We start from the raw sequence: 237,245 nt of genomic DNA on the forward strand, positions 1-237,245 counted from the left end.
CTCAATAGCATCTTGCACCATGTACACAAGTCCCAATGTACATAGATGCAAGAACACCAAAGACCCTTTTATTTTTTCAGGGAATATTGCATGTTCCCCTTTAAATCCCGAGTGCACACATAATGCTATGCTATTAGCAACCCCTTTGCAATTCTCAGCTCTAAGACTACTTTGGGTTCATTGTGAGTGAGATTAAAAAAAAATATTTATTTATTTTTGAAATACTTTAAAAAACAACAACTATGTGGCAAACTGGAAATGCTGAGCTGTCTGCAACTGGCAGGCCAAGTGTCTTTCCTCCAAAGAGCATGCATGCAAAAAACGTGTGCTATTGCAAGTCTCCCCAGAGCCGTTCTGCTTAGCGTTTGTGACTTGAGAATATTGTTCTTACAATCTAAGCCACTAGGAAACCGCAGCTGGCTGGCTTCTCTTCTACCCATGCTGTGAGCAGCAAGCTCTCGAAGGAATGTTGGTATGAATGAAATATATCCCAGAGAGCGGCTTCCCGAAACATCCGTGCCTTTCAGCATTCAGCACTGTACTCCCTTTCAAAATAGCAGAGTGTAAGATGTCACATATTAGAACCACTGACGGCATGGACTGGAGTGTGTTTACACAGAAGGAAGTGCGCCCCATTTGGAAGACAGGGACATAGCTCAGTAACAGAGCACAGGATTTGCATGTACCTTCAGTCCCTGGGAGGACTCGGAAAAGCTGGAAGCGCGAAGAGCTGCTGTCACTCACTCTAGTCTAGGAGTAGTGACTGTGGTAGCTTCCAGATATTATTGGACTACAACTCTGATGTGCTCAGCCAGCACAGCCAAGGCTGATGAGGGATGATGTTAATAATAATAATAATAATAATAATAATAATAATAATAATAATAATAATAAAAATAAAATTATTTATACCCCGCCCATCTGGCTGGGTTTCCCCAGCCACTCTGGGTGGCTTCCAAAAGAAGAATAAAATATTTGATTAAAGATTAAAAGCCTCCCTAAACAGGGCTGCCTTCAGATGTCTTCTAAAAATCTGGTAGCTGTTTTTCTCTTTGACATCTGATGGGAGGGCGTTCCACAGGGCGGGCGCCACTACCGAGAAGGCCCTCTGCCTCGGTAGTACAGAAACATCTGGAAGAGACACAGATTCCCATCCCTATAGTATGCTGAATCTTTCCCCTCCATTCAGTTTTCTGATGCAATGAATACAAATTTTATTTAGAGGTGTCAGGTTTTGAATAATTGGTGAAGGCTGCAGAACTCACCAACTACAAATTCTTTGCTTGGTTGTCAGCTGTTTTTCAGTGCTTGGACTACAGGGGTCCAGAAGAGGCTTATCTCTCCCTTATCTCAGGTGGTGATGGTCTTCTGAGCTACTGTTTTCAGAAGGATATATGGAGAACAAGATTTGGCTAAAGGTGGGAGGAGTCAGGGGTGAGGCTTGTGACTTTCATTAAGGTCCTCCAAGCTCCCCCTTCTTTAGATCCGTCACTATGAAAAATTATACTCTTCTAAGTTCTTCAAAGAGGATTCTTCTTCTGAGTGTTCTCGAAACGTAGCTCAGATTAAATAATTAACAAAAGCTGGTGGCAATAATGGTCAGTGGAGTTTGAGCTCTGTTGCTCAACAATTTCTGAAAGGGTATAAGTTAGACTGGTTCATCATCACATAGGTTAGGCATGTTGTGCTGACAGTCAGTGGGGGAGCAAGCCGACCGGGCGCCTAGGGCGGTGCGCATGCCCAGCATCCAGGGGCGGGGCCAGCCACCCATGGGGGCAGGGCCAGCCGCTGCAGGGTGGGGCCAGCTGGGGCAGGACGCTCCGTGGGGCCTCCAAGGAGTCTGCCTGTCTCCTCCCACTCAGTTGCCCTACAGCTGAGGGGGAGGCACCGGGTGGACCTTTCGGGGCAGCGCAGAGCCTGTGGGCGCCCAAGCCACCGTGTCTCTCCCATGCCCCGTGGTGAGTGCCGCCTGCCATTTTGTCAACCCCTCAGTGGTGACACCCAGGGCGGCCCGTCCCCACCGCCCCCCTTCCTCTGCCCCTGCTGACAGCGTGCATCCTGTTCTGTGTGCTCAGTGATCTGTGGCTCACTTATGGGGCCATAAGGGAATCTGCAGCTGGGCAGATAACCTCAAGAGCCAACCTTTTGGTTGTTGTTCCGAATGTGAATTTTTCCCTTTCCAGGGTATACTTCCCCTTGATTTCATTGGATGGCCTCAACCTGTAGTGTTGTGTGAGAATTTTACAATCCACTTTCTCCAGTCCATGCCATAATTTTATAAACTTTTAACATGTCCGCTCTTGATTGCATCCCCCGCCCCCCTCTGATTTCTAGGATAAATGTCACATGTACGCATCTGAAGTATATTTAACACACATGACTTCCTCCGAAGAATGATGGGAACTGTAGTTTATTAAGGGGGCCAGGAATTGTAGCTATGAGACGTAAACGATAGTTCCCAGAATGCTTTGGGGGGAAGCCATGTGCTTTAAATACATGGTGTAGATGTGACTTGGGGTTCACGTGCTTCTTTAGAACAGACATTAGCTTTATAGGCTAATCTTTTCCTGCTGGAATTATTGGGGGCAAGCACTTAATGTTATCTATGAACTCCACCCTAGCCCCTCTCTGAGGTACTCAAACAACTTTCGAACCCAAACACTGCAAACCCGGAAGTAAGTGTTCCAGTTTGTGATTTTTTTTGGAAGCCGAACGTGCTCCGTTTTTAGTGTTATGCTTCTGTTTTGAGTGTTACCTGAGGTCTGTCTGTTTTTGCTATTTATTTTGCGTTTTTTTGTTTTTTGCGGCTCTTTTTGTTTTGTTTTTGTGACTGTGTGAAACCCAGTTCAGCTACTGATTGATTGATTGATTGATTGTGTGACTGCAGTACGTTGTTTATTGCTTTCATTTTATGTATCTCGTTAGATAGTAAAGTTCATGTTAAATTGCTGTTTTAGGGGTTGTTTTTAAAAGTCTGGAACGGATTAATCCGTTTTGCATTACTTTCTATGGGAAAGCGCGCCTTGGTTTTGGAACGCTTTGGTTTTGGAACGGACTTCCCAAACGGATTAAGTTTGAGAACCAAGGTACCACTGTGTTAGGAACCTTCTAAAACAGTAGCTATGGCTATGGGGGTCATCTCCTAGCTGCAGGTGGGCAGGATCCTCTTCTTCCACCTGTAATCCAGGCACTGCTGACTGCCTGGCAAGTGGGACCATTTGTGAAAACTGATGTTCAGTTTGTCTACTTTCCAACTTCCTGGCAAGAAGGCTGGTTCTACTGGTGAGTTGCAGGAGCTAAGCAAACAGGTGTTTTTAATTCAGGTGGCCAATTTTATTTATTTAATTTTTTTAATCTAAGGTTGGCCCCAAATGAACTTAGACTGAGAGATAACAGCTGGCCACCGGCCACCAAGAGAGTTAATGGCCAAGCTTATGTCTTGGAAAGAGGATTTGTATTATTGGAAATGAGGACTGAATGCTTGGCATGGGGATTTTTTACAGTCCCTGCAGCAGCTGCAAAAAAAAAAAAAAAAAGGAAAGGAAAGGAAAGGAAAAGGAAAAGGAAAAACAACGATGAGGATTGATTCTTTTACTTGTGAGTAAATTGCAGCCAGTCATGTCTAGATTTAAATGGTAGAATCATAGAATCAAAGAGTTGGAAGAGACCACAAGGGTCATCCAGTCCAACCCCCTGCCAAGCAGGAAACACCATCGAAGCATTTTTGACATATGCCTGTCAAGCCTCTGCTTAAAGACCTCCAAAGAAGGAGACTCCACCACACTCCTTGGTAGCAAATTCCACTGCCGAACAGCTCTTACTGTCAGGAAGTTCTTCCTAATGTTTAGGTGGAATCTTCTTTCTTGTAGTTTGAATCCATTGCTCCATGTGCCCCTTGGTGACAGATAAAATACTAGTTACAGGTAGGTAGCCGTGTTGGTCTGAGTCAAAGCAAAATAAAAAAATTCCTTCAGTAGCACCTTAAAGACCAACTAAGTTTTTATTTTGGTATGAACTTTCGTGTGCATGCACACTTCTTCAGATACAGTACAGATACAGATTCAGATAAAATACTGATTGTCTTTTTTATTCTAAAAAAGCGAATACAGTGGTACCTCGGTTGTCAAATGTAATCCGTTCCGGAAGACCGCTTGACTTCCAAAATGTTTGACAACCAAGGTGCAAAGGCCATCTCAAGGATACCTGGCGCCGTGGTTCAATGATCCCTCCGGCGCCCCCCCCCCCCCCGTTTCACCTTTTTACAGCGGGGAAGAGGCAGGGGCTCCGGGGCTCGCCCTCGGTGGTCGGCCACCTCCTGGCAGCCCTCACGTGCTGCAAGGGTTTGGCGAAGCATGCGCACATCGTGGTGGGCCGTGGCGCTTCGGCAGCTCCCGCTGCCATGCCCTGAGGGCCCCTTCACCGAGGGGAAGATGGGAAAGGCAAGAGGCAGCCCGCCTGGCGGGCAGCGCTTTGACGGGATGGAGGCTCCGGGCGCCGCTCGGCATGGCGGAGGCGGGCGAGGGTGGCGAGCTGATGCGGGGAGGCGTCACATCCGTCCTCCTCTTCTGTGGCGCCCTCCAGTGCCCTCCAGAACTTGGCGCTGTGGTTCCCTGCGCCACTAGCCTCTATGGCTAAGACGCACCTGCTCCTTGTCTGTGTCTAGCTCAGGACAGTTGCACTAGAGTACAGAATTGCTTGAATTTATATGTGTTATTTAGCATGGTGATTGTTCTGTCACTGCAAACCTGTTTGCCCCTTGCCATGACTTGCAAAGTCAGAAAAAATGATGAAAATTATACATATCTTTTTGAAATGAAGTAATGCAGTAAAATATATGATGACAAGCAAGCAAATCCATGCTTCATATGACTTGTAGAGTTCAGCTTTTCTTGGTGCAAATGCACACAGCTCCTAGACATATGCAGAGTCAGAGTTTTCCTAATCAGTCAAGTTGCTTAGAGGTGAACCAAAGTTTCAGAAACAGCTGATCAGTCAAGTTGCTGAAAGGTGAACCAAAGTTTAAAAACCAGCAGATGGCATAGAGGGGGGACCTTTAGAGTTAACCTTGAGCCAATAATTAATTACCAAAGTTGGGGCTATCTGAGTTGAATGGCCTTGATTTTTTAGTAATCTTAATGGTTCGAGTCCTTTATTTAAAATTTCTTTTCAACTGATGCCAGTTTTAGTAATAAAAAATAGAGGATTCTCTCAATTGAATTCCATTAACCCAGTCTTAGCAGATGTTTGAGTGCACCATTGAATTGGGGCCATGATATTCCACTAGGGGGGATTAATTTAGACTTGACATAAATGTGCATTTCTGTACAGATGTACAAGACATAAATATCACAAGTGTGTTTTCACCCATGGAGGCTCTTGCCGGAGGCCGCCCACCTGTCCCATGCCAGATTGAGGGAGGGAGGGGGCACTGCAGCTCCGCGTGGCCTTCCTCCCTTCTCCCAGCGGGCCGGGGTGCCTGGGCAGGCCGCACCGCGCCGGGGCCTTCCCGGCCATCTCCTGCGACTCCGGCGCTTGCTGGGTCCACGGCCATTTCCTTGCGCCAACAGGAGCTGCATTCCTTCCCGCCAACAGGGCGCTGCGTTTCATTGGTAGAGGTGCTGCCATGTGGCGTCGCCTCTACCAATGAAACGCAGCGCCAGGGTGAGGGATGACCCTGGCGCTGCAGGGCGGAATAGGGTCCTAGTGCCCCTGTTCCGCTCGCTTACCTCCCTGCTCTCCTGGCGCGGCTGGTGGAGGGAAAAGGGAGGCCGCTGCGCAGCTCCCCCACTTGCTGGGGCGCCCCTCAGTGCCTTCTGATCACCCAGGCGCCCTGGCGCAACGCGCCACTAGAGTCAATGGGCGAGCCGGGCCTGTACTTGCTCTTTCAGGAGGAGTTCAACCTCAGCCAGGGCAGGCAACTGACCAATTTCTCAAATGTGGTATTGACTCGCCCACAGTACCTGTGCCTGCAACAGTTTCTTACAATTCTAAATAGGCCACCAGGCTTTAAAAGTAAGGGGATCCTTAGCATAAGCTCTCATGGACTGGATCCACTACATCAGATGCATGAAGCATTATCCTAAACTGACAGCTGTAATGCTCATAGCTGTATATGCAGGGTTTTGGACCGTGAAAAATATATACATTAGCAATGAGGTCAGAGGGAAAGTAAATGCATGGATTCCAGACAGTGATAATTACATGACAGCTTATGTGCATGCAAAATGATTACAGCTGTACCTTGTTTGTCAAACGCCTTAGTACTCGTCCGCTTTGGCTCCCGAATGCCGCAAACCTGGAATTGGGTGTTCCGATTTGCGAACGTTCTTTGGAAGCCGAATATCCGAAGTGCCAGATTCCGGCTCCATGCCACTCTTATTAAATGTTAAAGTTCACTCATTGTGCAAAAATGCACAGTAAACATTCCAAAGGTTCATGGCAGATCAAGAGGAAAGCAATTTCCCCGCGTGGGGGCAACGTTTAAACTTTTGGAACTCTCTGATCTGGGAAAGATTATCAAGCTGTCCTGAATCATCATTTCAGGGATGGCTTTAGATAAGGGGTGGGAAAGTTTGTCATTTTTTGTTTCTCCCCACTTCTCATTTTTCTAATCTTATGTCCTGTTTTCCAACATTTGCACAACAGTTTGTGATTTTTAAAAAGACCTCCTGAAAATTCATCCACATACAGTAATTGTGTGAATTTCCCCCCCTAATAGACACATTTTTGTATGCAATTTCTCCTGATGTACACATTTTTGGAAACTGAATTCCTCTTATACAATGCAATTTTGTGTTATTTTTTCATGAATGTATGCATTTTTACGCACGCTTTTCCCCAATATATGCATTTTTACACACGTAATGGGTGTGCCTACAGCCACAGAACCATTCTCAATCCAGGCGTATCCTGCCATCAATATGGAAAGGAAAACCCCACACTCACTCTCTAATAGGAACCATGAACTAAACATGCAAGAGTCAAGAACAGCCAGAGCAGTACTCATTTCCTCAAAAGAGGGGTGCTTAGCCAGAAGGCTACCAAGAGAACCTTCCTCTTCTCTGGTTTCCAGCAACTGGTAATCAGAAAAGTTGCTGCCGCCAGTTGTGGAGTTTTCTAAATGCAAGAAACCTATTAACAAGCAATCTATGCCCGCATTCACATCATGCATTTAAAGTGCTATGATCCCACTTGAAACAGTCATGGCTTCCCCCAGAGAACTGTGGGAGCCAGTGGCATAGCATAGGTCGCCAGGGCCCGGGGCAAGGTGCAAAAGGGGTGGGGATGGGATATGGCCATAGCTGCCAAGTACCCCGTTTTCCCCAGGAAACCCCCATTTTTACTTACCTTTTCCTGCCCGGTGGTCCCCCGTATCACTTCGTCTCCCGTTTTTCTCCGTTATTTTCTCCTGCCGGCGGCCATTTTTTTTCCTGATTTGCCCTTCTATGGGTACAAAAAATGGCCGGCGCCGGCTTCAAAAGTAGCTTCCACGCATGACCGGAAGTGCGTCGACGCGACTTCCGGTATCGCCCCGCCATCTATGGGCACCAAAAATGGCAGCCGCCGACACCGGAAGTCGCGTCGACGCACTTCCGCTCATGCGTAGAAGCTACTTTCAAAGCCGGCGGCGGCCATTTTGGGTGCCCATAGAAGAGCAAAGCGATACCGGAAGTTACATCGATGCAACTTCCGGTGTCGCATGGCTGCCGGTCCCGGATTCTGCAGTCCGGGACTTGAAAGGTAAGGATATGGCTCACCTGTAGCATGCCCACAGGAAGCTCCACCGGTCTGGCCTAGGAGCCAAGGCCCTCCAAGAGGAGATATGACAGCCATCTTCAAATATCTAAATGGTTGTCTCATGGAAGATGGAGCAAGCTTGTTTTCTCCTGCTCCAGAGGGTAGGACTCAAATCAATGGATTCAAGTCACAGGAAATGTAACTAAGCAACAGGAAGAACTTCCTAACACGAAGAGCTGGGCCTTAGTTGAAGAGGGATTTCAACAGGTACAACAATATACAGTGCTACCTTGGTTCTCAAACGGCTTGGTACTCAAACAACTTGGAACCCAAACACTGCAAATCCGGAAGTGCTCCGGTTTGTGAATTCTTTTCGGAAGCCACACGTGGTCCGTTGATAGTGTTACACTTCCAACTTGAGTGCTACGCTTCCATTTTGAGTGCCACACTTCTGTTTAGAGTGTTATACTGAGGCCTGTCTGTTTTTGCTATTTATTTATTGCATTTTTGTTTTAGCGGCTCTTTTTGTTTTGTTTTTGTGACTGTGTGGAACCCAGTTCAGCTACTGATTGATTGTGTGACTGCAATACATTGTTTATTGCTTTCATTTTATGGATCAATGGTCTCATTAGATAGTAAAATTCATGTTAAATTGCTGTTTTAGGGGTTGTTTTTAAAAGTCTGGAACGGATTAATCCATTTTGCATTACTTTCTATGGGAAAGCGTACCTTGGTTTTGGAACACTTTGGATTTGGAACGGATTTCCAGAACGGATTAAGTTTGAGAACCAAGGTACCACTGCAATTCTGCATTTGGCTTCCTTTGCGATAAATACAATATCAACATAAAATCTACTTAGGTACATAAAGCCTGCAGGAATTTTGAAAAATCGAAGCTATTGATGCTGAAGATCTATGCTGTAAACTTATAGCAATAGCTTGAAGACTTCCAGAGCCTACGCTTCCACAAGGAATAGTTCTCTTCTCTTTGACCTGAAGACATTGCTGACAAAATTTGAACATTTGAAAAGGAGAAGTAAGGTTTTGATGTGACTGAAACTGAAACTTTTAAGAGACTTGAATTTTAACATCTCACATCTCACAACGGACAAGAGTATTCAAAATGATTTGTGTGCTAAAACATTTTCTTTTGTATTTGAGAAAGATCATCAAATATTGTTGTGTTTCACATTCTTGCAATTTTAAATAAATGTAGCAATTGCAAGTTTTTTTGCTTTTCTTTTTCTCTCTTCAAGTTTGGTACTGTGCTTTTCAAAAGGGAAGTTAGCATTTTTTGGGGGGTGAGGCGGAGTGGGTGCAAGTAGTCTTGCCTAGGGCACAAAATAGCCTGGCAGTGGCACACTTAGCAACCAATCCTTCTTCACAGGAAACTTTGGGAACTATAGTTCTGGGAGGAGAATAGTGGTCCCCTAACAACTCTCAGCACCCTTAAGCAAACAACAGTTCCCAAATATCTTTGGGGGAAGCAATGACTGTTTAAACTGGTGTGATAAATGTACAGTATAGTGCAGGTGCAACCTGGGTCAGGTGTCAAGCTTGGCTTCTGTTATTGGTACAGTGGTACCTCGCTAGACGAACACCTCGCGGCACGAAAAAATCGCAAGACGACAACGTTTTGCGATTTTTTGGCAGACTCGGAAGACGAAGCAGAGCTTCCGCCGCCGCCATCGCCCGGCCGCCTCGCGCTTCCGCCGCCTGCCATCACCCAGCTTCCGCAGCAGCCAGATCCCCCCTCACTCACCTTAAGCCTGCCTAACTGCGCGCAAACGGGCTGTCTGTCTGGTTGGGCGCGGGGGTCCAGCTGCTGGGGAAGGAGAGAGGGAGCCTCTCCCTGGCCCTCCTCCTGCTTCCCCCTCCCCAGAGCCTAAAAAACTTCCAGAGCAGCCATGGCAGGTGAGTCGGTGCCTTTTTTTGCACACACACCCCGAACTCATTGATTAAATTTCAATGCATTCCTATGGGAAACCGCACTTCGCAAGACGAAATTATCGCAACACGAAACGACTCGTGGAACGAATTAATTTAGTCTTGCGAGGTACCACTGTACCACAGCACTTTATTGTGTGAATGTGACCTATACATGTTTGCTCAGAACTAAGTCCCATGCTAAGTTTTATCCAATGCTAACCCTATTTACGGGACGCGGGTGGCGCTGTGGGTTAAACCACTGAGCCTAGGGCTTGCCGATCGGAAGGTCGGCGGTTCGAATCCCCGCGATGGGGTGAGCTCCCGTTGCTCGGTCCCAGTTCCTGCCAACCTAGCAGTTCGAAAGCACGTCAAAGTGCAAGTAGATAAATAGGTACCACTACAGCGGGAAGGTAAACGGTGTTTCCGTGTGCTGCTCTGGTTCGCCAGAAGCGGCTTTGTCATGCTGGCCACATGACCTGGAAGCTGTACGCCGGCTCCCTTGGCCAATAATGCAAGATGAGCGCGCAACCCCAGAGTCGGTCATGACCGATCAGAGGTCCCTTTACCTTTAACCCAATTTACAGCAGACCCACTGAAATTAACGAAGCTAAGGCTGCCATGTCTCTTAACTCCAACTGGTCTAGTTTTTGCAGGGCTAGCACTGGCTACACATCCTATTAAAGGGGCTTATATTCCCAGGCACAGGCCAGCAGGCTCGCTCACCCGTTTTTAAGTGGTGAAACATTCCAGACAATTGCACCCTCCACGTGGAGTCAGAAGTGGCGCAGTCCACGGCGGGGGCCAGTGGAAGGCTCTACCACTTCCTTTTGCTGCATGCATGGTGCAACAGATCCAGCCACGGAAAACAAGAGATCTCCCCCCCCCCTCCGCACCATCCCACCCCCCGTGGCTTTCTTGGGAAAGGGTGAGGGGCGGATCTGAATGGTCGACTTTCGCCAGCCCTCTTCCCCATTCATCCCTGCCAGAGAGGCGCCCCTGGAGGCTATAAAAGGCAACGGAGGCGCCTTGGCCGGACGCCGCTTGCTAATTTGGGGCTCTCGTCCACCGCCTCCCTCCGCCCCATCGCTTTCGGCCAGCCAATCGCGAGGCGGCAGCTGCTATAAAGGGTCGCGGCCGCCCCTCTGCCTCTCGCTTTTTGCTGCTCGTTTAGGTTAGGCGTGCTGTGTGTTCCCCGGTGGGGACGGGAGAGGGATCATTCCTGTCGCCAGAGCTGCGGAGAGAGAGGGATGCTGCGCGTCCGGTGCTTGCGAGGAGGAAGCCGGGGGGCCGAAGCCGTGCATTACATCGGGTCCAGGGTAGGTGCGGAGACCCCCGTGCGCACGATCTTAGACCCAGAATGACCTGGGCGCTCGGATGGCTCGCTCAGTGGGCAAGGGGTGGAAAGAACAGTCCGCCAAAGATCGAGGCCGTGCGCTCTATTTATATGGGCGCAACTTTAACAAAAGTATATTTTTAAATATATATATATTTTCTTTTTTCTTTTTTAAAAAAAGCCGGTCTCACTTTGCGCCATGAAAACATGCTAGAATTTGGAATGAAGAGATTTCCCTCTCTTTTGTGATGGTTTTAAAAAATTAATATTCGACAACTTTCTAGGCTAGGGGAGCACCCTAAACAGTATTTTAAACCAGAACTTAATTTGGGAGGAAGAAGGACATGATTGGGGGGGGGGAGTGAATCTGTGCAAGTGCAGAGTGCATTTCGTTTGCCGCTGGACGCTGCTTGCTCATCAGAGCAGGGTTAAGAGCGTGACTTCGCTGAGGCTTGGAGACGCTCTTAAATTCTCCTTTTCGGAATGGGGCCAGCTGTGATTAACAGCTTCTGTTGATTCTTCTTTCTAGGGAGTGGAACGAGTGTGCGTGTCTTGAGAGAAAAGTGGATTCTGGCAAAAAGTCAGGATTGAATGTTTGGAATTTCCAACGCAAGCACATTCTTGCTTTTGAAATTTGCATTGGAGAACTACCCTTGCTGAATATGAATTTTTAGGACCATATATTTAACTTGCAGGTTGAAATACCTTAAAATAAATAAAGGGAAATGCTTCCATTTTTATACAACTATTTCCGTAACTCAACTTCTCCAACATTCCATAATTTGGGGGGAGGGGATGGTTTAAATTAAAATATTGCTTACAAGTTTGGGAACCAAATCCAAATTCACTTGAAACTCTTCCCCTCCCCTGTCCCATTGCCCAAATTGCTTCCAGCTATTAATTTACTCATCTCTGGCCCTTTCTGGGGTATAAAATATATTTTTTTAAAAAAACCTGAATTGCTTCTGTGTGCATAAAAGAAAAAACGGCTTGTGGCGATTGCCTAATTTCTTCTTCTTGAGTTGATGATCACATTTGTTGTTGTTGTTTAGTCGTTTAGTCGTGTCCGACTCTTCGTGACCCCATGGACCAGAGCACGCCAGGCACTCCTGTCTTGCACTGCCTCCCGCAGTTTGGTCAAACTCATGTTCGTAGCTTCGAGAACACTGTCCAACCATCTCGTCCTCTGTCGTCCCCTTCTCCTTGTGCCCTCCATCTTTCCCAACATCAGGGTCATTTCCAGGGAGTCTTCTCTTCTGATGACCACATTGCACTAACCTAAACCAAGCTAGTCTCTGCTCACACTGCAATCCTTGCAATAATCATAATTGCAAGAGTTGGAGCTTCATATTCTGTGGAGTTGTGTATATGTCCAGATGGCATATGCAGGGCAGGTGAGGGAGACAGAGGGGCTGCAGGTGTGTTTTAAAGTGGCTGATTGGGCATGGGGTTCGGTACTAGCTGAACAGCATCATGTATGCTACTTTTACAAAAAAAATTTGCACACTTTTTGTGTGCATATATGTACCATTTCACAATGTTGGGGACTGTAAGTTTTAAAAATGGTCAAAGTGGTGGAAGGGAGTGCTCCTCATACAAGCTTAGTTACATGCTTCCTGGCTGAATCTGAGGAAGTAATACTTTTTGTGGTTGGTTGGATGGATGGATGGATGGATGGATGAATGATTACAGTATAAAAAAAATTCCTTCAGTAGCACCTTAAAGACCAACTAAGTTTTTATTTTGGTATGAGCTGTGCATGCACACGAAAGCTCATACCAAAATAAAAACTTAGTTGGTCTTTAAGGTGCTACTGAAGGAATTTTTTTATTTTGTTTCGACTCAGACCAACACGGCTACCTACCTGTGATTACAGTATGAATGTGTGACCATGTGCTGTATCCAAATACACAAATTTGTGACAAGAGCATTCCCATTACTATGCATGCAGGAGGTGAAAGGAGGAAATGTGTACTGATAAATTGGGGAGAAAACTTACCTTTCTCTGGATTGCTAGGTTTCTCATGCAATTACTGTACGGTGGTACCTCGGTTTACAAACACAATTGGTTCTGGAAGTCTGTACTTAACCTGAAGTGAACTTTCCCTTTGAAAGTAATGGAAAGTGGATTAATCCGTTCCAGACGGGTCCGCGGAGTACTTAAACTGAAAGTACTCAAACCGAGGTATGACTGTACTGCAAACAAGCATCTTGCATATCCTTAACCAAAGCAACATAATCCCGGTGTTATCAACCCAGCAGTGGACCTTGGGGTCTTAAACTTCAGCGGCAAAATTCAGTGCCCCCCCCATTCTACATCATAGTTGTGGCGCCCCACCCAAGTCCCCATGCCCAGTGCAATTGAACTGTTCATGCTCCCCTAAATCTGTGTCTGATCAACCCCTTTCTATACCACTTCCTCGTGGCAAAACCTGCATTGCTAAACAGTAATTTGCTAATTAAGTGCATGTGTGGTTGGACCCTAGAAAGCAAACCTTTATTTCAGCAGTGATGGTGGTGGTGGGGTCTGTCTTGATTGAAATATGAAGGAGGGAGGATTAAAATACCAAATGGAGCTGCAAAATAGTAGGTGTGATACAGAGGGCGCTGAAATGGAGAGGGAAAGGTTGGAAAGCCACCCTGAATATATAATATACAGTAAAGGTTCCTTTCCTCCAGCCTGCAACTCAGTGGTACAGAATCTGCTTTGCACACAGATTCAATTCCTGGCATCTCCAGGGGAGAGAATCTTGTTTGAAACCCTCGATTGGCTGCTGCCAATCAACATAGACAATGCTGAGAGAGGTGGACCCAATGGCCTGACAGATTCCTGTGTTCCTCTTCTGCTTCCTAGGTGTCTTGTCACCTAGAACCATAGAATTGTAGAGCTGGAAGCGACCCCAAGGGTCATCTAGTCCAACCCCCTGCAGTGCAGGAATCTCAACTAGATCATACATGATAGGTGGCCATCTTGGTAACGCTGCTTTGGGCACAGTTAGTGGAAAGGCAGGTATGGATCTTTTAAAATAAGCAAAGCAATGATGGGTGTTATTTTGTAAATCCGATTTGACTAAGAATGCCCAGTAGGTAGGTGGTGTGAACAGGCTCAACTGTCTCTTTCTGTGCTTTTGTGTGTACAGTGGCTTAGTTGTCGAACAAACCGGCTCCCGAACACCGCAAACCCGGAAGTGTTGCAGTTTGCAAACGGTCTTCAGAAGCCGAACATCCAACACGGCTTCCGATTGAAAGCAGGAAGCTCCTGCAGCCAATTGGAAGCCACACCTTCGTTTTTGAACAGTTTCGGGAGTTGAACGGACTCCCAGAACGGATTAAGTTCGAGAACTCAAGGTACCACTGTAATATGTTGTGAGCAAGTTAACTGAAGGAAGGCACTGCCTTGTCAACAGGACTTAACTTCAAGTCCTGGAATGTGTACGGTAGCATTGTGGACTATCTCAGAGCATTCCTTCTCAGCCAGGTAAGAAGTTAGCCTCTTACCAGGGAGATGTCAAAGTTCAAGGCGTGCCATTCTTCTCAGATTGACACACAGCAGTTGTGTTGACAGCTGTAAGAGATTCTTCCTTCTCCTGCGCCAAACTGTCCATGTTTTCTAGTTGTGAAGTTGGCTATGTATTTCCTGCAGTAAGCAGAGACCCTACGCCTTTGAATACCACTTGCTGGAACATACATTAAGGGAGGCCGCGGTTGCGCTCCTGTCCTGCTGCCTTATACTGAGCCGCTTACCCATCTAGCTCAGTATTGTCTACACTGACTAGCAGCAGCCTTCCAGCATTCCAAGCTGGCTTCTCTCCCAGCCCTACCTGGAGATGCTGGGGAATGAACCTGGAATCTTCTGCATGCAAGGGAGATGCTACTTGAACTGGGCTGCAGCCCCTCCTAAAAAGCCCAGTCAAAGGCGACTATGGGGTTGCGGCGCTCATCTCACTTTCAGGCCGAGGGAGCCGGTGTTTGTCCACAAACAGCTTTCCGGGTCATGTGGCCAGCATGACTAAACCGCTTCTGGCGCAACAGAACACTGTGACGGAAACCAGAGCGCACGGAAATGCAGTTTACTTTCCCACTGCAGTGGTACCTATTCATCTACTTGCACCGGAGTGCTTTTGAACTGCTAGGTTGGCAGGAGCTGGGACAGAGCAACGGGAGCTCACCCCATCGTGGGGATTTGAACCGCCGACCTTCCGATCGGCAAGCTCAAGAGGTTCAGGGATTTAGACCACAGCAGTACCCGCATCCGTCCTAACATCTGGCTGGCTGCAGAATGCAAGATCAGAGAGGATGTCGGTATGATCTAGCAGGATTCACATGTTCCTTATAGTACAATTACAGCTAGCATATTGGCCACATCTGGTGTGTGCACTTCTTAAAAAATATTTATTTACAGGATCCTTTCTCTGGCCCAGGGAGAGGACTCTGCCCATTTATCTCCAAGCAGATGCACTGCTTTTCCTCTTAGGATTGCTTTAGCCCAAAGCCCAGGCTACTTGCTGTAGATGCTGCTGATGTCTCCTTGTGTTAGAGCCAACTTCTCACCTGACTTGGGGGGGGGAGGCTTGTGCAGGGCCAGCCCTTTGAATTGTGTGTGTCCCCTTTGCATCTGCCAGTACGCCTTGCGTAGGGAAGGGCTATTTCCCTCCCGCCGCTCCCTCTCTTTTGCTGAGCCAGCAGGCTTGCATACATACCCCTCCCATATTGGGTTGGGGAATGTTGATCATTAACAGTCTGCAACAGGATAGGGCATATTTGCTCATCCGCAGCTTCGCTGTCTAGCCTTTCCCAACAGCTGGTGTGGAACAACTGCAACCACCTTCTGTTAAGTGGCTTGGAATGAATGCTCAGCTTTGCAGAGCAGGGAGAAATTGCCCTCAAGCCTGACCCAGTTATGCCAGGGCGTTTTTTGGGGGGGTTTAAGCCAACTGTATGTCCCTATGTGTTGTGTCTTGTATGGAGGTAGATGCCTCAGCTTCAGAAAAGTGCCTTCCACTGTGTACACACGGCACTGGAGAGCTGGAGCCAATCCTCTCTCCCTTATATTCTACATTCTGGGTAGGAAACTTAGGTCCCTGCAGGGGCAATGTGGCCCTCCATACCTCCTATCTGGCCCTTCTCAGCTGCCTCCCCGCTCTCCACAGGCAGTGTTAGAAACTTAGATATATAAGCTAGGCACCAAATGGTTCCTTAAAGCAGGGTTAGTGTTGCCAAAACGGAATGCCCAATTGCCATTTCGGGGCCAGACGGCTCGAAAGTTGTATTTTCCAATGTGACTTTTGGGTTCCTGAAATTCATTCTGATTGTGCAGGTGAAATATAACGGGTAGAAAATTCTGCAGGATGTGTTGCTAGTGTGTGAAGACAGTCAAGGGACATTTTTAATGACTGATGTTTTAATGTATTTTTAATCTTTGGTTGGAAGCTGCCCAGAGTGGCTGGGAAAACCCAGCCAGTTGGGCGGGGTGTAAATAAAATAATAATAATAATAATAATAATAATAATAATAATAATAATAACAATAATAACAATAATAACAATAATAACAATAATAACAATAATAATAACAACAACAACAATGATAATAATAATAAAAGATCCCCAGGCATGTACCTCCAGATGGTGGAGACATTAGGCCAGGGGTCAGCAAACTTTTTCAGCAGGGGGCTGGTCAACTGTCCCTCAGACCTTGTGGGGGGCCGGACTATGAAAAAAATATGAACAAATTCCTATGCCCCACAAATAACCCAGAGATGCATTTTAAATAAAAGGACACATTCTACTCATGTAAAAACACACCGATTCCTGCACTGTCCGCGGGCCAGATTTAGAAGGCGATTGGGACGGATCTGTACCCCGGGCCTTAGTTTGCCTACCCATGCGTTAGGCGGCATTCTGTCCCCCCACCTGGGGGGGGGGTCATTTTCACTTGGTTGCAAGTGGCCAAAAACCAGGTGCAAAATGTGCCTGGTGAATTTCAAACTTTGCACCCTGCTTGAGTGATTTTTGCCTGGCTGGAATGTGTCCTTGAGCTGTGACCAGAGGGATGTGTCTAGAAACCAGCCTTGTACGAAAGGTATTATTTATGTTATTTTCTGATCACTATTGCCTGCTGACATGTGGCACCCAGAAGGTTGCCCAGAATGGAACTTGGCCCATGGGCTGCAAGAGTTTCTCCCCCCTTCCTACATGAGACAAGGTGAAGCAGCCTGGATGAAGACCAGTGCAAGACCACCATGTCTCCAATCCTCATGCAGCGAAGGGAGTTCCAGACCAGACCAGCATCGCTACATAAACGTCAGGGGGGATTGTGCCAGACAATTTCCTGCATGTCTCATGTTAACTGGAACAGACCCTCCAGAGTGGCTGGGGAAACCCAACCAGATGGGTGGGGTATAAATAATAAATAATGAATTATTATTATTATTATTATTATTATCATTATTATTATTATTATTATTATTCAGGTGCCCCTCTTTTCCAGGGACAGTCCCAGATATCCAGAAGCCGTCCCGGTTTCTCATTTGATCCTGGAATGTCCCACTTTTCCTTAGGACATCCCTAAATTTATCAGAGAAATGAGTTATCCAACTCCATAGCCACCTGAAGGCAGCCCTGTAGAGGGAAGTTTTAAAATGTTTAGTTATGTTTTTAGATATGTTGGAAGCTGCCCAGAGTGCCTGGGGCAGCCCAGTCAGATGGGTGGGGTAAAGAGAGTAAAATAATAATAAGGTAAAGGTAAAAGGGCCCCTGACCATCAGGTCCAGTCGTGTCCGACTCTGGGGTTGCGGCGCTCATCTCGCTCTATAGGCCGAGGGAGCCGGCGTTTGTCCGCAGACAGCTTCCGGGTCATGTGGCCAGCATGACAAAGCTGCTTCTGGCGAACCAAAGCAGTGCACGGAAACGCCGTTTACCTTCCCGCCGGAGCGGTCCCTATTTATCTACTTGCACTTTGATGTGCTTTCGAACTGCTAGGTGGGCAGGAGCTGGGACCGAGCAACGGGAGCTCACCCCGTTGCAGGGATTCGAACCGCCGACCTTCTGATCAGCAAGCCCTAGACTCTGTGGTTTAACCCACAGCGCCACCTGGGTCCCAAAATAATAATAATAATAATAATAATAATAATAATAATAATAATAATAATGATGATGATGATGATGAAATAGGACGTCCCTTTTTTCATCGGAGAAATGTTGGAGCGTATGTTGGAAGGATGGGGAGAGCCGTGGCTCGATAGCAGAGCATCTTTTGTAAAGATCCCTCTCCCAAGTGAGGTGTGTTGTGTCATGTCCTGGCTTGGATACGTTTACAGTAGTAGCTTTTGTCGACTGCTCACTCCCGGTGCTGAAATTCTTACTGCTTGCTGTCCAGTTCATGAGGTGCCAGCTGCTGGCCCCGCTCCACCGAATGTTTTCTGGTGTTATAGGGCAGCCGGCACAGTTGCTTCCTTCCCTCGAGCGCTTTGCGTTTTCTCTCCCTCTGCAAATAGCCCCTGCGCAGCTGCGCAGGATCTTGCATGCAACGCAGCCCCTCCTGTGGAGCTGCTGGGGGGCTTTGCGGGGCCCCAGAGCAAACCCATATCAAGTCCCCTGCCTCTGGTGTGGGGGTGTTGGGGGCAGGACTTGGGCACACTTCTGTCCCTGCACCCGATTTCACTTATTGCATTTTCAGAAAAACAAAAGGTCTCTTGGGGACTTTTTATGTGGACAGTCCCGAGCACAAGAAGGGCAGCAATGCTTGAGCTCATTACTTTTTCCTGAGCTGGGTTTTCTGAACTGGGTCTTTGTGCTTTGAGGCTCGGGAGTTCTCTTCAAGCACAGGGCAATAAATTGCGCTGCTCAGCATTAGTCTTCCGATTTTTGTGCAATTAGCATGAAGGGCTGAAGGCTTTAAAAAGTGTCTGTGACTGAACCTCCCTTCGAACGGGTTCCCTTTCTTTGCTAATCGTAGATCTGAAGAGCAGCTGGAAGACATTGGAGGGTGGGGCTTGCAGGTGTACCTGGCGTGCCCCCCCCCTTTTACTCATTGTGCATTCATCAGGTGAATGTTTGAGCACTTGCGATGAAATCACGATTCTGCACATTGCTGGTGTGAGCAGTCTCACACACGAGGAGTTCATTTGCACAGATAATGCATGAATCTGCTTGAAAGTGGGCGAGGCGCTAAAAGTTACTTCCTTTTTTAAAAAAGAATCTTCCCATTCAAATACTCGAGGCAAATGAAATGGAGAACCCTTCTTCCCTAGAAGAGAATCACTGTCTTAGCTACTGTGAGGATGGAGCCTCTTGGATGTATGTCGAGATCATGAGGAGTAGCCCCTTGGCTCCTCGCTTAGCAGAATGACATTTAAACAATAAACTAGTCTAAATTATTGAAGTGACCTCCCCCCCCAACTTTTTGTTTTTTCTTTAAAGCTTGGATGCATCTTCACAGGATGGGTGCAGCGAACTTTCCAGAGCACCCACGCGGCTGCAGCCTCCCAGACCACCTGTGCTGTTGCTGATGAAATTCACAAGGCCCCTGATGCTGTTCCCGAGGATTGCCCCGTCTGCTCATACAACGAATGGGACCCGCTTGAGGAAGTCATTGTGGGGAGAGCCGAAAATGCCTGCGTCCCTCCTTTTTCTGTGGAGGTCAAGGTAAACCATTTGCTGTCTACGTCGCAAGACTTTATATATGCTCTTTGCAGCTTCCCACCACTGCAAACGCTGGAGAGGTTTTGCAATAACAGGCTTCTACAATGTCTGTTTTGTTATGGAGTACCGAAGACTTTTAAAATAGCGTTTGCCGGATTCTTTCTGTCTGGATGCCTGCCTGCTGTCCCCTGATCAACTTGTAAATAAAGGTTGTTGCAATTTAAAAAATGGCTTGCTTCCAAGTTCGTAGCTCTTAAAAGGAGAGAATTGCAAGCTCAGTCAGACAATATATTCTGCATCTAGGGTAGAAGCCTATGTATCATTCATAGATCATAGAATCATAGAGTTGGAAGGGGCCACAAGGATCATCAAGTCTAACCCCCTGCAATATGCTTCAGAATTGTTTATGCGTATTATTTAAGTTTGTTTGTTTATATATTGAATTTGTATAGCGCCCTTCATCTGTAGATCTCAGGGTGGTTCACAACATAAGATTACAATATAAACAGCACAAAAGACATAATAAAAATAAGAATAAAAACAAACCAATAACCCCAACCCCCCAACACATTTAAAAGGGCATTGGATGCCAATCAGCCCAAGGCCTGGTTGAAGAGGAATGTTCTCCTAAGGGTGTATACGGAAGGTGCCAGGAAAACCTCCCTGGGGAGAGCATTTCACAAATGGGGAGCCAACGCAGAAAAGGCCTCTTGCCACCCTCCAGACCTCTGATGAAGGAGGCACATAAAGAAGAGCCTCAGAGGGTGATCGCAGGGTCCAAGTAGATTCATACGGAGAGAGGCGGTCCTTGAGGAATTGAGGTCCTGAGCTGTTGAAGGCTTTACAGGTCAAAACCAGCACTTTGAATAGGGCCCGGAAACTAATTGGCAGCTGATTTAGTCAGTACTGTATAATATGCTCAAACTATTTTGCGCCGGTGAGCAGCTTGGCTGCCAAATTCTGCACTAGCAGAAGTTTCTGAACAGTCTTCAGAGGCAGCCCTATGTATAACACATTGTGGTAATCTAACCTAGAGGTTGAAAAGGTAAAGGGACCCCTGACCATTAGGTCCTGTCATGGATGACTCTGGGATTGCGGCGCTCATCTCGCTTTATTGGCCGAGGGAGCCGGCATACAGCTTCCAGGTCATGTGGCCAGCATGACCAAGCCACTTCTGGTGAACCAGAGCAGCGCATGGAAATGCCGTTTAGTTTCCCGCCGGAGTGGTACCTATTTATCGACCTGCACTTGACATGTTTTCAAACTGCTAGGTTGGCAGGAGCAGGGACCGAGCAACGGGAGCTCACCCCATCACAGGGATTTGAACCGCCGACCTTGTGATTGGCAAGCCCTAGACTCTGTGGTTTAGACCACAGCACCACCTGCGTCCCTTAACCTAGAGGTTAAAGGTAAAGGGACCCCTGACCATTAGGTCCAGTCGTGACCAACTCTTGGGTTGCGCGCTCATCTCGCATTATTGGCCGAGGGAGCCGGCGTATAGCTTCCAGGTCATGTGGCCAGCATGACAAAGCCGCTTCTTGGAAACCAGAGCAGCACATGGAAACGCCGTTTAGCTTCCCGCCGGAGTGGTACCTATTTATCTACTTGCATTTTGACGTGCTTTCGAACTGCTAGGTTGGCAGGAGCTGGGACCAAGCAACGGGAGCTCACCCCGTCACAGGGATTCGAACCACCGACCTGATCGGCAAGCCCTAGGCTCTGTGGTTTAGACCACAGCGCCACCCGCGTCCCTTAACCTAGAGGTTACCAGAACATAAACAACAGCAGTTAGGCTATCCCTTTGCAGAGAGGAGTGCAGCTGGGCCACCAGCCAAAGCTAACAGAAGGCACCCAGCGCCCCTGAGGCCACCTGAGCCTCAAGCGACAGCAAAGGATCCAGAAGTACCCTCAACTTCAAGCTACATACCTGCTCCTTCACAGGGAGTGTAACACCATCAAGAGCTGGCAGTCTCCCAGCCATCCAGTCTGGGGAACTGCCACTAGCAGGGCTTCCGTCTTATCTGGATTGAGCTTCAGTTTGCTTGCTCTCATTTCCATTTCCGAGGCAAGACACCCGTCCAGCACCTCCACTGCCACACCAGCAGATGTAGAGGAGAAATAGAGATTTGTGTCATCAGCATATTGTTGACAACATACCCTAAACCTCTGGATAACCCCATAAGTAAGGGGTGGGCAAATTCTGTATTCTTGTAGTGGAGCTGGGGGGTGGGGTGGGCTACCTACTCCAGCGTTTCTCAACCGCTGTTCCGCGGCACACTAGTATGCCGCGAGACGCTGGCTGGTGTGCCGCGACGTGCGGAGACGAGAAGGGCGATTTGCATTGTCACGTGCCTGGTGGCCGCCAATAAGCAGCGCTGACCCGCCGGAAAGCAATATTTCTCTTCCTCTTTCCCAAAGCTCAGTGCAAACGAGCCTGGCGGACGCCAATACACAGCACTGACCCGCCGGAAAGCAACATTTGGCAAGTGTTTCTTACAGTCATAATTATAATATAGGGCGGCACAGAGTTAAATTTTTTAACTTTTTTAATGGTGGTGTGCCTAGTGATTTTTTTCACGGAACAAGTGTGCCGTGGCCCAAAAAAGGTTGAGAAACACTGACCTACTCTATGCAGCAGTTGGAAAGTGTGGGGCTGAAACTTTATTCCACCCCACAAAATCTCTCCTAGGTGCTCAGTGTCTGTAGTAGTCAGAGCAGCCTTCGTCAACCTGGTTTCCTTCAGATATTCCAGGGTGCAATTTCCATTAGCTGTGGCTGACACACGGAGGACACATGGAAAACTGCCTTTGAGTCAAACTGGGGACGTGCAGTGAAAACTTTGTCAGGATTTTTGTTTAAAAAAATCACCCTTGGGGATATCAGATCTGGCCCTCGGGCTGCTGGTTGGCAAGCCCATATTAATTTTATTATATCATGCTTCTGCACTTACTTTCACAGTTTATTTAGAGAGCCAACCCTAAACACGCTTGCTAAGGAGGAAGGATTACTGAGCACAATGAGAAATTACTTTAGAGTCAACGTTCATTCTGTTGCGCTGTCAGCCCAGCATCAGTTTTCCAGATCTTGTTTGACATTTGCATGCTGCCAGATAAATCCGGCTGTAAAGGACGCTATCGCAGGTAGAGAAGTATATACACTGATAAGAGTGGCTTGACAGTTGTTTCGGCACATGGAAGCGATGCGGTTTAGCAAGTGAAGCAAGGAACGTCTAAGAGATGTAGCTGCGTCACAGGTTAATTTTCGGAGGGGTTGCATAGGGTTGCCATATCCTGAAGAGCAAAAAGAGGACAGCCTGAGACGCTGCCAGCCTGGGATGGGGAAAGAGGTGCACGGGCGCAGGGCCGCTGCTGCCACGTCCCCGTGCCTCTTTCCCAGCTTGGGTTGGCAGTGCCTGCGGCGTGCAGAGCAGCCCGAGCCCAATCCTTGCCGCAACCTGATCTTTGCTGCGACGGCCTCGCTCCACTGCGGCACTTCTGCTTCCGGGGTACAGGGCCCTCCCAAACATATGCATGCCCTCCCCAACCCAGACATTTCCTTTAAAATGTAAAAATCTGCCCGGATGGGCATGTTGGCCCACAAAAGGCGGACACATCCAGGTTTTCCCAGACCTATGGCAACCCTTGGTTGTTTAGTCGTCTTTGACCCTATGAACCAGAGCATGCCTTGGAAACGCTCACTTTCTTCTCAAAGCTTCTCCTTGAAGTTTTCTTGGCAAAATACTGGAGTGGATTGCCAGTTCCTTCTCCAGGTGGATCACATTTCGTCTAAGCTCTCGGCTATGACCTGTCCGTCTTGGGTGACCCTGCACGGCATAGCTCTCATATAGCTTCTTGGAGTTATTCAAGCCCCTTTGCCACAACAAGGCAGTGATCCATGAAGGGGATGGCAACCCCAGGGTTGCACAATTTAAAATGGAAACAGATGCCCCCAAATATTTGAATTGGATCCATGGAACCAAGAAATGCAGCAGCATTTCCTGTTCAGGGTGAAGTTTTAGTCATGGCATATGCTTCAGTCCTTCGTTTATTAGCATGCACCTCTTTTAGTAAACTTGGTAGAAGGAAAGTCTTCTGTGTGGGTGGGATTAGCATGTCTGTATGTGTTTTAGCAGAGGAAAATACTCTCTTTAGCAAGGCTGATTTGATGGGCTGATAATGGAAGATCAGTTCTTAGCATTGCTTGTCAAATATGAACAAATGTCCATGACAGAGAAACTAATATGCGTTTTAATTGCATGCAGCTGAGTGAGGGTTTAAATCTGTTGTGAACATGATGAAAACAAGCAGAGCATGCATTTGACAGTAGCATAAGTAATAATAATCAGAATCATAGCATTTCTATAGGAACTTGAGGACATTCAAAATGTTTCACATAATGTTATGGCAAGCAGTATTTGTAGTAGTAATAGTTCATTTATATATGGCACGTATATAAAAAGGTGTGTGTGTGTGTGTGCGTGCGTGCGTGCACTGTGGTCTAAACCACTGAGCCTCTTGGGCTTGCTGATCAGAAGGTCAGTGGTTCGAATCGCCACGACAGAGCGAGCTCCCATTGCTCTGTCCCAGCTCCTGCCAGCCTAGCAGTTCGAAAGCACACCAATGCAAGTAGATAAATAGGAAGCACTGTGGAGGGAAGGTAAATGGTGTTTCTGTGCATTCTGGTTTCTGTCACGGTGTCCCGTTGTGCCAGAAGTGGTTTAGTCATGCTGGCCACATGACCCAGAAAGCTGTCTGTGGACAAACGCCAGCTCCCTCGGCCTGAAAGAGGAGATGAGTGCTGCAAACCTAGAGTCGCCTTTGACTGGACTTAACCATCCAGGGGTCCTTTACCTTTACCTTTACACAGTATCCAGGGGTGGCCAACTCCCAAGAGACTGCAATCTACTCACAGAGTTAAAACCCCCTTTGGGGGTTCAGGTCAAAGTGGTTGAGTTTTTTCAGAGAAGAGGTAAAATGTTGAGCTTTTTTTAGGGGAGCCACAGTTGTTCAGCTTCTTTGGGGGGGGGGAGCCAATGATCTGCCAGTGATCTACCGCAGATGTCCAGTGATCTACCTGTTGGACATGCCTGGTATACCATACTCTGCCACGTAAGGTAAAGGGGCCCCTGACCATCAGGTCCAGTCGTGTCCGACTCTGAGGTTGCGGCGCCCATCTCGCTCTATAGGCCGAGGGAGCTGGCGTTTGTCCGCAGACAGCTTCCGGGTCATGTGGCCAGCATGACAAAGCCGCTTCTGGCGAACCAGAGCAGCACACGGAAACGCCGTTTACCTTCCCGCCGGAGCGGTCCCTATTTATCTACTTCCACTTTGATGTGCTTTCGAACTGCTAGGTGGGCAGGAGCTGGGACCGAGCAACGGGAGCTCACCCCATTGCAGGGATTCGAACCGCCGACCTTCTGATCAGCAAGCCCTAGACTCTGTGGTTTAACCCACAGCGCCACCTGGGTCCCTACTCTGCCACTTAGGTATGGTCTATCCTTTTAAGTCATAATTTAAATCATAAGCCTCATACAGGGATCTTCTTTTGAAGGGGGTGTGGTATCACCATACTCTGAGAAATGCTGTGTCCATTGAAAGCACTTCATAAATATCAGAAAATGGTGTTTCCAAGCAGACCCCTATAATCTCATACTTGTGTGGCTTCTGATAAGAGTCTCCAAGCTCCTGGAATGACACCAAGGGAAGTTTGCGACACAGTTTCCCAACAGAGTTGAGAAGGTAGCAAACCACTTTTATGTATTTTATTTTTTAAAGGGTGCTTTTTTATTATTTCAAAACAGGTGCATTTATCACAGCCTGCAACGAGTGGTTCGACATGTAGGTTACGAATTGCTGAGCTGGCAATCTCTGAAGGTCATGCTTATGTTACGGGTTTCATTCCAGGCCATTTCTGAGACTCCAGGACTGAGTCCTGCTGGCAGAAAATCTCGGGCTGTGTACTGTACATTTGGCCGCCGCTGCAGCAATTCATCTTCTAGCTGTCTAAAGGCCTTCTTAACATTTCCCTACTGAAACTTAAATACAGTCACAGATGTTCAGTGTTGGCTGAGCTCACTGTTCTGCTGGCCTCTTTTTTTAGCAGCCAGTGTGTGTGCGTGTGTGTGGGGGTATTTATTTATTTTTTAAAACCCACATTCACTTATTCATTGACTTGTTCAAAGCCTTAATACGTGGCATGCACATATAATGAAATGCATATGTGCAAAGCTTTGCTTGCGTTTTGTCGAAGGGGGCTGGCTGCAACACTCATTCCACTACTAGCTTATAGGTTGTTGTTTTTTCCTGCGTGTACATAAGAGGAAGAGGACAGATGTATTGTATTGGTACTTCTCGCTGCCACGTCCCTGAAACGTGGGCATTTTATACCCTGCCTTTGAAGGAAAAATGACCGTCGGAGCAGCTTACATAAATCGGTACTAAGGTGGTTTCTGACTTGAGACTTACCGTCTAAAAATACATGGCACGTGAGGAAAAATGAACTGGAGGGAGGAGGAAGAAAGCAGGCTCAAAAAAGAATGTTCATGTCAGGCACCCCCTTCCCTCAGGCAGCTGACTTAATGGCAGTCACTGCACCCAATTCCTACAAGCCTTAACTAGGAATGCTGAACAATTTTGATGGAAACAGGAGTAGAAATTGCCAATGTAATAATGTTCCTTGTGTTTTTATATTTTGCTAGAAGAAGCAAACCCAGTCAGATGGGCAGTATATAAATAATAGAGGGGGGAAAGGCTGACACAAGGTTGCCCAGTTAACTTTGTGCTGAATGGGGATTTGAACTCAGGTCTTTCTAGTCTAAGCCCAGGACTCTAACTACTATGGAAAACTGTCCGGCAATCCCTCTTGCTCATCTCAGTGGAATTTCTTCCTGCTTGCAGTTGCTGTGGTGCCGTGTGATTCAGGTGCCATGTGAATAGCAATAATTTTAATTTATTACCCTCACATGGCTTGGTTATGACAATTTAAAATACATTATTATTATTATTATTTTATTTTATTTTACCACCCTATACCTGGAGGTCTCAGGGCGGTTCACAGAATAAAATCCAAATATACAAACACAAAATACATAATCAAAATAACAACCCAATAACCCCCACCCCCAAAAGTGCATTTCAAAAGGACACAACATTTAACAAACCTAGACAAGAGCCACTTGTTGGAAAGACCACCATCTCAGAAACGTTTGCAGCAATATTTATTCGCAACCCTATTAGCCAGGTGCCTTTCTGATACAAAGACAAAAATAGCTTTGAAATAAGAATGGGAAGGGGAAAAAATTAGCTTTGGTTGTTGAGCAGATGTAATACTATAAAAAAATAGTTTTAAAAACTTATACAAGTCCTATGAGATTGACATACTGTTGTTTAACTGTTAGTAGATGAATACAGAGTAATTCTTTGCAAGGTTAATATGCTGCTGGTTCATGTCTGCTTGCTCTGCTTTTTCTTTATGGATTACCAGGCGAATACCTACGAGAAGTACTGGGGGTTCTATCAGAAGTATGGAGGCCAGAGTTTCCCCCAGGATCACGTGAAGAAAGCAGTTGCCGAAATTGAAGAGATGTGCAATATTCTGAAAATGGAAGGCGTGATTGTGAGAAGGCCAGAGCCGCTTGACTGGTCGACCAAATACAAAACACCCGACTTTGAGTCCACCGGTCAGTGACTTGGAATGTGCAGAATCAATTTAGAGCATGCTCACATCCAAGCCGTACATGTAAAGCACATGGGAATCCTGGGAACTGTAGTTTAAGGGTGCCAAGAGTTGTAGCTCTGTGATGGGTAAGCTGCAGGATTTTTTGGAGGAAGCCATGAATGCTAAGAGTGGTAAAAAAACGTGCTTAAAATGTACCGTATTTTCCTGTGTATAAGATGATGCTTTTTGCCAAAAAAAGAGAGGCAAAAATTGGGTGTCGTCTTATACATGGCTAGTGAATGCAGAGGGGGGCACACGATTAATGGTAGCAGCAAGCAGGAGATTGGCAGCGGCAATTGGGCAGGTGGGCTGTTGGTGGCAGCGAGCGGGCAGACAATTGGCAGCTGCGGAGAGGTGTGCGACCAGCAGTGGCAGGCAGGCGGGTGAGCGATTGGCGGAAGTGACCTCCCCCACCCCTCAAAAAAGCTAAACAACTTAATTTCTTAATTTTGGGTTAAAAAATAGGGGGCGTCTTATACATGGGAAAATACGGTACCTTGTGGATGTGAACCATGTCTCTCTCTGTCTCGTTATTTTATAAAGTATTGCTTATTCGTTATCGATAAGATTGTTTCCTCTTTTAAAAAACTTCAAAGTCCTCGTGACAATTCATAAAGGACAACAGTACCGTTAAGCAACTTAGTGCATTGCTATCTATAGTTTCACAGGGGCTTCAAAACAGTACATCCCTTCTGTTAATCTAGATCTTGCCAGGCCTACATACAAATCACTGTTATGCAGCTGTGATGTGCTTTAGGCACACAGCAGAGCAGCCATGGTGGATTAAAATGGATGACACGCTGAAATGTTTGCCTGTCCCGTAAAAACTGCTTGAACGTTTCCGAGCACAGTTCAAAGTGTTGGTGCTGACCTTTAAAGCCCTAAACGGCCTCGGTCCAGTATGCCTGAAGGAGCATATCCACCCCCATCATTCTGCCCAGACACTGAGATCCAGCGCCGAGGGCCTTCTGGCGGTTCCCTCACTGCGAGAAGCCAAGTTGCAGGGAACCAGGCAGAGGGCCTTCTTGGTAGTGGCGCCCACCCTGGGGAATGCCCTCCCATCAGATGTCAAAGAGAAAAACAACTACCCGATTTTTAGAAGACATCTGAAGGCAGCCCTGTTTAGGGAGGCTTTTAATGTTTAATAGATTATTTTATTTCATTTTTCTGTTGGAAGCCGTGCAGAGTGGCTGCGGAAACCTAGCCAGATGGGCGGGGTATAAATAATAAATTATTATTATTATTATTATTATTATTATTATTATTATTGAACCTGAGTGCACCGTTTTGCTGCTTTTTGATAAAGGCTTGGCACTCTGGTTAGAGTAGCAGAACCGCAGCCACGTCCCCTAAAGAAAGTTGGGTCATAACACATTTTGGCAAACCGACGTTGCGAATCGAGTTGATTTGTTTCGGTTACATTCAGTAGCCTGTGGTTGTTGGGTTTTGTTTTTTTTGCTTGATGTGTGCAAGCTTTACTCCCTCTTCCACTGGGTTGCCACCGAGCAAAATCGAACCTTGACTGGGATCCAATGTGCAGGATTTGTGCCGATGTTGACTGGATCCCCAGATCAAACACATTGTTCTTTTGGTTAGGGATGTACGCAGCCATGCCCAGAGACATTTTGCTGGTCATTGGGAACGAGATCATTGAAGCTCCGATGGCTTGGCGCGCCCGTTTCTTTGAATACAGAGCGTATCGGCCCATCATCAAAGAGTACTTCCGCCGCGGATCAAAATGGACCACGGCACCAAAGCCCACCATGGCTGATGAACTTTATGACCAGGTATTATTATCCTTTTGGCTTTCGAGCAAGCAACTATGGTGGCAGGAGCAGGGATACAGTCCTGGTGTTACAACTCTCATCATCCTTGACCATTGATTGACCATGCTGGCAGGGGCTGATGGGAGCTCAGTGCCAACCATAATATCTGCAGGACCATCGGTGTTCCTCACCCCAGAACTAAGGGTTTGGCCACAGCTTGTCTGCATTGGCAACCCTCCCTGCTAGAACTATCTGCCCTAGAAAAGCTTAGGCAGATCAGAGGTTTAGAAATGGCGCCCTGTGATTGCCCCGAGTAGTGGGAACAGTCCTAGCGAAGGCCTGTGTGTGTTTTGCCTTTCTGAAACCAGGATTACCCCATCCGCACTGTGGAAGACAGGCACAAGCTGGCTGCACAGGGCAAATTTGTCACAACTGAATTCGAGCCGTGCTTTGATGCTGCGGATTTCATGCGAGCGGGAAGAGACATCTTTGTGCAAAGAAGTCAGGTGAGTAGATCCTCTTTTCCCTTTTTGCAGTATAACTTTTTATTAATTTTTTTCAAACATTTGCACCACAATCTTATCAAATCGTTACATTGTTTCATATATTGACTTCCCATTCTTAATTCTGCCGTTTCTACTGCATTATATCTTTATCAATTACAAAAGTTTCTCTGTTGCAATTATTTTATCATTTTTTCTTCTTCTGCTTTTATCTAGAATCCTGCCTGCAATTTCATTTGACTATAGTATTTTTAAAAATAGTCCATGAGAGGCCTCCATTCTTCTATGAAAAGTTCACCGTTTAATCTCTTAATTTCACTGTCAGCATTGTCATTTCTATGTAGTCTAACAATGAAATTACATCCATTATTCGTTTTTTAGTTAGATTTATTTTATGCCAACTTTGGAAAGCCTGCTGAAAATTTTCTATTCCGGTATGCCTATGCCGACAATTAAGAGTACACCCCCCCCCCCCACACACACAGTGGTCTATTTATGTTTGTTTAAAATTTCATTTTGCTTTATGATTTCACTGTTTGGTTTTATGTTTTTATATTTTTGTAAACCGCAGTGATATATATTTTTATGATACAGCAGTATATAATTTTTTTTATAAATAAATGTTTCAAAAAAGAAATAACATTGTGAAAAATAAACCCCATACTATTAGAAAAGCTTAAAACAACTTCGAAAGAATAAAACAGTATTAAAAGTGCTCATCCTGCCATAGGACAAATCCTTCCGCCCCACACTAAAAGTTTATTTACCAAATGTTCACAGTAAACCAAATATGAAATGCATCAAAAATCAGGAGATCAGTTTAATACAGCAACATAATTGGTTTGCCCATTAGGGAATTCATGGGTGAAAAGGCAAGTTTTTAAGCAGGTGCCTAAATGCCAATACAGTGGTATCTTGGTTCTCAAACTTAATCCATTTCGGAAGTCCATTCCAAAACCAAAGCGTTCCAAAACCAAGGTGCGCTTTCCCATAGAAAATTATGCAAAATGGATTAATCCATTCCAGACTTTGAAAAACAACCCCTAAAACAGCAATTTAACACGAATTATACTATCTAATGAGACCATTGATCCATAAAATGAAGCCAATAAACAATGTACTGCAGTCACACAATCTATCAATCAGTAGCTGAAGTGGGTTCCACACAGTCACAAAAACAAAAGAAAGAGCCACCAAAACACAAAATAGATAGCAAAACCAGATAGATCTCAACGTAACAGAATTGTGGCACTCAAAACAGAAGCATAACACTCAAAATGGAGCATGTTCAGCTTCCGAAAAAAGTTTGCAAACTGGAACACTTACTTCCGGGTTTGCAGTCTTTGGGTTCCAAGTTGTTTGAGTACCAAGGCGCTTGAGAACCAAGCAGTAGCGTCGTAAGCTTGTCTCGCGCCCTGGTGCAGGGATCTCTAGGGCGCTCCCACACGCACGCCTCGCACGCACTTTCCTCAGTGGCTGCCTTGGCCAGGGAAGAGCAGCACCGAAGCCTCCTGGGGAGCGTGGTGCGCCTTCCCGCCAGGCCCCGACCACGGTGCCTCGTCCTCCGCCGCCACGTCCCACAACAGGCCCGCCGTGCTTGGGAGGCCTCGCTGCTCCGCCTCAGCTGAGCCATCGCCGCGCGGAGAGCCACAGGGCCGGGAAGGGGAGAGCGCGGTCTCCGGAGAGGCTTCACCACTAGCAGGCGCGGGGAAAAGGAGAAGGAGGCGCAGTGCTGCGACGGCGGGACCAGCATAGGGCTTAGTGGCTGGTTGCGCCCCCCAGAGGCTGGCGTCCTGGCGCAACGCGCCACTAGGCCCTATGGCAAAGACGCCTCTGGAACCAAGGTACCACTGTACTGGTAGGTTCTTGCCCGATCTCCACTGGGAGTTTATTTCGAAGGGGCAGGTGCCACCACTCTAAAGGCTCAGCTCCAAGTGGATATAGGATGAACTTCAGGAGCAATATGGCACTGTTAAGGGTGTACACCCAATGAATTTACTTATTCATTAATTTATTTCAACCAAGGAAAAAGGGGAAACCTTTTTATTCCATCTGCTTCTCTCCTTGCCTACCCCTCTCTCTTCTGCCCTTCTGCTTTTGCCTCTTCCCCACCTCTGCTTCCCCATCGGTTGTGGCGGCCAAGGGAGCTGGGTTGCTGCTCCACGCTCTCTCCCCTTGCCACAATCCACACTCCCTTGGTTGCCTGGTGTGCTTTTCTTTCTCTTTTTTTCTGCACATGGTCTCGTATGAAAGGCCTTCGGATTATGGCAGCAACCTGGCAGATTCTGGTATTCAAGATAAAATGCATACGCTAAAAGCTCATTCATATACGGCAGACATGTTCAACCGGTCGGCCACGATCGACTGGTAGATCCCCGGGTGATCCCGGTCGATCATGGGATACTTATCGATCACGGGATTAAAAGAACTGGGGGGTGAATGTATCTGCCCCCCACCTGCCTCCCTCTGTCCCTCCGTCGCGTGAAGTTGGCGGAGTTTTGCATTTTGGGAATACAATGATCGGCTTTAGCACTGTGTGTGTTTGGTAGCGGCAGAGTTTTAGATGAGCCATTTATGTCATTCCCCCTTTAAAAAAAAGCTCAAAAAATCCTCAATGACAATGGGTAGATCACTGTCATTTTTTTTAATACTGGGAGTAGATCGCACTCTCTTGGGAGTTGGATGGGCCTGATATATGGCTTACTGTTGTTGCAGATATTTATTCTGAAGTAACTAAAAGTCTAAATCTTGCTCTCAGGTTACTAACTACTTGGGTATTGAGTGGATGCGGAGACACCTTGCGCCGGAATACAGAGTGCACACCATCTCTTTCAAAGACCCCAATCCCATGCACATTGATGCCACATTCAACATCATCGGACCGGGCCTTGTGCTTTCCAACCCAGATCGTCCGTGCAATGAGGTAAGGGCATAGCTGCCAAGTTCCGGCCTGAGAAATAAGGGACTGGACCGGAAGTAGCAGACCGGAAGTAGCGCTGCCGCCATTTTGGAACTGGGCAAAGCAGCATCAAAAGTCGCTTCTGAGCATGCTCCACCCAGTTCCAAAATGGCCACCGCGCCAGAATAAACCGGGAAAAAACAAAAAAAATCCGTTTTTTCGGCTGGGAACAGCTGGAAAAACGGGGGTTTCCCGGGGAATACGAGAGACTTGGCAGCTATGGGTAAGGGATCTTCAGGCAAACAGGGGTAAGAATATAAGAGCAGCCCTGAAGGATCTGGCCAAAGGCCCATCTATTATTGCTATTATTATTTTTATTATTGAATTGAATTTATATACTGCCCTATACCCGGGGGTCTCAGGGAGGTTCACAGAACAAAATCAAACTATAAAACCACAAAATATATAATCAAAATAAAAACAACAACCCAATAACGCCCCCCCTCACATTCTAAAGGGGCATAGGAGAACGCGGGTGGCGCTGTGGGTTAAACCACAGAGCCTAGGGCTTGCTGATCGGAAGGTCGCCGGTTCGAATCCCCGCGACGGGGTGAGCTCCTGTTGCTCGGTCCCTGCTCCTGCCAACCTAGCAGTTCAAAAGCACGTCAAAGTGCAAGTAGTTAAATAGGTGCTGCTACAGTGGGAAGGTAAACAGCGTTTCCGTGTGCTGCTCTGGTTCGCCAGAAGCGGCTTTGTCATGCTGGCCACATGACCTGGAAGCTGTACGCTGGCTCCCTCGGCCAATAACGCGAGATGAGCACCGCAACCCCAGAGTCGGGCACGACTGGACCTAATGGTCAGGGGTCCCTTTACCTTTACCTTTACCTAGGATGTCAATCAAATCAACCAAAGACCTGGTTAAAAAGGAACGTTTTTGCCTGGTGCCTAAAAGTGTATAATGAAGGCGGCAGGCAAACGTCCCTGGGGAGAGCATTCCACAGATGGGGAGTCACTGCGGAGAAGGCCCCGTTCTCGTGTTGCCACCCTCCGGACCTCTCGAGGAGGAGGCACACGAAGAAGGGCCTCAGAAGATGATCTCAGGGTCCTGGTAGGTTCATATGGAAAGAGGCGATCCTTGAGGTATTGTGGTCCTGAGCCGTTTATGCCTTTAATAGTTCAAACCCCAGCACTTTGAATTGGGCCTGGAAACTAATTGGTAGTCAGTGAAGTCGGACCGGGATTGGTGTAATATGCTCAAACGGTCTTGCTCAAGTGAGCAACCTGTCCGCTGAATTCCGCACCAGCTGAAGTTTCTGAACCATTTTTCAGCGGCAGCCCTACGTATATTGCACTACAGTAATCTAGTCCAGTATCCTGTTCTCACAGGGGTCTACCAGATGCCCACAGGAAAGCAGGACCTCCGAGCACAAGAGCGCCCTCCCCCTCTGCAGCTTCCCGCAACTGGTATTCAGAAGCATCACAGCCTCTGACCCTGGAGGCAGAACATAGCCTTTGTAGATAGTAGCCCTTGAGAGCTTTCTCCTCCATGAATTTGTCCAACCCTCTTTTAAAGCCATCCAGGTTGGTAGTCACCACCGCTTCCTGTGGGAGCAATTTCTGGTGTACACCTAGGCCCCCTCCCTGCGGCGCTAGCTGATTATGTGCAGGGAGTTTGATGCGGGAGAATATTCAAACATCCTGTTCACCCACCTCCATTCTTAAAGTGGTAGAGTCCTGCCAGAAGAATGGAAGAGTCCTGTTGAATCAGACCCAATGGCCAGTCTAGCGCAGTGTAGGCCCACAGGTGCTTTTGGGAAGCTCGCAAGCCGAGACTTTTCTGAACCCTTTGAACAAGTCGCTAGCTTTCTCGTCAGCAAATGTTAACTAAGCCAAACATTATCTAAGCGCTTGTTTTTGCAGCTGACCTTGGGCAACTGTGTGCAAAGGTTGTGGTTTCTTTTTTGATGTGGGCTCTTCCTTGGACTCTCGATCTGTTTTTACTCCAGCTAACAAAAAGGACTGTAGTAGACTGCTTCAGTTAGCAGAACTATTGCTCCTTGGGCAGAAAGATGCATGTAGCCAGTGCCGGATTTACGTATAAGCTAAACAAGCTGTAGCTTAGGGCTCCACTCCCTTGGGACCCCCCCAAAAAAATTTAAAGGGAAAAAGAACTGGATGTACATTTCCAAAATAAAAGATAAAAAAGAAATAAAATAAAACCTACACACAGCAACAGTGTTTTGTGCCATGTAGGCTCCTATGATGTAAGTAATGGGCCCCGCCTGCTCACCTGCTCCCCAAAATATCAATGGTCTGCTATTATTATTTCATGTTATAGCAAGTTTCTAGAGATCAGATTATGAGTCTTTGTAAATTGTGTTTCTAAAGGAACCTTTGTTATTGCCAAATGCCAATGTGTTTGCAAGTTTGTTACGAATAAAAAAATCATTTTAATTTAGAGCTTAATCATTATTTCACTATTAATATACTTCTTCTTAATTGTATTTCAGTTCAACAATTACTTTGAAAAAATACATATTTTATTATGTACAAATGGCTTTAGATACCTATTAGGTCCATAAATTCATATAGCATATATTCAACAAAAAAAAACAGCGGCAATTTGTTGTTGACAAAGGACAGCTGGACATATAAAACTACATTACCTTCAGTAGTTTAGGACCTCATCAAACCTAAATCTGGCCCAGCATGTAGCGTATGGGAAATACGTTTTATCTACCGGTACATGAGAAGAATGGCCTGCAAAAGCTGGCATGAGTGCTAGAGGGGAAGAAATTAGTGTGTTGTTCCTTTGTAAAATATCTTGTCCGGTGGGGGTGCTAGAATAATCTGATGGGCCTCTGTGGGAAGGAGAATAGTGGACAAGATGGACCTTGGGTCTGATCCAGGATAGCTCTTGATCAGGGGTCCCCAAACTTACCCGGCTTTGGGCCAGATGCCCGCCATGCCGATTTCATGGTGGGCCAGAGGGTGGGGGAGCGCGTGCGGAGGCGTGGGAGCGCGCAGCTGTGCGCGCCCATGCGCAAACGCTATTTCTGGCACACTCCCGACCTGGAAATCGCCAGAAATAGCTTGTGTGCATGTGCAGAAGCCTCCTCCAACCCGGAAGTACACTGGAAATGATGCTTGTGCGTGCGCACAAGCTATTTCTGTCGCTTTTCCGGGTCGGAAGTCAGCAGTCACGCCGCACTGCGCCGGTAAGAGTTGGCGGTGTCAGCGGGGGTCTCCGGGGGCCGCATAAAAGAACCTCAGGGCCGTATGTGGCCCCCGGGCCGTAGTCTGGGGACCCCTGCTCTTGATCTTTCTTTGCAGTGGGTGGCCAAAGGAGGATATGGGGTGTTTTCTAGGGTGCTATCTGCACAGTGGCGGAGCTTCATGCTCCGGCACCGGGGGTGGGGCGGATAGCAGGCGGGGGCAGGGCTGGTGTGCACCTTGGGGGCGGGGCACACTGCCGGTTGGGGCGGGGCATCCAGTGCAGGCGGGGGGACAGCCGCGATGGCACCCCACCAGGATTGCGCTGCCGGGGGTAGTGTGCTCCCCCCGCACTCCTCTTGCTCCGCCAGTGCATCCGCACTATAATTTAAAGCAGTACAATACCACTTTAAACTGTCATGACTTCTGTGGCAACCTTCCTTAGAGTTCTGCATGTCTAGGCCTGCACTGATTGTGTGTCAATTGCGAAGTACAAAGTACAATATCATTGCATGTGAAATATAGTATATTAAAACTGGATCCCATCGGGTGGTAAATACAGACTGCAAACATTTTAAGAATATTTGAGCAATTGGAAAATATTAGACATCAGAATTTGGAAAGGAAAACTACAAAGGATATATTGTCAGCACAATACATTTAGCTCTAGACTGAGATTGCATTCACATGACAGTTTATTCCATTTTCACAAAATGTTTCCCTAACTGATAATTTCCACATTATTTTCCAGCTTTCACAAAATGTAAAAGCCACCTCTGGAGCTATTGTGCTATATAGTAGCACTTGCTTCCATATTATTTGCAAATGGATTCTTTTCTGGAAGCAAATAACATGGACTTGACTGCTAAACTTGAACTATATTTCACTATTGTCAGAGGGCCTGATATGGCTACTCTAGAGTAACGACTCCAGCATCGTCTTTTAAGACTTTTATTAAGTGCTGATTATTTACAGTGTTCAGAGCAGTAAAAATGCATCCTTAAGGTGAGGTGTCAGAACCTCCGAATGGCGATTGGCGCGTTTTCTTCCAGCACCAAAGCTTTGGCAGACCCAACCTCTTCCCCCTACGTTTGCGTCGCAATTCGGGAGTTGGGGGGATTGGCCTCCCCCCCCCCGTGCGTCCAACTTCCTGTCCCACCTGAGGCATGGGCTCCACAACCTTGCCTGAGCCTCGGACACCACTTCCTGACTCTCCGCTGGAGGCAGAGCTCTCCTTACTCTCTCCAGCGCTTGGGGATGGGCTGGAACTTAAGATGGGAGGGACTTCCCTGTATCCCTTGTCCCTCACAACTATAGTTACAGAAGAGGCTTTTACGACGTGTGAAAGCTCAAATATAATGTGGAACTTAGCAGTTAGGGAAAAGATTGAAAATGGAATGAACTGCCATGAAAAAAAGATGCTTGGTGTCTTTCTTTGATGTGCGAGTAGAGAGCCCTCTTGTGATGAAAACTAAGCAATGCAACTTCTGCAAACAATACAGTGGTACCTCGACATCCGAATGACTCGACTTCCGAAGGTTTCGACTTACGAAGTCGGCAAACCCGGAAGTCTTTTCGCCGCGCGTGCGTTCTGCGCCTGCGCGGAAGTGGCGTGTGCGGCCCGCGAATCCGCAGAAGCGCAAAATCGTGCTTTGCGCATGCGCAAAATGGACAACCGAAGACTTCAACTTACGAAGAGCGCCGCGGAACGGATCGCCTTCGAAGGCGAGGCACCACTGTACTACATTTTCCTATAAAGAGCTTGGGGCCAAACTAAATGCAGAATGCATATTTTCACTTTAGAATGCATGCATGTTAACATGCTGAAATATACTCGGAGTCCTGTAGTGACTTCATGGTCTTTATTGCAGCTTGTAAAACAGTGAATGAAAATGCCCCCCAAACCTCAGGCTTTTATATACATTATTTACACAATGAGTCCCGTCTGATTGGCTGGTTCTGCTTCCCTCCTGGAGGCTGATTGGTCTCCTGCTGCAGGCCAATCAGTTGTTGCATTCTAGGATCCTACTTGCCTATTGTTCTAGGATCCAAGCTTAGTAAATAACACATGCAAATGCCAAGAGTAGCAATGCCGGTCATAATAATGGTTGTAGGAGGCAAGGTCATGGGTTTGATCCCTGTGTGGGTGCACATTCCTGAATTGTAACGGGTTGGACTAGGATTATCCAACTCTATGATTCTTAACCCTTTCCTCTCCTTCTGTGACCCCACAAGACACACCCTCTTCTGTGGGTGCTTGTTCGCATTGGGAATAAATAGTTTTTTAAAAGCTCCCATTTGAATCTCTCTCTCTCTCTCTTTTAGATCGATCTCTTCAAGAACGCAGGCTGGACGGTGGTTCACCCTCCATTGCCCCTGATCCCTGATGGTATGTTTAGCTTATTCCCGATTTTGAAGACAAGTTGTGGAAAGCAGAAGTCCCAGACTTCATCCACCCAATGGGAGTGCTAAATACTATTTCCTGTTTATATTTGCATCCAGACCACCCGCTGTGGATGTCGTCTAAATGGCTCTCTATGAATGTCCTGATGCTGGATGAAAAACGGGTGATGGTCGATGCCAACGAAACTACAATCCACAAGCTGTTTGAAAGTCTCGGTGGGTCAAAATGTTTAGGGATGTGTATAAATGCCAGGAGAGGTTATATTTATTAGATATCATCCTTCCTTCCTTCCTCACGCTTGTGAGTTCAGCAGAATGCATCCCTTTGCAGTTTGAGAGCCAGTGTGGTGTAGTGGTTAAGAGCGGTAGACCCGTAATCTGGGGAACCGGGTTCGCGTCTCCGCTCCTCCACATGCAGCTGCTGGGTGACCTTGGGCTAGTCACACTTCTCTGAAGTCTCTCAGCCCCACCCACCTCACAGGGTGTTTGTTGTGGGGGAGGAAGGTAAAGGAGAATGTTAGCCGCTTTGAGACTCCTTCGGGTAGTGATAAAGCGGGATATCAAATCCAAACTCTTCTTAAAAGTGAAGCTTAGATAGGTTAGTTTTAGCCTTTTAATTTAAGTAATCCAGGATGCTTTAAGGAAGACTGGATTCTCCTGGTATTTCCCATGTTCTCCCCCCTGAAAACAATAATCACCTATTGTAAAAAAGAAGAAGAAGTAAAACAGTCTTGTAAAAAAAGGGGGGGGGAGACATTTACTCACTCAGTATTCCCCGTTGAAAAATAGAGTAACAGCAGCTTTGTTCAGGGAGGCTTAAAATGGTAACCCAGTTACAAATACATACTTTAGTCTAGTTCAAAATGGAGTCAGTGTGGCTCAGACTTTGCATATGTTACACATTGCTGGAATGAGGCGAAAGAGCAAAGAGAAAGTGCCCAGCCAAGTGAGGAGATTATATGTGGCCACACTTTCCCGCTGTCAGGGCACATTGGGAGTGGCTCTCAAGAGTTCCGTCTAGCAAACTTACAGGAAAACTCTGTGAGCTTCAGCTCCTATCATGTGCCTATCTAGCAAACATGCATTGTTGGTTTGACTGCATTGCAAATATCCCACGCAATGTAGTGTATAAGTGAAGCTTAAAGGAGCAGCTAATTGGCAGGGCTGCAGCCGCATGACGGAGAAGCTGATGAATATGGCTCTGCCCCAGGGCCTCTCTAGGCCAGAAACAGGGAAAACGGTGACCCCTCTATCCAGGTCCTACCATCCTTGGTCATGCTGGTTGGAGCTTATGGGAGTTGGAGTCCAACTGTCAGGCTACAAATTTTCCCATCCCTACGCTCTGGCAACTCTAAGGCCATAGGCGTCAACTACTGGATAGGTAAATAAGGGATCAGCGGCGGCGCGGCACCGGAAGTCGCTTCTGCGCATGTCCAGACATGCACAGAAGTGACTTCCGGTGCTGGCTCTGCCTGATTTCCAGTGCCCAGACATGGTCAGAGCGGCACCGGAAATCGGTTCTGCACATGTCCGCAAATCAGTTCTGCACATGTTCTGACATGCGCAGAAGTGACTTCCGGTGCTGGGCTACCCGTGTCCGCATGTCTGGGCACTGGACATTATTTCCGAGTCCAAGTGAGCGAGCAGCCAGCCGGAAGAACAGAACATGGCCACCGGCGCTGGCAGGAGCTGCAAATTTATGGGATATTTTTCAATTTGGGAGACCAGCGGGAAACGGATTTAAATCTATGTCTAAGGCAGGTGTGGGGAACTTTTGATCCTCCAGATGTTGCTGAACTACAACACCCATTACCCCTGGCCATACCAGCTGCGGAAGATGCAGAGATATGAAAAACCAGATTTAAGCCTGGAAAAATAAGAAATTTGAGAGAACTGAAATCAACACAGCCATTTGGGCATAGCTTGGCCAAAATGGCCTCGCAGGCAGATCTCCACTGTTGGGAGAGGTGTTTGAGCTTAAATCTCCTTGAAATATGCCCCAAACACTCTATGACACCACTGTGTTGTAAAAATAAAAAAAGGTAAAGGACCCCTGGACGGTTAAGTTCAGTCAAAGGTGACTATGGGGTTGCGGCACTCATCTTACTCTCAGGTCAAGAGAGCTGCCGTTTGTCCACAGACAGCTTTCTGGGTCATGCCTTCCCCTAATGTAATGTCTACTTTTGACAATAATGAGTTAATTCCTCGCTCTGGGCATTCCTAGCCTGACAGCACTGTGGCACTCAATATTTTATTAATGAAATTTCTACCCCCACCTTTCCTCCCAATCTCATTTTGCTGCATTCACTGGGGGATATCCAACATTGGTCATAATAATTAGTTCATAAACTATTGAATTCAGTGGGTCTAGGTAAAAAAAGGTAAAGGACCCCTGGACGGTTACATCCAGTCAATGGTGACTATGGGGTTGTGGCGCTCATCTCGCTTTCAGGCCAAGGGAGCCGGTGTTTGTCCACAGACAGCTTTCCGGGCATAGCTGCCAAGTACCCCGTTTTCCCCAGGAAACCCCCATTTTTACTTACCTTTTCCCGGTGGTCCCCCGTATCACTTCGTGTCCCGTTTTTCTCCGTTATTTTCTCCTGCCGGCGGCCATTTTTTTTCTTTCCGATTTGCCCTTCTATGGGCACAAAAAATGGCTGCTGGCGGCTTCAAAAGTCGCATCTACGCATGTCCGGAAGTGCATAGACGCAACTTCCGGTGTCGCCGTCAGCCATTTTTGGTGCCCATAGAAGGGCAAAGCGACACCAGAAGTTACGTCGACGCAACTTCTGGTGTCACACGGCTGCCGGTCCTGGATTCTGCAGTCCGGGACTTGGAAGGTAAGTTTCCGGGTCATGTGGCCAGCATGACTAAACCACTTCTGGCACAACGGGACACCGTGACGGAAGCCAGAGCACACGGAAATGCTGTTTACCTTCCTGCCGCAGCAGTACCTATTTATCTACTTGCACTGGTGTGCTTTCAAATTGCTAGGTTGGCAGGAGCTGGGGCAGAACAACGGGAACTCACGGATTCGAACTGCCAACCTTCCGGTCGGCAAGCCCAAGAGGCTCGGTGGTTTAGACCACAGAGCCACCCGCGTCCCCTGACTGTCTTGTAAACGGAGGAGGAGCTGGCCACGGTACCAGACATGCTTGCACAGCTCCTCGTAAACCCTGTGTGCAAATCTGAGTCAACCTTCACCAAAGGCTCTTGCTTCGCTTTCTTTTACCCTGCAGGCATTTCGACAGTCAAAGTGAACATCCGCCATGCCAATTCCTTGGGAGGAGGCTTCCACTGCTGGACCTGCGACATCCGCCGCCGTGGTACCCTGAAGTCTTACTTTGATTAGGCAGGGTGCAGCTTTGGGAAGCTGCACGCGGTTAAGTTTGCATGAACTAGGCATAGGCAAATGAAGAAGAGGAGATCGGTTTCATCTTTCTGCTTAAAAAGGGTGCGAGTGCATGGGCTGCAATGTTTGGGGCAGTGCCCACCTCCCCAACCCACCCCAATGGAGGTAACATGAACAATGTGCCCTAAGAGCCTATTCACACATTACACAAAGCAAGCCCATAATGTGCCTGTTTGTTCCGTGGGGGTTTTTTTGCATTCATGCATATATTTGTTCAGAAGTAAGCTCCACTGTGCTGCGTGTGGCTCATTTCCAGATACAGCCTTAAAACACTAAATCTACTTACCGGTATCTTTTTACAAAAATCCCTTTTTAGAAGATGCCTACATTTTCAAAGGGCTCCTGCTACTCTTGGTTAGATCCAGGCGGTTAGTTGCTGTTGGGTCTGCACTGAAACCAGTAGAACACTCTGTTGTGTAGAGCATGGCGCTGATAATGCCAAGGTTGCAGTTTCAGACCCTCGGAGTCCCTTCCAGTTCTACAATTCTAGGGAAGTGACCTGTTGCTGGCCTTCGCCTTCATTTCCATAGGACCTCAGTGGCTAACTTTGAATCTACAAAACCCTGCTGAAACTTTTCTTACGCGAGTACAATGTTTGGTCATGACACACATGACGTAACAGGCCAGTGTGGTGTAGTGGTTAAGAGCGGTAGACTCGTAATCTGGGGAACCGGGTTCGTGTCTCCGCTCCTCCACATTCAGCTGCTGGGTGACCTTGGGCTAGTCACACTTCTCTGCCCACCTCACAGGGTGTTTGTTGTGGGGGAGGAAGGGAAAGGAGAATGTTAGCCACTTTGAGACTCCTTCGGGTAGTGATAAAGCGGGATATCAAATCCAAACTCCTCCTCCTCCTCCTCTTCTTCTTCTTCTTCTTCTTCTTCTTCTTCTTCTTCTTCTTCTTCTTCTTCGTAACTGTATAACTTCTATTTCAACAAAAACAATTCACCATATCATATCACAATATGTAATTCCATAGACCATCTTATCATTTGAGCAGAACATATTCTGGGAGATTAAAGTTCAGCGGATTGATCAGGAGATACAGTCTATTCAGTTCTTTATGTTAGCAACATAAGATCTCGATCAATCCACTGGACTTTAATCTCTCAGAATATGTTCCGCTCATATGATAAATTGGTCTATGGAATTACATATTGCGATATGATATGTTGAGTTGTTTTTTGAAATAGAAGCTATACAGTTACATACAGCCTGTTACGTCGTGTGTGTCATTGCTCTGAATCTACACCTTTCCTGTATAGGTTCTGTAGCCTTTAAAACAACTCGGGTGCGCCCTCAAACCCTGTAATGTGTGAAGTGGCCCTTAGCTCGTCTAGGCCAAAGTTTCAACTCCTCATCAGCAGTACAGGTCGTCTGGCTGGCTTTTTGAAAGACTTCCACCTACCCGTGAAGCCCCTTCTTACCTTCACTTCCAGGATGCACAAACTTCAACAGTACTTTTCAGCCTCCTAGAGGTCAACTGGTTGATCCTGCTCTACATCTACCTCTTTTCAAAAAGGCAGCTAGAAAGGTTAGACCTGAGTTTGAACAGAAATCTTTCCAGTATCTTTTCTAATTTGAGTGTGTTTGTGGCTACACATCACACTTCATAAAATTTAATGCAAAATATTTAAATACACAGATCTTATATGGACCTTGGTTTTTACTGATTTTATATAAGCTATTTAGGTTAGTTTGACTTGTGTTGTTGTTGTTTCAAAAAAGTTTAAGCCCCATGCTGATGTGGCTGTAACTGAATTTATTAATCACGGAGGAATCATATCATGCCCTCTGTGGACCCGCTTGACACCCATTCATTGGAGTAGGGGAGCTATGTGCAATCCACTTGCAATCCATCACACAAAGGTCCTCATGAATTGATTTTTAAGCACACAAGCCTTATTTGGGGGTTCCTGGTTTGCTACACAGATTTGTCCAATGTTATCCTTCTATTTTCCTCCATTCCCTGTTCTTTACGATACGCTTCTGGAAGCAGTGGCCTGCTTCACACAGCATGGTACGCCAAACTATGGCATGCATGTCTCCTGATGTATGCTGCCGTAACTGTGCCTATCTCACTCTTCCTTTCCTGCGCTGACAGTAAGCAAACTATTGTGCCGGTTTACGGTTCGGTGCAAAATTGATCCTCAAAGTCTGTTTCTTTCCAAACAAACCACAAGAGGGAGACCTTTTTTCCAGCAGCATGTACAGTACCAGCATTGTTACTTGTTCGCAGCACGCCATAGTTTGAGTTTCTTTGGCGGGTAAACGCAAAACCAAGTGCGTACTTTGTCATGAAGTGCACACCAAAAGAATAGGCGGGAAACTGTGTGACACAAAGTTTTGAATGTATATTTGCAAAAATTGCCAGACCAGAAAAAGATTGATCTCTCTCCATCCTTAAAGTTGGCACAACCTTTGCCCTTGAAATGGGAGATTCCTAAAGGTCCACCTTAGGAGGCCAGGCCTTCATATATATATATATAACTCTGAACCTCATGCTTTTCCTGAACGCATGCTCCCTAGATGACTCAGATGTTAGAGCATGGTGCTGATAACACCAAGGTTGCAGGTTCGAGCCCCTTTATGGGACAGCTGCATATTCCTGCATTGCAAGGGGTTGGACTAGATGATCCTCAGGGTCCCTTCCATCTCTATTCTATGATTATACTTAATATAATATAGAATAATATAGAATTTTGCACGATGCAGAGAAAATGGGTAGGTAATTCCCCCCCCCAGCTAAAACATGGGGACTTTAAATGAAGCTGAATGTTGGAAGATTCAAGGCAGACAAAATAAAAGCTAACAACAACAACAACAACAATTTATTATTCATACCCCGCCCATCTGGCTGGGTTTCCCCAGCCACTCTGGGCGGCTTCCAGCAGAATATTAAAATACAACGATTCATCAAATAATTAAAAGAATCCCTAAACAGGGCTGCCTTCAGATGTCTTCTAAAAGTCCGATAGTTGTTTATTTCTTTGACATCTGATGGGAGGGCGTTCCGCAGGGCGGTGATGGCTACCAATGTGGATGGCTTTAAAAGAATAGGCAAATAAATGAATAAGAATAAAAGAACAAACAAGTAAGGCTATGTTTTACTTCTGCTGCTTCCGAATGCCAGCTGCTGGAAACCACTGGAAAGGGAGAGGGCTCTTGAGTTCAGGCCTCGCTTGCAGGTTCCCCTTAGGTCTCTGGTTGGCCACTGTTTTCATGAGGTGGTGGTAACGACAGGAAATTCATGCACATAGCCCCTTATTCCAGTGTATGGGTCTGGAGATGGGTCAGGAGAAAGGGCTTGGTCACCTTCCTACGCAATCTCATCCGCATAGTGCTTTCTAAAGCTCTAGACTTTGTATCTAGTGCCCTGGTTTAGGAAGTAGTTCTTATTCAATGTATCTTCTCTCAATGAACATCACTTCCGGTTTGTTTGTTTTTAAAGTTTCCCATGTGTGCCAGCACATTTGATTTCGTGAGCTTTTTTTGAAAGGTTTTTATTGTTGATATTATTGTTAATAATCTTTAGCAGAAATGCCAAATCGTGGGAATTTTAAGGATACCCACCAGTGCTGTAAATTAAATTTTCAATACTGATTTCCTCAATATGTATTTTTATGCTGATAAAACATGTTTGCATTTGTGAACTTTGGGTGTTTCTCGTTTTGAGGGTTGATTTTCTGCCTTGGACAAGGATGGCTACACCCCAACACCCCCCACTCCCCCCAGAAAACACAAATCCTGTGTGTGTGTCTATTTCTGTCTTCAGACATCCACACCAAACATTTAAGGCACATTCAACACACATTTGAAACACATTACTTCACCCCCAAAATATTGGGAATGATAGCATTAGGGTTTTGGGAAGCGTAGTTCTGTGACAGAGAAATGATAGTTCCCAGAGTTCTTTGATGTACATTGAATGCGCTTTAAATACATCTGCTCTCTGTCTGCCTCCCACAACCCACAAAACCCATTTTCAATCTTTACTGTTCAGTCAGCTATAAGCCTGCAGATACATCTATTGATTTCATAAAATTTATACATTGCTTGCTCGTAAAAACACCTCAAAGCAGTTTATGAGGAAAAGATAAAACAATAAAACAATTTTTTTTCAACCATACTTAACAACATACAGAAGTCAAAATACTAAAACAGATTAGAATTACCTTAACTTTCTAAGCACCTGGGCAGGCTCTAAACAGGGATGTTTTTAGCAGGCGCTGACAAGAGTACAGTGAAAGTGCCTGCTTGGTCTCAAGAGGCAGGGAGTTCCAAAGGTTAGGTGTTGCCACACTAAATAATCAAGTTCTTTCAAATGCGGAATGGGTATGAGGTGGCACCTGTAGAAATGCCAATTTCACCAGTCAAAGTGTCGAGAGGACACGAGGTCTCCCCACCCAGCAGTTCCTTTCTTCATACAGAGCCCACTCTTCATTCGGTCATTTCCCCTTGTGACAGGCAACACTGAGCTAACCAGGTGTCCTCAGGGCACAGTCATTTGCTTGAAAGAAGGATGTTCCCCATATATATATATATATATATATATATATATATATATATATATATATACATACATACACACAGAGAGAGAGAGAGAGAGAGAGAGAGAGAGAGAGAGAGAGAGAGAGAGAGAATGTGTGTGTATAGTTATTTATATAAAGGTAAAGGGGCCCCTGACCATCGGGTCCAGTCGTGTCCGACTCTGGGGTTGCGGCACTCATCTCGCTCTATAGGCCGAGGGAGCCGGCGTTTGTCCGCAGACAGCTTCCGGGTCATGTGGCCAGCATGACAAAGCCGCTTCTGGCGAACCAGAGCAGCGCACAGAAACACCATTTACCTTCCCGCCGGAGCGGTCCCTATTTATCTAAATGCACTTTGATGTGCTTTTGAACTGCTAGGTGGGCAGGAGCTGGGACCGAGCAATGGGAGCTCACCCCGTTGCAGGGATTCGAACCGCCGACCTTCTGATCAGCAAGCCCTAGACTTTGTGGTTTAACCCACAGTGCCACCTATATATATAATGTTTTTCAAATTAAAGTTTTACAATCACTTATCCAACATACATCATAAAAACAAGGTTCCAAAGAATCTCCTGGACTTCCCTCCTCCCCTTTGTGGCTCCTATTATTAGTCATTTCCTCATTTTATAATAATCCTAACCTTTTACCTCTCCATTATATCCAAAATTCACCATTAAATTACAAGTGTTATTCCAATCCTACTGACAATTTTAACAATAATTTTGTTTGAAAAATAAAGGAAAATAAATTACAAGGAAGAAGGAACAATTAACCCATTCAGAATAGCTTCATTTAGTCAGGGGCATTTCCAGACTGTCAATTATTAGTAGTATTATTTTTGCTGGATTCAGTCACATACCAGCAAATCCAGGTTTCACAATTACCATTGATTGCAAGGCTGATGGTGTTGGAGGAGACTCTTGAGAGTCCCATGGACTGCAAGAAGATCAAACTTATCCATTCTGAAGGAAATCATATTGAAAGGACAGATCGTGAAGGTTAGGGTCCAATACTTTGGCCACCTCATGAGAAGAGAAGAATCCTTGGAAAAGACCTTGATGTTGGGAAAGATGGAGAGCACTAGGAGAAGGGGACGACAGAGGAGGAGATGGTTGGACAGTGTTTTCGAAGCTACCAACATGAGTCTGACCAAACTGCGGGAGGCAGTGGAAGACAGGACTGCCTGGCGTGCTCTGGTCCATGGGGTCACGAAGAGTCGGACATGACTAAACAACTAAACAACAACAACAACAACAAGCAAGTCTGATTGCACCACACAAACCCTTCTCCAAAACAACAAACCTTTTGTGTTAAGGAAAGTGATGAGAAATTGTGGGGAAGCAGTTCCTTGAATCCAGCGTCATCTAAGCTCCCCACAAACAAATGAGATGGGATGCTCACTAGTTAGTCAACATTATGCAGCCTTTCTGCAAAAAAGCAGGATGAATGCTCAATAAAAAACCTCACCCCACAAGAAGAAAGCAAGGAAGAAGGCAATAAATTGTCTTGCTGGGGACTACCTGCCTGAAAGCTTATGGTTCTTGCTGAGGGATATCTGCTTAAAAATAGTAATCTGGTCTTTACACATTCATTTCATTTATATCCCTCAGGTCCAGAGATGCACAGACACTCTAATTCGAGGCCAAATGATAGTTGTATTTTCCAAGCATTTCTTTTTAATATGTGCAAAACCTCAGAGACTTCTGCAAGTACAGTACTTGAAACAAATGCTTGCAAAAAAAAAGAAAGAAAGCAATATTTCCTGTCTTGTTTTGAAGAGCTGCTTGTGGGAAAACAGGCATGAGGGATGCCCCCACCACAGAGGACACTCTTCCTCTCAAGTCTAGCCGTTATCTGCATCTGTTTCTAGAATGCTTCATATTGTTGTCGAATGGCTTGATAAGAAAGAGGCAGTAAAAAATTGGGATGCTGCAACGCTAGAGGGCGCTGTGACAGCAGCTAATTGCCTAATCCGCTTGAGAAAGTAGTTTTCTTGGTTAGATTTTATTTCTTTACTTGACTTTTGAGATCATAACAGCCTGAAGTAAACCTGTGTACCTTTACTTAGAAGTAAGTCAAAAAGAGTAGTGTAAACTTACTCCCAACCCAAGTAAGTACCTTGTAGGATTGTAACCTTTACTGAGTTCCATAGGTGCCAACTCTCCGGGATCCTGGGTGCTCAAGCACCCACAAAATTCCCCATGAAGGGCCCAGGCACCCACAAAATTTGGTGCCACAGCCAGGCACGCTGCGTGGCACCCACGGCCTTGGGCACCCACAGTTGTGGGGCCAAGCTGGCACTCCCGCTGAGTCTAGTCCAAACCAAATGCTGTTTGTTGAATTCACTATAGCAAGAGTTAGGAACCTACGTTCCCCTGAATGTTGCTAAACTACAACTCCCTTCAGCCCTAGCAAGTGTGCCTAAAGGCCAGGGACAATGGAAGCTGGGACTTAAGTAACCATGCATAAAATTAAGAGCTCATTATAAGGCACTATCAACTCAGCAATAAAAACCATCCAATTAAAGGATGTCATATAGAGGATGGAGAAAGGTTGTTTTCTGCTGCTCCAGAGAAGCGGACACAGAGCAATGGATTCAAACTACAAGAAAGAAGATTCCACCTAAACATTAGGAAGAACTTCCTAACAGTAAGAGCTGTTCGGCAGTGGAATTTGCTGCCAAGGAGTGTGGTGGAGTCTCCTTCTTTGGAGGTCTTTAAGCAGAGGCTTGACAGGCATATGTCAAGACTGTTTTGATGGTGTTTCCTGCTTGGCAGGGGGTTGGACTGGATGGCCCTTGTGGTCTCTTCCAACTCTATGATTCTATGAAAGAAATGGAATAGTTCCATAGGAAGAGAGACTGACTGTTAAACCACTTTCAGACCCTCCAAGTGTCCCTGTTTTCCAGGGACAGCCCCAATTTTACAGAAGCAGTCCCGGTTTCTGATTTGATCCCACTTTTCCTTAGGGTGTCCCTATTTTCATTGGAGAAAGATTGGTGGGTATGGAGTTATGAGACGCCTGAGCCAATGAGATGAGCAACTAGACAACCTTTAGAAGACACTTGAAAGCATCCTGGTATAGAGAATGTTTGTTTGTTTTTAATGTTTAATGTTTAATTATGTTTTTATATATGTTGGAAGCTGCCCAGAGTGGCTGGGGCAACCCAATCAGATGGGCTGGGTACAAATAATAAAATGATGACGACGATGGAATAGGATGCCCCTATTTTCATCGGAGAAATGTCGGAGGGTATGCGCTTTGCAAACTGCAGCTGTGGGGGGGGGGCAACAGGAAGGGCTCCTAGAAATTCTTTGCCCCTGTAACAAACTACAGCTCCCATAATTCTTTGGGGGAAGCCATGGCAGTTTAAAGTGGTATCCTACTGCTTCAGAGGTCTGGTGCGAATGTGCCTCAGGCAGCTTCCTATGTTCCACAGACACACACAACATCTTTTCCCACACCACCTCGATGCATACCATGAGGCTTATCTGGAGGAAAATATTCAGATATTGCTTCTCTGTTTGCTGACGGCATTAGCATTGTAGATTAACCTGTTCTTGTGAGTCCATTGACCTGCTCCTGGGAACGCTGAGCTCCTGATAACAGAAAGTAAACCTCCTAGGTAAAGGTCCCATATAAATTTCCTGCAGGGAGACAGAGGGAATACAAACTTTTGTATATGAATCTACTCAAAGTTCCTGGAAAATAGGGACACTTGGAGAATCTGCATGGTGGTGGAAAGGGTTTCCCCCATTCACATTAATGTCTCTGTGATGTTTTTTCCCCCACATAAAGGGATGCGGGTGGCGCTGCGGTATAAACCACTGAGCCTCTTGGGCTTGCCGATCAGAAGGTTGGCGGTTCGAATCCCTGTGACGGGGTGAGCTCCCATTGCTTGGTCCCAGCTCCTGCCAACCTAGCAGTTCAAAAGCACACCAGTGCAAGTAGATAAATAGGTATCACTCCGGCGGGAAGGTAAATGGCGTTTCTGTGCGCTCTGGTTTCCGTCATGGTGTTCCGTTGCGCCAGAAGCGGTTTAGTCATGCTGGCCACATGTCCCGGAAAGCTGTCTGCAGACAAAGGCCGGCTCCATCGGCCTGAAAGTGAGATGAGCTCCGCAACCCCATAGTCGCCTTTGACTGGACTTAACCGTCCAGGGGTCCTTTACCTTTACTTTTTTTCTTCCTACATAGCACCCCAGAATAAGGGGCAATCTGGGCTGTGCACAGCCTGCCCGCATCCTGATCCTGGCCAGCGTGGGAAGCACCCGCCCCAGATCCAACCCCAAACCAGTATGGGGACAGGGTAAAGGCTTTCATAGGGGTCTTCATCCCCTCCTTGAGGGCTCGATCCTGAGAATGCCGCTTTGCATGGGTCTTCCCTGCAGCGAAGGTGCTTGCAAAGAAAAGAGGCACACTGAAGCATGCAGCATTGAACCTTCCAGCTGGTGAGTGGAGGATTCAATCCTGCTGGCATTTCTGCTTCCCAAGTGCATTCCTTGCTGAGAAGGAACTGACAGCCTGAGACCACTCTGGGCAACCTGACCTAATCCAGGCTGATCTGGGGCTTTGTCTCAACCCAACTTGGCCCAAGGCCCGGATCAACCTCCATTGGCCTATTTCAGTTCTGGCTTAGGCCAAACTCACTGTACAGTCCTGGTGGCAAAAACTCAATGAAAGTAAAGGGGTTTGCTTCATGGTTGAGAAGGGATTCGAACCCAGGTCTCTTCACGTCTAGTCAAACCGCTTCGCTACACTGGCTCTTTACACTGAAAAGTCTGTGTGCCGTAGTGGTTAGAGTAGTAGAATTGCTTTATGAAAATCAGTTTTATTTATTTTATATTTCACATTGATAGCCACGTGGCCCCAAGGCCAAAATAACTATCCAAAATACAACAGAAAACTTGGGAGAATGTCTCGTTTTTCCAGTCTTCAATTCAGTTCTCGTGAATTCAGCATTGGCTTGTGATTCTTTTTAAATATATATTTATTGACTTTTCAAAAATACAGCTTCAAGGAAGTCTAGAGAATGTACAGATCAGAAAAAGAAAAACAGTAACTATGTGAAGTACAATAAAAAAATTCATTCAGTAGCACCTTAAAGACCAACTAAGTTTTTATTTTGGTATGAGCTTTCGTGTGCATGCACACAAATTCAGATTAATTCATCAGCGCTGGAAAATAAAGCAATTTTTTTCTTTAAAAGTCCTCATGAAAATCCACCAGCTTTTCAGTGTCAATTCCTGCTAACATACCGTTTTTGTTTTCAGTTTCCCGTAACGTGCATTTCTGCAAAGCATTTTCCCATAACACAATGCATTTTTGGTACGTTGTTTTCGCTAATATATACAATTACACACACACTTTACCATAGTGAATGCATTTTTGAGCGGGGAAGGGGTGGCTAAAAATACATATGAAAAGTTGGACGTAAATGGGGAGAAAGAGAACATGGAGCACAACTATTTTAAACAAATAGGCCTTAAAGATATGCAGGATTGCAGCCTGAAATCAGTAAGGGATGTTCGGGAGAGAGTCGTCCCGCAGCCCCATCACGGCTGGATTCATTTTCTTTCACTGAGGGGGAAGATGGCAAATTGATACATAAAGCGAGCCGCGAGAGCTGCCGCTGACCTTGACAAAGAACCAAAATAAACCGGTTATCAACAACACAAAGCAATTTGAAATTTCGGGGTTGGCCGGCTGCCTCCTTCCTTCCCAGAATGAATGAACTCAGTAGGGAATTTGCAAGTGAGTTAAAAAAGCAGATCGCAAGCTCTTTATAAGGAGTGGAAGAAAACAGTCTTCATCTATGGGCAGGTTGGGCTAAGATCAGCGTGTGCTGAAAAGAAAATAGAAATCGCTATGCTTGGGGGAGCTGGCAAGACGGGGGCGTCGAAGGACCCCTCCCACTAAGGCCAGACCACAGGACTCTGCTCAGCAATTTTTTCTCCAGCTGAGCACCAAGGCGGGGTTCTGCTATTGCTATTCCAATTGCCCCCACCCTGTTCATCAGGCTGCATAGCAATGGGTGCATCTGTCTGTTCTGATTTCTCCTTTTTCTCCACTCTTACTTTCCGCTTATCACTTTTCCGCATCACGTGGGGGAGGGTTTCTTTTAAAAAATAATAAATTGCTCCTGAAAAACACATCAGCATTTGTGCACAAACACATGCATGCTTCTCCTAAATAGACTCATTTTCTGTGTGATTCTGCCAAATTTTTGCATGCCTTTTTTCCTAATGAGATGCATGTTTATTTTTATTTACGTATTACAGTGGAACCTCGGTTTACGAACACCTCGGTTTACGAATTTTCGGTTTACGAACGCAGCGGACCCACCTGGAACGGATTAATTCACTTTCCATTACTTTCAATGGGAAAGTTCGCTTCAGTTTATGAATGCTTCAGTTTATGAACAGACTTCCGGAACCAATTACACCCATGCTTCGGGTTAAGTATGCTTCAGGTTGAGTACTCCGCGGACCCGTCTGGAATGGATTAATCCACTTTCCATTACTTTCAATGGGAAAGTTTGCTTCAGTTTATGAACGCTTCAGTTTATGAACAGACTTCCTGAACCAATTGTGTTCATAAACCGAGGTACCACTGTAGTTTTCTATTCCCTCTTTCCAACTTAAGGCGGCACTCGTGGCTCTCCTCCCCATTTTATCCTCACAACAGCCCTGCAAGGCGGGTTCGGCTGAGAGTGAGTGAGGGGCCCCAGGTGAACTTCATGTGGCTTAGGGGGGATTTGAACTGTAATTGGTCTTGCAGGGGAAAGCAAGGTGTCTCTCTCCATGGTGCCAAAGGATGAATGGACATAAATCTGACATCAGGAATCACAAGACAGAAAAACCAGTAGGAGAACACTTCAATTTCCCAGGACATTCTATACAAGATCTCAAAGTAGCTGTTTTATTGCAGAAAAATTTCAGAAACAGACTGGAAAGAGAAGTTGCTGAATTGCAGCTCATTACCAAGCTTAAAACCATGGAGACACCTGGTCTGAATAGGGACACTGGGTTCTTATCTCATTATACACGATAAAGCTTTCTTTAGTACCTCAGCCCTTGCTTTTCCCTGCAAGACCAATTACAGTCGTTAACAGTCGTTAACAGTCATCTACAGGTTCACCACTCCTATCAGCCAATCACCCATTCCCACCACCCTTCTGAGTAATACCCCCACCCCCACCCTCTGACTATACATAAGGGTCTGGTGACTCCTGTTTCAGTGTATCTGAAGAAGTGTGCATGCACACGAAAGCACATACCTATGACAAACTTAGTTGGTCTCTAAGGTGCTACTGGAAGGTCTTAGTCCAACACTCTAACTAATGGTACATTCTTTTTATTAACGTATGTATTTTTAGGCTAAATTTCCCCCAATAAATCCATCGTCATCAACATCATAATTATTGTTGTTGTTATTACTATGCTTACATAATACTTCTTCAGATGTTGGGGGACTACTGCTATAATGGGCAGCACAAGTCCAAAAGCCTCTATATCTATTTTATTTTATTGCATTGAAATCCCACCTATTTCTCAAAGGAGCTCAAAGTGGCGCACATGATTCTGCCCCCCCCATTTAATCCCCACAACAACCCTGTGAAGTAGGTTGGGCTGAGAGGCAGCAACTGGCCCAAGGTCACCCAGTGAGCTTCATGGCTGAGTAGGGATTCGAACCCAGACCTCCAAGGTCTTAGTCCGACACTCTAACCACTTCTTTCTTCTTCTTCATTGGCGATCACTCGTAACCGAGTAAGATTGTCTTCCATAAACACGGTTTTAACAGTGAGTCCGTAAGTGACTGTGGAGGCCAATTCTGGACCCACACGTCTTTCCACAGTGAGGACATTGGTTCCCGGGCGGGAGTTGATCACGGTGTGGATTTGCCAAGTGTGCCTTCCTCTTAGCACATTTCTCCCTTGCGTCCTGAGTTCCAGTGTCTGGGACTTTCGCAGGGAAACCAACAAAATGCTTGTTTACAAAGCTATTGTACTACCAACCTTACTGTATGCTTGTAAAACGTGGACCACTTACAAACGCCACCTCCAACTTCTCGAAAAATTCCATCAACGGTGTCTCCGAAAAAAATCTTACACATCACTTGGGAAGACAGGTGAGCTAATGTCAGTGTACTGGATGAAGCAAAGATCACCAGTGTTGAAGCAATGATTCTTCAACATCAACTTCGTTGGACTGGTCATGTTGTGCGGATGCCGGATGATCATCTCCCAAAGCAACTACTCTATTCTCAACTTAAAAATGGAAAGCATAATGCTGGTGGTCAACAAAAGAGGTTTAAAGACCTAAAAAAATGTAGTACTGTATAAACACCGACAACTGGGAAACACTGTCCAGTTGGAGAACAGCCTTCTAACCACTACACCACACTGGCTCAACATGTGGAGAGCGTCACATGGCCTGCCCCTGCTGTCCTACAACCATCTGAATATTCACTCTGGATGTGAGCCCAATAACATCCGGTGGCTTTCAGGTTGGAAGGATTATGGCTCGATAAACCTTCACACAGGGACCCAGGCGGCGCTGTGGTTAAACCACTGAGCCTAGGGCTTGCTGATCAGAAGGTTGGCGGTTCGAATCCCTGTGACGGGGTGAGCTCCCGTTGCTTGGTCCCAGCTCCTGCCAACCTAGCAGTTCGAAAGCACGTCAAAATGCAAGTAGATAAATAGGAACCACTACAGCGGGAAGGTAAACAGCGTTTCTATGTGCTGCTCTGGTTTGCCAGAAGCGGCTTTGTCATGCTGGCCACATGACCTGGAAGCTATACACCGGCTCCCTCGGCCAATAATGTGAGATGAGCGCGCAACCCCAGAGTCGGTCACGACTGGACCTAATGGTCAGGGGTCCCTTTACCTTTACCTTTTTAAACCTTCACACCCTCTGAAAGCACCGTCCAAATGTTTCGACATCACTTCTCAAAATGCAGGAGTTCTGTCCCCCTTTGTACCCAGCTCTTTTAAGCAGCAACCCACATCTCTTCTTTCTTTCGGAGCGGTTATCAGTTTTATTTCCCCAGAGGGGGGATTGTTTGGGCTGACGTGGAATGGACCCAGTAACAAGTTGTACCATTCTCCCTCCCTGCCTCCCTGCTTGCAAGCTTGGTATTCCGAGTACCTTATCTGAGCAGAAAGAAAGTCCACGGCGGGAGAAAGGCAGGGCAAGAGGGGAACTGGAGAGATGGCGCCTCCCCTTTTGGATCTGCTTAACAAGCAAGAGAAGCAGAGAACTGGGCAGACACATTCCGACCCGTTTCCCTTTTGATTAGAGCCTTTCAGTCCGTCAGTCAGTCTGTCAGTCACACAGTACAGGGAAGTCATCTAATTGGCTTGACAGACTCCCCACCTGAGGTTTAGAAACAGGTTGCGATGGTGGGAGTAGAGTCTAGTCCAAGCAATTTCTGATCTTGTTCCACTGCCTATCGCGAGCCAGAAAAGAAGAGGACAGGATAAAAGGAATGAAATGCTTCATGTTCTGCCTACATCAAAAACGATGTAGGGAAGTCAGAGTGAACAAAGACAGGGAAGGGTTAGCAGAGGTGGTTCCAAAAAGCCGCCCCTACCATTGGGCGGAAGGAAGTAGTCGCCTCAGGCAAATAGGCCTTGAACTCTGAGGTCTTTTGGCCACCCGGATAGAAAAAAAGTGAGGGCCCCTACCAGAGAAGAATGGCAAATGAAACTATTGGACTATGCCAAAATGGCAAAACTGACCAGAAAGCTCAGGAACCAGAAAGACCAAAACATTAATAAGGAATGGGGGAAATTTACAATTTTCCTTAAAGACCACTGTAAGCAGCTGAAAACATTAGCGGGATTGCAATAACACTTGTAATGTGACGAGAACTATGGGTACAATGGAGTTATTTTAAAAAAAAACTTGGATATTTTTTAAAAAAAGATGTGGTAGAAATGGTTTGATAACAGAAGCCACAGAGGGGGAGGTGGGAAGTCCAAAGTTACAAGATTCTCCCAAATGAGAGTAGACCCAATGAAAATAATGAACCTGAGTTGGTTAACTTCAGTCTACTCTGAGTAGCATGGGCTACAACCCCTGATCTTTCCCTTTTCTTTCTTTCTTCGCTTCCGCTGGGCCTCAGAGGAGCAGAGAGTTAATCCGAAAGATTCCTTTCTCCCTATGAAACGTTGCTTCATTAAAGTGATTTGAAATGCATGCTTCACAGACCTGGTTGACCTTTGCAGCTATTTGATCATTTTATTAATCCTAAAAGCTTGAAAGGATCAGTCCAGGGGAAACGGATCTCGAAATCAAAGACCGTTGCCAAAAGAAGGAGCCTGACCTTTCCCCCGGGTGGGCAGGAGAGTTTTGCAACCAAGAAAAACGCCACCTATTTGGGGGACATCGTTCATCTGAAGCCGCCTGAGGATCTCGGAGGTAGGCATGACGTTGGCCCCTGAAATAGCCTCAGGCAGGAGTTCACTCAGGCAATAATATAATATTCTGTCTTTCCTGTTTGCAAGCCTCCCTCTGCCCCAGCCATAATAAAATAGCTGCAACAACTGAGATACAACGAGTACTAAGCCTCACAGAAGAAATTAGTGTGCCGTGAAGAAGATAAAATTAAAGAATTCAATTAACAGAGCCAAATCTGGATAACTGCAGACTCATACGCAGGGGTGCCAACTTGAATAAAATATTAGGGGGCCCAAGGTATGCCCTGCCCCACAAAACCGATCACATGATGCGGTGCACATACAGTACACCAGGGGTCCCCAGACTTACCGCGCAGCGGGCCGGAGGACGGGGGAGTGCGCGCCCGTGCGCATGCGCACACGCACACGGTCGGGAAAAAATCACCGAAAATCGCTTGTGCGCATGCGTATGGGCCTCCCCCGACCCGGAAGTGCATCGGAAATGACCTCTTCTGGGTCGGGAGAGGCCCATACGCATGCGCACAAAGGATTTTCGGTGATTTTTTGCCGATTTTGAAGATAGTCGCCGCGCCGCGCGCTGTAAGAGCGGGCGGCGGCAGCGGGCGGCGGGGGTCGTCGCGGGCCGGATTGGGAGGCCAATTGGGCCGCATCCGGCCCGGGGCCGTAGTTTGGGGACCCCTGCAGTACACCATTTGAATGCCATTAGCTTTGTGGGTGGGAGGCTGGCCCCCTCAAATATTTTATGGGAGGGAGGGCACTCAGTCCCTAGGAGAGCAGCCATGGCTGGTTTGTCCCAGAGTTATCTTTGTGGTAGGGATGAGCAACCTGTGGCCTTCTAGACGTCGTTGGCTGGGGCTGATCGGATGTCAGAGACTAGTATGACTCTGAAGAGGGAGGAATGCAATCATAGACAGAGCAGCCTCTAACAAAGGAAGAAGGGGGAGATTTGCGAGGCCCCCTTCCTTTGTTCCCAGAAGCAGAGAGACCAGCAGATTCAGAGGTTGTACAGTCGGGGAAAGAGTTGGACAGTTTTGAGATAGTAGCTAGGCAACCAGGAGGGAAGAGAGGGTTGTATTAGCCCTGTCTCTTTCTCTCTCAGGAAAGGTTGTCCACTGGGGCAACTACAAATGGGGTTTGAACGCTAACTGAAATGGATCTAGATATTCAGTAGCCTCCAAGAAGCTTGCAGCTGAACTACTCTCTCAAACCACTACTCTTATTTATCAAAAGAGAGGGTTTTTTTTCCCCAGGGGCAGAAATATCATCACTTCTTGAGTGTTCAGACCCCTGGGCTCTCACTTGTGGGGTACCTCAGGGTTCCGTCCTCTCCCCCATGCTTTTTAACATCTATGTGAAGCCGCTGGGAGAGATCATCAGGGGGTTTGGGCTGGGTGTTCATCAGTATGCGGATGATACCCAGCTCTACCTATCCTTTAAATCACAACCAGTGAAGGCGGTGAAGGTCCTGTGTGAGTGTCTGGAGGTGGTTGAGAGGATGGATGGCAGCTAACTGATTGAGGCTGAATCCTGACCAGACAGAAGTATACTATTTTGGTGGGACAGGGGGTGGGTGGGGGTGGGGGACTCCCTGGTGCTGAATGGGGTAACTGTGCTCCCTGAAGGTGTGCAGCCTGGGAGTCATTTTTGACTCCCAGCTGTCCATGGAGGCGCAGGCCAATTCTGTGTCCAGGGCAACTGTTTATCAGCTCCATCTGATATGCAGGCTGAGGCCCTACCTGCCTGCAGACTGTCTCACCAGTGTGGTGCATGCTCTAGTTATCTCCTGCTTGGACTACTGCAATGCGCTCTATGTGGGGCCACCTTTGAAGGTGACCCAGAAACTACAACTAATCCAGAATGTGGCAGCTAGACTAGTGACTGGGAGTGGCCGCAGAGACCATATAACACCGGTCCTGAAAGACCTACATTGGCTCCCAGTTTCCGAGCACAATTAAAAGTGCTGGTGCTGACCTTTAGAGTCCTAAACAGCCTTGGTCCAGTATCCCTGAAGAAGTGTCTCCACCCCCATTGTTCAGCCCGGGCACTGAGGTCCAGCTCCGAGGGCCTTCTGGCAGTTCCCTCCCTGTGCGAAGTGAGGTTAGAGGGAACCAGGTAGAGGGCCTTCTCTGTAGTGGCGCCTGCCCTGTGGAACGCCCTCCCATCAGATGTCAAGGAAACAGACAACTATCTGACTTTTAGAAGATGTCTGAAGGCAGCCCTGTTTAGGAAAGTTTTTAATGTTTGATGCTTTATTGTATTTTTAACATTTTGTTGGGAGCCGCCCAGAGTGGCTGAGGAAACCCAGCCAGATGGGTGGGGGTATAAATAATAATAATAACAATAATAATAATAAGCACCACCCCCTCACACAGAGATGTATTTGCCATACCATGGGCTCTCCCAGCCACACACACCTTGAATCAGCCACAATGGGCAAGGGTTGAGAGATCTGGTCATCCAGAGGTTTTCTTCCTTTTTGAGTCCACAAAACTAAATTATTTCTGTGGCACCCCTGTGCGGCTCAGTCCACCTCCCCTCCCCTCTCCTTGGGAGTCCTCTAGGCAGCTGTTGCCACTGTGCCTGGTCTCTGAGCTGCCTGCCCTCCTGCCCCCAAGAGAGGTGCCTCCTCACACTGCCCCACAGGGGCCTGTTCATTCCCAACAGCAAGGGCTGGCTGGGCTCCCTCGCCCACTCGCTGTTTATTCCAAGGCCTGGCAACCAGCACCCCCTGGCCAGCCCCAGAGGCAGCATTTGCCTGGGGAGTCTGTAACAAACAGGGCTGCTGCAACAAACAGCTGTGCAAGCCTTTGGGAGGCAGAGACACGAGAAGGCATTAGAGGAGGGAGCGAAGGAAAGAGGGAGACAGAGGCCAGTGTTGCCCGCAGCACCCCTGACTGTCATTCAAGGCACCCCAGGGTGCCACGGCACAGTGGTTGAAAACCACTGCTGTAATCAGTTGGACCACTGCAAGCATTTTGTCTAGGTTCTCAGGCCACATAAATGCTCTGTTATGAGATGCTTTGGCCCCATGTGGGAGGCTCCCATACTGTGGCTTGTCCCCATGTATTAATCTATGGGGCTGCAAGTCAATTGCAACAAGCGCACTCTTGGTACAGGTTGGTCTGCACAAAATAAAAAAAATTCCTTCCAGTAGCACCTTAGAGACCAACTAAGTTTGTCGTGTATCTGAAGAAGTGTGCATGCACCCGAAAGCTCATACCAATGACAAACTTAGTTGGTCTCTAAGGTGCTACTGGAAGGAATTTGTTTATTTTGTTTCAAGCACACTCTTGTTATTTTGGTTGTTCCTACATCCAGGCCATTTTTCGGTCCTCTCCTTCGTGCTTCTCCCAAACAGAGCTGCAGTTTCTGTAGATGCATTATTTATCTCCAGTTATTGGAAATATGGGCTGCACATTTCCCACCCCTTCTTTTGGTCTTGATGTATAAACTTTGCCTAACAACAGTGGAGGATTATATTACTAGAAGATCTCTCTCTTGATTATTTATTATTTAGACTATTTTGGTTCCAGTGTCCCACCAGTGCAAGCAAATTAAAGAGAAAAATCCTTCTGCAAAGCAATTTCCTTCCTTCCTTTGCTCAGATAAGAGATCTTACCCAACGGCGTCGCGTCGAGGTTTCGGTTGTGTGTGCAAACGTACCGAAACGCAACTGCTAACTTGATCAATAGCTCAAAAAGCAGGGGACACTTGTACTAAAAATGATTTCCATCGGTTGATAGTCATATTTAAAACATAACTCGGATGCATATGGTGAGAGCGAGAAAGAGAGATTTAATCATTCATTCATCCCTCTTACCATTCCAAGGTTCTGCTTATCCCAACAACAATATTTACTCAGGCAGATAATAAGGCTTCAATGTAAGTTTACTTTATTACCTTCAGTGACGTGAAAGGATTGGTTGCCGGGTGACCTTGCATCTAAGTTTTTTATTATTATCCTAGACATATATATAATCTAGAATAGCTCTGAGAGCAGAGGGGAGGAGCTAGCCTGTGGAATTACTTCTGATTTGGGAAGTTGCCCTCCAAAGTTGTTTTGTCTTTATAAAAGCCAGTCTGCAGAATAAGATCAGAGAGGGGTTTATGCAGGCAACAAGATCAATCCATCTCAGAGAGGGAAATACATGCTCTCCCCTGCTCACATGTTGCGTGCTCCTTAACAAACCTATGAAGCGTGATTTGAAAATCTAGGATTAGACCAAGAGGACTTTAGGAGGGGGGGAAAAACCCCACCACAACAACTCTCTGAGCTACTTAACACAAGTAGCTCAGTTCAACTGTCCTACCCCACTGGAGAAGCGCTGCTTTTGTCTCCTGGGGGGCCCACTTTGATGTTTACACTGGAAATCCAAGCTTTTAAAATCAAGAGAGCATGGAGGAAAACGAAGACGCCGGAGCTTTGGAAAACAGAAACGTTCTCAATGGCCCTCGGTACAAGGTGGGGGAAATTATGCATTTGTTTCTCTTAATTTGGCAACAGAAGACTCCAGATAAGGACAGGAGGGGGCAGTGAGGGGGGGGGGCTGCCTGTTCAAAATTGTGTACAAAGTCAGGGAGGTGAGGAACAAAGGAGTGTTGAATTGGGAATGCTCTGACTTGGAGAGAGGTAAACAGCAGAGTTTTGTTTTATTTGCTGTACTCTAAACTAAAAAAACCCAAAAAACTTATACTTTGGAAGCAAGCCGTTCCATCAGAGCCCGGCAGTCTGACAGCGTACTGTATATACAACTTCTTAACAAAATGGTGTAAACAGTGCTATTTTAAATAAAAATAAAAATCCACAGAGTAATACAACTTTAGAAGGCAGCGAAAACTGTAAAAGTGAATGTTGAAGTTGCTGTCACATTGGTGGCAGGGTTATCTTGGAAGAAGGAGCAATATTTCTGTAATTGCGGTTGTGGGTGATTTCTTTAGAAATTTCTTCAGAATTTATGTACTATTTTGTTAGATTTCAGGGCCCCCCCCATCATTTGATGTAAAACTGAAGTTCTAACCCCACAGTCGATTTTATGGATCAAATAAATGCCATGGAGCTTCAAGTAACACTGAGATTTGTACAAGGAGACTGTGACAGAGAAGTGAGATATTCGCCGGAACCCAAACCTTAAACAAAACTTAACAAACTGTTTTTAGGTGTCGTTTTTTTTAGTCCCAAAGTTTGTTCCACTGTATCTCAGGGAAGTAAAATGGTCTAATAACCGAAGAAAGGGTGTGGTATCAGAAAAAAAAACCACCCTGTACTTCCCCAGATCCATGGGGCAATTCTTATAACCACATGTTTACCCTCATTTACCTTGGCTCAGACCAGAAAAAAACATCCTAGTGGTAAAAATGAATAGATTTCTTGGGGTGTTGTTGTTGTCTCAGGTGCTTTGTTTCTGAAGAAGTGTGCATGCACATGAAAAACTTAGTTGGTCTCTAAGGTGCTACTGGAAGGATTTATTTTATTTTATTTTTATTTTGTGTCTGTGTGAGTGGATGAAATTCAGGGGCGCTGTTTTCTCTTCTTGTGCAAGTGACAATTTCCTATGAGTCTCTCTCTCTGTGTGTGTAATTTCATCCCTGAAAGTCTGTTTTAGAAAACCTCTTTCTCTGAGGGTAATCCCAATGACGTCGGCGAAACTACGCCAGAGTTATAGGGTTTGAAGACACCGGATTAAGGAAACATAATCAGGAGGGCAGTTGGATTGTACCTGTTGTTTATTCATCGGTGCTGCTTTGTGTGTTCGTCGCCCCGGGTTGTGTAACTAGAATTGCCACCTGGTTGTAAAAACTGCAAGTAGCCGTTCAAAATGTGCATATGAGTTTGGAGATGTTGCATCTCAAAAGAATTAGTGACCAGCTCCTCCTTGTACCTTTGGGAGAGGTGGTAAGCCTGGCGTTCTGTGTTTCTGCCAAATCCTTTTTCTGTGCTTGGCTGTGCTCCTAATCTAATCCGGCTGTTTATAACAGCCTTGTCCTCAGGTCACCTTTTAGTGGCAATTTTGACAGCTAGTTAAAAAGAGAAACACGCCAAAAGGTGGCGTGTGAAGAGAGCCCCTCCCCGAATTATTTCCTATGTGAGAGACAATTGACAAATTGCCAGTTTGGGACAGGTTAAAGTGTTTCTGTTAATCTCATCCTGTTACATGACTTGAAAAGATTGAGCTTGCAAGAACATATGATCTTGTCCAGGGTTTTTTTTTCTTGTTCTCCTGTAAAATAATAATAATAATAGTCGTAAGAGATTTATTGCTGAATGAAATGCTATAACTGCAAAGATGTGGGGCTGGTTATGCATTGATCCCCCAGGTATAGCAGTTCAATAATACTGTGTGTGTTGTACTTCTTGGAATTAAAACTGGTGTTTCCTGAAGACAGCACTAGAAACAATGTTTATTTCCTCTTGGGTATCCAAGTTTTTCTCTCATAAGCAATGCGATCCAGCATCCACAACTTGAACGTTATGGCTAAGGGTGATCAAGTCTCTGGCTTCAGATGACACCTCAGCCATGAACCTGGAGAGGGGCTGTAATTAAAGGCACATTTAGGACTCCACATTTCTTATTGGGTCTGAGCAGTTTTGACTTTACGCATTGCTTTCCCCCAGAAAGTAAAGGTAAAGGGACCCCTGACCATTAGGTCCCGTCGTGACTGACTCTGGGGTTACGGCGCTCATCTTGCATTATTGGCTGAGGGAGCCAGCATACAGCTTCCAGGTCATGTGGCCTGCATGACAAAGCCACTTCTGGCGAACCAGAGCAGCGCACGGAAACACTGTTTACCTTCCTGCTTGGAGCGGTACCTATTTATCTACTTGCACTTTGACGTGCTTTTGAACTGCTTGGTGGGCAGGAGCAGGGACCGAGCAACGGGAGCTCACCCCGTCACAGGGATTTGAACCGCTGACCTTCCAATCAGCAAGCCCTAGGCTCAGTGGTTTAACCCACAGTGCCACCCGCGTCCCTCTTCCCTCAGAAAACCCGATTGCTATTTGTTCCGATTCAGTGCTAAACCGTAGGTTTGCCCAGGGGAAAACAGCAGAGCAAATGGAAGTATGGAAGAGCCCTAAATGGGGAGGGGGCAGGATGAATTGGTCAGTTCTTCCACTGACAGCCTAAGACCTTCCTATTCAGACCGGCCTTTGAAAACGAAGGTGAAGATGATGCTTACCACTGGGCTGCTGTCAGGCCAAACTATGTTAATTGCTGGTTCGAAATGAGCTTTGATGTATTTTAATTATTGTTTTTAACTAGTTTGTTTCTACTACCTTGCATTTTATAATGTTGTTCCTAAACGTTGTCAACCGCTTTGAATCCCAGCTTGGGAGAAAGGTGGGCTATAAATACGTTTTAAAATAATAATTTTTAGTTTCTCTTGTTTTCTATATTTTTACAATCTTTAGTTCGGTTCTCTCCATCAGTTAGCATCCCCCTCACCCCCAAGTCCTCAGGAAAATTCATTAGCATTTTATTGCACATTTCCCCTTTAACATACATGTTTTCACAAGCAATTTCCCCAAATATAATCCATTTTTTGGTATGCTATTTTTGCTTCAATGCACACCTTCCCCTGATTTGTGCATTTTTGTACCTATTACTTAGTTGGAGAATTGAAGTGCCAAATCTGGAGAAGTGCAAATTTTGAAGGATGGTGTCTGCGTTGTTTTGTAAATCATAGGTTAGGCTGGTTTACATTAAAATAAGAATCAAATCAATTTTCACCCCAGTCTCAAATAATCCCCACTGAATTCAATAGTGTGTCAATAGGCTTCAGTTTGTGCTCTAGGTCGATTCGGACAAGCCGTTGTTCTTCTAGCCATTACTACTGCATAGAGGGCCAACAGTTTAGATATCAGCGGGAATGTGTGTGAATGGGATTCTGATCAAGGTTTAAATTAGGGTGCGGTTGCAGGTGTGTGCTTGTACATGTGTGAAAGAGAGAGAGAGAGATTTCAGATTGGGGGAGGCACAATTCGAGGTTCAAAGGCCTGCTGTTAATATATTCTGCCCCGCTGGCTGAAACTAGTGGAAGCAGAACTTCATCTTCATAAATACTGAAGGCACTTGTAGATTGTTTAGATAAGAGGGTTAGTGATTAACCTCCTGGAATATCTGATTCTGAAGAACAACAATCAAAATGCAGTTCCATTTCCATGGCTTACGGGAGAATTAATGGTTTAGATGTCAAACTGGGATGTTTTGATATGGATTTAAAAGCCGACACCTCCCCCAACATCCTCTCCCATCCATGATTGAGACCTTGGCACAGGGAAGTCAATGTGGAGCTCTCCAGTGTTGCTGGATGTCGCTATCAGCACCCCTAACCTTTGGCCGTGCTATCTAGGGATGATGGGAGCTGTAGTCAACAACACCTAGAGGGCACCCCCTTGGCTATCCCTGCCTTAGAACTTGATGGGGCCTACTGAACAGCTCAGGACTGCAATACCTCAAAGACCTCCTCTTTCCATATGAACCATGAGATCATCTTCTGAGGCCCTTCTTCGTGTGCCTCCTCCTCCATGTGAGGTCCGGAGCGTGGCAACACAAGAACAAGCCTTCTCTGAAGTGGCTCCCCATCTGTGGAATGCTCTCCCCAGGGATAACACCAAGGTTGCAGGTTCGATCCCTGTATGGGACAGCTATCCTGTTCCTGCCTAGCAGTGGGGTGGTCTAGAAGACACTTGGGGTCCCTTCCAACTGTATAGTTCTGCGATTCTAAGGTTGCATCATTGTTTTAAACAGTTTCTAATGTTGTGCATCAGTGTTGCATGAAATAAATAAACGAAAGGTCATCCAGTCTAGCGCCCCCAACTGCCCAAAGAGGAGATAGTCAATCCATCAACTATCAACAAATCAGTAAATACAGACAACAAACTATGGCAACACTGAATTGCATATTCAGATATTGCAGGTTTGCTGCTCAGATTGTGGGATGCATGGTGTGGCATGTCACAAGTGAGCAGTGGGATGTCTGGTAAAGGTAAAGGTAAAGGACCCCTGGATGGTTAAGTCCAGTCAAAGACGACTATGGGGATGCGGCGCTCATCTCGCTTTCAGGCCGAGGGAGCCGGCGTTTCTCCACAGACAGCTTTCTGGGTCATGTGGTCAGCATGACTAAACCGCTTCTGGCGCATCGGAACACCGTGACGGAAACCAGAGCGCATTTATGCCGTTTACCTTCCCGCCACAGCGGTACCTTTTTATCTGCTTGCACTGGTGTGCTTTCGAAATGTTAGGTTGGCTGGGACAGAGCAATGAGAGCTCACCCTATTGTGGGCATTCAAACTGCCGACCTTCCGATCGGCAAGCCCAAGAGGCTCAGTGGTTTAGACCACAGCGCCACCCGCATCCCTGCAGTGGGATGTCTAGTGCTAGCTGGGAGTGCAATGTCTTGTTCCTTGAATTGCCACAGGTGAGAAGCAACCCTTATTACCAGTCTTTCACCGGGAAACTTCTGGGTATGCTAAGTGCGCCGTTTGTGCGTGGCCGTTCTCCATGCAGCTCTGCGCCTAATTGAACTTGACAGTATAGATGAACGATGGTCGGCGGCTGGCAAACCTTTATCGTCCAATGATTGTCTCCGTTGCAAGCTGCTGCGGACAATTACAGGAAGCAATGCTTGCATCGACTGTATTGTCCTGGTGCAATTGTGCGTGGCTTTCCCTTTTGAGAGTGTTACTGATCTCAAAACGCCTTGGCAGCTTCTGAAAGCATAAGACAGATGGCTCATCTGTTTGGGCACAGCCATGTGGCAGCTTGGGATGGGTGTGTGTCCAAGGCACATAGATTGCCCAGCCTCGTTCCCTATGCACAATGAATCCTTGCATTGTAAGGTTGCTGTCTTAGGGCTGAAATACATCCAGATTTTCCCGGACATTACCAGGATTTCAAAGGTGGAATTGGCATCCGGGGGGGGGGGGCAGGGATTTCCAAAAGGCCTCTTTGTCCAGATGGATGGGGTATAAATAGTAAAATGATGGTGAAGGAATAGGACGTCCCTCTTTTCATCAGAGAAATGTTGGTGATTATGAGCTACAATTCCAGAGTAGCTTAACAGTCAATCCTTCTTCCCAGGGAATTGTGGGATTTGTAGTTGTTTGTGAGCAGAGAAATTGGCGAGAACATGTCACTGAAGTTCTCCAGAAGATGAAATTCTCCAACAATTTCTTGAGGATGGGAATGGACTGCCTCTTAGCAGTGGCACAACTTTTTCACTTCTCCCTGAAGTTTTCCCTTTTCTCTTTTTCCATTTCTGCTGCTTCAAGTGGCAGTAGCAACAACTATCTTGGCAGCCTGGACATCAATTTACATATTTTCCAATGCCCTGGACCTAAGATAATTCTGGAGCATAGTGGGGAGAGAGGTGGTCATACCCCACCTCCAAAATGGTGGAAAATATTTGCAAGGAAGTTGCAGCTTTGCAAATAATGGCCTTGGTCCAGTATACCTGAAGGAGCGTCTCCACCCCCATCATTCTGCCTGGACACTGAGGTCCAGTACCGAGGGCATTCTGGCGGTTCCCTCGTTGCGAGAAGCCAAGTTGCAGGGAACCAGGTAGTGGCGCCCGCCCTGTGGAACGCCCTTCCATCAGATGTCAAAGAGAAAAACAGCTACCAGATTTTTAGAAGACATCTGAAGGCAGCCCTGTTTAGAGAGGCTTTTAATCTTTAATCGATTATTTTATTCTTCTGTTGGAAGCCGCCCAGAGTGACTGGGGAAACCCAGCCAGATGGGCAGGGTATAAATAACAAATAAATAAATAATAATAATAATAATAATAATAATAATAATAATAATAAATAAAATCCTGCAAAGTAGCCTTCTTTTTATTTTATTTCAAATTTTATTTATGATTTACAATTTTACAATTTCCCCCCCTTCACAATCACCCAAATACAAACAATATATTTACCATCGACTTCCCTCCCCCCCATCTTCCATAGTTCAGTTTATCCTTTACTGCTGAATATTCTAAATGTTCCATTTTTCTGGTCTCTAGGAACATCCAAATTAGATATTCCTATGAGAAAGGCTTCTAGTCTTTTTACAAAGGACCTTCTGAACATCCCCCGCCCCATCTCATTGTGTATCATCTCTCAGAAGCCCTTAGCCATTTTGCATGTCCACCACATATGATAGAAAGTACCTTCCTTCTCTTTAGATTTCCAACATGCGTCTGATTCTGATTTATACATCTCAAAGTGGCCTTCTTTTTCGAAGGGGATGAAAACAAGAGAAACATCAGAAATGCTCTCATAAAAATGCCATCTAAGAAATTTCAGCTCGGCTCTAAAGATGTCCTAAGGGTGGTGCTGTGGGGTAAACCACAGAGCCTAGGGCTTCCTGATCAGAAGGTCGGCAGTTCAAATCCCTGCGACAGGGTGAGCTCCCATTGCTCGGTCCCAACTCCTGCCAACCTAGCAGTTCGAAAGCACGTCAAAGTGCAAGTAGATAAATAGGGACCGCTACAGCGGGAAGGTAAACGGCGTTTCCGTGTGCTGCTCTGGTTCGCCAGAAGCAGCTTTGTCATGCTGGCCAATAATACGAGATGAGCGCGCAACCCCAGAGTCGGTCACTAATGGTCAGGGGTCCCTTTACCTAAAGATGTCCTGGGGTGCTCCTTGCTAGAATAATAGAATCACAGAATTGTACGCTTGAAAGAGATCCACAAGGGTCATTGAGTCCAACCACCTAAAATGCAAACTCACAGCTGAAGATTCCTTGACAGATAGAAAGTTCTTCCTAATGAGAACATGTTTCCAATAAAAACAACAATGCCGAGGTGCTTAAAAAAAATAATTAAAAAAATTAATCAGCTGCACAGATTTGGCTCTCACACACAAAAAGCCCAAGGAATGTCATTTGGCTCGAGATCAAGCATGGAAAGTTCCAATAAAAGAAAAAGGAATTTGTCTAGGGAAACCGTCAGCGAAGGGAACCAGAGGTGGGGTCTCTCTCTCTCTCTCTCTCTCTCTCTCTCTCTCTCTCTCTCTCTCTCTCTCTCTCTCTCTCTCTCTCTCTCTCTCTCTCTCACACACACACACACTCATAAGGGAGATTTAGAGCTTGCAGTAAACCCAGAATCTTTGCAAAAATTGATGGTGTGAAAATGCTCTTCTCTTCAGATCTAACAATGGAATCCCAGGTTTTGTTGTTATTCCAGTTTGTCTGGTTGGTGGTTATTCATAATCTAGGCATGGGGAAGCTGTGGCAGTTCATATGTTGGACTGCAACTCCCCTCATCCCTGATCATTGGCCATGCTGGCTGGGGCTGATGGGAGATAGAATCCAACCCCCCCCCCCCAATATCCCATCTTTCCGCTAAGAAGCTCAAGGTGGTGTGGAAGAAGAGGAGGAGGAGGAAGAGTAGTAGTAGTAGTAGTAGTAGTAGTTTGGATTTGATATCCTGCTTTATCACTACCCGATGGAGTCTCAAAGTGGCTAACATTCTCCTTTCCCTTCCTCCCCCACAACAAACACTCTGTGAGGTGAGTGGGGCTGAGAGACTTCAAAAAAAGTGTGACTAGCCCAGCAGCTGCATGTGGAGGAGTGGAGACGTGAACCTGGTTCACCAGATTACAAGTCTACCACTCTTAACCACTACACCACACTGGCTCTCCCCCTCTCCATTTTATCCTCACAACAGCCCTGTAAGGTAGGTTAGGCAGGGAGACTATGATTGGCCCCAGGTTACCCAGTTAATGTTGTGGCTAAAGTGGGGACTCGAGCCCAGGTCTCCTTTGTCCAACACTCTAACCACTACACCACACTGCCTGTCAAATATGATCATCTGACTGTTGGGGAGAATAATATACTTTAACGGTCTGGAATTGTGGGTCACTTTTTGGATTGAACTTCAAAGCATTTCCACTTTCTCATTTAAAACCTTTTTTTAAAAGCCTATCCATGCTTGTAGACTATTAGTTACATAACAATTGCTCTTCCAATTTGCTAATGTGTTCCTAACAACTGAAGCAGAAATAGTTGTGCCCCATGCTCCCCGTGGCTGTATCTAGAATAGTGCACGAAGTCTCTTCGGCTACATCACGGTTGTTGCAGGATCAATCCCTTCCCGACAGCATAATGATATCCTATGGGCCCCTACCATGGTCAACTCTCCCTTAGGGTCCTTAGTGAAGCTTGCCTGCACTATGATTTCCTCCCTACAATGTCCCAGAAGTTGAATTGAGTTCTGGGTCATCATGGTGGGGAAAACATAGCTGTCAAAAGAATATGGGATGGCTGCCATGCTTTCCTCACCACATTGCGTATACATTGATTCATTTTCTGGGAGGCTGTCACAGGTCTGTCATAGGAGCGTGCCCATCAGTAATCACGCAGTTCAAACGTGGAGTTAACTCTTTAGTAGCAAAAACACAACCTCCACATACTTGGTTGAGTGTCAGGCCTAGTAGGCAGAGCAGCTCATTCCCGGTGGTCTTCCTCCATGATAGGTAAAGGTAAAAGGTAAAGGACCCCTGGACAGTTAAGTCCAGTCAAAGGCGACTATGGGGTAGCGGCGCACATCTCGCTTTCAGGCTGAGGGAGCCGGCGTTTGTCCACAGACAGCTTTCCAGGTCATGTGGCCAGCAGGACTAAACCGCTTCTGGCACAACGGGACACCGTGATGGAAACCAGAGTGCATAGAAATGCCATTACCTTCCCGCCACAGCGATACCTGTTTATCTACTTGCACTGGCATGCTTTCGAACTGCTAGGTTGGCAGGAGCTGGGACAGAGCAACGGGAGCTCACTCTGTCGCGGGGATTCGAACTGCCGACTTTCCGATCGGCAAGCCCAAGAGGCTCAGTGGTTTAGACGACAGCGCCACCCGCGTCCCCCTCTGTGATAATCAGTTGCCAAGAATGAAAGCCTTCACTTCTTCTCCAGGGCTTTCCCCAAGCAATCAGAGGCTGCGCCGATGGGAAGCCAACCTCTCCTCCACCCTTTTCATGCCTCTTCTGGTTCTGGGAGACAAGGAGAGGGGAGCTTGTTGCAGCAGGAGGGAGAGACACCTGCGACCCTTCAGCAGCCTCACTCACCTCTGCTTCTTGGCTTCTAAGCCCTGTGACCTCTTCATCTTCTGGCACCTCCTTTTCCTAGTCTTCTCCCTCTCTCCTTTCATCCCTGGGTCCTGAGCCTTCTTCCCATGGTGGCTTCCCAGCTGATTCCTCCCACCATTCCTCTGTGTCCAACCAGTCCATGACAGAGGCATTGCCAAAAAATAAAGATGGTGGCTGGTTGGTTATTTTGGTGGTGTCTGTTGTGAAAGAAGGTCCAAGGCAGACATCTGTGGCAAGCCTGGGCAGCTGCCTGTGGATGCCAGTGTCCAGTGCTGGCCTTGCACTGTTGCAATGTTCTCTAGTGCAAAGTCTTGTGCGCTAGTGGACTGATGACTTTTAGTGTTGTGCAACCAAGGAACCTAGCATACCTGTTGCGCTGGCAGAAACATCTTGCACAGTTACCAGCAGGCTGTTTATGCATCCTCTTGTGCAACAAACCGCCTCTTTCCATGTGAACCTACCCGGGCCCTGAGATCATCTACTGAGGACCTCCTTCGTGTGCCCCCTCCTCGAGAGGTGCAGAGGGTGGCAACACAAGAACAGGCCTTCCCTGCAGTGGCTCCCCGTCTGTGGAATGCTCTCCCCAGGGAAGTTTGCCGGGTGCCTTCTTTACACACCTTTAGGCACCAGGCAAAAATGTTCCTTTTTAACCAGGCCTTTGGTTGATCTCTTTGACATCCTTTTAAAATGTGGCTGTTTTCCGGGGTGTGTGTGTGTGTTTGGGGGTTATTTGGGTTGTTGTTTTTATGCTGTTTATATATGTTGTGATCTTTTCTGTGAACCGCACTGAGACCTCCGGGTATAGGGCGGTATATAAACTCAATAAACAGCAACAGCAACAAACAAGTATACTGCTAAGTTAGTGCAGCATTGGATACAGCCCACTGAATTCTTATCCTTTAAGATCCAGGAGCTTTTCTCAGGTCTGACCTGAGTTTCTCAGTAAGTGAGATAATAAGTGAGAAATCTTGTTTGTTTTTTAAGGCAGATTTCGCAGTGGATGTTAACATCCTAATCTATAGGGCTCTTTGGCCCTATAGATTAAAAGAACTTTTTCCAGATCCATGTGGCATCAGACTGTGTTATTTTGTGTATGCTTCATGACAGTGTGTGTGTGTGTGTGTGTGTGTGTGTGTGTGTGTGTGTGTGTGTGTAAAAGTAACCCCTTTGCCCCACCGCAGGAGTCCCTTGAAGTAGGGAACAGAATGAACCGCTTCACCCCTAGCAATTTTCTCTCTGGTAGATTATTAGGCAGCAGAGATCTGTGTTCTGTGGCTTTTGGGGAGGTTATGTTGCAAGCCGAGTGTGTTAGTTGCATAACCCTTTGGATTTAGGAGGCATAACCAAAACTGTCATTTTGCTTTTGCTGACAAAATAAGATTGCCATTCTACTAAACTTTGTTCCGTTACAAGAACGGTGGGCAGATGCATGCTCCAATTGCTCCAATTTAGCAGGGAAGGCCCCTGATTTCTGGTATTCCAACCCCTGTAGGTTGCTTTTTTTCAAGAGGTACTCAAAGGTACACACTTCCAGCACCTATTTTTGTTGTTGTTAAAAAGTCTGGCACTTACTGCAACATGATGAGTACTGGCAACCCATTTTTCTAGGGGAAAAAAGCACTGCTAGTCCCAGTTTTTTTTCTTTTGGGGAGATGTCAAATGTTTCTTTTAAAAACTGGTGGTTAGTGTCAGTTCCTAGAGATCGTTCTGTGCTGAACTCTGCTTCTTGAGGGCACAAGTCTTCAACGGATGGGTCAGGATCTACTAGTGAGTTGCGGCCTGATCCATGTTGGGTCACCAGAAAAGCAAAGGTGTGGCGATCTGTCGTGGAACAATCCCATTGAAGAAGTTAACAGTGGTTTACCCAGACCTTGTTACTGCTTGCGAAGGGGCCCCCATGACAGTTCAAGCTTCAGTGTCCCCCAAAATATAAGCCTGCCACTTGGTCAGGGAAAGCCTGGCAGGAATTCAACAGGTTCAGCTTTTCTGCCCATGAAAAGAAAACTGCTCAGCGTGTTCTAGGCTTTGCCGGAAAATATTGTAAAATATGCAGCTGCTTCGATAATGACATGTCACTAGACGGCCTATGTTTGGAGGGTGGTGGTGGAAACTTATTTGAGGCCTCAATTTTTACTCCCACCACCCTTGTGGATATAGTGCACACTTTAATTGCCTCTCCTCACATGTATACATCACCCGTGGTGGTAGATCTCAGTAGCCCCTGGCTGAAATTTAAACGTGCTAAGTGCATGGATCACAATAGCGGCACAGTTAAAACCCAAGAAGCTTAGTTTTGCTGCAGAAGCAGAAGCCTGTGTGTATCGCATATACTCTCTGACAAGGAGAAGCCGTTCAGAAGAGAAGGACCTGGCTTGCAAAAATAAGTATAGGAATAGAGGGCGCCTCGGCACAGTGCAATGCGAGCCCGATTCTCCCTTATGAGGAAGGACGGTTGCTCCGTGGTAGAGCACCTGTTCTGCATGCAGTTCGATCCCTGGTATCTGTACAGGGGTCTGTAACCCTGGAGAGCTGCTGCCAGTCAGAGCAGGCACGACTGGGCTAGATGAACCAGCTTTCTATGTCCCTTTGTATGCTCATTCACAGCTGACTCGAAGATTCCCTAAGAAGGTCATTCGAAGAAGGAGCAGCCGGTCCTCAGTAAGGCCAGCAGCGCCCATCTCACAATCCATTCACATTACTAAACATCTTCAGGGCTAGGAAGCAAATGCCTTAAGGGGTTAACTCAGTGTGCCGCATGCTGCAACATCAGCCTCTCCCACCCTTCCCTTCAAATTAAGCTTTAATTATATGGTTCTCGGAGAAAGTACTTGCCTCCAAAACCTTTCCATCTGTGCTTGGTCTCATTTCAACGCACTTGCTATGTTCACCAGCCTGCATGAGGTAGGCTGACCACTTATGCATTGCCGAAAAATGTCCGGATTTGCATAAAAATTGCATATGTTAATATATATATATTAATATATATATATTAATATATATATATATATCTGCAAATTTAGGAATGGTTCTTGCAATTTAAAGATAAATACAAGACATTTCACCATAGCGGGAGGAGATTGGCACCAAGTGACCTGTGTACCTGTTACCCAGATGCTTACTGGAAGTGCAACAGCAGAGATCATTCGGTTTATAACTTAAGGATTAGTTCTGCTACTGTTAATATCTGCTAGCGAAGAGGGGCATGGAGTAGAGATGTTGCTTAGCAACCAGGCAGAGTAGAGTGATCTTCACAGAGGCAGGACGCACCCTGATTGGCCGTGCATTTATGAAGGAGTTTTTCCAATGTATGTTTGGTTGATTGTCTCCCTGCTATTTACAAAGCCCGAAGCAAGAAAGAAAAAGCCCTTTGTTCCTTTCTCCTCAGACTAGTAAAGGTAAAGGTAAAGGGACCCCTGACCATTAGGTCCAGTCGTGACTGACTCTGGGGTTGCGCGCTCATCTCGCATTATTGGCCAAGGGAGCCGGTGTATAGCTTCCAGGTCATGTGGCCAGCATGACAAAGCCGCTTCTGGCAAACCAGAGCAGCACATGGAAACGCCGTTTTACCTTCCCGCTGTAGCGGTTCCTATTTATCTACTTGCATTTTGACGTGCTTTCGAACTGCTAGGTTGGCAGGAGCTGGGACCAAGCAACGGGAGCTCACCCCGTCACAGGGATTCGAACCGCCGACCTTCTGATCAGCAAGCCCTAGGCTCAGTGGTTTAACCACAGCGCCACCTGGGTCCCTTCTCCTCAGACTAGACACTGCTTTTGTTCAGTTTTCCTCAGGCAAGCGTTATCGGGATTTCTTTTCTCTCGGGCTCATTCCGCGTTCTTTAAGCGACTTTGATAAGAATGCCAGCTGTTGATGGGCAACTTCAAGGCTCTCCCTTCTTATAACTCTTTATCTTTAAACTGCATTCTGAACCAAACAGCCCTTCAGACAGGGGATGCCTTCTGATTGAGGACTATCTTAAAATAAAGCATTGTACTCTGTAAACTGGGGCACTGGGCACCCAGCTATGCAGGTGTCTGACCTTGGCGCTCTAGCAATCAGTAGCCCAGGAGGCTGTGCATTTTTTTTAAAAAAAAATGTAACCAGGGTGCAGGGAAAGCTTAAATGGGGTTTCTCTGTGGCCTGTAAGGCAAAGTAGTTCTCTGAACTCCCCATATTCCAGAAGGTGTACAAGCAGTGACCACAACTTTATTGACTTCTGTCATAATCAGTAGCTTCTACTCTAGACTGAGGCCCCATCTCCACTACACATTCAAAGCGGTTCCACACCACTTTAAACAGTCATGCCCCGGGGGCTGCAGTTTGTTAAGGGTTTGTTAAGGGTGTTAGGAGAAGGGGACGACAGAGGACGAGATGGTTGGACAGTGTTCTCGAAGCTACGAACATGAGTTTGGCCAAACTGCGGGAGGCAGTGGAAGACAGGAGTGCCTGGCGTGCTGTGGTCCATGGGGTCACGAAGAGTCGGACACGACTAAACGACTAAACAACAACAACAAGGGTGTTGTGTAGGGCTGTTTTTCAGCCGGAACTTGCCGGAAGTCAGTTCTGGCACCTGTCAGTTGGGCGCCATTCTAAGAGAACGAAGGAGGTGTTCTCAGGGAGTTCTGGCACCTCATTTTCTAGAAAAATAGCACTGGTGTTGAGTATTGTTAGGAGACCTCTATTCTCCTCACAGAGCTACAATTTCCAGAGTGGTCTAACAACCAACCCTCTGTGAGGGGAACAGGAAATCTCTCCCAGCACCCTTAACATACTACAATTCCCAGGATTCTTTGGGGGAAGCCGCTGCTGTTTAAATTGGTATGGGATTGCTTTAAATGGATAGTGCAGATTGGGCCCGGCTGAGGTCCAGCTAACAAAGTCTGGGAGTTTTCTTTGCCTTTGGATTGACACCACTTTCAGCTTCAAATGTGCACAAAGTTCAGACATAATGTCTCGACCCCCTGTTCGGTTTGCAAGTTTGACTTGCTCTCTATTTACTAATGTTCTGCTCTTTCTGTCCTTTCTCCCTCCTTCTCCTCCCAGTTTCGCCGTTGTCTTGCATACCTGTACTTTGTCCCCAGCAAAAGCGGGCAGAATTCTTTTGAACTTCTTAACTCTGCAGGAAAAAACAAGCTCCTTACTGTCCATGGGGGGAAAGGTCTATGCATGATAATACATTTCTGGAGCCGTTTAAAGGACTAAAACTGTTTCCGCCCCTCATTTGATGCAATGTGGTGTTCGGGAGCACATGCAGTGCTCTCGAGGTGTTCCCCTGGTCCCCAACAACACTCTGTGCTCACCACTCGCTGCTCCCTTGGTCATGAGACGGGGAAGGGGGCTACGTTTTCATCCCTTGAAAAGGTGTTGTTGTTGTTGTTGTTGTTGTTGTTGTTGTTGTTGTTGTTGTTGTTGTTGTCATCGTCATCAATAATAATATACTGCCCATCTGACTAGGTTGCCCTAGCCCAGGGGTCAGCAACCTTTTTCAGCCATGGGCCGGTCCACCGTCTCTCAGACCATGTGGTGGGCTGGACTATATTTTTTTGGGGGGGGGGAATGAACAAATTCCTATGCCCCACAAATAACCCAGGGATGCATTTGAAATAAAAAGACACATTCTACTCATGTAAAAACACGCTGATTCCCGGACCATCCATGGGCCTGATTGAGAAGGCGATTGGGCCACATCCAGCCCCCCGGGCCTTAGGTTGCCTACCCCTGCCCTAGCCACTCTGGGTGGATCCCCCCCCCAAATATTAAAACCACAGTAAAACATCAACCATCAAAAAGTTCCCCGAGGTTCTAAAAATGTATTTTTAAATTGCTGTGATCTGTCCTGGGACCTCACGCTTTTATTTATTTGTTTAGCCCCTCCTCTAAGGAGCTCAGGGTGACATATACCTATTATATTATATATGAATGAATCACTGCCAAAAATAATAATCCCAAAGCAAGTTAACAACAAAAACATATACTGTATAAAACAATTTCAATACAGACTGGGATAAAAATGTCTACTTCGAAGGCTTGTTGAAAAGGGAAGGTCTTCAAGAGATAATAGAGCTAATTCCTATCTGATATGTGAAGGGAATTCCAAAGGGTGGTTGTCCCATTTTATTTTTTTAAATCCTCACAACTATCCTGCAAAGTAGACTATATCAGTAGCCTTTTCTGATCCAGGATCCAGCCTGAACCCCAACCTGCAACATAGAATCCACTTGACAGTGCAAAAATGAAATATATTGCCTTTTGCATTTTCTTTCTAAGGTGACTCTTGTTCATTTGGTTAGAAAGCAGGCTATGGAGGCACAAGACGCAGGAACCTTGTTGAAGCTAAGCAGGCCTGGCTCTGGTCTGGGCCCTGGAAGGGAGACTCCCTGGGAACTCTGCCCCCTTGAGTTCCACAGAAGAAATACAGTATGGAAATCGAATCAATCCTAATTTCAAGTTATTAATTATGTGTGCATGCATTAAAGCAGGTATGGCCAAACTTGGCCCTCCAGCTGTTTTGGGACGACAACTCCCATCACCCCTAGCTAACAGGACCAGTGGTCAGGGATGATGGGAATTGTAGTCCCAAAACAGCTGGAGGGCCAAGTTTGGCCATGCCTGCATTAAAGGATTCATACCCTGCCTTTATAGTATTTAAAACACCACTTGGGGAAGCCCACAGTTTTACTGTTCTGTACAACAACATAATGCATAGGAGAGTGAGGGTTGGTTCTGTTGGAAAACCAGTGGGACAGTGATTTGCTCAAGGCCACCCCAATGAGCTTCCTGTCCGGCAAAGCGTCTGAAACTCTGATCTAAACTGATCCGGTTCCAATGTTTTCAGAAGGAGACGGGGAATCTGGGACTCTACAGAGGCTGTTGGACTCCAACGCCCATCATCCTTGGCCGTCAGTCATGCTGGGTTGGGGCTGATGGGAGTTGTAGCCCAGCAGCAAGTGGAGGGCCACAAGTTATTCACTGGTCGCTCTATCCTGATCGGCGCAGCTCTTCTCTTTTGCCCCTTTGCCCTGGATAATACCACTTCTTTCTGCATTGTTTCTTCCACCTTCCTTTTCCTTAAATGCAGCCTATTATTGCTTTGGATTTCGATGGGTTGTCCTGCATGCCCCACATAGCTGCCAAGTTATCCCTTTTTTAAAGGGATTACCCCTTATGCTGAATAGGCTTCCTCGCGAGAAAAGGGAAAACTTGGCAGCTATGATGCCCCAAACACCACTTCATCGGCGTTTGTGTACACTATAATTATGCAGGTTTTCCCAGGGAACATAACCACAAGTACCTATCGCTATCACTAATCAAAACATTCAGGTAGGTGGCAATTATCCCTGGGAAAAGAACAGTAAACCCAGCAAGGTTAAATTTAGAGGACGTTTCTAACCACTTCAGAAGATGCCGGATAAAATTGGCAACTTTCCTGTCAACTGCTGGGCACTTGCTGAGCTGTCAGAACAGCGTGTGTTGTCCGCCCTGCCCTGAGCTCTCCATGTTGCCCTCAGGTGTGGAGGGTAGGGGCGGAGGACGAATTTGCATTAAACTTTGCATTTTAACCCACCAAGTCCGCATTTTCCGAAGCACGTGAGCTAGCACAACTGTTGTTGTCGTTTAGTCGTGTCTGACTCTTCGTGACCCCATGGACCAGAGCACGCCAGGCACTCCTGTCTTCCACTGCATCCCGCAGTTTGGTCAGACTCATGTTTGTAGCTTTGAGAACACTGTCCAACCATCTCGTCCTCTGTCGTCCCCTTCTCCTTGTGCCCTCCATCTTTCCCAGCATCAGGATCTTTTCCAGGGAGTCTTCTCTTCTCATAAAGTGGCCAAAGTATTGGAGCCTCAGCTTCAGGATCTGTCCTTCCAGTGAGCACTCAGGGCTAATTTCCTTCAGAATGGATAGGTTTGATCTTCTTGCAGTCCATGGGACTCTCAAGAGTCTCCTCCAGCACCATAATTCAAAAGCATCAATCCTTCGGTGACCAGCCTTCTTTATGGTCCAGCTCTCACTTCCATACATCACTACTGCGCAACAGTTTTCCTTTGAAATTTGCACTTCTCTGAATTTTGTAATAGAGTTCTTAAGCGAAATGTGTATACTAGGGAAAAGTGTGCATATGTATACTAGGGAAAAGAACATGGAAAAATGCGTTCTATTAGGGTGGTTTGTGTGTGTGCAAAAATGTGTATATTAAGCAAAATTGCAGATAACTTCTCCGGATAATGTAGGAATCAGGCTTTTAGTGTGCCAGCATCCGTCAAAGCATCAGAAAAGTGATTGTTTGATCAGACTCTTATTTTCTTTCTGTTGCCTATTGTAGACCTTCCTTTTAAAAACAAAACAAAACTGAAGCCTTTAAACTGGAGATCGTTATTCCAAACTATCTATATATTGGATTCATTTCTACGGTTTTTATATATGTTTGATGTGCAAATTTCTCCCAGTCTACACATTTTTGTGTGCCATTTCACCTCACACATTTGCAAAGTATATCTCCCCTAATATTTATATTCTCCTTAACATGTATTATACTCTATACACTAACGTACTCCTTTTTTTTTAAAAAAGCATTTTATTAAATTTTCCAATTAAAACACATTAAACAAAACAAACAAACATTAAAAAACAATACAACACATACATTCATCTTTTTAGCAATTCTCTCATTCTCAATGCTCCACCGAGCTTGACTTGCCTCCCTCCCCTCATTTGGTTTTCTATTCAGTTCTTATCTCGCAGTTCCTTTATACCTCCCATTTAAAGTCAATTCGTAGGATTTATTTCAGTCCTGCAAGTGTCTTTAAACTTCTACAGTTCTTTTCCATATAGTCCACAAATTTACTCCAGTCTCTTTGGAACCTTGCTTCCCCTTGGTTCCGGATCCTGCTAGTCAGTCTTGCTAGTTCCGCATAGTCTATCATTTTTGTCTGCCACTCTTCAATCGTTGGTAACTCCTGAGTTTTCCATTTTTGGGCTAACAATGTCCTAGCCTAACGTACTCCTTATTAAGTGTGTATCGCATTTGCATTTGCACATCGCATGACTTGGATGGAGAACTGCTCTGCAAAATCTGGAGATGCGTGGATTTCTAAAGAAGGGTGTATTTTGGTTCACATAGCGTTTCAGAAAGCACAAATTAGATAGATTCGTATTCAGACTGAATCATATTTCTCCCCCACCCCCAAAGGAGTCTGCTTTGTGCTTTGTATTAGCTGCCACTACATATGTATTTATTTTCTTGTTTTCGTTTTAATCACATGACGGGTTTTCTTTTGGCCTGTGGCTATGAGAAAAGGACCCAACCCTTTCCATACAATCTTGCTTCACATCTGCCTCTTTCAAAGAGGAGTCATGAGTGCCGAAGGGAGGAGAGCTTCTAAATGGGGTGTGATGACACATAGCTCTACTTCTCCTTTACATCTGTAGGTGTGGCATGGGATGTGCTGGACCGTTTTCTTGCCTCGGTAAATGGACTGGACGAGAGCCAACAAACTGAAGCTCAATCCAGAAAAGACGGAGGCACCGTTAGTAGGGGCTTCCCTAGACCAGATGGATGGGAGGTGGCCACCTCTTGCTTGGTTTACACTTCCTCTGAAGGAGCAAGTCCATAGCTTGGGGTTATTTCTGGATCCCTTGTTGCCCCTTGAGGATCAGGTGACCTCGGTGGCATGGAGTGCCTTCCATCAGCTTCGGTTGGTGGCCCAGCTGTGCCCCTTTCTAGACAGGGATAGCCTAACTTCTGTCGCTGTGGTAACCTCCCTGGTCCTGAATGGGGTAACTGCCCCTGAAGGACCAGGTACACAGCCTGGGAGTCATTTTGGACTCACAGCTGTCCATGGAGGCACAGGTTAATTCTGTGTCAAGGGCGGCTGTCTACCAGCTCCATCTGGAACGCAGGCTGAGACCCTACCTGCCCGCAAACTGTCTTGCCAGAGTGGTGCATGCTCTAGTTATCTCCCGCTTGGACTACTGCAATGCGCTCTACGTGAGGCTACCCTTGAAGGTGACCCAGAAACTGCAATTAATCCAGAATGTGGCAGCTAGACTGGTGACTGGGAGTGGCCACAGAGAGATCCTGAGAGATCTACATTGGCTCCCAGTACGTTTCCGAGCACAATTCAAAGTGTTGGTGCTGAGATCCAGTGCCGAGGGCCTTCTGGCGGTTCCCTCATTGCGAGAAGTGAGGTTTCAGGGAACCAGGCAGAGGGCCTTTTCAGCAGTGCCCTGTGGCATGCCCTCCCATCAGATGTCAAGGAAATAAGCAGCTATCCTATTTTTAAAAGACATCTGAAGGCAGCCCTGTTTAGGGAAGTTTTTAATATTTAATGCTATATTGTTTTTAACACTTGATTGGTTGCCGCCCAGAGTGGCTGGGGAAACTCAGCCAGATGGGTGGGGTAATAATAATAATAATAATAATAATAATAATAATAATAATAATAAAGTTCTCCAACCCCTGCTGCAATATCGGCTAAGATGTAAGAACATTTCTGTTTCCACAGGCCTATAACTGGCTATGTTTTCCTGCACTTCATGGTGGCTACGTGTTTCAGATGGGTTTTTATTTTTAATGGTATTTTTATTACAGACGTACTCGCTGCCTGGGGCTCATTTGGAAGGGCAGGATAGCAATGCAACAAATGTATCTTTTATTTTTTATTACCCACCCTTCACCTTAAGCTCCAGGGCAGGTTACAACACCCAAGCACAATATTAGAAACCGTTTTAAAAAACGATACAACCTTAGAATTGTAGTGTTGGAAGGGACCCTAAGGATCATCTAGTCCAGCCCCCTGCAATGCAGTTTTCCAATACAGGATCAAACCTGCAACCTTGGGGTTATCAGCACCAAGCTCTAACCAACTGAGCTATCCAAGCTCAGTCTTCTTTCAGTCTTCTTTATTTCTGTCCCTTCCTTCTTTTTATCTCTCTCCTTTCTCTCTTTAACTTTTGTTTTCCTTTAGTGTCCTCTGCTCTGGGCCATTTTGAGGGTCCACAGAGGAAAGCCGTGGTTGATGAAGGACCCTGAGTGAGAGGCAGGGAAGGGAAAAGACGTTTGCAGACTGAGAGAAGAAAGGAGAGCTGCCAGGTGAGAGCTGGGAGGGTCCACCACTTTCTGGGTCAGGCAAGGCCAGACCCTCCAAGTGTCCCTATTTTCCAGGGGCAATCCCAGATTTGCAAAACCTGTTCTGGTTCCTGATTTAATCCTGGAATGCCCCCGTTTTCCTGTGGAGGTCCCTATTTTCACCGGAGAAATGTTGGAGGGGATGGAGTTATATGACACCCTGCCCCCCCCCCCAGCCAAGGAGATCAAGCAGACAACCTTTCAAAGCCACCTGAAGGCAGAAGGAAGTTTTTTAGGTTTATGGTTTGTTTAAAAATGTTTTTTTTTATCTATGTTGAAAGGTGCCCAGAGTGGCTGGGGAAGCCCAGTCAGATGGGTGGGGTATAAATAAATAAAAAATTGTGGAATAGGACGTCCCTATTTTCATCGGAGAAATGTTGGAAGGTATGGAAGGGTTAAGAGCTCACCCTGGCCAACAGCCACCTCTCCTGGGAAGCAACGCATTTGATCCGAACTGATTTCAGGCGCGGATTTCAACAGCCAGCGCCTGCTGCTCACTCCGCTGAGCGGGGTCGGGATGTGGGGGTGGGTGGGTGGGTGGGTGGGCGTTTACCCCAGCAGCCCTGCCCCGGGGGCAACCGATCCCCGCCCTCCCACAGGCCGTGCGTAAAAACCTCTCCAGCAGGGCCAGCTCCGCCTCCGTTTCCTGCGCTCTGCTTTGCGCGCGAGAGGACCGGCCAGCCAGCCCACCCCCAGGCCGGGCAGGCAGGCAGCCGATCCGAAGCAGCAACGGCGGAGGCGCGGGCAGGAGCGAGTGCAGGAGGAGGAGCCGCGCAAGGAGCCGGTTTGAAGTTCGCTCCTTCGCCGCCAGCCGGGTGCGCCGCGCCACATTGGCCCTCTCCGTTCATTTGCATTGACGCCAGTAAAGGCTGGAGGTCAGCGCTGGCGGGGGCTTTTATTGGCTGCGACGCGGCGGAGCCTACCGGGGCTGTCAAACTCCCGGGCAGATCTTCTTCTCTCTCCCCCCCCCCCCCTACCTCACCCTCTTTCCTCCCTCCTTTTCTTCTTCTTCTTTTTTGGAGGTGTTGGGTTCTTACGGGAGGGAGCGTGATGAAAAGAGGGAGATCGTGCAAGCCGGGAAGCCTCGCTCGCTACTAGGGAGGAGAAGGCGAGGCGAGTGCGCGACTGGGCTGCGGAATCGGCGGCAGCTGCAAAGATTTCGCCGGGAGCGCCGCCGAGAGAAGCAGCAGAAGAAGAAAAAAGAAGAGGCTACCAGCCCCCACGCGCCTGGGATTTTTCAAAAAAATATATATTAGGAAAAGAACCCCCTCCGCTTCCCCCTCGCCATTTTAATTCATTCCACGCAGATCGGAACTCCCCGCTCTCCTTTTTTTGCTTTCATTTTTCACTCCTCTTTTTTTTAAGGGGGGGGGCCGCACTCCGTTTTGGCGCAGAATAAAAGCCACATTTCAAAAAACACAACCAAAATGGAAACGGAGGAGGAGACGTCGGCTACCGGCTGGAAAATCTCGGGTTTTTTTTCTTTCTTGTGAAAAACTTAACCTCTGTGTTTGTTACAATTCTTGCTGCTCTTCTGGGGGAAGGGAAGAGAAGAGGAAGACGGAGAAATCCTCGCTCCTCTCCTGGGCTTGACCCTGCCCCTGCTCCCCCCCCAGGCCCTGCGCGCCTTCTCCCCAAGGGTGCAGTTATTGAGATGCTCTCCATTTCTACGGGTCTTCTTTTGCACCGGCGCTCGTGCCTTGGGTTGATGCGCTCCGTTTGCAAGCTTCCCTCTCCCCTTTTTTTGGGGTGTGTGTGCTTGGGATAAACGGGGTCCTCAGTGCCCCTTGAATGGAAGGCCGTTGCTGGGTTCTTTTTTAACCCTAACCTTCCAGGAAGAAGAGTTAGCCCGGAAGAGAAGCCCTTTTCGAAGAAAAGAGGGGAAGTAACGTGTGAATGTCCGCAACGCGTTTCCAGGTTTTCAAGCGCAGCTCTTGCGAAAGAGGTGCTGGAGGAAGAGGAGGGGGAGGCGTTTGGCTAGGAATATGAATTTGATGAACGCTTCATGAGGTTCCCACGATAACACCAGAGGGGGCTTTATTCGCCCCCACCCCCCGTCCGGGAAGCCCCACTTGGGAACTGATTTATTTTAATATTTTGGGTGGAAGGCAGTATCCGACCCACTTCTGGGGGTCTTGGAGGCGGGGGGAGGGGCTTGGCGTGTGGAAGGGTAGGGCTGGGGGGAGTGCCCCCTCCTACTTCGATGTGATTTGCAATACACTAGAAATACAAACGTGTGGGGGGGGGAATACTTTTTTTTTGGAGGTGCTAAGGAGGGGGCCGAGAATTAGTACATTCTGGCATGGATCAGGCTTCTAATTAAACCAGGAAGACGGGGGGGCTGGGGATTTCCCCCAATTTTCTTTCTCTCTGCCCCCCCTCTTTCAACTGACTTTTTTGTGGTGGTGGTGGGGGTTGTCAGTTAAACTCTCCTCCCTCCAGTCCTGCTCTTTAACCCACTTTCTGAGATTGAGATCATCAAGACAACCAGTTTTGTAGGGTTAAAAGGAAGATTAGGGGGAGAAAGGGGAGGGGGGGAGAAAGCCCCTCCGCGCGTTCCCCACCCCAATTTCTCAGCCGCCGCCAGCCATGCGCCTTTGGGTTTGGGGTTTCTGCCTAAGGAACAGCTGACGATGTGGAGTGAAGCCGTGGATCAGGAACCAGATACAAACTATTAAGAGAAAGGAGACGCCAAGGAGCCAGTTTTCCCAAGAGGAAAGAAAAAAAAGGAGACGAGGTAATCTTGAGCACTAGCGGCTTGAAAGCGCCACCATGGGCTGCGCTCCCAGCATCCACATCTCAGAAAGCAGGGTGGTTTATCACAGTAACAAAGAGACGGAGGACTCGAACTCGTCGCAGCAGCAGCAGCAGCAGCAAGGCAACCCTGTCTCTGGATTATTCATTAAATCTTCCAACACCTCCACGTACAAGTTGAGGACTAATCCTTCCAAGAAAGACAAGCAGGACAGCATGGAGGGGGAGTCTCGGACCAGCAGATCCAGTGTTAAGGTAATGGAAAAAGTCGAGTTGTTTGGTTGAAGGGGGACTTCTTGTGGGACCCTGTACTTTTCTCTTATTGATACATTGTTGTTGTTTAGTCGTTTAGTCGTGTCCGACTCTTCGTGACCCCATGGACCAGAGCACGCCAGGCACTCCTGTCTTGCACTGCCTCCCGCAGTTTGGTCAAACTCATGTTCGTAGCTTCGAGAACACTGTCCAACCATCTTGTCTTCTGTCGTCCCCTTCTCCTAGTGCCCTCAATCTTTCCCAACATCAGGGTCTTTTCCAAGGATTCTTCTCTTCTCATGAGGTGGCCAAAGTATTGGAGCCTCAGCTTCACGATCTGTCCTTCCAGGGAGCACTCAGGGCTGATTTCCTTAAGAATGGATAGGTTTGATCTTCTTGCAGTCCATGGGACTCTCAAGAGTCTCCTCCAGCACCATAATTCAAAAGCATCAATTCTTCGGCGATCAGCCTTCTTTATGGTCCAACTCTCACTTCCATACATCACTACTGGGAAAACCATAGCTTTAACTATACGGACCTTTGTCGGCAAGGTGATGTCTCTGCTTTTTAAGATGCTGTCTAGGTTTGTCATTGCTTTTCTCCCAAGAAGCAGGCGTCTTTTAATTTCGTGACTGCTGTCACCATCTGCAGTGATCAAGGAACCCAAGAAAGTAAAATCTCTCACTGCCTCCATTTCTTCCCCTTCTATTTGCCAGGAGGTGATGGGACCAGTGGCCATGATCTTGGTTTTTTTGATGTTGAGCTTCAGACCATATTTTGCGCTCTCCTCTTTCACCCTCATTAAAAGGTTCTTTAATTCCTCCTCGCTTTCTGCCATCAAGGTTGTGTCATCTGCATATCTGAGGTTGTTGATATTTCTTCCAGCAATCTTAATTCCGGCTTGGGATTCATCTAGTCCAGCCTTTCGCATGATGAATTCTGCATATAAGTTAAATAAGCAGGGAGACAATATACAACCTTGTCGTACTCCTTTCCCAATTTTGAACCAATCAGTTGTTCCATATCCAGTTCTAACTGTAGCTTCTTGTCCCACATAGAGATTTCTCAGGAGACAGATGAGGTGATCAGACACTCCCATTTCTTTAAGAACTTGCCATAGTTTGCTGTGGTCGACACAGTCAAAGGCTTTTGCATAGTCAATGAAGCAGAAGTAGACGTTTTTCTGGAACTCTCTAGCTTTCTCCATAATCCAGCGCATGTTTGCTATTTGGTCTCTGGTTCCTCTGCCCTTTCGAAATCCAGCTTGCACTTCTGGGAGTTCTCGGTCCACATACTGCCTAAGCCTGCCTTGTAGAATTTTAAGCATAACCTTGCTAGCGTGTGAAATGAGCGCAATTGTGCGGTAGTTGCAGCATTCTTTGGCACTGCCCTTCTTTGGAATTGGGATGTAGACTGATCTTCTCCAATCCTCTGGCCATTGCTGAGTTTTCCAAACTTGCTGGCATATTGGGTGTAGCACCTTAACAGCATCATCTTTTAAAATTTTAAACAGTTCAGCTGGAATATCATCACTTCCACTGGCCTTGTTATTAGCAATGCTTTCTAAGGCCCATTTGACTTCACTCTCCAAGATGTCTGGCTCAAGGTCAGCAACCACACTACCTGAGGTGTACGAGACCTCCATATCTTTCTGGTATAATTCCTCTGTGTATTCTTGCCACCTCTTCTTGATGTCTTCTGCTTCTGTTAGGTCCTTACCACTTTTGTCCTTGATTATGGTAATCTTTGTACGAAATGTTCCTTTCATATCTCCAATTTTCTTGAACAGATCTCTGGTTTTCCCCATTCTATTGTTTTCCTCTATTTCTTTGCATTGCTCATTTAAGAAGACCCTCTTGTCTCTCCTTGCTGTTTTTTGGAAATCTGCATTCAGTTTCCTGTATCTTTCCCTATCTCCCTTGCATTTTGCTTGCCTCCTCTCCTCCGCTATTTGTAAGGCCTCGTTGGACAGCCATTTTGCTTTCTTGCATTTCCTTTTCCTTGGGATGGTTTTCATTGCTGCCTCCTGTATAATGTTACGAGCCTCCATCCATAGTTCTTCAGGCACTCTGTCCACCAAATCTAAATCCTTAAACCTGTTCCTCACTTCCACTGTGTATTCATAAGGGATTTGATTCAGATTGTATCTTACTGGCCCAGTGGTTTTTCCTACTTTCTTCAGTTTAAGCTGGAATTTTGCTATAAGAAGCTGATGATCTGAGTTACAGTCAGCTCCAGGTCTTGTTTTTGCTGACTGTATAGAGCTTCTCCATCTTTGGCTGCAGAGAATATAATCAATCTGATTTCGATGCTGTCCATTTGGTGATATCCATGTGTAGAGTCGTCTCTTGTGTTGTTGGAATAGAGTGTTTGTGATGACCAGCTTGTTCTCTTGACAGAACTCTATTAGCCTTTGCCCTGCTTCATTTTGAACTCCAAGGCCAAACTTGCCAGTTGTTCCTTTTATCTCTTGATTCCCTACTTTAGCATTCCAGTCCCCTGTAATGAGAAGAACATCCTTCTTTGGTGTCATTTCTAGAAGGTGTTGTAGGTCTTCATAGAATTGGTCAATTTCACTTTCTTCAGCACCGGTAGTTGGTGCATAAACTTGGATTACTGTGATGTTAAAAGGTCTGCCTTGGATTCGTATCGAGATCATTCTGTCATTTTTGAGATTGCATCCCATTACAGCTTTTGCCACTCTTTTGTTGACTATGAGGGCCACTCCATTTCTGCTACAGGATTCTTGCCCACAGTAGTAGATATGATAGTCATCCGAACTGAATTCGCCCATTCCCTTCCATTTTAGTTCACTGATGCCCAGGATGTCGATATTTATTCTTGTCATCTCATTTTTGACCACATCCAGCTTACCTCCACTCATGGTTCTTACATTCCAGGTTCCTATGCAATATTTTTCTTTACAGCATCGGACTTTCCTTTCGCTTCCAGGCATATCCGCAACTGAGCGTCCTTTCGGCTTTGGCCCAGCCGCTTCATCAGCTCTGAATCTACTTGTACTTGTCCTCCGCTCTTCCTCAGTAGCATGTTGGACGCCTTCCGACCTGAGGGGCTCATCTTCCAGCGTCATAACTTTTATATGCCTGTTGTCTTTGTCCATGGAGTTTTCTTGGCAGGGTTACTGGAGTGGCTTGCCAGTTCCTTCTCCAGGTGGATCACGTTTAGTCAAAACTCTCCACTATGACCTGTCCATCTTGGGTGGCCCTGCATGGCATAGCTCATAGCTTCTCTGAGTTATTCAAGCCCCTTCGCCACGACAAGGCATTGATCCATGAAGGATCAATACATACTGTGTATCAAACAGGATATTGGCCCCTGTCTGTTGAGTTGGTTTTAGGTTGGTTGGGGACCTGTTTATCTGAAAATGGCCATTCCAGCGGAGTTATTTATCCCCCCCCCCTCAATTCATCCTTTTGCAAACAGAATTAGGTTTTAAGGGTTACACTCTATGTCCTGGAGCAAGGGGTGCAGAAATTCTATACAGTACATGTATGCCAATTTCATATTGTTTGAACTTTCTTGGGCCTGCATGTGTCTAGTAGTGTGAGAAGTGATACTGACCTGTACAATGTCACAGTAGCAAAGCTATTATTATTTCACCCTTGCCACCCCACCCCCCCGGCCCCTTTTAACTTACCCAGTTTTCGTGGATATAAGCAAAAGTTTGTTTTACCCCCCCAAATCTGAAACATAATGGATTAGAACTGTTGATTTAAGACACTGATTTTTTTTCACACGCAAACGAACACAGAGGACTCTGGCCTTCTAAACTTTTGCAAGGATTTGTGAGCGTTCGTGTGCAGACCAGGAACAAAATTCACCAAGATTAACGATAAAGGTGGTCAGAAGGGGAAACATGTAAAACCCAGTTGGATTTTTGCAGTAAATGTGTGGTTGCCTATTGTAAGATGTTCCAGGTGAAATCGCTATGTAGAATTTACAAGCAAGTTTGTTTAGGATTATGGTAATCAAAACCACAAAGGTCATCCCGCAAGAACCGAAAGACGAAAAGGCACTAGGAATATTGACTCAGCTAAGAAAATAAATATTTTTAAGGATCAAAATAGACATACTAATGCCTGCCCTGTTCAAGGTTTGCAGCCCAGTTAAACTGTTATGCTCAAAACAATAAAATGAATTATACTATAGCTTGAAATATTGGTTTCAGTGAATACTTGATTCCAGTGAAACCTCATTATTAACTTTTTAAAAGCTTATTTAATATTTATCTCACCTTTTCGCCAACGTGCTCAGGGTGGCGTATATAGCTCCGTCCCATTTTTATACCTGCAACAGCCCTGACAGGTAGATGAGGTAAAGAAACTGGCCTAAACACAGGCCTAAGGGAAACAGTGATCTAAACTAAGCAGATATTTGAACTTGGTTGCATTTGGTCTAAACTGACCAGTCTGGGTGCTGCACTGAACCGGATTAAAAGTGTGGATGAAGATGCAAACCCGTCTTAATTTCAAGTGCTTCAAGCAGTTGAATGAGGTCTAGGTAGTTTGTTTATCAGGCAATTCTTTAGGGACCGTTTGCTGTCAACATCCCCTTGTGTGTTTTCATACTTTAGGGTATTCTGTTGCAATGAGCAGTTGCAATAAAACAAACAAGAGCTAGAGAGGTGTCCATGAAATTACGTACTGATTTTAATTCTAGGTGTGCTTGCTAGGAAGGGAGGAAGAAGGTGGTAAGCTTAGATTATGAAACCTAAATGCAGTGCTTTTTTCTTTTAAAAAAATGTTTAGGGGTCCTCTCAATTTCCGACTCGTATTGAAATACTGCCCTTTAATGAGGCCAAACTTAGATTCACAAAATGTTTAGGGGTATGCGTCCCCCTGCGTCCCCCAGGAAAAAAAAAAGCCCTGCCTAAATGTAATGCCTGTTGCTTTTCCCATGTAGGACGAACCAGGTGGGTGGTTTTATGTTGAGCAAAGTGTGTGCGTGTGGAATGGCTAAAATCCTCATGCTCAGCTCCTCTCCTGCAGTGTTCAAAATTTCCCAGGTGCATTTTGCTACTGGTGTGGTTCTAATTGCGACTACTGTACGTGGAGATTTCTGCGTACTTGGTTGGCGATCACTAGGGGTGCTAACTTGAATAAAACGGGGGGTGGGTGGGTCCTAAGTAAGCCCCACTGTGGATAATCGATCACAAGACACAATTTAAATGGCAATGCTCATCAACTTGGGGTGGGGGGCCTCTCCCTCAAATATTTTATTGGGGGTGGGACTAAAGGCCCCTAGGAGTTGGCTCCTATGGCGACCACAGTTTAAAAACCTCTGCCTTTCGATTTCCACTGTGTGTTTTCCTCCCTCTTGCATACCTGGCCAAGTGAATTGTTGGCCACAGTCGAGCAATGTTGTTGAGATCATAGAATTGTAGCCTTGGAAGGGAAATCTAGTCATCTAGTAGATGTTCTGTTGTGACTTTCGCAACCTAGGTTTAAGGTGCTATTTGGCACCTAGCTTATATGTCTTGAGTTTCTAAGACTGCTCTGCTGTACGTAATCAAAACTGAAGCCCCCCCCCACACTGCCAAAACCAGCTTTAAAGTATGTAAAGCAAAAAAAATTAGGTGATCCAGTCTCAGGGATCATGCTTCCATGGAAGTAAGTTCCTATTAAATCAGTGTGGATTTGTTGTGACTTTTAAGCAAGGCTCTGATCCGCTGCGTCTGAGTAAACCCCATCAAACACAGTTGTACTTGCTTCTGAGTAAATGTGTAGGGCCTTTGTGCCAATGAGGTTTATCAGAACTTAAGCCTAAGATTCATGTGTTGCATGAAACTCTGATCTTGGCATGTGAAAGGGTCAATATTTTATTCTTATTAATTTGTTTATTGAGGGGGGGAAATAGTTCTCAGGCTTCTTGCCAGATCGCTAAGGACTTGTGTGGCATCTTTTAACATTTTTGCTTTTCCTGGATGGTCACTGAGTGATCACGAGAAACTCTTAACAGAGAAGTAATATAGTTGTGTGTAGGTGACTTTTGAAATGTATTTTTGTCTCAGTTTTTCCTCGCTTTTCCTATAAGCCTTCAAATCTACGAAGAAAGAAGAAAAGACAGCAAATATTGATATATGACAGACATACAGTTGAGTGAGGGATGGGTGGGGTGGGGTGGACTTGTATATTATAAATATTGCATAAAACATCTTCATCTCTAGTGCCTATTTCCAAGTCGAATGGTGAAATTGCAACCACTGTGGTAAATGAAATCAAATTAGGTATACGACCCCAAAACTCTGAAATGTGTGTTTAACTCCCACCCACCCACCCATCTCTCTTATACAGTATAGGATTGAGGATTTAACTGTTTTAAAGATTACAAAGATCACCAGGGCAGATGCGCACCACACATTTAAAGCATATCAATCCACTGCAAATGGCTTTCCTCCAAAGTATCATGGGAAATGTAGTTTGCTATCTCACTGGGAATTGTAGTTCACAGAAACCATAGTCTCCATGATTCTTTGGGTGGCTGGGGGTGGTCATGTGCACCAAATGTGCTTTAAATGTGTGGTGTGGATTTGTTGAGACTGTATCAGGATCTTGCAGTAAAATTTAGAAGGGGCTCTCTGGTTGATTTCAGCCTGAATTCAACATACTGTACCACTTCTTGATGGGTTTAAGGCAGAGATAGGGAACCTGGTCAGGGATGGTGGGAGATGTAGTTCACCAGATGTTGCAGGTTCGATCCCCAAATGGGACAACCGCTTACTCCTGTATTGCAGGGGGTTGGACCAGATGATCCACTCTACCATTTTACGTTTCTATTACTACCGTATTTACGCAAATCTGATGCACCATCAAATCTAATGCGTGCCTCAAATTTCAAAAAACCAAATAAGTATTTGCCATGCCAGTGGTGTTTTTCAAGTTTGCAACCAAATCTGATGTGCCATCAAATCTAATGCGCGCCCTAATTTTCGCAACGTGATTTGGCCAAAAAAGGTGCGCATTACATTCGAGTAAATATGGTATGTCTATATCTATATCATCTATATATATCTATATATCTATATCTATATCTATATATCATCTATATCTGCTGCCTGATGAATTGGGAGAGCACCTTTTAAATAAGATCAGTTAACTGATTAAACCTTGAATTTCCAGAGATGATACCTCATGTCGGTTCTTTGACAAGAACAAGCAAGACTAACATACTCTTCTCCTTTCCGCTCCTCTCTTTAAACGGAATTGCTTTTACTCATGAGCTAAATAGGAGAGTGTGGGGTTTATTTATTTGTGAATGGTGCATAAAACGAGTTTGCTCTTTATTCTGTACTGCATTCATGTTGTGCTCCTTTGCGCTGCAGTTGACATATATTGTACACAACGGTGTCTAACCTGACTGCGTGCATCAGCGAAAGGGGTTGCAGCCACATCTCCTGCTGTTTGCCACGTCATCGGCAGCTGAAAAGTAAAAAAAGAACGAAGGGTCTTCTGGCACCTTAAAGATGGGACAAATTTATTATGGCATGAGCTTTCATGGGGAACAAGCACAATGATTTGGCTTTTTTTTAAAAAAAAATATTTTAAGGGACGCGGGTGGCAGAACCTGTGCAATAACTTGAGCCATAAAAATAGAAGGTAAAGGTAAATGGACCTCTGACCATTAGATCCAGTCGCGGATGACTCTGGGGTTGCGGCGCTCATCTCGCTCTGTAGGCTGAGGGAGCTGGCGTTTGTCCGCAGACAGCTTCCGGGTCATGTGGCCAGCATGACTAAGCCACTTCTGGCGAACCAGAGCAGCGCACGGAAACGCCGTTTACCTTCCCGCCGGAGTGGTCCCTATTTATCTACTTGCACTCGTGTGCTTTCGAACTGCTAGGTTGGCAGGAGCTGGGACCGAGCAACGGGAGCTCACCCTGTTGCAGGGATTCGAACCGCCGACCTTCTGAGCGGCAAGCCCTAGGCTCTCTGGTTTAACCCACAGTGCCACCCGCGTCCCTTAAAAATAAAAATGTGCATAAATAACATATGTGAGCCAGGGGTTGTGATTTATTCTGTATCTATTAATTTGATGTGTCTGTTGTTAGAAAATCCATCCCAGACCAGATGGAAGGGTGGGCTGTGTTTTTAAAATGCACATTGTCATTGTAATCTGAATGCTGCTCCATGTAACTTCATAACCTTTTTTTAAAAAAAGCTCATAATATTAATACTCTAATAGTAAGGCCTATATTATTATTATTTCGCCATGAGTGGTCGGGAACCAAAATGTCAAGTGTGAGGCCAGGAAGGCGTCTGCTCTGTCTGAGTGCTCGTCCGCAGGCTGGCACTGTGTAGGGCCCCCCCCCCCCCAACGTGACCATATCGAACCTTCATTCAAGGTTAGCAAGGAACAGATTATTTGGGTTTGGTCCATGCATCAGTCAAGTTGCTATTTTAATACACAGAAAAAAGTGGGTCTTCAGAGTCTCAAGCTTCCCCCCCTTTCCCCTGCTACCTGACTCTTCCGACTTGCTGCATCAAGGGCTGAACCTGGGACCTTGTGCATATATAAAGCAGGCACTCTGCCACTTCGACAGCCTTCCTGTTGCAGTCGTCTGTGCTCTTGACACATGCTGAAATCCAAATGGCGCACATTAGACCTCCAGGTGTGTAAATGTCTACGGGACTGTCGTTCTTGGCATCGTGAAAGCCAGGTTAGACTGGATCGACGTGGTCTGGCTTTCCAGTCAAATATATATTTCCTCCCTATAAAGTACAGTCTTTTATTTTACCTTTGCGCTGGCTATAAAGATTGAATTTGATTATTATTACTGCGTTTCTATCCCACATTTTACTCCAAGGAGCTCAAGGGGGCAGACAGAGTTCTCTCCCTCCTCGTTTCATCCCCACAACAAGCCTGCAAAGTAGGTTAGGCTGGGAGGCAGTGTTTGGCTCAAAGTCACCCTAGTTTCCTAGTCCAACACTCCTGCCACTGGCTCTCTAGTGTGGTAAAACCAAAAGAACAGCTATCTAGCAAAGATTTGAGGAAGCTGCTTTCAGATCACCTGCTTTTGTGAGCATTCATTCTGATTTGTTTGCAGGGAGGTGTGACGAAGTTATATGACCCCACCCTTTGCGTTGCATTTCCCCTGTTACTTCCTTGATCTCAAGAAGTCAAATTTCTCCCCTTTTTGGGGGTGGGGGTGGGGGAACAGATCTTTCATGCAAAAGTTTCGAACCAACTTTAATGGTGGAACCTGAGTTTACCTGCATGTGATGCAATTTTCTACTCTTCTTGTCTACGAATGGTTGTGGGTCAGGCTTCCTCGCTGGTCTGAGCAAGCAGGCCACTTCCTATCCCTGTTGTCGGAAATCCCATAAATTAAATCATGCATTCTGGGATGTGGCTGATAGCAGTGGTTCAGGTGGCTGAAGGTTAGATCAGGTGCAAGGCAACTTTCGATGTTCTTACGGAGATGCATGATGGCTACAATCCTGATGGTATGTCCGTATGCAGTCTTCATAAACCAGGGCGAATGGGATACTGCTCAGCTACTTACCCCCAATGTTATTTTAATTCAGTCTGTGGGGTTTTGACCATGGCAGGCACAGAGTTAATTACTCGGGCATGACAACAAAGTGGCAAAAATGACTGGCAGATTCACTAATAAAATAAATCCTAGTGCCTCCAGAACTGCAGGTGTAAAGGTGATACATGGAGAGGATTGGTGTAAACTGTGCTTGTCCTTATACTGTATAGCACCAATGAAAAGTGTAGCAAACTTTGCTGAGATTCAGTGTTAGAATCTAAGATCCCTTTAAACCAGCTGTCAGCAAACTTTTTCAGCAGGGGGCCGGTCCACTGTCCCTCAGACCTTGTAAGGGCCGGACTATATTTTGAAAAAAAAAGAACGAATTCCTATGCCCCACAAATAACCCAGAGATGCATTTTAAAGTAACAGGGAACCAGGCAAAGGGCCTTCTCGGTAGTGGCAGCCGCCCTGTGGAACACCCTCCAAGCAGTTGTCAAAGAGAAAAACAACTACAATGGTAACATTTGCAACCTGAGCAGTGCACAACCTGAAGCGCTGAATCTGTGCATGCTCTCTGAGCGATTCTGCGCTTCTGCGCATGCGCGAATCACCGAACCTGGAAGTAACCTGTTCCAGTACTTCTGGGTTCGGTGCATTCGTATCCCGTGATGTACGCAACCCGCAGCAAACGTAACCAGAGGTATGACTGTACCAGACTTTTAGAAGACATCTGAAGGCAGCCCTGTTTAGGGAAGCTTTTAATGTTTAACAGACCATTGTATTTTAATATTTTGTTGGAAGCCACCCAGAGGGGCTGGGGAAACCCAGCCAGATGGGCGGGGTATAAATAATACATTATTATTATGATTATATTATTAATATTATGAATAAAAGCACACATTCTACTCATGTAAAAACACCAGGCAGACCCCACAAATAGCCCATAAATGCATTTTAAATAAAAGGACACATTCTACTCATGTAAAAACATGCTGATTCCCGGACCGTCCGCTGGCCGGATTTAGAAGACGATTGGGCTGGATCTGCCCCCCAGGCCTTAGTTTGCCTGCCCATGCTTTAAACCTTGTATTCGTCTAGCTTTGCCTCCTGACAATGGGACATAATTGGTGACCGTTCAGCCTCTGTTTAAAAACATCTGGAAGCCGTCTGCTCTTTCACTGGACTACTATACTATCAGAAAGTTCCTCTTAATGCTTAGCTGAAATTCCTTCCTTGTCGACTGAAATGCTGGGACTGTGCTGTGGCTGGGATGGAAGGGAATTGCAGGTCAAAGTATCTAGAGGTCACCAGGTCAGCATCAGCTGATGTAAGCAGTCCATAGCAAGGATATGAACCAGGGCCAATTTTTGGCAACCTGTTGCCTTCCAGATGTTATTGGACTGGCTGGGGCTGATGGGAGTCCAGTAATATCTGGAAGGCAACACTTGGTTTGCAGCATTTAGATTCACACACACACACACACACAAATATGCCACTCTTATTTGAAAAAATGGATCAAACAGTTTTTGAAACTCCCATTGTTCAAGCGCATTTTGCGACAGGGAATTTCATTAGCACGAGCCGTTTCTGATCTCTGGGCGCAGTACTGCGCCTAAGATTTCAGATTAAAACTGCAGAGTGGAAGGAAAGGAGGACCTTTTCCCTGCCTTCCCACTTCCAGCTACTCTCTGAAGACTGGAGAAGAGACTGGAGAAGAAACTTAAGAATATTAGGGGGTGGGCAGGGGAAGGGCTATGAAAAAATGAACATAATATTTTAGCTATAGTTCATTCATTTTCAGCTATGTATTCTTGTTATTTAAAAAAAGTGCCTAGACATTCCATTGTTGCGCCCATAACCTAGTTTCAAGGTGCCATTTAGCTCCTAGCTTTCACATCTCAGTTTCTAACGCTGCAAACAGGTGGTTCAGGCGATGGGTAGAACCTCTAGCTTCCATCCCTGGGACTAATAAGGTCCTTCCTTTGAAACACTCAGCGGACACTATAAACAATGGCTAGGCTCTGCCTGCACAGCGGAGAGGCAGCAATGCTTCTGAATACCAGTTGCTGGAAACCACAGGAGAGTTGCTCTTGTGTTCAAATCCTGCTTGCAGGCTCCCCACAAACCTCTCCGTTGGCCCCTGTGAGAGCAGCATGGTGGGCTAGAGGAGCCACTGGCTCTGCTTCTGTTCTGTTCACTTTGGGACAGGAGAATCTATGACACACTCCACTCTTTCTGTTTCCACATCAGCTACCCTCCCTTTTCTTGACTGTGGTTGTTTTGTCCTTGCAGCCGATGTCATTGCTCTGAACCCTTCTCAGCCTTTCCCTCCCATTTCCATTGACGTCAATCATCTTGCACAAAGATTTGGCTTCCCACAATGAGACATTCTAAATTTTCTCCAATGCTCCTGCTGCCTGTCTCTTAAGGCCAAAATGTTTTGCCACGAGAGATGATGGCTTTTTTATTGCATTTTTGGTTGACCATAGTGCAGAGAGTCTCCTCCCTCCCCACTTATATTGACCTGAAGTAAACATTTTATTTTTTTTAAATTTAACCGAAGAAATAAGGCAGAGATGTTGCTTTAGACGAGGTACTGCTTTCAGATAGCACTTCATCACATGTCCCTGACATTTCCTTACCTGATAATTTCCATGTTACATGTGATTTTTCATGTGATATAAAATCCTCTTCTGGAAATCTAGCACTCGTTTCCATGTTGATTGCTTCTGGGGAAAATCCATTTACAACCATGTTAACCTGGGACGTTGTGGGGATTTTGTGCTGTGGTTTCCACATGGTTTTCGTGGATCGTGCCATGTGATGAAATCTGGGATGATATTCCTCATACAGTTCTCTCCTGCCTTTTTCATGAGTAAATCAGAGGGGAACAGAAGCATGCAGATGCTTAAAGGGGAGCGACATGTCCGATGGCACCAGCTGTTGTGTCACACCCCACCCACTGGTGTGAATTAAATTTAGCTTGACATGGTGATATATTGACCATAGTGCAACAGCGTAAAAGGAACGCAGGAAGCCAGGACAGAAGTGCGAGTGTAACCAGGAAAACTAACATAACAATACCCATGTCTGAAAATCAGGGCAGGGAACTCACACGGCCTTCCAGATGTTGTTAGACTCCCAACTCCCATCAGCCCCAGTGAGTATTTGCCAATAGCCAAGCGTGATGAGAGAGTTTTAGTTCAGCAGCATTTGTTTCATTTATGAATTGCTTCCCATGAAACGTTTCAAAGTGATCGGCAATAAAACAATTAAAAGCATGCACATTTCAAATCTGATAAAGATGCAGGCCACAAGACTCCACAGGTGTCACAGGAGCGCGCCGGTCAATAATCACGCAGTTCAAAGGTGGAATTATTAGCAAAAACACAAGCTCCAAAGCAGAGGTCAGCAACCTAAGGCCCATGGCCAGTTCCGGCCCATGAGCTTCCTGGAACCGGCCCATGGCTGTTCCGTGGATCGGCGTGGGCATTCTGTGCTCCCCCCCCGCGGTGCCATTTTTTTTCTCGCTGCAGGGGCTGACTTCTGGGTCAGAAGAGTGCCAGAAATTGCTTGAGCGCACGGACGGGCACACACGCTCTGGCCAACCGAGAGATCTCCTGAGGAGTTGACCAGACCGGCCTCAAAAAAAATTGCCAACCCCTGCTCCAAGGACTCGGTTGAGTGTCAGGCCTAAGGAGCAGAGCAGAGCAGATAATTCCCAGTGGTCTTCCTTCATTAACATCAGTTCCAGAACCTGAGAGTCCCCACCTACCCACAGCTGTCTAAGTCCCCTTCTCTCCAGGGATTTCCCCACACAATTGGAACCTGTGTGCAGCCAACCTCTCCTCCACCCTCTTGATGCCTCTTCTAGTTCTGAGAGACCAGTGGGGAGAGGAGCTTGTCATAGCAGGAAGGGGAGACACCCATGACTCTTCCTTAGCCTGACTCATATCTGCCTCTTGACCTCCCTCTCCCCCCCCCATTCACCTGCTTCAGCTTCTGCCTCTCATTCTGGACTTCTCTCTGCCATAGACTCTCCCCACTCACTAAGCCCTGTTACATCTTCTTCCCAGTTTTCTCGCTCTTCTGCCTCTAACCGCTAATCGTTGTCTCTGAGCCTCCTTCCTTTGGTGGTTCCCAAGCTGGTTCCTCTCACCATTCCTCTGCGTCCAAGCAGTCCATTGACAAAAGGCTCGTTGAAGAAGGAAGGTTTTCAGTAGGTTCCAGAAAAGATGATAGTGTTTTTCTGCCTTGTAATGAGAAGGCGTTTCAGAGCTTAGGGGCTGCCACACTAGTGACCCCATTCCTACTTTGTAGAGGAAAGATGTTTAGATGTGATGGTATGCGCTAGACACTCTCCCCTGTAGAGTGTAGTGATTAGATGGATATATAAGGGGTGTTATGATTGCTTAGATATTCTGGTCCAAGCCCTATAAGGTTTTGTGCTTCGGTGCCTACATGTTGAACTTAGCCTGGTGGCTACTACTACTACTACTACTACTACTACTAATATTTATACCTCGCCCATCTGACTGGGTTTCCCCAGCCACTCTGGGTGGCTCCTAACAGAATATTAAAAACACGATAAAACATCAAACATTAGAAACTTCCCTAAACAGGGCTGCCTTCAGATGTCTTCTAAAAGTCAGGTACAGTCGTACCTCGGGTTACGAACACCTTGGTTTGCGAACAATTCGGGTTACAAACTGTGCTACCCTGGAAGTGCTTTCGCTGTGCGTGCGTGCGCAGAAGCGGCATGCGCGGTCTGCGCATGCGCAAAGCGCAAAAGTAGTGCTTTGCGCATGCGCAAAATGGCGCTTTGGGTCGCGTTCGGCTTACGAACTTTTCGGGTTACGAACTGCGATCCGGAACGGATCGTGTTCGTAACCCGAGGTATTACTGTAGTTGTTTATTTCCTTGACTTCTGATGGGAGGGCGTTCCACAGGGAAGGCCCTCTGCCTGATTCCCTGTAGCTTCACTTCTTGCAGTGAGGGAACCACCGGAAGGCCCTCGGAGCTGGACCTCGAATGTCCAGGCTGAACGATGGGGGTTGAGACGCTCCTTCTGGTTTAGGACTTTAAAGGTCAGCACCAACACTTTGAATTGTGCTCAGAAGCGTACAGGGAGCCAATGTAGGTCTTTCAGGACCAGTGTTATATGGTCTCGGCGGCCACTCCCAGTCACCAATCTAGCTGCTGCACTCTGGATTAGTTGCAGTTTCCGGGTCACCTTTAGAGGTAGCCCCATGTAGAGAGCCCCATATAGAGAGCATTGTAGTAGTCCAAGCGGGAGATAACTAGAGCATGCACCACTCTGGCAAGACAGCCATTGCAACGTCTGGAGGGCCACCAGTTACCCATTCCTGTAATAAAGAAGGGCCCCTCTTGATCCCATAGGACCCTCCCACCAAGAAGGCCTCCCTTAAACCTCTGTAGCTGCAAGGCGACTTACCTGGGAATAAGCACTGTATAAATCTGTGGGGCTTACATGCGAGGAAATATGCATTAGATTACACTGCAAATGACGCGTAGTAAAAGCCTAACATTGAGGTTGATGAAATTTATTCCTACCGGTCTTGGCTGTTTGGACTTTCCTGTCTTCCCTCTGTTTGGGAAAAGTGTTGTGGAATGGAACATTTCCCCACTACTGTGTCCCCCCCCCCACTACTGTGTTTTTATGTGGAAAATGTGCCACTTTTAGAAACGCGTTGTTTAATAAAAGCATTAACATATTGAGCACAGCATAATTCAAGTTGGGAAACTGGGATGAATGCGGCAGCGGCGAAATCTAAAAATCAACTTTGGAATTAGCTTTTTAACAAGTGCGTATATTTATGAGCCTGGCTCTTCAGGCTCACTGCGATGAAGTATGCTGTTTCTGCATTTTTCCCCTCCCCAGATCTAAAGGATGGCTGAGGTTGTGTACACACAGCATTTGATTCTGGACTGAATGGAGGCTGAGTACTTGAGTTGAGAGTCTGTGAGCTGGGCTGGAAGCAGGCAGAAGCCTGAGAGTGAGAGAGACAAGCTTGATTTCTGTTTCAATCCAAGGCTGTGGCTATGGGAGAGTCAAGACCTCTTCTGGGGTGTTAATGCTGTGAGCCCTTCCATCGTAGGCTCAGGTTGTTTATATGAGTAAATAAACCATATATCAGAAAGATACAACAGTCTCCGCTGTGTTAGCAAACCAAACCCTGGGTAAGTGCCTGGAACCCCCTGTAATCTTGCACCGCTTGGAAATGGGGGTGGCATGCAATAATATTTAAGAGTGTTTCCAGGTAAAACAGGGATGAGGAGTGTGTGACCCTCCCGATCAGTGTTTCCCAAACTTGGGCCTCCAGCTGTTTTTGGACTACAACTCCCATCATCCCTAGCTAGCAGGGCCCAGCGGTCAGGGATGATGGGAATAGTAGTCCAAGAACAGGTGGAGACCCAACGTTTGGGAAACAGATGCTGCAGATGTTGCTGGACTCCAGGCTCCAGCAGCAGAGAGCATGAACTATGGTCAGGGATTATGGGGAACTGTAATTCAACAGCATCTGGCGGGCCATGAGTCCCTCATCCCCGAAATAAATTTTTGGAATTAGTTTTGAGTAGAACATGTAAACCGCAGGAAGTGCACTTCATTGCTTTTTTGGTAATCACAAATGTCACTTCAACAATTTTAGGCTATTGAAACAGTTCCAGGTGTTTATGCAGCGTGTCAAATGAACACGACATACTTTTTGAAGTTTTGTTTCCTTCGTGTAAGTCTAACGCGATAAATCTGCCCTCCGTTGATTTAGGTCAGTGGAAAACTTCAAAGGAATGTTTCCAGAAAGCCCACATTACAGGGCAGAGGGCTGGTGGTTGATTGTTTTACTTTTGTTGTACCGAGTGCGATGGGATCACCGAATCACTACCCCATTCCAGAGAAAGTGGGTGGTTTGACTATCAAGTCAGCTGAGATAGCCTTGCTCACACACACCCTTTGCGCAATTTTTGATTAGACCAGGATCATTTCATACAACTGAGAAGCAACCAAGAAACTATGCTGCTAACTGTCCCCCCCTTCTTTTTTTTACTAATCAGCATGTTATGCTTCGTGCTCAGGGAAATATTATGATGGGAAGATATTCATTTTATGTGAAGCCTCAGGTCGGAAAAATTACAACCCCCCCAAAGGAAGTATTGTAGAAGAAGCCTGAGCACACTTTTAGAGACTAAGTCCCATTGAACTTAATGGGTCTTGCTTCTGAATAACCATACAATGGTACCTGGGTTCTCGAACAGCTTAGTTGTCAAACAAATTGGCTCCCGAACGCCGCAAACCCAGAAGTGAGGGTGCCAGTGTGCGAACTTCTTTTCGGAAGCCGAACGTCCGACGCGGCTTCCGCTTGAGTGCAGGAAGCTCCTGCAGCCAATTGAAAGCTGCGCCTTGGTTTTTGAACTGTTTTGGGAGTCGAACGGACTCCTGGAACGGATTAAGCTTGAGAACCAAGGTACAACTGTATTGCCTGACACTGAATTGTCAGGCAATTCATTTCATGGCTCTAAACTAGTTAGTGATAGGGGAGAATTTCAACTCAGTTCACATTTCAAGGTGAACCTGCCTAATTTATACTTTCTGAAACAATGTGAGAAACACAGCCACCCTTCACAATTTGTGCTCTTGCAATATATTTCTCCAGTCATGTAACATGCCCCAAAATAGGTGAATGAGGGTAAAATGTTCATAAACACTTATACGTTAGAGAAAAGAATGTATAGCAAGCCCACAACTTATGCATATCGAAGTTGTGCACATTTGGGAGGTGGGGGGAAGGTGTCAGGGATAAAAAGATTTTGACAATCCCACCTGCTGTTGAACCCCAATGCATTTTAACTATATATGATTTTGGCTTTAGGCGCTATCCTCAGAAACGTAACCCCCACGTAAGTTGTGGGCTTATGGTACAAAAATGAATTGAAAAATAGGAAATTGCTGTGCAAAAAAGGTGCATATTAGGAGAATTGCACTAAAATGATGTTGCATTTTTCGACATTTTGCATTGTAATAAAATGATTATTACAGACCCCGAGATCAGCATCTGAGACCCTTCTTCGAGTGCCTTCTCCACAAGAGGTCTGGAGGCTGGCAACATAATAATGGGCCTTTTCTTTTTTCCCCAAAAAGTACATAATTATATGTGTACTAAACATTGTGAGACATAAATAAAAGAGAGAAAAAGAAGCAGGGCCTTTTCTGTGGTGGCTCCCCATTTGTGGAATGCTCGCCTGACACCTTCGTTAGAGATCTTCAGGTGCCAGGCAAAACATTCCTCTTCTCCCAGGCCATTGGCTAATTAAACAATCTATGGCCTTTTAACTCTCTCTCTCTCTCTCTCTCTCTCTCTCTCTCTCTCTCTCTCTCTCTCTCTCTCTCTCTCTCTCTCTCTCTCTCTCTCTCTCTCTGTCTCTCTCTCTCTCTCTCTCTCTCATTGGCTAATTAAACAATCTATGGCCTTTTAACTCTCTCTCTCTCTCTCTCTCTCTGTGTGTGTGTGTGTGTGTGTGTGTGTGTAACTATGGTATGTATTTTTGTGTTTTTATATTGTAAACTGCCCTGTGACCCTCTGATGGAGAGCGGCTTATAAATTTAATAAATGAATGAATGAATAAAATGAATAAATGATGTTGGGATTGTATGCACACTCACTCAGGATTTTTCTCTTGAGTAAAGCATACTTTTGAGCGTATCTGATTGGGCTAAACGTTTTGCTCCTTTGAAACCACTTCTTCCCAAGTTCGTTTTAAATGCTTATTTCTTAGCCTCATCTAAGCTGTAGTTATTTCGATGAAGCAATTGGCTGTACTTTGTCCTTAACGAGCTAAGGGTACTTGTCACGAGTAAACACTACAGGATTGAATCAACTTCCCTCAGTACCCAACACAACCAAAAGGGCTGTATCTTCCTTTCACTTACACACCCCAAATCCTGCCACTAACATTGAGATTGGCTCTCTAGAAGGGGAAAAAAACCCGAATAGCTGTGGAAAAGAAAAAGGTTATTAGGGGGAAAAGTTTGCATTAGGTTTTCTGTCTTTTGTGGGATGAAAATATAAAAGACAATCAGAATATTCGACGTTTTATATTTATATATAAACACAAAAAGCATTGGTTTGGACACAAGTTCTGCTTCTGTGTGTGAGTGTGTACAGTACAGACACATATTGTAGCAAGCTGTGATTTCTGCCCCACTCTCTCCAAAAGTAAGCTGTGTAGAAAAATCTGTCAGTTATAATCGCATGTTAAAGCTTCCTGAAGGTATTTCCTTCAGTTCTTGCAAGGCCTAAACTATCCATTAACTTTGTTGAACTTCTGCCAGAAAAGACTTCGCTCTGTGATATCTTCTCTCTCTGTGTGTGTGCGTGTGTGTTTGTGTGATATGGTGTCATAAAACGTACTTGGTAAAGAATTGTTAAAAGCGTCTTTGATTTGTTGCTTTTTTGCAAAGGAAAACTTAAGTCAAGCAAAAAACGCATTATTATTTAATTCAATATGGATGAATTCAGTTTTAATGGTAAAGAACAACTGCTCCTATCCAAATGAGTTTCCAGATGGTGGCAGCGCCTATAGAAATGTGGCTGTAAATATGGCTGGCTGCGAGTCTTACTGTCTTTTCCTTGTTATTGTGCTTAGGCTACTTTCCTTTCCTTTGGCAACTACTTCCTCCAGGATGGTTTGAGGGAAAGAACCATAGTTCTGTGGTGGAGCACCTGCCTTGCGTGCATGTGGAGGTTCCCAGGTTCAATTCTTGGTATCTGCAGGCATGGCTTGGGAAAACTCTTGACCAGGCATCCCCAAACTTCGGCCCTCCAGATGGTTTGGACTACAATTCCCATCATCCCTGACCACTGGTCCTGTTAGCTAGGGATCATGGGAGTTGTAGGCCAAAACATCTGGAGGGCTGCAGGTTGGGGATGCCTGCTCTTGACCGAAACCCTGAGCAGCCAGTCAGTGTGGACAATACTGAGCTAGATTGACCAATGGTAAGACTTAGTATAAGGCAACCCTGCCCCACCACTCTGGGTGGCTCAACATATATAAAAACTTAATATTAAACATTAAAAAACCTCCCTATACCAGGATGCCTTCTGATATATTCTAAAGGTTGTCTAGTTACTTATCTCCTTGGCTCGAGGGTCGCAAACTCCAACCTCTGCAACATTTCTCCAATGAAAATAGGGACATCCTAGGGAAAAGCCGGACATTCTGGGATCAAATCAGAAACTGGGACGGCTTCTGTAAATCCAGGACTGTTCCTGGAAAATAGGGACACTGGAAGGGTCTGCATTCTTTGATTACTTCGAGGCATCAGACACGGCAAATTTCAGACCAGCAGGTTGTACAGCCTCCGGCACAGGTTGTTGCCTCAGCCACACTTCAAATGAAGAAAATGAGCAGAAAGTTGATTTTTTTGCATTCCCTGATGCTCCTATAACTAGAAGGAATGAATGGAGCTTTTATTCATTTTGCACACGAAAATACCCTCCCTTCACTATTAGGTCACTAATTTCCATGTGAGGAGAACCATATTGAAGGATGCATTCTGTTTGTCTTCTAACGCCACTTGAATTCAGTGGGGCTTCTGAGTAGACATGCACTTAGTCTCAGTGCATGTAGGCGAGCTCTAACAATGTGCAAGTTATGCAAATAAGGTGCACCATAAAGCAATTTGCATATCTATTTATGTAGAGCGTGCACTTGCATTGTAGAGAACTAACGTGGAAAGCATTCATAGTAGGAGCCTGTGCTATGACGGGGGTCGAATGGTTGGACTATCTGTGACCGTCCATTTTCAGTGGGTTCCACCAGCATCCCTAAACCAGGCTAGGCTATTGGTCCATCTGTCTTTGTCCTATCTACTCTGACTGGCAGCACTTCTCCAGGGTGCTGCCCAGAGGTCTTTCATCACTGGTCACCTGATTATCCTTCTCAGTGCTGTTTTTCTAGAAAAAGAGGTGCCAGAACTCACCTTGAATGCCTCCCTTGTTCTCTTATAATGGCAATGGCACCCACCTGAGAGGTGCTGGAACTGAGTTCCAGCTGAAAAAAGCCCTGATTATTATATAGTTAATTATTTGCATATTTTATTGTGCAAACTGTCCTGGAACCAATTCTGGTGATGGGTGGTATTTATTTAAGCTCTTTCTTTCTTTCTTTCTTTCTTTCTTTCTTTCTTTCTTTCTTTCTTTCTTTCTTTCTTTCTTTCTTCTAGCCCACCCTTCACCAAATATTCCCAGGGTGGGTTACAGAAATGTCGCCATTGAAATAAGTACAATTTACAGTAAATTCGTAAGAAAAAACCACCAAACCACCCACAGGCAGAAAGTAGCAAAACAACAGCACAGAACAGCTGTGCAGGAACAGAGAAGACGTCCACTCAGCCAAAGCCCTGGGTAAAAAAGTGTGTCTTGACCAATTGTCAGAAAACGTATAATGGCTGTGTAGGACACTCATTCCATAAAGTCACTTCCGACGTAGAAGGAGGTGAGGTTGTGGGCGGCCACGAGCCCGAGCACTTGCTGGGAGAATGGCTGCCATTCTCCCAGCCCATTGGCTGGTTCCCAGACTCGGTGCTCCCTTGGCGTGTCCAATCAGGACGCTCCAGGGGGGCGTGGCTCGCTAACCTCCCCCAAAATGCTGAAGGGTACTCCCTTAAGGAGTCCGGGGCGTGGCCAAGTCCGAAGCCGTGGTTGGTGAGGGCCAAAAGGCACGCCCCCTAGCGGTGGCCCCAGGGTGAGTCCTAGTTGATGTGCATCGCAGGACTCACCCAACGGTGGTTAACCCTTCCCAGACTGCCAGCAGAACGGGCTGGAGTCGGATATAGACGGTTAGATCCAATGCCTAAGCCAATACCTCTCTACATCCGTAATCAATAAAGTTGTGGCCTTTTAACGCCCATTAACCTTATGCAATTTGTCCAGTGTCTTTATTTACTCTGGGAGGGATCGGGGTATCGCCACACAACCTGGAAGCTACCACAGAGATTCTATTTTGAAGAAAGAAAACCAAGACAGCAAGCTAATAATGGTTCTTAACTTTCCTTTGCTTGCATAGAGATAGAGATGATATAGAGATGGAGATAGATAGAAAAAGTGTGTCTTGTGTGCATCTCATTGTGTGAATACTGAAATATGAATATTTATTTTAAACTGGAGATAGCAGGGATTGAACCTGGGAGCTGACTTTTGCTGGGACGTGGGTGGTGCTGCGGTCTAAACTGCTGAGCCTCTTGGGCTTGCCGATCGGAAGGGCGGCGGTTCGAATTCCCACGACTAAGTGAGCTCCCGTTGCTCTGCCCCAGCTCCTGCCAACCTAGCAGTTCGAAAGCATTCCAGTGCAAGTAGATAAATAGATACCGCTGTGGCGGGAAGGTAAACGGTGTTTCCGTGCGCTCTGGTTTCCATCACAGTGTTCCGTTGCGCCAGAAGCGGTTCAATCCTGCTGGCCACATGATCCAGGAAGCTGTCTGTGGACAAATGCCGGCTCCCTCGGCCTGAAAGCGAGATGATCACCGCAACCCCCATAGTCTGGACGTATCCATCCAGGGGTCCTTTACCTTTTTACCTTTACCTGACCACAGCACTCCAATGCAGGTGTGGAAACTCTGCATAACTGGAAGGAGTGTCCCGGTGAAACCAGCAGTAGTCATTTGCTGTGTGGCTTGGGGAGGTGGCAAGTTGCCAAGGGAGAACACGAGGCGATTTGGTTAATGTAACATGTAGCACTGTACATTCTTGGCAACTGGTATGGGCAGGACACAGTATTCTCCTGTGTCAGTTGAGAGGGAGGCAGCCTGGACAGTTGCAGCTGGAATTGACTGATTAATTATGGCTCTCTTTTCCTTGTTCAGTTTGGGGAAAATAAGCAGCATTTGGCGCATCATAAATTCTGGCTGATAGGAACATTTACTGAAGAGGACGTAGTTAAATAGCAAAATCTAAAGCGTGCATTCTTCCAGATCTTCCTTCTCTGCTGCGGGCTGAACTTTCGGTCTCAGATTAAAACTCCCAGGCTTCTCCCCCACCCCATTTCTTTTTCCCTTGGAAAAAGTCTGCATAGCTATGTCACTCTCTGTTATATGAAAGCTTTGTGTTGTTGTTGTTTTATTATTATAAATGAGACTTTTTTGGCTTTTGCATATGCCCCTTCTGTTTCTAATGAAAAAAAGGAAAAACCTGTTTAACAAGATTGCTTCTTATTTGAGTTCATTGATGGATGTGAGCTTATAAAACAGAGTTTTATTTTAGTGTTTTGACAACTAAATCTGCCTTGCAAATAAGTTTGCAAACTTTTTCAAGCCTCCTTTACAAAACAACAGCGGCTTGTCTGCCTAACATCCCATATGTAGTTACTTTGTGGCCTGAGAATGAGTGAGCCAACTTTGATCAAACTTCCTGTCTTGGTTGCCAGAATACAATTCTTTGCTGAGCAGAGGTGAATGGTTATTTAATAAACCTGAACTAAACCTCTTCTTTTAATTATTTGGCTGTGCCAGGAGGAAGAGAGGGGAAGGGCAGTGTGCAAGTTGAAGGCACACCATGGTTTATTGTGACATTCAAACTGGCCCCCTGTCTCTTCTGACGAGTAGTGGTAGGATTCAGCTGTATTTTCTTGAGTTTCAAAACAGAGAACAAGTATTGAAAGTGGGGCTTAAATATTCTCTCTCTAAGCACAATTTTAGGCACACCGAAACCTGCTGAACTTAGTAAACATTATTCCCTCCACCCCGAAGGTGTAAAAATAGCTAACTTACTTCAGAATTTACAAACCACTTCTCAACAAATGTTTCTGAAGCAGTGTACAGTATACAAATATAAAAAAACACAAAGTAAAAGAAAAAGCATTTATAATGGTGTAAAAAACAAATAAACAGATAATTGAATTACAAGATTCCATACGATGTACAATATAAAATGGCAGAGTCACTCTTCAGGGAAAGCCGTTTAAAAAAATACAAGCCCATCACTAATTTCACCCAGAAGCTGATTCCATAGAGCTGGGATCGCAGCTTCTAGCTTGTCAGACATCCCCTCTGGGGCATATTTCACAATGTCCCATCAGAGGGACACAATTGGCAGACAGAAGTATATGGAATAAGGCAGTCCTTCATATAACCTGTTTTAGATATGACAGGCCAGGGAGTGGGTGTTCAGTATTCAGTATTCCCAATATTATGGAGTCTGCTCCCTAAGCCAGAAATGTCATGATCTGAGATCGAGACTTAGCCTAGTTAGAACTCTCTGTGTGCTCAGATCTTGGTTTGCCCTTTGGATTTGGAAAGAAAGAAATGGGCAACATTGCCCCCTGCAATGGGCAAGCAGCAGGGGCACCCACATTGAGGGGGCCCCAGCCACATGATGTGTCACATGACACATCATGTGACACTGCCCAGCGTGCGGAGGGCAATCTTCACCCTCACTCGTCCCAGCCCCCTCCTGGGCAGAGGTCGGGGCATGCGAAGGGATGTTGGCTCCCTCAATATTGGGGGGAGGGGCTGAGCCCCCTGTGCCAAAATATTGAGGGGGCTGAAGCTCCTTCTGCCCCCTATACCCAGCGCCCCTGACAAGCAGTAAAACGCCTCTGGATTGGCCAGACCTGTTAGGAGAAATAGGAGGCGGGGCTTTGGCTCCTGCATTCATTTCTTTGATTCAAGAAGGCCAGGAGCTCTAGGGAAGTTGTTGCTTCGTGAGTCAGGAGAGCTCATAGGAGAGCTGGAAGCTCCACCTCATCTGCTCCTTCCTGGCTCTCAGTCGGGCCCTGATCCAGGCAGATGCTCATATGTGCTTTCTCCTCATGCAGCAAGCCAAGCATTTTGTTGGTGACTGTAAAGCTCTTGCCTGGCTCAACACCTCTGTGCTTGTGACCCTGGATGTGGTGGGAGGTGTAATGAAAGAGTTTTGTTGATCTGCTGAAGGTGGGTGACCCTTTCCCCTGCTCGTCCTTTGAAGAGATCACAGATTCTAGGTTTCGACAGGGTTGAGGCCTGACATTTGCCCGGTCCAACAGAGCAGGATCTTTTTACCTGCTGCCCCTCAGACTTCTGTTTCCAGTCCAAACCACTGTCTTTGCAGAGATTCTGAGCTGAGGAATTCATCCTCTCCGCCGAGATTCAGCTGTAGCTACCCACAGTCCTGTCCTGGCTGCAACAACAGAGTGATTCCGCTGAGCCACTAACCATATCTCTGTCCTAACAGAAGTGTATGTTTTCGCTGGTGAAATACTGTAACGTAATGAAAGAATAACAGGCAAGCATCTCATGTTGAAAGAACACGCAGTGTCTCAACCTTGACATCACTTAATTTTGAAATTAGTTATTGCAGTTTCCGAAACCACTCTGGGAAAGGAAAACACAGATGACATCCTGTTCGTTTTTTTTTGTTTTGCTTTTACACCCACTTTAATATTGACCTTTCACTCCCTCCTGGGATGCAATAGAACCAACGTGAGGCCTTTCCCTCTCTTGTGCATTTTGTACAGCTTTCTGTCTCATCCCTTTGTGCCGGTGATAATTAGAGATGGAGTTTTCTGAAAATGTCTGTGTCATTCTGCATGTAATTTTGCACATAATTTGTGAGGCTTTTTTTAAAATGTGAAAAATATGTAACTTAGGCATAAACGGATGTTTGAGACAAGAAGCAAAAGGTAGCCTAATGCAAGCAAAGCTTGAGCAGGTTAGAACCGCCAAATTCTATGTATAAATCCATTTAAAATGGATCCCTCCTTAATCCCTAGTGATAATTCATGTCTCCTCAGGTATGCGAAACGAGACACGGAAGAGGCAAAAGGAACATTTTTTTAAATGTCATTGGGCTGGAAGGTTTTAAAATCTTGCGTTTTCCTGTCATTTTTTTAAAAATAATTTTTTATTCATTTTTAAAAAAAACATACATGTAAAAACAAAACAAAAAAAGAAAAATATAACACAAACAACACCCTTATTAAAAAACAAAAACTACAAACACCTACACTTAAATATCAATTTTTAACATTCATCTTATTAAACATTGGTTTGTGGACTTCCTCGGTTCCCCCTTCCTGATTTTCATTTTCTTATCATCTTTAGCAGCTTTCATACAACATACAGTATTTATAATCATTTTCAATTTACACCTTTATTATGGTATATACCTCCATTTTCTAACTATCACATTATATTTCCCACCCCCACCCCCCCATCCTCGGGTCTCCCCCTGCCACCGGAAGATCCCAAGTCGAGAAGGATAGGCTAAGGTGGTCCTTAAAACAACTAAGCCGCTAAATGGCACCTGGTCGAGCTGAGCCACGTGAATCCCGTTATGCTGGAACAGCATGCCAAGAAGAAACTTGGAAGAATTTCTGCAAAATATTGACGCCAGGAGATTCTGGAAGAAGGCACCAAGATGTTCGGCAGCAGCTCCAATGTTGAACCTGAGCTGATGCCCAAAACACCATTGCTGTGGTCTGTGCTATTTTTTCTATAAAAAGAGATGCCGGAGCTCCCTTGTTCTTAGAATGACAATGGCACCCACCTGAGAGGTGCCAGAGCCCATCATAGGTCCAGCATCTTGTTCTCAGCGTGGCCAACCAGGTGTCTATGGGAAGCCAACAAGCAGGGCAACCGTGATCTTTCCTCCTGCTGTTTTCAGCAACCGGTGTTTGGGAGTACAGTATTACTGCCTCTGACTGTGGAGGAAGAGTATGGTAGTTGTGGCTAATAAGGTAAAGGGACCCCTGACCATTAGGTCCAGTCGTGACCGACTCTGTGGTTGCGCGCTCATCTCGCATTATTGGCTGAGGGAGCCGGCGTATAGCTTCCAGGTCATGTGGCCAGCATGACAAAGCCGCTTCTGGCAAACCAGAGCAGCACATGGAAACGCCGTTTACCTTCCTGCTGTAGCAGTTCCTATTTATCTACTTGCATTTTGACGTGGTTTCGAACTGCTAGGTTGGCAGGAGCTGGGACCAAGCAACGGGAGCTCACCCCGTCACAGGGATTCGAACCGCCGACCTTCTGATCAGCAAGCCCTAGGCTCTGTGGTTTAACCACAGCGCCACCTGGGTCCCCAAGTTGTGGCTAATAGCCATGGATATATCCTCACCCTCCATGACTCTGTCTAATCCTCTTTTTAAGTCATCCAAGTTCACCTGCAGCAGCAGCAGATCACGCGAAGCCTTGTCCAAAACATCTGGAGGGCACGAGGTTGGCGAAGGAAGACATAAGCTTTTGTGGTTTGCAGTCCATTTAATCAGATGCATGAAGTGTTATCCTGCACTGCAGGTACATACATGCAGAATTAAGGCGATGGGGTGGGGAGGAATGGTTAAAAAAATGCAGGAAATGAAATGCAGAAAAGTACAGACAGTGATGATTACCATAATAAGAGGGACCATTCATAAAAAATAACAGTAGTGGATAACACAGACATCCTGGCTTGGGTAAGCTTCTTGCATTGAAATTCCTTTATTTGAGAATGGCCACCTTGAGGTCAGTGAGAGAGTGTCACTGATAATATTTCTCCTCTGCATATTTGAAGCCTGCATATTTGGCAGTAAATTCCTCAAGCTAACCTCACTTCACATGGTGAAGGGCTTTGTTTGGGTGTTTACTAATTTCTTGTGCCACTGACTTAAAACAGGACATCCATCCATCTTTCTTTCTTTCTTTCTTTCTTTCTTTCTTTCTTTCTTTCTTTCTTTCTTTCTTTCTTTCTTTCTTTCTTTGAATGAAACTCAGACTGCTGATTAGAATTGTGCTTTGTTTGCCTCTCACCTGTGCCCGCCTTTCCTTAGATGTAGACTGGGATAAGTGCCATTAAACATGACACTTGTTTTCTTTTAGACAACTGCTTTTGACAGATTTCATAAGGATCCCTTAATGAGTGTTTGTAGTGCTTGCTTTCTAAAACATTTTTTTAACAGCCACATTAGTAGCATTAATGTAGAATGAACTCCTGCTATTCTGACTATTGATTTCTACCAATATCTGCTGATAGATGTGGAAACAGACAGTCTGTAGTGTTGCACAACACCCTCCCCAAAAGGTTCTGATTTTTAGGGTTGTTAAATACGGACCAGATCTTTCCAAACCCTGTGTTACGACACACTAGTGTGTCGGCTGTGTAGGTGTGTCATGTGAACACTCCCCACGCTCTTCCCGGGCCTGGAAAGGGGTTAATTTAACCTCCAGTTTGCTAGTAAAACTGAATTACTGTGTCATGAAATGATGCATGTATAAAAAGTGTGTCACAACATGAAAAGTTTGGAAAGCTCTGATATAGACAATTCAGCATGTTCTTTCCGTTGAGAATACTGTGATTCATCCCTAGGGATGTAAGCAAGCATTTTTTTCTGTTGCATGCGGCCCTGTTCCTATTCCCCTGCAGTTCACCTTCCACCCAAACTGACTTCATTCGTCTTGCTGTCTGCTGCGGCAAAATATATTGCCTAAATAACGTCCGGACGTCATCCTGATGTTATTCCACCGCTTTCATTCAGTGCAAAGGAAGCACTGTGTAAAGTGGGGTGTGTGTAATCAATTGTCTAGCATTTGTGAACTGAAAGGAACTATCATGAATACCGATTATGTTCACTGGATTCTTTTCCATTCTGGACACAGGACGAATGAATGAACATTGGCAATTTTTGCCATGTTTGTGGCTGAATGCAGGGGTCAGCAACCATTTTCAGCCGTGGGCTGGTCCACCATCCCATAGACCATGTGGTGGGCCGGACTATATTTTTTGGGGGGAAATGAACGAATTCTTATGCCCCACAAATAACCCAGAGATGCATTTTAAATAAAAGCACACATTCTACTCATGTAAAAACACCAGGCAGGCAGGCCCCACAAATAACCCAGAGATGCATTTTAAATAAAAGGACACATTCTGAAAAACATGCTGATTCCCGGACCATCCGTGGGCCGGATTGAGAAAGCAATTGGGACGCATCCAGCCCATGGGCCTTAGATTGCCTACCACTGACTGAATGTGCCACACCTGCTTTGCTCTCCCAGCTTCCCAAGGTGTTGAGAAGTTTCAGGCCACGTTGCTGTGTACATGGGTAGGGCCTGCTTCCTAACTGAGGGAAAAGAGCGCTGGAGATAGTCTTCCCTGACCGTTGGCCATGCTGACTGGGATAGAAGATGAAGTCCAACAACATCCAGAGGTCACTAGACTGGAGAATTAGGTGGACTTTGCTCTCCTCCTCCTAGCACATTACTGTATATCCATTTCAAAGTAACTCAGGTAACTAAACTTTTAGGTCTGTAGAAACATTTTGTCTCTAGTGGTGGTGGTGCTGCTCTTCTTATTGGATTTCTGTGCTCCAGCACTCCTCAGAGAAACAAACATAACAAACTATAGGAATGTTTAACTTTTGAATGATGCTAAAATAGTCAAGGCCACTCGAGGGGTTGTCTGCCCAGTAAACGATAACAGGCTGCAGTGCAAGGACTCCTTGGTTTTGTTGCAAAACCACAGCACAGTTAGACTAAATTTAAAGTCATCTTGGATGCTTGCTGAACTGGTATAGCATCGTGGCTAAGGCGCTATCGGTGCATGAAGCATTTTGGGTTCAAATCCTGCCTTAATCATGAATCTGCTCAATGTTCTTAGGCAGGCATCCCCAAACTTCGGCCCTCCAGATGTTTTGGACTACAATTCCTATCTTCCCCGACCACTGATCCTGTTAGCTAGGGATCATGGGAGTTGTAGGCCAAAACATCTGGAGGGCCGCAGTTTGGGGATGCCTGTTCTTAGGCAAGGGGCTTCCATTCAGCCTCAGTCACCCTCACCTTTTGTTGGGGGTGGGCCTTGAGAGGGCCCACTTTCACATCTGAATGCTGAATGGTTTGTCCAGAGTGTTCAAAATGTGGCTCGTAATCTTAAATTGCAGCCAAGTTACCCCCCCTTAACTTAAGACATAGTTTGATTCAGGTTTAACGGTAAACTTGAGATCACACCTCACTGGCTTCCACGTCCCGTCCCCCCCCCCCAGTTACATTTTTGTCTTTCTGAAGGAAGAATTAAACTAAGCAAGTTGCCTGCCTGACACTTGTTCTGAATGGACTTTGGAATCTCTGCTTCCAGCTGCAGAGTTTTTCTTCCTACTTTCTCTCTGGAGCAAGGCAGTGTTTCCCTCTGGGATTAGGTTTTGGCCCAGGTGCCTGTTTGGAAAAGGACTGCGTGACTTCTCGGCCTTTGCCTCCAATTGTGAAGCCCTGTGGGAATCATGAGAGAACAGAAGCGTAAGCAAAACAATACTCAAGTAAGATACTGGGAGTTTGAGGTCTCCTCCCCACAACTCTCCGGGAGGCTTTGTGGCTCCTGGGCTCAAACTATAAATGGGGAGTCTGTTGTCGCAGCAATTTCCTAGCCAATCATAAACGTGCAACTCCTCATTTATTTGGCAGTTTCTACACACTTGGTCAAAGTAGAAAGATCATGGAAGCTGTTCAACAGTTCCCGTTTCCCTCTCTCCCCCCCCCCCCACCAAACCCATTTGAGGATCTTAATTTTTAGAAGCAGAGAAGTTGAGAAAATTCTGCTTTTGGGGTCAGCTCTGCCCAAATAACAGGTTTTGAAGTTTTACAAGTGGACAGGATGACAACAATATCCCATAACAAATAAAGAAGTCATACAGTGCAGCTTTGTGTTTTGCTTTTTGCAATGAAACGGCTTCCTTTTTCTAATCTGCTTATCACCAGATTCGAGGGATTTCATCTGGTAGGCACTAGCTCCATTCATACAGCAAGGAATTATGTATTTCATAGAATGGTAGAAGAAGAAGAAGAAGAAGAAGAAGAAGAAGAAGAAGAAGAAGAAGAAGAAGAAGAAGAAGAAGAGGAGGAGGAGGAAGAAGAGTTTGGATTTGATATCCCGCTTTATCACTATCCGAAGGAGTCTCAAAGCGGCTAACATTCTCCTTTCCCCTCCTCCCCCACAACAGACACCCTGTGAGGTGGGTGGGGCTGAGAGACTTCAGAGAAGTGTGACTAGCCCAAGGTCACCCAGCAGCTGCATGTGGAGGAGCGGAGACACGAACCCGGTTCCCCAGATTACGAGTCTACCGCTCTTAACCACTACACCACACTGGTAGAGTTGGAAGGGGCCATGAGGGTCGTCTGGCCCAACCCTCTGCAATGCAGGAATCATTTTGCCCAATGTGGGATTGAACCCACAGCCTTGTCAGGGATTGGACTCAAGAGGGTGAGATGGACGACGACAACAACAACAACAACAACAACAACAACAACTTATTATTTCTACGCTTCCCATCTGGCTGGGTTCCCCCAGCTACTCTGGGCGGCTTCCAACAAAAGATTAAAAATACATTAAAACATCAGTCATTAAAAACCGCCAGAAGGCCCTCGGAGCTGGACCTCAGTGTCCGGGTTGAACGATGGGGGTGGAGACGCTCCTTCAGGAGATCAACACCCCCTTCTCCTGACTGCAGGAGAAGAGGGATGCAGCATTCAATGACAACAGGAATTTGAGGAAAGTCACAGCTCAGAAATAGACGAACAGAAGAGTTGGGAATTGTTAGAAGGGGGGGGGGCGGGACTGCGTCAGGGCAGCCAGCTGACACATTGCCCCTGGAGAGTCTTTCTGATCCCCCTTCTCCCAGAATTCTGCGTTCATTAAGAGTGCAGGAATAAAGGAATCAGAGACATTTGACCACCACGGCCACCGTAAAGGGAGATGCTGTTGCTTGGAAGGAGGAGCCCAGTTTGGAGCAACGCCATTGTTAAGGCTTGCTGTGTTCTTTTGTCTCTCGCTATGATGATTGAATAAACTCATGAAAAAGTACTCTACCTTGTTTTCTCTGCTCTTGCTGCAACCAGGAGAGAAGGGAGGTTTTGTCATGGCCAATGGCTAGGACAATAAAGTTATTTAGATGTGGATTAGGAAGGTGAGAAGGCAGTGATTTCTGTTCTGACCTGCTTTTGTCAGAATAAGCACTGTTTCCATTCTGCTGCAGTTCAATCTACATCCAGTACTACCTTATTTACCTTGCTGTCTGGCATTTAACATAATCTATCTAATTCTTCCTGGCTACAGGGTGAAAGCAGGAAAGAGAACTAAGCACAACAGATCTAGTCTTGGCTCAGGAAGTTTTAGGTATTGATAAGGTGACCCATGCCTCTGGGTGAATCTTCAAGTCTCAGTTTCTCTGTTGTTTCCCATTTTACAAATCTTGTTTTTCCACATTTCCAAATCTCTTTAAAAAAAGAAAAAGACCTTATGCGAATTTCTCCTAACATACACATTTTTACAAAGCCATTTCCCGTAACATAATGCATTTGTGTATATTAGTTTCACTGTGTGCATTTTAATGCATCCTTTACCATGACATATACCTGCAAAATGTACTGCAAAATTCAGAGAATTGTAAATTTCAAACGACAGCCGTGTTTTGTTTTGCGTATTGTTTCAGAAAGTGTGTGTTTGGTACGTTCACCTATAAATGCAATCCGAATAGAATTTCTTCCCCTGTCTCTACCTACGAACCTACAAACAGTTCACCATCCAATTCAATGGCAGTAGCTTAAAGGTTTTTTAAAGGTTTCATCTGAAATTCAAGTTGCTCCAGAGGTTTTAAGTTTTCCCATGCTCAAACAGAGGCTTCTTGGCATTTGAAGAAGCTGGCTTGTGTTAACGGAAAGCTTCCTTCATGGAGGGAAGGGATTTCAGACAGGCTCACAAAGATGAAATAGCTGCTACTCCTCGAAAGTCGGCCATCCTGACAAGAAATGCAAGGTTTTCTGTCCCCCGTGAAATGTATAAAATGGCTGCAGGCTGAATGTTCTTGTTTGTGAATGTGGCTGGTTTTAGTATGAGCCTGTGTACCTCAAGACTGTGTGTTCTGTGTCAATCTCGCACACATCTAACAAAAAATGGCATTCTGTAGCCAGACCCGGGTTTCTGATGAGTCACTTGGCTGAGTGGAAAGCCAAGAAAAGTACCCTTTAGCGACATGAAAAGCCACAGATATTTTGTGGCAGAGAAGGAGGGATCTTTCCCTCGATGTACAGTAAGTGTTGCAATTTGGGAGCCTTTGTAAATATACAGTGCAATCCTTGACTTTCCTTGGCCTTAAATAGAGTAAGGCCGATGCCAATGAGATGCCTCAATAAGCCAGTCATTATTTTTCAAAGCTGCAGCACGAGAGAAAAAAATGTCCTACTTTGAAAGATTCTTTTTCATTGAGAAGGCAGCCTCCTTAAGTTAGGAATTTCTGGAAGGTGAAAAGTGTCCGAAACCATTTTTTAAATAATCCAGTCTAATATATTCTAGGGTGGGCAGCCTCCCTCCTCCTGCGTTGAGTGCTGAAGAACCTGTGGTTGGATGCCAACTCCAATTAGCTTCACCCTGGACCTGCTAGCTAGGGTTGATGGGAGTTGTAGTCCAACAACAGCCAAAGACCCACGATTGAGAAAGACTGAGCATGTGGGAACCATTTGGAAAGATCAGATGTTGGCAAGAGCAAGACCCTGGTGCCTATAGACTTGAGAAGAGTCTAATATGGACCAGCAAGTATCAATGACTTGCAGGACCAGGCATTGGGCTTCCCATGCCCCAACCTGTATTGAGAGACCCAAGAGACTGGTTTTGGGTCAAAACAGGTCACAACTTTATTGAGTACAGATGAAAGAAGTTTGGCTTGGGCATGGGGCAATCCAAATACTTTCGGCCTGCTAATGCCGCCGCACGTGAAAGGGTGAGCGGGTTTGTGGAGTGTAGAAGCATCGGCGAGTATTGGCATCCGGCACCCGTTTGGTCAGTGAAGCCAACCACCATCTTAGCTTTGTGTGGACAGGCAGAGAACCACCACCCCCAAACCCCAGGCAACTCCCTAGTGGAATAATGACTCATGACAACATATTATGGGATTAAAATTGGCCACAACTTTATTATAGATTCAGATGTAGGGAGACCTTGGCTTGGGCATTGGGCGTTTATCAGTCCCCAGCCCGGGATCTGGGGAACATCGGGGTTATCCAAAATGTGTGGGGATTGGGCTGACTCTGGAAAATGTATGTTTAAGCAGAGAGCCCACCCCCACCCCCCATTTCACTGCAACTCAGGGGAGACCACTGACAACCTATCAGCATATGGCCAATGACTCACCTCAAACAACCCCTTTAATGGGGAACCCTGGGATCGCTGCTGTGGGGGGGGGGGCTCGTGGATCACCGCTTCACACACACACCATTTAGGGAAGTTAGACTAAAGGATTCCGCCCAAGGCCTGAAACTACCAAAGTTGTGACGTTTTGCTACGGGGAAGGTAAAACCTGCCAATGTAGGAAAATTCCTTCCCGGTCCTTTAACAGCAACCAATGGCATAGCAGCGCCCACATACCTGTGGAGAAGAGGTTAACCTGCAAAAAAAGGCCTAACTGAGGGAGGGCAGGGTGGCAGAAGCTCTGGAGCCGACAAAGGACTCCCAAGTAAGTTCCACCCTCTATTGCAGGAGTGGCCAACTCCCAAGAGACTGTGATCTACTTACAAAGTTAAAAACTGACAGTGATCTACCCCCTTTTTGGGGGTTCAGGTCAAGGTTGTTGAAATTTTTCTATGAAGGAAAGCCCTGTTTTGGGGGGTTCAGGTCAAAGTTGTTGAGCTTTTTAGGGAGGAGGAAAGCCCTGTTTTGGGGGGGTTCAGGTCAAAGTTGTTGAGCTTCTTTTAGGGAGGAGGAAAGCCACATTTTGAGGGGATGCAGGGTAAGATGTTGAGCTTTTTTTTAGGGGAGCTAACTCCCCTGGCAATGCCCCACCACCACGACTGGGATTGGTTAACTGAAGTTAGGCGGGAACCTCCAGGTATCCAGCCTGGGAGGGGGCAAAGACAGGTTGTATTTTAGGAAGCCGCATAGGATGGGGGGGGCTGCGCACGACCATGCAACCCCCCCCATTTGATGTGGGGAGTGGTCATTGCTGCTTTGCCCAATGTGGCCTTGTTCTGGAACATTATATGAAAGGTAAAACTCAGAGGGAGGCCCAACAAGGCCTGACTCAATTCACAGTGGTTCCTAGCAGAAAAGGGCCCACTGCAAGGCTGGGGAACCTGTAACATACTATAACCAAAACAGCATTATTATTATTTTTAATGGACAAATGCACACTTAATTCTCAGTCACACGGATGTGAAACTTACTCTGATCGAGGCATGTAGCCGCAGCATCAAATGCAGGCTAGCTCTTTAAAGTGAAACATAGCGGTAGCATGTTCAGGGTTTATTCCCAAGCTTGTTTGTTTATATTTTAATTTGAAACTCCCAAGTATTCTTTTAAAACGTTGACTGCAACGTTTTAATGATTAGGAAGGAGGCTAGCTAGATAAACACAGACCTTTTTTTAATCGAGGATTCCTCTCTGCAAATGCCAAGCTGTGGATGCACACTGGCTGATGAATAGAGTCCTTGCTCTGGGTGAGGTCCAGTTGGAAATATTTTGAGGTTTTGAAAGCTGTCCAAGTCCTGGAAGGGTTTTATATCTTAGTTCACTGGCAGGCTGACCCATACTGGGAGGGGAGGTGGGGCTGGGGCATAGTATGACCCAGCACTTCTGTCTCCTTGCATGTTAATCTTGACGCTTTTAAATTTCAGTTTCGTCAGCAATGTACTTTCTCTAAAACGGTTCTGTTGTGTTTGGAAATCCAAGCAGAATGGAACTCCACAGCCCCTCTGCATTTATGCACATTGGCTTAACCTGATTATTTTGCATGACTTTATATGGGGATTTTTGACACAATTTATTCTGATTTTGTTAGCCACTGGGGAGTGAGGGAATTGCCCTGCCTTCTGAAAATCTTATTTAGCCGTCTCTTGGGTTGCTGTGGTTTCCATAGGCATTGCTGTCACACTTTCAAGCATACCTTCATGAGGCCCTGGAAACTTGCTTGGGGAGGGGAATCCCTACAAACTATGCAAGCAGATACTGGCTGCATTCAGACGTAATGGCAAACCACAATTTAGTGTTACATGCAGTAGCAGCAGCAGCAGGAGGAGGAGGAGGAGGAGCAGGCCTTGAACTCATGTTTTTCCCCAGGACACAAGAAGAGAATAGAAGCTTCTGGTTCATTAATGAGAAACCATAGTTTGGAATTGCCTACAAACCAGAGTTTTTAATCTCCCCCCATCATGCACACTGCTGCTTGTGCACATTATGGCAAACCATAGTTTGCCCTAATAATAATAATAATAATAATAATAATAATAATAATAATAATAATAATATATTATTTATACCCTGCCCACCTGACTAGGTTTCCCCAGCCACTCTGGGTGGCTTCCAACAGACATATTAAAATACAATAGTCTATTGAACATTAAAAGCTTCCCTAAACAGGGCTGCCTTCAGGTGTCCTCTAAAAGTCTGGTAGTTGTTTTTCTCTTTGACATCTGGTGGGAGGGCATTCTCATAGCTGCCAAGTTATCCCTTTTTTAAAGGGATTTTCCCTTATGCTGAATAGGCTTCCTCGCGAGAAAAGGGAAAACTTGGCAGCTATGGGGCATTCTACAGGGCGGGTGCCACTACTGAGAAGGCCCTCTGCCTGGTTCCCTGTAACTTGGCTTCTCGCAGCGAGGGAACCGCCAGAAGGCCCTCGGCACTGGACCTCAGTGTCTGGGCAGAACGATGGAGGTGGAGACACTCCTTCAGGCCCCAACATCTGAACCAACATCCGCCCCAACATCTGAACCATTGTCTGAAACAGAATTCTATGCCCATACTGCAGTCTGTGCTTGCATGAAATCTTGGATTGATTGATTGATTGATTGAATATGCTGCCCATCTGACTGGGTTGCCCCAGCCAACAAAATATTAATAACACAATAAAACATCAACTGTTAAAAACTCCCTGAACAGGGCTGCCTTCAGATGTCTTCTGAAAGTCAAATAGTTGTTTATCTGTTTGACATCTGATGGGAGGGCGTTTTTACAGGGCAGGCACTGCTACAGAGAAGGCCCTCTGCCTGGTTCCCTATAGCGTCACATCTCACAGTGAGGGAACCGCCAAAAGGCCCTGGGAGCTGGACCTCAGTGTCTGAGCTGGACGATAGAGGTGGAGATGCTCTTTCAGGTATACAGGCATACATTCAGCCCTGGAGATATTTGGAGAAGACCTAGTTCTGGCGTAACATTTTGAACCTCCAGATAATGTTGGGCATGTTAATAATTTGGCCGTCCCGGGGGCCAGTTGTCAGACTGGTCCCACAGGCCAAATATGCGATTGCTCTCACAAACGTGATGAACAACACACAAGTCAGTAAATAAGGCTAAACTGCTTTATTTACATATAAACAAACTGGGAGCTCAACATCATGGCTCCCTCTCTCTGGCATCACAGCCAGTAAAGAGAAAGAACAAAGGAACAACAGTCCCACGTAAACATCCTGTCTACGTCACTTCCACTCTGTGGGAATGAAAACACATAGTCATATGATACACAATAACCCTATGACTGCAGACGGGGAATGAATCCTAACAGGGCAATGGTTAGGGATGGTGAAAATTGTAGTTCAGCGACATCTGGATGGCCATTCTCACTCCAATCATTCTAGAAGGAAAATATGAAGCTGTGTATATCAAATCTGAGTCTGACTGTTGGTCCGTCTAGTGCAGGCTTGTCTTCTGTGTGCCTGACAGAGGCACCCTGTGGTCTCAGGTAAAAATCTTTCTCACCACCTGCTCCTTTAAACTAGACATTTTGGGAATTGAACTGGACACCACCTGCATGTGTTTTGCCACTGAGCTGTGGGCCCTCTCGAAATGGGCTGACTTTTGTGGATTTCTGCAGACGTGGACGCTTGTTTCTTGGCTTCTAAGAGTTCATTGCAGGCAACTTGTTTCCAGGCAGCCACATGAATGGCATCTGCCCCAAATCATGGGATTTTTCTATGAACAAATTAAGCAAAGGACCCCTTTGGGCAAGACCATGTGTTTGCATGTGTATGTAGGTTATTCAAGCAAATAGTTTCAGAAGCAGTTCCATGAATGCAAAAATGCCACCTTGGAACTGGCCCAACCAGAAGATCTATGCTTAGGGGAAAATAGCTTTGAAATCTTAGAAGATGTTTACTTAAGGTCTAAAGATGAGCAAGTTATAATGGGGGAGTTTGTAGCTGTTTAATAGTAGCATGGATACTGTCACTTTGTAAGGTGACAGTTCGACCAACTGACCTTTGAAACTGTTCTAGTTACAGGTAGGTAGCCGCGATGGTCTGACGTAATCGAAACAAAATAAAAAAATTCCTTCCAGTAGCACCTTAGAGACCAACTAAGTTAGTCATTGGTATGAGCTTTTGTATCTGAAGAAGTGTGCATGCACACGAAAGCTCATACCAATGACAAACTTAGTTGGTCTCCAAGGTGCTACAGGAAGGATTTTTTAAATTTTCTTTTAAACTGTGTTTGTGGGGTTATTGTTTGCTATTATGGTATATTTTATGGGTTTTTGTAAACTGCCCTGTAATGCTCAGATGAAGGGTGGTACAGACATTTAATAAATAATAGTAATAATTCTATATGTTGTTTTTACTAATATATGCTTTTTGTGCATACTATCCCATAATATACACATATTCGTACATGCTCTTAGGTTGGAGAACTCCATCACAAGATTCAGGAGGATAGTTGTGTTTCGGAAAGCAAAATTACCGTAGGTAGGCTAATTTCTTCCCAACCATGACCATTATTTCTGTTATCTGTGTTCTGGTGTGAGTATTGGTCCTCTCCACTCCTGGGATTTTTCCAAGCAACCTCAGACAGCGTCTATGTGCAGGCTGATGCTGCTCTGCCCGTTTCAGCCCTCTTCTGGTTCTGGGAGACCAGCAAAGAGGGCAGCTTGTTACAGCAGGAGAGGGAGACACCCGTGACTCTTCACTAGCCTGACTCCATTCTCCCTCTTGACACCCCTCCCCTCCTGCTTCAGCTTCTGCCTTTGATTCTGGACTTCTCTCTGCCACCGACTCTCCCAGCTCACTAAGCCCTGTTCCCTCTTCAGCTTTTGACACCTCCTCTTCTCCCTCTGACCACTCATCATTGTCCCACCACCTGTCCCCCAGGCTCTGAGCCTTCTTTACTTGGTGGTTCACCAGCTGGTTCCTCCCACCGTTCCTCTGCGTCCAACCATTCCATGACAGCCAAGACAGTTTATACAGACGTACCTTGGTTCTCGAATGGAATCCGTTGGGCTTCCTAAAACGTTTGAAAACCAAGGCGTGGCTTCCGATTGGCTGCAGGAGCTTCCTGCACTCAATCGGAAGCTGCGTCGGATGTTCAGCTTCCAAAAAACGTTCGCAAACTGAAACACTCACTTCTGGGTTTGCGGCATTGGGGAGCCAAAATGTTTGAGTCGCAAGGTGTTCGAGAACGAAGGTATGGCTGTATTGGGGAAGGAAATCTCTTAGGTGCTTGTTTCCATTCTATTATCCATGCAGCTTTAGAGGGGGACCTGTGGCCTTCCAAATGTTGTTGGACTACAACTCCCATCACCCCTTGGTATTCATCATGCTGCTGGGGTGTGTTCTTCTATGTATGGATTTTTTTTAAAAAAATATTTGTGTTACACATGGAATTATCTTTAGTTGTTCTTGCGTATGGGGTTGTTTTTAGTTGCTCTTATTGTTGAGTTGTTGTTTTTACTGTGAAATCGCTTCGAGATGTTTTATGGGAGGGAATTCATAAGTGGAATCAAATAAATAAATATTAAGTGGGTTGAATGGCATTCCTCAGCTTTAATCTTGGAACCTCGGGAACAGTCCAGACAGTTGGGTAATGTGTTTAAAATGATATTAAAAAAATAAAACACTCAGAGCAACTGTAGAAGACAAAATTGAGTTTAAGAAACATGGTTTTGGGTTAAAATGTATGCTGGGGTTGCCTTAACCCAGACGAGTGTGAAGAAGAAAAGGCTTTGAGATCCTTGTGGGTTGGAAGACCGGTAAAGGTAAAGGGACCCCTGACCATTAGGTCCAGTCGTGACCGACTCTGGGGTTGCACGCTCATCTCGCATTATTGGCCGAGGGAGCCGGCATATAGCTTCCGGTCATGTGGCCAGCATGACAAAGCCGCTTCTGGCAAACCAGAGCAGCGCACGGAAACGCCGTTTACCTTCCCGCTGTAGTGGTTCCTATTTATCTACTTGCATTTTGACGTGCTTTCGAACTGCTAGGTTGGCAGGAGCTGGGACCAAGCAATGGGAGCTCACCCCGTCACAGGGATTCAAACCGCCGACCTTCTGATCAGCAAGCCCTAGGCTCAGTGGTTTAACCCACAGCGCCACCTGGGTCCCACGGAAGACCAGTAATGCTGGACAGATTTCTCTGCATGATACCTCTGAGCTGTCCTATTGCTGCTAATGTTCTTCTGCAGTGTGCAATGCTAAGGGAGGGTTTTTTGGTAAACTCTAGGGCAGAGGTGGATTGGCTGCAGTCTGACATGTTTGTATTTTTACTAGGATTCCTGTGGGCTACTGATGTGAATTGGATGTACAAAGCCAGAGTGCAAACTCAGGCTCTCTCCACTTTGGGGAAGAAAAATCTGTCTATCTCCAGCCCATGCGTGTGTTTGCCCATAAATCTGCCCCATCTCGTTTCCACATAATAACCCGAGAACTATAGAGATGCGCAATAATAATAATAATAATTTATTATTTATACCCCGCCCATCTGGCTGGATTTCCCCAGCCACTCTGGGCGGCTTACAACAGAAAAATAAAACACAATAAACTATTAAACATTAAAAGCCTCCCTGAATAGGGCTGCCTTCAGATGTCTTCTAAAAGTCTGGTAGTTGTTTTTCTCTTTGACATCTGGTGGGAGGGCGTTCCACAGGGCGGGTGCCACTACCGAGAAGGCCCTCTGCCTGGTTCCCTGCAACTTGGCTTCTCGTAGCGAGGGAACTGCCAGAAGGCCCTCGGCGCTGGACCTCAGTGTCCGGGCAGAGCGATGGAGGTGGAGACGCTCCTTCAGGCATTTGAGCTGTATTTAAGCATACATTTCCAAGCACACTTCGGTCACATCTGCATATAAAATCTGTGGGGCTCAGAGCTCTCGCTGCAGTGACTGCTGGGGCATGAGAGCAGCTTGAGGGGAATCCAACCGCTCTCCCCAAGACCCTCAGCAGTAGGTTCAGCCAGTGACATGCCAAACCCACTGGGATCCTCCCTGGGATCAACTGCAACTCCCCTCAGGTCCCCTCTGTGTCGTCCTGCCTCAGACCCATGTGCGGGTCAAGGTTCTAAGTGCGTTTTGTTGATGGTGCTGTTCTGAATTCTGTTGCAATAAAATAGTCGGTGGTAAATGAAATAATTAAAAGAATTAGTCTCAAAGTTTAGCACACTGCATTGGGTTAACCATAAGTGTGCAATGAAGTCTGACAACATCAGAACAAATGCTGGTGTCAGAGTTTTCTCTTATTTCCTTCAGGGGGCATTGAGCAAACAAGGAAGACAAACTATTCTTTTGATTCTCTACCCCACCTCACCCCAGATTTTGCCAGACTAGCTCTGTGTAGCCGAGAAGGAGCTGTAAAATGCAAGAATGGGATCCTGTTCCCCCTCCTCCCATTCCCAGCTTTTCTTTTCATACAAAGGGAAAATTATATATGCTTAATGTTCGGTTCCAGGAAAGGGAATTGTGTCCACTGGATAAACTAGCACTATCGAGCTGGAAATCTGAGAGAATGAGAACAAAAACGTAATGAGGTGGGGGGGAAATGAGGCTGTACATTGGTTTGAGATCCTGTCCAAGATAACTTGGGGTTGGAAGGGCTGTAGCTCCGTGGCTGAGCATCTGCTCTGCATGCAGGTTGCGTGTTCAATCCTTGGCATCTCTAGGTGAGACTGGGAGAGACTTCCTGTGCGATATCCAGCAGAGCTGCTTCCAGTCAGTGCAAGCGATAATATAATAATTTATTATTTATACCCCGCCCATCTGGCCGGGTCCCCCCCCCCCCGCCACTCTGGGCGGCTTCCAACACACATTAAAATATCACAGATTAAAAACTTCCCTAAACAGGGCTGCCTTTAGGTATCTTCTAAATGTCAGGAAGTTGTTTATCTCTCTGACCTCTGATGGGAGGGCGTTCCACAGGGCGGGTGCCACTACCAAGTAGGCCCTCTGTCTGGTTCCCTGTAACCTCACTTCTCGCAATGAGGGAACTGCCAGAAGGCCCTCGGCGCTGGACCTCAGTGAATGATGGGGGTGGAGACACTCCTTCAGGTATACAGGACCAAGGCCGTTTGGGGCTTTAAAGGTCAGCACCAACACTTTGAATTGTGCTCGGAAACGTACTGGGAGCCAATGTAGGGTGTTATGTGGTCCCGGCGGCCGCTCCCAGTCACCAGTCTGGCTGCCGCATTCTGGATTAATTGCAGTTTCCGGGTCACCTTCAAGGGTAGCCCCACGTAGAGCGCATTGCAGTAGTCCAAGCGGGAGATAACCAGAGCATGCACTACTCTGGTGAGACAGTCTGCGGCCAGGTAGGGTCTCAGCCTGCGTACCAGATACTGAGCTAGATGGACCAATTGACTCATTCAGTATAAGGCAGCTTCCTGTGTCCTGCACCCAGGATGCAAGACTCTCAAGCTGGCCTGCAGCAGTTTGTGAAGCCACTGTTGGGTTTGTGTGGAAGAATAACTGGTCAAAGTGGTGCTTCCATGTGGCCTCCAGGACTCTGGAAAATCATTGGCAGCCAGTGCAGCCAATATTGAGCTAGATGCATCAATGTTCTGACTGTGTTCCTTTGTATTGCTGTGGCTTCGCAAAATTGAAAAAGCTCTACAGCGTCACCCATAAATTGTTGGTACGCTAAGCTGTGGGAGATAGCAGCAGCTGAGAAGTTTACCCATCAGCCAAGAGCTAGCAAAGGGCTAGCGAAACTAGAATTGTGCTTCACTGTGGGATGACTTGAATCCTTATTCTATGGAAAATGAAACAACAAGATTCGCCCCTCGCCAAACCCTAAAAAGTCTATCACAGTTTGGAAACATGGACATGGGGAAAAGGTCCCAATAAGAAACTGGGAACTGTAGTTTGTTATGGAGCTAGGGAAACCAAAGTTTCCATTCATTGTGTTGAATGTGCTTTAAGGATCTGCTGACTGTATTAGAATCTTGCATTTTCTGGGGTTCTTTTTTGCGGGAAAGGATGTACTTTAAACCCTGCTGCATTTCTACTGCATAAATACTGCTGCCTAAACTGAAGCATGCAAAACCCTTCTTTCACTGCGTGCACAGCCTCTTTGCGTGAGTCTGAAACAATCCGGGAAATCTTCCATTAATATAATTTCCTTCCCCTTATGTCTTCCTGCTGTTTGAAGTTGCTTTACGATCCTGGCTTGTCCTGAAGCTCTTAGCTGGAGTTTCCCAGTTTGGACACAATGGGAAGCTGTAGTTAATGGAGGACTTCCTGCTATTTCGTTTGCTGACTCACAAGAAGACAGGCTGTAGGGGCTGCGGACTGAGGCAAATGCCTTGGTAAGTTTATTAAACTGAGATATGGTTGCCCTCAGAGCAGAAATGGGCAAATCTGTCAATTTCAGTTCCTCTCAGTTCCTAATTTTCTCATTCTTCAGTCCTCCACACTTCCACATTAGTTTGGATTTCCTTTTTTTAAGTCCTCATGAAAATTCACCAGCAGTTTCATAGGGATTTCTCCTAATACAGTCGTACCTCGGGTTACGAACACCTCAGGTTACGAACTGCGCAAACCCGGAAGTATTTTCGCTCCACGCTCGTGCGCAGAAGTGGCACATGCGGTTTGCGCATGCGCAAAGCACGAAAATAGCGCTTTGTGCATGCGCAAAATGGCGGTTCGGGTTATGAACTTTTCGGGTTACGAACTGCGACCCGGAACGGATCGTGTTCGTAACCCGAGGTATTACTGTACAGTGGTACCTCGACTTACGAGTGCCTCGACTTCCGAAGGTTTCAACTTCCGAAGTCCGCTAACCCGGAAGTATTTTTGCCGTGTGCGCAGTCTGCGCATGCACAGAAGCGGCACACGTGGTCTGCGCATGCGCAAAGTGCAAAATCGCGCTTTGCGCATGCACAAAATGGACGCTTCGACTTCTGAAGTTTTCGACTTCCGAAGAGCACCGCGGAACAGATCGCCTTCGTAAGTCGAGGTACCACTGTATACACATTTTTGTATGTAATTTTGCCTAATATACACTCTTCTTTTTTTTGCAAAGCACTCTCTCCTAAAATAATGCATGTTGCATGTCCCCCACTTAAAGATGCATTTTGTGCATAATTTGCCCAATTATATGCATCTTTGTACTTATTACTTGCCTGGAGAACTGCACTGCAAACTTTGGAGAAGTCTGATCAATCCTGAAGATAGAGTAAAATTTTTGTTAGTTGATGCTAACCCACAAATTACCCATGTGGTAGCGGTCTTTGTGATGAAGGCCATGAAAGCCAGGGAAAGATTTATGGATGATAAAGTAAAGACCCCTTCATCGTCTGTTTAACTCGTTGCTTGTTTTCCTTCTCTTTTTGTTTTGTGGGATGAAGGTTTTGTTGGGATAGTATGTAATGAATTTTAACATTTTTAATAATTGTTGTGTTCATATTTGTGTACAGGCATGGTCCTCACAATAAACAGTTTTGTTGTTGTTGGTTCATCCTTAGATGCGGACTGAATTGAAATTCTCGCCCATCCCTACCACAGAGTCATTTCACATGCCACACAGCAACACATTTAAAGGACTGCATCTTCCCAGACTAGGGATGGAGGAGAACTTTGGTTCTCTGTGTGTTTAAAGCCAAACTGAACAAGTTTGCACTTTGTTTAAAAAAAAACGTATGCAAATGTGTATTTTTAAAAATCCACAAACTGCTGCAAAATGTGGAGAACTGAATTTCAAGCTGGAAAATGAGAAACTAACAGAACGGAAATAGACAGGTCCTTCTTTCCCTATCCCAGATGAATGTTTCTGCCTAACCATGGTCTCCTTGAACCTACATAACCTCCTTGAACCTACATAAAACAGCCCTCCACTCTTCCTGCTTCCTCTTGGACAGAGATGGGGAACTTGCAACCATCCAGATGTTGTTGAACATCAGCTCCCATCAGCTGCAGCTGCCATGGCTTTGCTGGCAAAGGCTGAGTCCAAAAACATCTGGAAGTGCACCAAGTCCATAGAGATGGACTTAACAGCTATATATATTCCTTTGTCCTTCTTGTCTTAATTTCCTGAGAGTTCGCATAAATTCCAGCACAGTTCTCATTTCCTTTTACACTTCTGTATTGTTTTGAATTTTCGTTCCCATTCCGCTTTTTCTTGAATGCTGTAAAGGGAAACTGTCTGAAGATGCAGAATCTGTTCTTTAGAGATGAACAGGAGCTTTGGAAAAATCTGATAGTAAATTATTAATATTAGCAGGAGGAGATTGATACAGTAATGGATTTCTCACGCCTTTGTTCGTAATGCGTGAGCCTCTGCTAAGTGGCATTATGCATGTCCAATCTGTGCCGCTACTGTTTCCAAGAATTTTCTGCTTCTTGGCTTGAGTCTGGTTTCTCTTTATCAAAGAGTTAGTGAATGAGATCAGACAGTGATGAATGCAGATTGGAGGTCTTTCCAGAACTTTTAAGGCCCGTGGAAGAAATAAATGTTTTGCAGATGCGGTCGTACCTTGGATCCCAAACGCCTTGCGAGTCAAGCGTTTTGGCTCCTGAACACCGTAAACCCGTGAGTGAGTGTTCTGGTTTGCAAACGTTCTTTGGAACCCAAACGTCCAGCAGGGCTTCCGTGGCTTCCGATTGGCTACAGGAGCTTCCTGCAGCCAATCAGAAGCCGTGCTTTGGTTTCCGAACGTTTTGGAAGTCGAATGGACTTCCAGAACGGATTCCGTTCGACTTCCACGGTATAACTGTACTTCGTACTGGTTTTGTCCTTGCCTGACGATTTATAGCTCCACCCTTCAACCCAAAGGCTACCTGGTTGGTGCACAACAATCTCTTAAAATACACACATAAACCATGAAACTGACAATAAGCATAAAACCAAAATCAAAAGATCACTTCCAGAACTTAGTTGCTTAGATTTTCTTCTGAGGTCCCCTTCTCCAGGTATGCCCCACAAGAGAGGCTTAAAGGGGGTGACAAGGAAGAGTGTCTTCTAAGCTGTGGCTCCCCATTTGAGAAATGCTCTTCCTGTTGAGGCCCACCTGTCACCTTTGTTGACATCTTTTGGGCACATCTTTTTGTTACCAGGTAAAGGTGTATTTCGCCCCCAGGCTTTTGTTACATTTAGATGAAGATGTTTTGTTGCTAGGGTTCTGCCAAAGCTTCCTGTGGCTATTAATGGGGCTTAGTTTGCTCTGCTTTACAGTACAATGCAGGGGTCGGCAAACTAAGGCCCGTGGGATCTCTTTAATCCGGCCCGAGGACCCTGCCGCCCGCCCGGTCAGTCCCCACGCTAAAGCGGCGCAGTGACTGACTTCGCGACGGGCATGTGGGTGGCTTCAGATTGGCTCCAGGAAGCTCCCACAGCCAATCTATAGCCGCGGATGCCTGTGGGTAGGTAGCGACACTGGCCAACCTGAAGCTGTGCCGGGTTTCCCCAACCCGCGGGTGGCGAGGCTTCGGATTGGCCAGTGTCATGGCCATGGACGGAGAGGGTGGCGGGTGTGTTGCAGGGCTTTGGCCGGAGCTTGGCACGCCTGCCTGGCACCCGGGAAAGCTCTCCCAGAAACGAGAGGCACCGCCACTGCCGCCAGCTCCCAACTGCCACCAGAGGAGGTAGAAAAGCAGGGGAAGGGGGAGGGGCTGTGGGAGAGAGAGAAGCCCCCCCCTCTGCCGGTGTGTGTGTGTGCATGCGTGCGTGTGTTTGTGGTCTGGCCCACCAGAAGATTTGAGGGACAGTGAGCTGGCCCGCTGGTAGAAAGGTTTGCTGGCCCCTGGTATAATGTATTTATATTTTAAATGGAATCATAGAGTTGGAAGAGACCACAAGGGCCATCCAGTCCAACCCCCTGCCAAGCAGGAAACACCATCGAAGCATTCTTGACATATGCCTGTCAAGCCTCTGCTTAAAGACCTCCAAAGAAGGAGACTCCACCACACTCCTTGGTAGCAAATTCCACTGCCGAACAGCTTACTGTCAGGAAGTTCTTCCTAATGTTTAGGTGGAATCTTCTTTCTTGTAGTTTGAATCCATTGCTCCGTGTCCGCTTCTCTGGAGCAGCAGAAAACAACCTTTCTCCCTCCTCTATATGACATCCTTTTATATATTTGAACATGGCTATCATATCACCCCTTAACCTTCTCTTCTCCAGGCTAAACATACCCAGCTCCCTAAGCCGTTCCTCATAAGGCATCGTTTCTAGGCCTTTGACCATTTTTGTTGCCCTCTTCTGGACACGTTCCAGCTTGTCTGTATCCTTCCTGAACTGTGGTGCCCAGAACTGGACACAGTACTCCAGGTGAGGTCTGACCAGAGCGGAATACAGTGGTACTATTACTTCCCTTGATCTAGATGCTATACTCCTATAGATGCAGCCCAGAATTGCATTGGCTTTTTTAGCTGCTGCATCACACTGTGTGTAAGTCACGTGGAGTTCTTCAGGAAACAAGTGACTAACAAGTCTAATAAATGACAGCAATTGGAAATGAGATCAGACTTTATGGATCTTGTGTACATTACCCCTCACATTGAATTGGGGTGACTAAATGCAGAAGAGGACAGACCCTTTAGTAGTTTGGCAGAACATGGAATTTCAACAGCTTTTGCAGCCACTTGGCCCTTTTACTCAATTTTTGAAGGGACCGTGTCGCTGTGCAGAGTTAGTCTGTCTTTGACAGCAGCGAAGAGCTGCACTGGAAATTTAAAATGTAATTATGTAACAGATTGTTTCAGACTTTATTTCATATTTGACTGACTTATTTAAAGAACTCGCTGAGAGATGTTATAATAGCCTCTCTTCAAAGCGGAAAGCTGTATAAAATGATTTCCTTCCAAATGTGGAGTGAACTTGACCTCGGAATAATTAGTGTTGCTTGTCAGTTGCCGAAAAGAACATTTGCAGTATGGTTAGCTTGTGAATAAGATTTTGTCTGGATTTCACAGTGAAGTTTCACACACATTTGCAACTTAGTACTTAGACCAATAACACACTGCTGCAGTTTTTCATGAGATTTCACTGTGCACGTGAGCCTGAGGATAGGGAAGAGCGAATCTCCCTGTTTCTCATTTTTCTAATCTTCAATCTGCTATATATTTTGGAAAGTGGTTTGTCTGTTCATCTGTCCTCCGCAGGTTCAGCTGCCTAGGTGGTTGTCGTTGATGTTTGGACACTGGCTGACATTCTGAATTGAGATGGTGGACCAATATTTCACTTTGCCATGCCTTTGCCCATTTTGTTTTGTTTTGTTGGTATAGGTTCAGCCACCTCTTGAGATATTGTTGCCTAGCTTGGCAACATCGAGCATCCCAAGGTTGGGACAGCAGCCTTCATTGATGTTTTGCACACCAGACACCAAGATGGTGGACCCAAATGTGAATTTGGTGTGACATCACCTGATTTTGATCTGATGGGCCCCAAACTCACAAATTACACTATCCATTTAAAAATCACAATATTTCATGGTTACTACAAATTTCCAGGCAGTACTGGGCACTCCCTGCAAGTTCTCGATACCTGTGTATTACTTAATGATGAAAATTCATCAGCATCTTTAGTGCAAATTTCTCCTAATAGACACATTTATGAAGGCCATTTTGCCTAATGTACACCTTTTTTTGGCAAACCAATTTTGTATAATATAACGCATTACTTAACTGAAGAACTGCAATGCTAACTTATCTTGCTGAAGAGTATTCCTTCAGCTTGATTTAGAGAATAATAAAATGTTTAGGTTTTTTTGAACCAGTGTAATACAGTGATGATGGCAGTACTTGCTACCAATCCTGCACATATTTGCTGAACTATCCTTTCTCACCGTACCCAGTTAGGGGCAGGAATTGTTTCGGTTCTCATTTCAGTGCAAACCTATTTAATTCACTCGAAACAAAACGTGAACTGAAATTCAACTACCCTTCAAGGCTCATGATTTTGCAGTGTAGTTTTCCAAACAAAATGGTGATATTAGAGGAAAGTGTGGACAAAAAAAATGTGTACATTAGTGAAGTTAACAAACAAAATGTGTTATATTGGGGGCATTACAAAAATACTAATATAATAATAATTGTGCATGCAAAGGCGTGCAAATTTTCATTGAGACTTTAAAAACACACACTCCAAAACCAGTTGCAAGCTGAAGCAGAAATAGTGGGGACTGAATTTAAGATTGGAAAAATGAGAAACAGAGAAAACAACAACCTCCATATAAAAATACTGTTGGGTTTTGGCTTTTTAAAAATAGTTGTCCCACATTTTCATATATCATATGATGTTGGCCAAAGTGCTTGTTTGGAACCCATCTTGTTGTATTTACCAACTTACCTTATGATATGTGGATGACCAAAAATAAACAGTGAATTAAAGCCTTCAGACATCTGAGCCATCTTGATTTGTTTGCTAGATTAGCAGATTCAAAGTGAGCGGCAATAAACTATGCTTTGTTTCACTGGCAGACGAACAAACTGCAAAAACCACGAAACTCTCATCCCCCCCCCTCATCTTTTAAAATGATGAGAGAATTTTTGCCTGCTGCTTAAGGCAAGTATTGCACCATGTTTTCTGCCAGGGATGACTCAGCTTTTTCAATGGCGCTAAGCTGTGCAACAGAACGCTGCAGTATAGAACACTCCTTTTTCAGGTTGCCAGCCAGCCAGCCAGCTCTGCCCTCTCCCAGGAAATGCCATTCCATTCCCCCTCTCTGGTTTTCCATCTTGCCCCCCAACTAACAGGCAGGTGGCATTCTATGCTTACTCAACCTGCGGGACTATTTTTTCAGGCCTCCCCTCCGCACTTTTAGGATTTTAGTTATAAAGACTATTTTGTTACTTCTGCAAACATAGGGGTTCCCCCAGCGCTACTCTTGCACATTAATAGTGTCCTTTCTATTTATTTTACATATTTATAAACCACACTTTCATACATACGTATGACCAAGGCAACTCGCACCATTAAAACCTAATATTACATAACACAGATACAAATTGCTTGGTACAAAATTCACATTCCAAGGGCCTGTTTGAGCAATATGGTGCAGTGGTACTTTGGTTCTCCAACTTAATCCGATCCGGAATTCCATTCCAAAACCAAAGCATTCCAAAACCAAGTTGCGCTTTCCCATAGAAAGTAATGGAAAACGGATTATTCCGTTCCAGACTTTTAAAAACAACCCCTAAAACAGCAATTTAACATGAATTTTACTATCTAATGAGACCGTTGATCCATAAAATGAAAGCAGTAATCAATGTACTGTACTATAAAATAAATAAGGCAGTATTGTAGATGATTAAAATGTTAAAAAATTCTTACCTGCACTGATGATAGTCATTGTTTGAATGGGGAGCTTTTATCCATCTGTGCAGCCACACAATCAATCAATCAGTAGCTGAACTGGGTTCCACACAGTCACAAAAACAAATGAACCAAAAAAAGCCTCAAAAGCAAAAATGCAAAATAAATAGCAAAAGTGACAAACTTAATCTGTTCTGGAAGTCCAAATGTTTGAAAACCAAGACGCAGCTTCAGATTGGTGCAGGCGCCCTAGAAACAATAGCCGACAGCTGCATCAGAGGTTCGGCTTCCGAAAAATGTTCAAAAACTTACTTCCAGGTTTTTGGCCTTTGAGAATCAAGGTGCCACTGTACATCTCTGCTGCTTCTATAGGCTTCATGGAATAGAGATGCTCACTGGTGGCTTATGTGGCTCACATCTGGCTAATTTTCCAGGCCAGACTGGGTACCTCAACATGAAATCATTCAGCCATCTCTAACCATTCATAGCTGGTTTCTCTACCACTGAGGAACCCTGGTTTCTGTGTGCATTCCTGTAGGTGAGTCTCCCTGGAATAGGAATGAACATGTTATCAAGGCACCACCAGGGAATGTGAACTTTAGAGAGAGAGAGGGAGAGAGAGAACACTTTTCTGCATTGCTTTTGCTTGTGAATTGATAAATCGGAACCCATCTGCCTAAACTTTAAACCTCTAGCTTGCATGCAAAAAGATTCCTGCATTGCAGGGGGTTGGACTAGATGACCCTCGTGGTCCCTCCCAACTCTAAAGTTCTACGATTCTATGCAAGAAGCAGGTGGCGCTGTCACTGAGCCTCTTGGGTTTGCTGATAGGAAGGTCGCCGGTTCAAATCCCCGCAACAGAGTGAGTTCCCGTTGCTCTGTCCCAGCTCCTACCAACCTAGCAGTTCAAAAGCATACCAGTGCAAGTAGATAAATAGGTACCACTCTGGCGGGAAGGTAAGTGGCGTTTCTTTGCATTCTGGTTTCCGTCACAGTCCTCAATGCACCAGTAGCGGTTTAGTCATGCTGGCCACATGACCCGGAAAGCTGTCTGTGGACAAACGTCAGCTCCCTTGGCCTGTAAAGCGAGATGAGCGCCACAACCTCAAAGTCGCCTTTGACTGGACTTCACCGTCCAGGAGTCCTTTACCTCTACCTTTACCTTTTACGATTCTAAGAAACTTGACCTGCTAGGCCTCCCCATTGCTGAGGTTGAAAGAGCAAAGTGGCTCACAAAGCATAGGGATGCCAACCCGCCTTGTGCTGAGGTTCCCAAGCTTGGGAAACTCCTCTCGAAAGATTTTGACAGATAATAAGCAGGACATCCCACCTGCCAGTCACGTGATGTCATAATGACATCATGCGATAGCTGGCTTGACCCACCCACCTGTGAAAGTTGACATGCTTGGTCAGCTCTGGAGTCAAACAAGGGTTCCCACCTAAAACAGTTGGAGGGGGGAATTCGATCCTGCTCAGTTCAACTGCTTGTGTCAGTTCCTCTCAGGGAAATGGCATACACAGTCGATAATTGCAGAAAGTAGGATTCAACACCCTATTTTGATGATGGGAAAGGGTTTCAATCCTGCTTGGTCACCATCTCTGCCCTTACCGGGGACCAGTTTTGGCAGATGGTTGGTTTGGCCTGCCTGTCAAAGTTGGCCCACAGGGGATGGAATGGGGAGAGCTGGACATCCCTATTCCCCTCACAGAGCTACAATTCCTGGCAAGAGGGGTTATCTGAGAATTGTAGCTCTGTGAGGGGAGTAGGGGTCTCCTCAGACAATCATGAGCCAAGAACGGAAAGAAGATTGTGGCAGCTGCTTATCCAGTCGAGGGAGGCTCCCTTGATCAATTTTGCAATAAAAGTTTACAGCTCTTGTATAATCTGCCACAAAGCCGCTAGCTAAAAAGAGGAACAAGGATTCAGAGCTGAACAGGAAAGTAATTTTCAAATTAACAAACCACCCTCCGTATTCTTGCAAGCATTTGGGCTTAGAAGCTTCAGTGTTTAATGCCACCTCCTGCTCTTTAAAACTGGGAATTGTTTTTCCATACATCATAGAAAGGATTCCTCTTTCTTTCTTTCTTTTAAAAATTTTAACGGATGATGTTTTCGTCGAAACAATTGGGCAATGTTCTTGTGGCAATGCCAGCTGTATTACCACAGGAAGAACTGTGTCCTCTGGAAATATCACCAGAAGCACAGAACCCGCAGTATTCTCTAAAAAAAAACAACGCAAAGAATAACACACAGTCATTGCCAGCGACATAGGCTGTTTATGCACCATATATTTAAAAGCAGATTTAAAGCCAATTATATTTGTTTCTTTGTTTATTAAATTTCTAAACTGTCCTTCATCCAAGGATCACAGGGTGATTTACAGTGTAAAAACACAAAAATGCATAATGTCGTAGCAAACAAAACAATAATACCCTCCACAGTTTAAAAGGCCTTAGATTGCTTGCTTAGCCAAAGGCCTGGGAGAAGAGGAATGCTCTCGCCTGGTGCTGAAAGACAGGTAATGAAGGCGCCAGGTGAGCTTCCCTGGGGAGAGCATTCCACAAATGGGGAGCCACCACAGAAAAGGCCCTTTCTTGTGTTGCCACCCTCCGGACCTCTTGAAGGGTCTCAGGTGATGATCACAGGGTCCAGATCGGTTCAAATGGGGAGAGGTATTGCGGTCCTGAAGCACATGACTTCCTCCAAAGAATTCTGGGGACTGTACTTTATCCATTGCAGAGTTACAATTCACAGCACCTTTAACAAGCTACAGCCCCCAGGATTCTTTGGGGGAATAATCATTCACTTTAGATGTGTGTTAAAGGCATGGTGTGTACATAGCCTTACGTTTTGGGTTTCTTTAGTTTTGTCTTGCGGGAAGCAGGTATTCCAAAATTCTCTTTAAATTGCTGTTTTTTCTCCCCCACCCAATTATGTTTTCTTACCAAAATTTGTGATGATTTGGAAAGTGGGTGAAAAGGTTTCCCTGGCTTGTATACATCCATGGTAGGGTGTTTTTTCTGTTTTGGTTTGTTTTTGTAGGGAGAAGGTTTTGCCGCCCAGCTCACAGCTAGGACATCTGCACTGAACGAGGACCATCTCACCAAATAATCTTACATTTGCTTTATGTCTTCATAATATCCTGCCACCGCCATTAAAGAGGTGTCTGTGGAGGGGGTATATGGGCCGAGGGAGCCGGTGCTTGTCCGCAAACAGCTTCCAGGTCATGTGGCCAGCATGACTAAGCCGCTTTTGGCGAACCAGAGCAGCGCACGGAAACGTCGTTTACCTTCCCGCCGGAGCGGTACCTATTTATCTACTTGCACTTTGATGTGCTTTCGAACTGCTAGGTGGGCAGGAGCTGGGACTGAGCAACGGGAGCTCACCCCGTTGCAGGGATTCGAACCGCCGACCTTCTGATCAGCAAGCCCTAGGCTCTGTGGTTTAACCCACAGCGCCACCCGCATCCCTCATGTAGGATAATCGGGCAAGTAATTACCATTAGACTGTATTGATTTGCTTCTTAACTTCCTAATTTTAAAATCACCTGTACTTAGATACCTGCCTTCATAGATCATAGGGTTGGAAGGGTCCTCGAGGGTCTTCTATTCAAACCCCAGCAATGCATAAATCTCAGCTATATCATATATGACAGGTGACCATCCAACCTCTACTTAAAAACCTCCAAGGAAGGAAAGTCTACCACCTGTGGGATAGAGAATAGCTGGGTGGTCCATAAAACATTGTGTTGGACTGTCCAGCCATAATGAATGCTAGCTTTTTTCCTGTTCAAAGCTGCTGCTGCTCTTGTCATTAATTACATTATTTCCTTCCAATAAGGAGTTAACAGTGTTTATTGCAGTGAGGAGAACAGAGAGTCTCTGGGGCGGATGCATCCCAGGGCTCCAGCTGATGTTGTAGGCCATTGGAGGACTGTTGAAATGGTACCCGAAGAGCATCTTCTAGATACAAAATCTCTCCAGGGCCCACTGGTAACAGGAGAGACGCAACCAGATTTCCACTAGTCAGACTTGCAGGTTTCAAGAGAACAGTGAAAGATATCCATGAAAGAAGATATCAATGGAACACTCATCTTGAAAATAATATGTTTGTTTTTTCTCGGTTGAGAAAAAACTGCTTGGCAGGGGGTTGGGCTGGATGGCCCTTGTGGTCTCTTCCAACGCTATGATTCTATGAGAGCCTATAGGGGGTCTCATAGAATCAGCAACTGAAGGCTCATGGGGCAAACTTGGTTCCCTGAGCATTCACTAGTTTTCCTTCCAGTGGCTGATACCAGAAGCGAGAGGTGTTTTGTGGAAAGGCTTGGGCTGGTCCATTTTGCGGTCTGAAGTGGGGCAGCAAATAGCACTCCCCCCCAAAAAAAACCCCTGAAGGCCAGCCAAGTTATTTTGATACCTCGTGCTGAGTATCCCACAGGTAGAGATTTGTGCAACTCTCCCCAAGCCATAAAAATGTGCAACAATAATAAATCAAATAGCTTACCATTTGTTTGCCCTTTTATGACACCCAAGTCAGCTTCCTAATGGTAGGGTCTACCCTGAGAATGATGGGGAAATGAATGGAAGATGCTTGAGTCCTCTAGTGCACCTTTTGTAAAAACCATTTGCTGACCAAGACTACAGAAGTTACAGCATCTTAATTCATTTCTTAGGCGTGGGTGCAATTAAATATGAGAAGGCAGGGTGGAGAAGGCAGTTTGTAAGCTCCAAAAGTTACTCAAACTGGCCAGTAAGCTTAACCTGGAAAACCTTATAAGAACATCATAAGACTCCTGCTGGGTCAGTCTAATGACCCATCTAGCTCTGTGTTCCCCAAACTTAGATCTGCAGCTGTTGTTGGACTACAACTCCCATCATCCCTAACTAGCAGGGCCAGTGGTCAAGGATGATGGGAGTTGTAGTCCAACCACAGCTACAGACCCAAGTTTGGGAGACAGTGATCTAGACAGAGCCTCAGTTTCTCATAGTAACCAACCACATACCTATGGGAAGTCCGCAAGCAGGACTTGATCCAACCATACACGCCCTACTAGTAATTCCCAGCAAGCAGCATTCAGAGGCCTACTGCTTCCAGCTGTGGAGGTCGAGCAGCGGCGGGAACCATGGATAGCCTCAGCCTGCTCCATGAATTAGCCTAATCTTCTTCAAGGGTGCCATGGGAAGGATGGAGAACCTTTGGCCCTCCAGACCACAACAGCCACCTTCCTTGGCCAACGGCCACGCTGGCTGGAGCTGATGGGAGCTGGAGTCTGACCCGACAACACCGGAAGAGTCACAGGTTTTCTGCCCCTGCTTTATGGTCAGACTCTTTTGGCTGGTGTGGCTGATATCCTTACTGTTCCCCTCTTTGACCAGATGTGGAAGGTGGCACACAGGTTCAAGATCCAGTCTGGGCTCTAGTACCGTACTGACAATACACAGGCATTGTATTCGCAAATTCCTTGCACTGATGAGTGAGCAGGCCTACAAAATACACCACGAGCTGAGGATTTGGGGCTAGTGTGCTGCGTTCATTGCAGGGTATAGGCTGTCATTATGCTGCAGTCCAAAGCTCCCTTTGTTTTGCTCTGCCTGGTGGTTACCGGAACAAGCGCCGAACTGATTTGTGGGGATCTGGAGAGCTCTGTTCAGCCAGACTGGAATTTGTTTTCTTTCTTAGCCCAGATCGTGGGGCAGTCAGAAGCCCTCTCTTATATCTGTGTGTATTTATATCTGGGTCCTCTCCTGCTTGTTTGCTTTGCCCATGCAATTGTATCTGGCAGCCTAAGTCTGCTGGAGCTGTGGTTAGGCTTGAAAAAGCAACTCCAGGTCTTTAAATCTCTGACAAATGTCTACTTCGAAGTATTTTTCCTTTTTTTCAGTGCCTACTTTTCTCTTGCTCCATGTTTTGATGTTATTTAACCGACCTTTGATTGGATCCACTTAAGCAAATGAATCAAAACAAAAAATCAGCTACAAGTTTAGCCACGCCCCCCAACGCTCCACCATAATGCATACTTTTTAAAAACAAAACAGAGACTACTGTAGAACTGGATTTGCGCTTAAGTTGGTTGCAGAGTTTTTACTATTATTATGGAAACATGTTAGGATACTACAGAGCTGTTTATGATCAAAAACAGCAAAAAGAATGCAAACAATTAAAACTGAAACCTACCACTCAACATTTTCTTTCTTTCTTTTTTAAATAGCTGATTAATCCAGCCTCTTACATTTAAAGCACATTATTCTCCAAAATTATCCTGGGACCCACAGTTTGCCCTCCCAACACCCTTACCAAACAACAGCTCCCACGATACTTTGCCATGTGTGTGTGAAATGTGCTTTGAATACAGAGTGCGTGTGCAGCCTCGGTCAAACCATTGCCCAGCTAAAAAGTGTCATGCCTAATAAGCCATTTTAAATATATATATAAACAGGTTTTCAATGACTTCTGACAAGTCTTCAATGTAGAATTTGAGGTAATGGAAGGGAATTCCATAGCCCTAATACTGACACAATTGGGAAGGGGCTGTTGGAAGTTTGGGGGCAGCTCGCTCGCAGAAGTACATTTCCAACCACAATTCAAAGTGTTTGTGCTGACCTTTAAAGCCCTAAACGGCCTCGGCCCAGTATACCTGAAGGAGCGTCTCCACCCCCAACGTTCAGCCCAGACACCAAGGTCCATCTCCAAGGGCCTTCTGGTGGCTCCCCCACTGCGAGAAGTGAGGTTACAGGGAACCAGGCAGAGGGCCTTATCAGTAGTGGCACCCGCCCTGTGGAACGCCCTCCCACCAGATGTCAAGGAAATAAACAACTATCTGACATTTAGAAGACATCTGAAGGCAGCCCTATTCAGGAAATTTTTTAATGTTTGATGTTTTACTGTGTTTTTAAAATTTTGTTGGGAGCCACCCAAAGTGGCTGAGGAAACCCAGCCAGGTGGGCGGGGGTATACATAATAAATTGTTGTTGTTGTTGTTGATGATGATGTTGAAGAGGGGTTCTTCATAGCTTAAGAAAGATAGAATTGGGAACCTCCAGACTCCAAGGCTGTTGCTGTATCTTTAACTTCTTGAGCTGACCTCTCCATCTCTTTGAAGGATGGACTGATCTATCTCAGGTTGCACCCCCCGCTTTTTTACTTTTTAAAATTTTTTAGCAGTCCTTTCCTGCTCCATCATATGCATATGCACCTGTGTGTTTGTGTGTGTATTCTCTCCCATTAGTTTCAATAAGGAGGACAAATCCTTAGGCTAGCTTCAATGATGGTGTATTGCTTGCCAGCCCTCCCAAAAATCTGGGGTCGTGCTAAGCGAAGGAGATGGGTTTTCGATCTGGTGAATCTGACATCTTTGCTGATCCTACACCATTTTTGCACTTCCCACTGTTGGAGCACTGACTCTGGATGAGCAGTGGCGACCTCTGCGTATGAAGACGGAGGTCTGCTATATTTTATGGCCCCCTGGGAAGTGCTATATTCAGATAGCACAGAGGTCAGCAACCTAAGGCCTATGGGACAGAAGCGGCCCATGAGCCGCCCCAAACTGAGCTGCCCGCTCAGCGAGTCCCCACGCGCTGCGCTAAACCGGTGCAGCACGGCACAGGGACTCTCTTCCAGGGCTCTGGAAATCACTTTTGCGCATGCCCAGACGCCAAAAATCACTTCTGTGCAGGCGCGATTTTCAGCGTCTGGGCATGCGCAGAAGCAATTTCCGGTGCCACGGAAATGTGCAGGCGTGATTTCTGGCGTCACACTGCACCAGCCTGGCCCATGGAGGATCTCCGCGGGAGTGATCCGGCCCATGCCATAGCTGTCAAGTTCTCCCTTTTTTAAAGGGAAATTCCTTTATGTGAATAGGCTTCCTCGTGAGAATGGGAAAACTTGACAGCTATGGCCCATGCCCGGTAAGCCTTGCCGACCCCTGAGATAGCACTTCAAATGACCAGGCAGTTCAACAATATGGTGAGGCTTGTGTGTGTTGGGGTGGGGCAGGACAAGGGGCTCATTAAGTGGTTCTCTGTATGAGATTGGGGTGTTGGAAGCGGAGGATGTGCATGAAATGTCTGAGAATCTGCAGACTTGATAAAAGTCAGTTCTGTTGGGGTTGGTTCCAGCATTTTCTAGAGCTGAGGACAGGTGTTGGAAACAGCATCCAGAGCCCCCCCCCCCTCTCCCCGTTTTGCATCAGAAAGTTGTTCTGGAAAATCTGGCTCCTTCATCTTCTTTGGATAACCACCAAACAGTCCTACAAAACCTTTGATCAGGATGCGGCTGATTACATCTCTGCTTGGTCAGGTTCAATCATTTCGATAAACAAATTGCTTCAATTGGGCAGCTCTTCTGCGATAATAATAATAAAAAAGTCTTGCAAGGGCTGCATTCATAACTCTGCAGAGAACTGAGCCCGCTTGCCAAGCCGATTGCTTCATTTTCTCCGGCATTTTATAATCGGGATAATGAGCCACCTTAATAACAAGCAAATTATGTTAAAGGGGAACGGCAGCCGCGTTTGTATAACCAGGGTAAATCAGCAACTTAAGCCGTTGCCTAAAAAACCAACCCAGGGTACACATTAAAAAGACTTTGGGGCATTATAATCATTGGCAATCTGTTAAAATTTGCTCTTTTGTTTTTTTGGCTGCTTAACTAGGAGTCCTTCCCCGCTCCCCTCCACCAACTGAAAAGCTTGCATTAGAAGCATTTAACACAAGAGTTGGTTTTGTTGATCTAGGATCTTGCAGATCTTGATCCAGGGCCATGGTGAGGGTGGGTTCAGTGAGTTCATCATCATCATACCTGGAGTTTTTTTAAAAAAACCTGCCAGTGTTGCATAATTTCCTTACCCACACTGCAAAGCTTGAGTTTGTGGTTGTGGCATTGCAGATGTATCAGGTCAGGAGCAAGTGGCAGAAGCAGAAATGCAACAACTGATTAATTGTGCTCTTGCACAGAGAATGCAAGTTGGGGTGGATCTGGGCATGCTGCAGAGTTGTAGAACGGACTGAACTGCTTCAGATTCTGGCAGCGTGGAACCACATTTTTGAATGCTCCACAACATGAAAATCAAACCAAACACCTTCCTGCAAGGAGAACACTAGCACAACATGGAGTTCTGCTAGCTTTCTCCTTTCAGGGAACTATGCCCCTCTCGCGGAATATTAAAACATCGTATCTCCCAGCTGTTGCCTTAAGTCAGAGCTTTCAAACTGTGTGTCACAACACGTTAGTGTGTCAGTTCCAGTGCGTAGGTGTGTCATGCGAACGGTCCCTGTGCTCCTCCCGGCGCTGGAAAGGGGTTTGTTCAACCACCAGCTTGCTAGTAGAACTGAATTACTGTGTCGCGAAATGATACATATCTAAAAAGTGTGTTAGAGACATGGAAAGTTTGGAAAGCTCTGCCTTAAGTGCTTATATTCTACCTTGCCACCTATTTCTGCTAAATTCCATAGTTATGCCCTGTGTGAATAAGTACCTCATTGGATTGCTCTGCGTTCTACTATTGAGGTTAAAAAAAAGAGGTAAAGGACCCCTGGATGGTTAAGTCCAGTCAAAGGCGACTGTGGGGTTGCGGCGCTCATCTCGCTTTCAGGCCGAGGGAGCCGGTGTTTGTCCACAGACAGCTTTCCAGGTCATGTGGCCAGCAGGACTAAACTGCTTCTGGTGCAACAGGACACCTGTTCCGTGACGGAAATCAGAGTGCACGGAAAGGCCGTTTACCTTTCCACTACAGTGATACCTATTTATCTACTTGCACTGGTGTGCTTTCGAACTGCTAGATTGGCAGGAGCTGGGACAGAGGAATGGGAACTCACCCCGTTGCGGTGATTCGAACTGCCGACCTTCTGATCGGCAAGCTCAAGAGGCTCAGTTGTTTAGACCACAGCGTCACCCACATCCACCCCTTTTTACCATTGAGGAGGGGGGACTTCTCTCTAGCCACGGTCTTCATGCCATACATAATTTTTATACTTCTGTCCTGCCATTGCTTACGTACTTGTTTTTTCCCCCTCTAAACAAAAGATCTCCAAATGTTGTAATATTTCCTCACAAGAGAGCAGCTGCAGCTCCCCTCCCTGCCGTCAGGCTTTTTGGTTCCCTGTTTCTGGACCTTTTTCAGCTCTTCAATATTCCCCCCCCTTTTTTTTTTACTCAAAGCTCACAAGCTGACTTTCCAAATTGCCTTGTAAGTCAGGGCCAAGTTGCAGGGTGTCTGTATTTTATTTTTTAACTGTACTAAAAGGAAGACGAGAGCCAAAGTCAATATTTTTTATGACCTGTTTAATGCCAAACATCAGCCCAGGAGGCCTGATCCCCCAACCCTGCTCCATATTTCCTTCCAAGTCAGAGGTTTAGATTAAGACCACGCTGCTCGCAATGTACCACATCTGCAGTGTAAGGCAATGCATGTCTTGCTTGGTGCAGCTGAGTTCACTGAATTTTACTCCAGGGTAAAGTATAAGGCCTTGCCATGTATGGTTTGGTATATTTTCCCTTCACCTTGAAGTCTTCTAAGGCTTATTATTTCTGATAATTGTGACAAACCAATCAGCTCTATGCACATATTAAAGCAGGGTGTCTTTTTTTACAGGAAGTGAATATTTTATGTCTGTTTGATTTTTGTGCATATTTCAGCAGCCAACAATGGCTGGCTCAAGCCAGAAATGAGTGGTGGCTGCTAGTGTGTGAAGATAAACTCATTAAATAACCACAGGATCCAGGGGGTCTTATTCGTAAAAGAGGGTGCTCGCTGTACCTCTGCATGATTTAGTGTTCTGGCCTGGCTCCCCTTTGCCTGTCTCCTTGGGAGCAGGTGCTTGTGCACACGTATTTTTCCTGGCACATCTTTGCACGTGGCTCTGAACGGATTGCTCGCAATGCAGAATGGCAGCCTCCTGCCTTCAGAGGATGCTTCCTGTTGCCACTCTGCAGGAGAGCCCAGAGCAGTAATGCAGGAAACACTCCCTGATTTGATTTGTGAAGATACATGGGGCCGGCTTTAGGTTCAGGGGAACCTCCAGTGTCTCTTTCTTGTGGCTGAAGAGGCAGGCTGCAGAGCTCTTACGGAAGCAGCATTTTAATTTACCCCAGTGGCGCAAGGTTTTTGTGCAGGGTGGATTTGATTTAAATCACTAGTCAGTAAGACTTGATTTAAATCTATCTATCTATCTATCTCTCTCTCTCTCTCTCTCTCTCTCTCTCTCTTTACAGAAAGACTCATTCTATCTGGTATAATCTTAATATTTACAACCAGAGTAAGGTTTCATTTTTGGAATAATAAATTTTCAGAGTGGTTTTTACAGCTATATCAAAAATTACTGGTTTGGTTATACTATTAGAAAGGCATTGACAGATAATTATGAAATTATTGTGAGGTTTAATAAGTTAACTGTTTATAGTTACAGGTAGGTAGCCGTGTTGGTCTGAGTCGAAACAAAATTAAAAAAATCCTTCAGTAGCACCTTAAAGACCAACTAAGTTTTTTATTTTAGCTTTCGTGTGCTTTAAGGTGCTACTGAAGGAATTTTTTAACTGTTTATATTTTGACAACTTTTCTGCTGTACTTTATTGGAAGGAGAAAAATAATCATTCCTTAATAACAATCTAAACAATTTATTTAACTAAAACAATAACATTATAGCATATGTATCCATGTTTGTTAACTGATGTGGTTAAACGATTTTTTTAAAAAACTGACTTTTTAGCACACATGGAAAACTTAAAACAAATCCTTATTTCCTGATGAATAGCCTTTGTACTATAATGTAACTTAAATAGCAAAGTATCTTTAGAAAGATTTTCCCTCCGAAAGCATTTTATTTTAAAAATCCAATTTAAATTTTAAAAATCTGATTTAAATTTTAAAAATCTGATTTTTATTTATTTTAAAATCATTGATTTTATCCACCCTGGCTTTGTGTGAAAGAGTGTATACTTGCTGATTTGTTCAGATCCACTATTTGTGTGCCCAGGTAAACAGAGTGTACACTTGTTGAAGATCATATGTGAACAACTGTACAAGTGTACAGCTCAACTCTTTAGCTTGCTCACATGGAACACAAGTGTTCGTTGGAAAGAATGTACATATGTTTGTTTATACAGCTCAATTAGTGTGCACATGGGCTGTACTGTACACACATTGACTGTATCATGTGAACACCCCTTGTGTCTTCTTTTGTCACAAGTTTCGAAAACACTAGAGCAGTTTGATCGCTGAGAGAGTTCTCATCTTGAAAATTGTACTTTTTCTGGACTTTGCATAATATTTAGTATATTTATATTTTCCAGTAACCTCCTTGATTCAGGTTATTCCATACATTTCAGGTTGTGTTTTTTTTACACATCATGGCAGACAGTTCTCTTTACAGTTGCTACTTCTAAAAACATTTCCTATTGCTCTGTCTTCCTTCCATCCTTAGCTTCAAACTGGGTCTATAGGCTACAGTTTCATGGCATAGTTTTTGTCCTCCTACTTTTTTCAGCGTCTGTCTCATTACTATGGTAATTACAAAATATAAACAGTGCGAGCGATGAGTAATGGCGATAAGGAATTGTGAAATGGCCTCAGAAAAAAAGATGTGTTTCACGCTTTGAAAAGATTTATGTGTGCAGATAAAGAAGGAAAGAAAAGTGCTCCCTTTGAATCCATCTCCAGAATGCACATTTTCCGTGAAACCTCTGTCATAGCCCCCTTAATCCTCCTCGCCAACTGAAATTTATTTTTACCTATTTATAAAAGTATTTCTGTACCACCATATCATCAAATATTGCGGCGGTGTACACCATAAAAGATAAAACACCGTTAAAAACAATACAAATGATCATTAAAGTGTCTGGCTATTTAAACAGCTGCCAAGGCATGTCAACATAAAAAAATGTCTTCAAGAGACACATGGAAGTCAAAAGTGAGGGTGCCTGCCCTATCTCTGCCGGAACATTGTCCCACAGAAAGGGATCGGAGATATTATATGCCTAAATAAACTTCCGCGTTCATCCATTACTACCGTTGAGGGAGAGGCCTGCCTTTATACTTTTATATAACACCGTCAATAAAGCATTGTGTAGTATTATATTATATTATTATATTAAACTAAACAGTGGCTCAGGACTGCAATACCTCACAGACCACCTTTCCTCATTTGAGCTCACCTAGACCTTGTGATTATCACTCGCCTCTTCCATGAGAGGTCCCAAGGGTGGCAACACGAGAAGGGGTCTTTTTTGTGGTGGCTCCCCTTTTGTGGAATTATACACCTTTAGGCACCAGGTGAAAATTTTCCTCTTCAACCAGCCCTTTGGTTGTTAAACAACCTATGGCCTTTTAAATGTCTCTGTGTGTGCTATTTATTATGATTATGTTGTACATTTTGTGTTTTTTTATATCGTAAACCATGGCATGATCTTCAGACGAAGGGCGGTATATATGTTTAATAATAATAAATATTGTGGAAGCTCGGTTTTCGAGCATCTCGGAGGCCGATCGATTCGGAACCCAAACGCCGAGTGCTTCCGTTTTCAAACGTGCCTCAGAAGTCGAATGGCTTCCGAGGCGTGTTTCTCCATTGAAATTGCCGGCCACCCATTGCGCCTCAGTTGTTGAACGTTTCGGAAGTCAAACGGTCTTCTGAAACGGATTACGTTCGACAACCAAGGTCCCACTGTAATAATAACAAAGTGTATATTCCGCTTGATTGTACGAAAACATAACAATTCCCCCCCCCCAGCGTTTTAACACTCCCTGTTCACAGGGAATTCTGGGAATTGTAGCTCTGTAAGACGAATAGGTGTCCTTTAACTGTTGAAGTGATATAAAAAAATTCCTTCCAGCAGCACCAACTAAGTTTGTCATAGGTATGAGCTATGTTGAAATGATATAATTGTGCTTTAAATACAGTGGTACCTTGGTTCTTGAACTTAATCCATTCCGAGAGTCCGTTCAACTCCTAAAACTGTTCGAAAACCAAGACACAGCTCAGATTGGCTGGCTGCAGGAGCTTCCTGCACTCAAATCGGAAGCCGTGTCGGACGTTTAGTTTCCGAAAAACGTTCGCAAACCGGAACACTTACTTCCGGGTTTGCGGCGTTCGGGAGCTGATTTGTTTGACAACTAAGCCGTTTGAGAACCAAGGTACCACTGTATGTGGTGAAGATTAGGCATGGGTCTCTCACATTCACCCCAAAGGATATCTTCAGCCTTATGAGTAATGGCTAAAATCAGTGTAGGAAAACTTTTGCCTATGAAGAGCTGTTGACCCATGTGGAAAGTCAACCTCGGGGTGTTGTCAGTGATGGGTGGACTTTACAGTTTTGCAGGATTTTATCTCTTTCTGTCACACACACCCACCCCTCCCAGAATAAAGGCATTTTTATTTTGGGAACTGATTTGCCTGGCTGAAAGCTACATTTAGCTGTTCCCATTCAGTTCTACCATGCCCTTGAGATTTGTCTGCTTCACAAAAGAGAATTCCAGCACATTTGGTAATAAGAGCTTTTATCACAAGATGACGTCAATGTAGAAGAAATATATTAGCCTCCAAATCTGCTGTAAAATGATTATGTGAATAGATCCATAATAAACCTTTGGGTGGGTGGGTGTGTAAGGAGGGGTAGAATTGGTGTGTGTGTGTGTGTGTGAATGCAAGCAAAGATTGATACAAAAGCCTTGACAATCCATTTTTTAAAAAAGAGTGAAATGTATTACGGTATCTTAATTTAGATGTGTTAATTTTAGGCGCACTTTCAACGCTGCTGAGGCTTAATTTGCGTCATCAGGGATATTCAAGGTGATTGACGCAGGATGGTTGCCATTTTGATGAAAGGACGCTTGGTCACCAGAATTTTTTAATTTGGGGGGGGGGGTGAGGTGCATTCTACAAGTGCACAGCTTTGTCTACTACCTCAGGTCACAATTTTTATGCCCCAGGTTAAATTCCTGAAAAAGGATCGCACAGAAGTAGGATAGTTGACTTCAGGCTTCGGGAAACACTTGGGCACAAGGTTCCAGCGGAGCCCTTTGCCCCGTTTCCAAGGGACGCGGGTGGCGCTGTGGTCTAAACCACTGAGCCTCTGGGGCTTGCCGATTGGAAGGTCGGCGGTTCAAATCCCCGCGACGGGGTGAGCTCCCGTTGCTCTGTCCCAGCTCTTGCCAACCTAGCAATTCCAAAGCACACCAAGTACTGCTGTGGCAGGAAGGTAAACAGCGTTTCCATGTGTTCTGGGTTCTGTCACGGTTTAGTCCTGTTGGCCATTTGACCTGGAAAGCTGTCTGTGGACAAACGCCGGCTCCCTCAGCCTGAAAGCAAGATGAGCGCCGCAACCCCATAGTCACCTTGGCACGGACTTAACCGTCCAGGGGTCCTTTACCTTTTACCTTTGTCACCTTCCCTTTCCTTTACAAACCACACTCATCCTCCACCCTTGGCACGACACCTTACCATTTGTTCCCTGGTTCTTTAAGTTCTCAAATATTTCTATTCTCCCTCCACTTCGTACTTCCTTTCAGCTGGTTTTATTGATAGATTGATGCATTTACAGCGGTACCTCGGTTTAAGAACAGTCCAGTTTAAGAACGATTCAGTTTACAAACTCTGCAAAACCGGAAATAGTGTCTCGGTTTGAGAACTTTACCTCGGTCTAAAAACAGAGTCCGAATGGTGGAAGGGCATCGGCGGCGGGAGGCCTCATGAGGGAAAGCGTGCCTCAGTTTAAGAACGGTTTTGTTTTAAGAACAGACATCCAGAATGGATTAAGTCCGTAAACCGAGATACCACTGTATATCCCACTCTTTTTCTCCATGGTTTACAGGGTTCTCGCCCTTCTCATTTACAGTGGTACCTCGGTTTATGAACACAATTGGTTCCGGAAGTCTGTTCATAAACTGAAGTGTTCATAAACTGAAGCAAACTTTCCCATTGAAAGTAATGGAAAGTGGATTAATCTGTTCCAGACAGTCCGCGGAGTACTTAAACTGAAGCGTTCATAAACTGAAGCGAACTTTCCCATTGAAAGTAATGGAAAGTGGATTAATCCATTCCAGACGGGTCTGCGGAGTACTCAGCCTGAAGCGTACTTAACCCGAAGCATGGGTGTAATTGGTTCCGGAAGTCTGTTCATAAACTGAAGCGAACTTTCCCATTGAAAGTAATGGAAAGTCAATTAATCCGTTCCAGATGGGTCCACAGCGTTCGTAAACCGGAAATTCGTAAACCGAGGTGTTCATAAACCGAGGTTCCACTGTAATCCCCGTGACAACCCTGTGAGGTAGGTTAGGCCGAGAGGCAGCGACTGGCCCAAGGTCACCCAGTGAGCTTCGTGGCCGAGTGCAGATTTGAACCCAGGTCTCCCAAGTCCTGGTCAGACATGCTAACCACTGCACCACACTGTCACTTGCTTGCCTTTTCGCCTCCTTCGGACCTCCCTTTTCAGGGTGCTCACTTTCTTACACCTGGTGTTTTTCCCTGCCAATGTAATTCATATCTCTTGTTGCTTCTCTCCACAGTCACTGCATGATACCACTTTAAAAGCCACGGCTTCCCCCAAAGAATTCTGGGAGCTGTAGTTTGTTAAGAGTGCTGAGAGCTTTTAGGAGACCTTTGTCCCCTTCACAGAGCTACCATTCCCTGAATGGTTTTAACAATCAATTGCTCTTTACAGGGAACTCTGGGAATTGTAGTTCTGTGAGGGGAATAGGTGTCTCTCAGGGAGCCTGCTTTTGTGCATAAAAATATTTTCTATCAAAATACACACATACATGGGGGCTAGGAAAGGCTTTGGAAACTATAATCAACAACACATGGGCATAGCCAAGGGGGGCAGGGAGGGGCAGCTGCCCCCCCCTCAAATCAATACAAATCAATACAAATCTGAGGTTCTGCCCCCCTAACAAAAGCCTGCCCTCCCTTAACAAAAAATCCTGGCTAGGACCATGACATTATCTTTAAAAACTCATCAAATTGAAGATGTTCCTTGCTGTATTGGAAAACTGGGTTCCTAAATAAATACATTATTATCTTGATTGATTATACAATACCCTACATTTGCACATCTGCCAGGTGGGTTAAAAATAAATCCTGCAGTGTAAGTAGCATTTTTTTTTTGCATGCACCCACTGCCCCATCTTTTCTAAACAAAATAAAAATTTAAAAAATTCCTTCCAGTAGCACCTTAGAGACCAACTACCATAAGTTTGTCATTGGTATGAGCTTTCGTGTGCATGCACACTTTTTCAGATACTTCTTCTTCAGGTTACCTGAAGAAGTGTGCATGCACACGAAAGCTCATACCAATGACAAACTTAGTTGGTCTCTAAGGTGTTACTGGAAGGATTTTTTTAAAATTTATTTTGTTTCGACTACGTCAGACCAACACGGCTACCTACAGTACCTGTAACTAGAACCATCTAATCTAATCAATCTGAATTTAGTCCCTTTGAAAACAATGGGTTGAAGTTTGCAGTTGCTACTTAATCCCTTCATCGCTTTCCATGGGATTTGGTCAAATATACATACACAAATACACACACACACACACACACACACACACACACACACACACACCCCATTATAGTCCTATTGAGCATAGACCCAATACAATTAATGGGCTTAAATTATGTACATTAATTCCAGTGGGTGTGCTCTAAGTAGGACTAGCATTGAATACAATTTATAACATTTATATCCCACTTTCACTCCAAATAACTCAAGGTGGCAAACATGCTTCATCTCCTTTTTATTGTCACAATAACCCTGTATGGTAGGCTGGGCCGAGAGGCTGGGACTCGACCAAGTTGACCCAATTCGCTTCATCTTGCTGAGTGGGAATTTGAACCCAGGTCTCCCTGGTCCTAGTCTAGCTCTTTAGCATGCTCACCAGAAACGTATATTTGCACACTTTACTTTGCTTTGTGTTTCCTTTGTTTTCTTTACATTTTTAATCTCTGCTGGGGTTCTCTCACCAAAGAGTGCTTGCCTCAAACGTGGATCATGGCCAGGGCCGTCTTGAGGTCATCAGGCGCCCTGGTGCAGGGATCCCTCGGGCGCCCCCCCCCACTCTAAAAAAAAATGGGAAAACTCTTACCTGGCTTGCCGGGTGGCGGGAGCCTCACGGCGGCCCCCGCACCTCACAGCAGGGCCGCGCTGTGCCTGAGGCCGCCTGCCTGTCCGATGCCGCTGGATTGAGTGGGGGAGGGGTGCTGCTGCTCCGCGCGGCCTTCCTCCCTTCTCCCAGTGGAGCGGGGTGCCTGGGCAGGCCGGGCCATGCCGGGTTCCTTCCCGCCAACAGGGCGCTGCGTTTCATTGGTAGAGGTGCTGCCATGTGGCGTCACCTCTACCAATGAAACGCAGCACTGGGGTGAGGGATGACCCTGGCGCTGCAGAGTGGAACAGGGTCCTAGTGCCCCTGTTTCGCTCGCTTCCCTCCCTGCTCTCGCGGCGCGGCTGGTGGAGGGAAAAGGGATGCCGCCGCGAAGCTCCCCCACTTGGTGGGGCGCCCCTCAGCGCCCCCTGATTGCCCAGGCGCCGTGGTGCATTGCGCCACTAGAGTCAATGGACGAGCCGGGCCTGATCATGGCACACAGGGAATTCTCCTTTTTATACTTCTATAGCTTTCCTTGAACCAGCAGGGAGTACAGTACTGACATAAGTAAATTTTCATATGTAGGATGCTGAATATAGGTGACTCCCCATTTGTGCGGGGTTACAATCCAGGCCCCTGCATGTGTACGCGAAATCACGTAAAATGGGGAGCATCCGGCAGAGTACTCCTGGAGGTCTCCTCATGAGCCGGGGGGCAGTTGGGCTTTGTTGAGCTGCTCAGCCTCCCCGCCTAACAGCTGATATGTGGGGTACTGCAACAGCAGCAGCTGTTGCTTACCTGCTTGTCAGCTTAGGGGACCCTGTTGCCCCTCCAGTTTACGCAGAGACCCTCCCTAGAGCCCAAAGAGGACGTCCTTTTTGGGCTCTGGGAAGGGTCTCCACTCAAGCCAGGAGGGCTTACCTGGGTGCTCCCTATTTCTGGGTGCCACAAAGTATTTTGTTAAGGATATTTTTACCTAGGTTGTCCCTAAAGCTCCTTGAAGGTGCTGAAGCCAGCTTTGAAAATATCACCTAACTGCAAATCCTCTCTGAAGGAATTAAAAAACAAACAAACCCCCAAACCTAGGTTGTCTCCTGATTAAAACAGGGAATGTCCACGAAATGTAAACCAGGAACAGGGCTTCGTTAGTGGTTCATTTACACCAGTGATTCTCAAACTACAAGAGGGGCTCGAGTGCATCTCTGTTGGTAGATGAGCAATGACATCATCCTAAGAGATGAAAGAAAGGTGCATCAGAATTCCTTGGAACTCCAGCTGACAGGTGTGGGATGAAAGCCCAGGGCACTGCCATTGCCCAGAAAACCTGGTCCCATTTCCTGAGTCTAGACTGACTTGGCGGACAGGAGGTGATATTAACTGAGTTGTCTGGCAGTTGCAAGGAGGATGCCCGCCTATTTTTCTGGATGGCAAAGGAGACAATTGCGCTTCTTTCGTTCTTAAAAATGTACTGTATTGTGTGTGCCTCCCACTTTTAACCCAGAGGAAATCGTTCCCAAATGTCATTTGTTGATGGTGAAATAGGAAGCTGCCTTATACTGATCCAGACAATTTGTCCAACTTGTCTGGTATTGTCTATGCTAGTAGGGATTTCAGACTGTGGACATTACTGACCCTACTTGGAATAGACACCATTACCTATTATTCTAAGAGAACAAGGGAGATGTCCATGATGAGTTCCAGCACCTATTTTTCTAGAAAAATAGCACTGGTTTATGTTACTATAATTATTTTTAACTTTTATTTATACTTTTCAAATGTATCAGATCAACTCAAATATCTTTATTACGGTCAAGGACCAAAGAACAGATTGTAGCAAGTATGACACTGAATATTGAATTATGTTAAAAAAGATAAGATTGCAATCCAATTCACAGAATTGATGCTTACATTTAAAGTTGAATTTTAGCCTTTTAAATTTTAAAATATTAATTTACTAGATCTCTGCTATCTATTATCATTCCTTCAGGGATTAAATTTCGATCTCCGTTGCTGACACCATTGCTCGTCTTATTCTTGTCGCGATGAGACAAAACTTTGCAACGGGCCTGGTGACTTTTCAAATATATACATTTCACTGATTTTACATTTTGGCATTTTAAAACTTGACTTCCTTCCCCCTCTTTCTGCGGTTCCTTAAATTTATTTTTACTATCCTCTGCACATCCTAATAATTAACTTAACTTGCTCATTTCTCTCTCTCTCTCTCTCTCTCTCTCTCTCTCTCTCTCTCTCTCTCTCTCACACACACACACACACACTTATATAGCTTCAGGTTATTACAACAATCCTGCCAGTGTTTTATCTGTTTAAAATTAATCTGTAAATATTTGATAAAACATTTCCATTCTTTTATAAAAACTTTGTTATCTTGATCAGGGCCGGCTCTAGGGGAAGGCTGGTGTTATGTATATAGTTTTTCCTCAGGTCCTTGACAGTTGTTTTAGGAGGGAACTTTAGGAGGGAACTTTGAATTATGTTTGATACATTGTTTGAGCCAGCCTCTATAAAAGCAGGCCAGCTCGGCAATGCAGTTCAGTTCTGTTCCAGCTTCCAAATAAAGAGCTGCTTTGGAGAGATTGCTGTGTCGTCTGCTATGCTTACCCACAACTTAACAGTTGGGTAGCGCGGGGGGCCAGGGCGCCGTGTCGCCTGGGAGGGCTCCGCACGCTGCGCCCGCCCACCAGCCGCTGCAAGAAACGGGGCGGGGGCGCTGGAGCGATCTCCACACCACGGCCCCAGGGCACCCGACATGCTTAAGACGGCCCTGATCTTGATTTCTTATTCTTCTGCTAAGTTTCGCCATTTCTGCGTATTCCATAAGTTTTTGTATCCACTCTTCCTTTACTGGGACTTCTTCTTCTTTCCATTTTGGGGCAAGTAACATTCTTGCCGCTGTAGTCGCGTACATAAATAAATTTCTATACAGCTTGGGTACCTCTATCCCTATAATTCCCTGTAATTCTGGGAATTACTGGTTTATGTTATTAGGTGATATCCAGTGTTCACCGTCCTCAGATTGCCGACTTGCTGCAATCAAAGACAGTGAGTCCACTCTGTGGCTTATTTCGACATCCATTGATAATAATAATACTAATGTATTCTACCATATTGCTACTAATTTACAATAATAATCATAAATAACAACAACAATATCATCTACTGTAATAGAAAGATCTATCCCTTTTTGTAAAAAAAGAAAGAAAGAAATCATTCCTCAGCTATTTTAGACACACATTCTCGCCGGATGACCCTGTTCCTTAAAATTATACAAAAGCAATAAAAGGAAATGACATATATAGATAAAAAATGGATAGGTCCATAACAGGAGCTTTCTTCACTTTGAATACACTATTCATTTCTACAAAAAGATCAGTGCTGGATGTTGTTGGGTTTTTTTTTAAAGAGAGTCTTCTAATTTAAGAGTCTACAGCCATATGTCACAATCTCTGTGGAAACAAAGATGGCCACTGTGATGAAATTGCACATGCAACACACTCCTCTTTGTGGGGAAACATATGGTAGGTGCGGCTAATCCTAGCAGGCTGAGCTCCCTCTCCACCCCACCCCTGGTTCTTTTCATATTGGAAAAATATTTCTTTGTAACATGCATTTGCTTCTGAAGCTGAAATGTTGGAGCATGCTCTAAAACAGGCATCCCCAAACTGCGGCCCTCCAGATGTTTTGACCTACAACTCCCATGATCCCTCGCTAACAGGACCAGTGGTCGGGGAAGATGGGAATTGTAGTCCAAAACATCTGGAGGGCTGAAGTTTGGGGATGCCTGCTCTAAAAGGTTGGACTTTAGCTGATAGGTTGTAGGGCTGGCCCTAAAGATGATCAAATCTGTCAATTTCGGTTTCCCGCCATTTCTCGTTTTTCCATTCTTAAGTTCAGTTCTCCACATTTCTGCAGCAATCTGAAATTTATTAATTTTTTTATTTGAAACCATACTGAGGCAGATGGACCACATTTCTGACTTAGTATAAGGCAGCTTCCTATGTTTGGGTCCAGAATCTGAATCGATGAATTTGCAGTAAATCGCCAAGGATGGCTGACTCCCAAATGTTTCGCGACAGCAGTCCAAAAAAGCATCCTCAACCTGTAAAAACTCGAATGTAGATTGGTATACGCAGGTCATCCCACTGTATGTGCATCAAAGGATGCAATACTTAATTGTTCCCACTTCCTGGACCACTATTTTGCACTTGGCTGGAATTCATAGAATCACCGAATTATAGAGTTGGAAGGGACGCAAAGCGTCTTCTTGTCCAACGCCACGCAATGCAGGTGGACCTTGGGTTTTAGTGGTGATGGTGGGGAATAAGCAGATCTCAGAAGAGCTCACAAGAGCTCAAACTCATATTGTAGAAGCATTGGGGAAAGTATTTGCCCTCTTCTCCAAGTGGTTTTCTTTCCATTTAGATGTCTGCATAATATTCTACCTCATAAGGTTGAGTGGTGAGTTGAAAGTATGCAGTCTGATCTTACTCACATTCACTCAGGGACTTTAAAAACTATCAAAATAATGTCTCGCTACTGCCAGGGCTGGGCAGAGCCAGAATCAAAAATGAGCAGAGCGTTGGAGGTCAGTTTTGCATAGTTGGTGACTTGCTTTCACACTCAGGAATCCCTCTTCTGGAAAAGGAAGGTACCTTTTATCATCTTTGGTGGGAATGTAAGAAGGTGAAAAGCTTCTTGGATATGATTTATAATGAAATTATGAAAATGTTGAAATATACATTTACAGTCATACCTCGGTTTAAGTACGCATCGGTTTGAGTACTTTCAGTTTAAGTACTCCGCGGACCCGTCTGGAACAGATTAATCCACTTTCCATTACTTTCAGAGGGAAAGTTAGCTTCAGGTTAAGTACACTTCAGTTTAAGTACTCCATGGACCGTCTGGAACGGATTAATCCACTTTCCATTACTTTCAGTGGGAAAGTTCGCTTCAAGTTAAGTACACTTCAGGTTAAGTACAGACTTCCGGAACCAATTGTGTACTTAAACCGAGGTACAACTGTATTAAGAAACCAGAAGCCTTTTTACTGGAAATTATACGTAAAGATATTAAAAGACAAGATGTAAAGTTATTTCAATACGCTGTAACTGCAGCCAGAATCCTAATAGCACAAAAATGGAAACAAGAGGAATTACCGACAAAGGAAGAATGGCAAATGAAATTAATGGAGGATGTGGAACTGGACAAAATGACGGGAAGAATCCGAGAACAGCAGGACCAGAAGTTCATCAGACTGGACTAAATTTGCAGAATATTTGAAAGACAATTGCAGTCAATTAAATACGTTGGTAGGATTGCAAGAAGCTTTGTAAGTTAAATTATAAAAATCATTGTAAAGAAGGAATTTTAGAGATGAAAAAGAATGTTATAAATTTTAAGCGGTGGTTAAGTAGTGAAAATATAGAAATTAGTTATAACAGTAAGAAAATCATAAGGGTGGGTTGAAGGAAGTCAGGCTTTTAGCCAAAGTGTATAAAATAAGAAAGGAAAATGTAATGGAAAATAATAATTATTGTAAAATGAAAAAAATGATTTCGAAAAAAGGGGGGGGGGATAATCCCTTCTCCATCCAGGCCATCAAGAAGCAGAGTTGGATCTACTATGAAACTAATAGAAGGTTTAGCTTCTGGTCCCCTGATCCAGGGGGGGCTTCAGAAGCAACTTTAGACCACATTGCTTTGAAAATTTGGGTCTAGTAGACCAAGCACCCCCAATCCCAGCCCTCCAGATGTTTTGGGACTACAACTCCCATCATCCCTAGCTAACAGGACCAGTGGTCATGGATGATGGGAATTGTAGTCCCAAAACATCTGGAGGGCCGAGTTTGGGGGTGCCTGGTCTACTAGATCCAATTAAGTCTCAAATTGATTAATTTCCCCCCTCTATATTTCAACAAACCCAAAGTTTGAGAGTCGGTAGCACAGATGTTGTAAAGGCTGTTGTAAACAACCCTACTAAAGAAGATAACAATGGTTACCCAAACCTCATTGCTGGTTGTGAAGGCCCTCCCGTGGAAGTTCAAGCTTAATCAGAGCCTCAAAAATGTAGGTCCGCCACAGACAAGAAGCATTATCAGAGTTTGAGGACCAATTCCAGCCATGTGAAAGCATTCAAGGTGGTCCAAAAAAAGGCTAATGTGTAGGGCTGCCATACGTCCTAGATTTTTTGGACCTATCCAGGATTCGTTGATCGGAAATAGCGTCCAGGTGGAGTTTCCAAAAATCGCAAAAAAAATGTCTGGGGAAACCTGGGTGAATGCCAACCCATTTCGGAACTGTTGTTTTTTTGGCGAATTTAGCTCAAATACTTCATTTTTTGGAGATTTTGTGGCAACAACTTTTCTGTCCGGATTTTCACTTTTTGAAATACTAATGAAGAGTGTGTAATGTGGGGACAATTCCCATCTAGAGAGCCCTGGAGGGCTGCATTTGTTGTCTGGACCTAAGTTTCCCCACTCCGATACAGAAGTTGACTTTCACACCAAACCCAGCAAATGCCCCATTGTAACCATGCTGGTCCGCGAGTGTGTTGCTCTTAGGAAGCTGTTTATTCCATGCTGACGTCTGCTCACCCTACAATGTCATCAAATTTCCTGTTTTTGAGGGGGCCTCCCCCACCTTCTGCTAGGGCAGTGTTTCAGGGAGCTGTGCTAAAAACAAGATACATTCAGAAATTAGAATATGTGGTTAAATGCAGCGTAGCTAAGTAAATAAAGTAGGTGTTCAGCGGTGAATGGTTAGCTTTAAACATTGAATGGAGTCATTACTTTTTCTGTTAGGTTTCCCCCCCCTTTTTAAAGAAATATCCACACTTGTGTTGTTTGGCTTTGTTTTTAAACACAAAATCTTGTCATCTTTTCCTTCTGTTTCTCTTTCATAGAAAAAAAATCAGGGCACTGAGATTTCCTTTTCCTCCTCCAATTTTGAACATGTGGAAAGTATTCTCAAAATAGTTCCTTCACAATGATACTTTGCAATTTCTTTGCAATTATAGCTTTGCTATTTTATGTGCTCCATTAAAAAAAGATTTTAAAGAAAGAAAATGTCTTTAAAGTAACCTTGGAGTGTTATCTAACACTTCATAGATTGAGCAAAATTAACAGCCAAAATATGCGTTTCTGGAGATGTAAAACAACTAAAGCAGATTTTATGCATATATAATGGAACTGCATAAAAATAAAATGTTTCTGGGCTGCAGTTTTGAATGAAATGCAGAAAATGACAGGTTGCACATTATCCAGAAACCCAAAAACAATTCTTCTCTGTGTGCTTCAAGCTGAAGTTCAGCAATGCAAAAGTAAAAAACCCTCAACAATTACAGAATGGCTGAGAAAAACTTTAGGGAATGTTATGATGGTAAAACGGACATCTGTCACACCATTAAATATAACTAGCAAACCAAACTTAATGTGAAAGAGGAGTCTTTTTCGTTCAATTCAGAGTTGCAGATAAAATAGCTTATTCATTTGGCACGCTATCATTATGGAGAGTCTCATTTCTCATTTTTTCTCATTCTCCCTTTTCACTTTTTAGATTTTGTTTCGTATTCTATATTAGTAGATTGTAATATTTAAAATTTGAAAGTATAAATAAATTCAAATACATCTGGAGGGTTACAGTTTCCCCATCCCTGCTATATAACTTTTCTGCCTTATCCATGTACAGTAGTATATCTATATTCAGATATATACATCATAAGCCATCCTGAACTCTTCCATAGTGGCCATGCTGATTTTGCCCATGTACATAGTCTTTTTGCATGTGCCGTCCACCAACTATAGTTTCCCATTTTGGCTGAATCAGGAAACTGTGGTTTACAGCTTCAGAACATTCCACCATCTTAAATCATGCTTTGAAGGTTTAATATTCTGAATATTATTCTGAAGCTACTAACCATGGTTTCCTGGTTTGATCAATACTTAACTGAACTCTTTGCTGGGTCACAAAAAAAGGAAGAAACACTGGGCTCCATGTATGGGCAAAAGGCTTGTTCCTATTTTGGCTTATTAACCCAAGATTTGATCGTAAGTAAAATGCTGAGAGAGAGATGCAGTATACATGGAAGTTTGGTGCAGAGAATGGCTTAATCTCAAACCTTTGATCCCCGCCGGACACATCTGTTCTCCCAGAACAGATGTAGACCATACAAGCGGCTTATTTGAATGCTTAGCCAAAATATATTATTATTATTATTATTGTAGCAATGAAAGCCTGGGAAAAGAAACGAAAATGCTCAAGTGATCCACTGTTTGGTCTCTGAAACAGAGGACAGAATGAGCAGAGCAGAACAGCTAATCACATCGTTGTGAATGTGGGAAGAACATTTCTCTTGGCTGAGCAAGTTGTACAGACCAATGAAACAGAACAATAGAAATTTCGCAGGTGATTGATTAAAAAAAAGAAAACAGAATTCTGGGGTAGTTATGGTAACATCCTATGCGGTGCTCTCTAGGGATGGGCACACCTGTCAATTTTTAATTTCTCTCAGGTTCTCTTAAATCCTTGTGAGAATTCTTGGGTGAGTTTCTCTGGATATTCACATTTGCATGCGCTTTTGCCTGTTCTATACATTTTTACAAAGTGATTTCCCCCCAATAATAGTGCATAATGTTATCAGCCCTGCCAATAATTCATCTTCTTCTACTACACAGTCATCTCCGGGCAATGTACAGTAAAAATAGTTTTGTTTATTTTTTAAAGAGAAATGTTATTTCCACTATTATATGCATTTTTAACTCATTTTTTACCTTAGTACGTGCATTTTTGTACTTGGCTGGAGAACCGCACTGCAAAATTTGGAGAAGTGCACATTTCAAAGGACAGCTTTTGTTTTGCATTTTGTTTTGGAAAGTTTAAATTACGGGTAGGTACGTTTGCCTTTAAAAGGAAACTTATTCAATCCCCACCCCCAATACCAAGTATATCTTAATACTAAAAAGAGGCGTGTGATATCCCATCTGTCAAAGCGATAGGAGGGCTGTGTTTGATCAGAAAGCAAGCTGGAGAAAATAGTTCTTCCCTGGGTAGACAAACCGTTCACTTCTCGATAAAGTCCTATGGCTCTTCTATGGATGTCTGAATTGCTTCTTCAATGAAATACCAGCTGAGGTAATTCTAGCATTTTTGTGAAGTTCCTAATAATACTGCCTTTGTGTAGGTACTAATCACAAGGCTGGGCTTGGCAGTTGTGGGGAGGCAATTAATTTTATCTCGGAAATATGTATGTACTGGGGAAGTCCCTGAGTATGTGAACATTATTTTTAATTTTGGGTGTTCCCATTTTCCTTCTGAACTGACAGGCACTCGACCACCTGAGTTTGCTATTTTTTGCTTAGCATTTACACCAGGCACCCCCAAACTTTGGCCCTCCAGATGTTTTGGACTACAATTCCCATCTTCCCCGACCACTGGTCCTGTTAGCTAGGGATCATGGGAGTTGTAGGCGAAAACATCTGGAGGGCTGCAGTTTGGGGATGCCTGATTTACACCTTCTTCTTCTTCTTCTTTGGCGATCACTTGTAGCCGAGTAAGACTGTCTTCCATAAACACAATTTTAACAATGGGTCCGTAAGTGACTGTGGAGGCCAATTCTGGATCCACACATCCTTCCACAGTGGGGACATTGGTTTCCAGGTGGGAGTTGATCGTGATGTGGATTTGCCAAGCGTGCCTTCCTCTTAGCACGTTTCTCCCTTGCGTCCTGAGATCGAGTTTCTCCGAACTGACAGGCACTCGACCACCCGAATTTGCAATTTTTTGCTTAGCATTTACACCATGCTGCCCACGACCTGGCGCCTCGCAGATGCATTGAGAGCACAACTCCCATTGGTTAAGATTTGAACTTGCTGTGAAGTTCACCTACTTAGCCGTTACACTGCTGTTTGTGTAGGATGAAGGCTGTCAGTTGGGTAAGAAGGCCCTTAAAATCCACCTGATCCCTTATATCCCTGCCCAGTCACTGAGATATTGGGGAGAGTTGCTGTTAGTGGTCTCCCATGGCTCAGATGCGTGGCTTATATCCAACAGGAGCCGTGTGTTCAGTATTGTAGGCCCAGTTTTGTGAAACTCCCTTCCAGTTGAGGTCGCCTTAGGTGCTTACTGAAGAATTGTTTTATTCCAGCAGGCACTGTAGACGAATTCTGATTTTATAATTTTAACTGGGTTTTATTTGCGTTGTATCGAGCTTCTCGCATGCCCCTTAGAGATGATTGCGATTCAGCAATATATACGTTGTCAGAATGCACAAACAAACAAACAAATAAATAAAATCAGACTGTTGAGTTGTGCTTTAAGGTATTCTGGCAGCAGTATCTTTTAAAAATAATAATAATAATAATTGTGTGTTTGTGGTGATAGTATCAGGGAAACGGAACAACTCTCTTGTTTTCAGGCTACTCTTCTTCCCTGGGGAGAGCTTCCTCAGAGATGAGCCAACTGCTCAGTGAGCCTCTGGGGCCCAGCTCCTCCATCCCTCATCTTGTGATTCGGCTGGTCCCTGGATACAAACCAGAATGAGTTCCTACAAGGAAACGGTTCTTCTGCCATACTGTTTATTCTCAGCAAGGATGAGATAGTAGTTTGAGGAGGGGGAAACAACCTCTTGTTTGAGTGACGTACTGTGTTGAATGTGTCGGAAGCTTGTGGTTTTCCTCCTCAGGGGCCTTGTAGAGAGGGGGAACCATGGCTCTGCGGCATAGGAAATGCTTGCATGTAGAAGGTTCCCGGCATCAATCGCTGGCATCTCCAGTTAAAAGAATCTGGAGAAAAAGCCTTCTCTGCTTAAGACAGTGGACAGCCACTTCCTGCCAGCCAGTGGAGGCTGGTCTATTCGAGCAAACAGGACTATGTCCCTCTGACTTCAGCCTGCCCTCAGCCAGCTACCACCTGTCTACCTTCTTTCTTGCACCATGTTCTGGGGTAGAACTGCTAGTCAGCTTTTGCCCTCTGAAGGGAGGAGGATGTGAGAGGACAGAAGTTAGTTGGCTCCATCTGTCATTGGCTCTGACTCTGCCTATCATTGCCTCTGGCTCCGCCTACTGTCGGTCTCCCTGCCATCTTCCATTTCCAATGGGCACAGCCAGAGTAGACAAGACTGGGAGAGCATAAAGCAGCTTCCTATATTCCTACAGCAACTGGACTCCAGCTGCATTCAGACCATAAATTTAAAGCACTATGGTACCACTTTAAACAGCAATGGCTTCCCCCAAAGGATTCTGGGAGCTATATTTTATTACAGGTCCTGAGAGTTGCTAGGAGATCACGGTTCCCCTCCCAGCGATGCGGGTGGCACTGTGGTCTAAACCACTGAGCCTCTTGGGCTTGCCGATTAGAAGCTTGGTGATTTGAATCTCCGCGACGGGATGAACTCCCATTGCTCTGTCCCAGCTCCTGCCAACCTAGCAGTTCGAAAGCACACCAGTGCAAGTAGATAAATAGGTACCACTGCGGCGGGAAGGTAAATGGCGTTTCCTTGCGCTCTGGCTTCCATCACAGTGTTCTGTTGCGCCAGAAGCAGTTTAGTCCTGCTGGCCACATGACCTGGAAAGCTGTCTGTGGACAAACACCGGCTCCCTCGGCCTGAAAGCGAGATGTGTGCCGCAACCTCAAAGTCGCCTTTGACTGGACTTAACCGTCCAGGGTTCCGTTACCTTTTACCTTTTTCTTCCCCTCCCAGAGTTACAATTTGCAGACATCCTTGTGAAAAGGCTGTTCAACCACTCTGGGAACCGTAGTTCTGGGAGGGGAATGGGACCTCCTAGCAAGTCTCAGCACTTAACAAAATGCAGTTCCCATAATTATTTCTGGGAAGCCACAGCTCCTTAAAGTCGTGTTGTGTGAACGTGGCCACTAGTTGTTGTTTTTTTTAATAGTGCACCCTCAAATTTTAAAAATCAGGCCTTCGGTACCTGGTGCCCAACCGGGTATTTTTGGGATCACAACCCCCATTATCTGTGACCCAATGAATGACCTTCTGGTTAGGACCGATTGGAGTGGCAACATCTGGAAGTCACCAAGTGAGGAGAGACTGCTTTAAGCGCGCATGAAGTTTTAAATAGGAGCCTGACCTTTCTCATGCATTTTACTTGCAGTGTGGCCTTATGTGATCGCATCTCACTAGCATGAGCATGTGGCGCTGGTAAACATATCCTCGTGTATATATAGGGAAGTTTCCATTCCAGTGACGCATGTTGCCAGTGGGAAGTGAAGCAACATGACAAGGACGGGGGACATATTCACTGACCCTGCGGAACGCACTGGTAAAGTGTGGCACCGCATGCAAACATTTCCACATGATCTAAGTTTGACACGTAGAGAAATACGTGGCTCTCCAAATGTTGCTGGACACCATCAGCCCCCAGCTAAGCATGGCTAGCGGTCAGGGATGATTATGGGCGGTGCAACCCCGCAAGACATCTTGGGAAGACCACAGGTTTCTCATCCCTGAAGGGGAAGGACCTTTAGTACGGAGAGGAGCACATTAGAGGACTCTTGGTCTTCAGCGGAGTTTATTTATTAAGCACGATTGCTGCCAGCGGGGTTGTTGTATGACATGTTTTCCTTGCTCATGGTTTGTTTACTCAAAACGAGAACTCCCAGGAGGAAGCAGATCTTCCGAGAGCTTAGTTGCCATAGACGCTGCTCCTTCTGTGATGCAGTTCTTCATAAGGATGACAGCGTATAGGCTATGGATATGCTTCTGTTTATTTTGCTTTTAAAGAGACATTAGCTCTCTTCTTGAGATCATTTGCAATTTAATAAGCCAACCAACCTTGCCATTATTTGTTAAAATTGCGCCTTTAGTCTTTTTGCCGTCCTTCCCTAGGATAATAAAGGACAAGAACCAAAGGAGGTTTTTAAAAAATGAACCAACGTTCCCTTAACATTTGGATTGGCTGATTAAATTCTGGCCTCGCTAACTGAAATGGACTCTGCCTATTTATTTATTCAATTTTTAAACCACACTTCATCGTATATTATCCCAGGCCAGTTTTACCCACAAAAGTATACACTTTAAAAATGACAACATTTTTTTTAAAAAAAGTAAAACCATAAGTAAACATTGTATAGTTGTATCTTGGACCCCGAATACCCTTGAACTCGGACATTTTGGCTTCCAAATGCTGCAAACTCGGAAATGATTGTTCTGGTTTGTGAACGTTCTTTTGGAACCCAAATGTCCGACAGGGCTTCCGGGGCTTCTGATTGGCTGCAGGAACTTCCTGCAGCCAATCAGAAGCCACGATTTGGTTTTCAAATGTTTTGGAAGTTGAACGGACTTCTGTAATGGATTCCATTCGACTTCCAAGGTACAACTGTGGAGTACAGTACAGCAGGTGAACAATAACAGATTAGTCAATTACAGTGTTATTTCAGTAACTTGTCAAATGCTAAAACCTGTGGCCCTGGTAAGTTGGTTTACGATGATCAACTCTGCTCTACCGTAGCCTCAGGGTAAACCTGTCAAATAACAGGTGTGCGAGAACAATTGTTCCTTCAGCAATGAATTAAAATAATGCATAAATTGAATTTGAAAAGGGCAAGTTTCTGAGAACACAAAAAAAACCAGTGTTTGTGGCTGTTTAAAATTCTATTATTCCAGGTAAAAAAAATTTGGCTTTCAGAAATACCATATAGCTGTCAAAGGGGGAAGACTGGTAGAATAACCAACTTTATGTCTTTATAATCTAGAATCATAGTTGTGCTGCATACTGTGTTGGGAATTCTAACTCTCTGAGGGATAAACTACAGCGCCCAGAATTCTTTGAGGGAAAGAATGTGCTTTGGATATGCTTTAAAGGCAATGTTTACACAACCTTGGTCTTAATAATCTGAAATCAAAAGGCTTCCAAAATAATCTAACCACCCCCTCCCCTAGCTGATGCAAAAAGCCCATTTTTACAACATTTCTGCTAGGTGGCCATTATGACTCTGCTTAGATACCTTAGTTTGCCAGCTGCTTGGGATTGTAAACTAATTGGCCCTAAAACTAATTGGGTCTAAACCAGTGGTGGCCAAACTCGGCCCTCTAGATGTTTTGGGACTACAGTTCCCATCATCCCTGACCACTGGTTCTGTTAGCTAGGGATGATGGGAGTTGTAGCCTCAAAACATCTGGAGGGCCGAGTTTGGCCACCACTGGTCTAAACCAAAGGCGAGCCTTTTTTCATTCAATCTTGCAGAGCTGGGGGAGATTCCAGATCTCCTGGAAGATTAAGGCCACATCCACACCAGACATTTAAAGCACTTTCATACCACTTTAACCTTCCGCCAAAGAATCTGGCTAGCTGTTAAGGGTGCTGAGACTTGTTAGGAGATTCCTGTTCCCCAAATTCCCAGGGAAGAGGGACTGGCTGTTAAACTGCTCGGGGAGTTGTAGCTCTGTAAGAGGGTGGCGCTGTGGTCTAAAGCACAGAGCCTAGGGCTTGCCGATCAGACGGTCGGCGGTTCAAATCCCCGCGACGGGGTGAGCTTCCGTTGTTTGGTCCCAGCTCCTGTCCACCTAGCAATTCGAAAGCACGTCAAAGTGCAAGTAGATAAATAGGTACCGCTCCGGCGGGAAGGTAAACAGCGTTTCTGTCTGCTGCCCTGGTTTGCCAGAAGAGGCTTAGTCATGCTGGCCATATGACCCAGAAATGCGGACAAACGCCGGCTCCCTCGGCCTATAGAGTGAGATGAGCACGCAACCCTACAGTCGTCCGTGACTGGACCTAACGGTCAGGGGTACCTTTACCTTTATATTTAAGAGAAATAGGGGTCTCCTCGCAACTCTCAGCACCGTTAGCAAACTCCTGGATTCTTTAGGGGGAAGCTGTGACTATTTAAAACGGTATCATAGTTCTTTCAATGTGTATTGTGAAGGTGAGACCGCCCCAGCCAAATTCCTGTCTCCTTTTTGCTCTCACTTCACAATACAGGCAAGAATATTATAATCCAAATTCTCCCTTCTACATACTGCCTGGTGACTGTCACACATGATTATCCGCCTGCGTCACCAATGCTGACTTCTGAAAGTGTTGCAACGATGCAGCAGGCCTTGAAATCCCGGCCCTGTGTGTGTGTGCAGGCACATTTGGACATGAGAGCCACTGCCTGCCTCCGAGACAAGGACAGCTTTCTAATATAGAACAAAGACTACACGTATTTGTCTGGCTCGCTGGCAACTCTTGGCCTGCTGCAGTGCGTCCGTTCGTGTGCCAGGTCTCCTGTTTTGCTCTCTCTCCCTCACCCCACCCCTTTCTGCTTGTTGCAGAAAGGGATGGGGTGATGCAAGAACCATTTGCATAACTACATTATAAAGGGAGCCGGTGGTGCTGGAAGTTTTCCTGAAAAGAGCTTAGTAGTCAGAAAGAACCTGTTGACGTAGCGGCAGGGCCACATTGAAAGCGCTGTTCTTCAGCCATGGCTCCCCCCCCCAAAGAACCCTGGGAAGTGTAGCTTAAGGGTGCTGAGCATTGCAGTTACTCCCTTTGCAGAGTTAACAGTTCACAAAGTTATGTAATGGTCAGTCCTCTTCCCAGCAAGCTCTGTGTATTGTACCTCTGTAGCAGGGGCAATGGGAATCTCCGGACAGCACTACGGTTTCCCGATTATCTGGTGAAACCCATGACTGCTCAAGGGGTATAATATTGCAGTAAACGTATGGTGTGTACTTAGTCTAAGAAAACCTTGTTTTCACAGTACAGTGGTACCTCTGGTTGTTGACGGGATCCGTTCCCGAGGTTTCCGCAACCGGAGGAACCGCTTCTGCGCATATGCGCGTGGCAACAACCCGGAAATATACCGGTATACCGGTACTTCCAGGTTTTCCACTTACGTATCCCGAAGTTTATGTAACCAGAGGGATACGTAAGCGGAGGTACAACTGTACAGTGATACCTTGGAAGTCGAACAGAATCCAGTCCGTAAGTCTGCTTGACTTCCAAAACGTTCGGAAACCAAGGGGCGGCTTCCAAGTGGCTGCAGGAAGCTCTTGCAGCTAATCGGAAGTCGCGGAAGCCACGTCGGATGTTCGGCTTCCGGAAAAAAAACATTCGCAAACCGGAACACTCACTTCCGGGTTTGCAGCGTTCAGGAGCCAAAACGTTTGACTCGCAAGGCGTTTGGCTTTCAAGGTACGACTGTACATTTAAAGTACTATGATACCACTTTAAACAGTCATGGCTTCCCCCAAACAGTCCTGGGAACCAGGGCAGCCTGTCTTGCTTCACTACCTGAGGTGAAACTGGAATGTGCTGCTGCCGCCACCTCAAAAGAAGCTTTGCTTACCTGGGTCATGCAGCTTTGAGGTCCAGGTTCTGGGGAGATCTCATAGGGTGCAATCTTGCCTCAGAGGATCTCACCAGAAGCCACCACTTCTCATTTCTCGGGTGGCAGCGGCAGGGGTGGGATCCCTGTGGGGGTGCCACCCCTTGATATTTCACTGCCTGAAGCGGCTGCCTTAATCCGCCTCGTGGGCAGGACAGCTCCCTGCTAGGAACTGTAGATTGTTAAGGGTGCTGAGGGTTCCTATGAGACTCCAATAGGAGCTACAATTCTTGGAGTTCCTTGGGGAAAAGGATTTATTGTTAAAACTCTCTGAGAATTGTAGTTCTGTGAGGTCCAGCACTCTGGCTCAGTTGGTAGAGCAGGAATCTCTTAATCTCAGGGTCGTGGGTTCAAGCCCCACCTTGGGCAAAAAATTCCTGCATTGCAGGGGGTTGGACTAGATGACCCTTGTGGTCCCTTCTGACTCTACAATTCTATGATTCTATGATCCTGCACCCTGGCTCAGCTGGGACACTGCTGGTTTATTCTGGGCTAAGCCAGTGGAATTTAAACCTGTGTAATTTAAGATGGCATGTCACAAAAAAGGTTGGGGAGGAGCAAGGAGAGACACCTATAACCAAACCCTGTGGGCATGTGAGCGTGGGCCCAATCCTTAAAGCATGGGCCCACACTCACCTGCCCCCCCGAGAGGCTCCTAAATGGAGTTTAGGATAGGTGTGATTTCGGTTGACATGAATTATGCCAGCCTACATTGCACCAGCATTCTATAGTTAGGGTTGCTCTGTTAATCTGAGCTGGATTTTTCAGAGCCCCCGTCTTTAACAAATAACCGACAGCATTCAGGATGATTTATTCGAGAGCTCTTACCTTTGTCCCTTTTTAATCTGGAGAGTAAAAGTCAAAACATCTTAGGGACTCTTTGTTCCTTGGCTGTTCCAACTTCTGATTACCCTTGGCTCCAAATTGCCACAGGAGTATGAGCAAGGAGCTGGTTTGTACTCTTCTTTACACTACTCTATATCAACAGAAAGCTGTAAAACCCATCAGTGTTAATTGCACTGCTGTGGTTTACCCGCTGTTGTAAATGAGGTGAGAAGCCAGATCAGGAACTGTAAAGTGCTCAGTGTATAGCACCAGTAGTATTTGAAACCAAGCCAAAAACAGTGTGTTACTTTGACTGACGCTTTGTGTATGGCTATAAAAAAACAACAACACACAAACCCATAATGAAATAAGATACTCTCAAGGATTATCCTGTGAGCTTGGTGGTGGTTCTGTTAAATGCTTGCCATGACCAAAATAACAACCCAGATTTCAGTATCTTTTAAGCATTCCTTTGCTCAAATGGAAGACGCCAGGGGTCCGTAGTTCGGTGATAGAGCAATTTTTTTGCAGGCAGGCAAGAAGGTCCATGGCTTCTCCAGGTAGTATGGTCTCATATGTTCCTCTTAACAGAAGACTCTGTCTCAGGGATGGAGAACCTGGTGTTGCAGAACTTCAACACCCATCATTCCTGACCGCTTGGCCATCTTGGCTTGGGTGGCTGGGAGCGGGAGTCCAACAACACCTTGAGGGACGTTGATCCCCCATTCCCGCTATTCTATGAAGGGCTGTAAGAGGACAGTTCTCTCTTTGAAAGGTTACCTGGTTTAAAGATGGTTTAAAGATAAAGAACCATAAGAAAGGAGGAGAGCAGTGCCTGACTTTTTAATCTCCCAGTGTGTCTTGGAGCGACTCTGTCTTGGGGCATTATGGGAAATGTAAATGGTGGCATCCCAACCCAGCAGCTTTGTGCCACCTGGGGCACATGAATATACGTGGGGGTCCCATCAGAAGATGGCAGACTGAATCATTCCAGAGTTTACTGACTTGGACGCCTCTAAAGATATCGTCACACCATTTGGTGTGATGGTTGCTGAGGTGGAGGAGCCGGCTTTGGTCTATATTTGGATAACAGCAGACCCCACTAGGTATTCTCTGTAACGTATCCATGCTTATATATCACATTTGCAGAATTCCATATCCCCTCCCAACAGTTTCAGATACCAGGAGATACGTTATTTGCTAAGTTTAAAAACACACACACATTGGAAAGAATCCTAAAATAGACAGGGCCAAAGGAGTGTGACTGATCGGAATCAAAGGGCAAACAAACTAGACACTGACCTGGCATAACCCACAAAAGCACTTCAGGTTTCTCCTCTGTGCCATGAGTCATTCCGTGTCACTCAGTCAGAGCTCCTGGAGGAGGAAAAATTCAGCTAATGGTTTCTCTTTCCACAGAATAAAAGCCTTCAATGAGCTTGCTCACAGGATCCTTAATAAGTGGGGGGGAGGGTGCACGAAGGATGGAAAAGTCAACGTTGTTGTGGGGAAAATAGGTGATGTGGTAAGGAAGTGGGAACAGACCAAAAGGGTTGATGTGCTAGCAATTCTGGAAAAGTCTCCTCCCAGACCAGCAATCCTTTAGGTGAAGATTCCAAGAATCAAACCTGGACCTTCAGACATAGAAGGCACTCCTCAGTTTAGGGCTGGCTAAAAGTTCCCCAAAGAAACCTTTCAGCCTTTTAAAGGAAGGTGCAAAATAAACTCCACTCAAATTTTGAAAACTGGGGGCTGGGGAGATGGGGCAACGCTGACGACAGCTCACTGGCCTCTCCCCCCAAACCGGTTTGCTGAGGCACCATTTTGAATTCCCTACAATGTGCCGTGTAGGGTGATTCTGAGGATTTCAAAATGGCCACTGGCAACATGGACAAGTCAGAAGGTGCACTGGTGAGTTTTGGAAACACAAAGACACCTCTTCTCTAGGAACTAGAGCTGGCATGGGGCTGGGGATCCCTTCCATGGGCGGCAGAACTCTGTATCATCTTGTGTTGCTCCTCTTGGGCGCCCGAGCTGCCAAGGAGCATCCTAGGGCTCCTCCAGATTTATTGACCATTCGTCCTGATTTGCTTGCACAAAGCTTATGCAGAAATTAGACCATGTCCAGTCTTTGCATACACACCTCCTGAAAAAGTTTGCTAACCCCTGGTATGGTGCGTACACAGACTTTATGGACCGTTCATTCTGATCTGCCTGTGAGCAGGGGCGTAGCAAGGGGGTGCAATGGGAGTGCACTGCCCCGGGTGCCACCCTGATGGGGGTGACACTTGGCGTGCGCCCCCATGCCACCCCAAGCCGAGCCCCGCGGCCGCCGCCTAGTAAAAAGCCTCGCTCGGCCTCAGTGCAGCTCCGGCTGGCTTGCACACGCTCATTTCCTGCTGGGCGGAGCCGCGGAAGCGAGGGCTCCCTGGCCCGCCCCTCGCCTCCGCAGCTCCACCCAGCAGGAAGTGAGGAGCAAGCCAGCTCCGCCGCACCGAGCAGGTGAGCAAGCAAGACAGGCAGCCGCCGCAGCCCGCCACTTTTACGGGAGGCTGGAGGCTGGCGGGGAGAAGTGTCCCCTCCCCGCCAGCCTCCAGCTCTGTTTTTTTTTGCGGCTGGTGGCACCGGTAGCCTGCCCTGTAGCGTGCATGCGCAGCTATGTAGCGATACTGCGCATGCACACTATGGTGTGACTCCCCGCCCCTGGAGGCACCTCATTTTTGCCGCTCCGGGTGCCAGAGCAGCTTTGTTCGCCCCTGCCTGTGTGGAGGTTATATAACAATGAACATTCATCCTGATTTCATCTGATTTGTTTGTGTGGTGGACAGTTACATGTAATGCCATGAGCCGTTTATCCCACACTTTTTTTGGGTGCTTACACATCATTTTCCTAACTTAGGAAAAGAAACACCAACCCAGGTTTTTAAAAATAAAAATAAAAGTAGATTTGTTGCACCAGAATGCTTTAATCCGCTTTGATTGCACAAACCAACATTTCCGGTATGCAATTGCAGCCCTAGCACATAATACTGGCAGTCTGGAGATGACCCAAGACAACAGGCTAAGTGCACCCATTGACCAGGCCAACTCAGCTTGGCAACTTAGAAAAGAATTGGCAACAAGGCAAAACCAGAGCAAGCCTGCAAAACCAGTCACTGTTGAATTCAAATGTCAGACAGACCAAATATAAACTCGGATACATAAGTATTTTGCGGAGGTTCTGCTGTAGATAGGAGACTGATATTATAGAGCAACAAAGTTTTCAGAAAATTTCACTGGTCAGAAACAACATTGAAGAGCATCCTTATGCCTTCAGTGCCATTTTGCTGACTTTGCCAATTTGGTAAGGCAAGTTGTGCTGTTTTTTTTTGTTTTTTGTTTTTTTAAAGCATCACATAGTTAACATCACTTAGGTCTAGTCGTGTCTCCTGTTTCCGTGTCTCTTTCACAGGAAATGATTGGCTCACTCAGCCCCGCTTTGTGTTAGGCAGGGGTAGTAAAACATTTATTTCACAACCTTTAGATCAGCAGCAGTGTGGTGTGGTGGTTAAGAGCGGTAGACTCCTAATCTGGTGAACCCGGTAATCTGGTGAACCAGGTTCGTGTCTCCGCTCCTCCACATGCAGCTGCTGGGTGACCTTGGGCTAGTCACATTTCTTTGAAGTCTCTCAGCCCCACTCACCTCACAGAGTGTTTGTTGTGGGGGAGGAAGGGAAAGGAGAATGTTAGCCGCTTTGAGACTCCTTCGGGTAGTGATAAAGCGGGATATCAAATCCAAACTCTTCTTCTTCTTCCTGCAGGAATAAAAGAAATGGAGATTTTGTTGTTGTCTGAACAAAAACTGCTTTGGTGATTGTTGTTGCACTGCAAAGCCTTGCTGTGAATTCAGCAATAGTTGTGTGAGTAGAGGAGCAAGGTGTTTGGAAGCCAGCTTTTTTAAGCATTGCCCCCTGAGCGTAACTGGTGACAATTGCTGCGGTTTTAAAGGTAGCAGCTAGAAAAGGGAACTGAGAGGAAATTCCTTAAAGAGTTAAGTTCTATCCAAATAACTTTATTGTGCTAGCCATTGGCCATGACAAATCTGAATAAAAAATAAATACAAGCAAAAGGGATGCTGCGCCACAAATACAGTCGTACCTTGGATCGCAAACACCCTGGCTCCTGAACGATCGAAACCCAGAAGTGAGGTTCCAGTTTTCGAATGTACTTTTGGAACCTGAACATCCAGTGGGGCTTCCAAGGCTTCTGATTGGCTGCAGGAGCTTTTTGCAGCCAAGCGGAAGCCACGCTTTGGTTTCTGAACATTTTGGAAGTCGAACAGGGTTCCGGAACGGATTCCATTCAACTTCCAAGGAACAACTGTAATAGTCTCTCTTTAGATCTTTGTGTTTCTCTTCCAGTTCACTGCTATATTGTCCAGTTGGCAACATACGGTATCTAACGCCACATCTGTCAACCATGGCACTTAAGTAGGCTCTCACTGTACATACACCATGCATTTAAAACAAAATTTAAAAAATCCTTCCAGTAGCCCCTTAGAGACCAACTAAGTTTGTCATAGGTATGAGCTTTCGTGTGCATGCACACTTCTTCAGATACATTTAAATTACATTTAAAGCACATGGCTTCCCCCAAAGAATCTTGGGAACTATAGTTCACCCTCTCACAAATCTACAAGTTCCAGCACCTTAAAAAAAGAGGGGGGGGGACAACTATAGGCTGCTTCACCCAGACTAGGAATGAGTGAATGTGTCAGTTTCAGTTTCACTAATTTTTCCAATCTTAAGGTCAATTCTCGACACTTCACATTTTTAATTGGGGGGGAGGGGAAACCATGGAAATTCTTCATATGTATTCTCATAAACGTTACTTGGCTAGAGAATCGCATTGTTAATGTGAAAGAAGTGCAAATCAATTCTTGGTTCTCATATTGTTTCGGAAATCGTGAATTTCCTTTCAGTGCTAATTGAATCTAATTTCTCTGCTGTCCTTAGCCCTGACCATCCTTCAAACCACTTTGTGCTTTACACATGAATGGGAGTAAATTACACCCAAACAGGAGAAATGGCTTAGTTTCCTTAATTTAGACAAGGAACAGAATCCATCCCTTTTTCTTTTCTTTTGCCACAGAATTGAGGTCACTTTTGTGCAGATTTTTATTTTAAATACGTAGTACGCACAGCCCCGTGAATGTTTTTCTCCTTTTCCCGCCCTCATGACTTTTGCTGACTTCCCTACCCATCTTACAACTCCCCTTTCTCTTTTGGAGCTTTGGTTTAAATTTAAAATTAAATGGGTGATATCCAAAGTAATAAATTAAAGGGCATCTGAGGAGTCTTAAGGACTGAGCTCTGAGCAATAGAGCCATGGAGAAACCATGTAATTTTCAAAGACCTTTATGTGGCGTGTGGGATAGGCTGCTGGCTCTTTAAAATTACTCACTGGAAGAAATTCTGGATGGCTGAGGATTAAATCTGATCATAAAGTGTGGTTTTTACTGTGAAGAATAACATTGTAAAAATGCCACTTTCATAGTCATCAGAATCTGTTCAGTGTGTGTGTGTGTGTGTGTGTGTGTGTGTGTGTGTGTGTGTGTAAAGACATCTGTTAACAGACAGGCCAAAATACTTTTCTACAGTTTCGTTTTCAAACAAAGCTAAAAGGCAATTATTCCTAGCCTAGGCCAGGCAAAAGACAGTTTGCTGCCTGAGGTAGATTGTCCTCCCTCAGGATGACTATGGTCTACCTTAGTCAAAAAGCAACATTTTGACTGTGTTATAAAAATGCAACACCAGATGGCGGTAGAGAGTAAAAGAAAATCCTATGCGATTTTCCATAGCGGTTTTTCCCCCCTTTTGTTATACAGTGGTACCTCGGTTTATGAACACAATTGGTTCCAGAAGTCTGTTCATAAACTGAAGCGTTCATAAACTGAAGCGAACTTTCCCATTGAAAGTAATGGAAAGTGGATTAATCTGTTCCAGACGGTCCGCGGAGTACTTAAACTGAAGCGTTCATAAACTGAAGCGAACTTTCCCATTGAAATTAATGGAAAGTGGATTAATCCGTTCCAGGCGGGTCCGCGGAATACTCATCCTGAAGCGTACTTAACCCGAAGCATGGGTGTAATTGGTTCCAGAAGTCTGTTCAAAAACGGAAGCGTTCATAAACTGAAGCGAACTTTCCCATTGAAAGTAATGGAAAGTGAATTAATCCGTTCCAGATGGGTCCGCGGCATTCGTAAACCGAAAATTCGTAAACCGAGGTGTTCATAAACCGAGGATCCACTGTAACAGTTTAATTTTTGACTTATTTATAGCCCTCCCCCCCAAAACCCTCATGTTTCCCTTCTTTCACAGATCAGTCCTCTGGTTGCAATGTTTGTGACTTTTTAGTTCAGAGAAAAGGCAAGAATTTATATGATACGAAAGAAGTTTATAAAATAATGCATGGAAATAAAACAAAATTATGCGTGGCATGGAGAAATTGGATTGAAAAATGTTTTCCTCCCTCTTTTATAACACTAGAACTTGTCCAACAAAGTTGAAACATTGGAAGATTCAGGACAGATAAAAGAAAGGGCTTGTTCTCACAGTTAAACTGTGGAACTCACTCCCACAGGAGGCAGCGATAGTCACCAACTTGGGTAACTTTAAAAAGAGAATTTGACAGATTCATGGATGATAAGGCTATCAGGGGCTGCTAACCCTCATAGCTATGTTCTGCCTATATGGTCGGAGGCAGTTATTCTCCCGAATACCAGTTGCTAGAAAATGCTCTTGTGCTCAACTACGGCTTGCAGATTTCCCCTGGGCATCTGGTTAGCCACCGTGAAAACAGGATGCTGGACTAGATGGGCCACTGGCCTGATCCAGCAGGCTCTTCTTATGTTCTTGAAGGACTGTCAGAAGCACAGGCCTCCATTTGAAGGCGTCGCCTATCTGCAGGGCCGGCCCACCTGTGAGGCAAGCTGAAACAGCTGCCTCAGGCAGTGGAATTCTGTAGGCTGGCACTCCACTCGCACCTGCAGCCACTACTGGGGCCGTGTGGTAGCTTTTTCTTCCGGCGAGATCTTGCAGAACTCTCGTGAGATCTCATGGAGCTCCATAATGTCTCACCAGAAGAAGCCGTGAGATCACTGCCGCCACATGACCCTGGTAGGCAAGGCAGTGGGGGAGCGGCACCTTCCCGTTTTCCCTCAGGCGGCGAAATGGGATGGGCCACTCTGGTTTAAAGGGAAAGAAGCGAGAGCGGGGATTGCGGTGGCTTGAAGTTGTCCACAGTTGGCCATTGTGGTACCCTTCAGAGCAGTGCTCTTTTTCTAGGAAAAGAGGTGCCGGAACTCACCACGAATGCCTCCCTCTGCGTGGCAAGGTCCCGACATCCCCCCCCCCAGGTTGAATGAGACACTTCACAACAGTATTTTAGGTTAATGGGCTAAAAAAAGGCCACAACTTTATTGGTTACAGATTGTGAGCGGTATTGGCTTAGGCATTGGACCTAACCGACTATACAGTGGTGCCTCACAAGATGAAATTAATTCGTTCCGCAAGTCGCTTCGCATTGTGATAGTTTCATCTCGCGAAGCGCGGTTTGCCGCGGCAAAAACCGCAAAAAAAACCGTCTTGCGAAGCACGGCCATAGAAAACTTCATCTTGTGAGTCACCAAACACATCGCAAAACACTTTTGTCTTGTGATTTTTTCGTTGCGTGAAGCATTTGTTTTGCAAGGTACCACAGTATGTGACTCCCGCCCGTCTGCACGGAGTCTGGGAAGAGTTAACCACCAGTAGGGGGAGTCCTGCTGATGCACATCAACTAGGAGCTCCCTCGGGGCCACCAATAGGGGTCGTGCCTTAGGCCCTAGCCTCCCCAGGCTTTGGACAGCACCACGCCCCCAGAATCCTTTAACGGAATACACTTCAATGCGCGGGGCAGGCGATGGCACTACCTCCCCTCCTCTCTTCTCCAGCAGTATTCCAATGCCTAACTGCCCAGCTGGAAGCACGAAAAGTGGTGAGACTCCCGCTGTGTCCTGCTTAAATCAAGCAGGCCACACCCTTAGAGCTATTGGCTTGGTTGCCTGGGCAGTGATGCAGCCAGGAATCCCCCCCCAGTTGCGCTGGGCTGACCACACCCCTGCTCACATTAAGGGGTCGTGAGTGCCCACAACTCCACCTCCTCCTAAGGTGGAAGTGGCTTTCTCCTAGAATGGCGCTGGCACCCACCTGAGAGGTGCCTGAATTGAGTACCAGCGTGTTCCGTCCTGAAAAAAAAAGCCCTGCTCCAGAGCATCAAAGAGCTCATCCAAATTGTAAATCAAACCCTTTGTTTGCTCTGTTTGGAAGTGGTTGTGTATCCTTTACTCTTTTTTTAAAAAAAGGAAGAAGCCACTATTCAGAAAGCTCTCATCCAAGGACGTTTGCATGCGCTTTCCGCAAGAAATGGCAAATGGAAATGCCTTGGAGATCCATCAGTTAATTTGTCACCTTGTCGTTTCTACGCTGATGGTAAATTCCCATATGCAGCCTCAAGGCAGTCTGACTGTTTCTCTGAAATGGGGGGCATTCTCTTCCTGCCAGGAAAATATGGTAATTTTTCTTCTCTGCCCACATGCAGTATAGAATTGTTTAAAATTCCCATCTTCTTGTTTGTAGGCAGCGGGAACAGATGTGCAGTTTGGGCCTATGAGACTCCACCAAGATCAACTTCAGGTAAGCCGTGCCAACCAAAAGTCTTGTTTATTTCCCACATATATAAACTGCAAATGCTGCCCAAGGGCACTCATAGCAGGGCACGATGGCAACAAACAGACCAAGGCCAAATGTAAATGCACGGAACACTAAAACTGAAAACAATCCTAACATTGAGCTATTGTGGCCAGGTGGTCAGAGCAGCTAGTGGTTAGAGCACCAGACTAAAACTGAGGAGACCTTGGTTCTAATTTCCCACACACTACCCTTCACCGCTGCAACCTGATTGTTTGCTTGCCTCTCGCTCAAAAATTTGGCATATATATACTTCAATTCCAATTTGTATTTTCTCAATTTCCTGCCCCATTTTCATGGTGTTTTAATTTCTGCCTCTCTGCTGCACATGGCATTCTATTTCTTATACCAACACATCAATACTGCATTCTCTAATTCCTTCTGTTGCTTATAATTCAAATCCTCTTTGCGAATTCTTCAGACTATAATATTTCCTTAAATAGTTCGAAAAGGGCTTCTATTCTTCTACAAAACAGCCTTTGTTAGATTCTCTTATTCTGACTGTTAACTTTGCCAATTCTGCACAATCCATCACCTTATCCATTCTTCTTTGGTGTGAACTTCTTCTTCCTTCCATTTTTTTGTGCATAGGGAATCCTAGCTGTTGTTGTTACACAAACAACAAAAATGTTCTGAATTGTTTCTGGTGAGTGCCGGTCGTGGGCGCCTGTCATATTTCAACAGGGATGCTTTTTATTTTGCTTTTTTTTGCAAAACAGGGGCAGCCATAGCGAATCCCCTGCTCCGAGTTACTGCAGAGTGAGCTTCTGAGATCTTTGAAACTTTCAGGAGAAGCTCTCTCAAAGAAAAGGGATAAGGCAGTCTCTCAAGTTACCTGCTCTTAAGCTGTTTATATTCATTCAGAAACTTTGCCAAACATTTGCTGCAGAGCAGTGTTCCCCAGGCTTCCATGTTTCTGCTTGGTGGGAGGGATTTGGTCGGGTACCAAAACGCTCTTCCTCCATCCGATTTGTCCTAAATTTGCTTCACTAAATATAGCTTAAAGTGCAGCATAATTCTGGGTGGGGTTTTCTTTCAGCAAAGAGTTCCCCCCCCCCAGTTGCCCTCGGAAGCTATAAATGGAAGCCGGGCTTTAAATAAATTCGAAGTCCCTCTCTCTTTCTCTTATAAAATTATGCATTAAATACAAACAGGAAGATTTAGTGAAAGGCATTCCGCTGAACCTAATCCAAAGGGTAAGCGCCATTGGAATGCCTGGAATTGCTCAGAAGGGTAAACCGAAGTGTTAAAAGGGGCCGTGTTTAATTACAATTGCTAGATGTCGAAGGTTTATAAGGGGGAAAGTGGAGAGCAGGCATAGGTGCAGGAAAAAGTCGATTCAGTTAACATTTAAAGGCCAACCTTTCCCATCTGCACTTTCAGAAAAAGCCCACAAACCAAAACACCTTCGGAATTTGCATTTCTCTGAATTTTGCAGCTCAGTTGGACTATATAAACCATGGGTAGGCAAACTAAGGTCCGGGGGCCGGATCTGGCCCAATCGCCTTCTAAATCCGGCCCGCAGATAATCCGGGAATCAGTGTGTTTTTTACATGAGTAGAATGTTCCCTTTTATTTAAAATGCATCTCTGGGTTATTTGTGGGGCATAGGAATTCGTTCATTTCCCCCCAAAAAATATAGTACGGCCCCCCACAAGATCTGAGGGACAGTGGACCGGCTCCCTGCTGAAAAAGTTTGCCGACCCCTGATCTGCTTTTATCATCTGAGGCCCTTCTTCGTGTTCCTCCTCCACATGAGGTCTGGAGGGTGGAAACATGAGAACAGGCCTTCTCTGTAGTAGCTCCCCATTTGGGGAATGCTCTTCCCAGGGACGTTCGCCAAGCCTCTTCATTATATATATTTTAAGTACCAGGAAAAAACCAAGTCTGTGGCTGATTAATATTCTACAGCCTATGCAATGTGTCTGTGGAAAGGGTGTGTGTGTGTAAGTATTTTGCTGTTTTGTTATTAATTATTTACTTGTTTTTATCCTGTACTATATTTTATTCTGTGAACTGCCCTGAGATCTTATGATGAAGGGCAATATATAAAACAACAACAACAACAACAACAACAACAACAACAACAACAACAACAACAACAACAACAACAACACGATATATAAAAGGAAAGACTAAGACCCAGAAGTCCAGGGTTCAAATCCCCACTGAGCCACGAAGCCTTGGCCAGTCACTGTCTTTTAAGCCCAACCTACCTCACAGGGTTGCTGTGAAGATAAAATGGGGAGGAGAACTATGCCTGCCACCTTGAGCTCCTTAGAGGAAAGATGGCAAAGAAATGTAGCTCACTTTACAATGAAATGCTGGAGTCGTGATTGAGTCATTTAAGCCTGTGCATCTTTTTCCCTCCAATTGCTTTCACTCTCTCATTCCTTCTCTCTCTCTCTGATGTGATATACAATCGTACCTTGGAAGTCAAACAGCTTAGTTCTCGAACGATTTGGCTCCTGAACATCACAACCCTGGAAGTGACTGTTCCGGATTGCAAACTATTTTTGGAAGCCGAACATCCGACGGTGCTTCCGCAGCTTCCGATTGGCTACAGGAACTTCCTGCAGCCAATCAGAAGCCACACTTTGGTTTACGAACGTTTTGGAGGCCGAACGGACTTACGGAACGGATTCCATTCGACTTCCAAGGTACGACTGTGTATATGAAATGAAAAACGCTTACTCCCCTTCTCTTTTCCTTGAGCCCAGGTACTTCTAGTGTTTGCCAAAGAAGACAACCAGAGTAATGGATTCTGCTGGGCATGTGAGAAAGCTGGATTTCGGTGTAACATTGCCAGGACGCCAGAATCTGCCCTCGAGTGCTTTCTGGAGAAACACCATGAAATCATCATTATTGATCATAGGCATTCAAGATACTTTGATGCAGAAGCTCTATGCAGGTGAATGCTCTGCCCTAGGCACTTGGTGTGTGTGTGTGTGTGGGGGAATATAGTGATACATTTCAGCTCCAAGTTTAATAACCTTCGAGACTGGACTACTGCAATGCACTCTATGTGGGGCTTCCCTTGGGCTTGTTCCAGAAGCTGAAACAATACTCCTGACAGGATTGAGACCTTGTCAGCATATAGTAACACCTCTGCGCAGAGATCTGCAATGGTTGCCAATTTGCTACTGGGCTACATTTGAGGTGTTACTACTAGTATGGTATAGTATAAGGGACTCAGTTGGGGTTGTGGTCTAAACCACTGAGCCTCTTGGGCTTGCCTATTGGAAGGTTGGTGGTTCAAACCCCCATGACAGAGTGAGCTCCCATTGCTCTGTCCCAGCTCCTGCCAACCTAGCAGTTCGAAAGCATACCAGTGCAAATAGATAAATAGGTACTGGTGTGGTTGGAAGGTAAACGCCGTTTCCGTGCGCTCTGGCTTCTGTCAGTGTTCTATTGTGCCAGAAGCGGTTTAGTCCTGCTGGCCACATGACCCGGAAAGCTGTCTGCGGACAAAAGCCAGCTCCCTCGGCCTGAAAGTGAGATGAGTGCCACAACCCCATAGCCGCCTTTGACTGGACTTAACCGTCCAGGGGTCCTTTACCTTTACCTTAATATAGGATAATGTATTTTTATATTATTATTATTTTCTACCTACGCTGTTTGGGTATATTAATGATAAACAGTCTAAAACTGCTGTTGAAATAAATTTAAATTAGCAATCTTCATTTTCAAATATGTGATTATGTTTTGATGATATTTGATCTTTTTATTATGAATTAGCGGCTTTTATGACAGCTGTGATAACTGGGGCTGATTGGAGTTGCGATCCAAGTTATCTGGAAGAAACCAAGTTGAGGAAAGCTTTTCCAATCAATAGTTAATATTCAGTTTGGGGGGCTTTTTTATTTAAACATATATTAATGGAAACAAAATAAACACTGTCATGCTTACTTTAAGACGTATTGTGGAATTTATTGTTCTGATTTCCCTCCTTGTTTTTAAAGGTCCATTAGAACAAGAAAGCCGTCCGAAAACACTGTTATCATTGGTGTAGTGAGGAGGTAAATGAGAATTCCCATTATGTTTTTTATGTTCACATGTAATATAACCCGTGAATGCAAAATTTGTTGTTGTAAGCCTATAGTTCTGAAAACCAGCGTGGCCTACAACCCTGATTTCACTTACCTGGGAGTACACCCCATTGAATTCAATAGGACCTACTTTAGGGTGGCTAGGATTGCACCGTAAAGTTATCGACACTTCAAATCACTTTAAATTCAATTGAACTTGGCTGTTGAAGGTTGTCATGACATTCCCAGCTCCAGAAATTAATAAACAAGCACCATCTCTCAATAAATCTTTGACCAGCTCAATCTTCTTTGCAGCTTTTATAATATATTGATTTTGTCAAAAAGCTATATGGGGGACTCCCCACTTATGCGGGGGCTATTTTCAGGGGCCCCCCACATGTAAGTGAAATGTGCATGAGTGGGTACCCATATACAAGTGGGGAGTCCTCATGCTTCACGAGGAGACCCTTCCCTAACTGTATTCCAGAATTTCATTTACCATTGCATGATGTCTGGTGTCTGTGGGGATTTCTAATATCCGACTGTTACTAGCCTTGCTGCTATGAATAATGTCATTGTAAGTTCTACATCTGCTTCATTCCCAACTCCGTTGAGCATCCATGTGCGCCTCTCTCTCTATTCACTTCCTCTACACTGTACAGGACGCGGGTGGCGCTGTGGGTTAAACCACAGAGCCTAGGGCTTGCCGATCAGAAGGTCGGTGGTTTGAATCCCCGCGACGAGGTGAGCTCCCGTTGCTCGGTCCCAGCTCCTGCCAACCTAGCAGTTCGAAAGCACGTCAAAGTGCAAGTAGATAAATAGGTACCGCTCTGGCGGGAAGGTAAACAGCGTTTCCGTGTGCTGCTCTGGTTTGCCAGAAGCGGCTTAGTCATGACCCAGAAGCTGTACGCCGGCTCCCTCGGCCAGTAAAGCGAGATGAGCTCCGCAACCCCAGAGTCATCCGCGACTGGACCTAATGGTCAGGGGTCCCTTTACCTTTACGCGGCAAATAATCTTTAGCACCTCTTATCACGTTCCCACCTTAACTTGTGATGTTAGTTGGCTGTGCAGCTACTGAACATGGACTTGGGGGCAGGTTGTATTTCTGTGGCAACTGATGCCCCCCTCCAAAAAAATAGGGGCCCATTCTGCAATGTGTAAAACCACACATAATGGCACCAGATCCACCTCTTTAACTGGGGAGGGGGGGGGTTGAACACGGTACCCCAAAATCTTGAAAGTTGGGGGTGGGCTTTTGAATAAGGGCCTTCAGCTCTCCCTTGGTTCCTCCACCACTAGGATTCTGGTCCCACAGGGAGGCAAGACTGTTTTGGCCAACGGCGCCCTCTAGGCTTCAACATTGGCTTGAGTAATGCTAGTGACCTCGTCCCACAAGCCAGTGAACAAATGAATGGAAGTAGTACTGGGAATCTTGAGCAGGGAGAGCACTGTGGCACCATGTCTTACTTGTCTTACTTGTAGCTTTCCTATAGGCATCCGGTTGGCCATAGTGAGAAGGCACATCTACAGTTGGTAACAATGGCAGTGAGATGAGATAGCTTCCTTGCGAGGGAGGTCAGTTGAGGATGCCTTAGTCTACCGACCCCCGACCCACCTAATAAGCCTGGAACCGTCACTGGCGCAAACCATTTTCTTCTTTTAAATCACCCCAATTTAAATAAATAAACAAGAACGCACGGTATTCAACACTTCTTAAGGAAAAAAGTAATAGGCAACTTTAATTAGAGCTGTTTCCTGGTGGAAAGAGGAGTGGAAATTGCCAGTGTCACATGTGCCTCTCATGTCCGGAACGGAAATCAATCCAGAGAATACAATCATTATTTGCTGCTGTCCTTGCTTTCCACCCGCAAACGATACTTAATCAATTACATCCACCCGCCCCAAAGTTTGCATTGTATTTCTTTTGCACTGGAATGAATGCAGTCGACTAATGTAATGGCAACATAATTTATGCGGTTAATTACATAAAGAACAACAGTTACATAGTTTCACCACAGAGGACAGCAAGATGAATAATGTAACTTTGGGCGGAAGACACACTGCAGCAGAAGAGAAACAATGTTGCATGCAAAGAATATAGGATGGAACCAGAAAAGATTCCTACTTACATCCCTAGCTGGAACTAAAACATACAAACTAGGGATGGGGAACTTAAGGCCATTCAGATGTTGGTGGATTACAAGTCCCATCATCCTTGATCATTGGCCATGCTGACTGGGGTTGATGGGAGTTTGAGTCCAGCAACATCTGGTTCCTCAGCCCTGGTTCAGACCTTTCCATATGGAATGGAGGAAGTTTTTAAGTACAGTAGATGGAGGCTGATTTCACCAGGGCATTTGCTCTGTATGTCCTTCACTGGTGTTGCATCACACTTACTGTTTGTAGCATGTGCTTTTTTACAGCTCTCCTATATAATAAAGTCCCTGTGTCTCTGCGTCCAGTCCCTGTGTCCCAGTGTCCGCGCTAATGCGCATGTGCCCCATGGACACAGGGACTGGACGAAGAGGCAGGACGTACACACACACACACACGTGTTCTCTCCCCCCCTCAACCCTCTGCCTCCCGTTCCCCTGCAGCGGCGGACCAAGATGGCGGCATTGGGCTCCGGGGCCCAGTCCGGCTTCCGCCGCAGGCCCTGGAGCCTGATGCCGCCATCTTGGTCTGCCTCCGCCTACTGACAACCCTACCTGGCCCGTGGGAGGAGCGGCGGGGCCGCAGCCTTCCCTCCCTCTCTGCGCTCGGCCACGGGACACGATGGGAGAGTGCTTTGTTTAATTGAGTTCCTGGCACGCCCCGCGGCCGAGCGCAGAAAGGGAGGGAAGGCCGCGGCCCCGTCGCACCTCTAACACCCGTTTTCTTAACTGGCTGAATGAGACTAGTGGTTGTAATAATGTTCTTTCAGACTTGCAGGAGGGAGCTATAACTGAGAAGCAGGATGTGCATTTTTAGATATATACATAGATTTAAAAAACATGAAGTTCTCATGGAATCCAGCAGGATGCATGCCTATGTGACCTTTGCTGGATTACGGCCATGACAGACATCTCATGCACCTTATTTACAAAGTGTCCTTTGACAGCAGACTGCAGATGCTAACATTTTTAGCTGGGAGAAAAAATTAATGTCTGACATCTGTCCATTCTTCCTCTCCTTTTAAGGCATGCAGATCGTGAAGAATCCTCAATATTACCCTTCATTTCTGCTGGCTTCACGAGGGTAAGTTTAGTGTTTGAAGTTGATATTTGTAGCCCATCTATATTTAGTTCACCTGTGTATAACACTCCCCCTAATTTTGGGGACTCAAATTTAAGAAAATGGGGGAAGAGGGCCCAGAGTTGTTGAGCTTTTGGGGGGGAGGGTTGCCCAAGCTTGTTGAGCTTTTTTATGGGGGGAATCATAAAATCACCAGACTGACAAACGCTGACTATTGCTCGTGTCGCAGAAGCAGCAGCCATTCCAAAGCAACAAATGCCGCAGCGACCAATCACCCACCCAATCAACAGCCACCAGTCAACAACAAAATCGCCGCTGACAAGCTCCTGCTCAAACCTGCAACCAATCACCCGCCTCCCATGTATAAGACACCCCCGCCTTTTAAAACATTATTTTACAGTAAAAAAAAAAACAACACCTCGTCTTATACACGGAAAAGTATGGTGTACACACACACACACTTATTGACGGCACTTTTATACTGCTTTATCATTAGTCTTTCTAAGTGGTGTACATAAAAACAAACAATGCAGAGAGTAAAACAATAAAAGCCACCCTTGATGCCCGCTGGAATAAGAAAGTCCTTGCCATGCCTGGATAGCTCAGTTGGTTAGAGCAGGGGTCAGCAAACGTTTTCAGCAGGGGGCTAGTCCACTGTCCCTCAGACCTTGTGGGGGGCCGGACTATATTTTTTTTGGGGGGGTGAACGAATTCCTATGCCACACAAATAACCCAGAGATGCATTTTAAATAAAAGGACACATTCTACTCATGTAAAAACACACTGATTCCCGGACCGTCCGCGGGCCAGATTTAGAAGGCGATTGGGCCAGATCCGTCCCCGGCCCCCGGGCCTTAGTTTGCCTACCCATGGGTTAGAGCGTGGTGCTGATAATGCCAAGGTTGCAGGCTTGATCCCTGTATGGGACAGCTGCATATTTCTGCGTTGCTGGGGGTTAGAACAAGAGTTTAGATTTTATATCCCGCTTTATCACTACCCTGAGGAGTCTCAAAGCGGCTAACAATCTCCTTTCCCTTCCTCCCCCACAACAAACACTCTGTGAGGTGGGTGAGGCTGAGAGACTTCAGAGAAGTGTGACTAGCCCAAGGTCACCCAGCAGCTGCATGTGGAGGAGCGGAGACATGAACCCAATTCACCAGATTACAAGTCTACCGCTCTTAACCACTACACCACACTGGCTCTCATGATTATCACTTCTATGATTCTAGGCATCTGAAGTTCAGCAAGGAGGGTGCCTCTCTAATTGCAGTTGGGAGGGGTTTCCACGGGCTTGGACCCACAATGAATGCATGACTTCTAGCAGTGATAAGTTGTGCACCTGAGCCATGGGGAACTACCAGCAGAAACACTCACCCACCCACCCACAAAGTTATCTGTGACTGAGCAGGATATAAGGGATAAGATATAAGACATCCTGGGCCAAATTTTTTAGGGCCCTGAAACTTGAACGTGGCCTAGTTACGTTTAACAACCAGTGTAAGCATTTAAGCACCAGAATTGTGTGCTGGCGGTAGTCTGTCCCCATCATCAGTCTAGCTGCAACGTTTTGCTCTAGCTGGAGCTTCCAAGCCAGGCACAAAGGTAGCCCCACGCAAATGAATGGTGACAACTTTTTGCATGCCATCCTATATGCCAAGTAAATAACAAGTAGGGCACGTGGCAAAATGTTGCAGTGTATCCCCCTCCCCATAAAGGCAGTTCTTACTCTCAGAGCTCCAGCCAGTGTTCATAAAAACTAGCATACAAAAATGCAATATATTGGAAGGGGTTGCTTTGCAAAAGCGTGTCTGTTAGTCAGAGATGCAGAGAAATCTGCACAAAAATGCCTCTGGATTTTAATTAGGATCCTTCCCGCCCCCCAAAGAAGCACAAATTTCTGCAGAAATGTTGAGAATTTAAAACTGGAAAAATGAGAATTGTTGGGAACCAAAACTGGCAGATTTCTCTATCCCCTAGCTCAGGCATCCCCAAACTGCGGCCCTCCAGATGTTTTGGCCTACAACTCCCATGATCCCTAGCTAACAGGACCAGTGGCCAGGGAAGATGGGAATTGTAGTCCAAAACATCTGGAGGGCCGAAGTTTGGGGATGCCTGCCCTAGCTGCTATATAGGCCCATTGAGCCTAAGTGGAAGTCTCATTGGGATCAATGGGACTTACTTCTGAGTAGACATGCTTGCTTTGTTAGGTAATTGCTGCCAGAATTGACTGATGCACCACTGAATATGTGCATGAGCATGGCAAGTGTGCGCATGCGCCCAGTGACATTCCATCCCATATCCAATAAGTGTTGTATATCTGCCCTTGTCATAGTTGAGCAGACATCTGGGCAGGTGTGGGGTGCAGAATGACCGCTTCCCCAACATAAAGGGGAGGCGCAATTTGCGCAGTCGCGCGCAGCCCCCCTTGGGAACCCTAGGGCAGACCTGGAAGTTTGGAGGCTGGCACTGCCTACCTGAGGCTGGAGGCTGGAGTCACCGCCCACTCCATCAGCCGACCAATCCGGCCGAAGGGGGCGTGCCAGGGGGATTGGCCAGGTAGGATCAGGTAGGCTTACCTGCACACAAAGAAGAGGAGCCATTCTTGGGAAGCAGCCGACGGATTCAGAGCTTTCCCACCCTCCACTCCCTAACCTTTTGCTTGCTTTACAGGTCCATAGAAGAATAAAATAAATAAAAATAAAATAAAAATAAATAAAAAATATTTACTTCCACAGGCTTCTTGCTTTTCAGGTTTTCTTCCACAGGCTTCTTGCTTTTCAGGTTTTCTTCCACAGGCGTACACGCACGCAGGCGCTGCTACGACCGGTCGCTGTTAAAGGGCTGGAAAGGACTTTCCCTGCATTGGCAGGTTTCACCTTTCCCGTAGCAATTTGTCACAACTTTGGCGGATGCAGGCCTTGGGCGGAATCCTTTAGTCATTTACACAAAGGGGAGGGGCGTGGGGGCGGTGACCCCCTGCCCTATTGCGGCGGCGATAACAGGGTTCCCGTAATCGGGCATCAGGGGGGGGGGCATTTGGCGATGCCACTTGGCTGGTTATTGCCCTCCCCCTCCAGCGGCGGCGATCTGGGGGGCGGGCTATCTGCTTGAACATATGTTCTCCAGAGTTAGCCCAACCCCCACTCATGCTGGACAACCCTGAAGATTACCCCACCCCCTGCGGGGGGCTGGGAGGGATATACGCCCAATGCCTGCGCCAAGGTCTTCCTACATCTGAATTTTAATAAAGTTGTGGCCAATTTTTAATCCCATAAATACGTGGTCCTGTGTCATTATTCCACTCGGGGCTGCCCTGGGGGGCTGGGGGGACTCCGCCTGACTGCGCAATGTCTTTCCTCTTAGGAACTAATTTGCTATTTGCAAATAATTTGCTACCTAAACCACATCTCTATTTAGAGATAAATAATCAATGCAGACATTGCACTTTTTTCTTTTTAAACAGAGATACGTAGAAAATCCCAACATCATGGCCTGTTACAACGAACTCATTCAGTTGGAATTTGGAGAAGTGCGGGCACAATTCAAACTAAGGTAATTTTACCTAAGCTAAACATCATTAGCATGCAGTGGTGTAGCATACTGTGTCATTCCAGATGTTGCCAGACTCCTAAGTCCCATCCTTCTTGGCATGAGAACTGGAGCAAGACAGTTTGAACATACTACACTGATCCTAGTCTGACTGCACTGGCTACCGATTAGTTTCCGAGCCCAATTGAAAGTGCTGGTTTTGACCCATGAAGCCTAAAATGGCTCAGGACTGCAAGACCTCTAGGACCGTCTCTTTCCATATGAATCTACCCAGATCCTGAGATCATCTTATTAGACCCTCCTTGGTGTGCCTCCTCTACTTGAGGTCCAGAGGGTGGCAACACAAGAACAGGCCTTCTCTGCAGTGGCTCCCTGTCTGTGGAATGCTCTCCCCAGGGAAGTTCGCCTGGCGCCTTCACTATACGCCTTTAGGCGCTAGGCAAAAACTTATTTCCTTTTAAGCCAAGCCTTTCGATGATTTGACTGACATCCTATGCCCTTTTAAAATGGGGTGGGGGCATTATTGGGTTGTTGTTTTTATTTTGATCATATATTCTGTGGTTTTATATTTTGATTTTGTTCTGTGACCTGCTCTGAGACCTCCGGGTATAAGGCGGTATATAAATTCAATAATTAAAACGAAAATAAAAATCCCCTTGTGTGTGGAAACTAGCCTGTTGGTAAGAAGAGATCATTTCGCTAAGAAAGAAGAGCCTTCTGGCTCAAGCCAATGGCCCACGTGGTCTAGCATCCATGCCCTCGGGTTTCCGTCACAGTGTCCCGTTGCGCCAGAAGCGGATTAGTCATGCTGGCCACATGACCCAGTAAGCTGTCTGTGGACAAACGCCGGCTTCCTCAGCCTGAAAGCAAGATGAGTGCCACACCCCCATGGTCGCCTTTGACTAGACTTAACCGTCCAGGGGTCCTTTACCTTTACCTTTACCTAGCATCCTGCATTCATGATGTCCAAGCAGATGTCTATGGGAAGCCCACAAGCAGGCCAGGAGCGTAAGAACAGTCTCCCCACGTGTGATTCCCAGCGACTGGCATTCAGGGGTTCACTTCCTCCAACAGAGGAGGTGGACTGTAGGCATCATAGAATCAGAGAATCATAGATTTGGAAGAGACCACAAGGGCCATCCAGTCCAACCCCCTGCCGAGCAGGAAACCCCATCAAAGCATTCTTGATGGCGGGGTCTTGTGAGAGTTGTATTTGAGTAGCACAGGAGGGCTGTGGATTCCCATCTGCTGTTGCTGAGAGCTCTCCTCTGGAGACTTCTAGAGTGGGAGAAGTGGTGCTAGTCCACAGGGTGTTTGTGAAGTATATCAGGAGCAGCCACAGCAGCTACTCTCCTGCCATTATTAGAACCTTGAGGTCCATTCGGAAGGCAAGCGGGATGGGTTGGAAATGATGTTGGGGAGAAGGCAGTGGGAGGCTAAACTTAAGAAGTTCCATCTTGATTCAGTTAGGAATCGTACAGCAGCTGGCACAGCATGTTACGGTTGTTACAGCAGGAGGAAAAGATCACGATGTGGTCTGCCGAGACCCTCAGCATTTTCCAAGTTTTCAGTTTGGGAACAACTGGTGGAGGTGAAATAAATGAATAAATGTTCACACCAGGCTTTTACCCTCTCTCTGTTTCCTTCTCCTTTTTCCAGTTATCTCCCAGATGTCACATTTTAAAGTATAAGCCCCTGGGGACAAGGACCTGCTCTCTGGTAGTTTGAAATGCACTGAGTTTACTGACGACACACACACACTTTCTGTATAAATAAGTTAGCCTCTATATAGGCCAACTTTCTCTTTTTGCTGAGCTTGGCAAAAAGCCAAGCGGCCTGTCTAACTTCCTACTCCTGTTCTTCAAAGCAGAATCATCTCTCTTGAATGTATTGCTCCGAGGTAGTGGTGGGGTTTTTTGTTTGTTTGTTTGGTCATTTATAGCTCTCAAAATTGCAAGCCGTGAAATTTGAATCTAATGAGTCCACTCCTTTCTTTCCTTTGCAGGGCTTGTAATTCAATCTTTACAGCGTTAGAGAAAAGTCAGGAAGCCATTGAGATTACAAGTGAAGACCATGTAATACAGGTTTGTTCTGGGGACTTTTACGAGGGTCAAATGCTGTTCCAAGGCCTTGCATGACTCTGTTCTGGTTCACAGTGTTATAGCCATGTTATTGCACAGGCAGATTATGTTTTGTAAATATGGCAAACTCACCACTTATGCGGGGGTTACATTTCGGAGATTGAGCCTAAAGCCAAATTGGCGTATAGTCGGGTTGGGTTCAGTGGTGGATGGGATTGTCAATGCCATTTCCCCCTGCCCCCTTTCCACCTCTTTTTAATCTGTTAAAAAACTGAATGGGCACAAGTTAAATGCGTGTAAGTTGCAGAGCAACTGAAAAGCAGTTGGTATCCAGTTCTGATCAGACCCATTTAAGTTAATGCACCTGCCTTAGGTTTTTAAATTGTTCCCTTGAAGCCATACCTGTACCCACCCTGTGGACACAACATTGCATATGACGCCTGATGCATTAGGCTGGGTTGGCATGGCTCCCCTTGTATAGAGAAAGTGCTGCTTTAAAAAATGCACAGCAAGATTTAAAACCTGCAGCCCGACGACCATGCCTTTCCTTTTGGTTTGACTGGAGTGCTTTATTTAAATCTCGCAGTACGTAAATCCTGCGTTTGAAACCGTGATGGGCTATCAGAAGGGCGAATTAATAGGAAAGGAACTAACAGAAGTGCCTCCAAATGAAAAAAAAGCTGATTTCCTTGACACTCTTAATTCTTGCATCAAGATAGAAAAGGTAAGCGCATGCCTTGGTTTGGCACCCGGGCGGTGAATCTGACTGGGTGGTGGTTTAGGACTGGGCTGCTCAGTCACGGAGCTAACTCTGAGGCCTTTGGGAAGTCACGATCTCTCAGCCCCATCTATTTGGCAAGGCTGCTGTGAACATAAAATGCAACAGCCCCACGGAAACTGATCTGCATCGCATGCAAATGCAATAAATAAATAGGATGAGCATACATGTCTGTTGTTGAAGTAGTAGTAGTAATAATAATAATACTTTATTATTTATACCCCGCCCATCAGGCTGGGTTTCCCCAGCCACTATGGGCGGCTCCCAACAGAATATTAAAAACACAATAAAACATCAAACATTTAAAACTTCCCTAAACAGGCTGCTTTCAGATGTTTTTTAAAAGTAGGGTAGTTGCTTATTTCCTTGACATCTGATGGGAGGGCGTTCCATAGGGCAGGTGCCACTGCCGAGAAGGCCCTCTGCCTGGTTCCCTGTAACCTCACTTCTTGCAGTGAGGGAACCGCCAGAAGGCCCTCAGTGCTGGACCTCAGTGTCCGGGCTGGATGATGGGGGTGGAGATGCTCCTTCAGGTACACTGAAGTGGTATACTATTGCTGTAAAGCCCTAAGAAGCTACCTGGGGCCAGACAATTCAACAAGTTCAGCCAAGTGCAAACAATTGCGCCGGCCTCTCCTGCGCCTTCCAACATGTGAACAGAGCATTCATGCCAGAATCCTCTGAAATGATAGGTATGTGGCACGTTCCCTTAGAGACAGCCTTCGCCCTCCTAGGGCAGCAAACAAGGTTTAAGTAGCCACGGAGGAGGGAGATTAAGTCGCTATAGTGTGGGCACGAAAGGCTGGCAAATGGGTTGCCGCTTCAAAGACGTGCGTACATCACAGCTTACATGCTGCCCTGTGTGAGTCAGGTGAGATGAACGGGCGGCGGTGGGTGCCACGTTAAGAAGTCCCAAGCTGCTGACGCTCCATTCGATGAAGATGCTGCAATGAATCAGAGGCCCTATGGACATTAATGCATGCAGGAGCGGAAGCAAGGGAGAAATGACTCACGGGTGGGCCTGCATCAAAGCCTGCACCTGGAAAGGAAACGCTGTGGTTGCCGTTTGCATCTGGCCGTGAATGTGTGCCACAGCGTTCCCAGGAGTACTTTCAAATGTGTCAAGTGCGGGGGGGGGGGGCGGTGGAGCTAAAATGGCAGGTGTTTTTTGCACCAACTGAAATTGCATTAGATTACAACTTGTTTTGTTTGTTTACATTAACACACCGCCTCCAGAAACAAGAGCATTTATCTTTTCAGGTTAAAATAACTAATTTTACAACACGGAAAAAATGCAGCATGATCTTAAAGCAACTTCATTTGTTTGTTTGTTTAGCTTACGTTAGGCCCCACCTGCGTTATACCTTTAAAGCAGGTGGCGCTGTGGTTAAACCACTGAGCCTAGGGCTTGCTGATCAGAAGGTTGGCGGTTCGAATCCCTGTGACGGGGTGAGCTCCCGTTGCTTGGTCCCAGCTCCTGCCAACCTAGCAGTTCGAAAGCACGTCAAAATGCAAGTAGATAAATAGGAACCGCTACAGCGGGAAGGTAAACAGCGTTTCCATGTGCTGCTCTGGTTTGCCAGAAGCGGCTTTGTCATGCTGGCCACATGACCTGGAAGCTGTACGCCGGCTCCCTCGGCCAATAATGCGAGATGAGCGCGCAACCCCAGAGTCGGTCACGACTGGACCTAATGGTCAGGGGTCCCTTTACCTTTATACCACTTTAAACCTTCATGGCTGCCTCCCATAGAATCCTGGCAGCTGTCGTTCGTTCAGGGTGTTGAGAATTGTCAGGTGACCCCTTTTCTCCTCACAAATCAACCATTTCCAGAGTGCTTTCAGAATCAATCCGTCTTCCCTGGGAACCCTGGGAACTGTAGCTCTGTGAGGGGAGAAGGAGGTATCCTAACAGTTCCCAGAATGCAGAGTGGAAAAAACAATAGAGGGTTTAAAAATAATAAAGAACAGTTTAAAACATTCTTAAAAGTGATCTCAGAAGTGCCATGAACAATGTTTTTCAGGTATCAAATGCCCATATAAAGCAAGAATACAGTCAAACCTAAGTTGTCAAACGTAATCCATTCCAGAAGCCCGTTCGGCTTCCGAAACGTTCAACAACCAAGGTGTGGCTTCTGATTAGTTGCAAGAGCTTCCTGCACTCAAGCGGAAGCTGCGTCGGACGTTTGGCTTCCAAAAAACATCAGAAAACCGGAGCTTTTACTTCTGGGTTTTGGGCGTTCAGGTGCCGAAATGTTCCAAAATGGAGCCATTCGGGAACTGAGGTTTGACTGCATTTTTAAATTTATCCTGAAGGTCAATAATGAGGGAGGCAGGCAGGCATCACAGTTCCACAACTGCCACTGAAAAGGCCCTGTCACAGGTAAACACCAAGCAGAAAGAGAGAAATAAAACTCCAACCAAGCAGGGGAAGCAGAGAGCTAAAGCAGGCCTAAAAGCTGAGTTTAAAAGGCCCGGGCAAAGGACGAGGGAGCATTGGCCTGGTGCTAAAGAACATTCACACCTGTGGCCCTCCATTTATTTGTTGGGACTACAGCATCCATACGCCCTGACCATTGGCTGTGCTGGCAGGGGCCAATGCGAGTAGGAGTCAAATAAAATCTGGAGGGCTGGAGGTTTCCAACCGCTGATGCGCAGCCTGACTGGTATAAATGTGCATGTCAGGCCTTGTGCTTGTAGCGATAGCGCGCCAGTAATAAAGGCTTGAGTGGTTGTGCTTATATGGACATAAAGGGGCCAGAACCCTCAAAAGAGGTCTATGAATGCTTAGTAGGTTTGTGGCACTCATGATAAATGCTTTTTCTGATGCGGCGGGTTGCCCATGGAATCCTTCCACAGGCAGCTGCTTTGCCTGTGCCTCCTGTCACGAAGCTCGGATGCGATTATCTGGGGTGAAATTGGCAAATCCGCGTGCGAAATCGGTCAGCATGGCTGTTTGACATGCTCAGATCAGGTCATGGTAGCAAGCTCTCCTTGGTCATAAAATGATGGGTTCGGCCCTTCTTTAAATATATGCGGACCTTTTTTCCGTGGGATGGCGGGCCACGATTCAAACTTAGGGCCAAATTACGCATGCCGCTTGGTGTTTTAGCGGTCTTCCTTTACTTTTCTTTCTAAAGAAAGGAATAGCTAGGACAGGCAGGGAGACAACCCTAACCCTAACCTTTTCCTCACTCCCCTCCCCCGCCCCCTGTCATGCTGTGAGGCTCAGACTGGGTCTAGGATAAGGTTACCAGACGTTCCCGTTTCCCGGGGACAGTGCCCGGATTTACAAATCGGTCCCCTGACAAAATCCATCCATTCCGACTGAAGTTGAAAAGTGCCCCCGCATCTGGTAACCTTACTAGGACAAAGGAAGTCTCTGTGTGAGGTGAGACAATAAACAGCAAACTTTTTCAGCAGGGGGCCGGCCCACTGTCCCTCGGACCTTGTGGGGGGCCGGGCTATTTTTTTGGGGGGGGATGAACGAACTCCTATGCCCCAGAAATAACCCAGAGATGCATTTTAAATAAAGGGACACATTCTACTCATGTAAAAACACACTGATTCCTGGACCGTCCGCATGCTGGATTTAGAAGGTGACTGGGCCGAATCCGGCCCCTGGGCCTTAGTTTGCCTACCCATGCAATAAGAGATTCAGGCTGGCTTCAATGCAAGGTTGCGGCAGGTTCAAGGTACAGCAGAGCTCAGACTGGGTTCAGGGCTCAAGATATGTTAGAAGAGCAACACATAACTCGATGGTGTTGCTTCAGCAGGGAAAAGAGACTGAGCCCAAAACACAAGAAGTCACATCAGCTGAATTACTAGCGCTGGAGAGCCACCGGACTTGCAGGGTGGGCTTTCTGCAATGGAGTCCTCTGAGTCTGAGAATGGTAGTGCCACATCCCCAGGCTGGAGGCCTCTGTGGGCTTGTCCGATATCGGCACTTCTAAAGCTAGAAGAGCCTTCCTTCCCCTCTTGCTTCAGAGCCCTTGAGCTCCTGACAAACTGGAACAGAAATGTAGAGAATTGAACTTCAGAATGGAAAACGGAGAGGAACTGAAATTTACAGATTATCCCATCCCATAAGAGCAGGTCACTGTGGAGCTAGTTATTTATTAGTTTGCTTGCCACCCATCAGACTGGGTTGCCTCAGCCACTCTGGGTAAAGGTAAAGGGACCCCTGACCATTAGGTCCAGTCGTGACCGACTCTGGGGTTGCGGCGCTCATCTCGCGTTATTGGCCGAGGGAGCCAGTGTACAGCTTCTGGGTCATGTGGCCAGCATGACTAAGCTGCTTCTGGCGAACCAGAGCAGTGCACGGAAATGCCGTTTACCTTCCCGCTGTAGCAGTACCTATTTACCTACTTGCACTTTGACGTGCTTTTGAACTGCTAGGTTGGCAGGAGCTGGGACCGAGCAACGGGAGCTCACCCCATTGCAGGGATTCAAACCGCTGACCTTCTGATCGGCAAGCCCTAGGCTCTGTGGTTTAACCCACAGCGCCACCTGCTAGCTCCCAGCAAAAAAATAGTAAAAGCACAACACAACATCAAACCCTAAAAACTTCCCTGAACAGGGCTGCCTTCAGATGTCTTTTAAAAATCACATAGCTGTTTATCTGTTTGACATCTGCTGGGAGGGCGTTCCACAGGGTGGGTGCCACTACCGAGAAGGCCCCCTGCCTGGTTCCCTATAGCCTCACTTCTTGCAGTGAGGGAACCACCAGAAGGCCCTCGGAGCTGGACCTCAGTGTCTGGGCTGAACAGTGGGGGTGGAGGCACAGTAGCCTTTTAGAGGCATTAAAAATAATAATCAAAGGCCCCATCTGCACTGTACATTTAAAACAGTATCATACCACTTTAACAAAAAAATCTTGGGAACTGTGTTTTGATAAGGATGTTGAGTTGCTTAACAGTCAACCCCTCTTCTCAGGGAACTCTGGGAATCATAGCTCCATGAGGGGAACAGGTCTCTACTAACATCTCTCAGCACCTCTAATAGCCTACGGCTCCCCAGATTCTTTTAAAGTGGTATGAAGCTGCTTTAAATGTATTGTGCAGATGGGGCCTAAAGGCGCAAATCTGAAGTCTTATGTGAAAATAGTTTTAATGAGAAAGAGAGAGAAAGCTGGGAGGATTTGTCTTTGAGCTCCTAAGTTGAATGTCATCTTTACTTGACCTTGATTCCCATCTGCAGGAATGGCAAGGAACCTACTACACTAAGAAGAAAAATGGAGAGAGTATACAACAAAATGTGAAGATCATACCTGTCATTGGACAGGGAGGGTAAGCCTCAAAATCAAAACAGAATATTGATATTGTCGTTGTCGTCTTAAAACTAACTATTCATAATTGTGGGGAATGGCTTGCTATGAAGTGCATGATCAGCCTGAGGACTTTAGCCACTTTTTTAAAATAAAGTTTGTAGTCCTCATGGTGAAGTCCTCAGACAATAGAATGACACTTCCTCTGGTCAGGTTTCTTATCTCCCTCCCAACACAAAAAGCAGAGCCAGACCGCTGGTCCATCTAGCTCAGTTTTGTCTACTCTGAAGGGCAGTGACTCTCCGGAGTCTCAGTCTTTTCCCATCCCTACTTGGAAAAACCAGGAATTGAACCTGGGGCCTTGTGTAGCCAAGGCAAATACTTGGCTACTGTGCTATGATCCTTCCCCAAAGCTCCTGCTCCTGCAGTGTTCCTGTCACCTGCGGTGGCTCACCTGGAATTCTCCAGGTGCTTCATAGACGCCAACTCCCATCATCCCTGACCCTTGACCACTCCAGTTGGGGCTAATAGGAGTTGGAGGCCAACAACATCTGGCTTAACACAGGTTATCCTCCTCTGCTATAACCCATCAAACTAGGATAGACATTTTAGGCAAAAATGTACTGTATTTTTTTTTAATCAGCTATTAAAGAGAATCGATATCTAATAAGCCAAAATATATAATTTGTCCCGTTGCTTGTCTTTTTTCCCCCACTACAGAAAAATTAGACACTATGTGTCACTTAGTAGACCATGCAATGACAACAGTAAGGTAAGCAGAACAGGTACTCCAGCTTATCTAGAAGTGGGGAGGGAATGCATGATAGGAAGGGTGATGAAATGTTTCGGCCCTCTGTGGGCCAGTTCTTTATCTTCCTCCATCCCTGCAGGCCAACTTCGACAGATGTGTGGAGTCACCCACCTCTGATGTCATGATGATGGCTGGGGACTTATAGGTGTGTTCCCCACAGGTGAAGGAGCACCCTCTAGGACTGAACCCTCCTCTCACCAGCTGATAAGCAAAGGGTTCAATCCTGCTGGGTGCAGGGGTCTTGCTTCTCAAGATTGAACTGGAGCCATGAACCAACTGGGAACCCTTGGCAGGCCACATTTGGCCCAGAGGCCAGAGGTTCCTAACCCCTGCAGCAAAGGTTGATCCTATTGTTCTGGCTAATTCCCCCCCCCTTTTTTTTTACTTGCAGGCTGAAAGGGTCTGTGAACGTGTCCAAGCTGAGTCCCAGACAGGTACGGCACTGCAAGTTTTGTTACGAGAAAATCTCTCGCAATTTAATAACAACAGCTCAGCCTATTGTCATCCACCAATACATTTCTTCAGAATAAAAATGTATAACCTGAAAGGCATTTTAGAAATGCGTTTACTTGAGGCGGTTAAGAGGAATGATTAAAAACAGAAAGAAAATACACTGTCTGATCTAAAACTCCTAAGACATTTGCACAGCGCTGGTAAGGACCCCAACATAGGTCAAATGCTTGTTGAAACAAGTAAGGGCTTAGCAGTTGTATAGCATCCAGGTTGGCAGCCTTCATCCCGAGGCCTGATTTCAAAAATTCCCACCAGTGATCATTTGAGATTTCTGAGCAGAGCGATCCATCTTTCCCCTATCAGCCCACTGTGGGGGTTGGGGGGCAGTGCAGATGCAGCAACAGATGTGACCCAGCTGTGTCCAGTTGCCTACACTTCAACTGAGCAAAAGTCAGAGGACAAAAGCAGCTGAGTCGGGTGTGGAGGTGAGGGGCGTGCCCTGGGGAGATTCCCGAGGGCCATATAGGGGCTTCTGGGTGCCACATTTGGCTCCCAGGCCTGAGGTGCTCTACCACTACTCTAGAAAACCATGTGCTACTGCATTATTATTATTATTATTATTATTATTATTATTATTATTATTATTATTATTTACCTAGTCTCATGCCCCAGGGCATGTTCCAACACCAAAACAAAATATAAAAACAGTTTAAAACAACTCGGAGGTCCAGCTCCGGGGGCCTTCTGGAAGATCACTCCCTGCGAGAAGCGAGGTTACAGGGAACCAGGCAGAGGGCCTTCTCGGTAGTGGCTCCCGCCCTATGGAATGCCCTCCCATCAGATGTCAAGGAAATAAACAACTATCTGACTTTAATAAGACATCTGAAAGCAACCCTGTTTAGGGAAGTTTTTTATGTTTGATGTTTTATTGTGTTTTTAATATTCTGTTGGGAGCCACCCAGAGTGGCTGGGGAGACCCTGCCAGATCGGCAGTGTATAAATAATAAATTATTATATTATGTTATATTATATAACTTGAAATAAACACCTTGTGTAGAAGGCCAGGGTGTTCAGCATTTACTGAAACGTAGTAGTAGTAGTAGTAGTAGTAGTAGTAGTAGTACTGTATTAGCCTGAATATAAGCTGCACCCGAATATAAGCCGCACCTTTAAAATTGAAGGGGGGAAAAGAAAAAATACCTGAATATAAGCCGCTCCATTCCTCGCTGCTCCTGGCTACGTACTTGGGGGGGGGGCATGCTGCGTTGCCAATGGCCTTTCCCCTTCCTTCCTCACCGTAAAGTCGCGAATATAAGCCACACTTGAACTTTTCACGGTCAGAATTTTTTGGGGAAAGTGTGGCTTATATTTGGGTCAATATGGTATTATTATTATTTATGATGGGGTGTGATGAAGGTGACAGACACACCTCCGTGAGGAGGGAGTTCCACAACTTGGGATCTGCCTCAGAGAATGCCATCTCTCGGGCCGCCACCACACTGAGCTTCTGAGCGTGGAGGAACAACCATGGCAGCCCCCTCCACTGATCTTAACACCCCAGGAGGTATTTAGGGGAGGAAGTGGCCTTTCGGGTATCTATAGTGAAAAACCTTCCATGCAGGCAAGCCAGTGTCCTGATCTGGTAGAGGCCTATGTGTGAACTGCTCCCCACTTCTCCCATGCAGACTACCAAACCAACTTGTGGGTTTCTAGAGGTGGAGTAACGTGCCACTGCTGATCCTCTTGCCAGAGTCGCAGGCGAGGGCCCATTCCCCAGCATAGCTGCCAAGTACCCCGTTTCCCCCGGGAAAACCCCCGTTTTTACTTACCTTTTTCCGGTGGTCGCCCGTATAACTTTGTCTCCCGTTTTTCTCCGTTATTTTCTCCTGCCGGCGGCCATTTTTTTTCTTTCAGATTTGCCCTTCTATGGGCACAAAAAATGGCCGCTGGCGGCTTCAAAAGTTGCATCTACGCATGGCCGGAAGTGCGTAGACGCGACTTCCGGTGTTGGCAGCGGCCATTTTGGGTGCCCATAGATGGGCGGGGCGACACCGGAAGTTGCGTTGACGCACTTCCGGTCATGCGTAGAAGCTACTTTTGAAGCCGGCGGCGGCCATTTTGGGTGCCCATAGAAGGGCAAAGCGACACCGGAAGTTACATCGACGCAACTTCCGGTGTCACACGGTCCCGGATTCTGCAGTCCGGTACTTGGAAGGTAAGTTCCCCAGTAACTGTGCGATTGCGCATTTCATAGGAACATAGAAACAGAGGGAGCTGCCTTAAACAGAGCCAGAGCATTGGTCAATCTAACTCAGTATTGTCAACACTGATGCTTGGCGGGTCTCCAGGGCCTCGGGCCTCTCCTAGCTTAGCCCTACTTAGAATCACAGAATGGTAGAGTTGGAAGGGACCCTGAGAGTCATCTAGTCCAACCCCGTGCGATGCTTGGAGATGGCAGGGATTGAACCTGGGACTGTCTGCAAGCAAAGCAGATGAGATGCGAGTTCTTCCCCAGAGGTTAGTATTTGGCATGAGCATCTCTGCTAGGCAGGCTCAAGCGCAGAGCACACTGCACTAGACAATCCATAACATTTGCAGAGCAACAAAACGGTTCTCTGGGAAGGAGACTAAATAACAGGCCAACTATCTGCCCCAGGCAGCTGTGTTTCAAAGCGAACCAAGTGCAACCTTGACTATTTAATGGGCTTGTAGGAGAAGGAGATTCCGATTTCATTTCCTACTCCTTGGGAACAGTAGCTGATACAGCTTCCTAAACCTAGATTTCAATGTGTCAAGGACGGAGTCTTGAATGTTGTCATGGCTGGGGTGGAAATCTCCCAAGGACATGTTTACGTGGGTTCCTCTGCAGCAGCCACAGGTGTTGGGAATCCACAAGGCATGACTTGCTGTAGCATTGAGGTAGAACAAAACAGCAGATTTCGCTCCCTGTCAAAGTTCAGATGATTGTCAGCATTTTAATTGGATTTACCAGTATTGATTTATCATTAACTGTTGTGGGGAGTAACATTGGGGCATCCCAGAATATGGTTTGAAGTAGGGGCTAGGCAGTTTTTCCATGGCAAGGAGTTCCAGAGCCTGAGAGCAGTATGTTTCCGAGCACAATTCAAAGTGTTGGTGCTGACCTTTAAAGCCCTAAATGGCCTTGGCCTAGTATACCTGAAGGAGCGTCTCCGCCCCCATTGTTCAGCCCGGACACTGAGGTCCAGCTCCGAGGGCCTTCTGGCGGTTCCCTCCTTGAGAGAAGCGAAGTTACAGGGAACCAGGCAGAGGACCTTCTCGGTAGTGGCGCCTGCCCTGAGGAACACCCTCCCACCAGACGTCAAAGAAACAAACAACTATTTGACTTTTGGAAGACATCTGAAGGCAGCCCTGTTTAGGGAAGTTTTTAATGACTGATGTTTTAATGTATTTTTAATATTCTGTTAGAAGCCACCCAAAGTGGCTAGGGAAACCCAGCCAGATGGGCAGGGCATAAATATATTATTATTATTATTATTATTATTATTATTATTATTATTATTATTATCATCATCATCATCATCAACATCATCATCTGAGAAGGCTCTCTCACCTTCCTAAATGGGGATGTCCTTTTTCACAGCAGCAATTTCTTGCCTCTACAGATATACAGAGCTGCAGGCACAAAGACAGGAGGAAAGGCTCTTTAGATGTCAGATCAACCACTTCTCGGGGCAGTGATGGTATGTTACATGAGTCCATCTGTTTCCAATGTGCGGGAGGATCGTGCCGTTGCTTATGTAGCCAAAACTGAACTACCCCCATAGAAAAGAGGAGTCTCAACAAGCTTGGGAGAAGTACAGTAACATCTGGGGAGGGGATCTTTCGGGTAAGAGAAACCCCAACAACAGCCCAATTCAGTATGCTTACTGACTGCTTGCAGGAAGAAATACAACAGAGGGTGCACAAAATGGAATGGAGCAAGTGGAACCGAATGCAAGCTTTTATCGCAGGTCCAATTTGTCATTATTAGTATTAATATTATTTTATTTGTTTATATCCCACTATATCATAGAATTGTAGAGTTGGAAGGGACCCTGAGGTTCATTTAGTCCAACCCCCTGCAATGCAGGAATACGCAGCTGTTCCATATGGGGATTGAACCTGCAACCTTGCCGTTATTAAATGCACCATGCTCAAACCACCCCAGAACCAGGATTCATGTCAGCTCAGAAAAATTAAAGCAAATACAGAGACAACAGACATAGCTAAAAAACAAACTTATAAAAATATTAGAAAGGGATTAAACTGTTTATAGAATGAAAACAACATAAGACCTTATCTGTTAACATGCAGAAGGGGGGAAATATAGTAAGGAGCCCTTTCCTTAAAAGCAGTCAGTTCCCCCAAAGCCTGCCAAATAAAACAGTCTTCCACCTGCTGGTGGAAGGACAACAAGGAGGGAGCAAGTCTGGCCTCTCTGAGAAGGGAGTTCTGAAGTCTGGGAGGAGCCACTGAGAAGGCCCTCTCCCACATTCCCCTTAAATGTGCCTGTGAAGAGAGAAGGGTCTGGGCAGAATATGGTCCTTCAGATATTTAAAATATTTGAAATATTTTTTAATTCTGTTTGTGAGGTTCAAGTTCTCTCATTTCCCCCTTCTCACCTCATTTTTTCAGTTCCTGTGAAACATGATCATCTAATTTTGAAAAAAATTATATATTTATATGTTGAAGAAAATGGAAAAATGAGATTATCATGACATCTCAATGCAGATGGAAGGCAGTAAAATATACAAGCTTTTACGCTGTAGGTTGCTTGAAACTGTTTAAGATACAGTGATACCTCGACTTACAAAGATGATCCGTTCTGCGGCGCTCTTCATAAGTCGAGGTTTTCGGATGCCAAAGCACCCGTTCTGCACATGCACGAAGCGCGACTTTGCGTTTCTGCGCATGCGTGGACCGTGCGCACCGCTTCTGTGCAGGGGCAGGGCGCGCGCGGCGAAAAGGCTTCTGGGGTTGTCGACTTCGTAAGTCGAAACCTTCGGAAGTCGAAGCATTCATATGTTGAGGTACCACTGTACAGGCACCCAGTGTGTGTGTGTGTGTGTGTGTGTGTGTGTGTGTGTGTGTGTGTGTGTGTGTTATGTACTTTATGTGCCTTTGATGCTAAATGTTTTTTTTTCTATTGCATGTTTAAAATGTAAGCTGCTTTGGAGACCTTCTGGTTCAAAAAAAAAGAAAGAAAGAAAAAAGCTTGTGATAGGTTAGCATTGTCCACTAATTTTATTCCACTTTATTCTGCTTAGGCAGTTCACAGAGAAGGCATTCCTCTATGGCCAGAATACATTCCATGACTATTGAAGCACCCATTACCAAGGTGAGACACTACCATTTGAGTTTATTGAGATCCAATGGCTTCATTTTTCCCTGGGAATTTGCCTTTCCCCCTTACAAAACTACCATGCTCCTACACAGGCCCCCCACATATTAGCATGGGTTTACATGGGGAAAATGTCCTGCTATATGCAGCCAAAGGCCACATAGAAGTAATAGGAAACCATAGTGTCCTGTCCTGGTCCGGACAATGAACCCATGTAGCATGGTGGAGCAAGACAGGCCGGTAGTTTCAGCACCAAGGACAGCTCCAAGTGAGCAACTTGCTCTGAGGGCTGGAGGTGAACTAAGGCCTTTTGAGCCTCTGTCTCCAAACCATCTCTCTTATGCTCTGTCCCCTTGGTTGGAGAACTGCTGGCTCAGGCCAACCCTTTGGCCTGAAAGTGGACACTTCTCCTTTACTCTCTGGCCTGGTGTGCTGCCTGCACCATTGGACCAGCGCCATAATATAGGAGACACACAGTTCCTTAGACTCTGGGGAAGGGGGTTGTGGGCAAACTTGGTGTTAGGAGACCCTGAACGTGGTGTTCAGTGGGCCACTGCCAGCCTTCAGTGAACCCTGATAATCATCATCAGCCTCAGAGCCAAGCACCTCATCCAGATATTCAAAGGATGGCCTTGGAACTCCTCCTCCTCCTCCTCCTCCTGCTCCTGCTCCTGCTCCTGCTCCTGCTCCTGCTCCAAGACCAGGACACATGGTTTTTTGCTACAGACAAGAGCAAGCCTGCATGAGCCACACAGTCATGTCTTCTATTACATTTTTGTTACCACAAGTTAGTAAGAACTCAGTTTTCTGCTGTGCTGCCCGCTAATATTTTCTGACCACAAGCAAGGACTTCGGCTGTAATATTTATATAAACAGAGATCAATGTGGATAACTGGCTTAATGAGACAAGTCAGTTTCAAAAACCTAAGTTTGAAGTTATGACAAACAATCGTTAAGATGAAACACACTTTGAGTTTTGGCATAACGCTAAACTGCTGTTATTTATAAAATGGAAAGGAAAGTTTCTGATCTTGTGGGTGAATCAGAGGAGAGCGGAAAACACTGAGATTGATTCAAATAACTAAACCACAATGCCCCAATGTGATGACCTCAATATATTTTGGACTACCGCTCTCATAAACCCTGCCCGTTGGCCATATTGACTGGGGCTGATGAGAGTTGTCGTCCAAAACATCCAGAGGGTTCCATTTTTGGGGAAGGGATACTTGTCTAAACCATAGTTTAGCATTACATCTGAATGATGTCACTATAGCCAATATGGAGCTAGATGACTCTAACAAAGCTTCCTTTGTTTCTGTGCTTTTGACAGTAAAATCTGACTTCTTGAATTGCTTGTTGGAATCTTTCCTTCAACCTAGGTAATAAATATTATCAATGCTGCACAAGAAAGTAGCCCCATGCCAGTGGCCGAAGCCTTAGATCGAGTTCTTGAGATCCTGCGGACCACTGAATTGTATTCTCCACAACTTGGGACGAAAGATGAAGACCCACATACGAGTGACCTTGTTGGAGGTTTGATGACAGTAAGTAGAATCTGCTTCTTGATTAATGTTGTCTGAACCTTAAGTGAGCCAGTGTGGTGGGATATGGTAATCTTTTTTATTTCAAAAAACCCCACTATATTATGGGGAACCCTGGGGTGCCTCAGAAATCCTTTGGAACTTCTTCAAGAAAGATGCTCAGTCATGAGAGATAAAATTCGTGGCAGATAAAAATCACATGACAGTGAGGCCCAACAAGCCTGAAAAGCCTAACCAGGTTAACTGTCTTGGCTTTCTCACAAGGAAACCTTGGGGAGGTGGCTCAGCGGGTCATGGTTAGCCGGCATGGTTAACCGGCAAACTCACCAAACTACAGTACCCAGGATTCTCTGGGGGAGGTAATGACAGTTAAGCTGGTGCGAAATGGGGTTTCAGTTTCTAATGCAGATGCATCCTTTATTGTGTGGGTTGCTAGTAGGAATAAATAAATTATTTTTTAGCATGGGTTCTTTTCAAATGTGTTCACACGTAAGTTGATGGGGTCCCATTTCTGCATTAATCAATTATTAATGATTAGCTGGTGGGTAACAATGTCAAGCATGTCTACTCAGAAGTAAGACCTACTGAATTCAGTGGGGCTTTCTCCCAAGTAAGCGGGGCTAGGTTTGCAGCTTTGGCTCCAACCTGCACTGTTAGTCTTAGGGCAGGCATCCCCAACCTTCGGCCCTCCAGATGTTTTGGATTACAATTCCCATCATCTCTGACCACTGGTCCTGTTAGCTAGGGATCATGGGAGTTGTAGCCCAAAACATCTGGAGGGCTGCAGTTTGGGGATGCCTGGTCTTAGGGTGTTTGGGGTGTGTGCGAAGAATTAGGTCAACTCACACCAGAATTTGCTAAGATTGAATTTCGTGAGCTTCTCGTGAAACAAGTGCTTCATAAGACAGAGGAATGGCTTTCAGTGAATGAGGAGTGCTTTCATGTTAAGCGTGCTAATGGATAAAAAGTGCTCAAGAAACTGTTATTCATGGTGGTGGATCAAGTCTACCCCCCTTGTTGACTCTGGAAGGTGCACAAGAGCTTTGTTTTGCAGTCGTGTACTTTTGGAGGAAGTGTCAAGCAGCTGTTAAGAGCCCGGCAGCTGTCCCCTCTTAAGTCACAAAGCTCCAGACTAATTGATTTATTGTTCTTAAAATAGAAGCCAGATGCAGACACAGACCAGCTGCAGCTTCCTGCAGTTTGAGTGTATTACCTTTGCACTCAGCTTGAAGTCTGAAGGTTGGGTGCACTCGTCCTTAAGGTCCCTTTGAAATCGATGGCGCTTGTGTTGGTCATGACTCATCTAAGCCCCAGTGGTTTCAATGGGCCTGGAGTGCAGAAGCAACTCACCTGGTGGGGTTCAAACCACAGTGCTAGTTTCTAGGCTGCCTCATCCCTTGCCCAGTCCCACTGTCAGGAATCTCACACTGCCTCTCTGCCCCACAAGGGCGAACTCCTTGAGCCACAGTGTGACTGTGGGGAGAAGGTGTCATTTCAGTAAGCATGGCCTAAGCTGTGGTCTAAACCACTGATCTTCTTGGGCTTGCTGATCAGAAGGTCGGCAGTTCGAATTCCCACAGCGGGGTAAGCTCCTGTTGCTCTGTCCCAGCTCCTGCCAACCTAGCAGTTCGAAAGCACACCAGTGCAAGTAGATAAATAGGTACCGCTGCGGCAGGAAGGTAAAACAGCATTTCCATGCACTCTGGTTTCCGTCACGGTGTTCCGTTGCGACAAAAGCGGTTTAGTCCTGCTAGCCACATGATGCAGAAAGCTGCCTGTGGGCGAATGCTTGCTCCCTCGGCCTGAAAGCGAGATGAGCGCTGCAGCCCCATAATTGCCTTTGACTGGACTTAACCAACATTAGGGATGGAAGGATCTGTCCAATTGGGGTCTCTTGATTCCTCATTTTCCCCTGTCTTCAATTTAGTTCTCTACATTTCCGCAGCCATTTTTTGGGAGGAAAATCCTCATGCCTTCAGCATTTTAGCACAAATTTCTCCTAATGGACACATTCTTGTATGCAGTTTTGACTAAGGTCTGCATCTTTGCAAGCAATTTCTCCTATCGATAATATAAAGCATTTTTGTATGTTGTTTTCACTAATACGTTCGTTTTTTATGCGCACTTTCCCCTAATACATGCATTTTTCTAAACATTGTGTGATTGGAGAACTCCCTTGCAAAATCTGGATGTGTGTGAATTTGGCCACTTCAGCCAGAATGACTGCTCCACTGCATGGGTTGTATCTGACAAAGGTTTACTCAAAGTAGCTCCATTAAAATTGAGGTCATGTCTATTAATTTCATTGGATCTACTCTGAGTAGGGCTAAGATGGAATACAACCTAGTACTCCATGCACTTTCTTCCCCATGGGCACCTGAAATTATTATTTATACATAATAATCCCCCTTTTTATTTTCAACTCTTTCTTAAATAGGATGGCCTACGAAGATTATCAGGGAATGAGTATATATTATCAGCAAAACGTAAGTCTTCTCATCGCAAAGTATACATTTTCTTTATCTGTGACTTTTATAAAATGTGTTTTGTAAACTTTTATAAAATGCAACCAAATATTATTTTAAACAAAGAATTTGTGTACAATTGCAATTTATCACCAAACTTAAGATGGAGAAACCTGGTCTAAATAAAGACATTGGATTCTTATCTCATTATACATGATAAAGCTATCTTTAACCATCTCACCCCTTGCTTTTCCTGTGGGACCAATCGTAAACAGTCGTAAATTCTTCTTGTAAGACCAAATGCAGCCATAAACAGTTCAGCCCCTCCCCACCCTCTCACTATATGTGGGGATCTGGTGACTTCTGTTTCAGTGTATCTGAAGAAGTGTGCATGCACACGAAAGCTCATACCAATGACAAACGTGGTTGGTCTCTAAGGTGCTACTGGAAGGAATTTTTTTATTTTGTTTCAATTAGGGAAGTGGTTGCACATAATGAGCTTATTCCAGAAAACCTATGGACGTTTTATCATTTAAATCTGTATTGGTTTCATTCATTCATTCATTACTTCTGAAGCACCTGTGCTGAGATTAAAACTGATTTTCAGGCTCACAATCTGTAGATAGGACACAAAACTTAAAAGGTACCCATTTTTGAGGGTTGCAAAATCTCAGCCATTTACAAAGTATACACCAGGGGCTGCCAACATGGTGCCCCTGAATGCTTGGGCAGTCTTGTAATCTTCCCCTGCTGCCCACATGGGCTCTGAGACCTCCACTCCCTTCCCCATTCCCCCTTGAAAAATACATAGAGATGAAGAAGGAAGTTGCAAGAGGGACACTCTTTCCCACTTCCTCTTTCAACTCTTACGTGATTTTTTTTACCCGGACCCCTTGGAAAAGTGGGGGTTTGTGCGCACTATCTGTTTCTGTCTCTTGGTGGGATGGGAGGGGTGGGGTTGTGGGGAGCTGATCTAGGGAAACACGGAGGGAAATTCTCAGAGGGGGTGGAGCCCACGACACTCACTCCAAAAAACCAATTGTGCTCAGAGGTCCAGAAATAGTTGGCAGACCCCGCAAAGCTTGCAGCCCTGAGCTCTTCTGGCTGACAGACAAATGCAGAGGTTGCTTCCTGTCAACTCTGCGGTCTGAAGACAGCCAACAGTTGGAGGGAGCAGAGTTCTCTGCAGATGTGCCTTCTCTGTTTGATGGATGAGGTCAGGTTTGCCTCCTCCTTCCTCTCAGGGTTTTTTTATTTTATTTATTTATACTTTATAGGAAGTAGAAGGTGCAGCTTTGATCCCCAAGCTGATGCCAGAGGCCAGGTCATGCTTTATAATTTCCTCCCACTGTCTAATTTCTCCCGTAGAAACTCATCAGGTCCCAGGCAGCTTAATTTCGCCCATCTCCCTTAATGACATACCACCACGGATAGCAGAAGCAATGGAAAATGAGGAATACTGGGACTTCAACATCTTTGAATTGGAAGCAGCAACCCATAAAAGGTTTGTTATCAAACAAGTAAAACAAAAAGAACATTGTTTCGCAAACTTGAGTCTCCAGCTGTTTTTGGACTACAACTTCCATCATCCCTAGTTAGCAGGACCAGTGGTCATGGGTGATGGGATTGTAGTCCAAAAAAGCTGGAGACCCAAGTTTGGGAAACACTGTTCTAAATGGCATTGCAGTCTGAAAATAAGTAAACTGGAAGATAAATAAGTGATTCTCGATGTGACTTTTAAAACCCTGGCCAATCTAGTCCCAAAGAAGTACATTTGCTGTGCTGAGACCCTGTTTTTCTTCTGCTTCCCATCCAGAATAGACACTTCCTGCCTTGGCTTAATTTGATGTGCTAGAGACGTGTTGTCAAAGGCTGAGGCTGCCCAAGATGAGGCAGAAATCCAAGCTAGCATCTCCCTAGTTCACCCTGGTGGCAGGAATACAACAATAAACTTTTTACAGTGTTTTAAGATTTTCTAACTGAGGCAGGCAATCTCACTCTGCTTAACGGGAGCTCAGGCATCCTATAGGCCAGATTTAGCCTGCAGGACCTTGGTAGTTAGTGCCTACCCTAAAGTTTCACTTATGAGCCCTTTGCCAGTCATAGCGCAATGGACGTTTTATTAATATTAAGACAATATTCCCCACGTCTGAATACAACGTACGTGAACAATAATATTTCTCTGGCTATTTCTGCCTTTAGACAACAGCTGGACAGAGGCTGGTCTTGTGTTCTGATTTCACTTCTCACAGCTTGAATACCAGCCGTTGGGGAATCACAAGTCGGAAGGATACTCTTTTGCTCTGATCCTGCTTCAAGGCTTCCCATAGGTGTCTCATCAGCCCCTTTGGGAACAGGATCCTTGAGAGTAGACAGGCCATCGGCCTGATCCTGCAGGGTTCTCTTTATGCTTTTTCCACAAGCTTTTACCATTCTGATAATGTCGACGGCGATTCTCCTTTCAGGGCAATTTTGTTGAACTTTTTTCTTTCTGTCTCTCTCCCCACCCCACCCCTTCAGGCCTTTAGTTTACCTTGGTCTCAAAATGTTTGCCCGCTTTCGGATCTGCGAGTTCCTCAATTGCTCAGAGTCGACTCTGCGATCGTGGCTGCAAGTCATCGAAGCCAACTATCATTCGTCCAACTCCTACCACAACTCGACTCACTCTGCTGATGTGCTGCACGCCACGGCCTATTTCCTTTCCAAGGAAAGGGTCAAAGTAAGGACAGCTTCGCAGGAGAGAGGTGGAAGGAAGGGGGACCAGTGGTGGCTGGTGCCCATGGGGCTGGTGGGGCGGAAGGCAGGCAGCCCGCCCACCCGTAGGTGGAGCCAGAGCTAACGACAGAGGCAGAGCTATCTAATTCCAGTTTCCCCTCCATCCTGACTTCCAGGAGGGAAGACTTAAGCAGAAGGCAGCTGACAGGCATAGCCACCCCTTCCCCCGGGCTGGATGTAAGTCAGAAGACAAGCAGGTGGGGGGAGCAGATTGAGGTTGGTGGGGCAGCACCCCGCTTGCCCTGATGTGCCAGCCTTCACTGGTAGGAAACCATCAGATGCTGGAGTCCGGTGTAGGCCAACAATAAAGCATCAAATATCAACGAAGTTAAGTCCTTATTCAAAGAAACAAAACAGCTCAGTCCTGGCGGTCACAGCAACCCTTCCCAGTGGGTCTTGCCCCAATGAGGCAGTTGCGAGAGCTGCCTTCCCACTGCCCTCTAAGACTCCTCCTTTCCCAAGTCCTTCCTCAACAACCTGAGGCTCCTTCGTCTTGTATCTTGTTGCTCTGCTCTCTTCATTTCTCTGCTCTGCATGTTCTGGGAAACCAGCAGGGAGGAGAGCTGGTTGCAGCAAGAGGGGAAGATTCCCTGGACTCTTCAGCGGCCTGTCTTATCTCTGTCTCCTAGCCCTGCTCCTCTCCTGCCTCTGAGTCTGGGCTGCCCTCTGCCACAGCCTCTTCCTGCTCACTAAACCCTGTTGCCTCTTCAGCTTCCGACACCCCCTCTTCCCAGGCTGCTCCCTCTTCTCCCTCGGACCACGCATTGTGGTCCTACCACCAGTCCCACGAAGCCTTCTTCCCTTGGGGGTTCCCCAGCTAGTGCCTCCCACCACTGCTATGCATCCAGCCAGTCCATTACAAGACCAGACCAGTTTGTCCACCTAGCACAGAATTGACTGGTAGTGACTCTCTAGGGTCCCAGGCTGAGAAGGGGCCTCCCCATCACCTGTTATTTGGTCCTTCGGATTGGAGGTACCAACTTTGACATGCAAAGCCCAAGTGTTGCATAATTCACACACGTGTGCACACATGCACACTAGACAGATTGCAATCATGGTTTTGGCACTGTAAGAACACCAGAGGAGCATTTGTCCAAACCTCTTTTAACGCCATCCTAGCTCATGGGCATCTCTGCCTCCTGTGGGAGGGAGTTCCATAGTTTAACTATGCGCTGCAAGAAGTCTGTCTCCTGGGCGCCAGGGAACTGCTGGCGCATTGCAAGAAAGCAGAAAGTAGCCGCTGAGGAGGCCACTCATTGCACTTCTGGCCTTGCCACCTTCCAAGCAGCCTCTTCTCAGGGTTGTGATTCTTGCAAGCCACAATTCTGCACCGAACTTGGTTAGGTTGCTCAGGGCATAGCTGCCAAGCCTCCCTTATTCCCCGGGAAACCCCCGTTTTTCCAGCCGTTTCCCGCTGGCAGCCCGGATTTTTAAAAACCCCATAAATCCCCCGGATTCTTACCGGCCCGGGGAGGCTCCTTCTGCGCATGTCTGGAGTCTCTGGACATGCGCAGAAGCGATTTCTGGCACTGCAGCCATTTTGAAAATGGGCAGAGCATGCGTAGAAGCGACTTCCGGCGCTGCTCTGCCCAGTTCCAAAATGGCCGCAGCGCGACTTCCGGTGCCGCGTGGCTGCCGATCCCGGATTTTTCAATCTGGAAGTTGGCACCTATGGCTCAGGGGCTCCCCCTGCAGAGAGGCAGTGTAGGGACTGCCTGTTGCAGCTCTGTGCAAAACAACTCCCTTTTGCTTCCGATTTGGCTGTTTCATGTAGAAACTCAGGGCTTGGGCTCCTTTAAAGGGCAAGTGATTCTTGACACACCCTGAAAGCGTGAGATCATAAGAAACACAAGTTTTCCTCCCATTTCGTAACTGCATTTATCAGAAGCACTGAGCTTGGAGGGGGGGAGCTGATTAGTTTATTCTTGAGAGGATAAATCACAGAGGCTGTTTATATAAGGGGCAGCCCAGATGAAACAGGAGCAGGTGCTTGCTTGCTCCATTTTCTTGAAATCCTTCCTGCAAGGCAGTTGTTTGTAGGCTCCCCTGTGTTGGGAAGAGGGCAGTCCACACAGGAGCCAAGTGTCTAGGGCATAGGTAGGCAAACTAAGACCCGGGGGCCGCCGGATTCGGCCCAGTTGCCTTCTAAGTCCGGCCCACGGATGGTCTGGGAATCAGTGTTTTTACATGAGTAGAATGTGTCCTTTTATTTAAAATGCATCTCTGGGTTATTTGTGGGGCATAGGAATTCGTTCGTGTGGTCTTTTTCAAAATATAGTCCACCGTCCGCCCCCAAGGTCTGAGGAACAGTGGACCAGCCCCCTGCTGAAAACGTTTGCTGGCCCCTGCTAGGGTCATATTCGCCTGCCTCCCTGTGGTGGGGAAGGAGACAAACCAGAAGTTGCCTATGGTCATCTTGCCTGCTTGTCTGCCTGCCTTTTTCAGGATACTTTCTCCAGGGTAAAGGTAAAGGTACTCCTGACCATTAGGTCCAGTCGCGGATGACTCTGGGGTGTGATGCTCATCTCGCTCTATAGGCCGAGGGAGCTGGCATTTTCCGCAGTCAGCTTCTGGGTCATGTGGCCAGCATGACCAAGCCGCTTCTGGCGAACCAGAGCAGCGCATGGAAATACCGTTTACCTTCCTGCCGGAGTGGTACCTATTTATCTACTTGCACTAGTGTGCTTTCAAACTGCTAGGTTGGCAGGAGCTGGGACCGAACAATGGGAGCTCACCACCCCGTTGCAGGGATTCAAACCACCAACCTTCTGATCGGCAAGCCCTAGGCTCAGTGGTTTAGATCACAGCGCCACCTTCAAGGTAGTGAATGTAAATGGCCCCAATGTGCTAGAGGGGACCATTAACAACTACTCCAGCAGCCAGTGGGGGTCTCCTCCTCCTTTCTCTCTCCCTCCCTCTCTCCTCCTGTTGCCACTTTCGATATTAAATCGCTGTATTTTTACTGTTTTTATTTGTGTTTATCCCTCCACTTTTGAGCTCAAGGTTCCTGCCTCAGTCATTATGAAGGGGGAATAAATGTTTTCAGTAATTCATCTAGATCTGGATAGGCAGGCAAGCAGGCATGTGCTGGAAATGTTTTCCGAGAATTTTACTGCATCCTGGACTGGTTTGAAAAAGCCCCCTCATCTAAGGCTCCATCTGCATTATATATTTAAAGCAGTATCATACCACTTGAAGCAGTCATGGCTTCCCCCAAAGAATCCTGGGAGCTGTAGTTAAGGGAGCTGAGAGTTGTTCGGAGACCCCCATTGCCCTCACAGAGCTCATACCCTCCAGCATTTCTCCAGTGAAAATAGGAACGTCACATTCAACAACAACAACAACAACAACAACAACTAATAATAATAATAATAATAATAATAATAATAATTTATTTATACACTGCCCATCTGACTGGGTAGCCCCAGCCACTCTGGGTGGCTTCCAACATATATAAAAGCATAATAAAACATGAAACATTTTAAATCTTCCCTATGCCTTCAGGTGTTTTCCAAAGGTTGTATAGTTACTTATTTCCTTGGCTCAAGGGTCGCGTAACTCCATACCTTCCAACATTTCTCCGATGAAAATAGGACATCCTAAAGAAAAGTGGGACATTCTGGTGTCAAATCAGAAACTGGGACAGCTTCTGTAAATCCTGGACTGTCCCTGGAAAATAGGGACAGTTGGAGGGTCTGAGAGCTACGTTTCTCAGAGTGGTTTAGCAATCAGCCCCTCTTCCCAGGGAACTCTAGGAACCGTAGCTCTGTGAGGGGGAAAAGGGGTCTCCTGATAACTCTCAGCACTCTTAGCAAACTAAAGTTTCTAGGATTTTTGGGGAGAAGCAATGACTAAATCTCATCTCGGTCCAGTATACCTGAAGGAGCGTCTCCACCTCCATCATTCTGCCCGGACACTGAGGTCCAGCACCGAGGGCCTTCTGGCGGTTCCCTCGTTGCGAGAAGCCAAGTTGCAGGGAACTAGGCAGAGGGCCTTCTCGGTGGTGGCGCCTGCCCTGTGGAATGCCCTCCCAACAGATGTCAAAGAGGAAAACAACTACCAGACTTTTAGAAGACATCTGAAGGCAGCCCTGTTCAGGGAGGCTTTTAATGTTTAATAGATTATTGTATTTTAATATTCTGTTGTAAGCTGCCCAAAGTGGCTGGGAAAACCCAGCCAGATGGGCGGGGTATAAATAAATTATTATTATTATTATTATTATTATTATTATTATTATCATCATCATCTAAACAGCCTTGTGTGGAGAAGCTAAGTCGGTTAGAAGTAAGCATTTGCCCTATGACTTAGCTTTCTGCAAGCTGGGAGAGTTTGACATAAAAGTAGAAACATGCAGGATAAGCCCAATGGTCTCTTGGGACCCTTACTAAACACCCTTCTCATCTTTCTCTCTCCCCCCCCCCAGCAAACCTTGGATCCCATTGATGAAGTTGCTGCTCTGATTGCTGCCACTGTTCATGACGTGGATCATCCCGGCCGAACAAATTCCTTCCTGTGCAATGCAGGAAGTGAGCTGGCCATTTTGTACAACGATACGGCAGTGTTGGAGAGCCACCATGCCGCCTTGGCCTTCCAGATCACCACGCGGGACGATAAATGCAATATTTTTAAAAACATGGAGAGGTGAGTTTTCAAAACGGGGGATCTGCCATGCTTAGGCTATACTGTAGTCTCTACATACCTTGAAATGACATTTTCATAAAGGAAACGGCAAGGAAACAAAAGGAGACAAAAATGGCATTGGAGGGCGATATACATATTGGAGGAACTGGTAGGAAGGATTGTGAAACAGCTCCCTAAGATCTCATAAACCTAAGGGCTGATTCAGAGGGTCAGGAAAAAAGCACTTGGGTACAGACCTTTAGGGACTATGCCACTCCCTAATGAAGGTGAGGATCACATATTTGAACTGCCTCCCAGTGAAAAGCACTGCCACCTTTGCCTGCATGTGGAAAGCTAGAACATCAGGAAAAAGGTTCTCCCCATGTGCTAACATGCAAGGAAATTTTGATACAGCGAGAGAGGCATTCACACATATTCCCCACCTGCATTCTAGAGTACTAATGCCTTGAGAAATCTCCTTCATTGATTGTCTGCACATTTAAGCAGCAGGTTAAGGAACTGAAAATTTAGTTTTAGATTTATCAACTTTATCACTAAAATTCTAGTGGATGAATCAAAAGGGGTCAATTTCAGGACCTTTGAATTTGAATTATTGGTGCTGTTGTTCTGAGTCTTATTACGGTTCTGTTGTTGAAATAGGGTTAAAAAAACTATCTGGAGAATTAGAACACGGTTCCTTTTAAAGTCAAATCAGTTGGTTAAGTGGTTCAAAATGCAAAGGATTAACAGACTGAATTTTTTTTTATTGCTTGACAACTCTAGTAAACTATGAAGCTCTGCATGTTGTTTGGATTGTTCCCAAGTTTTCAATCAGAAAGCTTTTCAGTCAGAATCTAGACAAGATGACCTTGAGCCCATGCATTGCCCACCCAGATGGAGACCCCCCTTCCCCTGGCCCCAAGAGACCACCAGAAGGAATAAGGACTCGTGACAACATGTTATGGAAATAAAAATTGGCCACAACTTTATTAAACCTTTCAGATATACTCTGGAGCCGACCACATGTTTGTTGCTGGCTCTGCCTCCTATTTATGCAACTGGCCCCGCCTCCACTCAGCACTGATAGGCTAACTGGGGTTTGCCAGGAACCCCCAATGACTAGCGCAGGGAGGCGGGCTAGCCCAACCAGCTGGTGAGTCCCACGTGGCTCGAGGTGCTGCGCACAGTCCCGCAAAGGGCGCCCGCAAAAGGATGTGTGAGCACTCATTTCCCACACGTCCCTTCTTTACACAGGAATGAATACCGAACCCTCCGGCAGGCCATTATCGACATGGTCCTAGCCACAGAAATGACCAAGCACTTTGAGCACGTCAACAAGTTTGTCAACAGCATCAACAAGCCGCTGGCAGCGCTCGAAGAGAACGGGGTAAGAGGCTCTCCGGGGAAGGCAAGGAGACGCGAAAGTAATAAAATGTTAATTTATTACTTAATTTGGGAGTTAATTGGCCTGCAAATTTCACGCTGCTTCGTGAAATGGCATCTAAGCAAATCCTTTCTCCTATACATCTTTCAGATTTTCCCTATTTCTAGCCAAAGAGCCAGTGTATTATTATTATTATTATTATTATTATTATTATTATTATTATGCAAAGCAAATGTTGTTTTTTAAGAGAGAGAGAAAGCAGGTATGTGGTAGTTTCCAGGGGACTTTACCGCATCCTAGAATGAAGGTGGTTTGCGCCCCACTCAAAACCATGCCCCCGGGGCTATGCCCCCACCATTGCTTCGCCCCTGTCCCATCCTTCTTGGCATAAGAGCAAAAGGACACTGCCGCTGAACAGCATCCTGGAAGTAGGTTTGTGAATGGCCCTTATCTAAATGGCCATCTATTAGCTTGTGGAAAGCTAGCCTGTTGGTAAGAACAGATCATTTCCCTAAGAAAGAAGAGGCTGCTGGGTGGCCCATCTGGTCTGACATCCTCTCCTCCCAGTGGTCAAGCAGATGCCTAAGATGCACAACTTGAGTGCAACGGCGTTTCCTCTCCTTGAGATTCCCAACAACTGGAATTCAAAGGCATACTCTGCCAGTGGAGATGGAATATAGCCATTGTGGTTAGTAGGTAAAGGTAAAGGACCCCTGGACGGTTAAGTCCAGTCAAAGACGGCTATGGGGTTGTGGCGTTCATCTCGCCTTCAGGCCGAGGGAGCTGGCGTTTGTCCACAGACAGCTTTCCGGGTCATGTGGCCAGCATGACTAATCCGCTTCTGGTGCAACGGGACACCGTGACGGAAGCCAGAGCGCAGGGAAACGCCGTTTACCTTCCTGCCACAGTGCTACCTATTTATCTACTTGCACTGCTGTGCTTTCGAACTGCTAGGTTGGCAGGAGCAACGGGAGCTCAGCCTGTCTCGGGGATTCAAACCATCGATCTTTTGATTGGCAACCCCAAAAGGCTCAGTGGTTTAGACCACAGCGCCACGGCGGCGATGGCCTTATTCTTCCATGAGTCTGCCTAACCCTCTTTTAAAGCCATCCAAGTCGGTGGCTACCAGTAATTCCATCGTTTTAACTATGCACCCTATAAAGAAGTGCTTTATTTTATCTGTCCGGAATCTTCCAACATTAGCTTCAGTGGATGTCCCTGAGTTTTAGTGTCATGGGAGAGGGGGAAAAACTTCTCTTCCTCCAGGGCCGTGAATAATTTTTGCACACTTCCATCATGTTGCCTCTTACTTGTCTTTTAGAGAGAGCTGCAAGTTTCACCTTTCCTCCATATATAAAATGTTTGTTTGTTTATTTGTTTTTTGCATGCACACATTTTAAAAGGGTAAGGGTACAAAGCAGCCGTTGGATAAGGGCAAATAAATCACATTTGCTGCTGGATTTTTCATGCCTTTTTTATTTTTTAAAAAAGGTCTTATTTTCTTTTCTGTACCACATTCTCTTATAAGTGCAGTTTTAGGCCTCTCCTCGCTTTGCAGTTGCAACTGGCCTGCCCTTTTCATTTATTCACACCTCCATCTGTCTCCCTTTGAAAGTGGCTGAGAGGAACGGTTTCAGGATTTTGAGAGCAGAGATTTGGCATCTCCCAACAAGTAACTTGCCAGTTCCGACGGGTTGGTTTTGTTGTGGTTTGACAACCCACACACACAAACACTGTGCAACCCCCCCCCAAAGGAAAGCAATTTCTCCTTGCAGTTAAAAAGGAAATCTATGCTGCTGAAGGACGAGAAAGCTGGAAACTGAGGTCCCCGTCTGCTCTGCTCGTCCTTTAATGTGTTTACTTTTACATTGTGGGTTGAAGGCTTCCTCCGAGTCTGCTGCCCTTTGTACACAACTGTGCAGGAGGTGGCTGTTTTTAGCTTCTTCACAAAGGGCTCCTTTGAGCTTCCCTTGAAATCTTTCCATTCATTCAGCGAAAAGTTGGATCAGGCCCAAGTATTTTGAAGTCAGCGCAACGAGAACTGAAGCCCCAGTTCCTTTGGTCATCTCAGCAGTTGGTCCTTGATGAACAATGGGGTCCCATTGAAGTGCCATTCGGAAACTTGATCAAATGGCAATGCCACACAGAGGGCCAGACTCTGGACTCCAGGCTGAGTGGCTGGGCTCTTCCATGCGAGATCAAAGCCTTTTTCGGTGTCTAAATTGACCAAAACCAGCTGCTTTTCCTAATTCCATACTGATTGGCTCCAACTGAAATCACACTTTCCCCCCCATAAGCTTGCATGGATAACAGTAGGGGTTTCCTTTAACCATTCGAATTTAGAGGGGAGGGAAAATATGGGAAAGTAGTTAACGAATGAAGTTTGGATGATCGGGGGGGAGGGTAGATGTTTGACAGTGATTGACATAACTCTCAACATATGTTTTTACTTTTCTAATGTTTCAGATAGTTGTTTTCTACTGACTATTTTATTATGTAAGCCACTTTGAGTTTTATTACAATCAAAGGACGCAGGTGGCGCTGTGGTCTAAAGCACTGAGCCTCTTGGGCTTAGTGGTCAGAAGGTTGGCAGTTCAAATTCCCACAACGGGGTGAGCTCCCATTGCTCTGCCCCAGCTCCTGCCAACCTAGCAGTTTGAAAGCACACCAGTGCAAGTAGATAAATAGGTACTGCTGCAGCGGGAAGGTAAATGGTGTTTCCATGCGCTCTGGTTTCTGTCACGATGTCCCGCTGCACCAGAAGTGGTTTAGTCCTACTGGCCACATGACACGGAAAGCTGTCTGTGGACAAACGCTGGGTCCCTCGGCCTGAAAGTGAGATGAACGCCGCAACCCCATAGTCGCCTTTGACTGGACTTAACTGTCCAGGGGTCCTTTACCTTTACTGTACCTTTTTACCTTTATTACAATCAAGCAGTATATCAAGCTTGTGAAATAAATAAATTAAAACTAATAATAATAGGTTATTTATATGCCACCCAGATGTGGGTGGCGCTGTGGGTTAAACCACTGAGCCTAGGGCTTGCTGATCAGAAGGTCGGCAGTTCGAATCCCCGCGACAGGGTGAGCTCCCGTTGCTCGGTCCCAGAGTTCGGAAGCACGTCAAAGTGCAAATAGATAAAAAGGTACCGCTACAGCGGGAAGGTAAATGGTGTTTCCGTGCGCTACTCTGGTTCGCCAGAAGTGGCTTTGTCATGCTGGCTACATGACCTGAAAACTGTACACCGGCTCCCTCGGCCAATAATGCGAGATAAGCACCGCAACCCCAGAGTCGGTCATGACTGGACCTAATGATCAGGGGTCCCTTTACCTTTACCTATATGCCACCCATCAGACTGGGTGACCCCAGCCACTCTGGGTGGCATCCAACAAATTAAAACACAATACATCAAAAATTAAAAACTTGAGCCTACTGTTCATTGCAGGTTGCTGTCCCATGTGTGTGAAAGTATGTTCATGCATCCGAAGCAGACTCTAATCCTTTAAAGCCACTATGAATCTGTTCATGTTTAAGGTTCCCACAAGATTCTTTGTTTATACGTGATGCCTTTGAAGTTCCTGCACAGATGCTGATGGTACCTTTTTGTCAACTTTTCGATAAGGGTGCAAACGGAGATAGCGATTCCATCAAAACCGTCCTCACGTCTCCCGAAAACCGGATCCTGATCAAACGCATGCTAATTAAGTGTGCTGATGTTTCCAATCCCTGTCGGCCCCTGGAACAGTGTGTCGAGTGGGCAGGCCGCATCTCTGAGGAATATTTTGCACAGGTGGGTGAGATCCGGCCAGCTGGAGAAATTTCAGCTGAGAAAGAGAGAGGGGAAGAGAGAGAGAGAGAGAGAGAGAGAGAGAGAGAGAGAGAGAGAGAGAGAGTTCAACAGTGCTTAGTTTGTTGTTAGTTTGTTAATGTCAATATCGTTTTGTGGATTATGAGTGCTGTAATGCTTTGTGAATTTTATAATAACTTTATATCACGGCTTTTCTTGTGGCTGTGCTGTTTAGTCTAAGTCGTACCTCAGTTTAAGTACGCTTTGGTTTGAGTACTTTCAGTTTAAGTACTCCACGGACCCATCTGGAACGGATTAATCCACTTTCCATTACTTTCAATGGGAAAGTTCCCTTCAGGTTAAGTACGCTTCAGGTTAAGTACAGACTTCCGGAACCAATTGTGTACTTAAACCGAGGTACCACTGTATTTTTAAGTTGTTTGGTTAATAGTGTTTTATAGAAGGTGGTTGTTTTATGGATGATTTGTTAATTGTTTTATATAATTTGTGTTGCAATTGTGATGTTCTACTCTATTATTTATTGCATGAAAACCTCTTTGTGACACGTGTGAGTGGAAAGTGGTATAGAAATTGAATGAATGAATGAAGAATACATGATTTTCCTAGGAGGACAAGGGTATGTGGAGGTGGGTGTGTCTTTCTCCCCCTTCATTTCTGACCCTAGCTCAGTATAATATCCTCCTTGTTCTGAAATCGACCCCAAATGAAAGCAGTCAACCTATGTGTGCTCTCAGACCAGGTCACAACCACAACCCATCTTAAGATTCTGCAACTTTCTAAGATTATACAATAATCTTGATTTTTCATATGCTTCGGTATACTGCTTCTGGTGCTGATTTTTTTAGCCAAGAGAACATCTTAAAAATGCTCAAATAAATAAATAATAAAAAGTTGAGAGCTCATTAACAATAATAGACAAAACAGTTATAACAATGGGTTTCTTTGGGGGGGGGTGTTTTTCAGACAGATGACGAGAAAAGGCAAGGATTGCCTGTTGTGATGCCTGTTTTTGACCGGAATACTTGTAGCATCCCCAAATCTCAAATATCCTTCATTGATTATTTCATCACCGACATGTTTGACGCTTGGGATGGTAAGTAACCTCTTATCCTATTGACAGCTGCTCATTAGGCAATCCAGAATATTGTTAAGATTTGCTTAGAATAACAAGACTGTGTTGAATTAATTGAACCTAAAGAGCAGGCCTCTAGCACGCAATGTTCAGAGCCATTGGACACCTTCCCCCATCTGTCTTATTCCGCAGGAACGTAAGCACTTTTGTTTCCTTTCTTCTCCAGCCTTTGCAGACCTTCCAAATCTGATGCAGCATCTAGACAACAACTTCAAATACTGGAAGGGGCTGGATGACAGGAAGCTACGGACCCTCCGACCGCCCCCCGAATAGCAACCGGGCCTCTTGGTGGTGTGAACATTGCCCATCTGGAGGCGTCCCTACAAACTTGCATTTTCAGATTAGTTTTGGTCTCTTCAGTATTACAGCAAGGCCTTCCTGTACACAGCTTTGGAGAACTTGGGCGTTCTAAGAATGTCTTGAGGTCAGCAGTGGACTCTTGGCAACCTCCCACCTAGGGGACTCTGTGTTGAGTGAGCCTTTCAAGTTGAATTACACTGGACTGCTGCGATGCCTGTACTGAAGAGGGTTTGAAAGCGAACCTTTTTTTTGGTTTTGTCTCATTTTGGGCATTCTCTACATGCCAGATTTCCAAAGCTTGAAGATAGCCTCCTCCTTATAAAAGAGACAATTTTAACACATTAATTGGATCTACAAATGAAGGCAGACATCTCCACCGGTGGTGATGTCTCAACAGTTATGAGGATAGTTTTTAATGAGCACTTAAAGGAGGAGGGGGAAACCCAGTTGCATTGAACATTATTTGACATGCAAACCCTTTATGAAGGATTTTTTTGGGGGGGTCTTCTGAGAAATGGACATAGCTCTATTTTTTCACATCGCAGAAGGCGCAATCATTCACTTCTGAGCACTACTGAGAGCCAGGTCTCTTTAAAATGAATTTAGTAGCAAATGTAAACAAACGAACCCACCCGACCTGCAAATCTTTTGAAGCTGATCGTTAGACATCTTTGATTAAAATATGTTTTATTTATTTTGTTAGATGTTCAATATTTTCTATGAATTTATAAAGACTTTAAAAGCCAAAGCCAACTTTAGATGCATTACAGATTTACATGATTCATACTCGTTACGCATTTTATTTTCATAATGCAAAACGCCGTACAATGAGGATACATTTTTATTGCACTGTAAGGATAGGTGTGTATGTTGAAATATTGTTCAGTTTTATGTTAATTAAAATAAGTTTTTATCAAAGGTCTCATTGGAGAGCCGTCAAGCAAAATGAAAAATTCTCTCTGCATGCCTGGAGAGTCCCTCTTAAGTGGGACGTAGTTCTGCTCAGAGAAAAATAGAAAAGGCTGCAGAGCTATGTGTGTATCAGAGTTGGTGAATCGTGGACCAGGATCACAGATTGGAGAAAGCAAAGAGAGACCACCGCACTGGAGAGGGGTTCAGATAAATGCCTGTGAGGCATGGGTGGAGCACGGTGGGTGCAGTGGGTGCCGTTCTCCCTGGGTGTCACCTCCGAAGGGGGTGACAAAATGCTTTGCTGCACTCTGCGTCTGTGAGAGATGCTGTGGCTTTGGCGCACGCAGGCTTCCCGCTGCAAAAACAGTCCGCCCGCCGGCTCCCCCTCAGCTGTAGGGCGGCAGGCAGACTTGTTGCAAGGCACGGGATCTCTGCAAAAAGAAGCACAACAACAACAACAACAACTCCAGCTCCCCCCAAAAAGCTCAACAACTCTCCCAGTACGTTTCCGAGCACAATTCAATGTGTTGGTGCTGACCTTCAAAGCCCTAAACGGCCTCAGTCCAGTATACCTGAAGGAGCATCTCCAGCCCCATTGTTCAGCCGGGACTACAGGGAACCAGGCAGAGGGCCTTCTCGGTAGTGGCGCCCTCCCATCAGAGGTCAGAGAGATAAACAACTACCTGACATTTAGAAAATACCTAAAGGCAGCCCTGTTTAGGGAAGTTTTTAATCTGTGATATTTGATGTATTTTAATGTTTGTTGGAAGCCGCCCAGAGTGGCAGGGAAAGCCCAGCCAGATGGGCGGGGTATAAATAATAAATTTTATTATTATTATGGCTCCACCCAAAAGCATGAAATAAAGTCAAACCATTCTTGCAGGCAAAAAATAAAAAATTCAATGGGTTGGGGGGGGGGGGGTGACAAGAAATTTTCCACACCGGGTACCACCTGTCCTTGCAAGTTGGGCAGGCCTGTCGAGCGCAATCCCACAACCATCAAAGCCTTTTGAAATTTGCAGCACCTTGAAATTTGCAATGCAGTTTTCCACCCATGTAACGTGTACAAATATCAAATATGCATGTAGCGAAGTAAAGTGTGCACAAAATAACACACATATTAACGTACAAAACCACATTGTATATTGGGGGAAGTGCTTTGCAAAATTGTGCACATTACTTCTAACCGACTTAGCTTCTCCACACAAAGCTGTTTAGATAATAATAATAATAATAATAATAATAATAATAATAATAATAATAATAATAATATTTATACCCCGCCCATCTGGCTGGGTTTTCCCAGCCACTTTGGGCAGCTTACAACAGAATATTAAAATACAATAATCTATTAAACATTAAAAGCTTCCCTAAACAGGGCTGCCTTCAGACGTCTTCCAAAAGTCTGGTAGTTGTTTTTCTCTTTGACATCTGGTGGGAGGGCGTTCCACAGGGTGGGTGCCACTACCGAGAAGGCCCTCTGCCTGGTTCCCTGCAACTTGGCTTCTCGCAGCGAGGGAACCACCAGAAGGCCCTCAGTACTGGACCTCAGTGTCCGGGCAGAACGATGGGGGTGGAGACGTTCCTTCAGGTATACTGGACCGAGGCCATTACAGCCCCTTATTCCTCTTCCCCGTTATCCTGCCAGTTCATGACGCCAGGTAAATGGAGGAGGGGATGGCAAATACCTTTTGCGGGAGACCAGGACTGCAAAATTTGCCATCAATACCTTCAGAGGTATCCAAATTCATAGTGAATAGATGATAGATTTTCCAAACTGTATAGTAGATATGGTTTCAATCCGCCATAACTTTTCCTGTCCCAAGTTTCATTTGAGAAGAATAGAACGGTCATCCCGGTCCACTCAGCACAATTCTCCATACTTTGGGTGCCTCTGGTGCAGGGAAAAGGTTCCCAGGTGGAATGTGCTTTAATATGTTTTTTTTTTCCACCCACTGTGCTGGAGAAGAAAACTAAAATAGCGATTAAAAAAATGTTTTAATTCCCTGGTGGTTTGTAAACTTTCCATCCCTTTGACATTTGGAGGAAGCATTCTGGAAGACAGCAGAAGAAGTATGTTTAAACATATATCTTGCAAAGTGTCGGAACATCTTAGCCTATTCCTCTGAAACATTTTCTTTTATTTATTTTTATGCCGTTGCATAGACCTCTGAAATTAAATCCTTTCTTGGGGGGGGGCTTTAAAATACACCACGGAGATGCTTGTTTCTTTGTTCTCAAAATGTCAAAGTGTCTTCTGACCCAGCCTGACTTTTTGCTAATGTTTGTTTATTCTTAATCTCCATTCTTGGGTAAAAAATATACAGGAAATGCAGCTAGTTTACGTCAAGGCGCCCATTGTGGTGAGAAAGTCAAAAACTTCTCATCTCTCTAGAAGTTAATGTATATTAATAGCACCCAAATGCAAAGGAAGATCTGGGTTTTATGGATACCCAAACAAAAAGAATTTTTAAAAATATATATATTTCCATTCCTCATTATTTCCCGTCCCCCCACTGCTATATTTTAGTTTGGGAGATGCTAAAACAGATTTTAACCAATTTATCGGTTAGATTAATCAAATGTTGCACCTTTAAATTGAGTTTTTTTAAAATTAAATATTCTGATTATACAGTCATACCTCGGGTTGTGAAAGTGATCTGTGCGGGAGGCACGTTCGCAAACCACAGCGTTCGCAACCCGCAGTGCTGCGTCTGCACACGCGTTTGATGCAATTCAGCGCTTCTGCGCATGTGCGTGACGTCATTTTGTGCTTCTGCGCATGCATGAGCGCCACAACCCAGAAGTAACCCGTTCTGATACTTCCAGATTCGGTGCAGAGTGCAACCCGCAAATGCACAACCCGCAACGTTTGCAACCCAAGGTATGACTGTACAATCCACAGGTTGGTTTTTTAATGGATATATAAAAATCTAACTTTTGATCTAACCTTTTAAATTGGTCAACACAAGTTCCCATGAGAGCAACTTCCTCTCTGGAAACTAAACCACCTGGTGGAAGCTGCCCAGAGTAGCTGGGGCAACCCAGGCAGATGGGCAAGGTACAAATAATAATAAATAATAATAATAATAATAATAATAATTTTTATTGTTGTTGTAGTGCAGTTCTCCAGCAAAGTAATGGGCACAAACATGCATCGACTAGGGTAAAGTATGCGTTAAAGCATGGGTGAAATCAACAGGCAAAACTGCATTACATTAAGGAAAACGACTTTGCAACAAAAAAGTGTTTATTATTATAATCACAATATTATAATAATTTATTATTTATACCCCAACCATCTGGCCGGGTTCCCCCAGCCACTCTGGGCAGCTTCCAACAAAATATTAAAATACAGAAATCCATCAAACATTAAAAGCTTCCCTAAACAGGGCTGCCTTGAGATGCCTTCTAAAGGTCTGGTAATTGTTATTCTCTTTGACCTCTGGTGGGAGGGCATTCCACAGGGTGGGTGCCACTACCGAGAAGGCCCTCTGCCTGGTTCCCTGTAACTTGGCTTCTTGTAGCGAGGGAACCGCCAGAAGGCCCTCGGCGCTGGATCTCGGTGTCCGGGCAGAACGATGGGGGAGGAGACGCTCCTTCAGGTATACTGGACCGAGGCCGTTTAGGGCTTTAAAGGTCAGCACCAACACTTTGAATTGTGCTCGGAAACATACTGGGAGCCAATGTAGGTCTTTCAAGACCAGTGCTATGTGGTCTCGGCGGCTGCTCCCAGTCACCAGTCTAGCTGCCGCATTCTGGGTTAGTTGTAGTTTCCGGGTCACCTTCAAAGGTAGCCCCACGTAGAGCGCATTGCAGTAGTCCAAGTGATAGATAACTAGAGCATGCACCACTCTGGCGAGACCGTCCGCAGGCAGGTAGGGTCTCAGCCTGCGTACCAGATGGAGCTGATAAACAGCTGCCCTGGACACAGAAATGACCTGCGCCTCCATGGACAGCTGTGAGTCCAGAATGACTCCCAGGCTGTGCACCTGGTCCTTCAGGGGCACAGTTACCCCATTCAGGACCAGGGAGTCCTCCACACCTGCCCGCCTCCTGTCCCCCACAAACAGTACTTCTGTCTTGTCGGGATTCAACCTCAATCTGTTAGCTGCCATCCATCCTTCACCTGCCTCCAAGCACTCACATAGGACCTTCACCGCCTTCACTGGTTCTGATTTGAAAGAGAGGTAGAGCTGGGTATCACCCACATACTGATGAACACCCAGCCCAAACCCCCTGATGATCTCTCCCAGCGACTGCTTGTAGATGTTAAAACGCATGGGGGAGAGGACAGAACCCTGAGGCACAAAGAAATCACAAACTCATGTGGGTATGAGGACTGAACTTAAGACTGGAAAAATAAAAAAGGGGAGACAAACTGAAATTGACACATTTTCCCATCCCAAAGCGAGGGTCAGTTCCCAGAAGCTAAGGGCCCACAGGCCCCCTTTAACCTGGAAAAAGCAGAGTGTGCAAACTGGGCATTCCTGAGCTCTGTCTCAGACTTTCCTGGACTGTGCGCAGTGTGAGACTAAAGCCCCAAGAAAACTAGAAACTGCATGACCTCCTCGTCTTCTTGATCTGCCCCTGGAGACAGTGAGGTGGCTATATAAAGCTTGCAAATGATTTGTTTTCCAGGCAATGTGACATCATTTCCCTGAGCAAATTAATCTGTTAGAGCCTTTTTGTGACATATGAGCTCATTTGGGCGACAGAATGAAATGATCCTGTCATTTCTACATTAGCCAAATGATTACTTGCTGATCGCCCCGCTCCCAACATCAAAAAGTATGAGATGGGATTGAAAAACATGGAGAAGAACAAGCAGTCCAGGCTTGTAGTGGTAGGTTGTGTGTGTCATTGGAGAGGTGGCTGGTATTTTAATATCGAAGGGTCGAAATTTTATTTCTTTGTACAAATCCCTAAGGGGCTTAGTTTGTCCACAGACAGCTTTCCAGGTCATGTGGCCAGCAGGACTAAACCGCTTCTGGTGCAACACAACACTGTGACAGAAGCCAGAGCATACGGAAACGCCGTTTACCTTCCCACCACAGTGGTACCTATTTATTTACTTGCACAGGCATGCTTTCGAACTGCTAGGTGGGCAGGAGCTGGGACAGAGCAATGGGAGCTCACTCCGTGGCAGGGATTTGAACCGCCAACCTTCCGATCAGCAAGGACCAAGAGTCTCAGTGGTTTAGACCGCATCGCCACCCAAAGACATCCTGCAAGGCAGTGGATGTTTAGGATCAGACAGGGAGGAAGGAGGGGAAACACAAACTCAGAAGCCAGGTGTTTAGGTAGCCTGGGGATATTTAATGAGCAACTTTTAACTTACGCTTATAATGAATGCAGAGTTGATTCAGATGAGAAATGCAGACACTCCTTGTAAAAGTGTGTTAAGTGGGAAGCACTGTACCACAAGGAGAATTCACCCTGACATTGTGGTCGCAGAGATTGATATCTTGGAGAGCTACTGTCAATGCAGGCAGCCCTGAGCCTAAATACAGTGGTGCCTCGCTAGAAGAAATTAATTCGTTCCAGGACTCAATTCGTCCTACGAAAATTTCGTATAGCGAGGCACCGTTTCCCATAGGAATGCATTAAAAGTCAATTGATGCGTTCCTATGGGCTCCGGGGGAACTGGTGGCAGTGGCGGCGCTTGCTCTCTTGGCTCGGGGAAGGCAGGCAGGCGCTTCCCCGAGCCAAGAGAGCAAGCGCCGCTGCTGCCAACGACAGAGCCGGATCGGACGAAGCTTAAGAAGCTTCGTCGGATCCGGCTCTGTCGGGAGGGGTGGGGGAAAGGCGAAGGAACGTTCCTGCGCCTTTCCCCCACCGCCGCCAAACCAGTGCCAGAGCCAAAGTGTGGCGCTGCGGCCGGGGGCTTTTCGCAGTTTGCCTCCCCCTTGGCTCGGGGAAGGCAAATGGCAAAAAGCCCCCCGCAGCACCTGCCTCCCCGACACTGAACGCAACTTCGGAGATCCGAAGTTGCGCTCTGTGCCGGGGGTGCAGGGAGAGAGGCGGTGGGGGGGAAACACCTTCTCCCGCCACCGCCTCCCGCCTGCCTCCCCCGACACTCGGCTTTCTCAGGGAACGCAAGCGGGCGGGCTAGGTGTCCCCCGCTTGCGTTCCCTGAGAAAGCCATGCGCTTTCTCGGCGAAGACAAGCGGGCGGGCTAGGTGTCCCCTGCTTGCCTTCGCTGAGAAAGCCGGGTGCCGGAAGCCTCCGAAACTGCACCCCATGCCGGCTTTGCGCTGCGACTTTCTCAGGGAAAGCAAGCGGGCGGGCTAGGTGTCCCCCGCTTGCATTCCCTGAGAAGGCACCCGGCTTTCTCAGCGAAGGCAAGCGGGGGACACCTAGCCCGCCCGCTTGTCTTCGCCGAGAAAGCGCACGGCTTTCTCAGGGAACGCATGCGGGGGACATCTTGCGTCCCCTGAGAAAGCCGAGTGTCGGGGGAGGCAGGCGGGAGGCGGCGGGGTTTTTTCGCCGTTTGCCTCCCCCTTGGGGGAACGCAAGCGGCGAAAACCCCCGCTGTTAACTGCCTTTGGCTGGGGTCTGGTGGCGATAGCGGCAAGAAGGGGTCCTCCCCTTCTTGCCGCTGTCGTCAGGTCAGACCCCAAGCAGTTCCTCCACTTCTCCCCCCCTTCTTCCCGCGCTACAGCCCTTTGTGTTCCGCTGGTCTCTGCCGGTTGCCCCTCACTGGCAGAGACCAGCGGAACACAAAGGGGAACGAACTGCAGCTGCCAGAAGAAGGCAAAGGAAGATCAGCTGAGAGGCGGTGACAGCTGTCAGCGCTTCTCAGCTGGTCTTCCTTTGCCTTCTTCCTGCGCTGCAGCTCGTTCCCCTTTGCTAGACGAATGCCCCTTTAGGTTTTGCAATCGGAGGTTTTTATGGCCACACTTCGCAAGATGAAGTGGTGGCCATAAAAAAACCTCATCGTCTTGCGAGGCAACCTCCGATCGCAAAACCTATTCGTATAGCGGAAAATTCGTCTTACAGGGCATTCGTCTAGCGAGGCACCACTGTAGATGATAGTGATTTAAATTTGTATACTGCCCTCCATCCGTAGATCTCAAGGCAGTTCACAACATAAAAATGCAATATAAAAATTACAAAATAAGAACAATAGCAAACCAATAAACTCGCTTCCCACAACACATTTAAAAGGGGAAACCCAGCCAGATGGGTGGGGTATAAATAATAAAGGGCAGGATGCTAGACTAGATGGGTCATTGGCCTGATCCAGGAATGCTCTTTTTATGTTCCTAAAGGCTCACAATGTTTGCCTGTGAGTTCCTATCTCTCTGCCTGTGAAATAAAGGCACATTCCCTCCACACCACAGAGTAGAACTTTTGCAAGAACTTTTGTGTGAGTGGGAAAGTGTATCACAAAAAGGACTTGGAAAGCCCAGGGAATTGGAGGCTGTGAGTTGTGAGTTGGAGAGCATCTTCAAACAAATATGATATAATCCCAGCTGATTCATCATCTTGGATAGGTGGGAGAAAGCAGGAGAGCAAAGAGGAATACAGTCCAAACTAAACTGTTTGATTTTTTTTTTACTTTGAACCACATCTGAGTCCAAGCCTCAGCTAATTAAACATTAGCTCAGTAAACATTGACAGTGTGGGGTGTATTCATGAGACTTTGCAGTACCGCTTAGACAGCAGAAAGGCCAAACACTGTGCCTTAAGCACTTGCAACACAAACACACTGGCCCCATTTCCCCTATGTACATTTACATGGTGATAGCTTCCTCAAAAAATCCTGGGAACTGTTTGTTATGGGTGCTGATAGGGTGCTGATAACACCGGTCCTGAGAGATCTACATTGGCTCCCAATGTACGTTTCCGAGCACAATTCAAAGTGTTGGTGCTGACCTTTAAAGCCCTAAAGGGCCTCGGTCCTGTATACCTGAAGGAGCGTCTCCACCCCCATCATTCAGCCCAGACACAGAGATCTAGCACCAAGGGTCTTCTGGTGGTTCCCTCATTGCGAGAAGTGAGGTTACAGGGAACCAGGCAGAGGGCCTTCTGGGTGGTGGCACCCGCCCTGTGGAACACCCTCCCAGCAGATGTCAAGGCAATAACAACTATCTGACTTTTAGAAGCCATCTGAAAGCAGCCCTGTTTAGGGAAGTTTTTAATGTTTGATGCTGTACTGTTTTTAATATTCAGTTGGAAGCTGCCCAGCGTGGCTGGGGAAACCCAGCCAGATGGGCGGGGTATAAATAATAAGTTGTTGTTGTTGTTAAGAGACTCCCCCCCCCTCCTTTTACCAAACTGCAATTCCCAGAGTGGCTTAACTATCAATCCCTCTTCACAAAGAATTTTTATATGCAGTTTTGACTGATGCACACATTTTTTACAAACATTTTTACACACGCATTTTTGAGACTTATTTTTACTAATCTTTGTAACTTTATATGCATATTTGTACACGTAACTTGGCTGGAGAACTACATTGCAAACTTCAAAGAAGGGCAAATTTAGAAGGAAGGAATCCCAAATAGTCATGGGAACTGTAGCTTTGTAAACTGCAGTTCCCACGATTCTTTTTTTTTAAGAGATACGGTGTGTGCAACCTTATTTCGTTGTCTTATTTATTAAATTTATATTCTGCCTTCCCGTCCCAAAGGGATCCCCATCTCTGATTTAAGATCACTGGGCAAGATGTTGCCGCACACTTCTTCTCTTTTATACAGAGAGATAAGCTCTGGATCTAAGCTGTGGTTTAATTTTCTCAAGTTAGCGGAGGGCAAGCTTGTCAAATGGCTCGGGTTCTCCACCTGCTGTTGGTCTCTGAAGAGAGACATAAGGTGCCTGGCATTTACCGTACCTCCTGATGTTCTGAGCTTGCAAATGTCAAAACTGAATAACGCTTGCGTTTTGATTACCCCAGGGACTGATGCACAAAGCCAGCGAGACAAAGGGGTCGCTTCAAAATGACAAGCATAAAACCTTCAGCCACACATTAACAAGAGGCATGCATTCACATGATGATAATAAAGATATCAGTTCTGTATCAGATGTTCACTTAGCCAGGTTATGACATGACATTTTGTAAGTAGTACCTGATTAATATGCCCAGGAGGGGAGGAAACGCCCCTTGAAACTTACGATGTGACTTACAACGTGACAGACTAGTATCAGTGCAGCGTCATAAACAGAGATGCCGTGTCACATTTCAATTTGAAGGTAGGTAAAGAGGAAACCTATTTTCCAGGGACAGTCCTGGATTTAAAGAAGCCATTCCAGTTTCTGAATTGATCCCAGAATGCCCTGCTTTTTTTTTAGGATGCCCCCATTTCCATTGGAGAAATATCGGCAGGCATGTGAGTGAACTGTTTCAATAAAGTCTGAAAAAAATCTACTCTTGATTTCTTAAAAACTGGAACAGCTCAACTCGTGGGTGGAAAACCTTGGGCCTGAAGCCCAAATGTGGCCCCCAGAGCCTTTCTACCTGGCCCTTGGAACACTGCCCAGGCCACACTCCTCACTGGCCTTCCTATGAACCCCAAGTGTGTTTGCCTGGCTGGTAAAGGTAAAGGACCCCTGGATGGTTCAGTCAAAGGCAACTATGGGGTGTGGCACTCAACTTGCTTTCAGGCCGAAGGAGCCGGTGTTTGTCCACAGGCAGCTTTCCGGGTCATGTGGCCAGCAGGACTCAACCGCTTCAGGTGCAACGGGACACCATGACAGAAGCCAGAGCACACGAAAACGCCGTTTACCTTCCCACCACAGCAGTACCTAGTGCTTTTTTCTGGGGGGACGCAGGGGGACGCATACCCCTAAACATCCTGTGAATGTAAGTTTGGCCTCATTGAGGGGCAAGTATTTCAATATGAATAGGAAAATGAGAGTACCCCTAAACATTTTTTTAAAGAAAAAAAGCACTGGTGGTACCTATTTATCTACTTGCACTGGCGTGCTTTCGAACTGCTAGTAGTAGTAGTAGTAATAATAATAATAATAATTTATTATTTATACCCCCGCCCATCTGGCTGTGGAACGCCCTCCCATCAGAGGTCAGAGAGATAAACAACTACCTGACATTTAGAAAATACCTAAAGGCAGTCCTGTTTAGGGAAGTTTTTAATCTGTGATATTTTAATGTATTTTAATGTGTGTTGGAAGCCACTCAGAGTGGCGGGGGGGGCGGGAACCCGGCCAGATGGGCGGGGTATAAATAATTTATTTTTATTATTATTATTATTATTATTATTATTATTAATACACTGCCCAGGTTTAAGGTTCGGGTTTAAGGTTCAGGTTTAAGGCTAAAGAAATGACTCCCAACCCAGACAACAGGTTGTTGTTGTTGTTTAGTCGTTTAGTCGTGTCCGACTCTTCGTGACCCCATGGACCATAGCACGCCAGGCACTCCTGTCTTGCACTGCCTCCCGCAGTTTGGTCAAACTCATGTTCGTAGCTTCGAGAACACTGTCCAACCATCTTGTCCTCTGTCGTCCCCTTCTCCTAGTGCCCTCAATCTTTCCCAACATCAGGGTCTTTTCCAAGGATTCTTCTCTTCTCATGAGGTGGCCAAAGTATTGGAGCCTCAGCTTCACGATCTGTCCTTCCAGGGAGCACTCAGGGCTGATTTCCTTAAGAATGGATAGGTTTGATCTTCTTGCAGTCCATGGGACAAGACAACAGGTTATAAGTGTCAAATCTGGTAGCTGTTTGCTGTGCTATAAGAGAGTGTGCAACATGCGCTGTTGATTGTAAGTCGCAGATGAGCCAAGAAGGCATTTAAGCTCAACTTCTTGCAAGGGCTTTTTCCCATCTGAAGAGTTGTTTCTGAGAATACTCAAAGGATTGCCTGAGGATTAGTGGAATTGGCTAGCACCAAGGTGTTTTCTCTTAAGCGGTGCACACTTCCATGTATGGAAATGGGAGAGCTGCCACCTTTTCCTGCATGGAAGGTGATATAGGCAAAAATCTGCCTTTATTCCCTTATTGGGTTCTCCATCGGTTGGAGAATATAACAGAGGCCAACCAGAGAAGTTTGAGAAGCAAAGCCTTTATTTTCGCTGTTGCAACAGGGTCCTTCCTCTCACACAGGAGAACAAGGAAGGAACCCCAAACAAAGATGTCTTGCCCTTAAAAAGAAATTTGAAATTGGTTTCAGCCCACCCCCCAGAAGCATCATCCATATGTCACAGAAGGGGTGTAGCCCAAGACCCCTCTCCCTAGATTCATCATAGGTACATCATGAAAGGGGAGGTCTGGTGGCAGATCTGATCTGAGCATCCTGGACCCTGCCCCCTGCCCCCAAAACCTAATCAACAAAATTGAGAGATATTTACATTTCCCTGTTTCCCAGCCAAGTTAATCACACCCTTTTGTCTGGCAGTCAGGTATCAGGATGCCAGGGATTATCACTTTAATTCCTGAGACAATGAGAAGGTTCCCCCCACCCCACTTCTTCCTTGCAGAGGAACACCTGGTCAGAGAGAGTCAAAATGGTGTCAGTCAGGCCTGTTTTCCTGTGCTGCTTCGTTACATGTTTCTGTACATTCATGTACATGTTTTATGAACAATTATTATATATATATATATATATATATATATATATATATATATATGACCTCAAAATTCTTATAACAGAAGGGATGGGGTGTTTTCCAAGAACAAAGTTCAAGTTCTGGCAGGATCAAGGTGCAAAGGTTCAGCCATCTCTTCACTGGAAGTTCAGTCCATGAAACCCTGTGGAGAACCCCAGGTTATGCAGTAGAAGTAAGGGGGGGGGAATGCAGAAGAAGGAAAAATATGCCTAGGCAGTGACGCCCCCTCCAAATAATAATAATAATAATGAGGATCTCAGTCCAGATCAAGTATTACAATAAAAGCTCCCATTTGAACCAATGGAAACATTATTGCGATGCACATAGCCTCCCAAAAATATCTGGATTAGGACAACAGTAGAGGACAAAGGATTAAAGGCCCAGTTATGACCTTCCAAAATGGGATCCTTTTGGCAAATTAAGTAGGATCCAACTCTCCTAGAACAGGGGTACTAACATGGTGCTGTCCTGATGTTGTTGGACCACAGCTCCCACCATCCCTTTTGGCCATGCTGGCTGGGGCTAATGGGAGCTGTAGTCCACCATATTGAGGGCATCACTTGGCCTATAACCCCTGAACCGCCCTGTTCCTCTACCATTTAATTTAGGAGGACCCTGTTGTTTTCTTATTTATGAAATAAACATCAGTCTCAGGGCAAGAGACATAAAAACAACTAAAGACAAGTTTAAAAACGGTACCAAAAATGACAGTTCAAGATGGGTTTAAAAACAATACAGAACAAACACCTCAGGAAGAGACCTGGAAGATCTCGTTAAACAAAACGGTCTCCAGTTGTGTCTGGAAAGTGGAGATTGTGGATGACAATTGTATCTCAACAGGAATGAGGGCAGCTGCATTGAAACCCCTGCCCCGAGTCATTGTAAAATGGGTTTCTGGTAAGTGATTTGACTGCTTCAACTTTTTTAGTCCTTCAAACTATTATATTGGTGCATTTCAGTTACAGTGGTACCTCGCTAGACGAATGCCTCACAAGACGAAAAACTCGCAAAACGAAAGCGTTTTGTGATTTCAATGGAGACTCGCAAGACGAATTTTTTCGTCCCCATAGGGTGCCTCGCAAGACAAATTTTCCCCCCATCTTCCCCCCCCCCATCTTGCGAGGCACCCTATGGGAAACCACACTTCAATGTGTTCCTATGGGAGCCGCTTCGCAAAACGATTTAAATTTGTCTAGTGAGGCACCACTGTAATTTGCCGTTTTTCCTGCATTTTAATGTTCTGTTGTGTAAGCCGCTCCGGGTTCTTTCTTTCTCTTTCTTTCTTTCTTTCTTTCTTTTTTTTTGAATGGCATGTGAAATAAATAACTCAATGCTGTGGGACCCCTGGCCCTCCAGATGCCATGGGACTCCAACTCCCATCAGCTCCCACCAGCATAGCCAATGGTCAAGGATGATGGGTGTTGTAGTACAGCTGGGAAGGCAAGCATCCATCAATTTCAATTTCTCCCCATTTCCAGTCTTAAATTCAGTTCTCCACATTGCCACATCAGTTTACTTGTTTTTTTAAGACGGCATGAAGGTTCATCTGATTTCCTCCAATGTACATATTTCTGCCTAATACTGTATGCTCATTTTTGCAAAGCAACGTTCCCTAATACGATGCATTTCTGTACATTTTTTTCATGAATAGATGGGTTTTTATGCACATTTTATGTGGATTTTTGTTCATGACACTTGGTTGGAGACCTGCATTAGAAAAATTCGGAGGTGTGTGGAGTTTGAAGTACACCTGTGTGTCGGTTCACCTATTGTTTTGCAAAGTGCAAATTATGTAGGTTCACCTTGAAGCGTGAAATTAATGGACTCCCTCCCATAGCTGCCAAGTTATCCCTTTTTTAAAGGGATTTTCCCTTAAGCTGAATAGGCTTCCTCGCGAGAAAAGGGAAAACTTGGCAGCTATGCTCTCTCCCCATCCCTAAATAAAGCAACATCTGGAGGACCATAAATCAATTAAACTATGTACCTAGTGAACATCAAGTTTGACCTTGAATCAATCTTAGAACAGGCTTCATCAACCTCGAGTCCTCCAAGTGCTTTAGACTGCAGCTAGCATATTTGGGGGAGAAGGGAAAAAATTACACAACAGTTTGGTCATTCTTTGAGGCCCGCCAGCTTTATTAGTGTTGAATTTGTGCAACAGCAACAAGATGCAGACTTTTCATGTCACTTCTGCTACTCCCCTCTAGTGGTGAATTTTAGCCTTAGCACTTTAAATTACAAATACAAGCTAGAAAACAAGCTAAATAACAAATCCTGCAAAACATTAGATAACTCTGAGGCAATGACGGGCTTCATATTCCTGAAATGCCACACATTTGTCATTGTTTGTTCGGTTGGCTTGTGTAAGCGTTGCAAAATTCAGATTGCACCAAAGTACAAGTCTCAAGTCAAAAGACCTGAAGCCTTTCTCTTAGGTATAATGGTTTTTTTTAAAAAAAAGACCCCATGAGGAGCCAGCGTTTGTCCACAGTCAGTTTTCCGGGTCATGTGGCCAGCAGGTCTTAACTGCTACTGGGGCACAG

The 237,245-nt window shown here is 45.8% G+C and overlaps 2 protein-coding genes across 3 annotated transcripts; both read left to right on the forward strand.

Annotated features, from left to right (window-relative positions):
* The first annotated feature begins 10,832 nt into the window (after positions 1 to 10,832).
* On the forward strand, positions 10,833 to 45,203 carry GATM (glycine amidinotransferase). The gene is made up of 9 exons (XM_035131905.2): positions 10,833 to 10,982; positions 19,420 to 19,644; positions 27,124 to 27,319; positions 28,954 to 29,144; positions 29,492 to 29,629; positions 32,385 to 32,549; positions 38,064 to 38,127; positions 38,241 to 38,357; positions 41,381 to 45,203. Exons 1-9 carry the CDS (start codon positions 10,914 to 10,916, stop codon positions 41,491 to 41,493), a joined length of 1,278 nt encoding a protein of 425 aa, XP_034987796.2. The 5' UTR covers positions 10,833 to 10,913; the 3' UTR covers positions 41,494 to 45,203.
* A 15,333-nt stretch (positions 45,204 to 60,536) lies between these two features.
* Positions 60,537 to 223,746, forward strand: PDE8A (phosphodiesterase 8A). Of its 2 annotated transcripts, none has more exons than XM_035132259.2 (22): positions 60,537 to 60,963; positions 178,525 to 178,581; positions 181,356 to 181,546; positions 182,598 to 182,654; positions 185,843 to 185,900; positions 189,361 to 189,449; positions 191,452 to 191,530; positions 192,114 to 192,251; positions 197,502 to 197,590; positions 198,289 to 198,340; positions 198,771 to 198,813; positions 202,477 to 202,554; positions 204,121 to 204,191; positions 205,574 to 205,738; positions 208,173 to 208,221; positions 209,569 to 209,704; positions 210,721 to 210,919; positions 215,399 to 215,616; positions 216,850 to 216,982; positions 220,603 to 220,770; positions 221,752 to 221,881; positions 222,087 to 223,746. In XM_035132259.2, exons 1-22 carry the CDS (start codon positions 60,898 to 60,900, stop codon positions 222,191 to 222,193), a joined length of 2,373 nt encoding a protein of 790 aa, XP_034988150.2. In that variant the 5' UTR covers positions 60,537 to 60,897; the 3' UTR covers positions 222,194 to 223,746. The 2 variants fall into 2 exon arrangements, with proteins under 2 accessions (XP_034988150.2, XP_034988149.2); XM_035132258.2 differs by lacking the exon at positions 60,537 to 60,963 and adding an exon at positions 82,432 to 84,702.
* Positions 223,747 to 237,245: the final 13,499 nt, after the last annotated feature.

Source organism: Zootoca vivipara, chromosome 14 (genome assembly GCF_963506605.1).
Source record: "Zootoca vivipara chromosome 14, rZooViv1.1, whole genome shotgun sequence".
In the NCBI taxonomy this organism is placed as follows: Eukaryota; Metazoa; Chordata; class Lepidosauria; order Squamata; family Lacertidae; genus Zootoca; species Zootoca vivipara.

Coding starts and splice junctions, on each gene's coding strand:
- PDE8A (XM_035132258.2), top strand. CDS start 84,466: ATGGGCTGCGCTCCCAGCATCCACATCTCAGAAAGCAGGGTGGTTTAT. Junction 192,252..197,501: donor CTTGCATCAAGATAGAAAAG/GTAAGCGCATGC, acceptor TCCCATCTGCAG/GAATGGCAAGGAACCTACTA. Junction 221,882..222,086: donor CATGTTTGACGCTTGGGATG/GTAAGTAACCTC, acceptor TTTCTTCTCCAG/CCTTTGCAGACCTTCCAAAT.
- GATM (XM_035131905.2), top strand. CDS start 10,914: ATGCTGCGCGTCCGGTGCTTGCGAGGAGGAAGCCGGGGGGCCGAAGCC. Junction 29,630..32,384: donor TCTTTGTGCAAAGAAGTCAG/GTGAGTAGATCC, acceptor TCTTGCTCTCAG/GTTACTAACTACTTGGGTAT. Junction 38,128..38,240: donor ATTGCCCCTGATCCCTGATG/GTATGTTTAGCT, acceptor ATTTGCATCCAG/ACCACCCGCTGTGGATGTCG.